Source organism: Balearica regulorum, chromosome 7 (genome assembly GCF_011004875.1).
Source record: "Balearica regulorum gibbericeps isolate bBalReg1 chromosome 7, bBalReg1.pri, whole genome shotgun sequence".
Lineage (NCBI taxonomy): Eukaryota > Metazoa > Chordata > Aves > Gruiformes > Gruidae > Balearica > Balearica regulorum.
The window spans coordinates 22821743-23110100 of NC_046190.1; the positions used below are offsets into that span (position 1 = coordinate 22821743).

The following is a 288358-nucleotide window of genomic DNA, read 5'->3' on the forward strand; positions in this document are numbered from 1 at the left end:
CTTTTTTCAGCAAGCTACAAGAGAGCGATCAGAGTCCTCCAGAGTAATGGATGTGAATTTCCTTAGCTAGCCTGTTCCCATAGTAATAAATTGGATCAACCCTGGTATCTGCATTAAAAATCTACACCTCCAGCACTCCCCGCAAACCTTTTGTAGTTCCCGATTAGTGCGTCAAGCCCCACACAATCAGTGTTTTCCCAGCAGTGCTGCCAGCATTCGCTGCAGGAGCTCGGCCAGGGTGATAAAGCACGTGGCCCTGGACAAAGCGGGGCTTGTCATCTATTTGCAGCGCAGGCTGGGTGGGGAGGGCAGGGGAAATGCCAGGCATGGTTCAGGATCTTCCATCCTGACCCCCTGATGCAAAAGCGAGCTCGTGAGGTTATCTGGACCGAGCCCCATTTAGCTGATGGACGTTTGTATAGTATGAAAACGTTTGGTGCCTTTGCACACGCTGGAGGGCTCAGCCCACGCGCTGGTGTTGGGGTGCAGCAGACCAGATGGCTGCGGCAGCCAGTGTTTTGTTCCTGCAAGGCAAGCACATAGCCAGGCGTGGCGGGCAGCCAGGGTCCCCAGCCTGCCATGAAAGTGGGCAGCAAGGAGAGCACAGTGCTGGGAGCAGCCACAGTCCCATGCCACTGCACGGCCTGAGCATGGATCTGAGATGCAGCCAGAGCAATTTGTTCCTACAGGTTTACTCCTTCAGCCCTGTGGTCTGTGCTCTCCATCGCTGCAGGTTTTTTTTGCCCAGCCCAGCCTGCCTGCAGCTGCATGGAGAGCCCTTGCCTGGGGAAATGCGCTGTGGAGGGGAGTGAATTAACCCCTATTAGCAGCAGTGAGGGAGATGATGTCACCCCAGCAGGCCAAAAAAACCCCCATTCTCACCTTGAAAAACAAAGCTGCTTGCTTAGTATCTGGAGTTTGTGCAAGTGTGTGTGCAGGCACATGTGTGCTGCCATGCCAGTGTGGAGAAGCCGGGCTTTTCCCAGGGAATGAGCGGGATGAGGAGTTTGCTGGTTGAGCTATGCCATCCTCACTTGCTTGCCACTGCCCATAGAAGGAGCCTGAGGGGACGAGCTAAATTTAGCTGGGTTGGTGACTTAGTCCCCCCCCAACCTGCCGAAAAGCTGTACAGTTGATCTGGGCAGGGGGAGGTTTATAATCTCGGTGACAGGTCAGCTTTACCGCAGATGAGTTGAGGATTGGGGTTTGGGTTGTTTTGGCTTTTTTTTTTTTTTTTTTTTTTTTTGTCCCCAGGCAGCTGTGCTGTGCTGTGATTCATCATAAAGAAGAGGAAACACAGCGCAGCAGCAAAGCATTGCTGAAGACAGCCAGGGCTTTCCAGGACAGGGACATGCCCCTGCCCACAGCTGTTGCGGATGCACCCACTAACCCTGGGGTGGAGGCAGCGCTGTGCCTGAATGCGGCTACAAACCCTCCTGTTTTCAGCCTCTGGCTTTAAAACTTGTTTTAAAGCAAAGATGACATTACATCTTAGAAACCATTTATTTTTACACCAGCACAGCATCTCATTCAGAGGTGCAACCAGAGAAGTAACTTCACCGCAGACCACCTCTTTGCTATACAAGGGTGGGGGCACTGCTGCTTGGGCACCATCAGCCCCTCACCCACTGCACATGGGGCATGTGCCCCCTCCCCACATCCAGCCCAAAGGCACCCTCCAGCAGCCATATGTGTCAGGAGGCATGGGGAGCAGGGTGATGCCTCTGGCAGCTACATGGGCTTTGCACAGGGGACTGTCCCAAATGTCTGCAGACAGAAACAGCCATGGCCATGGGGTCTGCCCTGGGTTGGGCAAGGGGGTTTGTGGTGGCGAGACCCACCCTCACCAGCCTGCACCCAGCCCCGAGCCTGGGGTGCGGGTGGGGGGAGCTGGCAGGGAATGGACAGGGCCAGACAGAGCAGGGACAGGGACTGTGGCCACTCACACCTTCCTCTCTTTGCTCCAGGACTCCCTGGGTTCCAGCAAGCATCAAGTGGACATTTTTTCATAGAGCTCAGGTTGTGACCATAGGGAACAGAGGGGTACCTGGGTGATGAGGTAACAGGAAGCATTGACGTGCCTGGTCCCATCATCATGAAGCAGTGCTGGCCACAGAGGAGGCAGCTCTCGGCCGCCTTGCACCGGGGACAGGCCACCAGTGCCAGCTATGGTCTATAGCTGGGCTGTGCCAACCTGGCCCTTGCCGGGTGCCAGCAGGCAGCTGCTCAGAGCAGCTGGGCAGCATGCGAGACCAGTTTCACTCAGTTTTGACATGCCCTCCTGCTGTTCTCCAGGATAAACACAGCCATGCACTGGGCTCCTCTCCTGCTGCCCCGGGAACCCCGGTCCAGTGCAGAAGGATACCAGGAGAAAGCAGACACATCTGCCGTGTGGATTCACCCCGTTTATTGAATGCAAACAGAAGGCAAATAACTGGGACAGAGAAGAGTTGTAATCTGACTTCTGATTTTCCTGTGCGATTGACAGGACAAAGGAGGAAAAAAAAAATAAAATCTGTGTATTAAAAAAAAAAAATCCAAACAGTGAAAGAGGAGACGAAAAGAATGTTGAACAATTAGTGACATCTCATGTGAATAGATGGAGGATTAATAACGGCAAGGAAATTCAAAGCCATGCCTAGCATTCCTTATTGCAAACAAGATTCAGCGGGGGGGGGGGCAGGGATGTTGCTTTTCAAGGAAAAGCAGCAGAGACGAAACCATCCACACTGGCTTTGTGAGCAGCGCCGTTTACTTTGGGAAGACGGTGACTACCTCGTAGCCCTCCGGGGGAATCACCCGCTCCCGAGCATGCTTCTCGCAGTAGATTTGGTCTTCCACAAAGAAGTGTCCTTTCTGCTTGAGGTTGGTGCCACAGTCACTGCACACGTAGCACTCAGGGTGACGCTGCTTGTCCCGGATCTTCACAAACACCCCTCTGGGGAAGGAACCAGCACCCCTCAGCAACAGGCACCCACCACTGCCTCCCTCCTACCCAGCCACCTCCCTCTCGGCCCAGACCTGCACCAGCGCTGAAGGTGGACAATTTTCTCCTGCTCCCAACAAGTCCCTACCTCTGATCAGGCAGATGTTAACAGCACTTTTAGAGCCCAACATGTACCAGAACGGGAGCCCTCCTCTGGAAAGTATTTCCTAGCACTGGCATGCCTAAGTTTCACAGAGAGTCCTATTACCTGTGGTGGCAAGAAATGCTGTGATGGCATCTTTAGCTGATGGTTGGAAAACAGCACAACAGCCTTTAAATGCCCAGGATCAAAGGACAGGCATCAGCGTGACCATCGGGGGGGGGGGGGGGCAAAATCCAGCTCCAAACCAACCGGATCGCAGAACAAATCCAGAAAGGACTGCTACCACCGGCTGAGGGGGATGAAGGCTGCACAGCCAGCCACTGCCTTTTTGCTAGTGATGGCCACACCAGGTATGTATGGAGAAGCAGAGAGACCAGATCCTGGCTCTGATCTCAGATGCTGCTGCTGGGCAGCTGCAGCGAACGGATCCAGCCAAATGTATGCCAACTCTTATTGGAAAACTTCACAGCTTAACCCAGCAGATGATGAGGAAAACTACATAGCAACTTGTCAACTATCACCAGCAGCAACACAACAATTTGCCAGGAGTATAATTTTGTTCGAGCAGCCATCTATATTTTCCATAATTCATTAGTTTTTAGTGCTGTTCATAGCCTTGTGCTTTCTCTCTAGATCTACCCAGCTGGTAGAATAATTGTAGGGTTTGTCTCTGATTCATATTTTACAGGCTATGGATTGCCTCTCTAACGACTCTGCCGGTCCTTGGTGCTCCAGGCATGCCAGGACCGTGCAATCACAGCATAGTGGGTCTCGTCAACAATCTGATAGCTTGTGGTGGGCAGCATGGGAGAAATCTGAATTCTTCCATGACGATGCAGGTGGGCTACCAGCCCTTGACTGCTGGAGTCAACTGTTAAGCTAAAGGGGTTGTAGGGAAGAATTTGCAGTTGAGAAACTTAATCAAAGACATGGTTGGGTCCCTCATGCTGTCACACCTACGGTACAGCAGCTCTGTATTGAACCCATGTCTCTGCTGTGCTGGGAGTTGGACAGACCCACATAAAGACACCAAAAATTATGTCTGCATATACACAGTGGAGGTGTGTGGTCTTACAGCAGAACGTGGAGCAGAGTGCAGCTCTCCCAGTCCACATTGCCTCTGATCACCAGGGCAAGTCACTACTCCATGGCTGGGAGTGCCAAGACATGAAAATCATTAAATACACAGGCCCTGAATGGAAAGTTCATTTGTTTTCTGGGTGTTGTTAAACAGATTTCAGGTAGGAAGGAAAACACTGCAGCAACAGCTGTCTCGAGGTTTGTCTCGTGGGGGGGACTTGCTTTGGTTTCTATTGATATGGATCTGTAGAGGGAAACCCAACTCCTGCCTCACTGCAGGGAACTGCAAAGTTAGCATTATCAAAGCTGGTGAAAATAAACGTGCCTTGAGCCAGTTCCTGGATGCACTGGATGTGGGTAGGTGAAGTGTTTCAGGTGCAGTGGCCTCAGCCCCTCACACAGGCATGGGATGCTCGGCCACGAGCAAACCCGGGGACAGGCTTACTTACACAATGCCAGATCCACACTTCTCGCACATGGGCAGCTTCTGGGCATTCCCAATCGATGAGGCCACCTTTGTGGTGGGGGCTTTGACACTCCTAAATCCAGATGGTTTGGTAGGGTCTCCTGGGGGTAGAAGGAGAGTGCTTCAGAGCATGTGAGATGCGTGGCTCTATGCTCTTCCTCCCAAGCAGATGCTCTGCCAGGGAGATGTTCTTTAACCTCAGCTTTGTGGCAGGGATTCATGCATGGAAAGGGGTCAGGGATTTAGGGGTGTGTGGGGAGGAGGGAGAAAAGGGACACAGCTGAACCTGGCCCTGGAAACCTGAGGGCCTGAGACTATGGGCAGTCAGACAAGATGATACTGTCTCTTCTCATCTGAAAAGCCTGTCAGACTTCAGCTGATGTGTCTCGCATGCACAGATGCACAAAGCAAAGCAAAGCCTCAGCCCCAGCCTTGGCAGCACCGGAGTCTGCCTGCCATGTCCTCATCACACAAACAGGGTCAAGCTGATTGCCAGATTTCGGCTCAGAAAGAGGAGGCGAGGTGTCCTGGCAGACTAGGGAGGACTGTCAAAGTCCTTTTCCATTCTGCTCTCCAGTGTACGGTGTGGCTGGCTTCCCCCAAGACTCCTGGAAGAATTGGTTAATAAACTCCTTGTTGTGGCAGGGCCCTGGGACACTGGGCATAACCTTGTGCTCTCCTGCTGCTGCGTAGCATGCTCCAGGGATGGTATCTCCCTAGGGCACCCTCTCTGGGACAGGGATGTCCTGGATGCCTACAACAGCAGTGGATCCTAGATGCAGAATACAAGGCAAGCCTTTAAATATTTGCACTGAAAAAAGGAGCCTCTTACAAAATGATACCATCGGTGTGATTAGTCTTATCTATATGACTTTTGCAAGAGGTTCAATACCAGGCAACAAAGGAAGGAGGGCTGCAGAGACTCCCACAGTGTTTCACCAGAAACAGAAGGGGTCGATGGGCAGACCCGTGCCACCTCAGACTGGGAGGGACACTGATAAAACCCTTCTGACTGGTGTCAAGCCAAGAGCACTCTGAACCGGTTGTTCCTGATGTAAGGGAAGGACAAACACTCCAAAGGCAGACCCTGATGACCGCAGACCCTGATGACCAGCAAGGTCAGGCACACGTCACAGGCCAGGGCAGCACCACTGACAGAAGAGCTGAGGGGAAAAGCTGGAGAACCGTCCACTGCACCTCCCTGTCATGCAGTGGAGTGCAGAGAGTGGCCCAAGTGCCACCGCTCACGCGTGGGGCGGGTGACACTGCTGCTGCTTTGCCTCCGGGGCAGCTTTCAGCTCAGAGGTTTGCACTCAGCTCCATGCTTCCTCACTAAAGGAATCAGCTTAATCAAACACCCATCAGAAACGTAACCTGTCCCGCCGGGCAGAACACCCTCCACCGAAGAGCGCAAGGTCAGGTCTACACAGAGACCAGCCGTGGTGCTTCCATACACCAGTGCCCCCACACAGCCCCCGTGTCCGGGGCCAGGCTCTCAGCTGGTGTAAGTCAGCACAGCCCATACAGTCAGCAGTGCCCCGAGGGACTTGTCCCAGCTGAGGAGATAGTTCTCTGCTGCCACTCACAAGCCATCGCCTGAAGACAGGCTGGGAGAAGCAGCCAGCCAGTGTGCTATTGATCGCACAGACATGATCTGAGTCAGCAGCAGTGGTGGTTGAGCCCGGCCAAGCGGCGCGGCAGGCAGGGGCACTGTCTCCTCAGGGACAGACATTCCTTTGGGGCTGCGTAACCTCCCGGCCCTGCTCCGCAGGGGTGATTATCAGCTCACGGTGGAGCAATGCCAAAGCCTATCCTGGCCTGTGATCGGGCAGGCAAACCTTGTGCCAGAGAATCCCAATAATGCTGCAAATCTTCAAAGAAAGATAAAATAGAGAGGCTTTTGCTTCTTATCTTCTTCAGCACTACTAAGCACAGGGGAGGACCTTGGATGCGTGAGAAGTCCCGGCTACTCCAGTCCCTTCCATGCAGGAGCTGAACCCTGAAGGGTAAGTTGCAAACACTCAATATTTAAAAGATGCTTTCAGGTAGGTATTTTAACAGCATATTAAAGACTCCAAGATCCTGGTTTCTTTCTTCCTATGGATTCCTTATTTTCTTCATTTTGCTGTTTCCTTACAGCTCCCTCAGACCAACCAGCACTTGGCTGATCTGTTTCCCTTTGTGGCAAATATCTCAGCATCAGGTTTTTATTGGATGAAATTGAACATACCACTGCCAAGCTAACAACACAAAAGACAAAGTCTCAACTGGCCTAAGGAAAAAAAAGAAAAGTCTTTCTTGGAATTCTTTTCCTATTTATTTGTTTATTTTATTTTACTCAAGAGGAGAAGAGAGTGTGATTTGGTCCTCGCCCAAGTTAATTGGCTTTTTTAATCTTAATGTCTACAGCCCTGAACTGCACAAGTCCAGATGTCAGACTGAGAATGCCAAGCAGAGCAAAGTTTCAGAAATTAAAAGCTATGAACTGCTCACTGTAACCCAGCTTCCATATTTTTACATTCAGCTGCAGAAGTGGATCCTTTTGTGTGTGTAGAGGGATGGAGATCAGAAGCTTTAGGACTCGCTGAAGACCCCTACCTTGTGGTACCATTCAAAGTCTCGAATCTTTAATCAGTGAGCATTATCTTAAAGGGGGAAAACTTTAGAGAGTAAAGAAGAGTTTTTGCAACTTTTTAGATTTCTTCTTGATAACTACATGTTGTAGGGGTTTATTTCTTGAGCAACAATATAGGCCCATAGACACTGGAACTAACCAAGGAGAGGAAATTTACGAGTAAAGTCAGTGAAAAGGTCTGTTTCTGTGGAAACCATCTACGATAATACCTTGAACAATCACCAGCTGAGGGAGGAAAATCTAGTTTGAGATGTTACTCTTAAACACTGTATACAGCCCAAGGAATGGGCTCAGATTAGGTGTGCAGTGAGTGCTTACCTTTCTCTTCTGACTCCAAAATCTCTTGCAACACGAGGAAGGAAGCAGATTGTCTGGGTGGCTCATTTGACTCTTGATTCTCCTGGAGCATCTTGTAAACCTCAGATTCTCTGTCTATGACGATGCCGCCTGGGGGCTGGATATGCTGATCTAAACTAAGGAAGCAACAGAGAACACACTTGTTAAAAATGGTTGAAAACTAAAACCAGTCCCTCTAGCAAAATTTTCACAATGCATCATATGACTGAAGAATGAACGTGCAAAACAAACGCACAACAGGACGACATAAAACACAGAGGTGCTGGATATGTTCACACAAGACAGCTGCAGCCTGGGTGGGATCAGCACACTGGGCTACCCACGACTGCCCCTGGCCAGTCCTCAAGTGTTCCCCCAGCTTTGCATGTACTATATACTCCAGAAACTAAAATTTTCTGCGCAGAAAATCACTGCTTAGCTAATAGGAAAATAAAGAACTTATGTGCTGGGATGGGAATCCCACATGGTAGCTGTGCCATCTACGCAAGTTCCTTGCATAGATGTTATGTTCCTTTTACATAAACTACCTTAGACTGCTACATTACACTGCTGTGAATCTCAAATTAAGTTTATTCCATTAAAAAGAAATCTTTGCAAGTAGACTATGCATTGGTCCCAAAGGCCACCCTCACAAAGTAACAGCTGTAGGATCTAACTAAAAGATCCTCTGATTGGCAATAATTTAATTTGGTTTTCAAGTGAGTGTTATCATTTCCATTTTATAGGTGGAGACTCTGAGCCACAGCCCATTTCTAGCATTTAACTAAGGTTAATGAGCAGGTCAAGGGCAGAGGAGAGTTCTGTCTGCTAAGACTAAGCACTCCTTTCAGCTGCCTCCTGAGGTGCTGCTGCCGCCACACCTGTCATGAGCAACTTGCATGCTCAGCCTAGAGCCCGAGGTGCTTCCAGGGCAGCTTTTCACAGTGCAGAGTGGCTGAAAGTGTGATCATTGTGCCACCAAAAGGGTTTTAGGGGGAAAAAAAAAAAAGAGGCTGGAGGCAGTACGTAGGATGTTCTCCACATCCAGTGGGTACAGGATAAACTACAGGCTTAAAACTGCAGGAGGGTATTCAGAATATCCCTTGGGAAAAGTTTTCCAATAGACAGACACCAAAATACCAGAGGAGATTGCCATGAACAGGTGAACAAACTCCATACTAAAGGATTTAAAGAGTCTGGACAAATATCCGCCGGGAATGATTTAAATCAATGGTTTAAAGTGACCAAATGCTGGGCTAGGGGATGGACTAAAGGACACAGGAGGTTCCTGCCTGCCTTGTATTCTGTGGCTGTAGTAAAACATCTCTGGAAAAATGAGACAACTGATACATCTCCTCTGACAGCTCAGTTACATAATGCAGCCTTACAAATGGTAAATGGTCTATTAGGTTTCACCGTCCCTGCACCCTGTGATTGCCTAAAAAGTACATAAACATCCTGAAGTTCAGACTAAACTGCAGAGGGAAATCTTTTTCTTGAGGAGGCAACTGAATATTTTCCATGCCAATGTGCAATTGAGTCATCTGGGAGTTACTCTGCATAATAAACTCTTCAAGCATCAGAGGTAAAATCATTGCACATGTTACAAAATGCTATTTCCATAAATGAATTTCATGAAATGTTTCCATCTTCAGTAATTTTCAGTGGAGCAGGAAGCACATTAGACTTGCAAGCAGTTGAACCCTTGAAGCCTGAATCTCATTTACTGAAGCTTCTCACCCAAAATAAAACAATGATGTGCCTTCTATTACACAGAAAATGTCCTAGGTTATCCCAAATGAATCCATGCTCCAATTTACATTCATCTTATGTAAAGCCATATACTCCTACTACTCTATCCACCCATAAAACATTAGGCAAGAAGCCTAGTTTGTATACTAAGAATGTTTCACTAACATGCATTCAAAAAGCACAGGCTAAATCATCTCAAAGAGCATTAGATTCAAACAAAGCCATCACATTTCAACCATGCATTGTGACAGTGTGTGAAACATACAGATCAACTCTCCCGGGTATGCACCCCATAGATATACTTGCATATACAAGACTTCCAAAAGACTACAAAAACCCCCCAAATCCTAGAATTTGTACCAGCAGAGTGAAATACCTCAACTTGTCAGGGCAGAAGGCTATGCTGCTTAAAGAAAGACACAAAACCCACCAAAAAGCAATGCATCTTTTGAATGGACAAGGCCACAGGAATTGTGCCTGCAGGATAATGAGTCTCCGTATGTCGGCCGATTTATGGCACCTCCTGCTACACAGGTACTTTATCTGCAGCAATCACCAGCAACCGGTGTCCTTTTCCATGCGCAGGAGTTCCTCCACACAGAAACTTTGTAGGGGACAACTCCAACAACCTTTACTGGATTTCAGAGTCACACAACCATTACTGGATTTCACTGCTTCTACTGTGGGCAGCTTGCAACACTGACTGAGTAACACTGGATCATTGAGCTTTGAAAACTGGCAAGAAGATGGTAATAAAACCCATAAAGACAGCCTTGCACAGTGTCTTCAGAAAAGCACAGCTTATTCTTTACTAATGTCATTTTACTATTTTAGGCTAGCACATTTTGTAAAGTTTACAAGGATCTCAAAGCCGGGCTACAGGAAGGCCCAGGACTTGGAGCGCTCACTTTTGTAACGAAACAATTGCTGATGCCTGGGGCTCCTTGGTGAGTGTTATCAGTTGTCCAGCCTGGCACAGCCAGCCAGCAGAGTGTGACCACTCCTGGCGTGCACGGTATCGACTATAAACTAGAGCAGTGACACAGAGCAAGTAACTGGACTGAGTAACAAGGCAGGAGTAAATCCACAGCCTCCCATTCTCTCTTGGCTGCTGGCACACAGCAAAGCTTGGCTGTGTGGGTCCACGGGTGAGGACGCCAACTTTTCTGCTTTGAAGCACGTGGTGCTCAGCCCGGGAGGGGACTGTAAGCAACCGAGGGAGCTATGAGGTCTGGCTGTGTCCTTTCGCTCTCTCCCACAGAGGCCATGGGACTGACCACCTCCCTGGACCATGTCACACAGCTGCAAACCGCTTGGTCACATAGCGGGTAACTCTGCTGAAGGGTCACATCTGAAACAATTCAGCCTTGATTGGAGCTGCCTTGTGAGATGGCTAAACATGCTTTCTGCTTCGCTCATTTCAATACTGAAGTCCTCCCTGTAAAACCCTGCGGGCTGTCACTTAGAGGCACAGGCCATTTGGTTCCCAACCACCACAAAGTAAATACCAAGGAGCACCCAGGCCTTGTGATACTGAGGTTTTCTGGAGGTCCTGAAGACCTCAGAGCATGTTGAGCATCCTCTGCTCCTATGGGCAGAGAGGCAGCCCCAAGAGCAACAACCTGTGCAAACAAGTGGGCAGAGGTGGGAACACAGACTGGGTCCTTCGTGTGCCTGGTGCCTGCCCAGGCTGCTCCAACCTCATGAGTGTTATCAGCCAAAGATGGAGATCCATGAGGACCTGCTTCAGCTTGAAATGAAACACACCCAGCGCACGCCCATGGCCCAGCCCGCAGCCAGCAAAACAAAAGCACAAGGACATGTGCAGCAGCACCTTTGAGTCACAAACGACAAGAGTCATTTCAGTGCAGAAGAAACACTAGCTTTCAGGATAAAGCACTCTCCTGCCCCCAGCAAATCCATCCGCTGCAGGTGGCTTCTCCAGGAAAGCCATCAGCTGTTGTCAAGGCCCTGCCGCATGGGTGTGCAGGGGGCAATGGACATGCTGACGGGCTGAAATCATGTTCTGGTGTTTCACACGGCGTTGGACAGAGACACGATGCAGGGAAAGCTCCTGTGAAGAGTCATGCGCTAATGTCACAAAAGGTGAAATGTAAATGCTGTTTCCTTGTGACCGGCCAATGCCGTGAGCCACAGACAGGGACGAAGGCACTCGTGGACACCGAGATGCAGATGAACGGATGCGCTGAGCCAGCCGCAGAGGCAGCGGGCAGGTTACCTGGGGAAATTGGGGCTAATGGAAGAGATCTGCCCCTGCAGGGAATCCATGATGTTGCTCTGCGAATAGAGCTGCAGGGGAGAATTGAACTGCACGTGCAGCACTTTGAGTCCCGGCACCTCCACTTCCACAGGGCTCTTGGGGCAGACCTGGGCCGTGCGCTTCAGCTGCTCAGGCCCCACTCGGACTTGGCTGGGGGCGGAGGGGGTGCTGTGCCTCCGCTGTGGCGGCTCGGAGGTCTGCGCCTGCAGAGGGTTATAGACGGAGGCGAAGGGAGCCTGCATTGCACCTGTTGGCGATGGGCGGCTACGGGCCCACGCGTTCACACGGGCAGTTTGAGTTGTGGTTGTTGGGGGGGTTCATTTGGGTTTTACATTGTGGAAATGAGGGAAAAACACAGAGGAGGAAGAAAGGAAAGAAGGAAGAAATTAATGAAGGGCTAAACCAAATACTCCAAGCGATACAAGCAGTTGCAGAGTACTGTCTGTTCCTTGTGTCAGAGGGACACACCACTGAATATATGACTTTATATTAAAGGCTTCTGGCTAATGCTGTGGCTCTGGTCTCGCACCCCAGATGCGTCCCCACAAAAAACTAAAATGTAGTTGCTCTACTGATGAGCAAATGCAGGGGCTGTAAAAGGAATGAAGACATGGCAGCAAGGGTTTCGCTATGAACTAGCTACCTGAGCACATAGTCATGGTCCCACTGTCCAGCCAAGGAATGCCACCTTCACTGCTGCCCTTCCCAAAGCTAGCCTGGGCACCCTACTGAGGGGCAATCTCGCCTCCAATCCCAAAACAGGTGTGCTCAGCAGTGGGGCTTCTCCCTGCCCTCCCTGCCTGCTTTGCCACACCAAATCTAGTGAATATGTTTGCTGATGTTTTTGTGTGTACCACAGCCCTGCATTTACATCACACACCCTCTAAGGACGGACCATGGAGCAGGTCCCCATCCCACATCTCCATGAGCAGTGGCAGGGTCAGGCTGCCAGGTTCAGATAGGCTGCGTGTCTGCTGGGTGGGGAATGCAGATAAATGCCAGGTAAACCCAGAGCAAGGTTGGCCATGTACAAATAACTCGGCAAAATAGACAGGCAGGAATTTAAAGGTAGCTGGAAGGCTGTGTGAAGGGAGAACCCACCACATCCTGTGCTTGTTCACTGGGGAGACCACAGTGGGTTTGTAATGGCAGGGTGAGGCCCCTGGCTGTCACTGAAAACTGGAAGCAATTAATTTGCTTTTGATGACTCTGTAAACGAAAGTGTATTAGCATCAAAGGTCTCAGCCACAGCCCTCCCAGCATTCCTTTGCAACTTGCTGTGTTTCAGCAAGGGAAAGATGAAAGAGATGCCATGTACCCCACATGGAGCAGGGCTGGAAATGGACCTTCCTGCTAGGAGGAGCACAGTGAGCCACAGCACTAGAAGAAACCCACCTCTTTGCTTATCCCCACAAGTAAAAGGAATCACCGACAAGTTTCCAGCCAAATATACCTGGCTTCCAAGGAGTGATTTCACCTGGAGGGGACTCTAGACTAGACCAGAGGTGGTATTTAACTGCCAAATGGTCTCATCAGGTTAATGCAAAGTCAGTTTTTCCCTTGTTCTTGCTCTGCCTTTGCTCAACCCCTGAACGAGGCTGCTGGGGTCTACCAGAAGCAAATGAGGAGCAAACATGTCACCTTGTCTTCCAGCTGCAGCACTGCAATTCAGCCTAGAAGGGCCCATTCTGCAGGCGGGGCTGCCAGTGGAAGAAGCTGGTTTCAGTCAGGAGCAAGTTTTCACACTTAATGTCAAACCACAATCTCAGGTCTTTGTGCCCCACAAAAGCAGGGTCTGAAGTTACTTTTGTCTCCCCATTCACAAGTCAGGAATTTAGTCGGGTATCACCTAAAGCATTGGTCTTGCAGCTTTTGTTGTAAAAGTGGCCAAAGTCTTCCCGGCAGTTCGGTACTGCTGTACAGACTTAGGGTAGTTAAGCAACTTGACCAACACAGCCAGAAAGATTTCAGAAAGCTCCTGATTTATTGCTTCCAATGAAAAAAGAGGAACTGTGGATTTCTGGGATAAAATAATGTCTTTGGTGAAGCTCAGATGCAACTGCAAAAATCAATAGGCCCATTTAAGGTTGGGACCCTTTCCAATCCCATATATAAGATCGCCAATAACAGGTATGAATGTTTCAGCTAATTTTTAAAACTCCTGTGAAAAACAAGGTTTAATAGTAAAAAAATAGAAAGATCCAAACTTAGGCAGAGCCTGCCTATGAATCCCAGGCCAGTCAGGAACAGAGATGTGTGTGCTTCCTGCACTAGCCGGTACCCTTCCTGCCCAGCATTGCCTGCAAAGCCAGCACAAAACGCTAACTTTACAAAGTGCTCGTAACAAGCTATCAGGCACCTGTTCAGACCAGCGGGCTGGTATGTCATGCTGAACGCACGCGGAAACTGCGTCGGTCTCTGCTAAACAAAGAAACACAACAGCATTAATTTCATTTCTGCATCTCATGAAACGTTTCCCGTTCCTCCGAGCCCTGCCCCTGGGAACTGCAGCCATGCTCGTGCCTCTCTGCTCCTTCCCTTGTCCTGAAAGAGAGCTTTACTGGGTTAACAAATTGGTACCCTCGCAGTGACCTCACATCTCCTGGAGCCTTCCCCTGGGGGCCCGGGCAGGGAGTGGAGGCGAGGAAGATACTTACGGCTTGGTAGGCTCCAGGGCCCCAGGTGATGTCTTTGATTCCACTGCACTGTTGAAAGTCTGGATGTTCTCTGAGGAGTAGAGGCCTGCTGGGCTGTTGTACTGAGCAGTGATCACTCTGGGGGCAGAAGCCGTGGCAGCAGTGAAGGGCACTGCGCTCCGGTTGTGTGCACTTCCTATGTGCCTTATTTCCTGCATGCAAAGGAGCAGAGGCAAAAAATCAGTGGTGCTTAGGCATGCAGGTGGGATGTGATGGGGCAACCCGGAGCAAGCAGCCGCTGCAATGTGGCCTTTGCATGTGGTGTCAGCTGAGGAGCATGCGACCATGACCACCAAAGCAGGTGAGCGTCCTCCACATGTCATGAGGACCCCTGTCCCCGTCCTGGATGGCTTCAGGCTGACCTTCAGGACATTTAAGAGTTGACATCCCAGGAACTTAAGAGCTCAGAAACACTGCCAGAGCTATTAGGTCAAGCTGCCACATGCCTGGGAGCTCCTACAAGCCTACAGTAAGCCACAGGACCTACCTGCAAGACTACAGATTTTAAAGATTCCTTGCAATTCCTGAAAGCAGGGCTGATTTCTATGGAGAAGTGAAGATGAGGGGCAGAAAGAGGAGCACTCTTCAACATCTGAACGTTTGGCTTCCTTAGATAAGGGCAACCCAAAAAAGAATGCCTTTGTCATTACTGGAGCATGTCTGCTCCTTCAGCTAAAACTGAGGTTCACAGCTGCCTTTGACAAACAACTTTGGACTTTCTGGACAAGAAATTCTCACAATAAAGGTGGGAAGATGACTTTTGTTAATACGAAAGACTGTCCACATACAGTGACAGCTAAATGCCAGAGATCTCTTCAGTGCCAGAAGGATGACAGATCACCCAGATTTTCTGGGTTTTGCTGCAAACTGGAGGCTTCTAGAGGTATTAGTGGATACCGGCTACAATTTACTAAGAAAGGGGCCAAACCCAAGTTAAGTAAGACATGAGGTAAGACTCTTCCAAATCACAGGCAGTGCTAACAAAAATGGGGAAATTGATAAGCCACATCACCAGTTCAGCAGGCTGGGAATTAGCAGCCTTAGGGCAGAGATAACAACATCTAGGACTTTTAGTTCTCTCCAGAGATGTTTGGCCAAAGCAAGGAGTAAGCACAGCAGGGCCTCACTAGAGCAGGCAGAAGAAAGGACTAACATTTACAGAAGTGGCTGAAATATCCAGGGCTAAAAGATGGCACCAAAATGTGCATTTTGAAATGTTTCAGCCCGCTGTAGAGATCGGGAACAGCTTTGTTAGAGGGCTAACGCCCAATGGCACAGGATGAAACGGGGCCCTTCTTAACATGCTGGGTCCGTGGTTCCCAGCCATAATTAATGCAACCGGTTCCCCTTCCCACTCCATACAGGCGCCGACTTCTACAGCAACGAAGCGAGCCTTCACCGCCCTTTGAACATCTCACGGCATTTGTTTGATAAAGCTATAGTTACAGGATAAACACTCACTAGCAACAAGGATGACTATACTCCCCCACAGTTTTTTCTTTGAATCACTTTTATGTCCCCAGATTTCCTTAAGCAGCTGGCTAGCATTTCCAGACTGACAGATGGGAGTCATCTCGCTTCATGGCACTCAAATACTATTTATGGCACCATGCACAGCACAGGATCCCTCAGAGAAGAGCGGCATCGATCCAAACGCACTCATGAGTTACAACCCATTTGAAATATCAGTGGGGTAGCTCAAGACGTTCAGGTGTGGGGTGGCGGGACTGCTCTCCCACGGCTTTCTGGCTGATGCATATGGACGTCAGCCATGAAGCTTTCCCACACACCAAAAGAAAGACCCTGGAGTAATTAGCTAATCTCCCTTTGTTGCAGTCTCATTCAAAGCACATAATAGTGCCCATAAAAATAGTCTTTCCCATGGCAGAAACTGTGGATTTTAGCAAAAAAAAATAAATTACTTCAGCCTGTATATCACACCGTGGGGAAAAGTATCAGTGATCTTATATCAGCATTAAATACGTGTTAGCCCACCATTTGGAGACCACAAGTAGGAGAGTGTTTCAGACATACACATAAATAGTCGGTTTGATGAAAGACAGAGGCAGAAGTTTTAGGCTAAAGGGGTTATAGTCTTAGGTCAAATAGGCTCAGAGCTGAAATCATGTCACAACCGGTATTGTGGAAACGTTTAAGTATTAATCACGAATTAGAGAAAGGGAAGTAATTCAGGGTATTTTTTTTTTAAATTCTGGTTTCCTAAGGAAGTAAGACATCTCAATTACATAATCCACATGCATGTGGGCAGGTTCCCATCCCCATCAACTACCTTCGAATCTGTCAGCCAAGCCCAAATCGGTTTGACAGTGATGGAGGCCTCAAGGATCTTTAAGCTTCTACAAGTGTTGAGAAAATAGACAGCCAGATGAAGGAGAGAGACTGAAATTACTTTAGTGCCTTGACTCCAAGAAGAACTGCAATGTGCACTCAGGCACAGAATCCACATAGGAGATTTTGGCCTACTTTTGGCCACCAGATGGGTTTTCTACTCTGTAGTAACATATAAGACCATAAATGAAGTTTTCAAAAGTGTCAGGACATCTGCAGTAGCTCTCGTGGATAAAGTCCACTGACTATAAGGGAGTTTATAACAGGTTAAATAGAGATATCAGTGCAGAAGGTGGTGTCTGAAGATTAGATTAGAAAAATCCCATCTGGAGAACCGCGTAGAAGGCGTGTAACCCGAGAGATTACAAGAACAGTAACATTATAAAGGGCATTTGGATAATTCAAACTCTCCAGCACTTCCTGTCACACCATGCTGCTCTTTCTGCTTGAGCTGGGGAAGGAACGTGCAAAGAACAAGTGCTTTCATGATCCCAAGATCAAAAGATAATGTGTTCTCACTGTCAAATGTATTTACCTAAGGATCTGCCAGAACTGCCAATCCAGACCCTGTGCTGTGCAGCAGTTTTGTTAAAGCCCCAGCTCCTGGAATCATGTGTTTATGTAAGCATCTCTGACTTAATGCTGGAAAAAAAATCAGAAATGTGACACTCTCAAAAACCTGTCCACCAGCAGGCAAGTGAAAAATGTTAGTACATAACCACTGCTAAACCATGTACATGTGTGTGGGCAGCACCTGGTTTATGCAGTTGAGATGCCTGGGGTTTGCAGCATCTCTAAGGCTGTGGCATTCCCAGGACCAATGCAAGGAAAAGGGGGCAAAGTAGCATCAAACAGCATCCCTGGCGGGGGCACGGACTGCAAGAGCAGTAAGCAATGGGCTATTTGCAAAGGAAGAACTGGCAGCCAGACACAAAGACATGCTCTTATCCAGTCAGAGCATGAACCCACTCTTTCTTTGTCAGTAGTACAGAAGAATGTGACTAATCTTAGATCTTTTCAGAGACATCTTCAGTTGGCATCTGCAGGCAGATCCAGAAGCACTTGCCTCACCCTTCCTGTAAGCCATGGCGCTGCCTCAGTCCCCCAACGCTGGCCCTGTCTGCAGCAGGCTGCAGTCAGCAGCAAGCAGAGGTACCAGCAGTGGTTATTTCGGTCTGAAGCCTGGGTATGGAAGCTCCCAATCCTCCAGGCTGGATATTCAAGAGCAATATTTTACCACTATAAACTGATACTGTGATAGTTAAATTGCTCTGTCAGCACAGATACCAGCCTCGCTCCACCCCTTCCTTTGCAGAGGCTTGTCTCCAGAGGGGCTGGCAGAGTGGCTAGCCCAAGCCAAAAGGGATTAACAATGGCACAAATTTCTCTGCCACAGTGCTGCTTCTGAACTCTTGCTCCACTTTCAAAGTGAAGCCATTCCTTCAACAGCCCCCTCCCTACCTGAAAGTACCTCCTCTATACAAACAAGCTCCAAGCGGCTTTGGAGCACAATCCCACATGCTCTCAAGTCCTTCAGGCACCAGTGCAAATCCCTCCATCCCAGAGAAAAAGCTATTTCCCAATCCCAAAACCAAACAAGGTTGGTAGGACCCCAGCTTCAGGTCAAATACACAGGTCTCCTGCCAGATGGGTTTTCTGGGTGCTGGCTGTTAGTGGCAGCAGCCCTCTCCAGGGGCAGACGGGGACACCGCTGTGCACTGTAGGTTGCACCACAGCCCTTCCAGCTGCCAAGGGGCTTGTCCTGCCACCCAGCCCCTCCTGGCAGGGAGCCACCAGCTGTGGTGCCAGGCTGTGGGGACGGGGAAACCATCCCTGTGCCGGGGCAGGAAGCGGATCCGCATTTCCTACCACACCGGCTGCAGGCTGCGTCATGGGGAATTATCTGGGAAAACAATGGCCCCTTCCTCCCTTACGTCCCGCTCACGCCAGGCCATGCTCGGCAACACTGGAGCCCAGCCGGTGAAATCCTCACAGCTGCATCAGCCGTCACCTCCATGCCCTGGACCGGCCAGCGGCTGGTGGCATGGGAGGCTGCTTCCTCCTTGCCATGCACCAGACATGGACGTGGCTGCTACTGTGGGACCTGCTTGTCCTGAGAATCGGGGCACAGGACACAGGGCAATTCCCAGCTGTCAGCAAGGCAGATGGATGGACAGACAGCCCAGGACGAGCCACCTGCATCAGCTGAGCTGGGGCACATCCCAGGCACCAGGGGAATAAAGCCACCCGGATGCCTCCATGGCCCCATGTGCCTTCGGGCAGGTTAGGGATAGCCTGCGGTGAGGGAGGGCTCTTGGGTCCCATCCGCCACACGGTGACGTGGCCAAGGCCATCCTGGCTGCACTGACCTCATCACCGCCAGAAACAGGAAAAACCTGGAGGCTTTATCTACTTGCTAAATAAACTAAACCAAGACATGAGGGGTTTTGGTCACTCCTCTCCCCAAAGCGAGGTTTTCCTCTGCCCTCAGCACAAACCAAAGGCAGCAGGCAGGGCTGGCATCTCAGAGGTGCTGGCTACTGCCCTGCCGCCACCGCACCCCTGCTGCCCCCTGCCCCTTCCCCGGCCACCTCCCCACAGTCCCCGGAGCAAAGGCAGGTCAAGTATGGAGCGGGGGGCTGCTTGAAGCTACATAAAACCTTGTTTCAGGTGCAGACTCATGATTTAGAGACAGGTCAGCACAGTTATTTCCTGAAGCTCCAGCTCTTGGAGTCAGGAGATTTGCTCCGACCTTATGTCACAATTTAATAGCACCCAGGCTCTGCAGTTGCAGGGAGAAGCAAAAGCCCCCATGGCCTCACAGGCCCCCGAAGCAGCCAAGCAAGCCGGCAAAACCCACTGCCACACCAGGCCCCAGAAATGTGGGATGTTTTTGTGTCCCAAGCCAGAGCCCAGAGGCTTGGGGCGGGCGATCCTGGATTGCACACCTCGAGAGCCACGCCAAGAGGAAACAAGATTAAACATTTCTCAGTATAAATGTTTACTCAACTCTAAGAAAATGGGCTCCCAACCAAACCTCAGAGAACGACAGGGCTGTGGTCCTGCAGGCGGGGAAGGAGAGCAGAGGCTGGCAGCCAAACCCCCTGGCCCTGTCCTCGCCCTCCCGAAGCTGCCCGGGGAGAGGCGGCCGTGCTCGTGCCCAGCCGGCACGCCGGCAGGGAGGCTGCTAGTGCCAAACATGCAGCAACAGCTCAGACGAGGGCATCTTCATGGCAAACCCTACCCCATGCTATGTTTCACCAGCTGCGATCACCAGTATTAAGAAGTGCCTTTACTTTCACCTCTCCCTCTGTTATTGTTTGGGGTTTTTCAGCTATGGAAAGATCTTTTGCAATGCTTTGAAATCCAATTAGAAATTAGGAAGGGTTTGGGGTTTTGTTATTGTAGGGGGTAAAACAACAAGGCTGGCTTCCCACATCCTCTCCCTCCATGTCCCCGACACATTCCACATCCATGCGGTAACGCCTTTTAACCAAAAACAGCAGGTCGCGATACGCCAGCACAGTTCTCTTGTCTGAAATGCGATGTTGTTACTTTATATACCTATTGCTTCATGCATTGCCCACACACGCATGGCCTTATCAAAGGCCAAGCCAGCCACACACCCAGTTTCTATAGCCCCTGCCTTCTCCGTATCCAAGGAGATAAAATACACAAGACAGAAACAATGACATCACTCTGTGAGGACAAGGAGGACAGGGCAGGCCCTCTCAAGAAGCCTCAGGAAGACAGAAGTGGCTGTCTGTCATCCCACAAATACCGTGATTCACCTCTACAGCTCCTCTGGCTGCATGTCTGGACCTTACTTATTTAAAAAGAAACCCAAAACATCCTCATATTTGAAAGCCCATATCTTCTGTGTTTAAGAGCAGCTGATCTATCCATCTCAAACCAAGAGTTTTCACTGACATTCTTGAGGGGTGACGTTAATACTCGTGCCTCACTGCAAATGGGGTATGTGGACATCAGGGAGCTGGACAAGCTTTTTTGGAGACAGTCCTGGTGTTGACTGCCCTCAAAGATGGTCTCTCTCAGCTCGTTCCCTCCGTGAGCTCACTCAGCTCAGAGTCTGAGGCCCCATTGACCTCAATGTCCTACCAATACAGGGGGAAGGAAAAAAAAAAACAAACCACCAAACAAAAACACCCAACAAACCTTCTTCCCCAGAGTCCAGGTCTGACAAGACAAGGCACAGTCTGAGGGATAAAGAGTGTTCTTGTTTATTTTACCAAGGGGCAGCACAGCCACACACACCAGTGCACAGGTCCGGAAGCTTAATGCCTGCCCCAGAGTCACCAGAGAGCATGGCTGAGTCTGGAAGTCATGCTGGTCTCTGGTCAGTGTCATAAGCACTAAAATCACCTTAGTCACCAAGTGACTTGTTCTCTCTCGCTGTGATCACTTTTCTCAAGAACAGTTAAGCAGAAGGGAGAGGCAGACGTGTTATTTTAATCTTTCCCACTGCGGTGAGGAAAAGCTCTTGCTGGGAAAACAACACCGAGTGATCACCCTTAGGATCTGGGTTAGAAGTGCAAGTGAAATAATTAAGTAAATATACTAAGACTACTCCGTCATTTCCTTCCCCTAATGTTGCCATGGTCACACCCAAAACAAAGCTGGCTCAGCTGCTGAGCCATCACCACTGACAAGCTGCCTCACCTTTTGATGAAATGTGATTTTGTCATCACTCTTGTCTCGGTTAAATTAATTTTGAAGGATGAAGATAAAGGTAATGAAAGAGTAATAAGGCTGTAGCTCTTTCATGGGCAAAGGTCAGCTTAGACAATGAAGTCAGTGTTGGGATTCAGGACTTCGGGGAATGCATGGGAGGTTGTAGAATGCCTTTTTATTTTCCAAAGGCACATAGAAGTATCTTGAACTTGCATTCCAAGTAAGGGAAAATACTTCCACAGGACAACGCCTCCAAAAGGATTACAGAAGTAAACAAATATTCTATTTCAAATGGGGTAAAAAAATGTGTAAGCAGTGATCTTAAAATGTGTAGCTAGTCATACAGTTCTTGATGCAAACTGAAAATTAATTTCTTTTGTAAGATCTTTTGCAAAGATCTAGCTATTTAACTGCACCAAGAAAACAGGATGAGGACAAGAAGGTGGACAAGTGGTGTGAGGAATTATTGAAGGTAGGAGAGGCAACATCAAACTATCTAATTTTAAGAAAAGTAGAAATGTATTTGAATAACTGCAGTCCAATTTCTACAGCAAAGGTTTTAAAAGCTTTTTTTTTTTTTTAGCGTGAAGTAAGTCTATTCACATGTATGGTTTTATTTCTGCATTCAAAGGGCTACGTGCAAAACCAGTGAGAAACATCTTCACAGTGCCCTGGATCCAGACTTAAATGAACCACTTGGACTCAGTATGTCCTATTTTCTTTGGTAAGTGAATTAATAAGTGTTCTGCACAAGACTGTTGCCAAGGAAAGCAAATATACTATTTTCACTGGCGAGCGAGTTAAAAAAAAATAATCTGAACAGCTCAGCACTGCCTTCGAAGATTCAGCTCTACTCACAACTTCTACCAATCCTGTTGGAAAAGTGAGATCAGCATCTTTGTAGTAAAATTCATAGCTGTTTGTCATGCTGGTACACATATATGCACAGCATCTTCTGCACTCTGCTGCTGCTGATTTGCAGCAGGCATGGCTGAAATCCCCGGTGATGCTGCAAAGACACAGCCCCAGAGTGACACAGCCCCGGCCGACACTTGCCACAGCTCTGGCAGGAGTCTGTATGCTCCGCTGACTTCATGCTCCAAGCAGACAGACCTCGCCACAAGCCTTACTTGCTGCAGTCAGCTACTGAAAAAGGAAATTGGTGTGTATTTAAAAAAAACCAAACACACACCAACAAACAAACAACCTTAAATCTTGATGGTGTTCATGACATGGCAGACTAGGATGTGCAGGCACTGTTAAGCAGTAAGAGTAAATGGAAGCTTGTGGTCTGGAGACACGATACATCTTCCCTCACACCGATGAATTCCTCTGTTTGAGTACACGGCAGGCAAAGCCCTTTAAAGGAAAGCCCCATGCTCTGAACAACAGCAAGTCCCACTCACATAGGCAACTGCAAATGACTTAATCGGCTTCATTTGAGGGAAGGGAAGAAGAAAGGCAAGACTCCTGTGAGAACTTGAATGTTCCTTTTATGCCAGGAAATAACTCTTCCAGTATCAGCCATCGCAAGGGGTCAAAGCCTAATTTTCAGGCAACAGTTGGTTCCTAGTGCGCAATTAAGACAAGGGTCACTGCTCAGATATAAGGTTTGTAACAGGAATCTCTCCACAGTCAGTTTCTCACCAAATTCTCCTGCTGAAGTCAGTTACAGGTTGGTATCAATGAATTCAGCTGTGCCATACTTACGAACTGGCAGCATACGGAGATCTATACAATGGCCAGAGCTAGAACCAAGATTAAGACTAAGGTTAGGGTTTAGGAAGGGATGTGCTCCACCACCAGGGTTATTGCTGAATCCTGCACAGTCTGACCTTCATGATGCCCTTTACTTGAATTTTAGAAAGCAGGGCATGACTTGTTAGTCAAAGACTAGAGTTAAGCTTAGTGCCTCTCACCCATGTGACCCAGGCTGGACTGGGAGTAGGGTAGCTCGTGACAGCGGGGCTGCAGCGCAGGTTTCTTGCTGCAGTTAACTAAGCTCAGTGAGTTACATTGAACTCCTGCCTGGCACGTGTAGTGCCCTGCATTTAGTTTGGGGGGATTTAGCTAAGTTCTGCTTAATGGCTGGGTTAGGGATCGGGTCTCCTGCTGAATTAAACAATAGCCCTCTGCGGCCTTGCAGCAAAGCATCAGTGCAGACCCTGCCCCACTCCTTTGGCAAGAGATAGACCCCAAGTCTCAAGGTTTGCAGCAGTATATCTCCAGAGCTTGGGCAGCAGAAGACACAGACCAGATCTCAGTTCAACAGTGTCACAGGCAGGTGTCATCGCATGGCCCCAGCCCAAACTAAGTCCAAATGTGTTGGTCTCTCACTGTGCCTTGGCCGAGTTATGAAATACCTGGAGAATGCTGCACCGCATTCTTGAGCCAAGGAACACACAGCAGCTCAACGTCAGAGGGAGCATGGTCAGATCTCAGGCCAAGGTCTGGGCAGGGTGTTGCTGCACATGTGCTACTTTAGGTTCAGGTCCTTTCCAATCCAAACAGACATATTAGCACTTAATTAACTGCAGAAGTCAAACTAGTTTTATCTCTACTTATTTTGCTAGAAAGACTCACATGGGACGTGTGCTAGGGCCAGAATCCATGTCACTGCCCCGGTGCAAATCCAGAGAAATGCCATTGATTTTTAGTGTAGTTATTTTAGATTTTTGCAGTGTAATCCTCTAAATCTAGCCTAGAGGAGATGCCCTTGCACAAGTCACTGTTATTACTACGTTTACTTGACAGAGACAGCAGACCAATGAAGCAAGGCGGTCAACAGGTTACAAAACCAACCTCCTAGACAGAGGCTGCAAGATCTGCCACACGGATAAAAATGTGAAAGGCTAGTATATTTCTCTTCTATTTTCTCCACAGCTAGACTACTAGTAACAGCTTGCTAAGAGGAAAAAAACCAAAATAACAAAAAAAACCCCACCCCAACAGAAAACTCTAAGACTGAATATTTTTCTTCCCCTCTCAAGGCTTTTCTTATCTATGAAAATCAACAGGCTTGGCAGCAGTAGCAATGATTTATTGAGCCACACCTCTACAGTGCCTCCTGTGCCCTACGGTAGGTGTGAGCATGCAGATGGCAGGAGACAACGCCTCTGATCCACGTGGCTTACCCTTGACAAGGTATCCAACCAGCTCTCCACAGCAGCAGGCTTCTCACCATGAGGGAGGGAGTCTGTCTCTCAAGGTTTCCGAGGGCCGCATGATTTCTAGGAGGTATGGGGCATGGTTCTATCCCCAATGTGACCAAGGGAGTGACGTATGCTCAGCTCCTTGGAGGATCAGGCCAGAAACTGCTCCGAAGTCAGACAGAAGTAAGCAGGAACAAGAGCATGCAGATACTCCATTACTTACCTGCGGCTGAGAGGCCAGATTCATCTTGTAAGGATGTGTCTTTCCCTCCTCATTTACAAGTGGTGACCAGACTTTTGACTCTGTTCTGCAACACACAAATTTTGAATAGTTAATCTGTTTTCATCAGTGAGCATCGTTATTGTTATTAAAAGACTTGAAGTTCATCAATTTCCCAAACATTTCCCTAGTCTTTTGTATACAGCGCTATGCACATCAGGAGGAATCTAAATAGCCTTATTTTAGGCACAAAACTTGGATGACTTAACTACGGTGTCACTGGTGACACATCAAGCATGGGCTCCAACCCAGGCAGTAGAGTTGGGGGTCACCCAACAGCAGAAGCTGGAGATATTCCTTTAGATGCAGATCCTTTAATTAAGCAGGGTAATTCAGATTGCGGTGTGTTTCAGCTTTTATGGGTAGCCAGAAGAACGATTCTTGTCTGTATTGACTATACAGAGAACATTTTGTTCTCGAAGTTGGGCTGCCTTGGATAAACTAGAAATATTTTTTGGTTTGGGTCTCTGGAATTTTCTTCTTATTTACACAGTGGTATCCATGCTGAACAAACAGAGGCTTTGGGGAATTATGAAGGAAAGAAAAAAAATGCGTGTCTAAGTCTTCAATGGGACTAAGAACTGCGATGACATAATGTGTCAGAGAAAGTCTACATAACCTTTACTGGTCTGTGGTTTGACCCAATTACTCACAGCAGCCTGAAACACAAGTCAAGATCTATGACCACAACCAACCGCTTTTACCATCATCCTTCTAGAGTTTTGCTATGTCCCAAAGAACAACAGACAAACAACTGGTGAGGAAGAAGTAGAGTGCTTAGATTTGCTTGAGATATGTTGTGGGAAACATATGCTACCTACATTTCTCAGAAGCAGACGGTAAGTAGTATCCCAGATGGACTAAACAGTGCCACTTTTCCCAAATTTTTTAATAGTAGGGAATGTGGCTGCAGTATTGCTGAATGAAAACCGCTGTTCAATGCTAAACATTGCATCATGCAGCAACCAGATGGCTGATAAACTCTTAGGATGAGTTTTGAAAACCATGTCCTGTTTTGACAGGAGCCCTTTGTGGAATCTGCAACTGCAGATAGATGTACTTCCCAGATATTTGCGGGTCCAGGGCCAGCTACAATTTAAGTACTTAGCAAAACAGGAACGCTTCCACTGAGAACTAACTGGACAACTGGAAAGAGACTTTAAACAGAAAAGGCTTATAAAACTGACAAGGATGGAGAAAGAGGGTGCAGAGCTACCCACAGTAAATTCAATCTGGTCTATGCCATTCCTCTAAAAGCCCTCCAATGCCAGGACATTTTTTAAACAGCCCAAACTTAACTGTGATGCACATGTATATCCCAGACATTTGCTGCATAAATAGTATTTTAATACGTACATCCAGAGGGCAGATCAGTGGGAGGAGGCAGCATTCTCACTCAGGGAAAGGGAAAATTTTATTGACCTGCTGTTGCCTCTATTGCACTCTGGACTTTATACGGAAGAAACCTGAATGAAGTCTGCTGTACTGTACCTCCTTTCACAGGAAAGTACAAAGACACAGGTCACACCAGATATCATCCTTTACAAGCAGCCAGGCACAGCAAACCTTTGACTCCAGGCTATTGCACCCTGCGGGCCCAGCTGCAGTGCTGATACCCAACAACCCACGTCACACAAATCCTGGCATCCAGTGAGCTGGGGCACATACAGACTAACAAATATGAATGTAACAGCTGCATGGGATCAGATCAATGCCAATCTGATCATTATCTCGTCTCAACAGCTACTGTTACTGGATGTACAACATACCCCAGGTGAGTATGAGACAACCATTCCCTCCTTGCTTCTGGCAACCCACGCTTTAAGGTACCTGAGGAACCAGCGATCTTACACAGATTATGGTTATCAAGCCTGACAAAGTATTTTGCACTTGAAGACTGTGTTTGCACAGAGGGGAGCAGCCCGTTGACCAATGCAAAGCCTTACTCCTTGAAAGCGTTTGGAGATCACGTGCGACCACATTTTACCTCCTCTGGAAAAACAGGGGACACAGCAAACAAAATGGAAATCAAATACCCTGCCAGCCAGGCTGTAAGCAAGTGGACGTTGGCTGGAGATGAAAAAGCAATTCAGAGAGCATGAAACACTTCAGATGATTTCTAGCACAAGGCATCCCTGTGCCAGTTCTCACTAGCAGTGACCTAAGTACTAAGCATTTTCTTTTAAAGCAGTTTAATATTATCAGAAGCAACAAAAGGCCTTATCCAGACTGAAAATTTAAGCTTAGAACAGGCAAATGTATGAATATGGAGCAGAAACTTCTCCCCAAGCACTTGCTTTCGTCTCATTACCCCTCACTCAAGGCATTTGAGGTGACGGAGCACGTTGATCTCCAGCGCAGTGGAGGCAGCTATGGCCAACTACTGCAGCCAATGGGGGGGTTGACCAGATTTTTCTCCCTTATTTATTAGCAAGGCAAAAAGCTCAAGTTTGTTTCCCAGTCTGCTGCCATTCTGATCTGTCACTGGATATAAATGGAAGCAGCAAGGTCACTCCAGGCTTTACTTTCAATCCAGTTTAAAAGTTATCCAAACAGAAAGGTTAAATAGCCCGCGCAGTTGTCCCTCTAAGGCTGGGAGGATAAAGCTTCCCTTTGTCTTCACGACAGCTGCAGCAGAGCCCTCCAGCCTCTCTCAACAGCCCATTTATGGCCCCAGTGAAGCCGCAGAGAGGAGACAGCTTTGCTCTCCCTGGCTTTGCCTAGCAGGACTTTCAAGGCACGTGCCCCATCTCACCACACCACCTGTGGAGCCCATGGTCTGCAGGTCATCAGTAGGACCTCTATGGTCCCAGCTCTCAGCAAGGGTAGTAGTGGCTTTCTGGAGGATTTTTTTCCAAATTTGGGGGAAAAGGACCCCCAGCCACAAAACCATCTCCATGCTCCCCTTGATGAGGCTGTACCCCTGCCACTGAGTGTGGCCATGCTAGTGGGGTTGCCAGACCTGCTTCTCCACTGGTGGTGGGGCTAGATGTCTAACAGCCTGCTCGGGAATCCCACTCTGTCTTCAGTGAAAGCCAGCAGGCTTCAGCATCCCCACAGGATCTCAGACTCCTGCTTAAACTGATGAATATTTATTTCTAATGCATATTCTTTCAAATGAGACTCCAGCAGAGCGCAACACTCAGTGCAGAAAGAGAAGACAAAAACATGACACAAACAAGCCTGGGAACAAGTGTCAAGCAAATTAATCGTAGGCACGTGGATATACAAACTTTGTCATGTTTGCAGTTTACATTTCCATGCTGTTTCCTTACTACAGGAGAGAGAGCAACCAAGACAGGGCCAGGGAATGAGCCATGCATTTGCTGTTTCATCCAGGCAGAAACCAAGACCCAAGATTAGAAAAATTCCTCTGATGCTAGTTTGGATGGGGAGGTACTAGTAGGAAGGAAACTGCATGCAAGTCAAGGCAGGAATCTGGAGAGGTATTTACAAAATACAACATTTTTCAAGAAGCTTGGCTTGAACATGGTGTAATATAAACATTGCAAGAGCCTAGATTTTGCTATCAATGCTTTGCGTGCAGAGCTGGGCCATAGCTTCAAGGGAAAATTCAGAGCTGGAAAATGATGGTCTAATTCTGTGTGCCAGGAACTGCGTAAGTTCTATAAAGAAGAAAGGCACATTTACATTCCAGATTCAAATACTGGGATGGACGTGAGTAAAACACCAAAGAAGCAAATAAACCCATAAAGATTGAAAAGTTCCTTGTGCAACACAAAGTTTGCTAGCTGAAAAATGAGGAAAGACCTAAAGAACTCCTCTTTCAACCCTCCCTAGAGTTTTAGGCAAGCATTTTAATAATGTTTAGAAACTAACTACAAGAGCTGTCAGGCTACCAGGAAGGTACCTTTTAATCAGCCTTTTAGCTACAACAGCTGCAAAGTACATGCCCTTGGATTTAAACACGAGCAGTCACTTTTAGCAACCACCCATTAATGGACATATTCATTTTGGCAAGCAAAACCGTACTCGGGCTGCATGCAGCCTATTGCCAATGCAAACAGTAATGCTAGTCAGAACTTCCTAGAGACAAGAGGCCCCAAATTAATTTCTTTGTGCATGGCCCTCTGCTCCTTGCATTTCAGGTGCCTCTTCACACAACTGCTAAAAACAAAAGGGCAACGCCGGCTACACAGAAGCAGCAACAGAAGTTTAGCACAAGCAGTTTCATTAGAGTTATGAAGGATAAAACACACCTGACTGCTCAGACTCACACTGCTCTTCCACTGGCCAGCCACAGAGTTAACTACTTTCGCCTTGCCAAAGAGGCTGTAAAAACACAACAAATGCCAAGTCTGACTTGCCAAAATGGCTTTGAACGTGCCAATCATTAGTAAAAGCTGCCGGCATGCACCCAGGAGGGCTGGGAGCACCACGCCAGCGATGGAGAGGTTGTGAGCTGCTGCGGAGGGCCAGGCAATCTGCATGCCCTTATATAGCTGCACGCGGAGCATCAGGCTTTTCCCAGGGCCAAAGGAATTATTAGTAAGATGACAGAGCTGGAAAACTCTTCCTGGCAGGGAAGCAAAAAGCAAACCTAAATGAGTCAACGGATTCCACTAACTTCCTAGAACACAAATTCGAGCCTATTGTGGCTTTGTGCAACTAGTCCCCATAGCCGAGACCTGCTAACACACAGAGCAAGCAACTGTGCAACTGAACCTACCGAATAAAATGCAGATGACATCGCACACATTCCTGTCTCCTTCATAAGGATCTACACGTGAGCCTTTCTGACAATGAACTTAACATGTGCTGGTAGCAGATCTGACTTCCCTGATCCTAGTGCTTGTCAAAGAACAAATACATAGCTTCATTCCTTGGCATCACTTTTAGCAAAGTAACAGACTGTTTTCCAAAAAAATGGTGGATTAATATATTATATGCTGGCTGCAGAAAAGCAGCTTGAAATTTGAAGAAAAGGACAGTAGGAACAGAACAAGAGATTACATGTTTGCAATCTCTTTTCACAAATATTCTTCTCTTATTACCACCCCCAACCTGCCTCCAGACAAAGAGGGAAAAACATACTCACTGTAGGACCATTTCTCTTTTGTTAAAAAACCCCATATAAATACACACTTTACCTTTGAGTTGCTCAGGGCTGCACAGTTCCACCATCTATTTGGTGACAAAAGCCACAGGCAAAAAGTCATTTGTTTTAGAAGTAATTTTCACCTGTGCTGCAATGAACATCTGTCTGCTTTTGTACATCTGCAGCTACAGCTATGCAGAGCTGTGTGCCAAATTCATCATGGGCATCACCACTGACATCGGCGATGCCTGGATCTTTTGGCTGTCAGGTGAATTTTGTGGTAGGAGAATTTGATCCTCCCAAGCCTTCCCTTTTTTGAGTGCTCTTTGTCAGAGCAAGCATCCTTCCCAAAAAACACTGTTTCCAAAGGAAGCTGATAGCTTTCTCCAGTCTGTTGGACATGTCTTGCTGCTTACCTCCATTACAGGAAAATCAGAGGTGTGCTTGGAAGGGGTGCAGGCTGGGGGGAGGCTTTGCTCGACCCTAAAATGCCAGTGCAACAATGTACACACCGATTCAAGATCCAAAACTTCATTTTCCTATGAATGGGAGAGGCTCAAAAATCTGCCTGTGACGTTTCTCAGTTTAGCAACCAGGTAGTTTTAAGCTGACTGCAGCACACTGTCTGCTGTAGGTCAGTCTTTCCGCGTGTACCATACAAACCCATAGTGCTGAGCTCGATTTTAGGCTGTTGAAGACAATAATGGAACCTTTAATTTGGTTTCTCAGGAACTACATTTCTAAAAGCACTGTCTGGCTTGAAACAAAAAGCAAAATGAATGAACAAACACAGGCTGAGAAAAGGGCAGGGAGCTGCTAGACACGCTAAATTCAGCAGGAATTCGGTGTATGCACCAATGTTGTTGAATACCCATTTTCAAGGCAGAAAACAGACCTTTCCAACTCCGTTCACATGTGAAACAGTAAAGCACCTGGCAGTGCTGCTTATAAAAGCATATTCAGAGAAAGCAATTTGTGGCTGGGTTTTAAATCCTAGGAAATTAACAGATTTGCACCTTTGGGTGAAAAAGCAGACCAGGCATATTTTCTTCAGCTAGTAATTCAATCCATTTTTAATGGTGACATGTGTTAGACTTGATTTCCTGCCTACTATCTGATCTGAAATATTTTTGGACCGTTACCATCGTTAAGGAAAATACCGAAACAGGAAACAGTGGAATGCTGTTGATACTCACAATCAAGTACACAGTGCAAACAGCACTTCCTTTACCAGAAGTGTTTAAGTCCTTTCAATTCTCTACATTTACAGTTCTCTTAAATAATCATTAGTACAGCCAAACATGAAGACATCTTAAGCGCTTGGCTACCATTACAAGAGAAGAGGGTTGCATATTTGGAGAACACACATATATAGAGTTTGTTTTGGTCCACAGAAGAGCACAAGAAGATGATAAGCATAGCGCAATACTTCTCTAAAACACTCTTCCAGCCACCAGCTACTTCCAGCTTAAGGGCTTTCTGCAGCAGAGATATTGCCATGGTATATCATATACTTTATAGATTTTCTTCCATTAATTCACCTAGTCTCCTCTTGAACCACTTTTAGCATTCACAGCACAGTTACAACTGAAGTCTCCATTATCATGACAGTGTTGACCCTTTGGTGAAACTGAAATACCTGATGTGAGCTCAGACCTATGTCTAAAATTCCTGCTGGCATGACTCTGCTGCCACTCCGAACACAGGTCAGAAAGCATTTTGCACAGGTAATCGTTTAAATGAGTAATCATTTAAAATTCATCAGATACAAAATTAAAAACCACTAAGGATTTATGCTTTCACAAGACATCTCTATGATTGTGAGTAGAAAAGAAGGACTGAAAGACTTCTCACTCCGTGAAACCTGGCACAGCTGGGCACATCCTCAGCATCTGCTCTGTGTGATGCTCCAACCCTCGGAGCTGCTGCCCTGTCAGATCAGCAATCCTTGCCAGCATGGCTACTTAGTACAACTGCTTCAGCTAACAAGCTACAACTGTACAGCATGGAGACCAGACCCAAGAGTTGGTGGTGTTGAAGTGCAAATGCTATACTTTCCTTTTCATACTCATAAGCCAACTACTTACAGAGCTATTTTGACAGAGAAAAAACTTACAGCTCTGACCTGATTCGATTCTCAACCTTCCTCTATGAACTAACTATATGGTCAAGCCTTACTGACAGAGTTTGGCCCACCAAGGTTCAGGAAGCCCAAGCCATGCCACTTGGCCAGGTGGCACTCATTGTCCCAAGTGCCTTCCACCCTATCCACCTCCATAGCGATGCTCTTCCTTTCTTCACAGAGGACTACTGACCACCGACCCATAGTCTGCTTTCCTCACCCATTTCCTGTGCCCTAAGTTGAACAGGAAGATGAAGCATGGGCTCCAACTGTTTTAAAATGCCTCCTCTGTCACTGCTCTAGGCCTCCTCTCGAGATCTTCCATTTAAAAGTCTTGGCCTTAGATTGCAAAGCCTCAGCAAAGACTAGATAGCACTAGGGATAAAATACTCTCAGAGTACAACCAGAAAAGACTACGTGATGCACACTACTGTCTTTTAGCATTAAAGAAGAGCTTTCTCCTCTGAGAAAGCCTCCTGAAGTATCATATTCCCCAATACAAACACATCTCTAGCAGCTATCAAGTCTCCAAACAAGAAAGCATTTCCTCCCTAAGCAGAACTTTACATAAAGCCATGGGTAGTAAGTAACATCAAACCCTAAAGTGGATAAGTAGTGAGATCACTGCTTTCACGTCCTCGCGGTCTTGACACTCTCCTTGGCCATTTTGTCAGCAGAACTCATTGATCAGTACAGCAGCAGAGGCGTCCAACATGCTCTCACACTACCTCATCAAAAGGGGGTCTTGAAAAACAGTTGGGCTGTGCTAACTCAAAGCCCCCACACGGTTTTACACAGCTGCACATCCAGCTAGAAATCTCTCCCTGGGCAGCTTCCACACCCAAGGCCAATGAAACATGCATGGGGTAGCTATAAAGTTAATGACTTTGTAATTAACATTAGCAAACACATTTTACAGACTCAATGATCTGTAAGAGTGAGCTTGCCCGAAGGCTGAAAGAGCCCTTGCCTCCCCTCCTCTCACTCAGCCAGAACCACATGGCACTGGTTTGCTAAGTCAAGCAGCCAGATATTTTGGGGAGGAAAAGGAGCACTCCTTTACAGGAAGATTAAAGGCTGCCAATTTGGAGGCCAGCATGAGAAATTCTGGGGCTAACAGGCTGCTGCAATGCTCACCACCCATTCACACTGCCTGCACTGTGCTCTGTTCTTCCATCAGTGAATTGTCAGGCTTTTTTTGGCCAAGACCCATCACTTCTTCCTGAACTGGGAAATGCCTGCTGAACTCCTGGTGTTGTCCAAGCTATAGTAAAAGACTTCTGTTTACCATAGGAAAGCCCTGAACAACTGAACTACTGTGTCATTTAAGGCACTCCTTCTGAAAGCGCTTCCCCTGCATCTGCCGTGAAGCTGATGGACAATCACTCTGGGGCAAGGCAGCCACAGCAAAAACTCACTCCCAGAGAAACTAGAAACACCACGCTGCTTCCACCATCTGACTTGAGAAGTGCTGATACCCACAGCTGCAATTCAAACCAAGAAGAAGGATAAATCCCCAGCACCCTTGAAAAAGCAAGCTCCCGTTCTTTTAAGAAGCAATGGGTCCATGCAAAGCAGACCCCTGCCTTCCCAGTCTCCACTTCTTCTCTGTATAAAGATGGCCCAAGAACAAAGCATGGCTGGGGAAAGGAACGAAGCTGTCCATTGCTCTGCAGCTCCAGACAGTGGGAGGGCTGAAGCAAGCCCGTACTCTACCCTGGTGACAGAGATTGTGGCTCAGCTATCACTTTCCTTTAGTTTTTCAGGACTCAGAGGGACCAATGCCTGACAGGCACCTTGATGCATCCTGGATCATCACTGTTTAGCACCGTCAGTGCTGTTTGATCAAGAGGCTCCAAAATGTACAACCTTTCTGAGTCTGTGCATGGCAGAATTAGGCAATTAATAGCTTGGCCAACACACAACCATATATTTTAACTGCTAAATTAGTGCAACAGAAGAAAGATCATCTCTGGTTGTACCTCCTTTGCTATGTGTGAAGTTTTCCTGAGACCTTGATTTCTTGCTGTCAAGAGCCACAGAATAGGCTGACAGACTCAGCCACAAATTATCAGCCAATTTCTCACTGAGAAAATTGTTTTCATAAGGTCAAAGTGCAGCAAATGCAAGCAGCATTAGGATTAAAGGCTGAAATGTAGTTCCCTCTTGCTATCCAGTGCCTGGCCAGACAAAGCACTAAGAGGTCAAATTAAACAAACCAGCCAGAGAGGTCTGCTGTCAAACCAGAACATAGCTACTGCCCACTCCGCATCCCTTCCTCTCCCATCCCCAGTCTCACTCAGTGACGTACCTGCTGACAGTCAGAGTTAGTTCATCTGCGCAACCCTTGATTTTGTTCTGTGCCTCAAGGTGTGTCATGTTATCTGTGTTCACTCCATCAATGGCTATGATCTGGTCTCCTATACACAAGTTGGCTATTGCAGCTTTGCTACCTGGAGTCACCTAAGAGAAAACAAAAAGAGTGAATGGACTTTCCAGGGAGGAGATTTCCATAGCAACATTTGAAAAACAGCTGGAGTGCTCAGGGCTTCTCTCACTGGTACCTGGAAGCAAAGAGGTAAAAAATACTGAAAGTAAATTCTCAGCAGAAATCTACCTGGGTCTGGGTCTCTTGGATACTCCTCAGTATTAGTTAGGGGCAGGATTCTGTTTTGGCACCCACAGACAGAAATTTGGGTAGGGGGCAACAGGAAAATAAGAATTGTATTTTCAATCAAGACAATTAGCTTTGTGCTAAAGAGCAAGATCATACAAAAAAAACCCCAAAACCAAACATCTCTGTTGTTTGCTGGGACAGAAGTGGTCTCCGAAGCAGAAGGTGCTGAGGACAGCTAGGAGGTCCAAGCCTCTAGGAACAGCGGTGACAGAAAAGAGTATCAGAGTCACTGCAATACACTCAACACCAATCACAAACACCTTTGTCTGCATCATGATCTCATTTGCTTCCTTCCTTGGAAGAAAGGTTTGGGCTCAAGATTTTGGATTGCTTCTTTAATTGTAATAAACTGGTTTTGCCCAGGAAAAGCTGCACCACTGACATCAGCGAGATCAATCCCAAAGTAGTGGTTGATCTAACAAGCAGACTGGAAGGAAGGAAGGCATCAGAAACTTCATCTTTAAACCACAATCTGACAATACTTTCTGAAAAAGTAGAAGTATCGCTCCCAACCTGCCAGCCTGACCACAGCGCACCTTGATACATTCTGCCATACTACATCGCCCTTTCCTCTCCATGCGTGGTTGCTCTGCTTCTCAGATCCACTATTACACTGCTAAAGAGGTGCTCTGCTCTGCCTAGGAAATGATGGATGGGAAGGAGCTTGGGGCAATCTCACTGAGATCCCAGACAGAAGACACTACACAGCAATGCTATTGGTATGATACTCCTCATGAAAAAGCAGATCCTAGCGAAAACTCGTAATTTTCAAGCAAATCAACTAAACAGCTCACTCATTTTTCATTACTTCCACTAAAGAGGTGTCCTCTTAACAACTGAGACCTCTTTGTGCCAAAATTATTGCCTTGGCAGAGGGTGAAGGATGTTACATTTGTGACTTTGCAAACACTACATAAGATTTTGTGCAGTTTTAATGACTTTGTGGAAGGAAAATAATGATTAGTGTGGGTTTTCATCAATTACTTAACCGGCAGAGGAAATGAGAAGGGTGGACTGCTCCCAGACATGACTACAGATTAAAACATGCCTTGCAGCTGAGCCATACCTCATTTATAAGTCTGTTGCAACTGGTATTCATTCTACACATACATGCTAGGTTTCAGCATGCTGGAAAGCAGCTGAGCAAACCCAGCAGAGCTGTCAGACATAAACAAGCATTGTTCACAAGATTTAGAGAGTCCTCCTAATGCGGGATTGGGTGACAAAACATTCCCCCTAGGGAAACATTCACCTCCTAGAGGTGTCACACATTAGCTGCAATCACTGCTCTCCCTGAGCCAAAACCAAGGCTGTTCAGCACATCTCCTCATGGCTCAAGTGGGCTATTTCCCCTAACTAGAAGAAAGATCACAAGATGCTTTTCTTTTTTCAGCTCTCTACTAGGGTAGTATTTCATAGAAAAGGGAAGGACACAGATGCGTACCACAGATGTCTAGGTTGGCCAAGGTGCTCAACATTAACCCAAAGACATTCAGACGGGTCAACCAAAGAATTCCTGTCTAACTGCTCACCACTTTTAATGCTGCAAGCGGACTACAAACTGACAGAGGAAGTGCTAAGGAAAACACGAGACAAGCCACCAGATGAATACAGAAAATCTGCTTTAAATGTGAAGATCATTGCCTCCCAAGCTGCACCCAGCGGCTGACTGGTGGCCTACTAAGACCACCGAGTGCAGCCTGCTGCTGCTTCACTGGATCCATTGCCCTGAGAGTACCTTCATGTAACCCTTGTGACAGGGACAGTTAGCAGCCACGAAGAAATCTTGAGCACTGGAAGTCACCCATAGTCCCACTGGATCTGGGAGCTGTCATTTTACAAACTAGGAGACAGATCCCTAAAGACATCGTCACACCAGAGGGAGCCCGCAGGAGATACATTGTGGGTCCTCCCCTGATTGCTGGACCTTGGTTTCTTGGTGCCTTTATTTCCTCTGCTACCAAAGGAGAGAGGGGGGCACATTACTCACCCCTGTGAGGAGCACCGAGCTCAGCGCACTGTTACTGTGATTCATTTTTGATCAGACAAGACTGCCAAGGGGTCAAGAATAACGGTGGATTAGCACTGCCGCTGGAACACTGCCGGAGGCTCGGCCATACAGTTTGCATTTCCAGACTGATAATCTACTCAACGTGTGGCAGGCTGCTAGAAATGATCCCGTACCACAAGGAGCAGCCAGGGACACTGGAATACTAAAGCCTCTTGAAGAAACCCCAAGAGCCACAGGGATGAGCAAGTGGCATTCACTGTAACATCTCAGCGCTTTGCCAGTGCTTGCAGTGTCACGTTCCCCTTCTGTGTCCACTTCAGAGGAATTTGAAATTTGAGTGCCCTTCTCCATCAGATAAGAGCCACTGGTAGCACAAGGACGATTACATCCACTCAGGCCTCTCGCCTAAGGGGAAGTTATAGGGATGCACAGTAATGAAAAAGGTAAGTAAATTTGCCAAAAGGAAACATGTTTTAAAATCCAGTTTCTTCAGTTCTGGCAATACCTTGCCCTGAAATGCAATCTTCCACACACTGCTCCCCTGCAACATCCAGCTCGTACTCCCTGCCAGGATTGCTCATAGCAAACATGTCTGCACAAGGGCACGGTACCGCAGGGAACCCGTCCCCCACCCTTTTAGGATGATTAATAGCTACTAATAATGTTCCCTTCCCCCCTCACTGTAAGGTCTGGGCTTATCTCAGTGCTGTCAACACTGCTTTTGAGATTTGCTCACCTACCAGTTAAGTCAGGAAAGGAAAAAGCATTTCTCTTATTAAGTGAGGAGCAGAGTGCTGCCAGTGGGAAGACCTTTTCCTGCTTTTATTTTTGTCATATCCCTCCCTGGTCCATGGGGAGCAGCAGGGGCAGGCGTGTGGCTGGGAGGGGGAAGAAGGCAGGCAGAGGTGCTCAGAGCACTGACAGCTATCAGACAGCTCACACAACCCAACCAAAAGGCCTCCAAAAATGAACAAAAGCCTTCAGGCTCATGGGCATCCACTAAATATTGCACTGCCCGAAACCGCTTTGCTCCTGCTCTCCTCTCAGATAACTTAAAGCTTTGCACCAGCCCCTCTCCTTTCCCTCCCCTCTTGACCAGGCGTGGAGCAGACACCTGCAGGAACCGAGGGGATGGCAGGCTGTGCCTTGCGCACCTTGCACAGGCAGCTGACCCAATAATGAGCAGATACAGCTGCACTTCTGCATGGGAAGGCGAGGAGGACTGAAAGACACTGGAACATAGGAACAAAACCTGCAAACACAAGTTACATTTCATGCAAAGGCACAGCCTCTTGTCTCCTTCAAAAGAGCTCCCTTCCTGGCTTGGGCTTTCCTCACTGGGGTCAAGCAGCCTCTGGCAGAGGAGACATGGGCAGTACCGCAGGGCCCCAGGAGCCCCCCAGCTCCAGGGACACTATTGTTGGGTGAATAAAGCTCTGCACACCTTTGTAACATCATGCCCAAGCAGCGTAACGCAGCTCCGTGTGAGTCAAGATAGATGGGTGGGTCTAAAATTAATTCAATTCTTTGAGGCCTTCTCCCCCCATCCATTCAGGCACACTACTTGCTCACTCCATCAGCCCTTCACAGTTTCTCACAGATCCTACAGCCTCCGGCACCACCCATCACTCCACACCTAGACACACATCCCAAGAGGTGATGAAGAGATAAGAAACGAGAAAATTAAGATCAGCCAAGAAAAAGATCTGGATAAATAGCACCTATCCAAGCTTGAGAAGAAAACCCAGCTGCGTCCTTGCTGGACAGAACAGACATGCAGCAACATACTTCTAAGGCCACCAGTGACTAGACATCTCTGACATTCAGTTTAATCCTACCCACCCACACACACTGCTCTTTTACCATGAGTAATGTCCTCAGTGCTGGACTATTATGCTAAGCAGCCACAGTTTCTCCCAGCAAAAGCATGCAACTGGGTCAGCAGAGATCAGAGGCTATGAGAAAATTCAGGCAAGCATGTTCCCCTCCCCTTCTCTTTAGGGGAGGGGGAATGACAGGCCGGTTCCTTACAACCGACTCCAGGAGATTATCCTCCCAAGCTGCTCCTGTTCTCTGCACCATTACAGTCCGACCCTGCTGCAACCCAAAGCTCACTGCCTGAGCATCAGCCCAACCCAGCAGGGTCTGGGCTTCTACTGTATAAGCCCCTCTGGCAGCCCAGCTCGCCCTCACCCTCCTGCCTATTTCTGACAGCCAGATGAGTGTTAGTAACACAGAAAAGGGAAGGCATTCGACACAGCACAGAGAGGGCTGACCTCAGGAAGGCGGTGTAAAAAGACATAGGTGAGAAGATTTGCTTAGACAGATGCTCAAGTGGTGGTCAAGGAGTTACTCAGCCCCACAGCTTGTTTTGCAACATGCCCCACATCAGGAAACAAAAAAAGTATAAAAATTTCTTACAAGACCTCAAAAACAATACACAGAGCTGCTCATCAGCTGAGCCTTTCCTGATGGTTTATTTCATCCTCTAAATAAAACAACACATCCAGTAATCAGCAACCATCTAAGATGGTGTGTCACTGTCCAGAACAGTATCAATTGTTTATGCGGTTAAGGCCTCCTTTAATTTCTCCATTTATACTGGGGAGAAAAAAATAAATAAAAAAATCCATTTGCTGCTGTAATGGTGGCTTAAAGCTCTCACATAAGATTAGGGCTGGTACATTCCCTCCCAGCACAGAGTTCTCTCTCTAGGTTCTTTGGAGAGCTCATCAAGAACAAGGTGTGTCAGATGTTACCAAAAGAAGTGATGCTGGACTCAAAGAAGAGGTACAGAGAAAAGGGTGCTCCAAAGTTTGGTGACAACAAGCTGCCGCATAACCCATGACAAATTGGTCTGAAAAGGTAAACTGCAGAAAGTATAGCTCTGGCTCCTAGGAGAGGCAAGGGTACTGCTCCTGCATGGAACTCTGGTAGAAGGCATTTGATTAGTATCCTAGATCTTTTAAATGTTTTTCTAAAAATAAGACTCAGGAAACAGGGCAGGAAAAGGTCATGCCTCTCCTACGCCCCAAAATGCTCCGTCTTTACTGCAAGGAAGTTCTGCTGCTTTCCACTTGCTACAATTAAGGACAATCTCTTCTCATCCAAACCCCGGCAGTCAGGGAGATCAGCAAAGTCCTTTCACCTCCTCAACAGCCATTTGTATCTTTGAAACACAGGCTTGTCCAGCCCCAGCAGCTGCCCGGGAAGCTGCCAGGGTTCACACTGACTTCAAAGTCTGTAAGGGCATTACTCAGGACGTGAACCTCTGCTCTCCACACCCCACACGCTCAGACAGACCAGACACGACTCCCTCCGGCAGCAAAGGCACAAGGCATCATCCTGTCCTCTAAACATCAACCCAGCTACTTCTGGAGGGCCAGAAGCTCTTGGCAGGTGACCCTAATGACCAGCGTCCCACAGCCGCTGATCGGCTGTCTAGCTATGGAGTAGCTCTGCCAGGCACCCCGGGCAGCGTGGCATGGCGTGGCACAGCTGCATCCCCCACCCAGCCCAGCAGCCAGGAGCAGCAGCGCAAGAGAAAACATCAGTGCAGGAAACGTAAAGCCACATCCACCATGCTATAAACCCCAGCGGCCTTCCCCAGCTGGCTCCCTCTGCCCAGCCAGCCTCAGAACAAGAGCCAAGCATAACACCGATATTTGCAGTTATGGGCACAAAAGCCGGGCTGGGCAGCAGAGGAATTGCAGCCATAGATGTGCACAGCAGGGACCAGCCAAGGATGGCTCCCGGGCTGAGGAGGAAAGCCAGCTCAACCTTAAAACCTATCACATCCACGATGCCCCATGTTTCCTTTGGCAGAGGGGGAGGCATTCCCCTCCAGGTGCAGAGGCCTCCCTGCCCAGCTGCGGCTCCCCCCACATCTCAGACCGTGGCTGCAGGTTATTTTTCTTTCTTTCCGCCCAGGGAAGAAGCTGCAGCCCAGCTCCTGAGGCAGACCTTTGTGTCACACAGCATGGTCCAGAGGGAGGACATTCTCCACCCATCCGCTGCCACGGTCGTCCCACTGAGCCCCTCAGCCCCCACAAGAGATGCCCGTTAGCAGGGTGTCCCCTGCACTGGGGCTTTCTCTCATCGGTGGCTCCAGGATGCCTTTGCTCAGCTGCTTCTTAACCGGGCAACCGGCTGAGAGTAGGGGTAAGGGCGTCAACCAGTATCAAAGTCAAACCCAGTGTCTTTTCACACCATGGGATTCAGTCCCGTGATTGATTTTGGACCCTCAAATCCAGTTTTATCACTAAATCAAGTTTTAAGTTCACAGAGCTGGTTCAGAGGGCCATGCTTAAAAAAAAAAACCAACCCAAACACCCAGGGATTACCCAATTATCTTCCAATTCTGTACTTGCTATAAATCCTGAGCTTTTAAAATACCACGAATAGATAAAACATCAGAATAAACAGGGCTGAATTCATGTTACTGTGGTTGAAATCAGTAACAAGCATAATGTTGAGATTTCACCTTTTTAATATATTTGCAGAATTGGGCTGTCTTGAAATTGCCTTGTCATTGGGAAAATGCTCAGTTTCATAACAATATGTCCAGTTTCACAGACTCTGAGACACACCCCTCCTTAATGGGGCTGGGAGGTTTTTGACATGACAAAACATAAAGCAAAACCTCCCTCTGCCCGTATTTTGGGTTGGATGTTCAAGATCAATGCATCACTACCGCAAGCCACAAAAATCATCTCAAGAACAAGGTTTATGGGACAGTTCCACATATATATATTCAACTGAGAACAGAAATCCCCAATGTTTAACAAAATCAAATGCAAAAAACCAGGAAACAGACCACTTACTTACCTGAGGGATGGAGGGGAATGGGGTCTATCAACTGCACTGCTTTTCAGCTTCATTGGCATCTCTCCTCACGCAACATGTTGCTTGCTTCCTCCATCAATCTCATTGGGATTTAACTGGGAACTACCCTGTGCATAGGACAGCTCTATGGACACTATTATCGTGCAGTGTGTCCATCCACAGCTCAAAGAGCTTTTCTCAAATTCTACCCCATTGACCCACTGTGTGGTATCATCCAAAGGGCGATAACTACAAGGGTCTTTCCTACTCCTGTAAGGCAATCCAGCAGGCTCTGGTCTAGGGTTCATTACACTGATTAACACAATTTGTTTTTCTGAACACAGACTATAATAAAGTGTCCACAATAACCCTACAGTTTTAAAAAGAAATGTAAACCAGAAACATCTGTGAGGCATCCCTCTGAAAGAGACTCCACAAGAAAGTCTCATGCGTACCACTTGTGAAATCCCCACGCTCAGCCCTCACCAGGAAGACTGGTCCAACACGACCAAGAAACCAGAAGTGTTTGCACAAGAAGATGCTTGTGACGAATTTGAGCCCAAAGCAGTTTTGAACACATAGCTCAAGTGGGAAGGGGGGTAGGGCAGTGACAAAAGACAAGATAAGAACAGCTGTGGAAACACCATAATCTTTCATCTGCTGCTCTCCTAAGGCACAATTGGCCATTGGTGCCATGCAGCTGCTGCCAGCCAGAACCTCTTGGCCAGGCTGCTCTGCTGGCTCCCATGCTCACAGCACCAGTGCTCCTCATCCTTCCTGGACCCGGGACTGCTGCGCAAAACTCCAGTGACTCCCCCTGGGGACTAACCTGCCTTGGCAACTTAAATGGTGCTGCCTCCCACCAACATGAGCAGGATAAACCCTCCCTACATCAGAGGGGAGCTTGAGAAGTGAAAAGCCACCGGTAAGGAGCTGAGATACAATGGTGATGAGGGCCATAAATACCAAGACTATCTCAAGAGCTTACCATGAGGACGACACTGCCAGAAGCCAAATCTGAGCTCCTGGCAGGCAATGCAGGCTGAATTTAAGCACCTTGGTTCAAAGAGAGCTGCAAGACACCCAGTTCAGGCCCATGACTGGATGGATGTCTCTCTCCTGGCACCCCATCATGTCAGCACACACCCGGAGCAGCAGGGTGGCCCCATCAGTCCATCAATGGGACGGGCAGTCCTGGACGAGGCAGAGCCAGGCTCCACTGGCCATACAGGAGGGGACTTGTCCCCCATGTAGCACAGCCGAACTGCTGCGCTCCCAGCTGTGGTGGCAGAACGATGCTGCTCCACGGTGCAATCAAGGATGCACGCCTGGCCTGGGGCGGACAGCCCAGCCCTGTGCACCACTGCTAACAGTGCTCCCCATGAGCGCATCTGTGCCACAGACCTACAACCAACGTGCTGCAGCACAAAGCAAACACATGACAGTGCTGAGGAGGGATGGCTGCATCCTCCCCTGCTCCCAGGGCAATGCTCTTATCACAGGCTACAGCCTCCCCACCCTCTCACTCCCCTCTGGTAGCCCCCCCCATCTCACACCTTGGTGGGACCAAGGCCCTCATAACCCTTGGCAGAATCCAGTCCTACAGTCAGAGCTCGCCGACAGAGCTCACCCCATCCTGTGAAAGGAGGAGAGCTCTGTGCCCAAAAAGGTCTCTGGTCAGAGCACGGGTACCAAATGCAATAAGCAAGAAGAAAAATGAAGTTATAGCCCATAAAGTCATCACACAAGGGGGATCAGACTCTTTAAAACAGACCAAAATTGGATCAGATCTTTTTTTACATGGTGAAGGGGGTACTTGCTGAGAGCTTTGTTCCTGAGCCAAGGGGACAGACCCAGGAGCCTTAGGAGCAAACCACAGGAAAGATTAATGGCTTGAAGTCTTGGAGAGGAAATTAAAAGTGTCAGAGGTGCCACAAGAGAAAGCCATGATAAGAGCTGCCAATTGTCAGCATTTACGTCACCACCACTAGAGAGGCTATTTTATTACATTTTAGTCCCCGGGGTCACAATTTCCCATGAGGTGGTTATTTTTACCACTTTGCTGATCTATGTCCCTTGGTATGCACCCCTAAGTATACCAAGAGGTAAGAGCAGTGAGGTAGGACTTCAGACATACTTCTTCTGCCCAAGCCTTTCACTGGAAGGAAATGGCAACAATTACCATAACAATGAAGTAAATATCACTTCCCCTATGCTAAAGCTGCTTTCATGTCCAAAAAATGCTTTAGAACAATAAGGCATTACTACTGTAATTGAAACAGATTACACAGAAAATAACTAATAACCTTCCCCCCCTCTGTGGGTTTGACAGCACTTGCCAGCTCTGTCGGTCCCAGAGCCAGCAGCCTCCCCTGTGGCACCTGGGGTCCTTTGGCAGTGGGACCCCATGGCAGGAGACAATGGGGCAGGAGGTATTTAGAGAAATTCACAAGTTTCACCATCCTGGTCTTCTCTCAGGCCAGTTCACAGAAGTTGAAGTTCTTGTACGTCCCACTTCCCACAGCCCTTCCTCACCTGGGGCCCACGGGGACTTCAAAGCCACGTGAAGGTGGTGGCAGAGGCCAGAGCCCAGGCTGCCAGCAGCTCATCGGGTGCCTCTGGTTTGCAGAGGGATTGCTGAAAATTGAAGCAATTCCTTCGTTCCTAGGGGAGGCCGAGCAGCACACCTCACACAAAGCCACGAAGGGACAGGCAGCGTGGGGTTTAATCGTGCCCACGCAGGACGAGACGTGCACGCATGTCCTTGCTTTTTGTGGGTCTGCAGCGAGCAGCTCGGGGCAGGGCCCAGCTCCCTGCGAGGAGCAGCCGGGCAGGCTGCAGCGGGGTGTGAGCACCTGCGCGCGGGGACGCTTGGGTGCGGGTGGGTACGTGGACAGAAAAGCGAGGGAGTCTGAACCCAAACCCTGACGTTTCACAGGCAAACGCTGGAGCAGAGGAAGGCAAATTAAGTTAGACCACTAAAACTGTTTGGATGTGAAACTTTGACTGTCATTTCCTAACTAGTTTTTCTTTAAGTGGGGGTAAGAAGGACTTAGAAACAGGCAGAGACACTTAACATAGGTTAATATAGTTTCTGTAAACAAAGGCTTTTCTTTTACCTATACATGGCAAGCAAAAGCAGGCGAGCATTCAGCACCACCTCAGTGCGACTGCTTCCCGTAGGATGGGCTGCAAAACTCAAATTACGGGCTGGCGTGAGCAGAGGGGATTCCCTCTGCCTGCGGCAAGGGGTTTGCCACGGACAAGCTGAGGAGGGCGAGCCGGTAAGGAGCAAAGACTTGGTCAAAGCCAGATTAAGGGGCTGCGTGGGAAATCACGTATTTATCCATAAACATTAAAAAAAAATAAAGAGGGAAAAGAAAAAGAGAAAACCCACCACCACGGCTGTGGCACCAGCCCTGCCTTTGTACCACCAGCCACCTGCCAGCCCCAGCCGCCCCCGGACCGGCCGCCGCGCCCACCCCGGCCCCCGGCGCCGCCCGCCCCCCCGCGCCGCCGTAGCCGCGCCCTACCCGGGAGATGGTGAGGGGCTGCTCGAAGTCCCGGCCGCCCACCAGGCGGAAGCCCCAGGGCCCGGGGCCCGAGAGCACGATGCGGTGTGTCCCCATGTGCGCGACTGCACCTCTTGGGACGCCCGGCAGCCTCGCCGCCTGCACCGGCCCGGCCTGGCCCGCCCTCGGCCCGCCCCGCCGCCGCCGCCGGCCCCTCCCCGGGGCTCCGCCGGGCTGGTTGGCCCGCCCCGGGGGGGGCAGAGCTCCCCGGACAGCGCCGGGCGGCTGACGCCTTCTCGAGTAGAAAGCCGGCCCGCCGCGCTTCCAGGTGAAACCCTCTCGAGGGAGGTTTGCGGGGCCGAGCTGCTGCCGGAGGAGGAGAATTTCGGTCTTGGGAAACTCAGAGCTCCCCCGCCCCGTCCCTGCCCCCTCCCGGCGGAGCCGGGAGCTGACCGCCGTCCGGAAGGCAGGACGGCTGCAGAGCAACTCACCGGCGGGCAGCCGCACGCGAGACTGCCGCGGCGCGGCATCTCCCAGGCAAAGGCGGCTCGGCCTGGCGCGGTGTTAACTCTGAAACCTAATGGCGGCGATGGAAATCAGCGGCACTGCGTGCAATGCCCCGACTGGGAGCTAATGAGAGGGGGCGGAGCCTGGGAAGGGTATTACCTTTCTGCTCGTTTAGCTCAGGTTCATCACTGCTTTAGGCAGAGTTTTGTTTATCTCTAGCCCCTTATGTGTGGTACCACTAACATAAGAAGGAATTCTATACAGGTTTTTCAGACAACCTCATAAGATGGGAAAAATAGTAGTTCCAGTTGCATGTTAAGCCCCCACCCATCTGACAATGAACAGGTTGGTTACAGCAATGGTGCTGGCATTTACAATTTCAGTGCAAGTGTTGCTGCTTATTTAGTAAATGAATACAGTTCATCAGTGAGCAGAACATCAGTGAGCTGCAGCACAAGGCTGCTGCTGAAGCTGGGATTCAGCCACAGCGGGGGAGCGTGGAGCAGTCAGCAACTGGGGATGAGGCCGGTCTCCCAGGTGCTGGCCCTACAGGACATGGCCACGAATGATCCCATTGCAAGGCACACCCTTGCCTCTGCAATCCTCTTTCTTGGCTTCCTCCTTTTTCCTGCATGAACTTGTCATTTCATGCGTTATTTCCTTCCAGGGTACATGCATCTGGAGTATGAATCTCATCTCTATCAGAGAGCAGTAGTTCTCCCACTGCGTCATTACACATCTCCTGGTGGTGAAGAAAGAGATACCAAGAGGTCCTTTCCCCCAGGCATGGGGGATTTCCGGAGGGCTAGGACACACTGCTGGGTCCTGTTCCCCTCTCTGCACACCCAGCTTCTGCAGTCACAAAAGCATCTCTGGCTTGTTCCTTACCAAGTATATTAGGGTAGAGAGTGACATCAGGAAATGTTGAAGTTCAGTAGCTATAGATGAGTCTCTCTTTCTCCTCTCCCTGGTCGGGCACTGTAAAGTAAGGGCTAGCAATGCTAGTGACTGCAGCAAAGCGGTGGTAAGGCTGCCCTTTTGCTTTTATATAAGGTAACATGTGAAACAGAAAAATGGACTTGTGTCTGTTTGCTTTCTAAGGATGTGTAAAATAGCTTGAGGCTTTTGCTGTCCTGTTAGTTTGGTTTTAGATTTGGCTTGTTTATAGTCTGACTTCCTAAAATCCTTGTGAATGCAGCCACAATGTGTATCTGTCTGCTTGGCCATCCGGTTGCATCGCCGCAGAGTTTGAATCTGTTGCCTAATTTTGGCTCAGTCTGAGGTGGAGGGTCTCAAGGAAGTTAAAATTCCTCACGACGGACCAGCCTTCAGCGTGGGCACAGCCCTGCGCAGGCAGCATGCAGGAGCCAGGCATGTGGAGGTGCAGCGTGCGCTTTTGTGGTACTCGTGCGTTACTGAGCCCACCCAGGCAGCTCGGCTCTGGCCTTCCCTCGCTCTGCTCCTATGGGGACTGTTCCTTTACACGAGGCATACCCAAAAAGCCCCCGCTAGCTCTCCTGCCACAGGGCTGGGAGACGTGATCTGTTCATCACAGACCTTGCACAAATCTCTTCAATTAGTCCTGCAGCCATACCTGCCTGGACAGAGTGCAGCTACTGCGCAAGTCTGTGTCTTGTAGCTTTTGACCCAAGTCAGGGTTAAAAACACACATGTAAACCCAAAGTCAACTGACATCTCTTTTCAAAGAGGTTGGCATTTGGGGCTTCTTGTTTTACTTAACCTGTGCGGTCTTCTCACAAGTCACAAAGACCCCTTGTAAACCAGTGGACTTGGGTGTGCTCCTGAACTGCGTACCACAGCGTCTGCACCCTGACCTCACGTTACAGTGAGATCTGGGTGTAAACCAGCTTTTTCTCTGCTTTTACACCTCTGTTTCTTGGAGAAAAAGTCATGGCCTGCTTATGGCTCAGGAGGGTGTCCTGGTTTTGGCTGGGATAGAGATAATTATCTTCCTAGTAGCAGGTATAGTGCTGCGTTTTGGATTTAGGGTGAGAATAATGCTGATAACACACTGATATTTTGGCTGTTGCTGGGCAATGTTCACACCAAGTCATGGACTTTTCAGCTTCTCATACTGCCCACCAGCAAGTAGGCTGGGGGTGCACAAGAAGCTGGGAGGGGACACAGCCAGGACAGCTGACCCCAACTGACCAAAGGGATATTCCATACCGTATGATGCTCCATATATAACTTGGGGAAGCTGGCCAGGGGTTTATAACATGGCTCAGGAAACAAGCTGGGCATCAGTGGTCTGTGGTGAGCAATTGTGCTGTGTATCACTTGTTTTGTATATTCTTTTATCATTATTATTATTATTCTCTTCCTTTTCTGTCATATTAAACTATCTCAACCCATGAGTTTTACCTTTTTTCTGATTCTCTCCCCAATCCCACTCACGGGGGATAGTGAGTGAATGGCTGCGTGGTTGTTTTAGCTGCCAGCCGAATTAAACCACGACAAGGGAGAACCGGTGAGCTCAGGCCAAGTCACAGCAGGATCCCCAGGTGCAGGATGCTCGGGAACCCAGTGGCAGAAGCCTGCTGCTCGGTACGGACACAGCCAAAGCCAGCCACAGAGGGGCACTTGTACAAAAGTGCATTGCTACAGGAACAGCGGGAATAGACTTTATTTAATGATTTGTACAAGGAACACAATAGTAATTCAATAGTTCCATTTATTAATTGTCAAATAGTAATCCACTGCAATAAGAAACAAAAAGTCAACACAAAAATAAGTTGCGGTTTGTGTGTGTGTGTGTGTATGTGTTTGTGTGTGTGTGTAACTTAAAATTGCAAGAGCAAGAAGAAAAAATAAACTTTTAAGTGATTATGTTATATACAGTCAGTATCATCATGTTACTTTGCTGGATAGATTAATTTGGTGTTATCCAATCATAGCAACAGGCCTAAATATTGCTGCAAATAACTGGTGGGCAAACCCAAAGCAGAAAAACAAACCCATAAATAAGATCCAGGATTAAAGGTATCTCCTGCAGAAAAGAAACAGTGGTGCTTTGTGTCATATCTGGAACCCTTTCATAATGGATATTTTGTGCTAAAACTCCTCTTTATGTGAACATACATGGAATTCCATCATTTAAATAAAGTGGAAGAAAATCCCAACCTTTCACAACTGCCTTTTTTTTCCCTCCCTTCACTCAATGTGTTTAAATTATTTTTCTATACAAGGTAAGTACATTGTCTGTACAAAGTTAAATATACATATTTACAGTCAAACTTCTGAGACACTGAGTCTTTTCTTCCGCTGACCTAAGCGGAAGACAAGCCTACTTGATTTCAAACCCAGGAGCATGGCTAGTTTATCAAAACATTGCAAGTCGTGCTAACAGTTAGTTGTATTCTTAATAAATCTGTATAAAAGCATCAGCATAAAAATAGGCATTTTATATTATTAAATACGGCTTATGACAAAATAGCAATCTAACCCTTTGCTATTTGTACGGTAACTGTAGGAAGCAGGGTCTGATAGAACCGGTTTTGTTTATGCTTTTTCTTAATAACAAAATGTCTATCAAAAGAGTATTCATAGTGGATTTACAGGCAAGCAGACAGGCAAAGCCATGGGGTTTTTTTCCCCTCAAGGAAATACAAATCTATGTAACTGATAATAACTGCTGGGAACAGCTTTCCAAATTGATTAGACTTTTTTGTATGACTAAGAGGCAGCCAAAATGCATGTATTTATTTGAGACCTACCATCAACACTGTAACCAAAAAAAAAAAGGCACCCTCAGTGATACATTGCTCAGATTTATCAGAGCCTCTAAGATTTAATGCCAGGAAGGAAGCAAAGCCTTCATCCCAAAGAGTATGCTTCAAAAGTATGTGATCCTTTAGGGCCAGCAACAGGGCAGAAGGAGCAGAGAAAGCGAAGGGCCATAGGACTCAAACAGGATTTGCTCTCACAGATGTTCTATTTATTGGTTCTATTCCTTGTGCAGATAAATGTCAAAGCCAGGCTGATTTCTCTTTAAAAAACAGGACTCAGTTCACTTTGATGCACACAATACACTCACACACACACACCCTGCACAAAAGAAAAAAAACCCTGCAGAGATAGGTAATACGTTATTAAAGGGTTTGGAATTTTTGCGCATTTGCATTATGTTTTGGCTGGCCTCTCTGGATTAAACTACCAGTCCCAAACTCCTTTTCCACAGAGAGCTTTTCAGTTTAACCATCTCAGCTGTCCTCTGCCTGTGCCGGGTTTACAGGTGCATGACATGAAGGAAGGGTTTTCTATGGAAGTGGAAAGCAGAGCAAAGTGAGTCTTCAGCGAAGCAGAAACCTGGCAGAAAGCCTGGCCTCCCTGACCCTTGCCACCGACAGGGAGCAGCTGCCAGGCTGCGTACTGCCCCAAAGCACTACCGTATCTCAACACACAAACAAAACCTATACCATGTGCTTCCCTGAAGCCTTCTCCGAGGTAAGTACTCCATACAAATTAAGATTATCACCAGAACTCTTGCTGGGAAGGGGAGAGGAATACACAAAGGCAGCAGTGTAAACTAGAAACTGTCTCTTCTTCAGCAAACAAATCACACCCTGAATCCACGGAAGCAGGGCTACACATTCAACTCAATACTATACCACATAACCACATCCTCCTACCACGTCTTGTCTCTTGTCTGTTACATTCATAAATTGCCTGTTTCTTCGCTGTTTAAAAACACCATCTGGAAAACAACCCCATCACTGTTGCGCTGGGATCACTGTTATTTTACAGGTACAGAAGCTTCACGTAGTTGCCTGGGAAGGTGCCAAATTGCCTTGTTCTCCTGGACGTACCTGTCACAAAATAAAACACAAGGAAGCCAGAGTAAGATGGAGCCAAGGGAGGAAGGCTTAGCGGTTTAAAAAGGTAGAGGTGGCAGCCTCTTCTGCCTGCAGGCATTGCTTTCTAAAACTTAACAGGAGTCCTCATCAAAGAGCCTTTTGCTACAGATGAGATGAGAACTGGTTCTGCTACTAATCATCCTTGGTCTTCCCTTTTAACAATTATTAAGGTGCTAGTGAAAGCTCCTGGACCTAGAGCTGAGGAGCCAAACTCCTATCAGTGTAAATGAGCCAATCTCCCTCCAGAAGAGGTAACGAGCCTAGATTTGCACTGTTGAGATGGAGAACACCATCCAGACTTGCATTCTTTGAAGGTAAAGGGCTAGATTTTGCTAACATACAGCACAGATGAGGCTGGATTTCAGGGACTGCAACTCTGATACATGTGTTCCCTTCGTCCCCTACTTGCCACTTTCTGTAACTTGCCATGGCTCCACCAGCTTTGGAAAAGCTACAGAAATCCAGCTTTCCTTGTTATTCTCTGTTGCTTTGCCATCTGCATGAGCAAGAAGGATCAGCAGGAAGAGGGGAACAGGGAAATTAAGACGACAAAAGGAAAAATGAGACATCTAGCAAGGAAAACAAAGCTCCACCACCCTGCACCCCAATTTTAATGTTCTTAGTGGGAAAAGCTGAGAAATTGTGAAAAAAGTTGAATTGGTTTTGACACCGCAAATGACAGCAACTGACGCGCACACTGCAAAATTGCTCATCTGCATCTCAAAAAGCCCTGCTGACAGGCAAGAGTCACACTCACCCACAAACCAGCCGTCATCACATTTCTCCATGACATCGACAATGTCACCGTCCCTCAGTTCCAGCTCATCATCATTCTGAGGAGTGTAGCTGTAGAGGGCTTGGTAGCTAACTCTGAAACCGAAAAGATACCACACGTTAGCCATTGGATTTCCCTGACATCCCTTCAGAAGGAGACGTCTCCATCCCCCTTTCTAATTCCTATTATATTTTGTCCAATGCAGTCTAGACCTGTGTCTTCCATTTGAGAGGTGGAAGCCAATTGCACTAAATTGGCTGTGGTCACAAGGCCATGGCAGTAAAATGTGTCACGCCTGCACTGTGTGGGATATGTGGAGAGCTTCTGTTTCCCTTTTGTAATTGTGTCCATAGACTGTTACAACTGGAGTCTTCCTAACCTGCAGTGCCTAGAGTGTATGAGTGTGGACACCCTGCTGGATGCAAGCCAAAACCTGGATACACTCAATTCCTGGGCTAAATGAGACATCTCTTCCCTTGCCTAGGCACATAGGCAGGGCCATGAACGACCAAATGGCAATGTGAAGGACTTTAGAAAAAGATACTGCCTACTCTACTGCGCTAAGAACGTTGCATAAATCACGGCTGAGGAGTTATGGCACAAACTAAATCTGAGGTTGAATCCTGCTCAGACATACTACTCGCACCAGAGGCACTCTGTATTTATCAGAAAGGAACTTTATGGAGTGGATATAATCTCTGGGCAAATTTGAGGAGGCTTGGATCCCCTGGCTGTGGGGCATGAAAATAGAGCTGATGTGAGACTTTCCATTCTGCTTAAAGTGGCAGGCAAAAGCAAAGACTCCTTTCTGGATCCAACTGCCAATGAACTTCAGTCCTCAGCACACAGTGCAGGCTACTAGTCTCAAAATCATCAGTGAAAGGCTCCACCAAGCTTAATGGCAGCTCCAGTTTAAAATCTACCAGATAGCTTTGAAAATCTCAGCCTTGGTCTCTCAGATCATTCAGCCACCAATTCATCTGTGGAACTGGCCAACAACGCACCAAGTTGCATCGGTGCTGGGACTGCTCACTGTACTGTGAGAAGCTAAGAGGGGTGAACACATTGACCCACACCATATGAGCCAGGTGTAGCCAGTAGATACTAATTTGTCTCCAGCTTCAAGATACAAAGATATTGAGATAGTCTCCAAAACCAGCATTAATCAAGTGCCCAAAGGAGATCCAGTCCTGGATCATGAGGTCATTGTTTCAGGTGCTATATAGACACAAAGGTCCCAGTTTTAAACTACTCATTATGATGATGTGGCTATTTTTGCTCTTTAAAGAAAAGTTGACACTTTCCCATAATTCTAATTTAACTCCTGAAACGCTGAAGCTTTCACACCTCCCCATCTTCACCACCAGTCAGAGACAAGGCCCCTGGAAGAGATGGGAGACAAAAGGACTTACATGTCTCGTGGTGTTTGACTTCTGTCAGGGCTGGCTCCTTGCTGCTGTGCTTGAGGTTGCTGAGAAATGATGAGAGATGGTTTATTGTCATTAGAGGTCACCTTGTGGCGAGAGTCAAGAGGCTGAGAAATAGTACTGCAGTAATGAACAGACTTTTCTGCAATGTTTATGATCTCATTGCAAACAGCTTCCTGCGTGGTAGGCAGCATTGACATCCAAGAACACCCAAAAAACAGTCAACAGGGGGGAGGGAGGGGAAAATATAGACAAGAAGAGATGGGACATTCCAGATGTAGCACATAAGTCCAGTGTGGAAAAAAAAAAAAAAAAAAAAGAGAAGAGTTGCAGATCCAGGTAAATATCCAGGTAGTGGTGTGCAGAAGGGATCCAGGTGTAAGCATGGAAAAATAGGCAAGATACAGAAGAATTTGGCATTTAGTTTGAAGATTTGTAACAAATACATATGCATATATTTTAAAAAGCAGCAGCATAAGAGGTTGCAATTAGTTATGCAGTGGCACCATTACAAATGCTATGAAGTCAGTTGAAGAATGCAAGGCGGGCCGCTCCATTCATGCATTTTGCTTCATTTAACTTATACCCAGGGACTGGCAGCACAATTGGCCCAATTTCTCATTGGCTATGAATGTTTTTTGAAGTGCTAAATTCCCTTTTTCCATTGCAAACAGAACAATATATGCAAATAGATAAATATGTACCTACTTTGCAGCTAAAAATGGTGCTGGCACTTTATCTCTACTGAAGTGTTACTGTCTGGATGAAGAGAGTCTAGGACTACACATCTGATTTAAACAGTGGCCTTACCACATAGCTCTTTTCAGACTCTGTGAGATCTGGTCCAGCTCTCAATGAATGGTGGGAAGGCTGTGTGATCACCAAGCAAATGATAAGGAAGACATTTTAGCAGATGTTATATCGGTCAGAATTAAAAAAAAAAAAAAATTAAATGGAGTGCAGACAACAAAAGAAAATGAACAACTGTTCCCCTCCCCACCCCAACACCACGCTTCTTGGACAACAAGGTCTTTCATTTACACAAAGAGACATTAAAGCTACAGTAATGCAACTGCTCTGCAGCACACAGAATACTGCAAAGAGAAAGGTGACAGCAAAACAGAAGCTCAGAGCAGGGAATCAGAGTGGAAAGTTATGGACACCACTACAACCAGAAATGGTACATAGTGTCATACTGCATTCCTGTAGAGAGAAAAAAAAAAAAAAAAAGGACAGAAGCACATACTGGAAAGCATCAAACTTGAAAGGCCAATAGCATGCTGAGAGGAATCTGCTGTTTATGGAAAAGTCCTCCATGACTTTGACACAGGAGAGAACTGTAACTCACTTGCTTCTTAAAAAAGACCAGCTCAGGTCCTCAGAAGGCACAGTGCCATGTAGCCCCATCAAAATCGCTCTAGCTTGCACCAAGCAAGGATCTGAGCTGCTCTGTGAATTCCCACAACAATGCAGAGCTGCAGGTCAGAGGAGGCCTTGACAGGAAAATGCAGCTCCAAACATCACCGGTGAAGCTTCTGGATTTTGCCCTGCCTCTCTCCCCAGTCACACCTCTTCACAGGGACTCATGTGTCCCAGCGCACAGCAAGGAAAATCGGGGTGTTTGGGGTTGGAGGTTTTATGGGGAAGGTCACTGAAAAGTCACACAGGTATCCAGAGCCTGGTTTTGCATGGGTTTTGTGCATATTCAAACACCTACTGAAAGCAAGGGGCACGCTGTGAGCAAACGGGATATCTGAACTAGAGCAGGGCTGTTTGTACTACCTGCAGGACTGTCTGGCAAAGTGGATGGGGTGAGACGCAGAGCATTGCCATCCTCTGTGATCACTCAACACAATTTTCAACCCAAGTTTCAAAGGCCTTGATTTTTATGCTTTCCCTCCTCTTTATTCACTTCAACAATGCCCTCAGTAAAAGGCTTGCTTTCTCATGGCATCCCAAGACAGAGCAGAAGCAGAGGATAAAGGGGTTTATGACACCTTCAGCCCAAGCATGATCAAAAAGGTTGGAGAAGTGCAGGGTGATGAGCTCATCCCTGTCTAATTCCCATTCTCAAACCACATCTTGGACCTCTGGAGCCGTGCCCATCATTGTATTAAAGCAAACCATCTCTTGTCTCAAGGACAGTGGCCCACTCTAGGCCAACCCAACCCCACAGCAACTCCTTTGTAGTAAGCTGTACTGTCTGGGGCTGGAATCTGGGACCACTGCCCTACGAAACAATGCTCTGTTACCATGTGTATTTCTATAGAGAGAAAATGAAATGCAAGTTGGATGGGCTAATTGCAGTGGAATTCACATTCAAAGTATTTAATGTGGAGCCTGAAATTGTCACAGGATTTTTGGAAGTAATTTCTGCCTCTCTATCATCAGTCCTGAAAGGCAAATGGAATAATTAGAAGTTTAAAATTAATATTGTGCAGACCAACTGGATATAGTGCATCAAATCTGATGAGATCAGAGCTAACTCAGGTGGTCAAATAGCTGGGAAAACCAAATTCCAGGCTGAGGCAAGAGGTGGCTGTAAGAATGATTTTTTTTAATTCAAGAAAATTAAAATGCTTCTCTGCTCCATACTAATAAATTGACTAGTGGAATTGCTCCATGAGCTCCTAACACTGCATCATCATTTCTCATTGATTACTTGTGACCTCTTGAACTAGCTTTTTCTCCAAAAAACATTAATAACTATGAATTAAATTAGTTATTTGAAAGCTAAAAAAATTGACACTACCTCTTAATGCTCCATGGTGTGGGCTTATACCTGTAATACCAGGAGGTGCAGCCTAGCAGCATCAGAAACTTGGCCACATTCCCTTTCCTGGCAGGATCCCCACAGGGACTTCCATGAGGCAGCTGGACAGGGACAGAGGCTGAGCATCCCCCTGCCCTCCTGGCAGCCCCCAATTCCTGACAAGACATATGACTAAGTGGATCCCCTCTGGCCTTTGCTCCAGAGATCAGGCAGCTCCTACCAAAGCAGCGGGTGTCTCTGCGCTAACTCCCAGGGCTACGGCAGAGCCCTACAGTGAGGTGATGAAACACCCTGAAGTCAGCAGCTATGCAGCATTAGCCCAAACAGGATGAAAAACTGACCAGATCCTGTAATTTTAGGCTGGAAATGTACCACCCCACTGCTTCAAACAAGTCACCCTGATAGGATGGCCTAGATGGCTTTTTTTTTTTTTTTTTAAACTACATTATTCTTGCAGGGAGAGAAGCTAAAAAATAGTTATAGGTCCAAACACTCTTCAAACACAGGTTCAGAAAGCCCATGTGCTACCAGCAGTGGTGGCTCCATGTACCACGGGCAGCCAAGGAATCAGTGAGTGTGAGCCACAACTGCAAAGTATAAAACATGGAGATTCCCCAAAACACTGAGCCAACCCTGTTGCTGCTGGAGATAAACTGAGCGCCCTAAAGTGACCAAGGATTCACAACCCACAAGGACAACTCAACTCCTACCCTCTCAGTCACACTGCATGCTTCGTTAAGACTAAGTGCATAAACTTCAGCAGGTGCTTAAGTGTGTCTGTCTCCATGTCTACAGACTATACAAATATGTGGCACAGTCAGTCGTAAAGCACAGCTGGCCACTGTTTCCACCTCATACGGAGTTTGAGGATGGATCTAAAGACCACCACAGGCTTGTAAGAATACTAGAAAAAGGTCCTATGTTAAGAGCCCTGAGGCAGATTTTTACTGTTAGGAAGAAAGATGCTGGGGCTACTCAATAGCGGTCTCCCTGCTCCTAGCCAAGTCAAGCATCATCAGTGTGTCTATCCACTGCAGCTCTGGTTTACTTGTCTTCTTCCATCCTTTTCTGGTGGAAGTTAGAGGACTACATAAGCAAAAAGAAAGCTAAGCAGAACAGACTAACAGACAGACAAGACAGACAAATTGGTATCCTCTCAGAGACGGGCACACAGCAGCAGCAATGCTCCCACACGTGAACAAAGAACCATGAGCAGGGAGGACTCCCCAGCCCAGCAGACAGAAAAAGGAAATCCTCTGCACACACCAAGCCCCAGCTCTGGCAGAAGGAAGGGGAAAGATGGCCCAAGAGCTCTCACAAAGGACACTGAAAAGGCTGCAGTGTGGTGCAGCCTGACCTAAAGGCTATCAAAGTCAATGGAAAGACTCCCCAGCCCCTGGATCAGAAGCTGAAGGCTGTGTCTACAGCAGAAAAATGCATCTCCCATGGGGAGCAGATACCAATGCTTGCTGCAGGCTGCACAGCTCTGGTTTTGACAGAAAAGCCATTGTGATGAATCTGTGGAGCAGCAGCAAACCACTAGGGAGGGATGAAAGCTTACCTTGGAGATGGTGCTAAGTAATGAACGTGTTAAGCAAGGGTAGCTGGTCTGTGCTGAGGAACATGGGAGTTGAGCATCTTCCTCATATGCTCTCCTCTCCACTAGCACAAAGTGGGTGATACTACTCACCACTCTGCACGAGTGGTTTTGTACTAGCGGAAAGGAGCAGACAGCCCCCCCACCCCCCGATATCCCTCACACTGCCAGGTGATGCCTGGGGGCTTGTTCTTTTTTTCTTTTTAGTTTGGACTGTGAAAATAAACAAAAGGGAATAACCTCAGAATAGCTAAAAGAGCCATTGCACTTTATATTACTTAATGGAACAGGCAAGAACACAGTCCTTATCCTAACCCTGTACCAAAGGGTTAAAACCTGCAAATCAACTCTGGGTCAGAATTTCATAACTGGGGAACTTCTCTATAATGAGAAAGAAAACTAGAATTCAAAATGGTAAAATACTTCAAACACCAGGGATAGACAGTAATGGCAATAAAAACCAAATGTAATGTCTCATTTCCTTGTCTACTAAGTGCTTTTCTCATTTGATTAAAATCAATGAAAAGATGACAGATTTTTGAAAAGGCCTCCAGGGTATTACCTGCAGCTCTGCTGAAGCCATCAGCCTCTGTATGGGTCATGCAAATAATGAGAAGTCATTTGCACATATAAATAGCGCTCCTGCTCCCTAAACAACTGTAGACCCAGGGCTGGAAAGGAGGTCAAGACTACTGATAACGCCACACGCAGTTTTAACTTGACACTAGTAATGCTCTGATTGTCAAGGCATATAAAATATACCTTTTGGCTTGACTTCAACTGCAAAGAAAGGCCACAGGGTCCTATTACAACCAGGTGCAATACCCAAAATATAACTGCGTGCTAGTCAGCACTCAGGAGAAACATCTTTCCCTAAATGTGGCTCTTTGCTCCTGCTCTTTTGAATTGCGTACATCCAGTGCAAGCACCCGCAGGACCAAGCAGATCAGAGATCAGGGGAAAGGCCAACACAGAAAATGTCTGCAGATTCTTAACACGAAGCAGAATATGTATCCTATTGGACTCAGGTATTGAAACTGAAAGGGAAGCAGGAAGTGGTTGTTCAGTAAAAAGTTGTGTGAGCTCTCAATCGTAAGGAAATGAAGTGAGTAAAGGTAAGAGGAAAATTTCAGGGTTAAAGCTGTATCTCGCTCTCATAAACTGATCAAGAAAATACGTAACATTGGCCACTACTTCCCACACATCCTGCACGAGCAGCCTGCCTGGTTCACTGATCAAGCCACAGATTGCTTCCCCAATACCCAGCACTGCAAACTCAGTCCAGTTTTTGCTAATTGTGAGCTTTCCGTTTCAAATATTGCCATCTTGTGGAAGCTGCCTGGAAGGACCAACGAGACACCAGCAGCTGCATCCCAGACCCTGGATGTCCCAGCCACACGGTGCTGAGGCTAAGTTGGTTATGCTGCACAGACCCTTCTGCATCCCTCTTTAAAGATGTTTGTAGCTCTCAGCAATAGAGCTGAGAACCTCTGAATCCTACCGGGGAAGGCTCCCTGACATTGTGGATGCCAAGTTGTGTATGCCTTACCCCTGTCTCGAGACACTCAAACCCTGAATCCTGATCTCAGGTGGTTAAACAAAACCTGAACCAAAGTATCTCACTCTACATCATTCCTCCTAACAAGGCCACTGCCTTATGATGTAGGATCTCAACATCAGAACTAAATAAGCCCTGGTTTAATCCTTTGGAGGAACAGAAAAATCAGATCCTCAGCTGGTACAAACTCGCAGAAACCCAGACTTGCACTATGTGGATTTGCACCAGCTGAAGATTTTGCCCATACTTGCCCTTCTGCACAGCCTGGAAGTGATTTCAAATGATTTAAAAAAAAAAATAAAAGTTCTGAATTAAATGACAGGAGAAATATCTTACCTGTGAAATCAATGAATGGCTAAACAATCATATGACAAAACAATGGCATGGCATGGAAACAACACTAAGTAATGGAAGAGTAATCAGCAAAGATGATTACCTGTGGCTTATTGACTCTGCGTGTGAGTCTGGGAGGTGGCTGTGTTGTGACAGTAGAGGAAGAGAGTGCATAGGAAGAGAGAGGAGCAGATGAAGAGAATGCTTTTGAGTCTGCAGTCTTTTGAAGAAAAGAAAAGTTGGTCAGCTTGGCACACACTCTCTTACCACAATCACTGCTAGTGATAAGAGCATCTACTATCCAGTAAATTTGATGCACACACAGCAAACATAACTCCATGCAAGAGCAAGTGCAGTTTCCAGTTGGTCTGTCTGAGCTGGCCACCTCATTCTGTTTTAAACATGCAGGTTATGCCTGTAAAAAATGCTACTAAAAATATATCCAGATGGTAAACAGCACAGTCTTTATACAGCTTTCAATACACTTCTGGTTACGATTCAAGCAGAGATCAAACAATTTGTCAGAAGATTTCCCAGTGTGAAATGTGTCATTTTAGAAACCCTAGTTCCTCATTATTTAATGTTGGCAGACGGGGTATGTCACGGAAGCTATCACAGTGCATCCAAGACAGTATTTATAATGCCATGACTTTGAGCTCTCCAAACTTACACTCTCATACAAGGTAGCATGGGGGTGCTGTAATGTATATTGGCTGGCTGTAGCCTGCAATGGACCCCAAGTCATGTGAGAGCTGCAAAGTAAGGCAGATCTCCTATACCAAGACCGGGGACAGAAGATATGTGGTAGATGCTACTGGAGGGTTCCCCTATGTTCCCTCTCATTGTAACATACAGCTACATATAACTAAAAACTCTTGGGGAAAAATGTCACTAGGTCCAATTCTCATATGTGGCTAGACCCTTTCACATCATTTTGAAAATGGAAAGGTAATAGATCCCACTCAATGCATAAATAACAGTCAAGCCTCCCTGATTTAGTCATGCACATCCCAGGCGAAGGTTCTCTAAACCACAGGCTCCAAGATCAACAGGGGACAGCTTTTGTGATTCTAGGAGCCAGGCTGACATTTACAAAGTTTTTCAGTCCTCGGCGTTAGGAGGAACAAATAAATCCTATCACCAAAGATGATCCATTGCACACTGGAAAATCTCTGAATACTGAGGAATTACCTGTATTCTACACAGTGAGGTATATGGGCATGAGGCCTGTGTGATACTTTTATCTGACACATCTGGTAATAGCCAGAGTCTGGGACAATCACCTCATCAGACGTGACCAATTGAGTCAGTTCTGTGTTATTATCTATTCTAAAATAATTTTTGCTACACTGCTCCTGAGCCCTCTTCTAAAACTTTTTGATCTGCTATCCAGTGAGTGCCACTGGTGACCCCTGGAAGAAGGTCAGTCAAATCAAAACAATGTGTGGCAGCCACTGGCTCTGCCTGGTCAGCAGAGCAACACAAACTTCAACACACCAGTTAATATCAGGGATTCAGAGCAGCACACACACATGCAGGAGAAGTACCTTCTTTTCCCCGCTTTGAAACCTTCCCAGATCACCTTTCCTCACGCCTCTTTTCTCTGTTTTACCTCCCTGCACAATAGCCATTAGCTCCTGACACAACTGGTTGTCCTCAGAGGAACCCACAGGTCTCTTTTCTGGGCTCACACGCATGTCTAGCTGGGACGGTTTCAGGCATCGCTCAACAGAGATCTTGGGAACAGCACGAGCACCCTGCTCGGGGTTACTGCTGCCCTCTCTAGTCTTTTGGAGCCAGGCTTGGCTGCCAGTGGTGTCACGCTGCTCTGCGAGGATGCTTTCAGGGCTCCCCACTGCCCGGCGAGGGGAGTTAGAGTAGCTGATGCTGGGAGAAGGGGAGCCAACAAACTTTTCTTCACTTTGTGGAGTGGCCTGATAGAAACTGCGAGCAGAGGACTGAGGTCTGGATGAGTAAGAGGGCAATGGGGATTTAATGGACCTGGGAGTCGAGGAGCCAGAGAGATGAGAATGGTGGAGGCTGACCGAGGGGGAAGGGCTGGCTGCAGCAGAAGGCGAGAGATAGTCAGTGTGAGAGAGGGAGGCTTCAGGCGGAGGAGGCAATGGAGGAGTTATGGCAGGAGTGGTGCTAGGAGACACTCCCACGGTCAGAGCAATCCACTCAGATGTGACCGCCTGCACCTCTGGAGATAAGGCGCGGCGCGCGAAAGGCAAAGGCGGAGGAGTTGGTGTATGGAGCAGCTCAGAGCTGGGAGACTTCAAGGAGACAAAAGCAGGAGAGAAAAAGAAAGAAATGAACAAAAAAATAATAAAGGAAAATACAAAATGACTGAGCAAAAGTAAAAGGAGAGAGAGTGAGTGTGGAGAGGAGCAGATCTGTGATCAAGCATGGTGCATAAGTTTTCCATGGACAGGTGCGCTGTGTTGGAGAACACGCTGTCCACAGCTACTCCGACCACAGAGTCTAGTCTGTATCTGTGCTGCTAATACCCTTTCTCCAGCCTTTGCCAGCACCCCAGACACAGAACACCTTGTGAAAGACCTTAGACTTCATACCATGCCCTAAGTCCCTCAGGGAGCAGCTGAAGCCACCATCCGTGATGGCAGCATGCAGCGTTTGACTGGCCTGGCAGTAATTCTGGGGCCCCAGCAACTCACACCATGAACCCAGTCAGAATTCACTGCTGCAATGAATTTTGACTTTATCCAACTCTAGGATGAGCAATGCCTGCTCCTCAAGAAACTTGCATTGCTGAAGCTGTGGAGGAGAAAGGGATCAAAAAAGCCAGCTTTGGCTATTTGGTCTTTAGGTGATTGAAGTAGGTCTTATGTTTATAAAGGCAGAACACATGACCAAGTTCTGCCTTTAGCTATTACCACCAGCGACATCAGTGAGATCAGCTACATTAGCACTGATCAGAGTGTTTCCCAGTCCTCTGCCAAGTTAGGCAAAAAAGTAAGGGAGAGAACTGTTTTATCAGGGGAGGCATCAAAAGAATAGCAAAGGAAACCGAAAAAGGGTGGATACAATCCCTTCCATCAAAGAAACAAGCTTGCAGAAAGCCAGTGGCAGACAGGCCACAGCTATGCAGAGACTGCCAAGCTCAAACAAAAAAGCTCAGCTGAGGTCCACTTTGTCAGGGAACCCCAAACAAGCAACAAATCTTTCTCTTTACACCATGGCTAAGAATAAAAACACTCCTTTTAGGGAAGACCCAGACAGACACCAGGCATGAGCCACGGCAGTCTTTCCCATCCATCCTGTACCATATATCCCTTCCTCCCGATCCCAATTCTCCACTTTTGTTCCTTGCAGTCTTGACCTCAGAATGACCTTGCTTCAGTCCCATGGGCAAGAGGGGGACGCACCAGGACCTCATGGCCGCGACCCAGACATGTATGCTGACTTTCAAGCATGAGTATTTGCAGGATGAGAGCAGAACAAAGGGATTTAGAGACTCATTGCCTCCCCGATACATTTCCCACGGCAAACATCCTGGGATCTCCGTACAATTACCTGCTGCCATTTTGATTTCTGTTTTGAACTGCAGTATGGTTTATAGTGAATCTAATATTTATGGAAGATCCCAGACCGGCCTGCTCTCAAAACCCGAGTTCATTTAGCGCCAATTTAAAATAATATGGGCCGCTCTCCTGACCCTGTCTCCCAAAACCTTGATCGTGAGCTAGAACGTTTAGGAGTTTGTATACAGTTTGATTCAAGCTGACTGGGATCAACATAATGACTCCTACAGACTGTAACAGTCTGTGATGCCCTTTTAATAGCCACAATAAAAAATTCACTCATCATAGTGGAGGGTCTGTAAAGTGTAAACATGCACTCAGGAGGAGCTGGATCACCAATTCATTCCATGTCTGGCAGTGAAATTTATTCAGATGGCTGTGAACTGTAGCCCTTTCAGCCTGGCCTGAATTCAAGCTACAGATCAGAGATGAAAAACTGAGTCTCCAAATCCCCAAATGACCCGTTCATTAACCTTTCTGGTAAATGAAACATCACCTCTTCCTGCAGTTGCAGCATACTGCAGGGAGCACATGGCTTTTACTGCACAGAACACTAGTCTTAGCTACAGCTTTTTTCAGCTATTGCTTCTTGCACAGCAATGGCAACATCCCTCTGTTCTGCAAGGTGCTGTAACTAGCTGCATGTAGTCCAAATACCTGTGGTGAAGCTGTCATGCTGCGGTTAGGGGACAGGGACATTGGTGGGTCAGGATAGTCGATGGCGTTCTTCACCACTGGCCGTTTGAGCACCTCCACGTAAGTGACAGGGAAGATGCCTTGGCGATTGGTGCCAGAGATTTTTCCTTCATACCAATTCTCATCCACTCGTCGAATCAACGTGATCCTTTCACCCTATGGGAAGGAATAGTAATGTAGTCCTGACTTTAACATATTCCATCATTCTCAAGCAGATTATGGTTTTAATCTTGCTGCAGCTGACTTAAAACAATTGGTGGCTCTCAGCTTCCCCTGTTTCCCAGTTATGCGGTCTTAACCCTAACCTCTGGGTGAGAATGATACTTGTCAGTTCAGAGAAGGAGGAAATGCAGATCTTCTGGTGTTGACTCAGGCTAACTACAGGCTCTGATATGCTCATTTCATGTTTTCAAGACCCTACTTGCTAAAGCCAGTTAAAAAAATCGGAAGCCAGCAGTTTCAGGCTGACCACAAGACTCCTAGGGATATGAGGTGTACAGGGAGTACGTACAGGTCTGCAGTTTAAACTAAGTCTCTCTATGCTCTCTCCTGTTTTGCTGACAAGTGACGTCCAGATCCTTAATATAAACTGCAAGCCCCACCTTCACGTGTAATTAAAAGACAGACAAGATCTAATCTGAGCATCGAAACAGAAAGCTGACAGAGATGGAGAAATGCTGCTACTTAATCTAAATATGGCTGACTTTGCTCTGAACAGCCATTACACAACCCACTCCTATCCCTTCACTCTGCAGTGAGGTCTAGCCAGTTACTTCAATGCCACAGAACCTTGCTTGCCTGTGCACAATGATTTGGCTTGTAGTACGAAGGAAGGTGAACCCTATTTGCTCCTTTTCCGTATCACCATTCTCATGTGACTGTGTGCATCTCCACTAGGGCCATCTCAGACTAGAGATGTCACCAAATATCTAATTTGCCTTGCAGAGCCAGACTTCCAGCACTTGTGCATCACTACATAATGACTATGGAGTAAAAACATGGGTGATGAGAAGGTATCCTTCCTGAATACAGAGTTCGTCTTATTGGAGCTTTCATTTGGAAATTGCAAGTTACTAGTGTTAAAAATCTTTAGCATTTGTCTGGATTCAATTCATCAGCACAACAAAAGTCCTACCTTTCTGAAGGACATTTCCACTTGGGTATCTCCATTGAAGTTGAATTTAGCAATAGCATCTCCATATTCCAATACTTGCAATGGTGATGGCTTTTTGGGCTGAGCTTTCTCTGCTGGTGGGAGGAGCTAGAATGAACAAACAGAATCAAATGAATCACATACAAAAAGCCCATAAACTGGTCACTGACAGAAAGGGAGTGGACAAAGAGAACACTCGCAAGGAAAGCCACTACCTCTATGTACGATCGTGGGAAGATGCCAACTCTGCCATGGTGTTCGCCTTCATACCAGTTCTGGTCAATCTGCTTGTAAATGTAAACAATATCTCCTTTTTGCAGAGGAAGTTCCCTGTAAACAACACAAGCACTCTATCAGAACTTCACTGGAGAACAGACATGTTCTTTTTCTGTCCAGCAATTCCTAGGTACCAAGGTCTGCATCAGCCTGTCGATACAAATCATGCTCCAACGAAGCGAAAGCTGCGTGTTGAGAATTACCCTGTTCAGACTCTCTTGCTCTTTGGGCATCCTGTCAAAAACACTGGCCTATGAGGGTCCTACTAACCACACACCCTCCAGCAGCAATGGGGTCAAGCTCAAGCAAAAGTTGCCATGTTGGATATTGTAAGCAGCATTCAATTCCTGTTTTGAAACAGGTCATGTTACAAGTGCCTTCCAGAGTGACACATGATTTTCATGGAAGCTAGCCTGCTAATTAGATGAACCCTCCTCACACACCAATGCTGATCCTGCAATGATTACATTTCTGGTCAGCCTGTGGTTGTGCAACCACTGACCTCACCTGGGCTAACAATTGGGATTTCAATCTACAGTCTTCAGTGTCAGAATTATTGAATGTCTGCAGCTTGAGGAACTCCCACTGTGGGCAGCTTGTACTAGGCTCATAAACCTACAACTTGGGTCCCCATAGAAAAACAACCAACCCAGCCTTCCCTAACACAATTTTCACAAGCTCTCCTTTACTTTTGTCTGGCACCCTGGTATGTTCTGCTCAAGGGACACAACAGTTATACCTTACATCTACCTCAGTCTTATTACAGGTGCTGGGGAAATGCTGTGTAAATCATTACAAATCATCACCTACAGAACATACAACAAAATATTACAAGGAATTAGCACTTGAGAAGAAAAACTGCAGGTACTTCACCAAATTCTGTTGCTGTTTCTTCCCTCCCTAGCAACGTTAAAATGAGAGCTTCTCCAGGCTCATGCAGAGGGAAAGGCCTCCAGGCCTTCTCTTCACAGCAGTGTTTCCCAAAAGGCACGAGTAGTGCCGTGTGATTCACCCATGGGACCACAACAGGGCTCGGAGGTACAACGATGCCACCAGAAACATCATCTGGTGTATCCACAGATGCCAGAGGAGCAGTGACCACTCTGTACCCTTATAGGTCCTGAATCACAAAAAACCTGAGCCAAGGGCCCACCTACATCCTTAAAGCTAGGCATCTAAGTCCCTCGCTGACTTTGGGCTATGCTTAGCACAGCGAAAAGGATGCTGCTGTTCTGCATATCTATGTTCTTGTGACCATCTGTACGGCAGATTTACAGAGTGAGCTACTGACTAGCACAGTTCTTCCAGCTCCTGAATCAGAGCACAACCAGGGATGCAGGGGAATCCCTTCTGTCTCCAGCAAGGGCAGTGACAGAGCTGCTGCTGACAGGTCTCACACCAGCCATCCTGCTTACAAGGTGCAAGGAGGAACAGCAGCAAGAGCACTCTCCCATGGCTCCACCTACCCTCAGAGCAGAATGCTTACTTGTTCCAGTAAAGAATGTTGGTTTGCCCCAAAAATCACCTGGGATATAGATACAGTTTTCCTAAAGGTCCTTTACAGGTTACAATCTGCAAGACTCATACTACTTTTCCCCACCTTACTATGGACACCTTGCTTTGAGTTGCTGGAAAGACACTCCCAAAACATGAATCCAATTGCATGACAATTCATAAGTGCTGCATCCTAGGGGAAAAGGCAGAGGAAGAACACTCAAGTAATAAGCTGTACTCACTTCAGCGTCTGTGCTTTAAAGTCAAACTTGGCTCTAGCAGGTCTCATCTAGAGATCAAAAAAATCAACACATTAAAAAAATAATTAGTTTTTCAACCTTTTTCTGAGGAAAAGCACCCAAACTCTTCTATAGCTAACATTAGTCTGGGGATGACAATGAATGCAGGTATTCTGCTACAAGCTTGTGTGCAACTGATACTACAGTCCAAATATGCTGGATGGGTCTTTCCCACCAGGGCAAAAAGTGCCAACTTCTGATATAACGGTAATTAAGAACTCTACAGGAAAGGGATTTAACAGCAGTAAACTTTTAAATGTGACAACAGTTGTTGAATGAAATCTGCTCCAGTAACTACAGTTACTGGGCCTCTGGGACTAAATGTCCTTTGACGTGTGAATAGGAGACCAAAAAATCCCAGTAGGATTATATTTGATGCGGTTCTTATTGATTATTACCTGGCTCTGCTGAATCCTGCAATGTGACCTAAGCACTCTGTATAAATTGGTAGGAAAGAGACAAAGGTGAGGAGGAAATATGAATAAATTAAGCACGTGTCTAAAAAACATCTTCAGTGGCTGCAAAGCCAAAGAGGACGTTGACAGCAGGCCTAGGCTTTAAAGCTGGATTTACTTGGCTGATTTTCTAATGGCCACAAAATATTTAGACAAATTTAAAGTAATTTTGGTAATAGAGCACAACATAAGAAGTAGTCGCATTCATGTGGCACCAGAGCATTTGAAACTACACAAGCAAAGGGCAGACAAGTGCACTCCATCCACATGGCGACTACCTCACCAATCACTGTGGTGCAGCACCTCTGGGGAAACAGAGCTGCTGTCCAGAGCCTCAGCAGCAATCCCTAAGGCAGGAAAAGGCATTTGGCCAGGACACCTGGACTAGCATCCAGCCCTTGGGAAAAGTGCCTTGGGCTCATGGGAAAACCATCTGCCTCCTCCTTTGTGTCTTTCAGAAAGACCGACCGGGTTGTATGCAATGAAACATGCCGAGACTTTTTCCAGTTGTTTCTAAAGGACATTAATCATCTTTCAAGAGGAGAAGAAACAATCTATTTCTAAAAAAAATATGAGACAGTCACATGGCCAGGATCAACAAGACATGAAGTTTCTAAGCGTAAGGCACAGACAAGAAGACAATGTAGCAATATGATACAAAAGATGTAGAATGCCTTTGATTCACTAAAAGTAGCTGATATTTAAAGGCATGCATCACAGGTGTGCACCAGCAATTCTCAGCAGGCATGCTTTAACATATGCAGCTTGGTATAGAGATATCAATTAATTTACCAGGCACAAGAGTCAAAGCAGATCTAAATGAAGCCAGAATGGGAAAGGGGAAGGTGGAAAAAAAACAACCCGACATTCTCTGAAGAGCTAATGTCGGCCTAAAGCACAACACTGTGAGAGGCAAATATTGCTTTGGGTCAAGCAGCAGACTGAGGTAACTAAAACAGACCTCTGACCCAGATTTCCTCTTTGCTGTATCGTCTACATTTAGAAGGTCCCCAAATCGCTCATTAGTGATAAACTGATGGTGCGTTGGAATAACCCCTGTGTGCCTTCTAGCTGCAATATCAGCTTCTTCTTGCTCACGTTTAAGTCGTCTCTGGTCCTCTAAAAGTTTCTGCCATAAAATTGCATAAAATGGGCAGTAAATCATCTAGTTAAGGGTATTCAAAAGCTGCCATAAATGTGACTTAAATAAAATTTCTGAAGTCCCAGCAAATAGCTGGGATTTTACAGTTCAACACAAAATACTAATTCTACTAACTACACAATACCTTTTCATTTTGCAAGCACAGAAAATACATCACCATTATAGCATAACTGAAATCCAGCTTATACAGACAATCTGATCCACAGCTGATGGAAGTCAAGGAGGACTTTTGGCCAGGTCCTGAGAGCTTCCAAGAAGATTGCTGATATGCAGAGGGCTGAACCAAACCCCCTTCAACCAACAAGGAGTTTCTCTCATTGACTTCCAAGAGACCTGAATCAGCCCCACAGGTAAGTTCTGAGGCATCAAACTCCCCTGAGCTTTGTAAGGAACTTGGGAGAGTACCTACCACCTGCAGGTATCAGGTTCTCCCATACTTCCTTTGGGCTCATGTAATACAATTCATAAAATTACATAAATAAATCCCAAAGAATTATTTTAGATTTCTGAAGTCTCTGGCACACTAATGGAAATGTGCATTCTTGAGTACCTGGGCAGAAAGATTCTTCCACTTTTTGGGGCTGGACTGTAGGCTGAAGAGTTCAGCTCTGTACTAACTCATTTGAAGCCAGCAGGTCTTAATGAATTCAGAGTTTTGCTCTTACAGGAGTTTTTGTGCTGGATTTTAGAGGTGGGGGGAATACTAACTGTTTCATGGAAGAAGACAGTAAAAATATATTTTTCACATAGGAATTAAGAGCAGGTTTTACCATATTTCAAAGCACACACAAACATTATTTGAACTCAGAAAGGTCGCAGTAAAAATATAACTTTTTTTTTTCCCCTCCAGACAGTCAAAATTAACAGCTTCCTGGAAAGCAATCGCTTTATGACTTCTTTAACTCAGCTTGAATACAGTCAGTGCTGAAAAGTCTACATGGCTTTCCTATTATTTTGGCTTGTCCCAGTGTTGTTGCCCAGCCATTTTGAAAAGGACTGCTATATTCTGTCATCAACAACATAAGACACCATAAGGAATTCCAGTTTGCATTGGGGGTAACTTCACACTTTCTCATAGCTTAAAATGTCTTAGATTTGCTGTTCAAAATCTGAGGACCCCCACAAGAAAAATATTGTTCTCACCAGTTTGATTAACACCTACTCAAGTCACTTGCTTGGAGAACAATAAAACCTTAACTCACTTGTAGAATAACCATTTCATCTTTATCTGTGAGTACTGGGGTGTCATACCACATCTGACATACACACCTCCAACCTTTTTTACATTCTTTAACGACCCCATATATCATTTTGTGCAATTGATAAGAACTATGAGGTTCATTTTAAACAAAAACTAAACTGGACTACACATTATACATTAAATCAGTGCCAGAGGTAGTATTAAAATTAAAACATACTAGTTACAGCTTGTTGCTCTAACTTCCAATATACATAGCCATGGACATACAAGCAGTCCTTATATAAGGCTGAATACTGTATTTGTTGTATCTGGAGCTTCTACAACTGTTATTAGGCCATAAAGGAGGGCATTACCTCTTTATCGTCATGCCGTCTGCGGATGATTTCTTCTGGAGTTTCCATGTAATCAACTGGTGCAAAATGCCTTGGCGATTCTGAATCTACTTCGAAACAACATAAGGAAGTTAAAACACAGATGGATTTATCTAGCATAACCAGAAAGGAAAAAAATAGATATTTTTAAACAATTTGTTTCCATTATGACAGTAAGGATTCTCAATTGCCATTGACCAAATTGTCAATCGGATGTCAATAATTTATCCATTTTCATTTTTTTCCCTTTTGGGCTGTAGTTGTGAACAAAGATCCAAAAACAGGGAGAAAATAATGGTACGGGAAAGAGTAAAGACATAGAAAGACTTTGTGAAGAAAAGGTTCGCTGCCATCAAAGTATGATTTGGCATTTTACTGTTGAGAAAAGTTTAATACACACACACACACCACACACACACACAACTAGACCTTGAGAAACTGCTCCTTAAAGCAAATCATCTGGGTTTGTTTTATATTCCCATGTGTGCAAATGATATAGGACTAGAAATATCTCATGTGGAGATTCTTGCATCCCCGGAGTTGCTTGAGTGACAAACTGAACCCGATGTGATTAGAAAGGCAGCGGAAATCGTTTCTCAGAAGTGCAGCTGTTAACAAGTCCTGAACAAAAATGCTCAGCAAGACACGCAAAGGACGTTAGACACACTAGAGGGAAAAAAAAAACAGAGTCAGGGGATGCAAAGGTGGGGAGCAAAAATGCAAGGGTTGAGGAAGAAAAGGGGAGGAGAAAGAAAAGCAAGAACACAGATGAAGGGACACTGGTAAAGAACACAAAAAGCCACCTCCTAGGTACGTCCCAAGTTCACTTTGCGGGTTGTTGTTTGTGTCCAGGCTGTGACAGAGGGCATATGGAACAGGGTTCCCATTGTTTAAGGAGTCAGGAGTGTCAGCCCGGCCCATGAAGCTATCTTGGCTAGATCCCATGGTGGGAAAGTAGCTAAGCCTCTCCACAATGTCAAAGGAAGACAGGCGCCTGGGGGCTAGAGGCCTGCTTCTGGAACACAGTTGGTGCTGGGAGTGGTGACTCTTGTCTCCTACGCTCCCTTGCAGCTGTATGGGGTCATCTGGATTCTCAGGGCTGGGCACTGCCGGGCTTCCCGGGCAGTCTGGGGGTGGAGTCCTGCAGGATTTGTGTTGGAAGGGCTTTTTCAATCGGAAGGGGAGCGGGCTCATTAGGTAGACGTTTCTGGGGAGCATGTGTCTGTCCCCATAGACATCCCCTTTGGAATCAAGGTTCCTGGAGGCCTGCTGCTGCTCATGTCTTCGGATGGTAGTGAACCTGGTGTAGGAAGCTGGGCATGCGCCTTTGCATCTGTTGATTTTATGCTTCTGAGGCCCACTGAGGTTACTGCTGCTGCTGCCGCTGTCGTTGGATGCATTTGAGAGGAGATCTATCTCATCCATGCAAGCTGAAAGTGTGTCCATAGGGATGACATCACTGACATCTGAAGCCGTGTCCTCCACATTGCTGCAGGAGCGGGAGGATTTATCTGCCAAGCTGGCAGCATCCTTCTCTTCTTGGTGTGCTTTTGGCAAATCCAGAAGAAACTCTGCAGAGTAGGCAGAACTGAGACAAGTTTTAGACTGGAGAGAAGTGGTGAATTTGTTTTGTCCAGTGGAAAAGTCAAGCGAGGGCATTGATCGGGATCTCTGGATCAGCTGCTCAAAGGCACTGATACGGGACGAAACTGTGTGTTTGGGGATCTGCTCTGAATCCTCTCGACTAAGGCTGTGCTCCATCCTGTCCTTTGCTTCATTCTCAAACTGAGATGCAATATCCCTCACGCTGCAGGAGGACACTGTGCCCAAATGGATCCTGGACCGGTTGATCTGGTGCATGTCTTTATACAGCATTGTAAACTCCATCCCACTCTTCCTGGAGACAGGGAACAGGTAGCCTTTCCTAGAGTTGGTGCCATACTCCTGCAGGCTCATGGTACTGCTGGATTTGATGGCATACTCCTCCTTTGACTTCATCAACATGTTTTCTACGCTTTCCCCTATGTCTACCATGAAAGCTTTTTTATTATTGAACAAGGCAATGGAGCTACGAAGGTTTTCGCAGCTTTGAGCTTTCTCATGAGACAGCAAGATACCCTTCTTGTCCTGCACAAGAGCAGCTGGAGCTGCCAGTTTGGGTTTGAATTTAGAAGGGAGGATTTCAGTAATGCAGGCTTTTGCAGCTGATAAAGGCTTCTTATGTTTACATGCGTGACCTAACATACCGGTATGACTAGCGTTAAAGGTTCGGCTATTAACTGAAGAGGGTGCAGTCATATGAGCATTCCCACCTTTACGATCCACTGGTAAGCATGCAGAATAAAATAAATACAACCTGTTAGCTTAAGTGCTAGAAAGCTATCAAGAAAGGAGAAAGAACATGCTTGGATTTCATAAAATGCATTTTAAAGAAACAAAGTTCCAAAACATAAAGAAAAGCAGGAAGAAACTGCACAACAAGCTGCGTTTACAGGAGTAGGTGAAGTGTTGCTAACGTTTCTAAAATGAGAGGCTTGGCTAGAAGCAGATCTTGAGCACTTTGAAGGTATTGTCCTAAAAAGTGCTGAGCATTATCAGTTTCCAGGGAAGCTGTGGCACCATGGAAAAGGGTGGCTGAACTCCGGGCAGGATTAGGGTGTCAGTAAGAATGCAGAGGCACTAACATTGCAAGTATGGCTTAATACCAAGCCTGTAATCACACCTACTATAGTCTCACCACACTGCTTGCCAAACAGTTTATTCCTGGGAGGGAGAAGACAATTGGTGGCTGACTGTGCTAGCACAAGCAAGCCACATCAGCTGGCCTTGCCCAAGAGCTGCCTGCTTAGAGATTCTCCATACTAGGAATAAGCCGAGTGTGCTTCAGTCAATGCGGTTGGCCATGTTTGCTTTAAAAATCAAGGAGTCAGATCGGGACTTTTTTTTTTTTTTACGTCAGATCCAGTCTGGGTTCAGCTTAGACTGCAGGTTTTTTGGTCTGTTTCCTATTTGAGTTCAAACTCAAATGTCAAAATAACCATTCAGGTTCAATTGCAATTTGGGGAACAATAACCGTTTGAACAGATTTTTTTGTTCAGATCCAGTTTGACTCCCTGCCCTACAGGCCTGACATAATGCTGAAAAACAGCTGGAAGACAGAGACAGACTGAGACCTTTTTGGTCTGATGTACTATTTTTAGGGAGAGCAGTTCAGAAACCGAACGCATTCCTTCCCCAATCCTCTCTCCATCTCAAGCCATTTTTAGATTGAAGTTGGCTCAGAGATACATTCCCCAATACAACTCCCTGATGGGAGTCAGGATCTTCCTTGTCCTAATCTTCTAGAGACTCCACGATGGAGGGAGGAAAGGGGAGGACATGCAGCGGTGTCTGCTGCCTCACTGTCTCAGAGCCTGCAGGGCATTGCTGGTTCACAGTGTCCCATGCATTCGTTCTCTGCACACCCCTGGCAGGCAGGAGCACAGGGCACCAGCTGCACCAGGGTAGCCAGGCCAGCAGACGTGGTGTGGCCTGCTGAGATACTGCAGCAGGGAGAGCAGAAAAGGCAGGGCAGGGCTCTAGCATGGCAAGGCAGTGGGAGCGGATGGATAGCAGGCCAGCCTGAGCAGCCTTGAGGAAGAATATGGGGGTGGGGGGGTGATTGAGGTGCTGGATGGAGGGAGCTGGTCCCTGTCAGGAAGAGAAACCTGGGTCAGATAATGGGGTCATGAAAAATATTGGCCAGCAGGGCCTGAGAGAAAAAAGGAGGGAAAAGAGGAAGGACCGAGGAAACCTGAATTAGCTTGAAAAGGACTCTAAACCCTGCAGCAGTTTGCCCCATACCACCTGGCTTTTGACACTCTGCAAAACGGAGAAGAGGTCAGTGCCCTGACCACCTACCTTTTGTGGAAGCAGAGCTAGAAGGTCGCTTGAGACCACTCAGCCCCTGGAATGGGATATCTCCACCTTCCAGCACACTCTTGTAAATCTGCCTTTCATTCTCCAAGCCAGCAGGGTCCCCCAGTGCTGGTTCTGACTGTCTCTTCACTGCATGGTAGTTGGGTGAATATGTGGAGCTGGAAAACACAAAAAAGGGGGAGAGACGCCAGTGGGTCATTTCTGTTTGCTGAAAGCTTCATACAAAGTAAGAGAAAACCATACCTGTGAACCCAGAATAGACTGCGTGCTGAACGAAGTGGTTGTGAATACATTGCGATAACGTTCTAGGTTTGGCACTACCATAGCATTGTCCATCTGAGGGAACTCTCCCAGCTCAGTCCCCCAGAAAACCGGCAGCAGGAAAGCACGCCTTTATTTTACAGATGAGACAGCAGAGTCACAGAGCAGATGCACTATTTCTTTGCAGACACATTGAAATTTGTTGGCTAGCTGGAAGTAGCACAAATATCTTCCAGCTCCCAGTCCTCTCTCCTTAAACACTAGCCATGCCTGTCCACTGCTTATAAAGCACAGCTGCTCAGGAGTTCATCTCAACAAGTTCAGCCTCCCATTTAACACTATAGTAGTTCGAGACTCCCAGAGCAATTTCTCAAGCCCATCCGCGAGGGACTATGCAGAGAAGCAACAGTACGGGGCTACAGACACTACTGTTTTAAATGGTAAAGTAATTCCCAGATGTGCACAGTTCTGCTCAGCTTTGCCTCAGGTTTCCACTACAGGGAATGAAAAAGCCTGGATTCTAGGTCTACTATGCATGCATATAAAAAAAATGCTGTTAAAATGGGTATAATTTTAATTTCTTAGGCCTTTAAAGACTGGACATTTATTACAAACCCCTTTTCTTCAGTTTTGAATCTAAGCACAAGTATGCCCCCACATCTGATTTCTAGATTTTACTGTTTTCTCTCTAAAAAAATAACTGACAATGCCATGGTATAAATGGCCTTTCCAGGTACAAAAGACTCACTGAGCAACCAGGCAGACAATGTTTTTCTAAAAGCTAAGCTCATCTGATACCAGTTCTTGTGCTCAACCAGGCTCTTCAGAATAAGATGCAGCCTCACACAAAACTGTTCTAGGGCCAAAGCATGACTGCTGGAAAGTTTGAAAAAAATAGGGCATTTGCCAATTCATGGAAACATTTTAAAAGCTGGTTTACATCCTGATATCCAGGAGTGATTCAAATTTACGTGACTGTGGAAATGCTTGTGGTTACGCCTGCTTGTTGTGGATAAATCTGTACATGCATCTGTTTATTTTGGATAGATGCTGTACTTATGGGGTAAAGAGAAAGCTTTCAAACACATCAGAAGACTGGCTGTGGAGGTGAAATTACACAATGTCTGGATCACAAAGAAGATTTTAGTTTCCAGAGAAGGAAAATCAGGTCATATGCCGTCCCATAAATTACTTTCCAGAGTAAAAGCTCATGAAAAGCACCACGAAAGAGAAAGGGAACACTGTCACATTTTCAACCTAGGCAATGCTCAAACAGACCCATAGCTACAGAGCAGTTGTGTCTTATGAGGGTAATTCCAATGCCTCTCTTTGTTAAGTTCCCAAGGAAGCCCTGCCAGTCGCTGCAGGGAATAATGACTGTCCTGAGGTTCCTCACCTGGGAGGTAAAAGCATTTTAGCCTAGTTGTTAAAAACCAAAGGGTTAAAATGATCATCCTTTGGGAATACACCTGGGGGAGAGAGGAAGCATTTGGCAGAGTCCCTTTACCAGTTGCTCCCTTATTAGGGCCAGCAAGCAGTACTTTATTAGGGCCAGCAAGCAGTCTGCAAGATCAGAATCAGGTGAACGGAGGGAAGAGCAACACTGCAACAAAGACAATAAACTCCAGGTATCTTTCCTTCCTGCTCAATAAAGGCAGAGGAGGGAAGAATCTGTGACTCCACTGAGCCTCGCTGTTGTGTCCCATTCCCAGCCTACCCAGGTTGCTTCCCCTCCGGTGGCTCAGACCCTGGCACTCCTGCATGCTTTGGGCAGCATCAGAAAGGGGCACAGACGGTGCTGCTGAGCGTGGAAACCTTATCACTCTTTGGCAAATACAAGCTATTTGTGCTAATCTCTGAGATTTCCATTTATTTTATTGCGCTCTCCCTACCAAAACAAACTAGTCATAAGAGCAACCAACAAAATGCAGCAGTGTGCGAGTTTCCCAGCAGAATGAACACAGACAGACAGGAACAGAGTTGAAAGAAGTACAGAAGAACTCTAAGGCAGCCCCAGAGGGGTGGTGAACACACATGATATTAATGATTGTCTGGAGAAGAACATGCCTTTCCTAACAAACCATACATGCAGAGGGGATCACTGTGCCTACAGACAATGTTAAGCACTCGGTCCAATTACAAGGAGCAGCAGGTTCGCAGGAGGAGCTGGCTTCACGGCTCAAGTACCTCAGCACAGCTCAGCATCTTGCTCTGGATTTTTTTGGTTTGTTCCTCTTTTAAAACAAACCATGTCCATGTACAACTCATTTAGACAGAGTGTACTGTTTATTACGTATTCCTCTGGAAAAGCAGTGCCACATTAGATCTTTGAGAAATATCATTACTGCTACCATTGTTCCCTTCCTGGAAGCTGGAAAATTATTGCCTTCCATCAACAGCATCCTTTTGATCTGGTGCACATAACTGAGAATATCTAACAGGAGCCAATCTATCATACGTGTGTTACAGAAACAAATGTTTTTTATTCCATGCAATAAAGTTACTTGCATGAAGTTACAGTCAATTTGTTTGTTTTGTCTGTTTGTTTTTTAAAGTCACTGACTAGCACAATCAGCAACTCTTATCTAGACAATGCAATCACTCATGTAATCACTTCAAAATTCATTCAAGATCAAAGAGCAGATATTGTACTTGGACTCATCTGAAGCATGTGTATAATTCTCATGGTACATGCATTTGTCTATATGCATCACCAAAACATAAAGCCAACCCACTTCCAACGCCCAAACCCCTGTCCTACATGCCCTCAGATTGTAAAAGAGACATCAAAAAGCAATTGGAAAACTTACTAGGAAGAATGGTCTGTGGAAGTTTCCAGAGGAGTAACACCTGCTGTATTCTGCAAAAGCCCAAACAAAGGAGTCATTGATACACACTTACACGTGAGGAGACAGAAAAAAGCTTGCTTAAGTAATTTTCCATCTATTGCTTGAATATTAGCCTTTAGGAGACATTGAGGTTTAAGTCTAAATGCAATTTAAGCTGTCAATGTCTTTGCAGAAAAGCGACAATTTTCCTGAGTTCCTTCAGGGCAGTGACAGGTTTTTAGCACAGCCGATGCCTTTTCGCAGCGCCTATTCTTTTGTCTGCAAATGAGTCATTGTGAATAAAGCCAAAAGCAAGAAGAGATAACCAGCTGGGCCATGACCAGGAGACACATGCTCATAATTATTTCCCCAAGCTTTTTCCCCAACCGGTCACTGCCCGCCTTTGCTTTAAAGGTATATTACATTTCTGCAGCACAATACATTCCTCAGCGTTCAAAAAAAAATAAATAAATCAAAGCACTAATAAGAAAAAGCAATGTTTCAGTTCAGTTTCCTTACTTAAGAGAAGCAATGCCAGCTGCACAGGTTCAATAGCAAAAGCCAGTTCTTATCCGCTTGCTTTAAATCCATCTAACACTTCCTAGGCACATTATTTAAAAAACTGAAGGCAATTTTAGAAGAAATGTTCTATTTGGTGTCCCCTCACCTATCTGAGGATTCCTAAGTAGGAAGAAAAAGGAAACCTTGGGTTTAAAAAAGCAGCTTTTAGAAGTCCTGATGAAATGCTGCAGCTTCAGAAAAAAAAAAATCAACAACAGAAAAAAAATTGAAAAAATGGCGTGTTACCAAATTAATCTATCATTTCATGGTTCGGGTCCTGCAGACCCTCAAAGCAGCAGCAGCTGACCTGCCCTAGAAGGCCATAGCAAGATGCAGCATAAGGAAAATCACATAAAATCTCTTGGGAATATCCAAATCTTGGGTAGGCATGAGCTCCTAGCAGAGAGCAGGGCTTGTATGAAGGGAGGGTAGATGGCAACACGCTTGAAAGGCACGAGATCATGACGTGACGCCAACCAAGAATTTTAAGCTGATTGCTGCTGCCTATTCATGTGAAAAATAGAGAGGGATTTTTTGCAGACACTGAACTCAAAACCCTAAAGGGGGACGAGGTGGGGGGGAGCTGAAAGGGAACGGGGGAGAAAGGAAATCACTGTATCTGAAATGGATTTCAAGCCGGATTCTCAGCATCACGTTCTATTATTTCTGACAGCGACACAGCAAGCCATGCAGTCAGAACGGTCAGAACCATTATTTATCCCAACCTCATTTAATAATCATCCAGCAGTGAACAGATTAGAGCAGAGAGTTTGGAAACAGGGATTGGCAGCATGAAAAGAATAGGAAATACCTTCTGTGGCTTTTTATGTGGCGCTTTATAAAGCTTCTCCATTTTTTCTAAATCTGCCTCTAACTCAGTCTGGTAGAGGTAGAGGTCTTTTTCTAGATCAGTCTGGTTAAAGAAGGAGAAGAAGAATGGGAAAATAATGCTTAGGGTTAAGGGAAACCAAAGGAATGTTAATTTTGAGAAAAAAATAAAAGCGAGCCTTTTTAATTGAAAAAAGACAAAGATGGTATGGACAATACACAGAAATTCACTAGTAATAATTAATCATGTTTCAATCATTACAGAGGAAATAGTTTTAGGCATTTAACATTCAAAATTAAGAGATGCACAGGCCTGCTAGAATCTAATTCTACAAACCATAAAGTTATAAAACCCACCTGTAAAAAAAAAAAAAAAAGATACTGTAACAATATGCAATATGCTGTTAGTATAATTATCATTGCAAGTCAAGATAGCAAAACCACGACTCCAAATTATGGCTGATTATGCTTTAAGAATTGTTTATTAAATCAATTTACTAGGTACTTAATTGTTAGGCTAATGAGCTCAAGCTCAATTAAAAAAAAATCACTCACAAGCACACAAAACCCAAGCAATGCTACAAAAAAAAAAAAAAAAAGAAAATCACATACACACATACATACGCGCTAGATGCCGTAGTACAACATATGTGAGACACAATTACCTTTCTATCCTCTCTAGTAAGGATAGAGCAATCTCCAGGAGTATAATCCCAAATCTTTTTTGGAGGCTGATGGAAAGCAGAGGAAGGAAATGAGGAAATGAAGATAAGGAAAGACATCACAGAGAATATGGAAACTGGATTAGAACAGAGGGGGAATACAATAGGGGATTTGCATCAACACTGAAAAGAAATTAAAAAAAAAAACACAACAGAGAAAGAGAGATAGAAAGAGGGATAAATCTGCTATAGCACAAATATCAAGAGATCATGGGAGGCAAAAGGGAGCACACATGCAGTCTGGGAGGGGCTGTTTTCAGTAGTGTTTGAGGAAATTTTTATTTTTGCAAGGTGCTTTAAGGGATTTTGGACTCTCTAGAGGGAGTCCACAGCTGGTGGTTAAAGCATTCTTAACACAAAAATGAAACAAAACAAAATGGGGAAAAAAAACCACACAGTCATAAAAAGCATTTGTTCTGCTCATTCTTCTTTTCAAAAGGAAAGGGTAAAACAAGGGCCTTTAATAAGGAAAAGGGAGAATCTTTCCCACCCCCACCAGACTATGAATACATACCATGTGAACAAATGGCTGAATTTCCAGTGGTGGCATTGTGGGGCAATGAGAACGCAGAGTTGTTATTTTTTATTTTACTGGTTTGGGGGTTGGTTTGTGGGAGATTTTGGTGGAAAGAGTGGCACATGGAAGTTTGGGAACTAGTTATTTAAAATTCATCCTATAGGTGAAGGCACCAATTTCAAAAACAGGATTTTTCTGTTTGGATCCACATGTAAATATCAGGGAGGATTATTCAAAGTGAAGGACCTTTGTCCTGACACTCCTATCCAAACAATGCCACATTAATATCCTCATTTCACCAGATACACACCTCTTACTGATAGGCTCAAAGAGACTTTGTTCTTACTTTGTGAAATCAGAATACATTTGCTCTGTTTCCAAACAAAAATAACCGCTGTTGGCTGGCAAGCTTAGCATCATCCTACATGTCCATACTGACTTCTGTGACTAGATTATTTAAGTGCCTCTGAGTCACTGATAGGGAATCTCCAAGTGTCAGTCTATCAAAGGTGAGTCTGAGCTACAACACTTGGGTCTTCGTCCAAATTCCTTTCAAGACTGCCTGGATCTGTAGTTTGCATCTGTCCCACTTTACATTTGGACAGCCACTGTGTGGATGCAAACACTAAATACATATTTCTTATCCATCAGATCAGCAGCTGCAGGGGGATAGATAGTATTGCAAAGATTTTAATGGTGTGCATAGGCATTTGACAACTGACATCAGGGAGAAAGGAGATCAACCACTGTAGCTGAATAGACACAAGAGGCTGATACTGACCCTCCAGTACAGTAAGAGTAGCTTATTAAACAGTATTTAATAATGAAGTTAATAGTGTTTAATGAGTAAAAACTAGGCCATAAACTGCTTTAAAGTCACATTTTTTCCAGTAGTCACGATGTGTCCCTCCATCAAAATGTCCTTTGTCCTATTGAATAATTAAGCTTTGCTTCATCTTTTTCCAGAGTGGGAAATCAAGGCACTTTTTTTTTTTCCTCACACACACACACTTAGCAACACAGCTCCATTTGAAAAGAAAGCACACTGTTCTCAGACTCCTTTGGTTTCAGGGAATGGCAAAGGCTATTCAATACAGACTGATGCACCCCATTTAGGCAATCGTCAACTACATGCATAAGGAAATGAGCAGGAAACAGGATCATGATCTGTTTATGGATAGCTGGAAATTACTGACCTATGGTTTACAAGCCAAGGGTAGGAATAAATGAATGATTCTCCTTGATTTAAAGCTACCTATCAGCCATCCTAGATCTTGTTAGGCAGAGAAGGAATAAGGACTTTCAATAGTGAGAATAGGGCATTACTTCTAATATTAACAACAAAAATGCAGTTTGAACTATGGTGTGTGAAAAAAAATTGCTTTGTTGATACATATAGCTGGAAAGTGGGGAGTGTTTGTAAATGGCTTCAAAAATACTTAAAGTGGTCACAGAACAGCTGTTTTACATCAGTACCAGGATGATGTTTTGAACAATCACATTATTTAAATAAGTTAGGCAGCTGTTCCAGGTTTAGGGCCTAGCAAAGAGATGTGACAATCATTTTAAAAAAAAAAAAAAAAAAAAAAGGCAGGTTGACTTCATTGGTCATCGCAACTATCAAACTTACCGGTTTCCCAAACTCCAATTCCGAAAAGAATTTATACCAAGGTTCATTCTTTAAATCTATCTCTTCTGGGCTTATATCCCGAGTCTAAAGGAGTTGGTGATAGGGGAATGGAAGAAAGAGAAGGATAACATTATGCAAAGAATACACGGAAAGGGACTGTTAGAGATGCAGATCCCATGATTTCCATTCTAAAATGTAGATATTTAGCCTTATAATTTGGAATTTCTATAGCACCTCTCTCACAAACGCCATGAACTGCTTTGCAAACATCAGTTAAGCCTAATGGCATCATTGTGAGCAACATGAATATGAATGAATTGCATTTTACAGATCAGGAGACCCACACAGAGAGACATTATGCAGCTTGCCCAGAGTCATAGGGAGACCCAATGGAAGAGCAGGGAGTCAACCAATCCCTCAGTCCTACTGTCAGGACTTTCCACCGAGTTCAAAGCTGCCTGTACTTTAAAATTTGTTATTAATCTTCATTTTGTTAAAAAGAGAGATTCAGTGAGACCTGAATCAAATACTGCATCTTTAACAGCACATGAATATGTGAGAAACCCTGTTCTATACACTGCAAACAGAGTGAAAGGTGGTCTTCTAAATCAAAGGAGACACAGGTCAGAGAGAGCACATTCCTGAAAGACCTTTGGAGGGATGGATAGAGAGACAGCATTACTTGTTTCTTCACAAATAAATGTTAAAGAATCAGACAAAACTACAACGAAAGAAAATCAGACAGGACAGAAAACAGTACAGTTGAAAAGAAAATTCCCTTTTGTTCATACAATCTGTTTTGATGAAACAAGTTGAAGCAGTTGTAGCTGTTTAACACTACAGGTGAGATAAGAGAATAAAGTTCATTGCTGAGGGTTATAAGGTGCCACTCCCCAAAAGACATCTAGCTAACTCTTGCATTTCAGTGTACCTAGCCTTAGACAGAATGCATCTCAGTGCATTAAAAATATAAATACATTATGTCTGATATGCCAGCGCGATCCCAAGTGCTCCATCCCAACAAGCGATGAGCCACACACATGCACAGAGGGCCAACACAAAAAGTGTCCTGAAGCAAATCATCCTCTTGATGGGGTTACTGAGGCAGGGGGGGAGTTCCCAACAGCACTAGATGTCCCAGACACTGCCACAGTCAAAAAAACTTCTAGGACAAGAGGTCAGGATTGATGCTGAAAAGCTTCAATCTGAAAGATAAATGGTTACACCACGTTTGATCTCCAATGGCCTGGAGGAACATTTGGCTATTTCTTAAAGGCAAAATACAAGCAATGTTTCCATTTTTTTCTTTATCGCACTCCTAGCAGTACTTATCTTGTTACACAAGTGCCTTTACATAAAACAAAAAAGCCCACTGACGTCAATGGGAGGCTCTTCATTGCTCCAAAATGGTTTCAGATTGGGTTTCTGATAGTCACAACTCTGGGTGTGATTACCAGGAGATATCCACAAATGTCCTGTAGCCTCCTTGGAAGATCTAGTTGCTAACCACTGTAATAACGTTGTATTTAATCAGACTGATGGAGACCATGAAACCACTATTTCAAAACCTTCTTTCTTCTGTGATCTGTGGCTGGAAATTAAGGCTCAAAAAATAACACTGGAAGTAACACAGCTATCACATTCTTCTTGTCTTTGATGAGATCTGTACAACTTTTCTCAATTTTGCTGATTAGGGTCCTGCTCGTGGCTTTTAGACTTTGATTCAACAGCTCAATTAAGTACCTGATGAAGTCTGAACAGGTAAACAGTGCCACTGGTGATGCCAGATCTTTTGCAAAGGCTTAAGTACACAGATGAGGCAGGCCTTTTCCCACAAGGTTCAATCTTAGCTGTTTACTGTGACACAAAATTGCCACTTAAGTCAGCAGAAGCCTTGCTCCAGGATGGACTGCAGGAATGGAGTTGTCATACCATCTTCAAATCACTCCTCACTGGCACTTCTCTAATGGGCTGAGCCAATGCCCAGTAGGATCAAGAGAAAGTCATCCACTGCCCATTTCAATAGGCACTAGGATCATGCTCCTATCAGAAGCAACTTTGATGAAGTCACTGAAGGGACACAAGTGTGAAAAGAAGTTGGTTGCTTGGATCTTCAAAACATGATGGACCTTGATTGCACTTGGAAGAAAAAAAATGCCACCAAAATACTAAGGAGAAACATCAGGTCCCAGATCAGACTTGATTCTTACATTTGTATTGATTTAAATTGCTGTTCACTCTTGTGTTTCAGTGTAAAATCCTCGGTAGGTTTTTCAGGACCATTCCTTTACCTACTCCTATGCATGGATCAATGCCTGAGCTGTTAAGTTTACATTTGGAACCTCACATGCAATTAGCACTTCCAACTGAATCCTTCAAATTAATGTCTACATAGAACAATTATATCTTTATGTACCACACTGGCTGTTCACTAATAACCTCATTCAGTATTTTCTAGCACTTAATATCACAACTTGTACCACTGAAGGACACCTTAAGTGAGCTGTGGTGACTTACGCAGGACAGGCTGACAAGGTTAGCACAACCCCTCTGCCCTGCCCCTTGCCAAGTGTTCTCAGCCAAGCCTGCAGAATGGGGCTTTTGTACGTGCCCTGGCTGTCACAATGCACAGCATTACTTACTAATTCAAGCTGAAATTGGTAACATCTCACTTAATACTCCAGGTGACACGCCGGTGTAGCTGGGGAGCCAGCTCACATTCAGTTCTGCTACCCTGCCACATGAGTGGGATCCAGCTGAGGAAGAAAGCAGCCCAGGGGAGATGGCCATGTCCTAATGCACCTCAGAGGCATCTCCTGAGGCACATTACAGGCACGCTAAAAATTAGTAGCTCGGTGTTTAAAGGATCAGAGGAACATAGAAACTGAACCTGCTCTGTTGCATAATGCCTTCAGCCCTCCTGCATCAACTAATGCTGTGCCCTAGAAAAAGTACAGCTGGCAAAACAGCTGCTGAACAGGTCACAGTGTCAAACGTGGATTAAAAACTAGGGTTAGTGATCCATACTTAACACAGAAAACAACATGTCCAAAAGGAAAGAAGCCTCTCAATCCCCCTTGATCTTGCTTTATAGAGACAAAAATGTTAGGAAGTTATGCAAAACAAAATACACAGGAAATACATCACACGAGCACTGCAATGTAAGCATAAGGAATCCTATTAGAATGGAACGGGACAAGCACTTGGGGAGTATTTTATAATCACAGGATAAAGCCACCAGCTAGGATAAAACAAACATTACCATCTTTTCATTGTTCAGAACCGAGGACTTTCCTGGCTGATAGTCATAAATGCTCCTGGGCTCTGCACGGTATTTTCTGGTGTCCACCTTCTTGTCTGGAGGCTCCCAGTCAGTCCTGAGGAAAGAAAGATCAATTAACCCAAAACACTGTGGTTTTCATGGAGACGAGCACTTCCTTTTGACAGGTGCCTTTCCCTGTTAATCCTGGTTTAATCAGGGTACTTTTTTTAATCTAGGAAAGGAACCTGCTGCAAGAAGAACAGTTTAGACAGGGCTCCAGGCATGTATTTGTTTATCTGTAACAGGCAGAGTCTGACATAGCTCAGCTGCTGAAACCATTGGAGCACAGGGGGTTTCTTTCGAGTAGTTTCAATAAACTTCCAGGCTTCCATATCTTTCCTGACTGGAAATAGCTTAGTGATAGGTTTCAACTAAGCTCACAAATATGAACATGTCCAAACTTTGAGCAGAACTCAGATTAAATCTCTTTTGCTAAATTTCTTCATTTTAGCCACATCACTGATTACCTGACTACCACTGCTCTGGATTCTGGAGGCATTCTGGGGTCCCAGAGGGGATCTTTTCCAGAGACATGAATGAATTATCTCAGACTGGTATATCTAAAGATAGCTAAGAACAGTCCATTGACTATAATTTTGTGCAGTGTCCACACTGGCACAGTTCAGACAATAGTAGTCACAAAGCATTCAGGGTCCATATCCTACAATATCCAGCTCCTCTGAAAAGTAGTATGTTCAAACACCTTATGCAGAATAACCAATGCCCCTGAAAAAGCTCAGAAATCAGGCCATTTAAGATGGTAAACTAATTGTGATCTTGCTCTTGATATGTTCCCTTTGATAGGCAATGTTGTATGTGGATTCATCTCACCTAGCATTCACCAAAAGTGAGGCATGTAACCAAAACTGCTGCTCTAGGTTTCCTCCCACTTACCCTACTGACCATGTTTAGGATGGAACAATGCACTGAGTTGCCCAAACTCTCTCTCTACTAGCTTAGGAGAGACAGAGACAACCAATTTAAATTTTTTTTAATTTTTTTTTTTTTTAAAGGTAAGGCAAGCTGACAGTCAAAATGACTGGCCTAAAACAGTGTACAAATTTCAACAAGGTTGAACTTTGCTGTCTAGAATACCCCAGAGAAACTTCTCCCTGGTGAAACATTGTTTTGTCACTAGATATCAGAAAGCACTAATTATTGCAATCCTTTCACTTGCAAGAGTTTTCTCAGAGGGCCAATGTACTATGCCTCCAATTCCTGTGTAAGGCACAGTCTATCAGGAAGCGTTGTTTCCTGATCCAGTGGCCTGAAATGCTCACTGAATTAGCAATCTGAAATTGTGGTATTGCTCATTTGAGGCAAAAAGTGAAAAACATTAAGAACATGTGGAAGTTGGTGAGGGAGGGAGGAGCAGTTCAAGAGCTGGGAGAATTCAGCAGGACATCAAATATTCATTGCTCATTCTGCTTTCCCTTCATTTGGTAAACACATTCATTACTGTTACAAAGAGGTTTAAAATACACGGTAATAAAGCGAAAAAACAGAAGGGAAATCATCTTGAAAGATCTGAAGTGACATCACTAACTAGAACCTACTTTCAATAAAGTTCATATGGGTGGGACTCCTCAGAGATGGAAAATGTAACAAAACTTTTACCAAGGCTCAACATAAATCCAAATTTTGCTTCTCCACAATTATTGCTACTTGCTTGTATTCTGAGGTGCCTTTACAGTGCCACTGAGGCAAGAGTTTCCACTGTGCCTCTGTGGTAGGCACTGTACAGGCATGACACCCAGGGAAACACTCCTCACCCAAGCAGGAAATTATGCAACAGACTCTGTGAAGCCTGGTAAAAAAAAAACAAAAAGACAGGCAAAATGGGGGACAGGGCTGTGACAATGAAGGAGTTCACTGCTGCCCAGTAGAAGAGACAGAGTCAAAACTACATCTCTACTTCCCCAAAAAAGTTAAACCGGAGTTGTGGACCTAAAGCTTCCACCTTTGTTCCCTTCCCATTCACAGCTTTCAGAGATTCTTCCATTACTGATCCAAATATATCTTAGCTCAGGTCACCTTTCTGGGCTTGATTTCAGTGATGAAGTACGGTTCGGCAGTGGCAAAGTGGCAGACCTCTTAACAACCTTCTCTGAATCAATATTGTCCATCTCACTCTTGGAGCGGGGAACTGAAAGCTGAGTTCTGCCTGTAGGATAAGTAAATATAGGAATATTGGTGAACTGGATAGGAGGCAAATAAATACATGCTTTACATGTTTTTCTCTTTGACAGATTACATAAGAAATGTGAATTACTTACTGTCCTCAGAATAGGAATAACGAGGAGAGTATGAATCAGAATCTTCATCTGAAAGACAAAAGCATTTTGCAAGTGAGGTGAAAAAGCCCCAAAGAAGCACCAGAGACTCTTTTCATTTCTTCTACTAATACATTGGCCATAATTTGAGTAATACGCCCAATACTTACCACAGGGAGAGGATCCTAAAAAAGAAAATCTCAATGAGGTTTAAATTGCATTTAAAAATAATTCCTAGATTAGATATAAATATTAATGTACTACTTACACTAATACCTTTCTCCAGGCTCTCAAAGCACTTCAGAAAACAATCCCTTTTTATCACAAAACTCCTCTATAATAAGGGTTATTAGATCCACTTTATCAACCGCTGAAAGATAAACTGAGGATCTAAAAGCTGTAGTATATGCCTAAAATAACTCATTAGGTGCTAGACACACTAATAGAGCTGAGGAGTCCTGCTCCCAAATCACGTAGGATAATCGCTGGGACATCTTCCTTGTATTAACTCGCACCCCAAGTTGAAGTATGTTCAGATTACGACTCAGATTATCTTTTAAGTGCAGATAACATTCCTGGCATGAGACGCACAGGTATACTCACACTAAGAATCTGTCCTCATTCTGAAGAGCTTACTTTTTAAATAGGAGAGATATCTGTAGAATGCGATAGAGATATTCAAGCAGCTCTAAAAGAGCTAGCAATAACATCAGTGTAACTGAATGGTGTGGTACGGCCCCCAACCTGAACAACTTTCCATCTTTGATCGTGAAAGCACTGCACTGTACCAACACAGTAATGGCATTCCCAGGACACAACTGCTGCCTTGGGCCATAAAACCACATACTGCCTTATTCAAAGAGAATGCTGTACTGTAGTGTGCAAGGCAGATGTGCCCAAAAAAGAAGGTGGAAGGATGGCAGCTTTACCACCCCCCACTCTACGGGTGATGGCCAGAGAGACTGACTTCATCAAAAACCTAGCAGTGTCTTTTCACCATCTTCAACAGGCTTTGGAATGTATCCTCAATGAACTGCAGGTAGTGGCAGGGGGAGTTGGGACCAGACCTTACAACTGGACCCACAGGCCTTTCTCTGCTGCTGAGGCTTCAAACTTGCAGGGATGTATATACGAGACACCTACAGGAATTCCAAGGCAAAACACAGGGAAGTACGATGCAATGACTGCAGAGAGAACTGTGAGAAAAGGCATTACTAATACCTCTGTGAAGAAACCACTAAAAGTAACAGAGATAAAAAGACAGAAAAACAAAACAGATGAAGCTAGAATAAGCTAGATATGAAAATGTCATGGTTGAGCCCCAGCTGGCAACTAAGCACCACCTGGCCGCTCGCTCACTCCTCCCCCTACCCGGTGGGATGGGGAAGAGGATCAGAAGAAAAAGGTAAAACTCATGGGTTTGGATAAGGACAGTTTCCTAGGACAGCAAAGGAGGAGGAAAATAACAACAACAATGCAAAGTGGCTGATAGACGATGAAATTTGCTCACTGCCCAGAACCTGATGCCCAGCTCGTCCACGAACAGTGATCCCCCCTCTCTGGCCAGCTCCCTCCTCTATATACTGAGCATGAAATCATATGGTACGGAATATCCCTTTGGCTAGTTTGGGTCAGCTGTCCTGGCCATGTCCCCTCCCAGCTTCTTGTGAAAATTAACTCCATCCCAGCTGAAAACTAGGACAGAAAAGAACATACTGAAAAAGCATTATGTGAATTTAGTGATGCCGATCAACAGACAGAAACAATTTTCAGTTCTTCTCTCAAGGAGAACATCAATCAGCTGCTACAGCCAATCTCATCTGCTGGAAAAACCAATCTGGCTAACACAGCTGACCTGAAATTGCACTCAAGGCTTAATCAAGCCTTTCAGGAAGGCACAAAGAAGTCTTAACTTTTAGCCCCTCTGCTGAGTTCTCTTGGTGAATGAATTAGAAGGTTTAAGTTTCAAGCAGATGGTTATTAACTCTGGTGTGCTTATCATAACCTTCATGTTAAAAAACAGTGAAGGTCAATTTCCAGACCAATTCCCATATTTTAAATCTAAATGACAGAAAACAAGTATTTATTTATTTAATGTTATTACACTGAATGGTTGACAAAATTGCCTTGTATTGCTATATAAAAGATGGGTTTATTCAGATATAGCAAAATACTTGGTAGATCACAAAACTCTGTCCCTACAAATACAGATGAGCAAATGTCTAAAACTATCTTCACAGCCATTCACCTCTCAGTATTATTTAGTGCTGGTGAACAATCAAAAAATTTATTTACTTACTTGAAGAGAAATATCAACATTCATTATAGCTGATCATTCAGACAGGAAAATCATACAGAAGATAAAAATCACTGCAGATAAGTGCTATCTTCCAATTGCTAATATTCTAATATCTAGAATAATAATGAGAACATGTAAGTTTTGTCTCTGAGTATCTTATGAAGAGGAGTGTCTCCATTTCTTCCCTTTTCACAGCAAGGAATATTGCAACACAGAAATCTGGAATGACTTCATAAAGATTAAAGAGTAAATCAGAGATGAGCATTAAAACAAGATCTCCTGGCCCTCAGAGCTGCATTTCATCTGTGGGACCCTCCTTAACTGAGCAGAGTATCACCATTTTGTAGTTTCAAAATCCGATTCCTTTAGTGAGAAGAGGCTGTTCCCCTGTAGTTCCTACAGAATCTGCAGATTTTTTTTTTTTTTAAAAGGATTGGCCAAAATCTCTATATTTCAGTACCTTCAGACTCTAAAGATAGAGAGGAGCCCAAATCTTGATGTTCCTAGGGGATCCTATGCATCAATCCAAAGCAAAAATCTCTGACACTGATTGTATGAAATTGAGGCTTCGATCCATCTCTGTGTAAACACTTTGCAGTTGAGTATACCACTTTGAAACGTTTTCTAAACGTGAAACATGCATTCCAACCCATCTACATCGTCAGATAGTCTGGATTCCTTAACAGCAAAAGAATCCAAGCAGATATTAGACAAACATTTCCCAACGTATTGAGAAAAAAGAGCAAGTTTTTGGACCAATAAAATTTCAACTACCTAAACCAGCAAACTATTTTCATGTGTACTTTTGTAATTGCACAGGGGACATTTATGGGAAACCAGACTCTTAGTATATTATCATCATTGGTTTTGCAAACTATATTAGTTCAGACAACAAGCAAAATGGATTTCCAAATTTCACTACAAATAAGAAAATTGAATCTCTGTGAAACTCCTTTATCAACTAGTTATTGAGGCTCTTTGTTTCTGTCTCCTCCATACCAACATACCATTCTGTCAATAGAAAATAATGTATGCTGCATTATGATTTGCAAGACAGGACTTTTCACCTACAGGTTTCACCAAGAAATGAGCAAGTATTTTAGATACCTGTATGACACTAGTCCACATTCATTTTGACAGTGAAATGCACCTTACATCTCCTAGTCTTCTTTGAGCATCTCAGCTAGAACCCATACTGTACGCTTTCCTACACAGTACCCACCAGATGTTTAACATAAACATTGAACGAAATAGTTAATTTATAATGTCACCAGGGTTGGCTTGAGGCACAGGCTAAGTAGGCAAGTTCCTAAACTCTAGGATCTAAAGTGATACCAAAGCACCAAGCCAACAAGGCTGTCACCAACAACAATTTCCCCATCGGGAAATGTCTGTGTGTCCAATGTGTGCAGCAGATTCCAGTGTTTCTCATATATAAGTGGTTTTATGCATATCACACAGTTACAGGATTATCACTGCAATAGCTACTATTTCACCATCCCTGAAACATGACTGCAAAGGACTGTGGTTTGTACATGAAGTTGAAAGGAATCTGCTGAGCACATGAAGAGGATAAGGTAAAGATAGTGCTATTTCAAGTTGCAAGATGTGCTAATGAGACTGTCAAACTCTATCCTTGCCTAGATATGCCAAGCGCACCTAAGGCCAGCCCTGAACCTATGTTACCAAGTTATATTTATTTTAAAAGACTACATTGAGGGACTGATCCAAAACCCACTGAAGCAAGCAGCCTTTTTTTACCAATAGTCTTCAGAGGCATTTTGGGTCTGGCCCTAATATTGTGTTAATATTCAAACCCAGAAGTAAATAATTAAAGAAATGTATTTATCCGAAAGGGGGGTGGGTGAAATTTCATTTATATCGCATCTTTACATGTAAGTAAGCATTCTAGGCATGTTAAATAATCACTGCACGCACATGGCTAAATACAACTGATAAGCGCATAAACCCAAGCAAACCCCAAGTCTGTAGCATTAGTCAAATACTAGTTACAAAGCCAGAGGAGCACTGCAAAGCCAAAAAGGCATCATACAGTCAAGGCAATGCTTAGAGTGCAGCAAATCATTATGAGGCAGCATAATGCTCAGCAACTACAAAAAACTCCAGGAAGAAAATAAATGGATAAGGCAGCATTTGTGCAGAAAAATATATATGGTCCTTTATTATTACCTTCAGAGATAGGACTAGGAGTAGACGCAGGAAACTGGTATGTAGGAGAATAAGGATTGTCTTCTGCAGCAGAGAAAAGCAGTGGATTTTGAGACTATCCACAGTGAAGTGGAGGTTCTGCTTCATCCCCCAATTTCCTATCACCATATGATTTTATTGCCTACTTCAATAATACTAGAGTAAATGGCATCATACTTTAAAAAAGATTAATGGATTAGCAAAGATTTAGTTATTTTATGCATCACACAAGAAGGTATACGGGCATAACTGAATTTTCAGCCAGTGTAACACATGTGTAATAGGAATCTAGACCTGAATCTAGTTACTATTAGGGTGCTATAGTACAGTTAACTGAAAGCACAAGACAACAGATACTCTGACTAAACTTCTGGTACCTTCGGGTTTTTGCTGGATTTCAGGAAGTTCAGGAAATATGTAGGTAGGGCAATAAGGGTTTTCTTCAGGAGTGTCTAAGGAGAGGAACATGATTTGCAAAAAGAGAAGAGAGAGGGCAGATATAAAGGGGAAGAAGGGCAAGACAAGAATCCATACAAGCTGCAGAACAGTCCCTCTCATGCTGATGTTCTAGCATGACACAACCTCGATGTCTCTTTGCTCATTGCTGCCTTGCATGTCTGGGCCCTGCGAGAGACCCTGGAAGCCAAGGGGACTGAACTCTTTCTTCTCCTCCTGAAGCATGGGCTCTGGCTGAGCTGAAGAACCTCTGTTAGGAGCACTGGGATTAGGAAACAGTTCAGTTCTTTCTCATTCCATCCAACACAGCATCTATATATGCAGAAAGCTTATCATGACAGCACCTGCAGCAGCAAATACAGCTCCAGTTTTGCATGCTCTTATGTTTTATTATATAAGCGCAGTTCTGAATGGCATTTGCCTGCACATCAGGCTGTTCAGAGGGTTCAGCTTGCAAATGCTACTGCAGTCATTTCTTACACAGAAGAACGAATGTGAGTGTACCAGCAGCCAGGCACAGAAGTGCCCCAAAGTAGGGGATTCCCTGAGAGTGCACCACTACAAAATTTGCAAGTGCTTGCCACATATTTAGACTTTGAAAGGAGAAAATTTGAGGTGTTGAAAAAGCAGAGTTCAGATTCTGAACTCACCAAAAATCAACGGAAACCTTGGTTTCAGTGAGCTTCAAATCAAGCTTTGTTATGCAGGTACTAAAGCTTTACAGTGTAAAGTTTTCTTTTGTGCACAGAGCCATTTCAGTGATAACCTACTATCCTTTAAAAGTGTGTGGGGTGAGGTTAGCTGCTATAACTGGAGTTCAGGGATCTGTTTTCTCTAAGTATAGAATTAGCAGGTTTCTGATCTCAAATAGTACTCTCGATTTCGTGAGGGCACTGCAGTTCACCTTTCAGAACAACTCAGACCTTTCTTTGGACTTCAGTGTTTTCTCACCTTTGACTTCAGAGATTTCAAATACAGTGGTTGAGTTCTGTGGTGCAGAGCAAACACTAGTTAACATAAAATGCTTTTATTTAACATCCAGTACAATTCTTCGCATGAATGAAACAAAACGTTATCAAGGTGGTCTTTTAAAGTAAATAAAAACCATCTGTGTTACAGTACCTCTATTTAGCTTGTGGATCTGTTTGAACATCGTCTTGTACCAGTCCTTCGATCTGTCTGTATTCTATTGAAAAAACAAATATACACATAATCACAACCATGAATTCTACCAGCCTTTCAAACTTCTTAAGAATCTTCCAGCAGTGAAAAAGGTTTACGCTCTGCTTCCTGTTTCATTTATTATCACTGACTACCTAAAAATCAAGGCTACATGAAATTCATGCCTTGAAATATGATTTCACTCAGATACATAATTTCATATGTAATGAAGCTACAGGCTTCACTCAAGTTACTAATAATAAAGCTTTACAGGGGTAGTTTGTAACCTGTGTAGAACTGTAGATTGTGTGGAAGGTCTTGCATATTAATCTGATTTCACATCTAAAAGTAAACACCTTGCCTATTTTAGTCACACATATCAATTTCTTAAGTTAGAAACATTTAGTGTTCAAGTCATTCCAGACACTAGTTGTAAGAATAGGTTAGTAATTCTTGTCATGATAATTTCCTCTCAGCACTGAACTTAAACATATTGTATAAGTGATATGTATAAAAGAGAATCTCCCTTAGCTGCTAAGTGTGAATGAAACAGAACAGAAAACAGTATTCTCAAATATGATGAAAAGAGATATTAATTCTTAAATTTTTCCTCCTGAGGCAGCTGAACCAGGTCATTGATAGCAAAGGGAAGCATTCATAATAAAATATGCTGGAACTAGAATTCTGTCTTCCCTTAAATCTCTGCAGTCTCTGGAGCTTTAGTAAATTCCACAAGTCCCAAGGTAGGCAGAATCTGGCCCAGGTTTTGTGTTTTCTTACCCTCAGTGGAATGCCAATATCATCGACAGAGGTATCAGCCATGTGCTTAGAGCTCTTGACAATGCTTCTCTTCTCCTCCATTGCCCTCTTCTCACTTGGCACTGTCTCCTGAACTGGCTTGTCCCATATACGTGCTGAATCAACTTTATCAGAAGCTAGTCTGTCTGGCACTGAATCTGGAAATGAAAATGGGGGGTTCTTATCCCAGCATTTCACCATATTCCACTCTTTGAAAGAAAAAATCCTAGCAAGTGGTTGATGAGACAGACTGTGTCACTGCTAGCTGTGGTTAGCATCTGGACTAAAGGAAATCTACCAAGAAAATGGTGCCAGCAAAAGCAGGCTACCATCTTTCAGGTCTCCATCTTCACACATCTCATGACAGTCTCAGCTGTCATGTATACAAGACAAGGGAAAATTTTGGTTTCAAGGGCTGTTTGGGGTTTGGGTTTTTGTGTCTTTTTGCTAATTGGCAATTCTGCAATCTTATTCTTCATCGAAAAGCATCATTGATACAATCTCCTAGACATCTTTTTCTGCTGGTGATTTCAATCTAAAGGAGCACCCTACAGGGCAGTGGGGCACTACTTTTAACAGCTTGCACTCACCTGCCTGACAATCCCCTTTGTCATAGTCAGTATACGACGCTTCCAATTCATCTCTGTGCTCTAACCAGAGTTTGTAAACAACAAATTACTCTCTTGCTTAGCATAAGTATTAATCCTCTTGTATATAAGTCTGCGTAAAGATGGGGGGAAACAACTAATTGCTCCAGACTGCCTTGCTTCCACCTGGAATTCCTTGATGCTGCCCAACTGACACTCAGACATAGCAGCAGGCACCACCACCACCCAAGGAACCGAGGGAGCTCAGGCTGTTCTGAAGATCTACTATGGTCTGGAGAGTTGCAGCACAGCAACACTTAGGCTCTGCTGAGGACTTTTTCTATGTGGATTTTCTGGAGAGGAAATATCTGTGATTTTGCAGTCTGCCTCATCAAGACTTTGCCATATCCTACCCTTTTCACATCACTGCATGCATTGGAAAGAGAGAGAGAGAGAGAGAGATATGTTTATTCACATGCACATCACCATACTGCCCAAAGCCATTAAACGTGCAGAAATTTGAAAGGGGCAGTTAGCAGAGGAAAGGCTCGTGCACAACAAAGCATTGGTCTGTTGGTACCTTCAGCAAACACAACTCTGCCCTGTGAAATTTAGTATGTGAAAGATTTGTGTTTGAGTGCTTGGTTTGAATTACCATCACACTTTAATTCTTCCTTCTCTTTAAGAAAAATGAAATAATGTTTATAAATGTTCAAAATGGGGCAAAGCATCTATTAAATCCTTGTTTAGCATTTTCATCCTATTTCCCCTCCCTGTGAAGGTGAGTGCACTGTCTTTTGGTCCTTTTGTGTCTCTGGTGTACAGGGCTCTCCCCATTTTGTAGGAAGTATTTGGTCCATTGACATTACTAAACTCCTTTCTAAGCCTCTAGAAACAAAGCATGGAAAGAGAAACTGAAACTAGACCATTCTTCCATGACATAAAAACCACAAAAAACAGGGGGAGAGGTGCCAGCCAGCAGCTTTGTGTGGTTGTTTCAGTCCATTGAGAGCAGGTGCAGACCCAGCTGTGCCACAACACACTTTACTCTTTCAGACCAAGGATCATTTGGGCTGTAACAAAGTGCTCTGTGGCTACCTCTAGTTCAGAAAACAAAGGAGTTCCTGATAATGAAGGGAAACACCTTGTGAAAGGAAAAACCAACAGGAAACCTCTCTCCAGACTTGCAGGCAAGCGTTAAACTCTGTGTTAAACAGTGGTGTCCAATGAGGCAATGCCTACACCAAGGGAAGAAGCTGAGAGAAACCTGTGTAAACTGTTATGCAGCCTGACACCTCAGCAGGGCGGCAGCAGAGAGGAGGGACGGGCTGGTGTCGCAGCCAAAGGAACCTGGTGGATGAAGTCGGACCAGGTCAGGTGCTGCCTCATGGAACAAGCTCTGCTAGTCCAGGGCCCATGCAGCAGAGCAAGATCACACAGTGTTGGCTTCTCTGTGTTTGTATTTGTGATACTTAAAGTGCTCAGGCACTCTTTGCAACTTTCTTCTCTCCCACCTCCCCGTTTACACCACCATAACCAAAGAATAGTAATATGGGTAAAGCAGTGCATAATGCGCTGCTCCTATAACACCCACTGCAGACTGAGCTACTTCTATTTGGGGTTTGGAGGGGGAAAGATGACCAGGAAAACAACTTGCTCTTCTTTCAAGGAGAGACTCTCACACTTGTTGCAAGAGCAGAGAGCTGCCCAGGGAGAGAAGGGTAGCACCACACGTGCATAGTTGCACACTACAATTTTATCATCTATTTCTTGACATCTGGCACAAATACTTCTGCTCTTGGAGTCATGCAAATACTGATTTTTATTTCTCTTTCTCACCTCTCACCACAAGCAAGACTAATTCTAATGGCTGTGTAGAGAAACTTGAGAATGTGCCCCAAGGACATGAACCTAAAGGCTCAAAAGACAGCCCCAAAAGTTAACTAGAACAATCAAACTGTATGTAAATTTCATGACTTAGGAGGAACAGACAAGTAATTTAGGGTTTTGGTATATTAACGTGTGGCCACACAGGTAGCATTTGGAGAAAAGACTGAAATCAAACATTCAGTGACCTGGACTAAGCCAGGACAAATATTTATACTCATTCCTTTGCAGTTCCTGGGAAGTGTGTTTGCTAAAGGTACTCCACAAGCTAACAAAGCAGCAGCTTTGCTCCAGCAAAGTCAGCAGTTGGGGGGTAGCAGACCTTTCACATCATACCTGCCAGGCTACTAAGCCTTTTTTGCTGTTCTGTGGTAAAGGGAGAAACAAAACAAAAAGAAACACAGAACAAATGGGTGAGACATAAACAGCAAGTGCTCTTGTGCTGCATTTCTGACAGGCAAGAAATACGCTGTAGACAGAATGGCAGCAGCTGCTGGAGAGAATCTGTTTTCAAATACCCTGTCAAAGTGACAGCCCACAGTCCCTTCTCCACACTGCAGCCTTGTGGAATACTATAAATCTCATGATGCAGTGACCGATACATTTGAAAAGAGCATTTTTTTTTAAATTTTTTTCTTAACATAAGAGAATGAAAAAAGTTGGACAGGAGACAATTTGAAAAACAGTAAAGACTCGCGGAGTCAACCAATTTGACAACTAATTCTGTTACCATTAGCATGAAATACATTTTGAAACAATAATGCTGTAGCATTTTGAAGGGATATAGGAAAGGATTGAGTCATTGGTTGGTCCTTGCTGAGTCTCATCACATACTGCCGAGCCACAGATTCAGTGATTTGCACACAGACGCAGCTTGATTAAGGCTTTGATTCTCAGAATGGTCCCCTTGGTTTAGGACCTTTCAGCACTGAGTTCCCAGACTAGGACATTTGTGGTATCTTCCAGTATCCTCGACCACCCTAAAGTTGATGCTTACAGCTGCTTTCTAAAGGGATGCCCAAATGACTTGCCAAAGTCATGGCTGGGAGTAAACCCAGGATTCTTCTCTCTCTGTTCTCTGCTCTTTCTACTCCCTAGCAATTAATCCTTTCATTTAAAGCATGAATGCCATTTGAAAAGAAGAAACTATTTTACTGACCTACAAAATACACTCTTGAAAGCTCATATTGTTAATACAAAGATTTAAAACTTTAATTATTAATCACACCTGTTATATATTCATAATAAATCATGCCATGCAATGCCGCCCAGGAAATAACTGTGCTTTGGGGTGGCGTGGGACACTTGCCAAGCAAATTTGCAGTAGGTAACAATCCTCCAGTTGTATGCTGTTTTCCAACAGAACCCTAACCCTTCACTAGGTATTTGTACTAAGTGGATCAACTTCAGCAGGGGAAACTGATATTTCTCCTCACTAAGTGCAGCTCCCTCACCCATATCTAGGAACTTTGGTCTTTAACCACAGCGCTTCTGCTCTGCTAACCACCAGTGGCAAGCTGTTTGTGTGCATTATGCTCACATGATAGCTGCCAACATATGAAACAAACCCCTACATGCAATGGGGAAAAGGAAGAGTTAACAATCTGAACCTGAAACGCAGATGGGAACCACCTGCCGTGGGGTTCAGTCTTCAAAAGAGGCCATCAGGAGTAGGCTGGTGTATGATGAGAAAGAACAGGAGATGCGAGTGAGGATGGTTTCAGCTTCAGCCGTCACTTTCACTAAGGAGAATTGTGTTCAGTCAATAAGGTCTCCTGACAAAAACATGTGGTTTAAAGAGTTGATGCTTGAGAGCTCTTTCCTATCTCTTCCTCCACAGAGGAGAGAATATCATGGATGAATAGACTTTTCGTGGAAAAAAAACCAAAAAATGTTTTTACATGAAGAAGAGGTTTCCTTTTCACTTGTGTGTCTGACTAGGAGAGAGAGCTGCTGACGGGTAGAAGCAGAAGAATCGGGAGGATCAGTGCTATTTCACTCTCCTGCCTGACCAGAGACAGCTTGTAGCCCCAGGCACACACCAGCTAACTCAGGCTTTCATCCTTGATCTTGTGTTCTGGGACTGCTTGCAAAGGCCAAAACCTCGTAGGCTTTTCGGAGAAAGGGTCGAGCAGAGGAATATAACTGCTGGCAACAGTGAAGGAATGATTATAGATGCCTTCAGAGTTCCCAGAGGAGGGAGCACTGGAGGAGAATAAGACTTGAAACCAGTAACAAAAGGGGAAGAGGAAACAAATATTTGAGTACGTTTAGTACAAAATAAAGGTGTCAAAAAGAGACATGAAGGGAAGAAATTCTTACTTTAGTGCTACGAATGAACAAGAAGATCTGAAATTACTTGTTCATAAGCATAAATTTTATCCAGTTGGTATTACTGAAATCCAGTCGAAAAAATTCTGAGATCTCCCATCACAACTTTCTGAGTAAGATCAAGCAGTCAAAAAAAGGATATAGTATAGTTTCTGTGCTTCAAATGCCATTACCTGCTTCTAAGTCTCTGATAGCTCCAAATCAAAGAGTCTTACATGCTTACAGATTAATGAACTAGCAGATAAAAAAATAGGAGAGTAGGTGATGTCTGCTACAACAGTCACTCTAGAGAATAAGAAAACCAGCTCCTTAAAGTAATCAATAATCCACTGATGAGAAAGCAAGCCAAATTATCCATCTGGAAGACTAACTAAACTACTAGAGATCTCAGACAGACAGCATTAAAATGACCTTGAAATTTCTAATTCAGAGGACATTTCATAGCACACAAGGAATTTATATTAAACCTCATCTTGTCACGAAGGAATTGATTTCAGCAAAAAAAAAAAAAAAAATCATTAACCATTCGGTGGAAGGTGGATCATAACCTAGTAACAATTTGTCACATGCCAGGAGACCAATCCAGTTTTTAATAGATAAAGTCCATAAAGATGAAACCAAATATGAATCATGTCAGCCAGGACAGAAATGTAACAGATAACTATGATCTGATAACCATTTAAAAACATTAAGTTAGCAAAAATAAATCTTAAAGCTATTAAGGGATAAAGCCTAGATAGGAATGGAAACATAAGGAACAGTAAGAAACCCTCAGTACATAAAAAGATGGAAAAGTAAGAAAATGCATACCTATGGGTATGTAACATATGCTAGGAAGTGAAAGAAAATTATAATGAAGTAAAAGAATTAACTGAATGTCTCAGAGACTCAAAAATAGGTTTTGAGGTATATGAATAATAAATAGAAACCTAGCAATCTTGTTCTTTTACCAAACAGGCACAATAGAACTGTTAATAAGAGAGCAGAAAAGATGACACATCTGATTACTATTTCCATTCTGCATTTGGGAAAAAAAAAAGAAAAAAAGAAAAGAAAAAAGTCTGACGTCCTACTCCCTGATGGAGAAATACTTTCCACTTCAACAGTAACTAAGGAGTATGCTGAATGACAACTGAGATCAGATGCTTGAAAATTAGCACATTCATACAAACTGTACTGAAGAGTTTTAGAGCAGTTTTCTGCTCTAAAGAGAGTAGTTATTGAAGAGAGCAGCTCACTGGACCATTAACATTCATCCTCGGTATGTCCTGGAAAACAAAGACGACTCCACAAGACAAGGAAGAAAGCAAATGTTGTGACAACCTTCAAAAAGCATTACTGTGAAGGCTGGGACAGCTGTCTGTCAAGTCAACAATAATGCCAGGAAAAAAAAATTGTAATGACTTATATGGGATTTTACTAATAAACATATAGTATGACACATGCAACATCAGTCAATACAGATTTATGACTAAGATGCCTTGTCAAATCAGTTTAATATGATTCTTGCAAATTGCAAGTTTGACTAATAAAGACTGAAAAATATATATTAGAATGGGATACATCACAGACTCAATCAAGTTGTTTATCAGGCCATGATCTATATCACAGTCAACAAAAATGTGATGAGAGAAGGCTCTTCAATCTATCAGGATACAGTATCACAAGTGCTAATGGTCAGAGGCAAGACATTCAGACAGGACAAATTGTTAACTGTGAAGATAATTAGTAAACAGAACAATTTCACATCAGTTGTCTCAGAGCCAGTGAGTGTGTATCATCATATACAGATTTGTTTCTCGTGCTCTTAAAAATCTACAGAGAGAAAATATCCTTGCGTAGTATACACTGAAATGCTCCAGATTCAATGCAAAAACCAACCAAAAGAGAATCCTGCCTTAAGAAAGTCAACAAAAAACTTTTGAGATAAAAAAGGCTGCCTCAAATAATATTTCCTCCTCTTGAAGCAGTTGAGGAATCCAGACACCCTCATTCAGAAGCACATAAGCAAAGCTGCTTCTGATGCTGGCAAAAAGGAAGAGATAACCAACTCATTACACCTATTATCAGCTGGGCTACAGTGAGGACACTATCTTCAGGATCAAAGACTGAAATCTGTTTTAAAAATGCACTGAAAAAGATACGTGGGAGGCTGCAACGAAGCACATTGATGCACACCTGTAATTAGAATGACTACAATATAAGGAGTGCAGGCATTGCCTCTATTTTCTGACTTTATTATTTTTTTTTCTTCGCTAAAGGTAAGTTGTAGCATTGTAGATTGAAACCTGCCTGTCCTGGAGTTTCCTAAGACCACTGGAAATCAAGGGAAATTGAACTGCATCTTTGTGGCCCTTTATAAGCTACGGTCTTTAGTCATGCGCAATGAACTGGGAGGCTGGGGTAATGCCAGTCATCAGGAGAACTAAAAAAGAGAAGCAAAGTTTTCTTCCAATGCCAGAGGTAAAGAGATGCAACTGTCCATTCAGAGGGAGCTGCTGTAAGGCAGAGAAAGGCTTAGATTAGTAAATGTGGGAGTGCTCAAACAAGGTTGTTTTGTAAACCTGGAACTCCAGGACTACTGCAGTATGAGTCTGAGTTGATCTAGTTATGGATAGAGGAATAAACTGTAAAGTTCAAACTTATGGGCAAATGGATTATTTACTTTAATTCTGCTGAGAATTCAAAGGTCAACTCACTCCACAGTAACTGAAAATGTGCCTGCTTTCACATGGCAGTAGCTGAGAAGTAACATATCCCCTTTTCCAGTGACTGAAAACCTACCTCAGCTACCTTGCTTCTACTGACAGATGAAAGTGAACATCCTTTTTCACCATGACAGGACTCCTGATGGGGGATAAGCTGTTACCTTGCAATAACTAATTCATATGTCCATAGCCCAGTTATAAGGCTGTTCCCCAACATCAGAGTGGCTTCTGATCCACAGGTTTCAATTAGAAGAAGTAGGCATTGTCCCACGCCTCTAACCTCTTACTCGCCTGCTGTATGCTCCAGTCACTACAACCTTCTAGAAGCAGCTTTGTTAGCTTACTAGCCTGGACTTAATTGTCCATGATGCACACATTCTCCAGTTCCTTGTAGCATAACAGGTTGCTCAGTTTGAGCCACAAATATCTATATGCAAGTCTCCTTACCTCGATTGTGCTGCAAGAGGACAATAGTGGGATTGACGATTGTAGTAGAGGGATAGGCAGAGGAAGACTTGTTGATTGAAGTGAAGGACGTTGGATAGTCAGTGCCAGTGCCAGGCTGGGACACTTCATTTAGCACAGGACCTGGGTCCTGAAAAGGAGAGCAACACATCATTAGCGGCATGCAGAAGGCTGCTACACTGGGAAAATCTGAAAAAAAAAAAAACCCAAACATTTTAAGCTGAATGAGAAGCATAATCACAGCAAATTTTAGTAAAAAAGGCACAAGCACAAGTGTTACCCTGCTCCTTGTATGTACCCTGCTCGTTGTTAATGCAATTAGTTTGCTAAGGCAGTACTATAATTATTTGGTGTTGGGTTGCACAACTCCAACCCCAAAAGAAGGCACTAAATTCATCTGGCAGACTCTCTGGAGCAAACACAGGGTGCCAGAAATGAGCAAGTCTGGTTGCGGGGGGAAGACACAGACATCTTCCCCCTGATACATACACACACAAACATTTGGTTTAAAAGTATTCATTTCATAGCAAGACATCAGACATGCAAAATTCATGCAATTCTGGAGTGAAACATTACTGCAGCTGGTTTGGTAAGGAAGGTCCAAGGAATAAGGTTAGCACCATGACTCAGAAGACAGTGTGACACCTACCTGTTTAAAATAATGAAATAAAAACCAAACAGAAACCCCCAAACAGATAGAGGGTAAAAAGTAGAACTCTAGCAAGAAAGATACTCAACGTGGCTTTGCCACTGGAGCACGGATAGCAAGATGCTCTTGCACTCCTAAAGCACCCAGTTCCATTATATGCTTATTTCAAATCCATCTCTGGTATCACCACAGCTCTGGCTGTTCTGTAGAAATAGAGGCTGTGTCAGCAGGGAGACTTTATAAACTAGTTCATCTTTGAAACATCTCAGTCCAGGGATACTGGGCTTTTCTTGGCAGTAAGGGGAAAAGATAAAGAAGGGACAATGACTAAGATTGTGTGTGCCAGTTCAGGCTGAGATTTTTAAAAGCTTCTTAAGGAAATTGGACACACAATTACCGTTAATGGGGAATGAGCATCCAAACAAAGAGAGTATGGAACAGCATACCAGATTTCTGCACTCCTGCTACTCCAGTGTCAGGCTGAAATGCTGCATGCCACTGATCTGTAAAATCATTCAGCATTCAGGGGGATTTTCATCGCTATTTAAAAACCCCACACCTGAATATGCACAGAATACTGCTCCAGAAGAATCCCTACTCCTGGCTTTTCTGGCCAAGTGCAACTCAGTGCCCTTCATACCCACCAGCGTCAGGGGAAAGGACTTACAGGATCAGGCAGGAGGCTGAACAGGGGCCAGAGTGAGGCCTGGCACCAGAGCTCAGAGATAAATCAGAGTGAGAATTGGCCATACTCAGAGCAAGCATCTACAGTCTCTCCAACCTAGAGGAGAAATAGGGAAAAGCAATCCTGTTCGGTTGGATGGAGGTGATCTTGCTCCAAGCAGCATCTGATCAGGCCACAGACATTTCATGAGGACAGAAAAGAATCAAGAGTTACTTTTCCTCCTTTTTACTGAGCACTTTTTAAAACAGGTGATGAGCTTAAAGAGAAGCAAAACCTAATCCAAGAACACCACAGTGAATTCAAGTTAAAACTGTTGTGGATTGAATTCTTCAAAAGTTTCAAAGACAAGCAATTCCAAACTGAAGAGACACTCTCTGCCTAATCTATCCCATAGTACCTACATGCTTGGAAGACTCTTAGCTCAGCAACTGATATTATTGCTTGTAGGTCATTGGATACTGGCAGCAATCTTACACGGATTTCAGTAGGGATTTGTGTAGAGACCGTACGGTCTTGTGGCTCCAAGTGGAACAGAAAGCCAGCCCTAACCTTTAACTGGTCTGCTGTTGCTGCTTTAAATGGTATTCAAACACAATTAAGGATGCTATTAAAAGAGCCTGAAGAGATCAGTTAGTTGCAGCTATTCTATTTATACAGAATTCATTATTCTGAGCAAATCCTGTGAAGACTCTTAAGGCGTGCATCACTTAGGAGAACAGGCACAAAGGGAGTCAGTCAAATGTTGCGAGAAGTCAAAAGAAAGTTCAAAGCTGCACAAGGCAGGCAGCACGCATGCACTAGCACAGGATGTAAACAAGGTTTCAGTTGTCATGCTGCTGGCAGGGAGTGAGTCATCACTCCTCTCTCAAGTTTAGTATTGCAAGGAGAAAGTAATTTTAATCTGGGAATACAAATTTAGGAAAAGGGCGAGGAGGGTACTTGGCAAGCTTACTGTATGTGAGATGACTCCAGTGATTTCAGGCTTCAAGCCCCTGTGCAAAGCCCCCGTGACTGGAGGGACAAGTGAAGGTGGTGATGAGAAGAATGGCAGTTTCGGGTAAACAGAGGGTAATGTGCCAGATGCGGAGGGTGCTTGGTTATGGTGGGAACCCCTCTGGAGATGTGGGGGAATGAAATCATCTAGAGTCGGAAAAGTCAAGGGTGAGCCAGGAGAAACAGTCTCGGGGAATACGGAGCCTTGCCCGAAAGGAACCAGAGGCGGTGGTGGAGTGCTGGAGCTGCTTTCTTGCTGTCTGTCTGGATTAACCTGGAGGAGGGGGACTACTATAACCCCAGGCTGAGCTGTGGTGGTGGCAGTGGCATCCTGTAGGAAACAAGGTGTTGTTATGCAATGGGGGAGACTGGTACTTTAGTCTAATGCAGCCATATAGTGTCATGCAAGGATGCACCCAAAACGATATGAAACCCCAACAGATTTCTTTCCTTAGGGAGACATACTTCTTCAGTCTTGCAGCCCTGGCCTCTATGAACACACATAGTTTTTCACAAAAATCTTCCTTCCCCTCACCACCCCTCTTCTCCAGTTCTGTGCAGTGAGGCTAAATCAAACCACAGAACAGCTCTGCATTCACTATCACTTGAGAAGCACTAACCATCGCATTACAGAGTTTGCTCCTTTTACACCTCCCTAAAATAGAAAGATCCTCATCAGCTCAACCCAACCCCCTACAAACACCACACGCGCACAAACACACAGATCAACATGGGGGGGGGGGGGGGGGGGGGGGGGGGGGGGGGCGCATGGGGTGTTAAATATTACCGAGTAGAAGACTGCAAGACTCAGGTGGCACAACAAGTGCTCAGAAATTAGGTGGGGGGGAAGAGAATAAAGCATTAAGGGAACATTGTAATGAATTAAAGAACTGTTCACACGGCTGAAAGAAAACAAGGTTATGGAGAAAACATGTACCATGCTGCGTCCCATTGCCTTGTACGGTGGCTGTCGCTGCTGAGTAAGGTAAGGCTCTTTTCTCATCCTGTCCTCTGTGGCAGCTGTGCTCTGGGGCTCTAGCACTCTGTCCCTCACAGCTTGCGGAGGTGACGACTGAGTCCAGGAAGGTTGGCCCGCACCATAACTAACTGCGTCTTTACTGAGGACAATGTAAAAGTACGGCCTGGGAGGAATAGGAGGAGGAGGAGCAGCAGGAAGAGACTTTCCAGTATCTGTTACAGAGGAAACAATGTCGGTGGCTGGTGCCTGAGTGAGCTCAGCACCCAAACTGGTGCTGGCTGCTGGGTCATGTGTGGTGCCAGTGGAATTTTCAGATGCGGCCGAGCAAGTGCTGTTAGATAAACAAGCTACATATAGTTTGGTGACCTTTTTATCCACCTTCGTCTCATGACTGGAATTCATTCCAGCCTTACTACCGGGATCTGCCCTGTCAGGGTTGTGTTGTACAGATGACGCATCCAATGAGGAGCGACTTTCCAAGAGTGGCTGCCCAGCATGCACCTCATCTTTGGGACCTGAGGAAGGAGAAATCCCTGCTGGCAAGCCTTGCTTCCCACTGGGGACAGCCCCATAGGGGGTAGGTGATGAGAAATAACACCGTGCACTGGCATTTGGTGATGCACGCTGCGTATAAGGCTTGGGTGCATTCAGGTACACACAGTCCATGATGGGCACTGGCAAGAGGTTGGTCACTTTAGTGTCAGTGCGAGGACGCCATGCAAAGCTTTCCTCTTTGGGAAGAGGAGGACGGGGAGGAGCAAGGGCCTGCCCAGGCAGAGTCAAAAAGGAAGAGAGGAAGCAGCACCAAAATGAAAGGAAAAAGGAAGGAAAAAATAAATAAATTCAAAGAATGAATTTGGTCATTAGACTTGGGTTAAGCAGGTTTTAATACAGCAAGAACAAAAAGCAAATACAGTATCTGGAAGGCCAGCGCAGAACTCACTCACATCATCTCACTCATTCTCTCTTTCTCAGCGCTGCTCACTGGAGCACGCAAACTTTACCCAGCTCTCAAGTCCCTGCCTACATGTTTCTCTCTCTGGGCTAAATAAATCTCAGTGCTGTATTGTTTTGAGAGGCCTGCACAGCAACACCCACCAACGCCCCTGGGAAAGCCCAAATCAAGATTTAACATCCCGGCTAACTAAACCCAGGCTCATGCCTGTGTAATGAAATACTTCCCAGTATTGGGGACATTTGAATCACAAAGCCAGATTCAGAGCTCTAGGCCATCTCTGCTGCATGTTAAGTGCAATGCCAAAAAATGAACATTGCGAAGTTTCACGAGTACTAATGAAAGCAGACATCATTTGAATACTATAGCCTGCCACAGCTGGCTAAGTAAAAAGTCAGCATTTCCTTCTTCTAAAAGCTAGCTCTTGAATTCTCTTCAGGATTTTTCAGTCCTGAAAAAGCTTTCAGGAAGGCCAGAACAATTAAAGTTTCTTGAGGAACTGAATTCATAAGAATTTGCCTCCAGAACCAAGATCACCGATGGAGAAATCCTGCTTCTAGTAAATAATAAAAAAACCCCTTTACTGGTTTTGGGGTACTCTGCAACGTATAGGTTGTTAACTCCACAACTGCCTGCCAACTGCAACTCCAATTATGGTGATTTTTTTTCTGAAAGTCAAACTGTTTAAAAGTAAAATAACTTAGCAATAGAAAGGTTTTTGGTTTATTTATTGCTTTGTTGCAACTTTGGCGGCTGAAAACTATAAACTACTGGAAGGAGGAGAACTAAAACACCCACCTTGTGAACAGTAGCTCCCTGCATTCTTTCAAATTAACCCTCTGGAGACTATGAAAATAGAACACACCCTGTTCTCACATCGTTTTTGGGCAAAGGCTGGCTAAACCACTGCTAAAATGTCCAAAACCAGAGAACAAAGACACCTTAACAGCTTGCAACATTCAAATCTGAAAAAATACCTCCTTTAAAATTCATCCACATATGACAGGTTGTGGCCAGCACCTATATTAATGTAACAAGAACAGACCTAGAATAGCTTCATAAAATTACAGCTGTTGTCCTGAAACCTACTGTCCTCATGCTACCCCTCTTCCTTCTACCCCTTCTCTGATGTCTAAGGGAGTGTAGAAGCAGGTTAGTAAGTGCTCCTTCTGAAAGGCTTCTGCCTCTGGAACAAGCTCATTCCTTTTAATACCTTAAGGACAGTAGTTTCAGTCTGGAGACTTCAGAGTGCCACAACATTTCCCTAGGTAAGGTGAAGCCTCACTTTACCACTACATAGCATTATCAGGAAACACTAATTCACCATCTGCAATTACTATTTCCCATTTTCTTCCATTTCAGCTTAGTTTAGACAGCAGTCCTTGAGACTTCTATAAGAAATACTATGTGCGTCAGTGCTCTCTCTGTTCATCCACAGGATCAATAAGGGATTACAGAACAGCTTCAGTATCAGGAAGTAAACGGGTCTCTCCTTTAGGGTGCCGCTCCTTCCCACGCCTTCATCCAATTGTGCCGCCTTCTACTTTCACTTACAATTTCAGGAATGATGTCTGTTCTGTGGCACTGCTATAGGTCCCTGATGATAAGAGCAGTTACCCTGATAGGGGACAAGTCTTTAAAGGGACTCTGTTTCACACAGGAAAGCTGTTTCTAATGGAGGGTTTCCTTATCAGCTTTCAGACTGCTTCTGTGCAGACTGACCACCCAAAAGAAAAAGGATGAAGTTACACTTCTCTTAACAGATTGACTTCAACAATTTACCTTCAGGTACAAATAACCTTCCCCTGTTGGCTTGTATCAGTTACAGTGTTAAAACTGAAAGGCATTTCCCCAGTATCTTGTTTTTAATGCAGGGTTTAACTCTGCTTTCAGCCCTCAGCAACCTCTAGGAAATAGACCAATAGACCAACACAAAAGACAAAACAGTAATAGATGACTACTTCACCTTTTTTCTTGCAAACAAATAGCGTTGTCCTCCTCCTTCATCCACCAAGGAAACACTGTGGCGTGCCTGAACACACGAGCTCCACAGTACTCTGCTGACATCAGTGTTGCCTCCATTTCAAAGATAGGAAAAGCTGAGGCACAGCAACTTACCCAAGTTTGCAGCAAAGTTTGGAGTTCAACCCAGGGCTCCTGACCATGAATCCATTTCTTGAACCCAGAAGATCACCCTCGGGGTCACAGAAGAAAGGCTTACCTGTGGCTTGCTGTCTGAGGAAAGGTTCGGACGCACACTCCTATAACCCTTGGCAGCCAGAGAAGATGGTTGGGCATCCCCATTGGCATCAGTGTTAGACGACGACCTCCAATCATCTACGAGGGCAAGGAAAACTCAGATCACAGAGGATTCCCTCCAGCTACAGCACGAGCGAAAGGAGAGGACTCTTTTCTTCCTTTTTTTTCTTTTCTTTTTTTTCCAGGCAGCAAGAAATACTTCCAAGAAAGCAACAGAAGCAACAACATAAGCAGCCAATGTTTGTACCTGTTTCTGGGTTTTCTGGTTCCAGACCTAAGCGTTTCACAGAAAGGAGGGATGGAAGAGGTGGGGGTGGAGGATAGGCACAGAGGAAAAGAAAGGGAAAAAATAAACCGTTAAATTTACAGAAAACATGCACGAATTGAAGTTAAGAGTTGAGCTACTTCATTTCACACATAAAATGCTTTCTGACAGGGCTGCCTAATTACCATAGAGACCAGCCCTAAACACGATGCCCTCCTTGTTTCTGACCTTTGTAAACACAAAGCAATTCATTCAGAGCAATGAAGAAACAATTGTTCATTGACATTCTTATTTTAGAGGCAAAAAGGCAGCTCAGCTAGCTACTTTCTAAAGTTGCAGCTTGATGTCCAGACACCACCAATTACTGGAAATGTAGGGACCCCACATCCAGCCATGATACAGGCTATGAAGACATATCTATCTTTATCAACATCACCATGTATGATTAACTGAGATAAATGACTGTCAACAAATAGATCAGGTTTTGCAGACTAAGTGTGTGTGCATGAAAGAAGTTATAAAATGTGATGTCACTTTACAACCCAGTCCCTGCAGCTAGATGCATTGGTCTCATGACCTATTTACCCACCTCCCACTGGGCTCCTCCCCACCCCTTTACCCATTTTGCTGTTTAGGTTATATGCAAAAAGCTCTTCCAGCTCCAAAGTACATTTCATAAAGCAATTGAGACAGTAAGCAAAGGAAGTATTAACGAGCTGATTTCCATAGTAATGGGCTCATTGCCATTCAGGCTGCTGGAAATTTATGAAGCCATCAACAGAAAGGAGAGAGGCAATGGTGGGGGGTAGGAGTGAAGAAATAGAGAATGGCAAGCATGAAAAGAGGGTAGGTCACGGGTACAGCAGAATGGGAGGAGAAGACAGAGCAGAAAGCAGCACATTGGGGCTGGAATTAATGGAATTGCCCTTCCTCCAACAATACAGTCAGAAACAATGTATGATTTGCTTTCAAGAGCAAGTTTGACCCCCTCCCCCCTTAACTGCATCTTGCCTTTGGGAGTTCATCCTCTCTGCCAGACCCACGACACTGGCCAGGTTTGTTATGCTTTGCCTGTCTCCTACAATTAAGTAATTACACGTCTGCTATTGAAAGATGGCAGACCTCTGTGGCGACACTGTCTGTCTGGGACGCTATCCCTGCTCCCTTGACAACCCAAGTGAACGCTATGGTGGCAGTAGCGCCACTTGGCCTCTTTCTGTTCCACCTCACGCCTGGGATAAAAGGAGGTGACATGGGCCTGCCAGGAAAAAAAAAAAAAAAAAAAAAAAAGATTTGAGAGTTTTTGGTGCTCCTGACAGCAAAAGGGAGCTGTAAACAAACTTAAGCTGATGAGTGAGTGGTCATGAAACCTGCACTAGGAGAGAACAGGAGCCAGTCTTCCTCCACTGGTCTGGTTCTCGCAAGAGGTTTCTTACTATGCTACAGGATTTGGGGTTTTAAATCACAGCTAAAAAAAGTCACCCCAAGACCCTGGACTGACCTCACTTGAGGTCATTGCGAGTAGCATATTTCAGTTAATCTTCCACTCACTCACTTTCAGGTTGTTCAACATCCTGAGGACATGGCGAAGTGATATTCTGGTTCTCTTCATAGGCTGGAGATGCCCGGAGGGTCACAGCTCCTTTTCCACTGCAGACTTTAGTGGGATCCATTTCTACAGGAAATGCACATGCACAGAGGAGAGACGTTGAAACAGATGATACAAAGCTATTAGGAGCCATCAGAGCTCTACGGAGTAATTTTAGCATGGCTGCCTCCGGGTGAATCAATCTAGCAATGTTTATGCAGATGAAGATTAGCTCTGGATTTAAAGCATTGAGAAATCAAAGCAGTTTCATATTCATGTAACTGATGAATGTAGAAGTAAGTTCTGAGTCAGTGTAACAGAGCTAAGAAAGGTGGAAAACAGGATGAGTGTTTGAACCAAATTTCACAGGTCCATTTGCTTTATTTGGTCTGCTTTGTGTGGAGATACTGTACCAGCAAGGACATTCTACCATTATACCTGTGACTCTTCTATAGAAATGTTCTAGTGGTATAAAGCAATACCACTTGTATGCTGAAGCCTTAAAAATGCCTTCTGTGCAGGACTGAAAAAGGAAGAAGAAAAGTCTTACGACCACTGGAGGATAAAATCATGTAACTATGCTGAATATGATCTGAAGGCAGGGCACTGCAAGCCACCTCCTTGCCATCTCCCCCTGTTCCATGGCAGTGTTTCACCTTCTGACATATGAACCCAAATCCCAAAAACTAGGAGATTTAACATATACCCATTCAGATCACCCTGTGAGCCAGACACCAGATCACGCCAGCATCCTTGCTGAGGCCCAATTCAGCACAGCTTCTGCGTAGGCTTACCTTTGTGCATTTCAGTCCATGGATTTGGGTTTTTTCCTCCTATCATCCTATTAAGTAATAACAAACCAGAACTTGAAGCCCATCTTCCTCCCCTTACTTAAAATCCTTCCAGAGAGTTGTTTCCTCTAAGATACCTATAGAAACAATAAGCCTAAAGAGTCTCTCACTTATCCAAGCTACTTCCACAGGAAAACACATCGCCTCCCTTTCTCATGCACTATTACTGACCCTGCAGCTGCCATCAGACTTCACTTTGACCTACCTAAATGGAGATACTAGTCCTATCATGGCACCGCACAAGGAGCCTCAAGAAGTCCTGAGCATGTGCTGTGTTAAACAAAGGACAACATGATGATTTTTATTTTTATGGGGTGAGGATCATACTATCTCTGCACAGGGAGGGATGCAGCTCCTCTCTAGGAACTGTTATTATAATGAAAGTTATGCCTTCAGACTGAAAGAGGGGGCAAAGGCTGCTGCTTATTGCCCAGACAACAGTCCATGTTTGCGCAGATCAATATTCCCTGGCTGATTTCAGTAAGATAATGCCCCATTGTATCCACACCAGTACAGTGCCTATAGACCATGACAACGCCGCAGCTAAGGTTGCAAAACACGCAAACTACAGTCGAGGTGGCCACAGTATAGGGAAACATCAACAGTGCCAGATGGATAACAGCAGTAAGGGGAAAGACTCGATGAATGTCAAACACATGGCTCACATTGAAAGCCCCCTACACTGGAATCACCACAGTTCAAGCTTTTACATGGGCTTCCAATGCTTTAGGGATTTCACAAAAAGCATACCTTCAGATGCACACTTAGGACTGGAGAAAGGATGGACTAAGAAAGGAATCAGAGGATATTTTCCTACAGTTCAACCTTTAGTTAATTTAGGCAGCGTTGTGGCAGTCTCTGTGAGGGGAAAGACTATCCAAAACAGACATATCAAATGCTGCTTAATCCTTAAATGTATCATGTTTGCACTCACACCATACAACTGATCGTGCCTTAAGGTTACCCACATGCCTGGTGAAATAGAAGTTGACTTCTCTGACTTATTTCTGCATTATCCAGATAGGACCAGGATTCCTTTTGCCCAGCAGTCCAATTCTGGCTATTGTTCCCATCCACTCAGCACATCACGCAGCCCGAGGACTCTGCAGACCCACTTTCAAACCAGAGGACAAAGATTTAAGCTCTGGGACTCCAGTTTCAAGAGTGCTGTAACTCTGAGGCATGAACACGCTGTTAGGGGTCACCAAGCCTGATTTAGACATCCACAGAGAATGCAGGGTAGCTGTTCTCCTATGCTCCTACACCTAGATTTCCTTCACAGGCACCGCAGAGAAATGGAAACACTTAGGAATTTACCATGCCATAAATGTCTCCATCATATTGGAGAAGAATCAAATTTGGGAATCAAACCACTTTTTTTAATTTTCATACAACATATTAAACCTATACACCGAATCAAAAAAATAAGAAGCAGAAGAAAAATGTTCTGAACGTTAAAAAAAATAAAATTAAAATGTTTTGAAAAAGTTTGAAAGTAAAGTATTGTCAGACTACTTCAATTTGGGAGAAGATAACAAATACCTAAGATGTTGAATTACTTCACAGTTTAGGTGAAATGATGGAAAACTTCATGTGTGCAGACTAGGAAAGACAGGCAGTATCAGCTAGACTAGTCCGACTGTCCAAATCCAGCAAAGTACAAAAATAATCTCGTACTTTTAGTGGGAAAATATGTGCTGGGGAGGGGGTGAGACAGCCTAATGTCCCTATTTATCTGTATAAAGTTTCCATAAAGTCAGTGTACGTACAGAAAAACAAAGCCATCCCACCAATGTTGAACTGTGCTTGAACCTGTCAAATACCATCTCTGACATTCATTTACTTTTGTAAAGACTAAAGATATGCAGGAAACATTCTTTGGTTCATCAGGAGTTTGTTTGAAAATGAGGCTGTAATAACAATATTATTCATAACTAAGCATTAGTAGGAGAGCTTACAATGATCCCAGATTCAAGCAGACGCCATTATGACTGCAGAGGAGCAGCATAATTGAGAACAGTGTATTGTGCCATCAAGAGCTAACTTTATTACCTACTGATAAAATCTACAGCTCTGGAAACAGTGAGAAGAGGATGAAGCTGAAAACTAGCCAAAGCGCGTGGGTGAAGCAGAGATAGAGAGAGAGAAGGGAAAGAATAATGGCCAACTAATGCATGGCAGGGGGAGGAAGGAAGAAGATACCTGTAGGCAGCACTAGGTGAGGAGAACTTTTCACTTTCTTCACAGGGATTATTTTAACGGCAGAAATAGAGCGTGTACATAAAGGGACATCAACAGCTGCAAACACAAAAGTGTAAATGGCACATCCAAAAGGGAAGAACAGAGTTTGGGAAGCATGCCACAAAATTTTCTAATGTACTTGGAGACACAATAGCAGGAAATTTCAAATACAAAAGCAGTTCAGAGAGCAATGATGCAACCGTTAAAAATATCCCTTCGTTTGCACTAATTCAGGACATGTCTATTTTATGCAGCATACAGATCTGCTTACTGAATTGACTAACTGCTGACTGCCACTGTGCTGCAGGCAAGAAGAATCTGGTAGCATTAGTTTTTAGAAGCCATAAAAAAAAATTAGTGTAATCATTTAGCTGAGATACACTACATGCAAAAATAAAATTGGTAAGTCAACATTAATATGGCTTAGTTAAAATAAAGTGAAAAAACAAGGACTGAAAGGTTGACATAGGAACATTAAACTAGCCACATTACATGAATTCTGGATTTTATGGCGCATATTTTACAAGTTCAGCAACAGAAGGAAGTGAAACGTGAAACAATCTTGAAAATAGTCCCATGCCAAAGGGTAGCATCAAAATATCCATTTCAGAAAAAAACCCCATCCATTTAAACAGTAAATTGAAGAGATTTCTACTGGACTCCACCAGCTAGCACACCAATTATACTAGATGTAGTAACGTAAGGGAAAATCATACATAGCATTGTGCAAAACTCTAGCAATTGTTACAAAACTCTCCAAAACGGCTAGTACTTCCTCTCTCTGACTCTGTATTGCAGCTAATGTGACGACCCCCTCTTTTTTGTAAAAAAAAAAAAAAAAAAAAAAAAAGAGAGAGAGAGAGAGAAAAAAGAAAGGGGGTGAGGCAGTAAAAAAAGGCAAAGGTAAAACTACTCAGAGGTGAAGCTCAACAGGATCTACCAAGATAAACATCTTGTAAATCATGGCTCCACCAGAATAACTTGAATTGTGCTCTTGATTTTTGCAGAGCCAGGATTTTCTCCATTAAAACCTATTAGCTTTCTGCACGTATTAACTGGAAAATGCTTTATGCCTCCTCACTTTCCGTGCCATCTCTCTCAGGCCTGCAAAATCAGGAGTAAGAGGAACCACATTTCCAACACTTCACAGACCAACATCGAGCACTGGGCCAGCCTGAGGGAGGCATTGGCATCAAGGTGGTGTGTACACCCCCTCTTGTGGCAGATCTTTCTGGTCCCTGGCAAAACTGGAAAGCACAGACTTCACCAACCTAGAAAAGCAAAAGGATGGGGGAAGAGTTTAATAGAATTTTTTCAAATCTCATAAAATCATTAGGTTTTAATTTGATGGGATTGTTTTAAATTTATATATATATATATACACAAAAAGAGGAACCCAAATCAAACCCTGTTCTCCATGCTTCTTCCTGAGCACTGGAGACCCTGTGAATACAATAGATCCCAAATCCAAACAGCCTGTGGTTTAGGAAACAACCCTATTTCTGTTCTGCTCTGTAACTGACTGAATTCATCCATCCACAATACAGTCAAAATACTAACCACTATAAAAAAGGCATCAAAGGGAAAGAACGGAAACGAAACCAGCAGAAAACCAACCCATATGACCACATACTTTCACCCTGCCAAAACAAACACCATCACCACACAATATTGAATGCTATAAAGCACACTGCAAACCTGCTGATATTAACATGAAGACTGGTTTGTTTGGATAAGTTTGGGTTTTAAATAATTGTTGCTAATGATAGATTTTTTATTTTTTAAATTATTACTTAAACAGTTAGTTCCTGTCCTTTAATTCTGGGCTCAAACCTTCACCTCCCACTGAAGTTAACAGGACTCACACATAGGCACCCACAAACTCATGCTGTCTAAACCCACAAGACAGTGATTCACAGGTGCTCACAAGTACCATGTAGCGCACAGCTTTCCTGAAAACAGCACTAAAAACATACAAAGAGGCAAATCCAGCCTGCCACCTTTAAGAGACAAAGAACACTTGTTCAGCTAAGAAATGCTGCTGCTGCTGGCACGGTGCAGCACAAAGCTTTTCTTGTATCAGTCACCAAGCAAACTAAATTTGGAAACCCCTACTGTAGTGAATGTCCGGGGAAATCAACCACATCATGCAGCTAACATGCAGGGGGAGCTGCAGAGACGTCTCTGAAACTCTTAAACCCACCTTTTTCTTGCCCATTGCTGCTCAGCCCATTGACAACGGTTTTTGCAACATCGATTTCTTCGTGTTCTGTAAGACAAATGAAGAAGCAGATTACTTCTGGGTTAAAACCTCTGCAACCTCTGACTATGAGGGAACTAATTTAACCTCTGACTATGAGGGAATGCCATGGGTCAGCACCATTTCATTTATGAACTAGGAAGTATTCCTGCTATCTCAGGAGATGCTGCTTAGAGACACAAATCTCCCTTGGATGACACGCCTGTTTCTCCTTTCCCTCTGCCTACCTGGATCACAGCCTCTTTTAAACAGGGTCTGTCTCTATATGTGCATATGGTATCCAGCTCAGTGATGAGCTTTTAAAAAGAGATTTTTCAAGTCTGCAATGTCTTCAGCTGACATGAATAAAACTGGCTCTTGTGAATTCAGAGAACTGGCTCTTGTGAAATCAGAGAAACACAGAAGATAGTGCTAGAAAGGACCTCCAAGGGTCATCTAAAGCCATATTCCTGACTTACAGCAGAAACAGATCTACCTCTTTCACTGCTGACAAATGTTTGCCTAACGAATTCTTACAAACTTCCATCATCACTCTAAAGCAACCTGATCCAGTGCTTCACAACCTGGAAGCTTATCAATGCTTAAACCAAATTCCTAGCTCATGTTTTTCAGACCCCGATTAGTCTCCTAGCTTTCCTCTGGGTTCTCTCCAAATGGTTTACATTTTTCTCAAAATGTGGTGCTAAAAACTGGACACGATACTCCAGTCAAGACTTGATAAGGTGCTAAAATCAAGTAGGAATATTATTCCACAGGTCCTACATACGGCATTTCAGTATGGCATCTGCTTTGTTTTTCACTCTGATTTAGCCTGTTACCCAGACAAGATCAGAAGTTTTTCTCTTCCAACCAGCTCTCATTTCCTGGTCCCTCATTTTTCTTTGAGCAGCTGATTTTTCCTATCCAGATGTCAAACTTTGCATTCACCCCTACTAAACTATATCAAATTCTTTCAGATTTTTTTTTCCAGGTAATCAATAAATTGGAATTCTGGTATTCCAAAGTGAAAGAAGCTAAAGTGACCTACCCAAGATGGCTCAAGAGGTTTCTAGTCATTTTTTTGAGCATTATGGGTCAAATTGAAACAACAAATGCAAAGCCAGGACACATTTTACTATGAAGCCATTCTGCTGTTGCTTAATAGTCAGATTTCCTGAGCTTTCAAGGGCTTTGACTCTGTTCTTGGAGGCAGAAGAAGAGTCAAAAAAAAAAAAAAAAAAAAAAAAAAAGAGTAATTGCATCAGAAACAGAAAGGAATAGTTCTAGTAATAAAAAAGAATGCCAATGAGGGCAAGTGGAAAACAACACAGACTTACCAGAGCTCATTGTGGCGGAGGGACTTGCCTTTTTCACTTCTGGATTTTGTTTATCTCTGTTTGAAGTGAAAGGCAGAATAGTTATGTTGTGTTTCATGCCTGCCCAGACAGCACTGGAAATTATGCTGGACATTCATCACAGAAGTCATGGTAATAGTCACAGTTTCTTCAAAAAAATTAGTTTCAAAACTCAAATGGATTTATGTCAACCACCAGTTACTTTTTTTGCTGCTAATTATCAGAAATTAAAGAGTATTTCCACCCAATATAGTTACTACTTTCAGACTAATCCTCAATATTACATCTTAAGATATTGATTAAACCCTAAGATATATATTTGCTATATATAGCAAAGTGCAAAACTGGCTATTTTCTAATACATTAAAATGTGCATCATCTTTAAGAAAAAGTAAAAAAATCCCAGCGAGAGTAAAAGCGTTAAGCTAAAACTCTCAACTTAGACCACTGCCAGATTTCAAGGCAATCTGTTGCTCAGATCAAAGTCAGTCTCTCCTTTGAAAGATGTTACAATACAGAAGAAATATACTTGTTGAAATGCATATTAACTTCTGCACCAATCATTTTGAGTCCTGCAGTGCCACCAATATTTTCAGAATCAGACTCCAGTAAGGGAAACTTTAAAATTAGAAGCTTTAATCCTCCTGGAACCAAAGGCAGTGAAATTACCAACCCAAGAGAAAGACTACCAGATGGGGACCAGAGGAGAAAAATGTCAATTTTCATGGTCATGATAGTCTATGGAGAACAACTGTGGGGCCTATTCGTACCCAGTGTCCACTCCTGTGGGGACTTGATAGCTGCAGCAAATGAACAAGTTTCAATGTCATACCACAGATCTTGGTTTGAATAGTCAGAGTCCATGTTTGCCAAGATCTCTTAACTCTCTAGAGGTCCTAGAGACCTCTTACAAGCCCTTTAAGTTTGTGTTCCCATCTTTTTCCTCCCCCACAAAAATTAATGCTAAAGAGAGTGAGATCAAGTGTAACTCTAAGCCAATCAAAGGCTTCCATGACACAAACAGAAACAGGTATCTGAAGCTGCAAAATCATGCATAAACAAAGACCCTAGTCTGTGAATTGTAGGGAAAAGTGTCTCAGACAAACAAGAAACTAAACAAGAGAGTTGGGGATACTTGTTTTCCTGCTACATGAACTGGAGGCAGCAGTGGGACATTGTAAGAGGTGGAAATTGCCTTCAGGGAATTCAATTTGTTCTCTTGCCTCAAGCATCCCCATTCTTAACTAGCATTTGTTTCACACCAGCCAGAATATAATGAGCATGTTCAACAGATACTCAAAAGCAAAGAAGATTCAACGAGCAAACATAGTAACAGATCAGTCTGTAAAATCAGCCAATATCTGGGCTCTCCAGCATGCCATCCCAGCAACAGCTGCCAACGATTATTTAAATATTTTCTTCATTAAAATATCCACATAAGATCTACATTGTGGGTTGGTGAAGGCTCAGCAGGATGCAGCCTAACTCCAAGTTGATCCCAGGAAGACAGTGTGAAGGGCGCAGTCTAAAACCAGTCAACAAAAGCTGAGCTCAACTTAAAGGCCTTCAGCCTGATTTTGCATGCCTGTACAGTATCTGCTTTTTGTTTCTACCATTTTATATTAGCAGCAAGTACCCTGAAATTGTAACAGTTGACATAGCCTGAAAATTTAGACAAATATACTTAATAATAATGGTCCTTCTGATCTCCATATGTTTCAGTTACAGAAAGATGCCTTATTTCAAGCAAAGCAGAAAGAAACAGCCTAAAATGATTTGCTATCCAGGCTAAAGAGGTTTATAGCAATACTATGCTCTTCTACATATGGAAAACTGTTACGAATTAAACTCACTAGATAAACACAAGTCCCTCCATAGGGCAGGAAGAAAACTACAAGAAGGGCAGTACTGCAGTAAATCTTAACTCAGCTTTAAGATAAAAGCCATTCTGAAGCTGAGGAGGTTGCTGGTACCCAGAAGTTTTGACTCTGCACTGGCCCTCTCCATGGGCTTAATAGAATCACAGGATGGTTTGGGTTGGAAGGGACCTTAAAGATCATCTAGTTCCAACTCCCTTGCCATGGGCAGGGACACCCTCCACTAGACCAGGTTGCCCAAAGCCCCATCCAACCTGGCCTTGAACACTTCCAGGGATGGGGCATCCACAACTGCTCTGGGCAACCTGTTCCAGTGCCTCACCACCCTCATAATGAAGAATTTCTTCCTAATATCTCATCTAAATCTACCCTCCTTCAGCTTAAAGCCATTCATTACCCCTTGTCCTATCACTCCACGCCCTTGTAAACAGTCCCTTCTCCAGCTTTCCTGTAGGCCCCCTTCAGGTACTGGAAGGTGCTATAAGGTCTCCCCAGAGCCTTCTTTTCTCCAGGCTAAACAACCCCAACTCTCTCAGCCTGTCTTCACAGGAGAGGTGCTCCAGCCCCCTGATTATATTTGTGGCCTCCTCTGGACTCGCTCCAACAGCTCTGTGTCCTTCTTACGTTGGGGACCCCAGAGCTGGACGCAGCAATCCAGGTGGGGTCTCATGAGACACAGGGTCAAATGCTTTGCACAAGTCCAGGTAGATGACGTCAGTTGCTCTTCCTTTATCCACCAGCACTGTAACCCCATCGTAGAAGGCTACCAAATCTGGCAGGCACGATTTGCCCTTAGTGAAGCCATGTTGGCTGTCACCAATCACTAGTTCACATGCATGGGCAAAGGCAGGGTCCACTGCTGCTGCAATCCCAGAGCAACACAGGTTCCCTTCCACAATGGCAGTATCCGAGCAGTTAAACTTGTGATTTCATGCTTTATACTTTTTAAACTATCTCATCTCTGTTTAGAAACAGTGACATCAGAACTGCCATAAAACTATGATTTCAGTGATGTCTTTTTGATTCAAGAGTCTTGACACTGCTTACAGTGCAAAGCATTGACCTCCATTGCATTAAGAAAAGCATGAAGGAAAGAATTCACACCAAAAAAATTATTTGGCCTTAAAAGAACAAATTACTTTTCATAAGAAGTGATTTGAGGTTAAAAATAAAGTGATAATTAAAGAAGTTTGCTGAAATTAAATGGAGGTGTACAAACCCATTAGAACTAGATCTAGAAAAATGACTGTTCCACATATCCCCACACTTACTAGCAATTATGGAATTCATTTAAAATAACAAGCATTCAGTGTTCACCTACTGTGAAACTAATCAGCATTATTCGAGCACTCAAACGAACACAGACTTCATGCAGGTTCCCATACACAGAAGGGATTCAGCACGCTTAGGGTGAGCGTAACCAATCCTGAGTGCCTGGGTTGCTGTAACTCCACAAACTCCATTTAAAAGTTGATTTTGATCCATTGAGGATCTGCATACAGATTTGCTGCATGCAGGTAGAAATAACTGCTGTTTAGACTGAGGAAATTATGGCGTGTGTTTGGAGTTGAGAACATACTTCAGAGCCTCTTTGCATCAGGGCTACAGAGTTATTCTACCTACCTCCCATATGCTTAACCCAAACCACATACTGAAGTCCTATTAGGCCTATCTTAGCCCTAAGGCTGCTCTTGGGACCAGACACACGGTCCAGCCAGACAGCACACCTGGCTCCACGGCCCCAGAACAGCAAAGCGTTGCCCTCTGTAACACTTCGGAAGGTACACGCCAGAAGTCAGCGTGCCATGAGTGTTTGGACGGTACATCCTCAGACGCAGCAGTCCCTACCAGGTTGGCCAGACAGGCTGGGCTGTGGGAGCAGGTGGATGCGGAAACATTTGCTGCTCCCAGCTCCCCTCGAAAACTTCCTGTAGACACGGTCAAGCCGTTCCTGTAGACACACGTGCAAGTATGCACAGCAGCACTTCAGAAGGGACTCTTTCAAAGGGAACCAAAAACGAGATCCTTCACGTCAATATTAAAAACAGAGAAACCAGTACTGCCAGATCAGGCAAAACAAAACAATTTTTTTAATATAATATATAATAATACTCCCAAATCCCCAAGCATCTCCTTCCAGCTTCCTGCTCTAACCAGCTAACCAGTGTCAGACTGGAATTTGTGCCCTTCCTGAAATGTGACAGACATAGCAACAAAGGCTTCAAAGCTGCAGACATTCAAAACACAATGAAAGGTAACAAATTCCTCAGGGCATAAGCCAGCAGCTGTAACCCTGAACATGCCAATGTCCATACATAAGATCTACCAACTCCTTGCCAGTGCAGTCATACCTCTAGACTGACGTTTAAGGCTTCCTTTCAGCCCCAATACATTTCTTCCAAGGCTGCAGCTCCTTCCCTACTTGGTGTGGAAAAGAGAGCCGTGTATTCAGAAGCCTATTTAGGAGGAATGCAGATAAGTGGCAACTACTTCTGCACAGCACGTCTCTGGATTATCTCACATGCTCTAAACATTCGAGTACTCTCCCTACAATGGCAGGGGGTAACAAACAGCTCATTAATAGTTCCGAGCAAGGACACACGCTCTTAAGTCACTGGTATCTCAGCTAAGAGTCACAGGCGGTGGTTATTTTCAGTGGTCTAACGTGCGTGTGGGGAAAAGTAATTTCCTTTTCTTTCTTCTCTTGTATTATTGACAGCTCTGATGACTCGCACAGGATTTTAAAACAATTGCCAAACATGAGATGAGCATCCAAAACTTACTGGGCAGGTCCCTTATATTCTGGAGATTTGGACTCCTGCTTTATCTTCTCAGTTCTGAGTTTTTTACTTTTTCAAAGTTTTCTTTCCATATACGAGAGCTTTAAATGTTTTGTGGCTGCACTTAAATGAAAAAATCAAATTCTTGTTTATATTAGCATAACCTAGAAGTTGAGGCTTTTAGAAAAAGGTAAGCTTTCAGACTTAAGGGATGATCAGCATCACAAAACTTAGTTTTTACCTGGTCAGCTCTCACACATCACAGACAACACTCATTTGTTTAATCCCTGGCTCAGACCCTTTCTCACATTGCCACCAGTGTCCCTGACCCAGATGCTCTGCTGAACTGGCCATGCCAGCAACGTGGAGCCCCAAATCTGGGAAGCGAGCAAAGGGCTGCACTGCAGCTAGTGCCTCCTACCAGGAGGTTCCTCTGCTTAAAGGAACTTGCTGGAAAGCACATCTCCTCTGTACTTCTCATTTTGTATCACATAAAACGTGGCAAGAAAAAATAACTATAATACAGGAGGCAGCTCCAGGTTAACCTGGGCAATCATCTCTCTCTCCAAGTATCATTATTCTCTTCTCCTGAAATACGGAGAGAAATACGTTGCCTGTCATTTTTATTTTAAGGGTTAAAGAACATCCTGTCATTCCTTCAGAAGACATTATGCTCCTAAGAATAAACGTCAAGAAAAGACTATGAATAAGCAAGCAGTGCACATAGAAGAATCATACCAATTCTGTACAAGACAACAGCCTCCCCATGCTCTTCAGCAAGTGTTAAGACAGCAGGGAGGCAGCAGTGAAAGCTCAGTAAATGAAACAAACGGCGGCATAGAACACCAGCTTGGATAAGGTGTCCTTATAAATAACTGAACTTACAGCTGTTTGAATAAACAAACAGCACATTTCATATGCAATATCGCTGCTTCATATTTTTTTTTAAATATAGCGCATTTGTTTCCTTCCTAATGGGTAAAATTAAGTTATCTGGGGCATATGTGCAATTTAAGAGGAATGTGCCATTCTTAATAATAAAAGTCAAACAGGAAATGTAAACTGGGAGATATGGCTTTAAGAACTCAAGAGATGCTTTTGAACTAAGTCATCTTATAGTCATCAACATCAGAGTAAACAAAGTTTAGCTGCAACCTGAGTTAACTGAGTTCAAGGTCACCACTTTTGGAACAGGGGGCAGAAAAAGATCTCCTGGGTCATCAGGCCTACTCCCATGCTATTGCAGGCAACTGTGTCATACAATCCTGTGCAAGAAGGTTTCATGTTCCAGCTTAAAACTGGTAAGGTTTCCTGCCTCCACTGCTCTTCCTGGAAGCCTGCTCCAGAACTCATTCCTCTTATGGCTTGCATGCTGTTTCTGATTTGCAACCTAAATTTAATTCATGAACAGCTACAGCTAAATTGTTTTGGACCAACACAATTTTTCTGTTTAAGCAGCTCCTCCTCCTTGCACTCACCCCCATCCACACATTTTTAGAAAGCGATTGCACCTCTGGGTCTTCATTTTGCAAGCCTGTAAACAAGCATTTCCAAAGCAATTGGTCTACATGTTGTCACCCATCTCATTAAAATCTGGCAAATAGCAGAAGATTTTAAAAGGTTGGCAGTCCAAAGTCTAAACTCTGCTTAATGTCGCAGAACCAGAGAGCAAAACCTACAGCTGACAAGCCCAGCAGCTGAAAAGCAAGGTTTAAAAAGTAAATCAGCCTTTTTTGTGCATTCTAATTCTGGCCTGTCTTCTAAAACCAATTCTATGGTCAGGGTTAGTTCAGATAGTGATTTGATGTCTACAGGGACCTCCCTGCAAAGAAATAGACTGGAATAGTTTCACATCAGCTGCTGAACCTTCATTAAGTGACAATGACTTATACCTGCAGGGTTGTGGGGACGCAAGGTGGGTCCCACTTGAGCCATCAACCTCCTGCTCTGCTACAGACACAGGGCTTGGAAAACAGCCGTCCAGAGGGTTGTTTGGCACAGAGCATACAGAAGAGTAACTTGACATGCTGTGCATCACCGGTTCCCTCTGGATAAGTTAACTGCTCTTATCAGTAGCCTTACAGCCAAAACCACTTCTCCTCATCACAATAGATTTTAAATACACTGTAACTGGGCTTTGACTTCCTCCCAAGTCTGTCATGACCGCCCTCTGTTTTTTGTATTTGATCGCTGAGATCATGGTGCTGTAGCTGTGGCCCACGTATCATTCGTGTCTGCTGAAGAAACAAATGCCTTTCTGCCACACCCATATGGCCAAGCAGCTCACACGAACATTTCTAAACTTAAGAAAAATAAAAAATTCTAGGATATTTTAAAAATCTTACGTTCATCTTAGCAGGAAACATAAGGCACAGTATTTGAGAGCAGCAGAAGCTGAGATTTCTGCTCAGATTTATCTGTGATACATATGCTAACACCTCATAGACAGAAGCACTTCACAAACAAGCTGATGTACATCCTATACAAGGGAGCTCACTGGGCACAGCTCTCAGGCCGCTGACTCCAGAAGGAAAGCTGTAAATGATTTAACAGCATACCGCAACCTGGGACTGTTCAGGACACTTAACTCAACTGAGACTCACAAGAATTTGGGCAGGGAGCATGTAACTACTGAAATTGGGATTTATTTACAGTTAAGGGATAATTAATTCAATTACACCAGATTTACCTTTTTGCAAAAGGGAAATCTTTCAGACAATCTGCAATGACCACACCCAGCAAGAGGATGCTGGTTTCATACTTTGGCTGGAAGAAATAGAAGATTCAGTGAGTTCAAGCTGTTGTGAGACTACTTGTAAGAGCTGTGCAGCTGGGGTACTCTTCGTACTGCACTTAACTCTCTGTACACCTCGATACGGGGCCACTTGTGCCTCTGCAGAACAACTGCTCTAAATAAACAGACCCAAATTCCAGAAGCCCTAATTACGTAGAACAATGGATCTATTCAGCTGACTGCAGAATTGAGGGACACAAACACTACATTGCATTTACTATAGTGAATGGCATTCTATAAATACAATCAATTAGATCATCTAAACAACATCCAGCAGCTCCTCTTGCATGATTTTGTGTAACAAAGACTACAAAGGCTGTCTTCACCTCTGTCACACACTCTCAAACAGTGAAGCAGCAAATAAGAAGTTGCATTAAGTAGAAATACTAATTAGAGATTGACTAGTGTCACAAAGTTCAAATCCATATTACAAACATTTCACAAAAATGAGGGCATAGAGAAGATTCTCATACACCTCTGACATATAAACCAGACACTTTAATGCTACAGACCATCCCAGACACATCCCAAGATTCCTAGTCGTGTAAGGCAGAGAAATTGCACAGGCATTAACAAGTGTTCACTGCGGCAATCACACCAAACATTAATTTTTAGTTATGACCTCTGCTAGCGCTCGCTGTTTTGAAGCTCTGCACAAACACTCACTAAGCAGCAGCTAACACTTTTAAGGTATATAGGTGATATTCCTATTTTATGCAGAGATGGAAGATTTGGGCCTCTATCCTATGCAACATCTGAAATCAGCTGAGTGGGCACAGTGTAACAAGGTGCACGTATCGGTCTTACAGGTTGATTTTTGTATTTTCAGAATAAGCAAAACCAGTTTGAGAGTTGGTCTCATATAACAAGCAACCACCAGGGAACCACACAAAGCTAAGCCTAGCCAACACATATGGGGAGCCAGGCATACAATAGTTCCTACACACCTTTGACACACCTAGGGATGCAAGTTGAAATTAGACATGGTCATTGTCCTTAGCCTTTGCCAATCCATAGGCATTGCTACACTACAAAAAACTGCCAGGGAACTGATTCATTTACCTGAATATCAGGTATGAAAAGGTCCCAGCAAAACTCAGAAGGCTGGGCACTGTCATGCATGCAAGGCCAGACAGCAAACCTGTGCCTGCCAGGGAATTCAGGCTGGAGTGCTGGCTTGCTAGCTTCGTTGGACTGCACCGCCTCTAAATTCACCTACTCACTGAAGTGAGGAACACAGTGACTGTTCCTCTACTCAGTACTGAAAACACTCTGAGAAAACCAGACTTGGGTTAAGTAACAGTCTGACATTCAAAGTGTTTCCAGAAACAGCAGAAAGTTACGTTCCAGAAGCCAGTCCTCATCTTCACTTCCCTGTGACTCCTCCAGCCTCAGGTGACCAAATTCACATATTGCTGAGAACTCCACATCCATTTTCATCACCTTCATTTTAGCAACTGCGTCAGCATCAGCATTCAGGAATTACTTTCAATTCCTTCTTCTCATAAAAATAGTCAGGAGAAAGACCAGCCACTAGAAAGACCTGCCTATTTCCGTTAATGAGAACACAAACCCATGTAATGACTACCGTGATCTCTCCTCTCTTTTCAAGCAGCAACTGGAAATACCTATCCAAATTAAAGCAGCAATCTGAAAATCAGTGTGTACTGCCCCAACAGACCTACCCACTCAGTACATATTAGCATATGCCAGTGCCCTGTAAAGTCCTGGGAGTTCAGCTCACAGTAGCTCTAGGAGGGCCAGCTTTGGCTAACTGTGACTAAAATACATATGGATGTCCTTACCTTGATTCAGACTTTTCAGTTAATGGTGCCATTTTCTCAGTCCCTTGATTTCACTCCATCAGAGGCACGAAAGAGTTAAGGAAACCTTTCACTGTGTTGCCCAGTCACTTGGCTGCTGAGGTGTAACAAGAAATTTGTGGAGGCATCTCTCTCTCTCTCTGGCACCCTTAAATACTTTGCTCCTCCTACTACTGTGCTTTAATTAGCCAGTTGGTTCTTAGTCACCTCATCCTGTCACTAGGCTTGCTCACCATCGGCCACCCCCACCCAGTCTGCCTGTCACTCCCTGCCACTGTCACCACAAAAGACACTGACTCTTCCTGCAGCTCTGGAGCTGGGGAAAGGACAGGGAGAAAGTTTGGGGGTGATACTCCATGATAGCACAGGTATGGGATGCACTTCAGAAGGGAACTGACAGGCAGACTTTGAAGAAACATTAAAGTACAGAGAAAGTACTTGAAAAAGCACTTTTTTTTTTTTTTAAAAATTTTAAACCAGGCAGCATCTGCTTGTCAAGGAAGGAATATTTTCATTAGCATTGGACATGGCAGATTTTATTTCAATGGTAGGAGCCGAAGGGGTAGCTAAAGTTTCTGCACTTGGCAGCTGAGATTTGTAGCATAAATACCTGACATGACACAAAGGGAAACTAACTGCTTGCACAGCTATTACATATTATATGCCCACTCCATTGGCATCATAACAGGCATCAAAGGAGCTTTTAAGCCACAAGCTGTACTAGGGTATCCCTAGAGTGGAGTGTCCCCACCACAATGCAGCTTGGCTCCCCTTCTGGCAGCCTAAGACTCACACTGGAGCAGAGGTGCTGCCAGCTTTTAGGAGGGTGAGGGTATACTCACATATCCCCAGGGCTGGGCAGCCTGATGGTAAGGAAGATAAGTAGCAGCACATGATCAGCCTCCCCTCCTTCCACAGTGAATATCTACACAACTAATGACTGGGACCAAGACTTCCTGAAATCAGACCTTAGAAGTTGGTTCATGCAAGACCAAGTGGTCACTTAATAGTGGAAATAATTTGAAGGAGACCCTCAAGTCTCAGTACATAGAGGATGACATATACAGGACAATCAGGTAATCAGGCCCAGTCAGCATAGGTTCATGAAAGGCAGGTCCTGCTTGACCAACCTGATTTCCTTCTATGACAAGGTGACTTGCTTAGTGGATAAGGGAAAGGCTGTGGATGCTGTCTACTTGGACTTTAGTAAAGCCTTTCACACCATTTTCCACAGTATTCTCCTGGAGAAACTGGCTGCTCATGGCTTGGACAGACACACTGTTTGCTGCATAAAAAAATTGGCTGGATGGTCAGGCCCAAAGAGTTGCAGTGAATGGAGTAAAATCCAGTTGGTGGTTGGTCACAAGTGGTGTTCCCCAGGGCTCAGTATTGGGGCCACTTCTATTTAATGTCTTTCTTGATGATCTGGACAAGGGGATTGAGAACACCCTCAGTAAGATCGCAGATGACACCAAGCTGGGCAGGAGTGTTGATCTGCTTGAGGTTAGGAAGGCTCTACAGAGGTATCTAGACAGGCTGGATCGATGGGCCGAGGCCAACTGTATGAGGTTCAACAAGGCTCAGTGCTGGGTCCTGCACCTGGGTCACAACAAGCCCACGCAACACTGCAGGCTTGGGGAAGAGTGGCTGGAAAGCTGCCTGGAAGAAAAGGACCTGGGGGTGTTGGTCAACAGCCTACGTGGCCAAGAAGGCCAACAGCATCCTGGCTTGTATCAGAAATAGTGTGGCCAGCAGGACTGGGGAAGTGATCGTCCCCCTGTACTCAGCACTGGTGAGGCCACATCTCAAATACTGTATTCAGTTTTGGGCCCCTCACTACAAGAAAGACATTGAGGTGCTGGAGCATGTCCAAAGAAGGGCAACAAAACTGGTGAAGGGTCTGAAGCACAAGTCTTACGAGGAGTGGCTGAGGGAACTAGAGTTGTTTAGCCTAGAGAAAAGAAGGCTGAGGGGAGACCTAATCACTCTCTACAACCACCTGGAAGGAGGTTGTAGCCTGGTGGGCATTGGTCTCCCAAGTAAGAAACGGTAGAATGAGAGGAAATGGCCTCAAGTTGTGCTAGGGCAAGTTTATATTGGATATGAGGAAAAATTTCTTCACCAAGAAGGTGTCAAGCACTGGGACAGGCTGCCCAGGGAAGTGGTTGAGTCGCCACTTCTGGAGGTATTTAAAAGATGTGTAGATGTGGTGCTTAGGGATGAGGTTTAGTGGTGGACTTGGTGATCGTAAAGGTCTTTTCCAACCTAAACGATTCTATGATTCTAAGTCTCTTGGTACTGTCCTTTGTCACCAGACCACAGCCACCAGTGCACCAAGCACTACTGGCTTTTCTGACTGACACTCCAGAGTGTCTCTCTGTCTACAGCCTGTCTCTGGATTTTGATTCCTCAAACATGCATGTACAGGCATTGATCTGCTGCCAAACTCACAGACTAAAAAAACTGTACTGACAATTATTGCAAGGCAAGCATCTCAGCATCCAAACAAGACCTAGAAAGCAACACAGATGGCAAGAGTTGCTGATTGCAGAAGGGCATAGAGCAAAGGTTACTGTGTGGGTCAACACTTACTCTAACTTCAGATGGTTTCAGTAAAACGTTAGTGAAGGACACAAAACAAAGGTCTCCAAATACCTACACACATAAACCACCCATACTGATGCACTGTGAAATGATGACTGGGGTTCTGTCAGCAACAGCAGCTCTCCTTTTTCTTCCCCAATACACCTTTTAGCATCCCAATACTTACCTCCCACCAAATAAAGCATTTATTTGTTAGCACAATTCTGACTTGGTATATCGGTTAAGGGACCAGAAGAGGTTGGAAAAGGCTGCTCTATCTTACTCCATTTAAGACCAATCCCACACCTCAGTGTGAACTTGCCACTGGTAGCTCTAATTAGAGTAAACAAAGGGCCCCCAAGCCCCCATTTACTACCACATCCCATAAGACTAATGCTGCAGAGCTTGTATCTGGGGTTTTGGTTTCATTTATCCCAGCAGATATAAGAGGCTTATCTGCAAAATCTAGGTGTAGACTCCAGCTCCTTTAAAAGTCAGGTATATTTGGTTTGGGTGGAAGAGGAAGAAAATTATTTCAGACATATCAACAGTCAGAATAAAGGATTATGGAAAATAGTACGTTTTGAATGGTCAGACCCTACTGTTCTCTCTGCAAAAAACCCCAAAACAACAAACCCCCCCCAAACCCCATCTTGTTCTCCAAAACAAACCAGGAAAGCCAACAAAAAAGCCCACAACATTGTCCAAAGCAAGCTGTGCAGTCATCACAAGCTCCAATTACTTGAAACATACATGTTTATACAACAGTACACAACAGGAGACCTCCCTCACCACCCAAAGATAACCTCCTCGATCTCCTTCAAGTCTGTTGTGGAGCTTGGATCACATGAAAGTGTCAGCTGGAAGCCCTGCTTGCTGTGGAGCAGGGGTTTATAAACAAGCCTCTGATAGTTTGTCTCCAGGTAATAAAAAAATTATCATGATTAAAATGTTGAGAGAGTAGAAATCATACTGTAAATATAACAGCTTGTGAACAAAAGAATGGCACCTAGGAAGTAGGGAAGGATCCAGGGGCTGACTCAGGTCCAAACTTAGGAAAGTACAGGTCAAGGATTGAGTCTGAAACACTTCTGTCTTTGCAGGAACCAGCTTAGACAACCTTCAAACAGCTTGGCAAGGAGGGAGGAGTTTCTGCTACAGACAACCACCTGGATGGAAAACTGAATTTTCACAGAATTTGCTATTCCACTTGAGTGAAGGGAGAACTAGGCAGCAAGCTTTGCACGGCTAAACAGCTTGTTTCCAAAGTCAACCTTGAGTGCAGGATAAAAAGCTTTATGAAGTGTTGCTGTTTTACAATCAACTCACAGTAATTGTGTACTATGCACTGCAATTTTCCTGGCACCTACTGCTGCACAACCATTGCTGTATTTTTTCCACATAATATCCATGTCTTTGCGAAAGACAACATCACCTAACAGCTGAAGGAAATAGCAAAAGGAACAACACAATTTGCATAACAAAGGAAGTCTTTGGCATAACCGGGGCAGATGCCGGTTCTAGGATGTTCTGGACCACTGCTCTGCAGCCACTTGACAAGCCCACCCTCATCACATCTGTTTTGCTACCAATGTCACAAACAAATCCTTTCACTGGAGGGAGTAGGTTGTTCCAATTATAAGCTACCCTGGAAAGCTTGCTGTACGATCCGTGCAGTTTTCATGTTTTGATAAATGTCACGCGGCCATACTAGTTCTTTTATGCCACCCCAACATGCCATGGGGCTAGGCTTTCCAGCCACCAGAAGAGGTCAAAGAGGTGCTGTGACATGCAGTTTAGAAAAGGACATATTTTGATAGATCCAGGAGATGCTAAGCAAAAGTGATGGAGCTTACTTGGTTCTGCAGATGGAGGAGGAAGGCAAGCAAACTTACATCATGCTCGTGCTTTTAGTTCGGTTCCCTCCGAGTTCTGGGGTTTCAATTGCAAAACAAAACTCAGCTAAAATAACATGCTGCTGCTAGAGTTCCACCCAGCTCTGTGAATGAGCACAAACTCATTCACCCAGCATCCTCACCCTGCTGGGCTGCAGCTTCTGCTTTGTTACAAAACAGCCACCCAGGCTCTGGTTAGGGTAGTTTTACAGCACCCTCCCTGCTATCAGAGATGAGCCCTAGCTTGCTCCAAAGCTCCCAACACCCAGATCCCCTTGGATGCCTCAGCCCTGAGCCTGAACTCTGCAGCTCAGTCCTCCCTAGCTGAAAGCTACAGGAACCAGTGTCATCACAGAATGAAATACTGCTGCCAGGCAGCTTGGTGCAACTACACAAGGACTCAGGAATCACTTACAGCTGAATCTGCATGGCATGAAGGCATTCCAACTGTCACCAGAGACTGAGCAAAACTCCTTGTAAAGATGTATACAGGCCTTTTAAGAGCTCTAGATAGGAAATTAATCTGCCAGTAGGAGCAAGTCTGCAGGGCAGAAGACACTAAGGGCTAGCCCTTGTAACAATAATATGTGTATTAATCCAGTGACAGCACATAACCTAAGTGTACAGAGAGAACAGCACAGGCTACAAGACAAACTGCTAGAAAATTTTCTCAAACAGCTGAGAACAGCAAATGCATAATTTGGCTTCCTTGCTGAAGACTGAAGAATGATCCTAGTGTCTCTTCTGGCTGTTGCAGGTAAGGGGTATGCTGTAGGCTGGTGATCTGGAAATGGAAAAATTACTACCTGGTAGAATTCAGAGTTTGCCACGATTTGGGATCTACAGCATCTTAAGGAAGATGTCTGTGAGAGGCATGGCTCCTGCTGCTATCTTCTACTGACTGCAGAGCTCAGCAGGAGCTGGAAAGCACTGCCTCACACCGACACAAACTGGGAGTGATCAGCTGTATAGCAGTCACCTGAGCAGCAGTTTCTCCCAGCTCCCACTGATCTGCTAACCTATATAAACTCTCATGCATAAAAGAAAATATAACCTTGCCCATCTGCCTTGAACAGTTGCTGACCCTGGTCCAAGCAATTTTGTGGAATTGAGGACCTGCTAAATACAACGCTACAGGGAAAAAACCTAGGGCTCAGCTATGCTTACCCAAGTCTTAAGGAAATTAATGGCAGTTACAGCACACAATCAATTAAACATGCATCCTCACTTGCACGTGAGCATCTCCAGCCCTTTGTACCCTGTACTGCCACTTACACTCAGGCAAAATGGAAGAAAAACTTCCATGCTGTCATTTGTGGCTTATGTGCCAAACTGGGGCGTGGGACACAAGGATTACGCTCAGTGATCACTGAATTGCTTGTGGCAGAAGAGCCCGGACACCGCTCCTCTACTACAGCAGACCATCAGTGGCACTTTGTATAACTAGCTGAGGCCAGAGCCATCCTTACTGATCCAACCAGCACCTCATTCAACAAAAGGTACTGCTGGTTGCGAAGGTAACAGAATACTGTCCAATCAATATTAAAAGCTTTTGTAATGGTGCTAGCTGTTTACCAGTGCTCTTAACGTTTGTGCTGTAAAGCTTAAATTAACCTTAAGGTACGGTCAGGACAAAATCGTCTCCTGTGATGCACAAAGAAGCTGATTTTTGTAAAATTTTCTCATTTTTCTTCAGACTCAAAATACTCAGATATTTAGCATAATCTCTAGGCCTCTTCCAATGAGAGTGATTTGGTAGCTTGTCAAAGGTAAAAAAGGAGAGGTAGGAGTGCAGTAAAGAAGGGAACTAGCAGAAGCAGCAAAGAAAATTCCCTGTGCTCTCTCTCCATCTCAGTATTTTCCTGCAATGCTTTTCCCTGCACCCTAATTGCTAAAGACAAGTGAATATCAAATCAGGCTGCCCACAGCTGATCCTCTGTTCTCCAGGAACAGAGCTACAGATCCAAAAGAAGCAACATGTCTTCCAGTAGACAAGCCTGGGCATTCATACAAATTAAGTACCAAGAGTGCTGTCCAATGTACTTGCTGTGTTTGTAATTAAATTAATTAAATTAATCATAATTAAACACCCAGCTGAAGAGAAATGTGGATTTGCCTCTAACTTGGCCAGCTGGATGAAATTATTAACCAGTTGCATTTGTAACTACAAAAGCTAACGAGACAGTAATGGTATCTCACAGTTCACAGCTGAAAGTCATTGCCTTTGGGAGTTAATGAGGGTTTAAGTTCCCCCTTCTCATTGATTTCTCTCCCTCAAACTGTGGCTGCTACAGAGTTTTGAAGGCCTCTTTAAATCTGTCCTCTAAGGGAAACACTTGGGTATAGGTGTATTGAGAGGAAATGTGCTTGAACCTCTTCAAGGAGACTAAGACAAAAGCTGATCTTCCCTCATCCCCTCCCACCACACCAACATTTCTTGTCAGAGCAAAGAAACAACAACTGGATGACTAAGAAATGATAATGACTGCTCCTCAGTGCACTGCTGGGCTCTGATTAGATTCTTCTTGGCTTCTAACCAGATTAAAAACAAAACAAAACACAAAACATTGGCCATTTAGAGAGGCAGGACTGGCCTATAGTGTCAGTACGGGGCTCAGTCAAGATGCTCCTGGGTCATTGTTTCTATCCACAAAGTCCAGACCCTTCATTGTGGTGACTCGGAACGAAGTAAACAAAGACACTGCCCATCAGACCATGAGCTGCTCCCATGACCCTTTGTGTCAAAAGTTCCTTAGCCCAAAAAACACATCTCAACAGGCCTTGGGGAACATCCACCTCTGGAGGCCCACGAGTGTTGAAGTTTTCACATCCCATACTAACTGCCCTGCAGAACAGGCAGGAGCTATGAATCTATGAGCAGATTGGGAAGACATTAAGGAAAACATTTGAAACACACTGTCCCTTCCAGCATCTCTGCCTCATCGACTCTCCATCTGTTCACAAAAGTTCAATGGAAAAAATGAAAACTCCTCCTTCCTGCTTTCTATAAACTCACTGTCACTATTACTGCTCTGGTTTCTGGCACAGTCCTGCACCATTTAAGCCTCTTTTATAGCCCAAGATAGGCAGAGCTGATGTGGAGCTGGTGTGACCAGCTGGCTGGAGCCAAAATGACATTCTGGGTAATGCCTCCCTCTAGAAGACATCCTGCTTTGTCCCCAGGGGAAGTACTGAAAGGAGGACTTCTTGTACCTTACAGCAGCCTGAGTAACCTTCAGCATTCACTTGAAGCAATGAATTTGGGAACTGAGTAAGGCAGCAGCTATTGACCATCAGGCCCTGGGAAAACAGCAACTCTTTGGCAACCTCTTCAATAGTCTCTGCATGCGCTAACAGTAGTGTTTCTCCTTTACGGGAGAAACAATTAGAAGCCTTGCACCTGCTTCGTAGTGTTTTCTGCACTTTGCCTCTCCCACTGATGACAGCAAAAGATATAGTCAAGATTTCCCTGTTATGTTTTCATAAACTTACTTTGTTTCCTGGTGCTCTGACTAGGTATTTTTTGTCCCCTCTCTGCCTTTGGTCCAGCTTGAGAGTCCTGGAACTGTTTTGTCTCTGCTAAGTGCCAGATGCCTGGACTAAAGGCCTGAAGTGAATAGCTGATCTGCAGCATGCATTGCAGGTCACATTAAAAACCAGCACAATGCCTTAATTAGATCTTGAAAAAATAAAAAGTGCAAAATAGCATGGTACACCAGCACTTCCCTGCATTCCCATGAGCCTCCAACTAAAGCAAAAGAGTCATCAGACCACAGAAAAGCAAATATTTTCTCTCATATAAAAAGGTAATATAAAAAGAGCCATTTAGAGCTCCACCTAACCTGGAATGGAAGCTAAAGAGTAAGCCATTCTCCTCCAACCTCCTATATGGACTGTCCAGGCCCTGGTACTCAATACTATGCACTCCTTGAAGTACCAGATGTGCCATGCCTTGATATCACTTGACAGCCAGTAGGATTGAGCAGGCATTGGGGATAAGGGAAGAAGGAAAGGAGATGTCATCACTTGGTTGATGACGTAGGTCAGCCACAGCACAAGCATGAAGCACTGCGACTCCCAGGCATGTCTCTCAGAATCAAGGCTTCTTGGAGATGCTCTTTATCCAGATCAATACCTGTGTCATTCTGGCTAGAGGAGAACCAAGTACTGCACTCTCTTCCTTCCAAAGCAGCCAAACTGAGCAGAGGGAGCTTCCCTCCCTTTTACAGCCAAAGCACAGGATCATGTTCAGGCCTGGTGTAACACAGCCCATCTCCAGAAGAGACCAAGTAATTGTGCTAGTTCGACAGTAGGGTCCATGTGATTTTGCTTATAAAGCAGCAGGAGGACAATGACATAAAACTTGGCTTGATACATCCCAAAAGCTTCTCCAGCTTCCTCTCCAACAGCCTGGACTTTCATTCCTCAGAGAGGACTACTTCACAAAAGACACAGGGCAGTCAGGCTGACAAGAGCTTCCACATGTTCAGCATGCAAGAGACTGATGCAGCCTTACTGGAAGGGTTCTCTGTTACTGAAGGAGAGAGATATGAGCAATCCTCAAGAATCATAATGTCAGTATGGATGTGACTGGTGTGGACACAAACATCAGGTACAGTGTTACATGGGAAAGGAGTTGAGATGATCATACAAAGCTGAAATTTGAGACCACTAGAGCACTGATGCAGAGGAAAGGGAAGGAGAGAGACAGGAGAGACTGCTCCTCCGATGGTTTCAGCCTTTTTAGAAACAAAGAAAGAAGTAGCCCAAGAGAGTTGTATTTGCCATTTCTGGGATGCCAGAGATTCAGTCTTCTGTAACTGTTGCTTTGACCTTTGCCTTCCTGATCATAAACAGGCTCCATATCAGAGTCATCCTGAGGGGGAAAAATGGTCTTAAGAGCTTGACGTGTGAGCCTCAGCCTCAATCACATCTAAGATTTCTGCTTCAATGCAGAGTTCTCAAAGGTTGAGGTGTTTTTGCCTTAGGCAAGTAAGAATATCAAACCTTCTCTCAGAACTGTCATCTTCAACCCAGGACTCAATCTTAGACCAAACAGTACCAAAACCCCCACATCATCTCCTCTAAAGAAAACAAATCAGCTTCACCAGTATTTGTAGCTGTCCTGTCTGCAGCTACCCTAAATCCAGTACAGTAGCCTTATCTTATGTCATCAACTTCATAATTCCCCCAAATCTTGATCCCAGTCCAACAGTTCCTGTCTGCTCTAAACCTACACCAGGTCAAGTCACACATCCCAACACCCACTCAAATTTAACTCAAATACGGATGAGGCAATGAATCCAGTTCACTCTTGCCATGCAGGCAAGCACCAGTGCTAAACCTGGATTTGTAGCCTATTCAAGGCCAACTGCTATACTTTGATCCTTATCCTAAAACCTAACCCTCACTCCAATTCCAAAATCCCAGTACCTCCAATGTTTCTGACCTAGACTGAGGCACTAAATATTTTCTGGCACCAGCAACAAAATAAACAGAAAAGGATGTCACAAATGCAGATAATAAACCAGGAACATTACTGATGGTGGCAAAGGTTAATTTAGTCTTTACTGGGGCTACTATGTTTTACCTAATGCATCTATGATTCAACACAAAAATAGCGCTTGGGGCTTGATCCTCTTTCAAGAAGTGGAGCTTTTGACTGGCTCACCTACCAAAAAAATCCCATATAATACACAGGTGCTCTCACCAACATGTAGCATTCTGCTGCACAACCCAAGTAGGCTGCTACTAGGAAGAAAAACTCCTTCACTGCAAGTGATATAGATGCATTTTGGTGCCCCAAGTCAGGATGAGGTCTCCCAGTGATGTGCTCCTTCCCATCCCCTTCAGAGTACTCACACTAGTCAGCTGGCTGAACTCTTCAGGCCCAGCTGAGAAGGACAGGATCCTCTGACAGCGACTTCCACTCTGTCTTCTCGTCACATGCAACTACTACATAACAGCACATGCCTGGAGAAGTCAAAGAGGAAAAAAAATGCTATTAGTGCCACCAGTCCTGCTGACCAACACAACTACCAAGAGGGCTGTACCAAAGCAATCAGCCATTCACAGAAATAATGCTACTTTTAGATGAAACAATTCCCTCTGCTCCCCAAGCAGGAAGCATAGTTAGTATAAGCAGCAGTCTGACCAGATCTGCATCCTAGCATCGCCTATGGGAGAAATTATATTTATAGTTGTCTCCAGGGAAGGCTGAAACCACAACCATTTTCCTGCCTTTCTGCTAGAGATGCCCCCCAAGCAGCAAGGACAGCTGAATAGCACAAATACTCACACCTCCCTACAACCTACCGTCTGTTTACTAATGTAAATCACTGCTGATTGCAGCTTAATTTAGTATACTGGTTTGCAAAATGCAGAGAGAGAGAAGTGAATACTGATCATATGCAGCTATCCCTGATGCGTAAATAGGCTCGTCCAATACAGAGCCTGGGCTGAGAGCTAGGGGTAATAGTCCCAGAATGTAACTCCCTGCTGCCAGGAATAAAAACCCTCAGAAGGCAGGGCAGGTAGTAGACACATACTAAGAACATACGTCAGGATGTCTTCAGACAAATTCCTTGGTTAGGGTACACAGCTAGACAAACAGCCACAGAGGCAGAATTCACAGAGGACAATTTGTTTTTTTTGCATGCATTGACAGTTACTAAATGTGACTATTTAACTGCAGTCCAATATTAAGTCTAAATAGTTAGATTTGACATTGATTTGATCGATGGCTGCGCAGCTTTATTGTTTCACTCAATAACATTAACAGCAGCCTGGCTTTAGTGAGATGTCTTTGCAGTTTGATTTATTAGGTAAGTATTGACACCACTCAACTTTAATCATGTCATTTATCAGGCTGAACTAGTCAGCCAGTCACCCTAAAGATTCTTCCATACGGAATGGAGAGGAGTTCTTCCAAAGGGCAGCCCAGCCTCTCTCTACACTGCCTTCTTGATACTTCTCTGTATTCAATAACTTTAAAAAGAACTTGAAGAGACCAACTAGCAAAGTTACATGCCTACGCTGGATGACTGAACAAATTCTCATGTGTGTTTTATTCAAGCTCTGAAGGGAGTGTGGAGTCAACATTTCTTTCAACAAGCAATGCAAGACCAGAACCTCCAAGGGCCTGGTACGACCAGCCTGTCAGCCAGTAAGCCTCACCAGTTAGACGTCCTCATCACAGTGCAGGTGGGGCATAAACATGACACAGAGAAAACAGAGGGTGATGCTCAGAGGTAAAAACTCTCATAGAGTATCAGACACCTTGCCTGGGAGCCATCTCAGAACATGCTCACAGAGCTCCAATAGTACAATGTTTTTACAAGCCTCAAGACCTCTTTCAAGACTTGCTAATATCCCAAACAACAAGCCTAGAACCACCAGGCTAGTTTTTCAATAAAACTAGAATAGTCCTAGGAAAACACGAGTTGAAACAAATTAGAGTTTTCTGTCCAGAACAGTCTAGTAGTTTCTCCATCTCCAACAAGTAGAAAGGGATCAGTGAAAGGACACGTTTGAAAGGCTTATGGCTAGTACTGGGAAAAAAAATTCCTATAAAGTTGTCCAGAATGTGCACCAAGAAAGAGTTAATATGCCAGTGGCAAGGTCAAGCCCTGGTTTTGCTGCAACACAAGAAGCTGCCCTGCTGGCATTAACTACAGTTTGTTTGCTTTCCCAACCTGCCCTGTCTTTGCGAGTTGGCAAAAGGCTGAAGCTGGGCAGAGACCCAGCTACCAAAAGCTGCCCAAAGCAGAGAACTCATTACTCATCACAAGGACTAAGAGCTAGGTTGAGAGGGGGAGGACAGAAGTAAATGGCATGAAAAGCAACCGATAGAAACTCCTCTGGTGCTGAGAGTTGTTCCAGCAAAGGCTCTAACCTGGCACGTAGCCAGGGAGTGCAGCAAGGCACAGGAATATGGGTGCAGGTTATGCCAGGTCTGTGCCCCAATCTAGAAGAGACGGCTAAACATTTGAATTTTCCCCTTGGAAACATGCCCTGTATTAGCTTCTGGAGGACCATAAGAAGCTATTTTGGTGAAAAAATCAATGCAGGATTCACAGAAGGATTCTGTTTGGACAAAGCTTACGCCCACTGCTGTTAGTGGCAAAACTTCCCTTCCTGTCAGTGGCAGCAGAATTAGGGCAGCTGACAGTGTCAGAGATGAAGGACATTGCCAAAAAGTTTTCAACATTTTTCAATTTTAATTTTGTTAGTCTTCAGCTGTGTTCTGGCTTTATCTGCTCTTAGAGTTTGATTTCCACTGTAACAGAAACTCTCCTGAAAGAGTTTCCACTGAATAATGGAAAAGGTACTTGGACTCTTCCTGCACAAGCAGCCAGTGCAATGGGACCCCGACGGTGACTGAACTGCTCAGCCAGCTACAAAAAGCAGCACACACCCAGACCAGCACTTCCACCTGGAAACTTTGAACGAACACAGCAATGTAACAGGCGAGTGCTGAAATCAGGCAAACTGAGGTGACAACAAAAAAACCACCACTAACCAAAAAACCTCACCACACTGCTGGTAAAGAGGTTTCCTGAAGGGTTGTTTGCTTTCGGGTTTTTGGGGGTGTTTTGGTAGGGAAACCCCTACTTAAAAACACTCCTTAAGTTTAGAGTGTTCAGAGCCTCAGCCAAATAAATCGCTGTGGCTTAGAGCAAGCTGCAGTTTGTGTAGTTCTGATGCATCGAGCTACAGCCTCAGTCTGTTCTGGTACCCAAACCTGCTGTAAGGGGCTTTTCAGAGTGACATGGGAAGGGAATAGCAAGAACAAGATAGGGATGAGCCTAAAGTTCAAAAAGTACCAAGGTCCATACTTTTATGGCTGTTTCTGGAGGCTGCTCTATTCATGCTGAGGGCTGATACAGTGCCTGACAATACAATTGTAATGCAGAATCGGGCTATCCAGCTCCTTCTCCTTTTCTCAGATCAACAGCCAGTAACCTGGCACTTCTTAAAAGGGCTGGACACAGGCCACACTCAAACTGCATCCCCATGGAGAAAGGACCGTTGCCAAAAGCAAAAAGGAGAGGTGAGAAATAGGAGAAAACTCCTTGTTGCCAGACAAGTGGCCAGACATTATCCAGTAAGACAAGTCTATGTGTACACTTGTGAGCCCTGGTAATGGCACCTAGTCACAACTAACCCATTGTAGACGTGGACGTCAGCTCAGCACACTGCTATTCTTGCATTAATTTTTCACACTTCACAGCTTGATCGCACACACAACCAAGCAGACAGCACAGCTTCCAGTACCCCCATAGGCAGCAATGGAAAACACTGTTCAAGTGATCTCACACCTGAACACAACAGGAGGGCAGCAGCCACACACACAGCCCCGAGCTCAAGAACTGGGGGTGCCAAGCAAAACATAGGAGTTTCACATCGTTTTCAAAGTAAAAAGAGAAAGGGGCTGACCCTGCTGGACTTCATCATGTTGTTTGTACTGCGCCCTGTGCTTTGGGCACTGAGCTGCAAAATCAAAGCAAGTACAATGGCAATGAAAACAAACGTACATATCGGTGTGGGGCCAGCTTTGCAATGGAAAAGAGTTGAAAAGACAAAAAAACCCAATAAACAATACTCAGATCTAAAGACCATTTGGAAAACAATTTTAAGCAGCTCTCTAAGACTAGCAGGATAACAATATTATTATTTTGCCATTGTCCACATAAGAACAGGCAGCCCTTTTTCCAAGGAGTTTAAATGGACAAGACAGATGAAGAAGAAGCAGATGCATGGATGAAAAGTGATTTGACCTGATCATGTAGCACCAAGATCACTGCCAGGAAAAAACTGTGGCTCCTGCTTTCCTAGCACAATGCTCTTCTCGCTGGCCTACACTGCCTCTAAGGCTGGAAATCGACACCCATCTTTTGAAGGTGTTTCCATTGAAAACTGCTTGTAACTGTCCCACCTGCTGGAGGTTACCACTGCCTGTAGTGCTGGTAGCAGAAGTGTCCATTTGAGCACTCCATAATCTGCAGAACGCAGAATCCACCAAGTTAAACTGAACAATCAGTGAAGATAAATTAAGCTCATCTATTTTCTTGATGCTGATCACGCAGTGCTCACATGCACTCTCTTCAGCTGGCAAAGCTATGAGTGAAGTTACAACCATCAGTATTGGTATAGCAACAAGCAGCAGTGTGGAAGGCAGGACAAGGGTCCCTGTCTTCAACCTGAGCAACTATTTGCTACATCGATGTTTGTCCTTGGTCTCAGATATGGTTATGTTCTTCCACTCTGGAAGTCATAAGACTTGTGGTTCAGATAAGAAGAGCTATCAATGGATCTTTTTAAAATTTCTTATCTGAGCCACTCCATCTTGTGAGTTCTAGCTTAGTAAGTATCAAGTACAACAAAAATGCCATCCTCAGCTAGTGTAGCAAAGATCAGATTCTGGTAACATTTTTGCTAATTATAATCGATGATAATAGTGAGAATCAGCCTGTCAATGATAAGCCATGTCTAATGTTATTGGCTTTTGGATAGTTCATTAGATTTTACCAAACAAACTGTTTGCATGCAATCTATATGGACTACTTAGGGACAGATGGCCAGAGTTCAGCCTGCGTCTATGGACTGGAATGACTCACAGAATATTGCTTTGGGCCAACAGGAAGAGTGAAGACAACAGTGATGCTGTTACTAATATACGTGCCAGACCAAATCCTGCAAAAGCATGTGATTCCCAGTGAAGTCAACGAAAGAGGCACAAGTACATTCCACTGTAGATCTTTATCTCTAAAAACTGTTTTAGATTTTCTCCAACATAAAATGTAAAAATGAACCGTTCTAACTGACAGACCTTTCATCTTAGCTTACGTAAACCAGTGGCTTTCCTCACCCACTGCTCAACAAACATGACCCGTATAGTATGTGATCTCCAAATGAAAATTCCTTACACGGATTACTTGGGTTCAACTCTGTTGAGAAAACACTGTCAGCACATAACATATTAGCTCAAGCTGCCTTCTCAGAAGAAGCAACTCTTGGCTACTACTGAAATTCCTCTTTCAGGTTTGTTCTGCCCATGCCCGAAAGTCTGCTTTTACCTGCCCAAATGAGTCAGCAAAGTCCATGTCACCTCTTCCCCAAAGCAGTGCAGGCAACGTACAGCTTCGCAGCACAGGCAGCACGCCCCGTCCAGCAGCAGCACCAGCCCAGGGCAAAGCACCCCTCTGTGCTCGGGTGTGGCTGTCTTTCTGGTTGGGCATACCAGGCAGCATACCACCAGCAGTGCTTTGCAAAGAAAAACTGCTCAGAAGCAGCTAATATATACCAGTAAAGCACACAATAATGCAGCCTTCCCCAAAAAAACCCACAGAAGCATGCAGGAAGCTGGAGAGAATGAACGGCAGCAGCTAACACAGAGTTTGAGAACGCATCTGCACACAAAGGGAGAGGAGAAGGAGGGATTTACAGAGGAGGTACCCCAATTTCTCAATTCTTCTGCATCCCTAGCTCAAAGTCGAGGATAGGAATAAACAGAAAACACACATACACTACAAAATAAAGGAACAAAGTCATGGTACATCTTCATGACAATCACAGAGAATGAAGCTTGTAGATCAACACTAATCCACTCTCAGATTTGGTCCTTAAGATGTAATTTCAGCAATGTTAGGTTGCTTACCCCACCCCTACAATCCATTGGTTACCTCTTGAAAAGAAAAAAAAAATAAAAATAAAAGGTGTCACCAATATGCAGAGGGTGACCAGAAAGAACAACACTGCAGCAACGCCAGAGCTTAGGGCACATTCTCACTTTGTCACCATTTTCCATTAGCTAATACTGTCAGCTCCACAGAGGTGAGAGATGACTTACCCCAGAGTAATACCATCCAGATACAGAGGTTACTCTCGACTGACCCCAACCTAAGTGAGATTAGAGTCAACCCCTCCCCTCCCCACCTCTTTCATCACCTCTATATTTAACCGCAGATTAACTCATTTCCTCTTTCCACATGTGAGATTAAAGTGCACCGAGTGCTGTCAGCTCAAGCAGAGCCTCACTGCATCTCATGTAAATCACCACCCAGTACATGTATTAAAGCATGTCAAGGAGGAGAATGAGTCACACACTTCATACTCACAAAACTAAACACTTGCTTCAAGAAGTAAAACTGGCAGGCAGCCCAGGCCCCAAAATAGTAAGAGATACCTCCAATTCTAATCTTGCCCCATCTGTTACATAAATCTTAAAGAAGTGCCACTATTTACCAACGTGTTTGAATGAAATGTGGGTCAGTGACCAAGGCAAAGGGTCAAACACATAGTGACTTGGCCTCTGGACACTGTGTTGATTACACTGCTCTAGGAGGAAACAATAGCCCCTCATTCCAGGGAGAGGGGGAAAATAATGCAACAAAAATCTCACCGAGGTCACACTCACCATGTTTGGTTCATAAAGGCTGAGAACTATACAACTGCCTAGAAAAAAGAAACCACAGCAGGGAAGGGGGAGAGAAAGAGAAGGCAGTGAATGATTTCCCTACCCTGTGCAATATCACTCACAAAGGGCTTTGTACCAAGGATGAAAATGCTGCAGTCAGAGAGGGGTACACCAAGCAGGGAGGGGGACAGCAGCCGCAGCTCCAAGGGGTGCAGGGATCCCACCCTTCCTGGGTCTCAGCACTGCTGTGCTCTGACCCTGGCCACAGCCAGCACCCAGTACTCCTGTGGAAGGCAAGTGCCTTTTCCCCTCGCATCCTCCCTTTGCGTCTCAATAACACTGTGCAAGAAAGGCAGTATTTTATTTCTACCTGACCTCTCTGGAAATCACTTTGAGCCCTAAGGTGTAAGATCTTTATCACAGCTTGAGGCAAACATTAAGTGGCTGTAAATAAAGCTGGGACTTTAAATCTGGCCACATAGTTAAATCCACAGTGAATATAATTTTTCACAGCTAACAACCATGGTAATGAATTTCACCTCAATGAACACGGAAAGGGTGAAGCATGCAAAATTCAAAACAGGAGTAAGTTTCTTGCCTTAGATTTTACATCAATAATCCTTTAAAGCACAAGCACTTATTTTCCTTATGTCCCTAAAGCTAAAATCTCTCTTGTACTAACACTTCAAGGGACGAGGCCCCCTTAATTTTCAGTGGCTGCAATAACAGGCCTCAGTATATCTGCCAAGAATAAGAGAAAATCAATGCGGACAGCGACTGAGGAAACACGCAGAAGAGCCACTGGCATTTGCTTCAGCAGAACAGCTGGAATAAGTTGTCAATTCCCCTTACTGTATCCTCCAACTGCATTGCCTGGCAAAGGGGGCTATTAAAAGAAAGAAAATGCTTACGACAAGCTTATGACACATCTCAGAAGCAATCACTGTGTCTCCATTATTCAAGAAACTCCAGAATGACAAACAGATGGAAATGAGAAAAGGAACAGTGGAATGACATAAAGAGGGTTTGGTTGTAGATTGCAGGAGCACTGGGGCATGTCAGGCAGATGTACTGTTGCCAGAGCAGAATCTGTCTGATCTAATGCAGAGATTGCATTGCCTGCAAATGAAATCACAATGTGCTGGACAAAGACAGACACAACTGTTGTGATGTGGTGCTGCCATGTATGTACCAAAAGAGAGACGATCATACACCAAAATATAGAGAACAAAGGGTAAAGTGGCTGAATTCTCCCATGAAAAGAAAGACCTAGTCTGCAGAGATCAATAACCACTAAGGTGGTGGTGATTCTCTTTCAGCTCAGGCATTCCCAGAGGGCTATAAATAGGTTGCAATGATTTGCAAACATCTTTCATTTATTTAAGGGTAGATGTTGGGCTGAAGGTGTTCTGAAATCTTTTTTTTCTGGCAGTATGAGGTCACTGTATAAAATTTATGGCAAACTTAGGACACATCTAAAAATCAATAGCAGACTTCCAGTGATTTAAGAAACTGTGAAATGCTGAACAGATGGAAATGAGAAAAGGAACAGTGCACTGCATGGGGTCACTATCAGCTTGCAGAAAAGCTGACACAGGCGTACTGTCCCTGAGCTGCGTAACTGATGTGAAATGCCCCTCTGCTTTCTCTGTACATTAGCTCCATATTGTGATGAAACCACAAGTGTCTCATGGAAGCAAGTCACATTGCTTGCTTCCATCCCAGTCTGTGCATGTGCTTACACCCCCCACCCCCAGGTTTGCATATGTACCTATTTTATTTTTCCACTGCGACTTTATAAATGGAGTTCTTTTTCTCTTTATTGCTCTTCTAATTCAGAAATTAGACTCAGACCCTGAAAAACATGATCTTTTCTTGGCAAACAAAGGGCAAATGCTAAGGCTCTCGAACAGGACTACAGGAAAAGAAAAATGCTTCCTGTTCTAAAGAACAAATTCACGTTTCATATTTCTTTAAAACTCATGTTGTTTTGATGTCTTTATACATAACAGAAGAAAAGAAAATTGATTGTAATCACCATGAGAAAAACTCTCATGAGATTCCCTGCCAGCTCTGTATCTTGTGCTCGAACACTGCAAGTGACAAAGTAGCTGGCAAGAGTTACATAGGTACCAATGCATCCTTAAAATGGGTGAAAACATCTCATGAAGAAACATCTGTTCAGACAGCCTTTCTAGGAGTCTACACTGATTAAACAGCAGCTCTCAGGGGATCAGTGTTTGGGCCAGAGCACGCTGGGTTGAGCTACTACACACATGGTGCAGGATGCTGAAGGGGGGAACACAGGAGGCAGTTTCAAGGTGCTATGGCTGCTGCTGGACTATGCAGAACCCTGCTTATGGTGGTAGGGCCCCACAAATACGATTTAATATAATTCCTGCTTGTCTCAAGCACAGGAAGGGAGTAGCGGAAGGAGCAGCCTTGGACCAGGTACATGGAAGCTGTTAAAAGTCCCAGGGACCACATCGTTACCTGGGCTGGAATTCATAATGCTCCAGGCAACAGCCACAGAAGAATCAGGCAAACTCCTGAATCAGAAAATCTGACTCCCAAACCAATGTGTAATTAAATAATACTGAGGAACCTTGAAAGATTAGAAAACTGAATCAAATCAATGCTTAAGAGACTAAAAATTACAAACATACATTGAGGTTACATGGAAAGATTAGAGGAATATTTAGCTGGAAAAAGAAAGAAGGAAAGAAGAAAAGCTGATTGATTTCAGGCTGCAAGTGAAGTAATGAAGGAATAATTGTGAAGCAAGATTGGGATGTGCTGATTTATCTTGTTCCATGCTATAAAAAGGCAGTAAATATAATAGATATTCTTTTATAAAAATAATTTTTAAAAGGTGGCATAAAATCAGCCTGAGGAATTTATTACCACAGGGCAAGGAGGGAATACTGTAGGGAAATAGCTTTACTGGCTTTCAAAAAGGATTAGACAATTATATTAACATAAATAATACCTACAGCTGGGAGAGCTACATGAAGAGTTACAAGGATAATCAGCCCAAAGGCATCAATCCCTTCCACTCGCAGCCCCGTACTTGTGCCTTCAGGCAGGGTCTGCCCTTTCTGAGTCATTCTTGGAATTAAAAAGGCTGTAAAATTCCTATTTGGTCCTTACATGGTCTTGTGTGTGATGGGCACCCAAACTGTGGGGGAGCACTTGTTCAAGTTCTCCTCAGAAGTTTTGGGTTGTGCCAATGCCAGTAAGCAAGCTTACCATTTTGTCTGGTATGATGACTGGTATTTCTATTCCTCTAGCAAGCTGGAAAGCTAATGAGCACAGCAGCAAGTTGCTTACTTTAGCTCAAGAGTCCCTTTCCCCCTAAAGTCTGCCCCAGCTGTGACTCAGTCTGCTCCTATGAATGAAGATAAGCACCAAAACACTCCATCTTTGGTCTTCATACTCAGAGCACCACAAAATGCACAAACTTTGACAGAGATTCGTTTCTTGTCAAGTGGCTTTAAAAGCCACCCTGTCTTCAACAAAGCCCTGGTGCTAAAATACCAGCCCAGACTTTTAACATCCACTGTTCCAGTAAATGAAATAGTTCCAAAATGTTGCTGCAAAAATACTGAAGTCTTCTCACATAGCTCTAGTCAAGTAATAACATTCAGTCTTTAACCAAAAATCTCCTGGGGGATTCTTGAAGCTTGAACCCATCCAGAATTGCCCACAATCACTTATGGAGCTGCTCTAAACCATATAAAATCTCCCAGTCAGTTAAGAATGGGCACAGCACAAAGTGCCACCTCCCTGTTTGAAACACCCTTGGGCACTGCAGCTCTTACAATGTGGGATGTTTTCATAAAGCCTCACCTGATGGAAACAAGATTGCATGAGAATCTCAGCTTTCATCTAAAATAAATAAAAGACCAACCCCCCAAATAAAATCAGAGAGTTACTGGCACTCACAAAGAAAAACGTGAAGAACCAGAAAGGATCAGAACCAGAAGGCAAATAAAAGTCATTCCAACATATATTCTTACATGACAAACAAAATCCCCTCGTGATTCTTTAAGTGATGCCATTTAATTTGGGGTAGTGGGGAGCCACATGCTGATTCAAGAACAATACCATGAACATACAACACATGACTTCACACCATCCTCTAGGCAATCTCTCTTGGGAAACACAGATCTTGTTTTAACACAAAGGCCTACAATAAGAAAGGACAAGGGAGGGGAGAGTCATAAAATAAGAAGCTGAAACGCTGCCAAGCAGAATGATTTTCTAAATACTTGGTGACATTTCTCAGGAGCCACCGCCTCCCTTTGATCATTGCACGAGTGCTCTGGGTGCTGGGGGCAGGATGATGCTGCACTGGGTTGAGGATCCCCAGCAGAGCTCAGTCGCTTCCACCTGAGCACAGAAACCTAGAGCAGCAAACACCTCAGACTGCTGCTACATCCTGCCAAGCATCAGGCATAGCTAGAAAGAGCCAAATCTGATAAAATCAGAGGTTTTCTTCAGTCTCTCAGCATTGAAGCCTAATGTATCCAGTAATCCCAAAAGCTCAAGAGAGGGGAGAGCTGAATCTGAAAGAGGACACTGCTTTCCCATCTGTCATGTACCAACGTGTGACAGGAAGTTCTGTTCTCCTCCTCCTCTAGTGCAGGAGGACAGCCTCAGTCAGCCAGGACTTGAGAAACATGAGAACAGGGTGTCGAGCTCAGTGAAAAGAAGGTCTAAGTCAAAACTGTGGCTCTCCTTGGGTCCAGCTCCTTTCATGGTTTACCCTACAGCAGGCATGAAAGAGAATTTGATGCTGCCTCCCAGGAGGGCTTCCCTCCCTGTGAAGTCAGGGGACACTAACCAGTTGCAAGTGTGGACTGAATACAGAAGGCCCAGCAATACCAATGCTTGTGCTTTGACTGCAATTCCCACGATAGCCAGGGGTTTTTGTGAAGTCTGAGCTGCTGTAGCTCATACAGTAACCAGGAATCTTAGGTTTCAACTAAAAAAAAAAAAAAAAAAAATGTTCTGGGAATATGTACTTCACACAACACAGGGCTATACAGAGATACACGAGCAAGCCCTGAGCTAACCACTACCTAGCTGCGTCAGCGCTGTACTCCCAGGCACAAGGCAGACTGCTCTGCATCCCCAGGTGTGTAAATATACACGAGGCCTGGGCAGTGTTTACTTCTCACATTCCTAAAGGCTAACTTCCCTTTAGGGGCCCTATTTATTGCTTCTGAAGGCCCAGGCTGTCAGCATCATCCTCCAGAGCCAATAACTACCTGCACTCTCTGCAAAAGTGAGCACTGTACGTTCACTGCAGAAGAGCTGTAATGGCTCCATCACCTTGCTGCGTAGCTATAGCCATCCTTAAAGGGCTATTTCCTTTTTCGTTTGCCTCTTTTGTTATCTTTTGTTTATTTTTTAGAAATTAAAGAATCATATGAATATATAAGAACCTCAGCCTTCTTTGTGGCTACAGAAAATAAGGTTGAAGAACATTATCAAAGGCCCAAAAGAAAATAAAAATCAAAATGGCACAGAAAGATCCTGGTACTATTTAAAAATCCAAGTATCTCGTAACAGATTAACCACAACCACCTTGTTATTGCTTTGAAAGTCCTATTCACTGGGATTCTATCAAAATGCAGAGGCAGATACACTTCATAGCTAAATATGTCAAGGGATGTGAAATATAATGGTAATCCAGTTAAGAATGGAGCACATTGCTCAGGTTGTGCAGAACATCTCAGAATTTCTCTGTCTACAGGAAGAGCACTAACACCACCACCAATGCTTCCTCATCCTGCACTGGTATGGCGGCCCTCACATTTTAGAGGTGTCACTCAGGCTGATGAAAGGGTAGTACAACAGCACAACCTATGTATTTTTGTACCTACTCCAAGAGGTCACTCGCTGGAATAGATGCTATCCATGAACATGAATAACCAGCCTTTTCTTGTATTTCCTGTCAGATATTATTAAAGTATATATATCTGTGAATCAGCCAAGCTTTGATTACTCTCTTCTTGTTTACAGCTTACTCTCTTCTTGTTTACAGCTTCACATGAAATGCAAGCCATCAAGTCAAGTCATTTTTCAAATTCTGTAAGCATACTAAACTTTCAGAACTAATCCTATAAACTAGATTCCCTGGGCTTTCAGAGCTTCCCTAATATGGCCATTAAATATCTGAGAGATGAGGACACCTCACAAATACTCAAATGAACGCTAAACTCTTCAGACATCATTAAAAAAAAAAGTCAGAGAGAAAAGATATGGCAGATTACAAATTGGTGCCAAGAGACAACTAAGCCATGTGCTTGACAAAAGCAGCAAAGATGTCCAGGATAGCACAGACAGAACAGTCAAATATGGTTGCAGAATTTCCAAAGGGAGGAAGGATACTGTAAGGCTTCCTAAGTAAGGCGAAGACAAAATTATACAGTACTCGAGATTTGTAAAATGTTTGAGGTGACATTGCTTCATTTTTAAAAACAAGAAAAATTATTAAAATCTGAGAGAAGCACGAGTAACTGATCTGACGTTAGACATCCAGATCAAACTCAGCTTATTTCTTATTCAGTGCTGCATAATATTCTAGCTACTCTTACTGATGTCTTTGCAAATGTTTATACATTTAATCCAAGTCAAAACTTTCAACCTGAGACAGTGCTGCCATTTATGAGACCACATCTTGGCTAGATGAATTCTGTATTAACACTGCACCAGATCTTGTGCAGAGCCTCTTTACCTTCAGACCTAAGGACTGAAATTCATATCTAAAGACTCCTTTAACTTCACGGAACTTCATAGGCTAGACCAAATCGGTGCTGTGGAGAAACAAGCATATTAATAGAAAGAGGATAAACTCACTTCTCATTCCTTTCACCCATCTATCATCTATCACACCTGCATTTTTTAACAAAGGTGGGGAATTTAGCAGACACTCGCCACGTAAGCAGCTCGCTTGTCCTAGCCAAGAAGACCAGTAACTGAGCCGATTTGTATTTGGCTATAATATAATCAGAAATATTTTTCCCATCCATCCAGATAATAAAGGGCTTGGCTTTATTATAACACAGCTGGGCTAGCTATAACGATGCTGGGCCAAAACATTTTCAACAAGCTCTTCAAACATTATTAGCTTTGACCTAAAAAGAGCAAGGTCCTCACTTGTCTTGGGGTTTACTAACTAGACAGATGTTCAAACACTAACATAGACATGCAATGTCCATTAGCTAACCTGCCAGGATCCTGGGAACTTCCATTGCATTGTACTCCTGTTCTCAGCAAGCATAAGCCAGCATTGTTCCACCACATTTCCCTGTAATCGGAGCAAACAGAGCTGCTCCCGGCACGATGGGACTGGAATGAGTTAGCAAGATATTCCCATTCCAAAGATCAATATCAAGAGGCACACAGCATTACAGACTCAGTTCTTTGTTTCTTGACTGGTAAAATCCGCGAGGCTTGTACACAGTGAAGGTGACTGTGCTTAACTCTTACACAGTCATTTGTAATGCGTGCTCATGGCCAACATATTTTACCCCTGAAACATGTTCAAACCTTAGAAGGAGAACTATTTCATCCTAAACTCTCCATAACTCGCACATGGTATAGAAGCTCCCAGCTGTGTTATGTGCCAAGAGAAGCTGAATAAACTTTCACAATAATTATTGAAAATTTTCTCATTTCCCATATTTTATTGTGCCAGACACTCTTGTGGTTTTTTTTTTTTTTGGAAGTAGAGCTCAACAGAATAGCTTAAGGAGGCTTTCTAACAGTTAGAAGCATACACTACTTAGACCATCAAGGCACATCTGAGCCATGGAGGTAACTACATGAACAGTCTCTGTCTGTTGAGCCTTAGCTTCACCCCAAAGTCACCTCCACACTGGAAGAATTTCTTAGCCAGGCCTACAGTTTTCCACAGCCCCCTGAGCCAGCAATTATCACACCTCTTTGTCTGGCTTATGATGTAGTGATGACAAACCTTTTACATTCAGACATACTCTATGGCAAAACACCCACTGATTTCTAGGCATTTTTAGGTAAGTGAATTCTTGAGCCTCATGTCAAAAGCAATAAAGCAGCAGCTCTTTGTTTAACAGGAATAAGACCAGGACCCTTGAAAAAAAAGAGAGCTGATGAAGGGAAAACAGATCTGTTGAGGTACTCATATGAAGTATGATCCATGACTAACTTTACCAATGTTATGGCAGTGCAGTTATATCCATGCACTGGGATCCTGCTGTTTCTTTTTAGAGAATGAGGGAGGTGGAGTGATCTCTGTCCAGAAGGTGCAGTTTTTCCATAACTTACATTAACATAACACAGTACGTACACATTTTTGTCACAGTGTACCAGTGATATGTTCTTCACCAGTGAGATGGACCTCACCTGACTTCTTGTACAAATTAATCCTCTCTTGCTTCACTCTCAGAAAATTGTCATGTAGTAACAAGGAAAGAGGAATGCTGCGTGTGCTCTGTGAACAGGTGGATATTGAAACATATTTTAATGTAGTTTAGATTAAATATCTGAGAGTGAGTTCTCTCAGTTGTACAGAATGAGATCTTCCGTAGAAGACTGACTGATTTGCTGAGGTCACTGGTACATGTGTTTCCTGGAAGGAGAGAATTCTGCAATGCAAAGAAATCCTACTCTAATAATTTCTGTGAACCAAATTTGGATGTATACTGGCCTGGTTTATTTTCCTCATCATTTGCATAATTCATGGGAAAATATTCAGGAAGCCTAACCCCAGATAAGTAAAAGGACAAATTCTAACCTACAGCTTTCAGAAGTCAAAAGTCCATATATAGAAGATGATACAACAGATTTGATTACTGGTAACTAAATAGTATCTGCAGTTAATTAGCTTGCAGTGTTTGAGATGTTTCCTATGATAGCTTTAAGGAAACAAACAAGACCGGAACAGTTGACATAACTAAATTGTATCACAAACCAAAGACCTCCCTACAAGCAGAAAAGCAGCACTGGCCCTAACCGCATCAGGAAGTTCCAATAGCACTCCATGTTCCACAAAACACTGCAGGAGCTCTTCTGAAACAGGAGCCTCAACTCACTTTCATCTTCTGTCAAGTCTGATCATTCCACTGTGTCACAGAGAGAACTGTCTTAGGGGTTCAATCCAGAGGTAGGTCTATCACCACCACAGGCTGGCCTCAAGCAGGTGGGAGAAAAGGCAACTCCTTGGAGGTTCATAGCTTTTTCCACCCTCCATTTGCCATTCAAAGCTCTGCACTTTCCTAGCCCCAGGGTTCTTCCATAGCCCAGACTAAGTAGGATGTATTTCACATCTTTGCTGAAGTAAATCACACAAACGCTTTGCATATTTGGCAAGCAATATCCTTCCCCAACCTCTTCTATAACTAGACGCCAAGTCATGCTGTTTTACTGACTCAACTGCTAAAAATCAGAACAGCACTTTGCATAAAGCCCAGATTGCTCTAAGACCTTAGTTTCAGGGGTTGGAGATCGTGTCTTTTACCCTCAGAGGATGACTTAGGGTCAAACTGCCTCACCATGAGGCCCTTTGGGGGTATCAGTGCCCTTAAAGCAGTATTTTGCCACACAACCTGCTCCGAGTGTAAGCCATCCCTCATTCCTGGCTCCTGTGCACAGAAAACAAAGGATGTCTTCTGTGGGCCAGAGGTAGCCATGTCTTGCAGCGTGTTGGCCTCCACCAGCACTCTTCAGGAAGCAGAAGGCAAAAGTCAGTACAACACTGCTGTTTATTGACTGCGGTATGTTATAACACATCTTGTAACACACATGGTAGTTGCCCAGAGTTGCAGAGAGGCAGTATTTGATTATAAATTAATTGTGGCAGGTGACAATGCTGTTGGTAATTAGTCCAAATTGCCATGCAAATTGCTAGCGGCAGCCTATTACCAGATATAGACCTGTGAAGAGACTGACTGTGAAAACAGACTGAGTGCACTGTTACCTTCAGGGCTGGCTGCCAGTTCCAAATGTCAGGGCTGTGCTACTGCAGGTCTCAGAATCCTGTCCACCATATGAGCCACTTGACATCTTAATAGGCTTGCCAAAACAAGGACGGTTAGCTATTCAAACCCCTGTCTCTCTCTTGCATCAACAAGTCACTTGTATTTTAAACACTGCTAACAGCACTTACTGACTATGGCAGAAGGGTGATCAACACTCAGGAAAGCAGCCTTGCTTCTGTCAATGCCAGCGCGATAAGTAAGGTGAAGAGGAAACAGAATGAAAATATTTAAGCCTTATTTAGTCTTAACAAAACCTTGGGTAGTTCAACCTGATCTACTGCCAGCCTGCTACATCTGGACTTGGTTTCTGATGAAAGCATTTAGAGAAACAAATAAAGTGATATAATCCAGTCCTAAATAATGAGCAGAGCTTAGAAATAGTCTGTCACGACAAATGGAAACTATGCTGTTACAAATAGCAAGATCTTGCCCGGTGATGCAGTAAGAGAACTGCTATCAGTGCTGAAGTCCTGGCACCCTCTTCTTAAAGAGAATTGTGAGGGGAACAGTAACGCTGCTTTTCAGTCAGAAATGTATCATTTTGTTCTACAATGTAGGTCATCTCAACAACTTCATAGCAACTCTAAGCTGAGAAGTCCCTATTGCTATGACTATGTAAGAGTTCTCCCTGCTCTGTCGATAGAGAAATTGAAGCACAGGCAAGATGTTTTGTCTGAAGTTCCAAAGGAAACCAAAAGCCGCCTGATGAACTGAGTCTACAGAGCAGTCAATCGCCAGTAGACTCGTGAAACAAAGAGCATCCTTAATAGTACAACAAGCCCTCTCCAGGCTCTGCTTCTCTAAATAACCGAAGTGACTTGGGGCTTCACGTCTATAATCAAGATATTAAGAGTTAATTAATACACTTGTACAGTGAAGTGTTGACACCCTTCAACAGACACACTCCACAGATGTGTCTAGAGAAGCACGTAAACAACATAATGAAGAAATTGGATGACTCAGAAGAGAATCACTCTCTACATAATAACTGCTCCACAACAACAGGATCTTGAAAGCAGCCCAGGAGGGAACAGAAGTCACCTCCATATCATAACTTTGTCAGACTGCGTGAAACAAGTTAGCTGCCCAGCGCCTTGCAAAGAGGAACTCACCACACACACGTGGAAGCGGCTTCCATCCAAGCTGGCCCTAGCAGGAAACAGCTCGGGTCGCATCAGTGAAGTGGGTCAGCAGACAGCAGAGTGGAATCTGACATTCTATTACCTGTGGTACACCAGGCCCCTGATTAAGAGAATTCAGTATGCCTGGCAATCAAACCAGGTTTTCTTTCCTCACCAATGCAAAAAGAGAAGACAAGGACACAGTATCTTACTACAACTCTTTCCTCCCACCCCCCAAAAAATAAATACAAACAGAATGCCAGCCCTCCTGCTGGAATGATAAACTGGGTGTCCCTACGTGCTGTTAACTAAGGAACTCCCAGTACAGCTTGGATGCCAGCAGGTCCAGGTTTAACAAAAAATAAAATACAAAACTAGGATTTATCCCTGCAACTATTTAAGTCTGTGTACATGATCACTTTCACTAAACAGAATTAGGTATTACCATAACTTTAAGGGTGTAAACAGCTGCAATTCCAGATGGCTTCTGAGGCAGCACACCACTTTGGCAAGTGCCATTGTTCTTTACTAAACAGATTTAACTTTGCCCCTAACTTCCTCCAGATACTTACATTCTTTGCAAATTTATAACAATAAGTTTTCACAATTACATGATGTGTTCAGAGCAGAACTGTCCATTCCTAATTAACAACTTTACACATGCAAAAAGGTGAAAATCCATTCAGCTCCAATTAACCACCTGAAGCATTTGTACCACAAAACTCTAATCTTTTTAATTTTTCAGAAATTTTAGATCTTGCAGAGAGCTGCAGTCTTGATTATCTCTTTATGACCCTCTACTTTTATTTCCCAACAAGATCAGCTACCCAGTGCTTTCCAGCAGCGAGAATCTTCCAAATAAACGTTGCCAAAGTGTGGCTTGCAAACCAGCATACACATATGTATGTAAAACATAATCCTCACTCAAGATAACAATTAGTGATGCCATTGATTCTAAACACAGACATTTCCCCATGTACGAACACAGGGGATAAATAGTAACGACAGGATCCACTTCACCTAACTAGTTAACTAAATGTCAGGCATCTAGACAGTTACCTCTGCAGTCAATGGTGAGTGACAAGGGCCTTGAGAGGACAAGTCACCCTGTCCTAAGACAGGCACATAAGCTGGAATGAATCACCACACGGCACTGCTTTTCTTTCTCTATTCACTACGGAAAGAGACCGGAAACCTAGTTTTTACACAGAGGAGTGAGATTTACCTCCCCCTAACAAACACAGCTCCAGGTGGTAATAGCTGAGATCATGGCAACTAACCAGACATAGGTCATAGCACACAGTCAGTAGCCCCCATTCTGCTCTCATTCCCTGCTACAGAGAGATGCTTAATCCCTTACAAAAGGAAAAGGAACAACGGGCACTGAACAGCCATGCAGATTTCTTCCCCCACCAGAACAGCATACGTGTAGTTAGGTAGTGTCAGCTTGTAATACTTAAAAGTTGTGGTTTGTGTTTTGGCAGAGAGGTTGTTTGGACCTAACTACATTTGGTGCAAATACCACAGCTGAAGGTGTCAATTCCAGACTGGAAATGTGGTTGTACTTAAAATACAGACCAGGCTTATGCTGGAGTATTTGGGATCCTGTGGCATTAAGATAACTAAGCAAATGCCAGATGGCACAGTTCCTTGGTAAAAGTTGTAGATCTGGAACATGAAACCAGCAATTTCATAACACAGTCACCCTTTCACCTTCCCAAAGGTCCCACGGAGGCTGTGTGGGATGTTTAAATGCGACTGAAATCCTGGCAACCCCTCTGCTCTGACACAGATGAGGCCAGGGCCCTTTTCCTAAAAGCTGAGTTCAGGTCTGGATTCCTCAGAGGAAATCTGCACCCTGGCTGCAGCCATAGTCCTAAGGATAGTTATTCATTACTGGTGGTCTCTGGATACCACCTCTTTGGAGTACTGGGGGCTCTGGACAACTGTATCAATTAGAAAATATTGTAGCTGATAAAGTGTAGTGCATTTAAACATAAGATGCTCCACATATGCTGCACTAGGCATCAGAGATGGTAAGAAGTCCTCTCAGCTAGCTACACGGTTATCAGAAAAGTGCTGATTTACTCATTTCCAACCTGCTTTACTGCTCCTGTGTTAACACCAGTTAGCTTTTCTAATTGTAAATGAGGTTGCATTACAAAACCAGTCAATATTATTAGCTGTATTTCATAATCTGTTCTGGCAGATCCTGTTTATTCCAATGTTGACAGACACAAAAATACAACTCCAAGAGAAGGAAATCTAGATCAAGTCCATGAAAGATTTATGTACATTATTGATCATGTAAATCCAGAGACAGCACTAAGGAATGGAAATGGAATGAGATGTTTCCTGAATATGATCATTTTTGCACTGTACTCATTTAAATAAGAGAGACGACAAAAGCCCTATGCCTCAAGATAACACCCCACTTTCACAGAATAACCATGCTGCACTATTTAAGATCTGATTTTGCAATTTCATACACAAACAGCCTTCTCATGAGCAAGTCCACTGACAGCAAGGCAGTTGCTCAAGTGGGCAGGGATTTCTCTTGCAAGCAAGGGTTTGCAGGCGTCTGCCAGTATGTGTTTTTATGTTCCTATTAAATTGATACTTACTATTGTGGTCTCTAACAACCATTTCAGCTCATGTAACAAGAACACCCTTAAAATACATTTTTATTTTTACTTCTATTAGCACTTTAATACAAATTCAGCTGTGCTATCCTGAGCTACAGGGTGTGGCATTAATTTGAGCTTTAGAATGTCAACAGTAGAAAAAAAGGCAGTTCATCGTGGTAACAAAACGCTCCATTATCTGTCTGCAAAATACACGTGGCATTTAGAAGACAGTGATCCTCACATCCTTGCGAACTTTTGCAAGGATCTGTTACAAAATGCCATGAGCAACTGATAGATTGTTGTAGTGTTGGGACAGAAAGAAATTGGCTCCCATCAACAGTCTTGTGACCTACAGCATGGTTAACACAGGACCAAACACCCTCCCACAATGATGCCCAGCACATCAGAAGTCCACACCACACACTTGGGGCTCTTAAATTCACGACCAATATATTGTTTGTCTTAATAAATTACTTGGATTTGGGGATGTTTCTCAGAGAGATGTAAGATACCATAACAAATTTTCACTGATCAGCAGACAAATTAGTTCAAGTTAATGATGTGAGTTGACAGTTATGTAGCACTGGACACCTTCAAACTGCTGAGCAAACATTAAATTAGCTTTCCTATATTTGTATGAAGTAGGTATGTGTTATTAGGTTTATTTCTACACTGGGAAATAAGACGGACAAATTGAAAATTTTAAAAAGCTGCTGGGTTTAATTTTGCTTCCACCTAAAACAATGGAAAAATTGCCAATGCCAGATTTGCATTTGCATGGGGTCCCTTTATACCCCTCTGGCAGGGCAAAAAGCCTTATTTTAAGGATCTTGACCTTGCCAGGCAGTGTAACGAAGCCTTAGTGGAAATAAGAATTAGGCCTCCATCAGCTTGGATAGGAAAGGATTTACATAAGCACTGTGTGCTTTTGAAAAATCCTACCCACAATAGCTAGATGATTTGACCAACATGATACAAGGGGCTTGTGACAGAGACAGTATGACAACTCAGTTTGTCCAACACTAGTGAGCACTAGACCAAATCAGCCCCTCCGAATATGTTTCTAGCTTGGAAGAGGGCTCAGTCACACAGAAAACCTTAAATTATTTCAGAGGATATTTTAAAAAATAGAAATGGGTGCAAAACATTTGATCTGATAGTTCTGCTGACCATCCATTTCCAACCTGCTCAAAAGTAAGTGCTGTCTGTGCTAAGCTACTTTAAGGGGAGAACAAGATAGATCTGCAATGGGCGTCCACTGTTAAAAGAAGGTGATATTAACCAAGTTCTTTCATTAACATGTGTGTAAAAGAAAAGCTGAAGGAATCTTGTAGAAGTAAGACCCCAGAAAAGGATCCTGGCTAAGAAGATGGGCCTGGATGGAGGATTGAGTCTAGCTACCCGTGCTGGATGCAAACACACTGCATTTCACTGTATATGGATACTTATTTCCAGTAATTTCCAGCACGATTAAGGCTGAGAGATGCCCTGTGCATGAATATATATGTATGACTTAGGACTGAAATGCTGTTTCAAGAAAACCACCCAAGTTTGTTTAAAACTCCACCAGTTCAGTAAGTTGTTCCCTCCATCCTCCCCCTCCACCCCCAACCAGTGGTTACACTTTAACCATGTATGGAAGAGATTTCAGAGGTCTGAGTCATTAAAACCTACAGAGAATAAAAGAACTTGGCAAGTATGAAAGAAAAGCATTTCAAATGGCTCTAAGACAGCCTGCTCTCCCTTGCTACTGAAGATGTGATAGATGAGTTACCATTTATGTGTAGAAGCTGATGATTTGAGGTTTTGGACAAGTCTATAAACTTAATTACACACAATGACCCCCCAAAACAGTTCAAATACAAAGTTACCATGTCGAAAGGTCTGGGAAACCTTTTGATCTTATTTAAAAAACCCCAAAAACAAAACAAAAACCAAAACCAACCAACATTTAAAGTAGTAGTCTTGTATGTTATCTGCAGACAAACTTCCTGCCAAATATTCTTTCCCTGCCAAAAGCTATGGTATTTTTGGATAGTTTCTCATTTACAACTCTTCAGTGTGCATGAAACAGTGATGTTTTGCCATTTTTAGGACTGGCTGATCACATGAAAAGCTTTAACACAATTTAAAGTTACAATCTCCTCTCACAGCACATGACTTATTTGGGAGAACATTACAGCAGTCTTCCTCTTCCTTATAAGAAACAGACATTTCAGGAAGAAAAAAAAAAAAACAAACCACAACACAAAGCAAAGATCCAGGATACAGGAAATGTTGTGTGGAAGCTTACACAATGATAAGACATTACCCGTAAGCATGTGGAATTTACCAGGGACAACATCCTGCTCCTGGTAATACTGTAAAATGCAAATAGAATTAATCAATATGTGTCGTGTCCCCCCCCCCCCCCCCCCCCCCCGATATTTTTAGAAGATGTTTATCCACACATCTACCAGATTTGCCTTTATGAAAAACAGATTTTCTGGTGACACTCAACTTTCAAACCTTTGAGGATGTTCCCATTCAGAGTGTTGCTAAGTAATCACAATTCAGTGTGATGTTTCCTCCCCAAAGATAATTCAGCAGCACTCAGATTCTCAAAGAACTTATTGAGCAACTGGGCTTCAGGAAATCTGAGCTTTATTCCCAGCCTTCTGCAATCACTGCACTACAGAGCAGTGTCTCATTTTCTCAATTAAAAAACAGAACTAAACCCATCAGTCTCCTTTTCAAGCACTTTAAAAAAGTGATCAATACTCTATAAAAGCTTTGCATATTTACACCATGTTAAGTACTCAGTCCCTCCACCCCAAAACAACCAGATTTAGGACATTGATTTGCTGTATTCTCCTGGAATATTCCAGCTAACATTTACGCCAATTCAACCACAGCAGCACTTCTCAAGAGCACAGACTTCACTTACTCCTGTGTCAATTCAGAATAACTGATTTCAAATGCAGTTACTCCAGTAACTCAGTTCAATAGCTGTAAATCCAAGTTATGGTCCTCATCATGGAATCTGATCCATGCCAGTACTTGCAGCCATACAGATCCCAACCAGAAAGAGCGCCTTCGTCTGCCCAATCACAAAAAAATTTGGGATGAGTAATACAGAGAAAGACAGGTCCAAAGTGACCTTAGTGCCATTTGATTTCTGATGGCATCATCAATGATTCCTTTACTTCTATGAATCCCACCTTCCCTCCCACCCCAGCCATTCCCTGATTCAGAACATGAACAAATTGGGAAGAATGAGAATATTGAGTACATTGAAAGAAAAATCCACCTGTATCTTTCACTTACTTCATGGATGACTGTCTGTCTATGCATACTGTCCCCAAGAAAGTATATCATTACAGCTAATTAGTACTCTATTTTTCATAAAATACATTTCATATAACCTTTAAAGAATCACTCACACATCATGCAGAAAATCATATATTTAAACAATACTCCCTACAATTCTTTTCACATTTTACCTACTCTCCCTTACTCATTAATGAGGACCCAAATTTCCTGTTTACCCATTTTTCTCCAATTCTTTTTTTTTTTTTACTTCAACATCAGAATCAGCAGAGTTGGAAACTATTTTGTCATACAGAAGATATGAGGACATTGAGTGAGGATGAAGACTCTGAAGAGGTATCCGAGAGTAAGCTGCAAAACAGGTTAGCAAAGATTTGAGTACCAAGAGCTTCTCATAGCCTGGCAAAATGATGAGAGGTAGACAAAAACGAAATAAGCTCCAGAGTTTATTCTCTGCGAAAATTAAGCACGTCTTACAAGTCTTGGGAGCTCAGAACACATATAAATGGGAATTCAGAAACTAATCAAGTCAGGGTGGGATGAGGTTTCTTGTACGACGGGACACCCCTGAGTTATTTGCTCTTGGCCCTGGAGAATCTATCACATACAGAGCCAGCAGATTTCAATGGAATCTAAAAATAAGTTAGAAAGTTACATTAAAACATATTCATGTGTTAAATGTTACTGCAGCTTGCCTATTAGGAACATCAACACATAAATCTCTGCTTGCATCCATTCAGATATTACCAGAACTTACAACCAAAAATAAGAGACAATTAATCCACAGAAGTGAGGTATTTGGAGTAAGGGAAAGTGAAACAGACATGCTGCATGCGATAGATGTGAGTCTTTCCTAATGAAGCTTTCAGCAGATCTTAATTCAGCATATGCCTTCCATATGGATAAATACAGATGATGCAGTTATAATAATCTGAAATAATCTGGTTTTGTATTTCAATATTTTTATTACAGCATTATCTAAAGATCCAGTCAAATCCTAACCCTAATGTGCTAGGTGTGTATAAGACTATAGTCCTTATCAGAGTGGTTCACAGCCAATACAGACAAACGAAGCATTATTAAATTCACAGGTGGGGAAACTTTATGCAGACAGATGAAATAACATGCTAGAGATCACACAGAGTGCGTGCCACAGAGTTAGGTATTAAACTTATTCCTCCTAGTGAGCCGCAGTTCACTGCCAAAGGTCGTTTTCATCTGCAACGGGGCAGGCAGGACAAGGCTGCTGTGCCCACTTATGCCTGTATCTAATTATTTCTCTGTCTCTTGTTGGCCATGGACTATAGGCGTGCAAGACAATAAACCGTCATACTATGGCCACATAGAGAGGATATTTTGCATAAGGGGAGACCATTCAGTCACCTCGGAGGAGTCTCTCCTGCAGAACAGGCAGGAAGCTCTCTATGAGGTGCTTTAAAAGCTATTAACCGTGCTCCAGGTTCTGACTCTTCCTCTAAATCACTGCCTCTATTGAACTGTTTGCCTCAGGAAGTTGTGGAATAACAAACTTTGTCACTTAAACTTCAAGGAAATCATCTGGAAAAGCTTAACAGGAAACTGAGGCATGATGTTCAGTACTGTTCAGCCACCTGAGCTCAGACCATTAACAGCCACCTCCAGTCACTGATGGGACAACTAGGAAGACACTCATGGGTGCTGGAGAAGGCCCTACAGAGCAGGACTCCACTTGGGAGCAGCAGCAGCTAGCTCTTTATTTGCAACACTATATAATATAGCTCCAGCCTTTCAGAACAACCATAAGATACTAAGCAAGATGATGAATGCGTAAAGGAAATATTAAAGTCAAAGTCCATCATGAGAAAGAGACAGGGATACTATCTTCAGCCATCACTCAAATTTATCTAAATCAAAGTGTTTTTCAAATGATCCTGGAGTTACTGTAACCTTCATCTGTCTAATTCAAGCCTAGTTTTCCCAACCAGAACAGACAGGCTCATAGCCTGGAGCTATGTCAGAATAAAACCCAGATTAGCTGCAGTTTTAATTTCTCAAACCAAAGGCTATAGAAGAACTCTGGTACCCAAGAGCAGTTGCTGGGCTGCTCTACAAAACACAGGCTACCTGTGGCCACAGGAATGCTGATAGTAGCCATATCCCATTTGGGGGGAGCACAGGCTATTTGCTGCCATACAAATCTCAAGTGAGACGAATATTGCAAGGATAGATGCAGGTGATTACTGGAGTAGAATAAAATTGGAGAACCAAGAGTGAAGATCCTGCCCAGGTATCAACCACAACTTTTGTCTTAAAGTCCAAGTGTCTACATGCTCACAGAGACTGGAACTTTTAATATTAAAGGAATTCTCCCATATTTATGCCAGTATAGCCAAGAAAGAACTAACTCTAGGTCTCATTTAAAATGTTTTAACTGTGCTACTAATCACTGAGTCAAATCATCAAGTTTGTGTCTGGCCCTAAATGGTTCCAACTGCAGCAGAGAAATCTGGAACCAAACCCAAACATTAAGTTTCTAAGGCTTAATGTCAGCCTTGATTTTCTGTTAAATTAAGACAATAATTTCAGCCCCAAATTAAGTGATAAAGAAGGCTTGCAGTTGACACCATCTTACTCCTAGTTTTAGTAAAAAAATTTTCAACTTGAATTTGCAGTTAGACACATGGCATCTCTTTTGTTTCAGGATGTTCATTTGGGGAAATTTAACAAGCAAGAGATGCCTATCTGAGAATGGAATCAATCAGGAATGCAGTTACAACAGAAAGAATTTCAGCAGACCATAAAAGAGAAAGAGAGGAAAAAAAAGAAAACCCTGCTACAAGAGTAGTCCAGCAAAATACAACTGTAGTGAGTCTGGGCTGCTTCCCAGTACTCCAGAGGGAATTCTGCTATTTGCTGAGTTTAGTGAATGTAATCTAGTGCCGAAGGAAAACCAGAGGAAAAAAAAAGTGCCGCTGCTTTCACCATTTTCTCAGTTCTGCTTCATATGAGAAAGCATACAAAAGACAGAGAAATTATTGTATTACTGTGAAAGCGGACAGAAACTTGCAAAGCAGATGTTCTCAGCACACATAAGAGGGACTGATTAGACATTGAATAAAACTATACAACCAAGATCAGAAAAAGAAGTCACTCAGCAGGCAGAGAAAACCAAGAAATAGGGGACTCAAAAAGTAGTTTGGAAACAACATCTGCAGTGATAAATAAGTCTCATTTTGTTATACAGTAAAAGGGAATCAATACTTTCCACTACACATCATACACAACACCATTTGAGTTATTTTCCTCAAAAAATCTTAGTGTACAACTTTAGGGAATTTATAAATCATTCAGAAAAGATATAAACAGTTAACAGGAAATGTAAAATGAAGTAATTAAAACAGAATCTACCTCCAAAACTAACAGATACTCCAGAAGTTATTTATAGCAGAAAATTTAGAAGAGATTGGAAAGGTCTTAAATCTTCCAAGGTTTAAATACTTACTTCTTGCAGCCAAAATCACATCAGTTGAATATCCAGGAAAATTTTAAAAACCTTGCATTAAGGAGCTTAACTATCTGAGAACATGATGTAGCCTTTCCTTTGGACCGTCCAGCCAGAGGCATTTACTCATTCAACAGAAGCACAGAGCATGATAGTCTAAGTGCAGCTTTTTACATAGGGATGCCAAGAAGGGGGGGAGGGAGGGGAAAGCCCTTCCCCAAAGGTTTTAGTTCAGCCCACTCATTAAAATACAGAGTGGAAACAGCTGCTATAGAAAGGAAGAGGATGTCCAGGCAGTTTTTGTGAAGTTTCTTAGGTGTAAAATGTTTTTTTCTGGAATCTCAGTAAGAAAAGCAATTTTTCTTCTGCATTTCATTCTTCTGCATTGCTCTTAAAGAGCTCTCAGCTCAAAAATAAGTATAACATATGGGATAGTAATTTCTTCATTTTCAAAATCATTACCTCTCACTAGGGGAAAACAGATCCCTAAAAGTTCCTCCCTCTCCTCCCTGCAAGGACTAGTACAAGTACATGTGTGCTTTATAATGCTTAAATCTTCATGTAATGTAATAATTCAAATCGAATGACTGCCCACCAAGAAGTCCCAAGCAAACAACAAAACCTAGCTCACAAATAGCAACATTTAGAATTGATAGCATGCCTCTTACAGATTATCACCTCAAAGTTAAAACTAGATAAGGAACAGAGGAAGGTGGTAAGAACAATGAAGGCTCCTCAACTGTTTCTTGACATAGAGACACTGAATAAATGAGGATTCTTCAGTCCGAGAAAGTGTTGGCAGAGAGGAGATGAAGAGAGCTGATGAGAGAGCTCTATTAAATCTTGAAAGGCACCAAAAATGCTAATCTGGGAATAGCAGCTCATTCCTTCTGGTAACACAAGAACTAAGGGGCACTGAAAGAAATCTTCAGGCAGAAGTTTTAAAACAAACAAAAGGAAGTACTTTTTCACATCATACATAACTGGATTGCAGAGCTCATTGCCCCAGGATCTTGTGGAGGTCCATGGTGTGAGCAAGCTCAAAAAATGAAATTCAAAAAAATGAAAGAACCATCCTAAGCTAAAACTCTTGGCTTGAGAAGTTATTAACCACAAATTACTAGAAGCTGCAGATATCTCAGGTGAAGTAGCAATTGGCATTTGCCCTCTGCATTAACCCTTCCCCTAGACCTGTGACACTGACCACTATCAAAGCAGCAGACTGCATTAGAAGGATCTTTGAGCCACAACTGTGTCTGTTCTTCTACTCCCATTTATGTAATTTTCACAACAGTCCTTAATGAGAAATTGTATGTATTATTAGGCCCATTTCACAGAGGGGGAATTAACTATGTACATTAAGGTCCAAAGCAGCACAGCTCTTTGAGAACTTTGACCAGTAACCACAATTCAGCAGGGAGGTACTACCCTTAAAAGTCATTCTGAAGTCCAGTGCAGCACCTGAGGTGGCCTGGTTTTCAAACCCCTGCACGTGTGACTCCTCCCTGTTCACTCCAGTATAACTACTCCTGCAGAACTACTTTCATGAGCAAAGTTGTTCATCAACAGGAGTTTCTCTATAATTATTCCAGCAGCTATTACTCCTATTTTCTGCTCTCTCTCCCTTTGCCTACAGTTCCAAAAACTAATCCATCCTGATAGTGAAATCCTATTGTAGCAAAGCTGTTTTAAATACATACGTGCTTTTTATATATTGTCAAATAGCATTTTTCAATATAAGACAAGCAGACAATCACTGGGTAATGGCTGTTCTTATACCAACAACTAGCAAATAGTTTGTGCAATCAAGGTTGTGGGTTTGTTTTGAGTTTGTTTGGTTTTTTTCATGAGACATACTTTAAAAATACCCTTGCAGCGGCCAAGCATTCATTGTGTGGTAAAAGGTGTAATTGCCCACTGGCCTTGCTGGTTCATCAGCTGGTCCTAATTAATATTGAGAAACAAGATACTTTTATGCAAAATAAGCAAATTGACTTGAGATCTTTTTTTAGATCAGGTCTGAGAAAAGCAGCCATAAACTCTGTTTCCTTTCTCCAATCGTAATTTTAAACAGGGCCTTCATAGCTGTTTGTCTGTCTTTGTGTGTTTAATGTTTCCTGGAGGCCTGCAAAGGCATGCAAAATATTTTAGTTCAGGGCCTCTATATGGTTGTAATAGGAAATAGATGTCTCCCTTAAAGAGATGGGTTAGTATAGAAACAGAGATTATCTGAATGACAGCAGAGTCCCAAGTGTTTATTCCAAAGGGAAGGAAAGGACAGATAAATATTTACTGCTTTCCGTTCACATCATAGAATACAGATGCTGCCTATTTTTGGTTACTTCTTGTCTAACTAATCCATGTTAAGGTCTGGTACTGTTCTCTTTGTCAGAATTTTCTTCATATTAAAAAGAAAATTCTGATGCCATCTTTGCCAGATAGTTCCTTTAAGCTGCAGAAGAGCCTCACAAAGAGAAAGGTGGTTTCTAGATCAAGACTTCATGCTTTTACAAATGTGGTCATTGGAAATTAGCAAATTGCAGACTTTTTGGTCTATCTGAGAAAATGCATGCAGGGGATGATAAAACAAGAACAGATGTTCTCTTTCCTCCTGCACAGGACCTAATCAATAATCTTCAGGTCCTGATCTTTGACCCATTCATGGCAGCAAACTGTGATTATGAGTCTCCTTCACCACTGTCTCCTGACAGGTCCATCCTCTCTTTCACTTTACCATGTACCTACTGCTGGAGAACCAGCAGAATTAAAAATAACTTTGGTACAATTTGCCTTTCCTAGACACAGTCTTACCTTCCTTTCTTCAAGGCTTGACTAAAACTGATGAGATCTCTCCTCCCCGCCCCTTCTTTCCCTCTTTTAATTAAAAGTTGCATGGTAAATCAAGAGGAATCAAGAGATGCTTAGAGAAAATCTCATTATCTTCACTTACTGCAACTACACCTCTTATGTCAGAAGACATTAAGGAAATTACTGGTGGAGTAACTCATGTAGGTGCAACACAGTAGAATGCTGGCTACTGAAACAACAGCCAAGGTACAATCAGATTCTCTGTTCAGTAGATGAATGAGAGATTGATACACTGATGGAACATGTTTGGGGATGCTTCTGTGTCCACAGGCATTCCTCTTTGTACATCAACTCCATCAAAATCTCCTAAAATAAGCAAACTTGTGACAATTCAATAGCTGGATAGGAAGTCCCTTAGGTGTTACAGAGGGAGATGGTGGTTGAATAAATTATGTTTTCCTCTGAACAAGTGCCTTAGCACAAAGCCTTCAAACACAAGTGTTTTTACAGATCAGGAAAGCCACTATAGTGTTTGAAGGTACAACCAGATAGCCTTCAGCATGCCCACCTGCATTATGAACTTAAACAGCAAAACAATATTGCACCAACTGCAATCCAACAAGATTTTCTGTGCAGTTCCTCAGAGTTTTCATCTTGTCTCATTTAAAATTAAAAAAAATATAATTAAAGTAATAAATCAGGTTTGGAATATCAATGAGTTTCTCCCAATTCTGTTTCCTCCTTACCCTCTTTTCCATTGGACAGAGCAAAGAGATGAAAAGGAAAGGAGAGCAAAGGTATTTAGGTTAGGGAAGGAGAAACAGAAAGGATGGGAGAACAAATTTTCCAAGGAAAAGAAGGGATTTCAAAGCTGAAAAGTGAAAAATTTTTTGTCCCATTCTGAAAACATAGTGCAGCTAATGCTGCCATTAAAATTTAACATCTTCTTTTGCCACATTTTGTTTTACAGTTTTCATCAGAGATTGTTTCTTTCTGGAAACATTCATAATTATTTCAAATTAAATATTGAGAGGGAGATGGGAGGGGAGTTGCAATATAAATGGACTGGATGGGTAAATGTATCAAAACAATGACCTTTCAGCTTTTGGTTCTGGAATGGATTAGCTTTGGAAAATACCCAATGATTTTATTAATACCCAGATTATTAACTTTGCCTTTAGACCATTGTTTCTATGACATAATCAGAGGATTCATGGGATCTTTCCCAAATTCTGTCACATTTAACTTTTTCAGGCCATTTCTAGTCTACCTTGAAAAACAGCTTCATGCTTTCACAAAGATCACTGAAAAGCTGCTAGTGCACAACATCTATCCTGATTGGTCTCTCATCACAAAACCCTAAAAGATAATAAAGGGCAACTGCTCCTTAACTAGCATCTGCAAGCAAATCAGTGAGTGTCAGAATTTCTGAGTGTCAGAAATCAGACACAACCCTAGATTTTAAGCAGAGTACTTTTGGATAAGCTCTCAAATTCCCACTTTCAGCCTAACATGTACTAATAAATTCCTCAGCAGTGCTATCTTTTAAAAAAGTAAGCACTTTCTCAACAGAGATCAGCGAGTTGCCTATGACCAGCATTTTTTATCACCATGGAAGATAAGGGTCATTTTGACTGAAACCAACACAACTGCATGGAAGTTCCATAGGATATTTTAATATCCATCCTGAGCACAGAAGACTCCAATTTCTCAGGACCCATTCAAAACATACACGCATTATAGAACCAAACAAACTGACCTGACTCAGAAATCTGGAGGGCTGAGGCAACATGATCAAGCATCAGAGATGCTGAGAAGAAAACCTCAACAGTCTCAATCTGTTCTTTGGATCATGAAGCCGATCCCTCCCAGCTAACTTCCCCACCCACCCTAAAAGCACTCTGCTTTGGGAGTGGTTTTTCTCACCAGGGAAGCAAAACTTTCTTTTAATGTGGTTCATGGAAAGTTTTGTTGGTTTTCTTTCTCCAGCCCACCTAGGGTGGAAAAAAATATTAGTCCCAACCAAAACCCTGTATAATAACTCTGCCCATCTGTGGACGGTTCTTTTCAACTTGCAAGGAAGCAATCCCACAATTGCAATTTCTTGTGGCTTAATATGGGAATGGTGATGTAGCACAACCACAGTAAGAGTTATACTGTAATGGTTTGAGCATAGCTATTGTAGAGCACTTTGAGATGTTTTCATCCAAAAAAAGGTTTTATGAAATCAAGGATTAGATCAATTCTAGAGCAACTGTGGTCTCTAAGTATAGGAAGGACTTCCCATAAATTCAAAGGGTAATAGAGATAACTGGATACACAGGATGAATTTTATTCCAATTTGTCTTTAGTGGTACGTCATGGGATATAGAAACTGAGCTGTGGAGTATAAACAGTACAACCCCCAGACATAATAACTGAATTTCTTTCTGGTCCAAAGTCTGCTATCAGTAACATGAATCCTATTATTGCTTTCAACGGGCTTTGGATAAGTCTCCCATAAGCAATGTGAAAAAGATATGAACTCAGACAACTAGAGAAACAAGGACAGTGTAATTTCAGCAATCTTGGGGAAAAAATTTACTTTCCAGAAAAAAGGACCTGGGAGATGCCACGATTGATCAGACCACTGATTTACTTAATCCAAAAGCCTTTATCGGTACCAGAAGCCTCAGGGTCACATACAAGAAACCAACCAGCAATTCTGGGAAAACTGCAGCTGGGCATCTCTCCTATTTGAGAAGACACAAAGCAGCTTCCCCAGGTCAGAGGCATCATTTTGTCTTTGCTGGGCAAGCTTTTAGCTGGATCAGTTCCCAATTTACCTGACCAAGTCCCACCAACAGTACAGCTAATACACGGTAAGGGTGAAGTTGAATTGGGGTAAAGTGGGGCATATTCTTTCAGTGGCAGCCAGGACTTGGATCAGTTTACACCAGTCACGAAACCACAGCTCCATAGAAGAACTTGAAGTGAAATCTTTTACAGTTCAGTGCAACAAAGTAAAAGCCAAAAGAACATGTCAGGTTCAGGTAAACCAGATATTTGAGAACAAATACTATTGTACTTCCAGAGCAATGCTCCTGGCACCTCTGAAGACCTAGAATCAAACATCTGAATGTACTCTTAAGTGCTCTGCTCAAGGTCACCTAAAGAACGTGTGGCACAGTAAGAAGTAGAGCCTGGAAGCCCTAACCTAGCACTTCCCCTATTTGGCAGGCTTAATGTTCACCAGACAGCTTATTTCCTTCCTGATTAGTGTGATATGTCCCCTCTGTGAAGGACACACCATTTGTATACCACCCACCCTGCTCTCAGCACAAGTCCAAAGCACCCTGTTCCTTTCCCTGAACTGGGTCTAGACTAAAGACAGCATGTTATTCACAGACACTCCAAATTTTCACTTTTAGTCTAGACTAGAGAGGTGTCTCAGCCACAAAGTTGCAGTCTGGGTCCTCACTCTGCCTCTTTCTTGGATTCGGCTGAAGCCCTATCCTAGCTCTGCCTCCTCTTCTCTCCTGTTCTCACTGCAGCCCTGGTGGTCCCCTGCATACAGCACAGCTGCTTCTCCTTCCCTCTTGCTGAAGATTATTTCTAAAATGTCTCCTTGGAGCAGATGTTTCCCATGTGTTTCACCCTTTATTTTCTTCCCTGCCCTGACTTGTTCCAATGCAAGTAACAATTTATCTCCTTGATCTTTCAGATCCAATCCTAAAATAGCACAAGCATCCCTTAATCAACCTGTCCAGCTTGGTTCTGGGGCAGGCAAAAACCAGAAGTCTCTGCCTTTTCCCCTATGATAATACATGGGGAGGAGAAAAAAGGTTTAACCTCAGCACAGCATTTGGTTCCCATTTCACCTTCAGACTATCAGCCTTGGATTTGGCATTTTTCGTTTTTCTTCCAGGGATGAAATACCTTTTCCTGGAAATATTCTGCTAAGCAGGATTAATATCTGCATGATTTGCCACTTTGCCTTCTATCTCATCCCCTTGTTTTCCAGCTGCCACTAAAGTCTCATTTACAGATCTGAATCTTAAGTTTATGGATACTTCACAGGTCCTATCCCCCTTCTCAGTGACATTTCCCTCTCTCCATCTGTCCTTCCGTGGCACCAGTGCCTGCAGTGGCACTAGACTTTTGTACAGATTACCTTTGCTCTGCTTCATGTTTCCAAAAGTCGTTTCAATATCAGGCCCATTCAACCCGGTTCCACAAGCTTATGTTAACTGTAGATCAAGCCTAAAAGGAACACACTCCAGCTGGGTTGGTATTGTAATCCCAATTTCAGGGCACTACGACTTCTGCTTACTCATATGTAGAGACAGGTTTTGTGGGGAGAGGGATGGGTGCAGCATTTCCATCCCCTCCCGTGCAGCATTACATTTCTCTGAGCAGGACTACTCACTTTAGGCCAAGTCCTGAACGGTGTGCATAGAATGGTCGGCATCAGACTATGAAATACAGGCAGCTGCCAACAGCTCTGATCAGCAGTAGAACCAAAACACCCAGAAACCTGAAACTAGAAACTAAAGTCACACAGATTTTGCCCAAACCAGGGTCAAAGCCCTCTGGATAGCGGCTTACACAAAGACAGCTCACAAAATACTTGTCACAGGGACTTCACTCTTTAAAGTCCTTGCTCCGTCCTCAGTCCCGAGCAGGGAGTACCCCATAGCTGTGCTGTTTCTGTGTCCCACAGCCATGATGCTTGTCACGCTGCAGAACAGCTCACAAACGGAGTGGAGCTGGCAGAGTAGGCAGGCAGGACGGGCAGCATGACCGGCCCCCTCACTTCACCGGCGACTGTGTTGGAGAGCAAAAGCTGGTGACAGGATGTCCCTTTCCTGACAGCATTGCTTCTGAATTTGCTGTCTGTATGCAAGTAGCACTACAGCGTGTGATTTCTCACATTCCGCGAGTGCTCCGATAAAAATTGCTGGATTCAGCCAAATGTTTAGTAACTCCTCTGATATCTGTATAATAAAAATGAGCGTGGGGGTGAGGGAAAGCAAAGAGAAGTGTAATGGTCTGAGAACGTTAAGTGCAGTGCTGGGCAAAGAAAAATTTTCCTTTCCAAATGCCACATGCAGATTTCTTGCAGGCACAAAATGGGCGCGTAGGCACGGAAAAGTCCTAGGCAGAGACCTTAGTTTCATTCTCAGCCTTAACCAGAGTCCCTCTCCAGGGCTTCAGCTGAGTCACTTCATCTTCTGGTGTTTCAAAAACATGTATCAAGATTATATACTCAGAGTAGGAACTGTCTTTCGCTATACTTGCACTATGCCCAGATCTCAAAAGAAATTTCAAGGCACCACAAACAAAATTGGTAGAAACAGACATAATTTTGTAGCACTACCATGAAATTATTTTTTTGAACTACTAAGAACTTGCATTCACTAGTTTCAATAGGCTGAAAGGTTCCCAGCAATATGGACAAGATTGAATGCGTCTGAATGATGGATCCGGCTGTGTCAAAATTGCTGCAGAGCCCTGCCGTTCCCAGGACTGCCAGAAGACAGCAAGGAGGAAAAGTAGCAACTGATGCTGCTGGAAGGTGCTGCTCCTTTCTCAACACCAACTAGTTCTCTCTTTCATGTATTCTTTCTCTCAGACAGTTTTGGTTTTCCAGACCAGAGAGGACCTGTTTTTTTGTTTGCTTGTTTGTTTGTTTTTTAAAAAGACCAATCTAGTGCCCTAGACAGCTTTGCTTAGAGACAGCCCCAGATAATAATATAATTATTTCTCTCTTTCCATACTGTCCACTAGACTTATAGATTTACTGAGATGCCATTTGGCTGGAAGCTCATTATGGAGTGTTTCCTGCAGCTCCCATATAGGACAGATTCCAAGCAACAGATAAAAACATCTGTACCACACTTTTTCAATTCCTTGATACTGCTGTAAAAAAAGAAAAGGGAAAACTGTGAGAAGCCTCAAGAATTCATTATTAACCTAGAGAAAATAAATCCAGTTCTGGAAGCACCAAATCAATAAAAGAAGCTTCACAGGTGAAGAACAGAGGGGGGAAAAAAGGTGCAGAGCTCTGAAGACCAATAGGTAATGAAGGAACACTTGCATTTTGATCAGGGCAGACCAAAGAAACTATACTTACTGCTTTTCAAGATAGAGACTTTCGCAGACTTTATTCCATTCTGCTGGTATGCAGAGAATGTTGGTAGAAAGCCACCCAAAGTGTCCCATCCTCAAAATCTGCAAGATGCTTTCAATCAGATCTGGATACTGAAGCCATCTCTGCTTGAATATTAAAAAGGGGCAAGAGAGAGTTCTCCTATGCATTCCTGGTTGTCTTTTCCATTCTTTACTACCTCCTAAACTTGTTGTATTGCTTCAATTCCTATTTTCACTCTTTAACACCTTCTGATTTGTTAGTTCCTTAGACCTGCAAATCCTCTTCTCCAGTCACTGTCTTCTCAGAAATCACTTTTCCTTCAAACATTTCTCACTCTTCCTCCTACAAGCAGCTGTGCTGTATGTCATCATCTAGGCATGATTTTGACTGGAGGCTCTACAGTGCAAAGAACAGGTCTTATTTATGTTGTGAATCTTTGTCTAACTTTATGCTGCTGCATAAATGTTTAATAGGTAATAATGCATTTGCTGGAACAAGCTGTGTGCTCATATCCAGTGAGACTGTTTGGATACAATCCTTGCTGACTGTCAGAAGCTTCTGGAATTAAAAAAAAATGCAGCTGTTTGGTGATACTGCAGTTTCAAAGCTAAAGGGTGCAACAGTTGAAGTGGTCTAACCAAACATCGTAGCACTGGCAATGGCCCTGTCTACTCTTGCCTTGTTTGAATCAGGATAGAGTTTGGGAGCTCAGCACTATGGACATGGGGCTATGTTCAGCTACAATCACTGTGCCTTATCTCCTTTATGTTATCTCGCTCTAGACCTCCATGTTAACATAATTTTAAGCAAATATTTCCAATCTCCCCTTTCTCTTTAATGTTGGCTGAAGAGACAGGAATGGTCCTGTCCATTTTCCACACTCTTCTTGCCATGATTTTTCTCTGGGTTTGAGTGTATCATGTCTTGTGGTAGAATTGTGAAAAGAGAAACCCCAGTAGCAAATTGGATGCATAGTTTTTATTTCAGTGACCAAATAGTAGCTGGGTGATTCATCACTGACACCATACAAGCAGGGAATGCTCAAACAAACAGGGAATGTATGATGTCTTGGCCTCAGGGGCAACGAATAAAATATGGTGATGCTAATGGAGAAAACCCAATGGGGCAGCAGGAGTGTCAGGCCTTCATGCCATCTAGCCTCAGGTTACCACTCAGGGAGACAAATAAACCATATCAGAAATTTCCACAACCTGCACAAACAGAAATCTTTGGGGTTTGTTCTCTCTTTATGAGGTTGCTCCTAATGGTGAAGCTGGTGATGACAAGTCTTATCCCATAATCTCAACAATTTGCACACTGTTGACATGAAATCCAGGGATATACAGAATCACTGCTGTGGCATGTTCGTAGGGGCTCTGAAACAAGGAGTGCTGGAGGGCACCCATCCAGCCACCTACCTCCAACACTGCATCCAAGGATCAGGATCTCTTTCCCATTGATTTTATGACAGTTTCATGAACAGCACTCTTGATATTTTACCCTTGAAAGAGATTTGACTAAGTGATGAATTGAGAAGGTTTTCACAATTGTAAATGTGCATTAGGAAAGAAAAGGAGCTATATCCAATGGAAGCAAGTCTGAAATTAAGCAAAAGACAATTCTATTAGGAAAAATTCCTGTAACAGTGAAATCTATTGGCCTTTTTACAATTTCTTCAGTGGTATAAAAAGTACTCCACCAGTCATTTAAAAGTAGATTGGACCAAGCAGTACAAAAATATATTGCAGGGAACACAGCTATATCAGCATGGCAGTAAAACACATGAGCTAATAACTCTCTTTTCTCTCATTTTAAGGATCATGCATGACAAGATTTCAGTACTAGTCAAAATTTATTTACCTGTGACCAACACAATTTTCAGAGTTCAGATTTGGTGTAAATTACTATCTCTCTGGGAGGAAAGGTGTGCACCATTTATCAAGTGAGAGGTATTACAGTTCCAAAAGGGCAATTTGGGGCAAGGCTACTAAATGCCAATGAGTTAGGGACAAAGACTTTCAGAAAGATCAGAACAGAAACACTTTAGAAAATCTGCCCCCATATGACTGGAAGCTGAACCCTTTACAGAAATTCCCCCTCAGTTGCAAGTGTTCAGCTCTTGAGAAAACACCAAAACCTGGCTGCAGTTCTCTGCCTATTGCAACTGGTGTCAGGAACACTTCCCCTGAAGATATAATCATTTTCATGAACTTTTCAGCTCATCAAATATCAGAGCTCACAAGAAAACTGTGTTCTACAAGGCCAAACTACATAGTAGAATCAAACTAAAATGGGGAGAGGATGTTTAAACAGACTAAGTTAAAACCATACTCTTGTTCTACCTGATCAGAGATCAGAAAAAAAAAAACAAAAAACCAACAAAAAAACCAAAACCAAAAAAACCAAACCACCACACTTTTAAGCAGAAGAATGTAAACCTCTTGGTGAAGTCCTCATTATCTGCACAACATTATTTTCAAATTAAAACCACCGTTGTATCACCAGCTGGACAAGTAGTAGAATGCCTTTGCACTTAACGCAAACTAATTCAAAGCAAAGAGGATAAGATGGAGATCTCTGTTGTTTTATTTTGCCTCTAAAGAACACTGTTTCAGTACCCGAACAAATAACTAAAAGAATAGTTAACTGAGCAACTAACCTTACATGACCAATTCAGAGCTCACAGCTTGTAGGAACCGCAAACCTATTGCTGAGAGCATGCCTCCGCTCCCCCAGCAATGGTTTTGTCAAGGAATCCAGATCTAATTCACAAAAATTTATTTCTGTAGAAACCATATAACTTCTTTCATAGCCATTTTGCTTTGTCTCTAGTTCCTTTAAAATGTAACAAGCTCTGACTCAGATATAATTAGAATAATTTGCATTCATTCTAATACTGAACAGATTTATGATACCTTGTATATTCACAGGAGAGTCACATCTTCAAAAGGTTTCAAGGATGAACTGCTAAGCCTCAGGGACTAAAAAGCCCTTTAAGATTGGGGTCAAGCTAGGCATTTAGATTCAAAAATAATGCATAAATCCACTTGGAGACAAAGGCCTATTGTACACCACTCTTCCAGGAAAACCCAAGGGTGGCCAAGAATTACTTGGGAAAACTTTGTGTAAATTAATTCTGAATCATTCTCAGTTCTTTCTTCCACACTGAAAAGAGGGTCTATGGAGGGAGAAGAGCATTGGTGAGTTCACACAGGGTCAGGGAATATCTGGCTTTCCAAATGCAGAACTAGAAAATGTTCATGGTTCTTGGGCCACTGAAAGAGAGAACCAGCATCTTCCCTGCCAGTAGCTCATTGAGAACCTGGCACACCATCAGCTCCAGCTACAAGGGGGTGGTGGTATGTTTAGAAGGTACGGTGGGGAGTACAAACTGCAGTAGTCAAAGCTTATGTGGTGTGATAGCTCAAAGGAATCACTTTCCACCCTCTACTCAAAAGGAAAAAAAAACCCAAAAAAAAAAAAAAAAACAAACCCCGAGTCCCACTGTTCCTCATCATACATTGCTTTGTCTGCTACCAGGCAGACACTGTCAAGCTGACATGCAGAGTTCATTAGAAAATAGAATTCTACTCAGCAATTTTGCAGCATCCTATAGAATTATATAGAAATTAATCACTAGGCTACATAGTTCTTTGCATTAGCTCAGAAAAAACATAGAAATATCATGCGATACTATAGGCTTTTACAGTAACATTTATAGAAAAACACTATTCTTTATTCTTAACTCTGCAATCATATGTTAACAATTATCACCACAAAAACTATTTCAGTTTTTCCAAGTTACACAACAAACTAGACAGCAAGGACAGCTTTGAACCTTTGAACATCAGGTTCTTATTTACTATGTTACCCTATTTTTAGGTCAAAATTTTACACATCTGCTGAATGCACTTTCTTCATATCAGGCAATTCTCCTTGTAAAACTGCTTCAGGTACCAAGGTGCTGAGGAGGAGCAGTACAACCTCGATTCAGTGCTTAATCAGAAAACAAGACCTTCTTGCAGAGAGCTAGGAAGACTCACAGACTTGGCAAGGGAAGGACACAGTGCTTCCATTATGCCACGTTATTTGCCCAGGAGTGATAAGTGAGTAAGAGTTCCTCGGGGAATCATATTAATTAACAAACACTGACCATGATTTTGAGGTCAGTGTAGACCTGCTATTAAATAGCTCTGCTCTTTTTCTGCAGCCTCTGAAACCAAGTGTTTATCCATTACCAGGCAGCCCAATCTTGAACATCACTTGCAACTGTCAGTACAAGCAGGACGACCACTGTTGTACGCATTAACCTGAATTCTCAAGCTTAGTTCTGATTGAGTGCAACTTTCTGGGGAAGACCTTTATCTTGTATTTAAAATATTGCATTCAAAAATAAAGGAAGTAGTCATCTTCTGCCAATAGCTTTCAAACTCACTTTTCTGAAAGTTTCCATACTGCATTTGAGATGAATACTGGGGAGAGTTAACAGTGGGTATATTACATACCTTTAGCAGAGCTTGGAGAAAGAGAAGCCACAGCTCTACAGGTATGTTCTGGACTCCTCCTGCAAAAGAAAAAAAGCAGTAGGTGTTACAGAATACAATAATCTAATGCAGCTGTTAGAAAAATGAACTATAAAATGTTCTCTCAGTCTAAAATAAAAAAACCCGCCATCTTGGGGTCTGCTAGAAAATTTGACAATTACATCTAGCCCACCTACTTCAACTAGCATTGTTATCTTTTAAAGCTAAGAGTCACCATTTGTCTATGAATCAGCTTTTATGAGGCAAGAACCTCCATGTCTATATGAAACCCAAGGCAACATCATCTGTGTTTATTATTCCGTAAAGAGAAACAGTGCCAAACTTCCTGCAACACCCACTTTAGCTGCTGAAATCCAGAGAACTGAATGTGCTCCTGTTAGCATTTGGAGACATGAATAGGTTTTGATCTAATACATCAGAGACAGGCTCACTTGGTGACAAGAAAGTACTAGATTCCATAACAGGTTCAAATAGAGCCAAATATGAAAACACTGTACACAACCCATACAGAGTAACTTCTACTCATCATATTTGAAATTTTTCAAGAATGTTCTAAATTCTAAAAATACCATGGAAGTTGGTAAATAGTTAAATTCTAGTTTGTCACATAAATGTCATCTTGATTGATGTATCCAAATGCTCTAACACTACTCTTACTATGTTGTGTTTAATACAAAGTTACATGTGAGTCAGGACTACGACAAAAGTTCTCATGTACAGAGAAGTCTGCTTCCCAACTTTGGCCATCATTATTTAGTCAGGTGTCTTCCTGCTGGCCGAGGACACAGCCTGTGGATAGCTATACGTAGGGATACAGCAGGTGTGTCACAGGGCCAGTTCCCTCCTGTGCACATTATGCTGCTGCTTCTCCATCCCACAGTCTCTCCAGGAAGTGCCTCCTCCTATCTGAAGGAGTCCTGCAGGTCTCCCTCAGAATCAATTGAGAGCAGAGCTGCCCAGAAAGACAGATCTGCAAAAGCTACTTAGAGTATTTCAATGAGATCTAAGCCCTGCAGAAGATCTGGTTTCAGAATCTCTGTTCAGGGTTAAATCTAGTTTTTCTCACCTCATTAAGGCCATATAGTGGGACTTGACCTGCCAATCTCTCCACCTGCAACAGGCACTTCTCTACATGTTTTCAAGACCAGGTGATAGCAGCTAGGAAATTCATTCCCTGCTGCTGCCACCAAGGACAAATGATTAGAAATACCAGCAAGTGGCAGAATTCAACTCATACTCTGAATCCAGCGTGAAGGATACAAGCAGGACCCATGCTCAAAGCTGTCTTTCACCACATGCTACAGAGCCTCAGGACAGGTAAAGCTCACAGTTTTGCATCATCATTGTATTTGGATCCTGATAAGAAAACATTTATGCCTTCTATAAACTCTCTGTGAAAAGCTGCCAGTTCTCAATATAGAAGAAGGTGCTTTTCGAAGTTGAAAAGTTCCTCCCTCTTTGTTTGCTTCTCAAACGGTAGATCAGTAGCTATCTCTGGATGGGGAAAAGACAGGTTACTATTTTTTTGCCCTGTATTAATTTATGAGAGGCAAATGCTGACTACAGGTTGCCTGAAATGTGTCAAAACTTGGATTATTTACCTGTACAAAACCTTTTGACTGAAATTGTGCCCTACCCTCAGCCACACTTCACAAAGAAATGCCTCTGAAAAAAGAAACAAAACAAAAGTCAGAACTCTTAAAAAAAAAAAAGTCCTGGATGCTTTTGGCTAGAATGTAGAGTCAAAGGCTGAGAACAGTGAGATACATATACCCTGAATCCAGCAACATTACTCAAGGAAAGTCATGGACTTTTCATACACTGTAAGGCAAAATACCTAAGTATACCGGAACAAATGTTATTATGAATAGCAGTAATAGTAAGTGTTGCCACTAGATAAGTAACTCTGACATGAACCACTCCTATGTAATTCTAACTCAGAACACCAAAGGATTGTTGTTTCCATTGGTTTGCAATGGAGAAGAAATTCTTTGAGAGTCCAATGAAGTTCAATCACTAACACATGCTTCCTACGGATATCCCTGGGGATCAGACACACATTGCAACTACATTCCTAACAGCCAGAAAGGCAGTAACAGCAAAATGAAATTCTGCTTTTAAACTACTGATTTACAGCTCCCTGTAAAATGGTTTGGTGAGGGCAAAATATGCACAGATTTCCTTTCTGGCAAGCACAATGGTCTAACTTTTGCTTAGGTGGCAGCCATGCAGCTTCCAAACACCTTGAGCAAGATGAGATTACAGTATCTGAATTATTAACTTTTAAATTAAGTAGTATGCAAAATGTACAGAACATATGTTCTGACTGAGGCACTATTTTAGGACTCAAGTAAATTTTCTAAATGACTCACAAGTGTGAAATGTTTGGATATCCAGGTAGGAGCAGCAAAAGTACATATCCAAGATACGACCAATAAAGATGCTGTGATACTGGAAGCTGCTGGAGGTAGACGATATTCTGGGCAACCTTCCCTGCATCTCATGCAGAAGTCTCATTCATAACTATTCCTCTTCTTTGCCTCCTCCCAACCACCCTTTGCAGTGCTTCTTAATTACTGTTCCCCCTGAGCTTTTCACTTTTCACTCATCCTCTGTTCAACCTCCCAGCCGATACTTCTGCCACACCTGCTAAGCATTTAAGCAGAAACAAGTTAGAAGGTTTAACTGAAGAAGGTTTCAGGTTTCTTCTAACTGTTAGAAGGTTTAACTGAAGGTTAAACTGAAGGTTTAACTCACAGAATATAATGAAATTAAATCATTTTCCCCAACTTAGTCACTGACTTTCCATGCCTTTTTAAACAAAAAGCAGGAAGAGCATCAAGGAGAACAGCAGCAGCATTGCTGTTGAAAGGTCTTACAACAAACATGCCTTTTGAAAAAATTACTTAAGAAATGCAAAGAAAAACAGAACACAAAAGGAGGCTGATGATGAAGGGACATTTCCCCTCCCCCCCGCCCCGTAGCCTTACAAGAACTGTAATCCTAGCAACCAGAGTTGCTCAAAAGCATGTGTAGGAGGGTAGGGGGAAGAAAGGGTAGCATTGTTTATAGTACATAGACATAGACACTGCAGCAGGAGCCAAATGAGGAGAATAACTTCTGTGCGTGAACGGAAAAGTGAAAGGAAATGGGTAGGTAAGGACAATTGTAGAATTTGTACAGTACAGAAGAGAATCCCTTCCATGTAAAATGCAATTTCTTCCATGGAAAAGATGTTTCATCCATGGAGCTGGATGACATAACTCCTCTGGAATAGCAACCTTTCAATGTTTGTTATCTGTGGTTCTGTTACTACACGGGTTGCGGTTCTTCTAATTAGCACTTTATCAGCTAAAAAGTCAAAACATTCCTTGCATCAATCTATTTAGTCTTATGTCACCTTTATGAGATGGATATCAACCAAGACTGAAAGGAATGTCTGGTGTGACTCATAAACACTTTAAAGGATTCTTGAAGTATGAATATTCAACACTTTCAAAATAAACTTCCTGGAATAAGCTCCTGGGTCACTTCATATCAGTAAGCCTTTCTGATAACCTGGCTGTTTCCCCTCTTTTATAGCTAACAAAATGGAGGTGCACAGAGGCACCATACAGCTTCTTTAAAGAAATCTTATTTACAAACCTAAAAGAAGGCAGTTGTTTTTTCACCAGTTGCCAAGCACTTCAGATCTCACTAGGAAAATTACATCCCACTTGCAAAATCCTATAGAATAGTTTGAAAACCTATTGAAAGGCATCTAATAAATGCCACAGGATTTCAAACAAATGTCTACAAAAACCTCACTGCATTCAACTAGAGCCCGCACATGCTTCTCTACGGACACATTAAGGAAAGTGGTCTGCTTGTTGACCTGCTTAAGTATGACATTAATTACTCAGTCCACAAGTGTGAAAATACTTTCCTAACAGAATTGCGTCAGGACCAGAAATACATGCAGAGCCCGTATTTTTTGGCTAATGGCATTCTTTTACCACAATTGCTTCTATGTGGACTCCTTCTCTATGGCACCAGGTGAGTTAAACCAGGCTGCCACTTACCCATGGTTTTATGTGGATTGCTTCAAGGATGCTCATGAAGAAAAACAAGTCTGCTTTCAATAGGCTTAAGTCAGGTAGGCAAGGATCTGCAGCTAAAAAAAAGTTCTAAAGGGTCCACACACAGAAAAGTGTTGAAAAACAATTATTTATACCAACAGTATATTAATTATTTCCCTGAAAGTAATTCCATTAAGCCTCTTTACACAATCTAAATATTCACACCCCTATTTGGTGCTATCGGAACATGCCTAAATCATCCAGAAATGCAAGTTGCAGCAAGGCAAAAATACACCAAAATAAAGTGAAAAAGGATCCCCAGGACTTGATGGAGCTGTGACAAGCATCCAAAAGAAACACATTTCACCACTAAACTTTTTCATGTTATTTCCAACTGATTTTTGACACTGGAATTGGCTTTTAATAGATGCAAAGGAGATAAATGTCTCATGACCAAAAATAAATCCGTCTGTTAAGGCTGACAGAGAGAGGCAGAAGCACTGCACTGCCTATTATGGTACCGAGCAACAGATTTCACTCCCTCTGCTATATGCCCATTAATTAAAAATCTGACAAGCTCTTCCAAAGAATTTCTGAGCTTCTTTGGTCCTCTCTTTAATTCCTCCATAATTCTTTGTATATATAAACATGTCAGGCCTGGAAAGAAGTGGGACACGCACATAATTTACCACAGAGCTCTTTTACTATTCAAATACAAATACTGGTAAGGAAACAAAAGGGGAATAATGCAAGAAATGAATGCAATGAAACAAATGTGCCTGCAATTCCCTGTCCAGTCACCAGATGAAGCTGCTTAAAACACCAGCACCAAGATGTTTGTCTGCCTTTTTGACCACAGAGATCTCGTATGTCTGTGCCAGAACTAGATGCATCAGCTCCCAGAAAGCTAAATCACTTTGCATTACACAGCCACTGTTTCATGAACATGCAAGACACTACTTTAATAGGAAATGGTAGCTTGCTTTAGTATTAACCGTGTGTCACACACAGCCATAGCGCAGTGAGGCCTTTGTTCTCCTTGCAATGTATTGCCTTTGTAAAATTCCCTCCCTACAGTCAGGCAGAGTAGCCATTTTACTCTCACAATTGATATAACATGGACAGACCTCTCACGCTGTCACACACACACACGCGCACTTGCGCTGTCATAGACAGACATACTCACAGATTTTTGCCGTTTCCTCTTGTTCTCCTTTGATGAGATGATAATCATCCCACAGAGCAAAACTGCACATCTGTGCAATCGGAACAGTTTCTGTTCAGACCGTTGCTACACTTTAAATCAAACAGCCTGGAAATTTCTCTGGGATATTGCTGCTTATGAGGTCCAAAGCTAGACGCACATGTAAAATCTGCAGCATAGAAGGTCTTCCACCATATCATACAGAAAATGTGATCCTGTGTTTTACTCAGCTATTCATCTGTCCTCTAAAGCAAATCCCATTGAAGCAATTCTTCCCTGGCATGCAGGAGGGCTAGATAGCCTAATAGGTCTCTTCCACCTCTAAGCAATTCATGCCTTGCATGGCTTGTTTTTATTGACTTATCTTACTGGCTGTTTGCGGGCAGAAGCACATGCCTCATGCAAATGCCAAGACCTCTCTTGCTTTGGGATGCTATTGCACAAATGCAAGTAATGGGAATTAAAACAAAACCCATCATTTTCTTTCTGAAGGACTAATTCCATATCATCATGCATAGTCTTTACATATACAGAGAGAAGCTTCAGTAATACCACCCCACAAATATTATATTAACTGATCTAGCTCTTCCAGTTCAGGGTCATAGGCTTTACTGCTCCTGCTTCACCACAGCTGATATCTGAGCTGCTCTGCAAAGATTAGAGCTTTAACACCTTGAGCAGGGATTCCCAGTGCACTAAGGCAGAAGTCTCAACCCCTGAGGCAATCGGCAAGACAGAATAAATACGTGTTCTGAATACATCAAACTGTTAAAAGTAAAAGACTCCTTTTCATCAAAGCCATTTCTTTTGTGCACCTTTTTATCTCAGCAGAGACTGGTGGTGACATTTCAAGTCAGCAGAAGAAAATGATGCATTTACAGCCTTAGCTAATTAGGTCCTCAGCTAATACAAATGGGGGCAGCTATCTGCCTTCATAACCCAAGAGGAACCTCAATTCTGAGTATGCCTTAAGGAGTTTCTGTAGCATCAATATGAAATCACAACATTTATTAACATTGCCTTTCTGACTAAAAGGGCGAGCAATGAAACTTCCATTTCCAAGCCAAAGAAAGTAGAGAAGGGAGGAAAAAAAATAAAATCAACCTCTTTCTTACCTTGAAAAAACTTATTATATACTCCAGCACTAATTCACCACATGAGATTCTTCTCCTAAGCCTATCACCTGGTAAGGAGAAGCAGCCTGGGTGAGAGCACTTGAGAAATAGAGAACTCCTGATTATTAGAACTATTAACCATGTTAAAATGACCAAGCAAGCAGTAGTTTTAAAAGTTAAGCAGCAAAACTTAACTAAGGAAAGTAAAATGTGCTTTCACTACTTGGAAAAGTTCCTGATCTTTTCAGTGAGAACATTCAGTAGTACATGTTAATATTTAACTCTGTGTTTTTCCAGTATTACATCAGTCTTCCTCCAGGGATGCAGAGGAAGGCAGTGGCATAGCTGAACTGTTACTCTCCTTTAAAAGCAAGAGAAGTGATCACCACAGAAAAGATAAAACGGCAACAGAAAATACAAGAAAAAGGAGAAAAGTTTCTGAAAAGAAACTTCTTGTATCATACATCATAAGAACATCTTAATGAATCAGCAATTCACATAGACAACAAGTGATGAAAAAGACATTAATAAAAATCATCAGCTGACCTCCTTACAGCTGTTTGGAGAGCAACAGTACTACCTTCCTTGGTCACTCAGTATTTCTAAAAGTGCAAGAGGTCAATCTCAAGAAAACCTTCAAACATTGGCCAGGGAAGACCTGCTCCTATCTATAGCACTGCTGCTCCAGCTGCCCAGCAAACACAACAACCTCAGTCAGGGATTTCCCAGCCACCCTACTACAAGGCATTCTTATTGCCTAGTTTTCTCTAGTCTTGCTATGAGATACCCCTTCCTTCTGCCTGCCCATTTTTTGCTGCTTTTTCCCCCAAATGTTTCCCCCAAATGCTTTTTCCCCAAATGAGATGGCAGTACCTGTTGTCCTCTGGTGAACACCTGCCCCACATCCTCCCTTGTGCCACAGTACAGGGGTGTAGGATAGTCACAGCCCTGTTCTGCAAACACACTGGGCAAGAGGATGCGGTCCTGACATTTCTAATGGAAATCAGCTGTACCTAGGAGTGACCATTGCCTTTGAAAGAAGAGACATGCTGGTTTGGTGCTTTGAAGACTCTGGACTGAAAAAGCCTTTAATGATAGAAAATACAATGAGCGAATAAAGTTAGCATGTATTTCCAGAGGCCAGCCTCATTGTAATGAGATGCAGAAGGAAAGTCGATACTCCTACAGACAGTAAAAACCTCATCATATCAGTGCCTTCTATCCCCCACCATTCTATTCAGCATCTTTAAGTGGGAGGTATTCAGCAGCCTTTCACACTTGACCTCTTAATTAAAGCATGATAAAATTAACATCTCAGACATGATAGATCCTTTACCCACCTACATCAGTAATTAAAACTAATTCTCAAGGGAGCAAGAACATTTATCATGTGTAATGTAACTTTAGCTGGGATATTCCAAAGAAGGAAAAAGAGCTGATGTAATAAATGCAGTCATTTATATTTTAAGGGAGCTATTGTAAATGAAAGAAAAACACCTGTGACAGCTTGAGGCAGCACCAGCCAAATGAAATCTTTTGTATCACCCAGGGACAGTACATTGCATATGGCCTCCCCATCTCCAGCTGCAATATTGAATAACTAAGTGGTGAAGCAGACACACTTTATGCCTTCTCTGACTCTCAGATGCTAGCACTATAATCCACCTTCAAAACCGATGGAACTGTACCTTACAGTAATTTCATATGAGTTCTACAAGAAAAGCAGGATAGGTCAAAGTAGATCTAAGGTTTTTCTTATGGGCAATACAGTCCCTTTGTTTTCCATTTGTGAAAATCCTAGAAGTAAGGAGACCTTGACTCATGACTGAGACAAGTCTAGACTCTATTACAATACAAATGATTGAATAAACATATAGAAAGAATTTATGTAATTAAAGATGAAAATGACTCCCCATCAGAGTGGCAGAACTTAATATTCTCTTCATGCTGGTATAGAAAGGATCAAGCAATAAGCAAAAGGTCCAAGAAAGTAACTACAAATGTATATGGAACCAAGGAGGTATAGAGGATACTTGAAGAGCTACAACAGCACAGAACGCAAACCCCATTCATTTAGGAAACAAGACTGATTGTTGATACCTTCTCAGATGCAAATTTGAGGGCTTGAGTTTGTGCTTGAGCCTGAAAGCATGAAAAACACTATTTCAGTTGTCAAATCTGGCACTTGCTCAAAGGGCCTATTTACTCAGCCGAGGCGTAACTGTTGAGAAACATGGCCCGGCAAAGGTCTGTTCCCCTACGTGGTAACTAGGTAACCTTTTCTAAGGATTTGTCTTAAGTTGCATGTGGGCAATACAGGCCTCACTGAGCTTCAGACAGAGAGCCCTCCCAGATGTCTCCTCCACTCAGGGTTTACATGCATAGAGTTCGGATTATAAGCAGCCAGCATGCACGTGAGATACTGTCTTTCCCCAAAATACAGTCAACTCTACACCAGGTAAGGTCAAAATTTCCCCAGTCCTTCCTTGCTGTATTACTAAGCAATTAAACAAACTGTATAAACTACAGTCTAAACCCTTGTCCTCAAATTTAGTTGATCCCATGATTCATCTACTCAGAGCTACTCAGTTAAGACTGATTGATTACCTGTCAGAAAAAACCAAAACAAACCAAAACAAAAACACACCAACTTATTATTCCAGAGAGAAAGAAAGCAGAAACCATTCCCAACTCTCACACCTGTGGTGGAATTAGTAAGTCACCTGCAAGAATGAACCATGACTCATTAAGAGGCATCCTGCAGCAGTGTCTATACCTGTTTCTCTGAAGGAAGGGAAGAGAGACTATATAATGTCCTTTTGATATAAGCAATAAGGTTGGTGAGGGTAGTTGCTTTGAGTGGGGGCATTTATTTTTTGGTGAGGTGGGGGTTTTTCTGTTTTCTTTTTTACACAGGCAATAATGTGTTGATATTGAGGCCACTCCCTGATTTTTAATATAAAAATCAAGCTACAAAATGGTTCTCATAAAATCAGTAATATGACAATCAAAACAGTTAAAAACCAAACTCCAATGGCAAAGCTTTTTAAGAATACATTTGTACTTAAGAGTACCTGAAAACAAAACACTTCCCCTAGATGTTTTAAAGACCTCCCTCTCCCCGCATGTTGGTAAACTGAAAAAGAAACAGGAGCTCTTTCTCACATGCAGACCACAACAGCATCTCCCCGACATGAAGGAGGCCATTGCTTTAGCTGCTTGGAACTCTATACTACAGTGACTTGTTGGCCTCTGAGGTTTATCAAATGAGTGGCCACCCCTCCAACCCCCAAGGGAAACACATCCACTTCTGCCACTGGTATTAAGCATTTGACTGCTTACTGCAGTCTCATCAAAGACGGAGCCAGCAAATTTAGCCTTGAATATTTGAGAATTGCTCTATCACTGCTCATCCAAATTTCAAGCACACAAACAAGTTATTGTGGTTGTTGTGAATTCCGCACCAAGCTATTAAAATGTTGAGTCCAAGCAATATACCACAAAGAAAAATACTTAATTTCTGATCTATTTCAACTATCTCTTCCTTGGCTTACGCCACTGTCTATGATTAATCTTTAAAATGTTGCTAAAGAAATGAGATAGCTAAATGGTCATTGTCTTAATGATACACTGAACATCTTATAGCACAGCCAGTTTATTCCAGTTCTACTATGCAAGGCATCAAACACTAAGCACATGACAGCTAAAGTAATCAGAGGCATTCGGCTGTGAATAAACAAGGCCAAAGCAGAACACGAATATAGGAAGAGAGGATTTTAAACCTTTTATAAACAGATTGTTATCAGCCCGTGGAAGGCAAAATTGACTGGGCAAGTTCCCATCATATCCAGGGTACCATCTGGAAAATGAATAGAACATTTTTAGAAGTAATTAAGATAACTTATTATGATATTAACAGCATTAATTGGTGTATATATAGGCTCAAAAGACCAGATCCTCAACAAGTACAGTGAGAGTACCTTGTGAATTCAATGGTGTTACACCAGTTTATAATGTAATACCATAATACCAGTACTAACACATGATTTTACTTCTTCTCTTTCTGCTTTTATTTGCCAACATCAGAATTTCAAACCCTCAAATACCTGAGTTTCTCCTACCTATAGATCCTACACAAGCTTCTGATCTTCATTATACTGGATCCAACATCTTCCCTCTAAATAGTATTACTGTAGACTTACATAGTGTAATTAAGAATGAGATGCACTATCATTAATACCTGAGACATTGACTAATTCCTTAAATCATTTCAGGTAAAACAATCTTCAGTACAAACATACCACAGGAGTAGTATACAACCCACATGACCCAGACCTTAAATTTGCAGATTTGACTCTTCACCCCACACAATGGAAATGCACCGATGGGAAGAACTGACACCTTTCTTTGTCCATCTCAGTGCAGAGTCAATTATTTGTCACTTCAACAAATCTTACGAATTGTATGCCAGGATAATGTGGAGTCCTTATATTCACAACACTGGGATATTCAGCTCAGAAAGCTTATATTTGTATGAACAAAAGATTTAGGAAGACAAGACTACAATAATGTAAGGAAACAAGCCCATTTTTTTTCACTATAGAAGAAGTTTGAGATGTGCGATAACCCAGTGAAACTTGTTTCTAAACCTTCTGACATATAACAGTAGCCACAGACTATGGGATAGTTTAATAAATAAAAGAACTTCAGTGGTCTGGTTAAGACAATACAGATAAAGGTTCATAATTAGCCAGAAGATTACACACTTTCCATTTATGTATGTACAGAAAACTGCTTCACAGGGAGTACCATGGCATGAAGAGCAAAATTCATCTCTCCAGTGTGTCTGGAGGGACTAGTTTCCAGCAGATGCTTCTAAGGTCATGATTTCTGCTAGAAGCACCCCCAAAAATGTTGGGAATGAAAGGGAGAATAATGGTCCAAAATTACATTGCCAAAAATGTTGCTGTCTCCATCCAGAGACACTGGAGTGCATTAGCTTTGAGGTCACTAGAATATTTCTGCTCTGTTGGAGAAGGAATAGGGCAAGAGACAGTAAATCATTCACTTGAGAAACTCTCCCAGAAATTCTCTTGGGACCAGAAGGACCTAGGCTGTCCATTGTCACTATATGACATGTGGCCCACCCCCCCCACCCCGAAAATTTGGTCTGAAGGAAAAACATCCTGGAATGAACTGCACAGAGCATTTGAAAAATGTATGAGATAAGGTAATCACTGTGTACAAGGCATAACATAAGACCTGTAAAGATGCCCTGGACAAGACTGTTTAGGACTTTATACCATCCTCTATTGAAACAAACCTCCACAATTTATGTTCTACCTGACAGCAACTCTCCTAAGCTGGCTGCTCTGGCTCTATCAGCCTGTGGTTCACACAGCCCATTTCCAGAGAGCCCTGACTATCCTCCTGGTTCACCAACAACTAGCTCTTCTCCTCATCTTCCCTTACTCACTTCTGTAATGAAGCCAAATATCAGGGCTCTCCTAAGAGACAACTGCAAATTGTCTGTTATCTACTATCACGTAGACCATTACAGTTTGTGTTAGTTTCCCAAACAGAAACCCTGCTGTCATGAGAACAGTGCAGTAGGAAGACACACCGTGTTCATTTTCCTGGAGAGGGCTGGGGGTCCCACACCAGAGACAAACTACAGAATGAAGATGATTTTGCTAGTCTTTGGGCATCACAGAAACTTATGCTTTTAGTGGGGTTAGGTTTGGAGGACAGATGGACATTTGTTTGGTTGTTTTACAATAGTGCTAAACTAAGTCAGGTCAAGGGCACTACATTTAGCTCAATCCTATTATGGAGAGGACAAATCATGTCCCACACAAAGGGACAGGGCATTCAGGAGGGGCCACAACTCCATCAGTACAGAGATACAACATTCCTGCAGATTACATTTCTGAAGATCAAAGAAGAGGGAGTTGTGGGTACATATACACTTCAGTCATTACTGCACCCATCACGCGTAGGACACCATTTGCTTTGCTAGCTCAGGTATGGATAGCTGTGCAGCCACAACCATAGACAGCTCAGAGGAAGCTGGCAGTCCAGGCTGAAAAGTAGAGTGGAAAGCTTGAGAAGTTAGTCCATTCGGAGTGCCTCGTACCCAACCTGGTATGTGACCTAACTCCAAATGGGAGGGGGGGTAGTGGGAAGTCAGAGGCAACACACATACTTTGTTTCACCTCTTCCTGCTTGTTTTCCGAATCTCCTTCATATCTTCTCAAATAAAAACTTCAGGAAAAAGAAAAAAGTAAGTTTCTTACTACACCTCATCCTTGGAATGGCACTGTGATGACATTACACTGAATAGTTGTGATTATATGCTAATATAACAATTAGATTGCAGCTAATCATCACTTCAAGACAGCAAAATTGTCCACCTTTCCTATCAGAAACAATAGCTTAGGGACACTGTGCAATTTACAGTTTCCTTGTTACTCTGAGGCTGCCAGAAAATGAAAATTATGGTTGCAAAACAGCAGTATTTTTCATTAAAATCCCAAGGAGTTAATTACATAAATACTGTTATACACTGCATTTCACAGGCTCTCCCCAGGAAACTTGTTAGACCCTTTTAATAATGCACAAGCATCATCTTATTCCCATGAAATAGAGGAAATCATGTTCAGAACAGCCACAGATGTCACTGTGAGATGTTCCTGCACAAAGATAACAGAGATCAACTTCTACACATATCCAGTGGCAGAAACTGGCCTTTATTACAGTTACATGTGCAGTGATACCAGAAAGGATAAAATATTTCATGAGGACAAGGGCAACAGTGCTCCGTTCAAGGGTTATCATCACTTCTGATTAGAAGCTCATGAACGCAAAGCCTGTTTTCACTCTAGAGATGCAGGCAAAATAGCACCAGCCTCAGCGATGCAAGTGAAAAACAAAACAAAAATGAAGGGGAAAAGGAGGAAAACAAACCCCAAAATTTTAAAAAGCAAGGCTGCCACGCAATCACACTTCCACAGTGAGAAAGAAAACACTTCTAACCTCCTTTAGGGGCTAAGTGTACAGGCGCCGAAGAATGGATAATGTTTTCTTATTTTTTCCCCAGCTTTGTTTTTCATCCAGGTTACATTTCATTAAGATATAAGGAGGAGCTAGTGCATTTTCTCCTCCGCAGCCTAACAACTCCTGCCTGGTTTCAATCTTCTGTAACTAGTGGCTATTACTACTTATTCCCTCAGGAAGTTAGGACAGCCCTAATTAGTCTATGATAATGAAAGATACCTTTTAACTGCTATATCCTTTCTACCACGTACTGGAGGCCATCGGAAATTTTCACAAACTACAGCATGCCGGGATTTGACCCAGACCAGCTGTGCCTGCATTCCTATTAACCCTAGCAGCCCATGGCCACCAGCTGGGACTACCAAGTCATCCAGGCGTGCTGACAGTGAGAGGGCACTAGGCACCAATTACAATACCGTAGCTACCATTGCTGTGAGCACTAGCGCAGCTGAAGGAAGGGAAACACTATTGTAGATAAGGCCAGCAACTTCTATGGATGTTTCCCGGTTTTGCCACGCTGTGTTAAAGCTAAATAAGAAATACAATACTAAAGAAAAAGATGATTTAAGCTTACCAGTTTTTAGTTTAAAAGCTAAGAAAATAAAAGTCTTCCCCAACTGCACCCACATGCTCTTCTCAAGCATTTTGTGCCTGAACCAAGGCATATAACAAGATCCCTATTTTTATAGCTGAAGAACACAGGAACAGAGCTTCTAATTTAGTTACAGTTCATACCATCACCCAAAACCATATCATCACACCCACACAGGCACCTGGAGCCAGCCTTCAAGTGTAAAGAAGGTGGTTCCATTTTGCAACATGATCGATTTCATTACATCTGAAGAGAGCATCAAATACACAGAGATTACTGGCAGCAAGACAGTGGAAGATTGCAGTGCCAAAGACCATGCTGGTTTTGTTTCACAAAGGAAAGCACAGTGACCCTGTGGTGAAGGCTGAAGACCTGAATTCAGCTTCCTTGGAAGGAAGCTTTCTGAATAATTTGGACAAGTCATTTAATCTCCTAGTGCCACACCCCCCCCCCCCCCCATCTAAAATTTAAGGCTAGCATTAATCTTCTACGTTGCAGCAATATAATATCTGATTCTACAAAGGGACAACGACTTAAATCTAAATCAACAGAACAACTTCAGTTGTCCATCTACTTGCCAACATGATGCATGCTCTAGAACACTGCACAAAAAGGCAATTCTTAAGTGTAGGGAATTTTTCCATCTTGAATTATTTTCCCCTCTTCCTTAGAATGAAGGAGTCTCAAATCTTTGTCCATTCTTTGCAAAAGGGTGCAGAGCACTTGCCTAGGGCAAGCTGTGGATCCTGGGAGCCTGGAACCTGCAGCCCAGAGGCAAGTCACTCAGCATCTCCCTAAGGTAGTGACTCTGGGACAGGTATCCCAGCAAATGGACAACCAAGGAACCAGACAGGCACCCAGACAGGAAATGTGTTTGGCAGTTAGGATTCTGTCAGCATTTTGTTAAACTTGAGCTATCTCTGAAGCACATTTCGATTTTAGAGAATTTGTGACTTGCTAAAAATATTGCATTGGAATTCTTCCAACATCTTGTAGTCATTGGAACCAAACTGTAAAGTGCTTTAAAGTACATCAACATTATCTAAGTTTCAGACAGTATTTATAGGTTTAACATGAAGAGCTCTGATGATCAGAATATTTCTTGGTTTCATGCACTGGCTGAGAACGTTCACTCTGATGAACAGATTTGGGGTTTACCCAAACGGGTAAAATTTGGGTAATTTGGGGTCTGGGGGTTTTTAAGTTGCTATTTTATGTCTTGCTTGGCAGGAATCCATCAGAGCTAGAATCTTCCTATGTTTTGCTTTGGGACAATCTGAATAAAAGAGGCATTTACTGTTCAATATTTCGAACAAAAAGGCTTCAGCCCTTTCACAGGATGTAAACCACAACTGACACAGTTATGCCATTAAAAAAAAAACTACATTAAAAAAAAAAAACCCAAACAAGCTTCTTCAATGTTAGAAGGACAACATATTCCCTACGGAAACATGTTTAACATTTTGCCAGATAGATATAACCAAATTTTAATGACAATTAAGAAGCTACTGTAACAGAACAACAAAACACAACATTAAACAGCATTGATACGCTTTTCCTGACCCCTTAAGACATTACAATTCTGAAAAAAAAAATTTTCTTCTTTATTAAAATCATCGCAGAGGTTTGGCGATTTGCCAAGAAACCCACTGAAGTCAATGCAGTTTGCTGCGTGAATTTAATATATAAATAATAACTCCCCTGTGTATCTCCTGACCATGTTTGTTTCAGTGTATACTGTTGCACAAAGTATCTAGAATGTTACACTTGCTCAGAAAGTTCTCAGAGCCCTGAGGCCTGAAGTCATTTTGTTCTACTTATGTATATTTTGTGCAATGTGTAAGTCAAACAGATTTGATGCATGACTGGAATTAAATGTTCTTCCCATAATGAGACACTGAAAAATGCCGTGCAAAACTGATTCTAATAGCATAACCATATTTCAACCCATAATTTTATCTGTCTTGTAGCCCTGCGCATGCTGTAACATGTATGCTCAAAATACACTGCAGATTGAACCAAGATAACAAGATGAGGAAAAACCTCAATATTAAGTTGCTGTTTGAGAGGGTTTGGGCTTGTTTTGGTTTTTTTCTTTTTCTTTTCAAACCCACAATATATCCAGCTTCCATTGCAGAGTTAGTACTGCTTAACTGATAGAACATTTTACTTTAGGAACAACTTGATAGTCGTTGATGGTTGACAGGTAGATAAACTTGGATTCAGGATACAGATGTCCAACAAAGTGAGAATAAATGAATTGGAAGAGGTCTGAGTCAAAACCAGATAAACTGAGGTTCAGTAACAGCCATTACTACAGTTTAAGAGTGCAAGAAACTGCTCAATAATGTCATAAGGAAGAATTACACAGTATTGGTTTAGGCTAAGTGAAAATTGCTTTCTACTTCTTCTCAAGTTTACACTTCATTATACAATTCTTCAGCTAGGCAGATAAAAAAAAGATACTTTCATTTGACCACAGATAAAATGGGTTTGCACTACAACATCTGGTTGAACTGTAAGCTTTTTGGGGCAAGAACTAAATTTACTTTTCTTTAGAGCCTGAGAAATGGAGGCTGTGGTCCTAACTGTGTCCTAACAGCACTACTGTCATACAAATATTAAAATATTGTCTCCTGTTCAATGGCAATTGAGTCACAGCTGCCTACATACTAAAACCTCTTAGGCTACATACTAAAAGTTGTCCACTCCCTGAAAGTCATAACATAACACACTACTCACTGATGGATACTGATCAAAACTTGAATGAGTGGTTCCAAAGAAACTGGAAGAATGGTGCATAAAAGACAACCAACTAAAGTATGACCCAGCTTGATGAATCTATACCCACATCGAAGAAGGAAATACCCGTATTTTCATAGGAACTTCCTCACACACAGCACTATGTAGATTTACTCTAGCTGAGATGACAGCCCAGTATCTTTATTAGCACTCGTTTAGCTTATTTACACTTAATTTGTAGAAAGAATCCCTTATAAACATATTCAGTCCAGTGTACAATGGAAGCAACCTTGCTACAGACTGCTGAGATGCCATACAATGGAGTGCTGAGGGCAGAAATGTATCAATATACTGATGCTCCAACTAGTTCATTAGATACAGTACCTGACATCCCAGAGAGAAGAAATTCTGGCTATGTTAACTTTGGCTGAGACTTGAATTAATGATGGGAACCTGAAATGCATCTAGGCAGTGCTTTTTACAAGGGGACAGGATCACAGAACACTTTGCCCAATTAAACTTGCCTGCCTCTTCAGATCCATGGAATCAGATTCAAGAACTTGGAGGTCACTTGCAGGAACAGCTCTACCAGATCTGAATTTGACCTTATAAAATGTAGAAATGTAAAATCCATAAAAATTATGCAGACCTAGCAAAAAGGCTGACAGACAGACCAGTGATGCAAACAGATCTTCATCTTTGGCGCAGTAATGAAAACATAGCTTCAGTTTTTCTTCCGAACTACAAGGTGCTACATCCATCAAATGTAGGTACATGGAAATAGGAGATACAACCTCCCTTCATCCTTACCACCCTTTGCAGACATCCAGGCTGCAGTATAACACAGTTTATCATTTTGCTTTCGGTAGTCAAAGAGCAGTTATATTAAATGACCTGGGGAAAACAGGTCTTGGAGAAGTCTGTAAGCTACTGAGAAAATTAGCTGCTTTTCCTTTGACTCTGTCTCTACAGAGAAGAGATCATGGACTTTAAACTCCAAGATAACACAGTTAAATACCACTTCCTGAGTCTGGATCTTGTTCTTGGCACTACACAAAGAATAATATCCACAGATCTTCACAACAATAGGGCTTTTTTTGGTGGTGGGGGGGTTTTTTTAAAGCTGTTTTTTTCCATGATACACAGATTTCCCACAGCTCACACTGAGGTATCTGATCAGGCTTTAGACTCTTATCTTACAGTCCCTGTCTCTTGTTAGTGAGTTCATCTCACTGGGAATAGTGCTACTAAAAGCACTGAAAAGAGAAAGACATTGCAAAGGAACTTCTGTGAAAAGCAATTTTGCTTTAAGTGTTTTAAAACTAAATGGCTTTTCATGCTGATTCCCCCACAAATCATTTTAGTTCATGTTTAATGAACAAAAAAACAGTTCAAGGTGGATTACTACAGATGAATTGTTATTGTCAATGAACCATTTGAGCTCTCAATAGGAAAGCATAATGCCTGCCAAACAAATAAGCATAATATTTAGGACACTTGAAGCATGCTATCAAATGGACAGATTGTTACACTGTACAGATCACCTCACTCAGCAAACACACAGAGGAGTTACTCTGTTCTCAAGCTGCAATGTCATTTACCAAAATACTTTGTTTGTCTGAGCATTGAATATCTTATTTGTGAGGACTTTGGACTAATTCGAGATCCCTACTCACAGGCAATGTGACGCCTGTTAAGTAGTGAATCAGACTAGTTAGACCACAGCGCAACCTTTTGTTGCATACAGAAGAGAAAGACCATGTTGAAGGACAAATGTATATGAGAATTTAGGCATTAAAATGTACATTCATATTTCTAATGTTTTGAGTTTGTTTACCCTTCATCCACTTGTACTTGTTCCAGATTCTGCACAATCTTAATTTCTGTTCATGTTTATTTCTAAGCCTTTAGCACTCGGTTCCTCTCCTGCTCCCACATGTCTCTAGACAGTAATGAAAGCTGGAATGAGTTATGCATTGTTTGTATTATCATAGCACCTAAAAACACTGTGCAAACACATAACATGTACTGCTTCAAAGACTTACAGCCTAGGAATCAGACATCACAACCCTTTTCATTGTATTTGATCCTTCCCCATTTACCATGCTCAATAATCTAGCTCCACCTTGCCCCATAACAGTCCCAATAAAAACCCAGTAAACATGGAGCTTCCACACCAAGCCATTTCAAAGATAACTTAAACTAGAATAAACCAGCAAACTTTCCAAAAGTGGACTTATAATAAATATTCAGGCTTCCGTTTCTACTGTGAGGATGGGTTTAAGGCTTTTCTTGTCCAATATATTTTCCTATGTAACATGAGTCTCTGCATTAACGACAATTAAATATTCATTAACTAACTGTACTTGGTATGCAAGCCAGCGCAAACCAAAACTGCCTATTGTAGCAAAAAAGGAGGCAGATACATTCAAGAACCCGCAGTGGAAAACTTTAAAGGGTATATTAATGGACTTCCATTTAACAGCTTACTACAGAGTTTCAGCATTCTCAAATGACAGCAGTATGCCATTATAACTATGAATACAGTAATATTTTCCCAGCTGATTTACAGCCTTTTGCAAATCACTGCTCAAAACCAGGTGTCCTCTCCATATGGTACGTTCTCAGAAGAGACTTTTTTACTCAGGATAGTCCGAGAGGCCCAAGATATTTGGGAACCCAACTGTTATTAAGAATGTCATGCCTTTCAGCACCTGTGAAATTCCCAGCCAAAGAAACAAGGGAATTTGTCTTGACTTTTCAAAAGTTAGGTTTTGAAACAAAATAGCTCTTTGGAATTTGGGGCTTAAATTTTATGTCATGGTATGCTTCTTTCAACATCACTATGCCTAACCAACAACTTTTTGTTGGTATTTTGCTACCAGTTATCCTCCTTTGTCCCAATACAAGAATGTGCTGGGACCATCATCCACACAGAAGCCAAAGCTGGAACGCTTTAACTTAGAAGTAGGAACCTTTGCTGCTTCAGATTAAAAGACTTTGTCCATAAGCTCAGAGTAGCAAATACACAAATCTCTACAATGTGGTCCAGATCTGGGGTACATAGAGCCACCCTTTATTACTGAGAGCTACTCTAGTGTGACATTGTTGTATGTTAGTGAAGGTTTCACTCGCTTCTCTACCTTTACCCTTTTTAATGATAACAGTGTTCTTCAGTATCCATAAATTCCAGGTGTATTTGACAAAGAAATAATTTGCAAGGGTTACAGAGGAAAACCAAATATTTGACATTTAAAAGTAGATAAATACCTCTGAACAGTGTTTCTGAGGAATAGTTTTGCATTCATCTTCAAAGCAGCCTTAACAGAGAATAAAAAAACATGGCCACAGTGTGATGCTAGAAGATGTAAGACCTAGATAGACCACTCAAAATTTTCCCCTTGGAATTCACTGCTCACCTTAAACAGCCTTGTTGAATGGTCACACACAAATCTGAGACAGATCAGCCTCTCCCAAACTTGTTCGGCAGCCTTGAGACAAATGGCATTATTCAGCCTGCCCATTGCATGAGCCCCAACTTTGGTGTTATGACTACAACGCCACTTTAGTTCAAGACAGCAATAAGCACTTTAGACTACCTAAAATTCAGGAAAAGCCTGACTCCTTACACCATCAATAAATGAGATTAAACATAATGTCTACGTTGCATACCTATCACTGGCATTTGAATATAGCCCAAAGTAATATCCCAGATAAGACATAAGATTCTCAGCCCACGTAATCTGTATGAGTTTTAATTCTGATATAAGTGGGTGTAACACCAAAGCCAAGGACAGATGAGCTGGATCAACTTACAGTTTAGCTGAATTTAGCCACATGCTTGAAAAGAAACTTCTCTCTTGTGCAAGAACCTTCTCAATTGACTGTTAAGAACTTAGTAATAATTCTCTAAGACATATGGAATAAATAATGATCATATTAACTCCAAATATCTAAAAATCAGACTGCTGCACAATTGAATTTTTGAAGACCTGTTCAGGATTTACAGTCCTGCATCTTCTGAAGTTTTTGAATGTTTTCTCATTTCTCCATGAGGAGAAAGATCAAGGTAAGTATAAAGGTCAAAGGATAAGTTTAAAACATTTTTATGAAATTTCTTTGGAAACAAACAGAAGTTCCTAAAGGACTGCCTACTGAACATGTGCCTGAAAGACAAACTTACTTTTGCAAGAACTCAAAGCTGAATGAAAGCAATCCAAGGAATGGCAATATCCTGAGGAGACATTGAGGTTCAAGCCAATGAGATATCTACCATGGATTTCTCTGACTTGCTAACATCTCTTGTAAGTATTTAGTCATATCAATAGAAGCAGCACGAAATGGCTCCAGACTGTAGCCCAGCTGGTGTTGGAAGTGGCACAGGTTATGCACGTGTCCGATCAGCCCCATGTCCACTCCAGTGCAGCCCTACAATATGGGCCCACTCAAGCTGGTGACTCATAGTGCTTTGGAAGACAAAGATCAGTAACATCATTTCAGTAAGATCATTTCACCTCTTCTGCAGTAATTTAAATACTACTCATTTCAAAAATCTATCAAAAACTATTGTGTTCTAACTATTGTTTCATGACTTTCAGGGATGCTTTCAGGCTAGTTCCTGGTATCCAGCAGGCAGCTATACAAAGGTATTTAGTCACCTAGAGATACATGAAGCCTCCTAATCAGATCTACAGTGTGAATTAGGAGTCTAATTTACTTAGGCAATTCTGAAATCCCGTTTAGAGTCTAATGGCTCTTAAGCAAATAAATACCTTTGAAAATCTGGCTCCAGGTCACTTAAAGTATAAAGATTATAACAATGGATGACAGCAGTTGGTACAAACAACGCAAAGGCTGCATGCCTTTTCAGAGGTGCAATTTGCCCTTTAATTCCAGAGATAAACCCCCTGGAAGAGAAGTAAAGGATATTCTAGAATATATATGGAGGAAACTGGGCAGCCATATTAGAATGACTGCTACTTACAGCAGGAGAAGATACTGGTCCTGCACTTTCAAAGGACTATTCAATGGCATAAGACTACTATTTCTAATTATATCATGTATTTTGTGTGTATATATATATATATACACACACACACACACACTTTTATAACATTTCCTCCAAGTTAAAAGATCACATCATATCAATTATTACCAGGGAGTATCCTGAACAAGCACCAAATGGTGTCTCAAACTAAAAAGACTCAAAATTATTTCTTTAGCATGGCATAATGCCAAATTAAAAATACAGTCAAACAAATATACTTTCCTTACCACTCTGGGGATCCACCCTAAGGGAAGCTGTCCTGCAAGCAAATACCCAGCTGCCATTCCCAAACCAGCATGACTCTATACCATATCCTTACATCAGGCTTCCGCAGAACTGCCACGACATAGTCCCAAGGAGGACAAAAGCTTAAACAAAGACTTTTGATTCCACTGCTGAACCAGCGGATCTTCTTCACCCACCTATCACTGTGTTCCAACAAGAGAAATGAATGAGTGCCTGAAGGCTGAGATGTGAAAGCTGGAAGCAGCACCTGCAATGGTTTAAAAATGGCTTGGTTCTGTTAAAGGCAATGTTGATTAACACCAACAGGGGATGTCATTTTTTTTTTAACAGAGCCTCTTCTAGGCACAGAAGAGTTTCATTCCTCAGTAGCTAAACTGAGAACAGAATGATTTTTAAATAAGGCGTGTTAAAAAAAACCCACTACCTCAGCCTGCACCTGAAAATTCCTGTCTGTTGCCTGAGACAGCAGAGCAGAATTGCAGAAAACAGCATAGCTCCCTCATTAAACTGCCCATTGCACATAAACACAAATGAAATTATGGCTCACTAAAAAATATTTTCTAGCTACTCACTAAAATAGCTTTGGGAGACCAGGTCCATACATGGAATAAAATGGCTTTCACTGCAGTCCTAAGCCAAACTCTTCTCTGGAATGACATTTTAGGTAATATAAACAGTTTAAAGGCAAATGTAGAGCAGAGCAGCATAGTTTTATACAATCAGTGCAACAAAACTGAGATTTATTCTGTGCTGAATTAAACTCTCTATATTGTTTCTACTTAAAAAGGAAAAGTATCGAATGCAACAGTTCCTACAAATTTATCTTTCACTACAAACATTTTTATAATCTATTTTCGATTTCACCAAACAATAGCAAGCCCAAGCAAAGTGGGCAGAATTTTGGTCCTACTCATTTGAAAACAGTGCAAGCTTTGCCCTTTCTACTGTTCAAGCAACTTAAACGGCAGCAGAAATCCTCCCATTGCTTTTCCAATAAGCTTTGTAACAACAGTTACATAAAGCTCTTGGAGTGCAGGACTTAGATGCAAACAGATGTTTTTCGAAATACCTGCCTACATCCTTATGCTTAGATCAGAAATGCAGAATCTGTATTTAGAGATAAAAACCCTTTCAAGAACTCTGTAATGTTCAGAGCACCATGGGATGAGTCATTAACCCTCACGACTTCCTGGTGCACTATATACAGCAATTCTCATTTTATCTGGGAGCAGAGGGGAGAAACAAAAGAAGTTTGATCAGCAACACACAGAATAATGGCAGACTGTAAATAACGCTTTTGTATTTTAGTTCTACTTGACAAGCTTTTCTGAATGTCTGAAAACAAAATCTAACAAAATTGCTAGAAGAACTGAGTGGATTTATGTAGAAACTGAAGGACCAAAATTAACAAATGGAAAGTGTTGTAAAGCCACCTGAAACACAGCTCTCCATAAAGCTTGTTCCCTACACCTGACTCCCTTCTCCAGGACTCAGATGCATCTCTCTCCTCATGGTGTCCTGGCGCAGCACCTTGTAGCTGAAAACTCTGCAGCGCACCACAAACATTTATCAAAACACGTTTCAACTCATAGTACACGTGCATGGGTGGATTTGGTGGGATAAACAGCGTTCCTCCCCACTTCACATGTGAATTAATGAAGATGTAATGTGGGGGTGGACATCAGTAGGAATACAGTTTAGCAAGGGGGGCCAGGAAGCATTGGCAAGCTGGGGAGCTGCTATTCAGGCAGAACAACGGCATGCAAATGCGATGCCTCGCTGCAATAATTGCCTGCATCACCTGCCAGTCACAGCACTTCTTGTTCATGAACCATGAGGCACAGGAATTTGCCCAGCATGGCAGTCAGACTCTGACAGAGCTGGTATCAGAACCAGACACTAATTCAGAGTTCCTTCTTCCAAACATTAGACCACCTGCTTTCTCTATTACCACCTATGAAATACACATGACAGTACGCTGTACAACGCATGTCATAGTGCACCAGAACATGTCTGATAGGAAATGTGGGGACATTTTATGCCAAAGCCCAGTACTGCATGCACAGAAATGGTTAGCAGGATCTGTTCATCCACAACCTGCATCTCAGATGCGTCGGAATAATGGTTAAGAGACTGAAAAGCCTGTCTGAAAAAGAAATCAGAACAAGGGTGACAAAGGAGAAAAATAAGCAGATGGTTATATGCTAAACCAGGATAGACAAGCATTTAGGAAAAACGGAGTAACTAAGTTTAGCCAGGACAATAGCAAGACCCAGCAAGAAATCATTGCTAAATATTACTTTAGCTAAAATTTCAAAATAGCAGCAAACACACACAAGAACATTCCCATTAGCAAGGAATTACACAAGCACGGAATTTTGACTTTAAGTCTGTGAATGAGAAAACACAATTGTAATAGTTTAAAGGACAAATTTCATGCAGAACATTTGGAGACAGAAATTGCAATCATGGGTCCTGGCCAGCCTGGGTCTGACATACATTTTATCATTATTGGAGAACTTTAATGGATGATGTTCGCACCTCTCACCAGCCATTCAGAGCACTACCTGCTGTTAGGACTTGCACTATAGCTCATTAGACTTACAAGAGTTACAACAATGAGCTCCAAATTAAGATTTTTGTGGCATGAGCGATTCTGAGCTTCAAATTGCAGAATTTGGTTATCTTAGAAGATGACCACCTTGAAAACAGGGCTATGGCTAAACATTCAGAAAACAGGAGAGCTGGCCCTCTCAACTCATAAGAATTTCATTTTAATCATAAGTTTCTGCTTTGTTTTTCAGGTAAAGATTTAAAATATATCATTTATGAGGTTATTATACTTCATTTTTTCTTCTTTAGTTCAGAACTTTTAGAAATCATACATTGATGCTTTCCTCTGAAAATGTCTTCTGTTGCTTTCCAGAGAAATAATAATCCTGCATTAGGACATCTCAGTACTGTCATGAAAATAATTCTTCATTTTTACTTTTCCAGGCAAGTTAAGAGGGAGGTTAGAAAGGAGAAAAAGACCACATTTAATCATCTGAAGTACCTAATAAATAATTTTAAATGCCTGAGAAACATCAATAACTAATAAACTAATTTAAATTTGACCATCTGAATCTGAGCCAGCCAATTTTTATCTCAGTTTTAAAATACCACAAATATACAACCTTGAAGGATGCTCAGATAAGGGACTCTGGGTCAGACCTTACTAGTGAAAGAAGAGGGGAGACAAAAAAAAGAATTCTGAGAACACCCACACTGTTCAAATACTGTTGGGGGGGGGGGCCATCAGTTCTGGAGATACCCACATATGAAAGTCACAGAATTTTTGCAGATGCCTTCCTCAATCATTCAAGAATCTCTTACCGCTACTGAGCTCTTCACTGCTTACCATCATACTGCTCAAGAGGGGAAATAAGACGACCAGTGTCTAATGTTCCAGACAGAAAACATGACAATATATAAACAAAATGCTGAATTTAAATTCTAGTACAGACAGATTAGATTGAAAGACAAGTTAGAGCGAAATGATGTCAGGTTCAGTGAACCAAGTGTAAAGATCTTTATGATTACATTGGCATTTTTGCATCAGTGGCTATATTGGATTATGTCACCTGAGAATTTAAATACAATTATACATTTCAAATGAAAAAATGGCACATGTGAGTAATACAGCTCCATATTACCTTAATTACATATTGCAATTACAATTACAGCAGCGCTGCTACTGGGATGAAATTATGGTGACTGAGCCTCTCCACACCCCATGCAGGCCTTTCACGGGAGCTTCACGCAGCCTTACCTGAACTTGCACTAGAAAATCAATGACAAAGAGCAGCATGGGAACTCTATCCAGGTATAAGAACAGGGATTTTGTTGCCCTGAGATGGCTCAGAAAAAGAAAGAACAAATTTTAATTTCTATGTAGAATACCTAGGTTCCTTGAAGCAGGAGCTAAAAATAAGTGGAGGCATTTGCCCTCAGAGGAAATGGACAGGCACTGTACTGTATGGAAAATACACATTAGCGATCATTCCAAACTCACAATGATGATGTCCTTAAGGACCAACTGCACTAAACCCACAGTACTCTTCTCCTGTTCCTATGCTTCTTGACAAGAGGGAGCTGGAATTCCTGCCTATCTTGGACTACCAAGAAAGACCATGGCATAAGCAAGGACAGACTTTCTAGTTACCAGCCTTGTCAGCATCCCAGCAACATGGTGCATGCTGCAGGGCTTGCTTCAGGACACTGCTTTCCTTTTCAAATATTTTCTTTTCCTTTTAGTAATAGAGATTTTACAGATCGGCATGCTGGCATGACAAATTTCGCACAGAGAAGGCATCACTGTCCTTTTACATTAGCTTTGCAAGGTTGTCTTACCCAATTCAGCGTCAGTGCCCATCAGAACCACAGACCTGAAAGGTTCCACTGGAGTCATCAAACACAGCTCTCGTGACAGCAGTTTGCTCAAATCCAGATCAAAACTCTATTTCTAATCTTGCCTGGAACTTAAGCCTGAATTTAAAGTGAACTAGTACAGAAAAAAGTATCACGACCTCATCCATTTCCTAAAAGAAAGCAGCAACAATGTGGGGAAGAGCTCAGGCTGTAAGCACTCAGGATTCTCCTCCTGCATTTTGCATTCCCCTCAATGTCTTCTCATGGTTGCTCTCTTTCCCATAGAGAAGCACTGAGAGACTAGTTCTCCATGGTATTTATAAACCAACAGCTTGTGCAAAGAAGGAGCATCTTACTGCACTAAAGCTGTGCAACCTTCTCAACTATGGAAACAATATGTGAGTTACCTGTGGCTTCATTGACGACACAGTACTCGTGTCATCTGCAGTTCCTCAGCAACGACAGCAGGTACATGGTCTTGCTCCAAAAGCACAAATCCCTATGCAGGGAGGATAATGGTCTCCAGTATTCTCCAACAGCCACTCCAAAGGCAGCAGAGGAGCAGAGGACGTACAACGTACAGTTAAAAGAGCTACCATTTATCCTGCAGAGCACTGAGTATGTAGACATACAAATCAAGCACAAAATCAGCCCATCACAAAGCACTAGTAGAATACTTCATAATCCCAAACATCATCTAATCGGAAACACTTTCAGATATATAAATTAGTTCAAGAAAAATAAGACCTAGTTTTTTATACCTCTCAAGCTTCTAAGGGAATCAAATAAATTAAATTGGCTAGCTATGTTCAGGCAATTGAAAAACATTTCCCAGAAGACATACATACATAGTATTAACAAGAACAAGTTAAGTAAGAGAGAAGCAGGAGTCTAGAGCTTGTTTTCTGTCTGGAACTGAAGGACAGGGTGTGACTTTGTGACTTATCTTGTTTCCTAGGAAGGGAGAACAACCCTGGTCTGTATTCCCAGACAGATTCTGCCTAGCAGCCTTCCCGGCCCTTCCTTCCACCCCGTGCATTGCCCTCACCCCCAGTCACACACTCACATAAACACTGAACCTTTATCAAAGTCAGTTTTTATAAAGCAAGCCACAGTGGCGTGATAAGGACCTGATCAAATGAAAAACAAAACACTCCTGCACAAAGAAATGGAATGATTCCCTGAAGCCAGAGTAATTACTAATCATCAACAGCAGCAAAAAAGGGTGTTTTCTGAACTCCTCCATATTCAGTGGCACAGAAATTGCAAAGCTATCTGTATTACTGGTGAGGAAAAAAAAAGGTGCAAGTCAGAGATTTTTCACTTCCAGCAAACAGTGACAGCCTGGCTAATTTCATACAAAAAGACTTGTTCAACATATGTAGTCAATATTTACTACCATAAATAATATCTTGCTTAACAGTCTAATTTATACAACATTGACTTCCATGGTAAAATACATAAAAGATGACCTTTCCAGTTCTGTGCCCTCTTTTTTTTTTTTTAACTCCTAAAGGCCTGAAAAGTGTTTAAAATAAGGGAGAGAGGTGTTTGGGACTTTACTGCCACTTGTTCTTTTCATTTAAAATATCACTTGTCTTACTCTGTGGTTTCCTTGGTTTCCTTAGATATCTTAGATGTAGACTTGAAGCTCCTTCAGCCATCTATCTGAGCAAGCTCTTACACTCTGGAAAACAGCAACTTTTCTCCCAAATATTTATTCAGGTGTTCAAAAGCTTGGGGGTTTTGTTTGTTTGTTCAAAACTTTTCAGCCATGTAAATAAAAATACCTCTTTCCCAGACAGTTAGTCAGCTTTCATTTGCATAATATACTTGAGATAAGATACTTGAGATGATTTTACCAGATCATCAATTATGCATACACTCTGGAAGAAATTAAAAAAAAGAAAAAAAGAAAAAAAAGAAAAAAAGAAACAAGACATATAGAAGATGACCAGAGGCAGAGAACAAGAGGGACCCTTTGGGCCTTTTTTTTATAGAACAGGGAAAAAAAAAAACCCAACAACCCACAATAGACCACAAGTGTACTTTTTATCTTTTAGAGAGTACTTAATGATAGCTTGCAAAATTCCCCAGAAGGACATTAAATATTTCATTCATTTAGTTCATCCACTACGTATGGGGGGTTACAGAAATTAAAACCCCTCTGCTTGAGGACAACCATCTAGTAGGCAGTTAACTGCTAACAATCATATCATAAAAATAATTTTTAGATTCAAAATTACATTTTCTTATGAAATATTAAAGTGGCAGGAAGGAAAATTATCATAAGGCTTGCATAAAACCCCCTATATTTCTTTGGATTAAAAAACATTTTAAAATCTAGAAAGGTTTTTTTAAATTAAGGAAGGAAAACAGTTGCTGCATAAGAGCCCAGCTGACAGGAGTATGTGTGCGGAATCTCTTGTTCCTTCAGCTAACTGTATTTTTTTTCTGTTTCTTCGTGCTCCTTTGCTTTTGTGGTTCCAGCTTTCCTAATTTGGGCATCCAAAAGTTAACCGAGGACTAGTTGTGTAGATTCCTTCTATAGCAAATGGAGTTGGGATAACTCATCATTTGGAGTAACCAGAGAAGGCTACAGTGAAATAAGAAGAAACCCACACATTTTATCATTCTGCTGTTCCTTGTCCATGGCCTGTTCTTAAGATTGCCCTCTTATTCTGGTTGGGACAGCATAGAGCGCAAGAGTCTCCTGGTCTGCACCTGGGGCTCCCCAGAACGAGAGCCCAACTCCCAGCAGGGAGACTGCCCACCTTATTTTAATAGTCGCGGTGAACTTTGTGTACAGCCCTTCTCTCAAAAGCCCACGTGCTATGCCAACAGCTGCCACAACGACAATAAAAAAGTAGTTAATTCTGCCATATCCACACCCCTGCTTGATTCTGAGTTGACCCTTAAAAAAAACAACAAAAAGGCCAGATGAAAACTGATAGACCCAAATACCCTTTAAGGGGTCTTCCTTAATAATGCTAATAAAAATGGAGTAAACTTCCATGGGTACTTTAGAAGGGCTTCTAAAGCCCTAGAAGGGTAATTCACAGCCAAGGAAGTGAATGCTGTGGCATACTGAATGAACCCAGCATCACCCAGTCTGAAATTCAGGAAACAGTGGCTCTTCTATAGGAACCATTAAGGACCTTGGGAACATCTATGGGACTTGTTAACTGTATGTGATATGCAAGGTGAGTGTCTGGGGCATAAAATGTCTCGTGGAAGGTGACAGTCTTATTTTAGTTCTTTTAATGTCCAGGGTATCCAGTAAATTAAATTATGTGTGAATACTAAATTATTAGTGATCGAGTAGCTGCTCCTTTATCACACTGTGTATCTGCCCCAGAGTCCCCATGTGCTATCACTGTTCTGGGAACATAAACAACAGTCTTCTACCCTTGACCATGCCAGGACTTTTTTTGCACATGTTCTCTGTTGCATACAACTAAAGAAGAAATTTTCTCACTCCGACTCAGATCCGCCCCAGGTTAGGCTCCAAATACTTCAGCTATGCTTTTGGGTTCAGGTCTGAGCATCAGGCATCAGCACTGTACCCGGCTGGGGTTACTACGCAGTCTTCCAAGTCAGTGGGTATTATAGCGTGTAGAACATATCCAGAATGGCTTAATGGAAACAGAAGCCCTCGGTGGGAAATTATAGCTTTTACAGGAACATATGGTCCACAACCACTCAGTGGCTATAAAAGTGTTTATCTCAATGTTTCATGGAGGGCAAAACAAAATAGAATTGAAAGATAACATACACTGCTTCTGAAAATCTTGTGACTACCAGACTTGCACAAAACACTGACCAAACAAAAGAAAATGTAGAAAGCTCCAATATTTAGAGTGGAAGCTTATGGTAGTGAAGATGATTAAGTCAACTCCAACAATGATTTTTTTTTTCCCACAAAGATAGCATCTCATATATCTGTTGTACTTTCTACTCATAATGACTCAAAGTCACTCCCATAAACCAACACACAGTGAAAGTTCCTGTACGCGCTGCAGGGAACACAGACACTTCTGGGGTAGGTTACAATAGATGCTTGGAACTGTGCCTCTATGGCACATCCAAAATGAGGGGATATCACCAGAGTTATTGTCTCTGTATACTTGCAAAGTGCTAGGCAGAGACAGTCAGACCTGCTGCTCACATTTTCTCTTTTAAGTCCACTACTTGCCGTGGATGATATCGCAGTCAGCACGCTCCTAGCAGGACTGCCTTGCACTGAGCCATCAACATTACTTCCTGCATCATTTATGTTTTCATGTAAAATAAAACATTAAATGTGGACAGAACACCCCTCTCCTGCCCCAAAATCACCTTGAGCACTAGCACAAATAAACCAAGGTTCTTACTGTACAGTAGAAGGCAAGCCTGACTGGCCAGCAAAAGTACTCCAGCCACATCATAGATGGGAGGGTGGAAGCATAAAAGAACGTTGTGTAATTTACCCGTCACCCTGCTCTATATCAGTAACAGAGCTGGAAATAGAAGCCTCCCCTATTAGACGCCACATCAAGAGGTATGACAGGTGCTTCACAGAGCCCTGTTCCAAAGCATGTTCAAACTAGAACATGGGCGTAATGTCACAGGGAGGCAAGGACAGGTGCTGAGACAGGCTCAGTTAAGCTGGCTGATGAATGCTTTCCCCTGCATCTACCCTGTATGCAGTCAGCAGCTTGCAGGAGATGATTTTTTATCGTTCTGACTCCAACTACGTGATGACAAGACGAGGTAACATAACAGTGACTCGCTTCTAATAGAGCCTTAATAATGAAAGGCAGTGATCCCAAGGCTCCTTATTCAGGTAAAATGGTCTTCATTTCAGTGGAAGCCTTCACAAATACAAAATTAATTGCATTCTCAGACTTGGCCTTAGTTTATTAAGCCATGAGAAACAGAATTAATTAATTAATTCTGAATTAATACAAGGACAGACCACAGTTTGGCAAGATGCCAAGTAAAGCAGACTTTTCACAGGATTAAGCTTTGTCTGAGAAGCAAACTGTCAACCAGAGGCTACTGCAGCATCAAGGAGTCACCTAAGATAAGGAGGTCTGTGACATCCAGCAGCTCAAGCAGCAAGGATTCCTTGTCACTCATTGCTACGAGGCAAACAGAGGCTCTGGGGTGTCCTTGTACTCGGGACTCATGAAGGACTTCTGTTGCCAGGTGACTGAATTCTTGTCTTAGCTAATGTGCCAGAGAAGCAGCGTGATATTTTTGAAGGTCATGAGTCTATATAAAATTATTATGGTTGATTTTTATTCTTTTTTTAATTCAACAGCTAGATTTCACTTGAAAAAATTTCACTGAATTGACTTATACGAGTTTATAACCTGGATGGAACCCATTTACTAAGCAGTGAGCCACTATCCACTAACTGTAATTTTGTTTTAGCTCACATAGCAGGGAATGTACTAGAGCACATGGGTCTTAATTAAAGCCTGTAATCAGCCTGAAATTCCTCCAGACTTCTCCTATCTTCATCACAAAGGTGGGAGACCTGGTGGCCTGGTACTGCTACGCTACTGTGAAATACTAGTAGAGAGGGATAAAACCCACGATAGACAGGCATGAAATAATTTATCATAAAATTTTAGTCTTCCTGTAAAAGAAAAGAAACTATTTATGTAGAAACATCCATCATATCTCTTGGCCTATAAGCTTTTATCAGAGAACAAAGGCATATCATGAATTAGTCACAGGATTTCACAGGCTTGAACTACAAGCCTTTATGAATACTAGGGTCCATAAATTAGATTATATTTTTTTAAAAAAACAACACCTACATCACAGTACTTCACCTAAGAAGGCAGCAGGACAATGTTTGACAAAAGAGGAGAAATGTCACATTTAATAAAAAAAGAAAACCCACTTAGTTCCAATGACAATCAAAAAGTAAATTAAAATGTTCATGTAAACACGTTAAGATTGGGGAGATTTCCAACAGTTCTGTTTTGGGAGGGAGAGGTGGAGATGCCCACATTGTCTCCTCTTACCAGACTGTGAGCTGGTAATATCCTAGGCCCTCTCCAGAGCTCCTGTATCAACTCTGTCTGAGGAATCTTTACAAGCCCTAGACCACCTGGAAACACTGAACTGCTTGTGACTGGACTTTCCCTGTGGGCTCAGCTCTGGAAGTTGCAAATGTCATCTCTTCACAGCAGGGAATCTCTGCGGCAGTGGGGAGAATCACAGGGCCAATAGCGTGGTCTTCAACAGGAGGTTTTGGCATCTGCTGTGAGTCATGCCAACTGCAGTATGACAGTAATGGCTATTCCATCCATTGAGCCTAAAGCATTGCTCAAAAGTAACAATGAACTACAATGCCATTGCAGTATTTCCACGTTCTTTCTCACTCTCCATTAATTTCAGGCCAATTTATTTGAATTTAAAAACCAAAAGGGAGAAATTATTTAACATCCTGTCCTGACAGCTCAGCCCAAAATCTTTCTGGATGAATCTAGTTCACGGAAGCCAATGAGATTGTTTCCATCAACTCCAATAAGTTTGGATCAGATGTTGGGTCCCTTGCACTAGCAAGGGCTGGAACACAGCTAACAATTATAGTCTGATGAAGCATGAGTCACAAAATACCATGGCTCACACTGTGTCTGAGTTCTAGTTAGAGTGCAGTATCAGCAGCAGAACATTTGTTTGGGTCAACACAATGAGCGCATGCCTGACACTATGGTTTTCAGTGAGCACAAATACGCACAACTGAGTGCGCTCATAGCCTGTTTGTTCTAGTAAAAAACAAAGCAAAACAGCAAGAAAGAACAAAAGTGAAGGCTGTGAGACTGCAAAGGGTTGTTGTCCTCTCATGACACAGCAGGTGCTTCTCCAGAAGCCATCTCCTAACCTTACAAATGCACACATTGGGACATTAGTACTACAATCCCCTGTCCAAGGGAGGAGATGGAGGAGATGAGGGGAGATGTTGAGGTCCTTCTAGTCCTGCCAGAAATCTGATTGCAAACCAAGAGACTTGGGTTCTGTATAATCAAAATTCCACCCAAAGAGAAAGAGCCATACAAAATATGTAGATTGAGGAAAAAGACTTACTGGCAGGAGTGCCACAAGTTAAAGCCAGCTGCAGGGAGAAGGAACACCTCTGCCTCATTCATTTCCTGCGCTGAACAGAATGATTTTTTGTGGAATGTCTGACTGCTAAGTCTATCCCACTTTCCATCCTCCAGAGCTAAGTAACAGGATTCCCTTCTGTCTCTCCATGGCTTCTAACCCAAGAATCTCCAGCTCATTTACTTGCTTGATAAACCCTTTCTCTTAGAGTTCTTACTGTTTGGTTTTAGCACCAAGAGACAGACTAGCATTTTACAGAAGTTCACAACCATCATGTAAAGATATGTGCATCATGTTTCTCAGCTAACTAAAAATAAATCATGTTGCTCATGTTTTAAGTCTAATAATCACTCATTCAGCACCATAAGCACAAAGACCGATGGCCAGCCCCATTCATAGCCATTTGTTATACAATGGGACACAGTGACCCAGGAAAAAGTCTTTGGGGACTTTGTTTTATCTTTCTAAGTATAAATAATTTTTAAGAAAACAAGCACAGCCTTGTGATTAAAATATTGATACTGTTTTTAGAACAGCGTTCCAGAGACCACCTAGCAAACTGAAGTGATAAATAGTATCTATTTTAAGAATGCTTTTAGTAAGAGCTTACTGCTAGTAAGTATACCCAGGCTTGAGGATCTGTTCTATCATGAGTGTCAGTCTTACAGTCTGTAAGATAGCCATCTCTCTGTGAAGATGTTGTTAATTTCTTTTCTTAAGTACTTTCAGGCATTTTTTCTACAATCTATCTCAAGATTGAATGAGCAGTGTATTATTTTTGAAAGTCTTCACAGAGGAAATCTCACAAAACTATGCGGACTGCTATGGAAGAGGTCAGAAAGTCTGTGGGTTTTCTACGGCTAGCTTTGTCTCATACCTATCTGAGGCAGGGAAGGATTCATTACCAAATATACAAACTGTCTAATGATGCCAGGGCCCTGACCAAAGCAGAGCTACAAAGCCAAGGAGGAAAAGGCAGCAGCCCACCAGGGCTCATCTCATACCTCACACAACAGTCCATGCCAATAGCACTACACCCCATTGCTTCTCCGTCCTCCTCCTAGCCTTCCCACTCCCAGTCTTCTCATTCACTTAGCCCAACAGTGTGCTGGATCAATGCTGTTTCTGGTGTATTTGCACAAGGTCTCCTGTTATGAGGACTTTGATCTTAGTTGGTGCCCATGCTGTTTGAATCCAAACAATAAAAAAAGAACGTGCTGCAAAAAAGGTCAAGAACACCTAACAATTATGATAATGTTTGTATTACAGCACTGCCGTATGTGTAACTAAGCACCACTTTAAGGAGAACCACAACACAATTCTTACAGGTCTTCGAAACATCTAGATGTCAAAACAGCAAGCAAAGACAGTACAAGTATTCTGTTGATGTGCTCAAGGTACTAAATTCATATCCAAGTACCTTCTGCGTCTGAGCCAACCAAATTATTAGGTTACTTACCCAACAAAATAGATTCAGGGAGCTACTGTAGAGAAAGTGAGAAGAAATTGAAGCAAAGATACAGTGAGGAAACAAATACCTACACAATCTTTGTTCTTTTTTAATATTTTATAGGAAGCCATGTAAGTTCTTAGCATATATTGTGATTGGTTTTTCCTCTGCTGTTGTAAACTCTTAGAAGAAAAGTATCAATAGATAAGATAAAAAGATAAGAAATAAAAAGGTGTAAAATATTTAGTGGGTTCTTTTAATAATTAATCACCCTAAGAGCTTACTGACAACACAGCCAGACCTTTCAAGAGAAGAAACAAAACTAAGTATTGAGTCACCTATTAAAATGTGTTATCAGAATGCTATTTCTAGCCCATTGAATGTCATACTGCATCAGGAGAAACTGTGATACCTAATCATCTTTTCCTGAAGCTGTAACTCTGAGGCATGTACAGCTTTTAACTGTCACACAATATGTTTGTGTATGTGATATACTCTTTACCAATGTTGCAGACTTGTGCCCAACAGGTTTCTGAGAAGATTTCTTCTTGAGACACATGTTATACTGGTGCAGGGTGCTAAGCAGTAATTCATCACAATTTTCTTTGCAACACAAGATTTGACTGGTGACTCAAAGGTGGTATACAGAATACTATATGCAGCATCTCTCACTCTACACAATGGAGTAGACTCCATTGTAATTAACATAAAGATCTTCTCTAAGGCTTCTGGAGACAGAGGTTGTATCCTTATAGTTGTCTAGAGCAGTGAAACCACTTACTTCCTGGAAGGAACCTCAGGATGAGCATTCAGTGACCCTGCTGGTATTCCCAAAGAAAAGCTTAGACAGAGCCACCACTATCCGGAGACCCTACATGGTACCACCTCTGGTCGTGCCATCTACCCTTGCAGTGATGATGTCAGGTGGGCAAGATGAGGTGGGAATCATTCGAAAACACCCCATAGTCTCACATTACCTGATGCAAGGACTTGTAGCATTTTTAGGCAGCCTGAACTCATACTCAATTCAGACTTTGCAAGGGACAGCATGATGTCAGACCCCAGGTGCCAGTGCATTACCCAGAACCTGGGTCAGCCTCCAAAGGCACAATATAGACACTGACAGATCACATTAGTCTTCCTGAATTTTTTCTCCCCTACCAAGCACTGGCTTGGCTGCCTCCGATCATGACCATACAATTCTCAACTCTGAGTTAAGTAAAAGACTACTAACCACCCTTCAATATCCACCAAATGTTTGTGGAGCTCATTGCTGCATGACTGGCTTCTCTCTTAATACTTATCCCCAAACCACAAGAATGGCTTTCCATGAGGATGAAAGGTACTTCAAGTGCAAATAAATTCCACCCAAGTTTTCAAAAAAAATAACCATTTGTAAGAGCAATGCTTTATTCCATAAAATTCCACAAAATTATCCAATAAAAGGGAGTTAGAAGTACCACAACCACAAAGACATTTCTTATTTGAATAACCACTTGCAAATAGTTTTTCACAGTATTTAGAGAGTTCAGACAGAACATACCACAAAAAAGAAGAACATGGAGAGTAGGAAACAGACCTAGTACTATCCCTTGCTTAAATAACACCAATGATAAATGGGCAAATATCTATAAATTCACTGAGACAGTTTTGTAAATATATCATTACCATAAATTCTGTATAAACTCTCAGATTAATTGATCTCAATATTTTTGGGATAATGACAGCTATAATTCCACCTTATATAGAATAAGATTCTGACCCAATGCAGGACTCATTGCTTTTTTTTAGCTCTTCTAAACAGTGTGCTTGAGCTAGGTGAGGGCGAACACTATGTTACATGTTATTACTGCTATTGACGTAGCTGGGCAAAATTCCAGGCACATAGTCCCTAAATCTGGCCTTTCTCTCTTAGGGTCTCACGTGGCTAACTGGCCCTGCTTGACTCAGAAGAACCATGCCTATGATTTTAAAAAGCATTTGACTGTGAGGACCATTAAGCTTGGCCTTCCTGCAAGGGCACCACTGGTGTCTCTTGTAACGGCAATGCTGCAGGCGCTGGAAAGTGGGCTGAAACTCACAAAACTCATAATAATAACTGAACAACTGCTACTTTTGACCTTTACATGCTAGGATCAATACATACATAGAAATAAAGAAAAATGGGCTCGTATTCTGTTATCAGTCTCCCTTTCCGCGCAGTCATCTTCAGCCTAATTGTGTTCACTTTGCTCTAGGAAAAATATAACTTCTGCTCCTTACATGAATGAGTGTTGCAGTGTTTATTCAAAACCAGAATATACTTCTGGTCTTGGGGCATATTTCATTCATATTATGTAAATAATTGATTCTTTGAAAAAACAGAATAGCTATAAATCAAACCTGTAGGCAAACTACATTTTCATGCATGCTGCTGTTTCCTGTTTTCCCATTTTGATGGAGGCAGTGAAACCCCCCAGCCGTTACAGTACTGAATAATCTTCTTTTGGTTCTCAGGATAAGAGGAAGTGGAATTATTTCAGTAGTCTTCCTAACAAAGAATAATTTTAGCAACAGTTTGCTTTCTAAGATAAGGCCACTTACTTCAAAGTTTTTATTGTTTATGAAGAGGGCAAACATCAATAAACTGTTATGAGATTGGCTATGGATATAAAAGATAATTTCTTGTAGAAATTGCTTCACCTCCTTATTTCTCATTTCCTTCAGCTATAAAGTGATGCGGAGTTGCCTGCCTATGCTGGCATCTGTAGATAAGAAACAGATTTAGTGCTACACTATAGTTCTGCTGCTAGAGAGACTTCACGCAGGATATGGAACAAGCTTGCCTAAAAATCATTCCAGATCATCTCCTCTTACTGTGAATGGGTAGGAAACCCAGATTTACATTGTACATATCAGACAGGTGTAAAAGTAAAGGAAGAGAGAGAGAATAAAACACTGACTGACATACAGGCATTCACACAACCAAATTTAGATATGAAGTGTCTGATCTGAGCATCACACCACAAACCAGTTTTTCTACCTAATTATTCTCATCTAATACTATTTGTTTTTCTAAATACATTCCAATGAACAGCATCTATGATGCAGGGATCCAAAATTACTTAATCATGCTTCATGACATCTTAGTGAGACCATGAGAAGACGTATGTAAAGGTATTATTCCTTCTAGTATTTAAATAGCATTTCTCTCTGGCATGACATGTAGTGTTTGTTTTAGAAACACTCAGCAACCACACACAACAAGAGGAATGAAGCATAACTATATCTAGTTAGCAGAGTTATTACAGAGTGGCCGACCATCACTATCCAAGCTGCAGTTTGGCATGGATAAATCTTCACACAAAAAGAACTGCAGAGTGCTGAAGAACCCAAGCACACATGGCATCAGTATGACACCTTCTTTGAAAGACACCTCCAGTAGCACATTTGCCTTTACTGCCATGCGTGGATAAGCACTGTCTTAGCTGAGTGTGAAGATATGACATCACCACTTCCCAAACCCTCTCCTCTAACTGATCCAAATACCAAGTCAGTCCAAAACCTGCTTATATTGTGGCATGTAGAAGGGTCACAGTATAGTCTGCACAGGAACAGAGTCTGAAATCATACTGAAGTTGAAGGTCAGGTTCATAAATCCTGATTTAGATATACAGACTAAGTGCCAATCACCCAAGGAAAAAGAAAAAGTGAAGGGAAGCATCTGGGTACCCAACATTGTTGAAAACCCAGGCTTTTGTTAGGCTTCTACTTCAGAAATCTTGAGCAGCAAGTAAAAGCCATGGCATAGTCTTTTACACTATCAGAGCAAAGAATAAAACAACCTACCCATGACTGAGAACTTCAAAAGCCTGAATTAAAAACAATTTTCTAAGAACACTGAACATTATCCTTGCTGCCATTTCCCAATGCTGAATAAATCCAAAGCAAAAATCTCACCAAACAAAAGCACTTCTCTGCTGAAAACCTATTGTCCACTTTTAAAGGCACAAGCATTTTCCATAATCCTAAAGGTACCTCTACTCTGATACAAATTACGCTAAGCGATGAAAGTGCTGACCCCGTCTTAACACTTGCACCACAAACAACACGCATTGTACAAACTAATTCTGTAATGCTCACTCACATATATATATAGCTCCACAGATGTTAATGGGATTATGGAAGGGATTGAAGACTTCAGGATCAGACCAACAGAACCTCTCTGGCTCATTGCAAAGGACTCAGCAAAAAGAGAAAACACAATTATTGTTCATCCATCTTAGGAGATATATACTATAGTCTTCACTCAAACCAAACAGAACCATCAACATCACTGCTTTGGTATCCCCATCTGCCCTGTTCCATAACAGACCAAAGAGGCATTTAGTGAAGATAAGGACCAGAAAATTGGAAAAACACTGAAGAAACATAGAGGAACAGATAAGTAACCAGTGTAGCTCACTGCTGCAGGATACCATTGAGCCAAAGCATTCTGTAGTAGTTTCATCAATTAATTAGCATATTATATACAGTAGCAGATCAGAATAAATTCAGTAATGAACATCTGCTGTCACCTCTTAATAGTGACCCGAGTGTTTGTGCACGCACGCATGCACCCAAGTACACATACACAGAGCACATTCTTAAAAATAGGACGCGTAATTTGCACGAAGGTTTAACATTCCTGTTTCTTCCCCAGATTCAACCTTTGCAAAAACAGTAAACTTGTAATTCAACATTTGCAGAGTGCTTCTAAGTTTCTCTGAGCTCTCCTTTCCCCCCCACTCCAAATATTTTCCCTCCCCTACAAACAGAAAACACAAGAAGAGACCTGTTTATCACATGACCTTCCTTTGGAGGAATCCTTACATTTGTACTCTCCAAATCACTTATGTATTGAAGAAAAGGGAAGCTGCAAATAATATTCATATGGAGCACACAATTCTTACCTTCCTGGCTTTCAGGTTAGCCTTCTGAGCATGTGAAATTTATTAGGCACTGTTTCTTTCTTCTTCTAGACAGCTTAGGCATGAGCTTGTGTGTATGCGTGTGTTTCTGTTTCTGTTTACAAAAAATCTGATATATTCCAAAGAAGGCATACTCGCTATGTTTTGATTGCCTAAATATCACTACTTTTATCTTTTTGTGGTATTATCAATCAATATTGGCTTTACAGAACAGGATTATCTTTAAAAAAATACTCCTGTTTAAAGATAGTAAGTATACTTACTGAACAAGTCTGAAATGGGAGTCATCAGGGACTCTAACATGACACACATATATTTTATGTATGCATATATGTGCAGCAGAACCAACATGGTCCAGTCTTTAGAAGTCAAGAGATACTAATTCTGCCAGGAATCCTGAGCAAGCTAAACTTCCCTTTGCCTTCCCATACGTTCTAGGTAGAGAAGCTGTCTGGGACAGATATTGTTTCTTTTTATGATACAGTAGCAACAAATACAATAGAGAACAATCTTTCATTAGCATAATCCATACAAATGAAATACTAATGTACCAAATGTTGCCCCTGAACAGCAGCAGTAACAGCTGTACAGGCAGAAGAAAGCAGCAACTACAAGTAAGCAAACACTGATCTTTGGGTAGGAGAGTGAAAAGCACACTCCACTTAGGACAAACCCCACTAACAGCCATCTGGGCTCCACTCTGATCCTCTTGATTTGGAGTCTACGATGAATACCCATCTGTGGAGGTGTAGCAACCATAGCACTGACATGAGCACAGGGCACTTACTGGTTAAAAATCAAACATGGGTAACAGCAGGAGTACAGGCAGTTTTGCTGAAATGAGATCTGCACAGCAGGGCAGGCATGGCTTTTCTTCATTACCCTAATAGCCTAATAAATAAATAAGGGATAGTTGTGTCCATGGTAATTACGCTGGTGATTATTTTTTTTCCTTCCTTTCCAAGACACCTTAGGAGAGAGGTAGCCATACCAGGGCTGCAGAATCTGATATGTAAATAAAAAACTGAGACCTAAATGAAGCCCTTTCTGTGATAGGATTTCATGAAAACTACTGCAAATTCTTAGCCATCTAAACAATCTATCACTCATCAGGCACTGGTGATACCAATTATTTTTCACTCCTGAATTTCTTATGAACAGATTACAAAAGCTATTTACACCTCTGTATAGAAGCATAGAAAATACAAGTCCTCAAAAATAATAGAGTGATCAAGACTAACCAGTAGCCTCTTCTCCACTTAAAGACACAACGGTTTCATACGCTGCCATTCCTAGCTTCTGCTTTATCCAAACTACAGCAAGTATTGGCTTCCTAAAGTACAGTATTCTCAGCATGTCACACGCAGGGCAGCATCCATGCGCTGCTGACTTGGTAATTGCATTATCTGCAGCCGCTGATGAATGAACAACTGTAATGCATACATCCTGGGTTTAGCTCTCTTGGGACAAGGAGATAGAGACTCCCCATGCCAGATTCACTCAGTTTGCTGAGTCTGAAGGCACACAGAAAATGCCCATGTGCATTCTCTCTCATTTTAAAAGCAATGTTGTATTCTGCTCCCCCTTACCACTAACAGAAAAATAACATTTCTATTTACAAGCACAAGAAACTCTTTCCCAAATCTACTTCTCTACATCTGCAATCTATTTTACCCACAAATAACAAGGCTTGAACGAAGGCTTGTAAAAATTGTGGTGTAACACCAACCACGTCTCCAGATATTAGAAAAAAGAGAGGGAGAGAGACGCGCTAATATCCCACAGCATAATGGCCCTTTAAAAAACACCTAGTCCTTATGGGTATAAATAATCCCAGGAATAAAATGGAGCCAAGGCGATTTTCAATGCAGAGCGGCGGGGAGGGGTGGACGGGGACTGACCAGCTGCTACAGCTGCGAAAGCCCCGGCTGCTCCGAAAAGTTAAACGCGCAGACGAGCTTACCTTGGAGCGGCAGCCTCCGTGCCCGCCAAGCCGGGACGCCGCAGCCCCGCTCTCCCGAGCCGTGCAGCCGCGGCTCCCGGCAGGCGGCGGCCGCCGATGGGCACCGCCCCCCGGCAGCGGCGCGGGAACCACCCGCTCGGCGCCGGCACGGAGAGAGCCCCTTGCTCCAGCGCAGCAGAAAAGGGGGGGGGGGGGGGGGGGAGAGAAAGAAAGAAAGAAAGAAAAAAAGAAAGAAAGAAAGAAAAAAAGGGCTTGTGCTTCTCTATCGAGGGGTGGGGGGAACTCAACCAAACCCAAGCCTGAGGACGGCGTGAGCGGAGCGGCGGCCGTCCGACGGGCGGCCCGGGAGCGGGGGGATGCGGCAGCCCCTCGCCCGACCTGTTGCATGTGTCGGTCGCTGTTGGTTCCCAGGGTAGTGAAATTTGCTGAGGATTGAGGGATGGGAAAGCCGTTCATCGGTGCGGATAGGTACATGACTTAGCAAGTGGTAAATGAAGGGATTTTCAATGCAGCCATCGTTGCATTGATCGTATGTAATACAAATTGCAGAAAAATAAGAAGGAAGAGATGAAGGACGGGGAAAAGACGGCTCTAACTGGTTAATCACTGAATGCTTCATCTGGAAAAAAAGATCAAATAGAGGAGAGGGGAAATCCCTAACAAATCCCTGTCTCATTCCCCCTGCATTTCATGGGATTAATATTACCATTTTGGTTTCGTTAATGCTTAGGGCACTGCTCCTGGATCAACTTAGGTGCTCTGCAAAAGTGAGGGAAAGCCAGTCCGTACTCAAGAGCATATGCACAAAACATATAAAGGTACCAACCCACATAAGGCCTGACTGTGCCGCCTTTGTGTAAGGAAGAAACGCAGTGGACACAGAGGGAATTTCATCCTTCTCAGGCTGTCATGATATCTTGTGTTCTTTTTTCTTCTTCAGCAGTTACAGTTCTATTTTCTTTCTTTTTCACCTTCAAAGTTCTTTTTGTCTTTAACATACTGACAGCCATAGGAATCTAGTTTATTTGTCTTTACTTGAATACTAGCCACGAATCAAAAATATCCCCAAATAATTCAAACCAGTTGCCAATATAATTAATTAGATAATGTGTCAATTAGTTTTAGCAAAAAATCAAACATATTTTAGCTCCAATTGCCAGAAGACACAAAGGAAGTTTAGCACCAAACTTTGCTCCATCTAAAAGCACACTAACCTCTCAAGGGCAGCTGGAAAAACCTCATTCATTTCAGAGAGATGAATACATACAAAAGGCAGGCTAGCTGCCTTCCAGATGGGGACCGGAAGTTTGTGGTGATGATCCCGAGCAGCCCTCTGCTTCTTGCAATCCCCAGGAGAGATGAACGTGACTGTCATCTCAGAGCAGAATGAGCAGCCGGGAAATCTCAAATCTAAAATCCAGCTTGGGCAGAAAATGAATGTCCGTTTCTCTCTCATCCGACAAAGAGAAGGGTCATAAAATTTGTAGCATCCTGCAAAAAGCACTGAACACACTTAGGCACAAAACCTCATATTACCCAGGCTGAATATCATCAAGGAGAAAAAAAAGGTTGAGATTTTATTCACTGATATTCCCACCCCTCCAATAAAAAAAAGACTCCCTGCATCATAAGAATAGCAGTCTGTAAGAATAACTCAAAGGAAGGCCTGGGGTTGGCCTAATAGCTGAAACGCTCATTTTCAATTTAGAGACTTACTGAAGTATAAAATGCATGCAAGTGCGTATATAAATCTCATGGAAAAGAGGCACAGCCCAGGGTGCGATGTAGGTAGACAGCCAGTTAATCATTGTAGTCTTGATCTCTCATGACCTGTTCAGGGTTGTTTGTCTGTCTCTGCTCTTGAAACAGTGCTTCTAAGGACCAGCTCAAATACCTTTAATTTAAGTAGACTGAGGATTTGCTGGTTTGTATCTGGACCCAGGAATGTCAATCCACCAACCTGGAATAGCTGTTCTGTTCCAGGCTATTGCGTGGGGAAGGCAGCCAGGTGCTTAGCAGGGCAGGTTCACCTACTGGGCAGATCCACAGAGCAGCACAAAGCAAAGCTGGCTGTGCCCTTCTACCACATTAGCACCTCTCAGTGCAAGAAGTCCTGGACCATAGTTTTATCTGCACTGTTAAAGTACCACTCCTGCTATCCTTAGAAAGATTATACAGTTTCTTATGGACCCTGTGCAGCACTACAAATGAGTTGACGGGATCACAGGGAATACATGAATGAAGGTCTTTTCTGCTTGCAACAGTCAGGACTATCATGATATAAGCTTAGCATTGACCAAACTAGTCCTACCTGCAGCAGCAGGCAACTGCAACTCAAGCCATGGAGAAACTATGATTTTAAGTGAAAGCATACTTACATACATGACCCAATTTTCAAAACCTGTTGAACTTTTCTGAACATCCACCTGATTAAGAGCAGACATCTTTCAAAAATGCTCAAAAAACAAGGCTGCACCATTTAGCTCATACAGATAAAAACCCCATGAAACCATATTTAGGCTATCTGCGAGAAGCCAGCATTTCCTCTGTAACAGGAGAGGGCTTTGTACCTTACTGGTGTCAGCAGGTGACTTTACAGATGCCCATCTGTAAGCATTTTGTAAATAGCAAACATTTGTCTCCTGAAATGCCCCATCTTCCTGCTCCACTCAAAAGCAGGAAGCCTGCCTTCCTGCTTGTGCCCCTGCTGTATTAAAAAAAGGCATGTAATTGACTGTTCTGTTACTAACAGCCAAGCTAGTAGTAGTAATATAAAGACGCCACATGAACATGAGAGCATGAACACAAGTATGTAGCAGGGCCAATCGTTTCATTAGGAAGTGAACTCAGCTCTTCCTGCGAGGAGCTATGTTACCAGAAGGAGCAAATCTTTCATCACAAACTTACTGGTTTGAATCCAATGCAAAGGCAGCTCAGGCTGAATGAACGAATATTCCCCACTGTGATTGCACCCTTGGCAAACTGCCCCTGAGAGCAAGGACTGAATTCTATTTTTCTCTTGAATGGTGTCTCTCGAGGACACATACAAGGAGGAAGCTAACGCTGCCGATACTTCAGGTAGAGGCCTGTAAGAACTGTGTAATAGCCTTCACAGTAATATCCATTGACAGGCATCCCTCTCTTTAAAGGGTTTGTCCTGTCTGCAAATACAAAGACTGCACCGCACTTACAACCCTGAGACATTACCCAGGTGCTCTGGAATTTTAATGCTAATCTAAATACCCTCACTGAACCAAGATAAATGTAATGGCTAAATAACTGGTATGAGAAAACAGAGATAAACAGATTACGAGGCAACACAGACAAAAAGCACTCAACCCCCTGCGTTTTCCACTGAAATTTTGAACTGTGAGTTTAAAAAAATAAGTGATCCTTCACTGCACAGCTAGCATTTGAGTCCACATGCTGGTTCCAGGAACTGCAATACTTCCCTTGAAATTTTTCTGTGCTACCATGTAACTTGGTAGATTCTTAATGACAAATGTTCATATGTAATAAATACATAGGCATAAATACACCTAACCTACTGAAGTTTGTGAGCCTTCTGTGATCATCTTTCATGGTGACGAGAGTTTATCATGCTGACCAAGAAATTCCCAAACTGTGCCTCTAGATTATGTCAGAGGCAGCACACATTGGGTCTTTGTACGAACTGGCCCACTGCTGCCATTTAGTGCTGGAATGGGGATCCCCCTGCGTGAGGTGGCACTGGAACTGGATGGGACAGAACTTGCCTGCAGCATGCTGGCAGCGATGTGAGAGGAAGAAAAATCTCTGCTTGACTCAAACCCAGATAAACTTTCCACAGCACGAAAGCAACATAATTTTTTTAATTGTAAAATAAAGACATTTTAAAAATAAAATCTGGGACACCACTGATCCCAAACCCTCCCATAGTCTGAGCAAAAGTGCACTTTGAGGGTGAACTACCCCACTTTGTAAGACGGCAGCTCAGACAAGCAAATCATGTGGTGTAACTCAGGTCCGTCTCAGTGTCACAGCCTCAATGCGGGTATGCTGATTCCAGGCCCCTCTTCTGGGCTCCCACCATTCACCATCACACTATTCAAACCAGACACAAAGTCATGCTGGTTCCATGAAGGCATCCAGACAGAGCAACTGCAACATTTTCCAAAGGCAAAATCATACAGCGTCGTGAAAGGGAAATTGTATTGACTTTTTGCATTGCTAACAATGGATTTGCAAGCACACAGGCTATGTTTGTTCAACCAGAGTTGAAAAGAAAACCAGAATCATATGAAACATCCCACTAATCCATGAACCCAGTGAACAGGATGACCTTGGCTATTGTGCAGTACATACAGCTTGGGGTCCTTAATCCTTCAAATTATTGGCATGGTGCACTTGTTCTGTGACAGCTCTTTCAGATCTTTTCCCATCTCTATTGTTTTGTTTTCTGCATGAGTAAATAGTAGGGCAAAAGTGAGACACATTTGTTTCCGCTGTCAGGATGAACAGCCTGGATCCTCACCACCCTGCTTTTTTCTGTTGACATTGTAACTTGGCTAATGCACATGGGCTACCATTAAGGAAGAAGTCCTCTGCCATTTAGTCGTGTGTGAAAAGTCCAGAGTTGAAATGATGGCACAAAGTACAAAGCTGTCAAGGATGAGGGCCAAAAATACAGGAAAAAAAACGGTGAGCAAATGCTAAGTGAACAATTTGCCTCTGTTTTACAAATGGAGAAACTGAAGCAGAGAGTGGCAACATCACTGTGGTCACTCCACAGAGCAGTGGCAGAGCAGAGAAGAGATCCCAGGCTTTCTTAGTCCCAATTTCATCCTGCATCCACTAGAAAGCACTGCCTTGGTTTTGCATAAGAATCATTACAAATTATTGAACCAGGATTATGGTTATTTATACCATCTTTGTACAGACAAACAAGGGAAGCAGAGAAACTACACGGTGGAAAGGTTCAGCTATGAGGTGATCTTGAACAGCTCAAGGATTTTGTGTCACAGTTTTCAACCATGGCTGTGGTAAATCTCCCAGCTGATATAGGAGGGGTCAAGACAGCACTGTCTTTTGGAAATCCTTTAGAAAAAAAGATTTGCACTCATTCAATGAGCAGCCTTTATTTGTCCTCAAAAGAGTCTGAGTTACTTTTAAACAATTTTAGAGTGTCTAGAGAGTCCCACTACCTTTATTCTTCATAATATAAATGGAATCACTGTAAAGAACTATCATTGTTGTTGGTGATGATAGTAAAAAGGGAAGAAAGCAGCATTCTGTTTGTGCTTGCTCTAGAGCCTCATTGGAGAGATAGGACAAAGATAACCTTAGCATCTGTTGTTACACTCTGAATTCCAGGAGGAACGAGGGCTCTGAATGCTGGCTTAACACTTCTCTTGCTGAGAACTATGTAAAGGGAACAAGCGGGCTCTGCAAAACAAGACAGTTTTCTTCTGCGCAGAGATAAAGTTTGAGGTTTTCTTCCCTGTCTTCCACCATCGCAGCCTATTCCTTCCCTCTATCTGGTAGACAGAGTGGTATGGAGGATGATGTATAGACATAATCATTCAGAGACCTGGCTCTGTTTCCAGCTTTGCCACTACGGCATGCAGCCCTGTTCAAAACACTTGTCCACCCTATCACATTGCCCGTATTTCCAGCCCCTTCGATTCAAGAAGGGACTGCCACACATACCAGTGTCCACAGACATGTTCCCTGTCCCTAATGCAGAAAGCCAAGAAAGTTTTTATTTGTCTGAGTCTACTGCAGACCTTAGGTGGAAGAAATCCATGCTTCCTCAAAGGGAGTGTCTTGTTGTGCAGTTGTGACAGGGCGTGTGAGCATATGTTTCTGTCCAGCCTAATTAATCATTAAACCATTTCAACAACCAATTCTTCTTTGGCATGCTATGCAGGGTCATTCATATCTATTAATATATACACACACAAATACACGTGTACACACACAAAGCCATCTTTGTTAGTTAAACACAGCTCATCATTTTAACGGGTAATGTTGTATTCCCTGATAAGATATAGATAATGCATAGAATAAGGTTTTCCATATAAATAGTAATAATCTATGAACCTGAAATGCTTTCCATAAATGCATTATAATTGCTACTTCAACTTTTTGTTGTGAAGAATAGTTCCGACAACAAACTAGAATGTTTATGAGCAAATAATAAAACAACAAGAACAATGACATTAAAGGGGTATGTATGAACAGAGTCCAAGTGCATTTCAGGTTCTGGTTTGAGCAATTCTAAATATATTTTTTCTCTCACTGATATGTTCTCATCTGTAATTGGAATCATAGAATCATAGAATCACAGAATGGTTTGGGTTGGAAGGGACCTCAAAGATCATCTAGTTCCAACCCCCCCTGCCATGGGCAGGGACACCCTCCACTAGACCACATTGCCCAAAGCCCCATCCAGCCTGGCCTTGAACACTTCCAGGGATGGGGCATCCACAACCTCTCTGGGCAACCTGTTCCAGTGCCTCACCACCCTAACAGTAAAGAATTTCTTTCTAACATCTAATCTAAATCAACCCTCCTTCAGCTTAAACCCCTTACCCCTTGTCCTGTCACTACACTCCCTGATAAACAGTCCCTCCCCATCTTTCCTGTAGGCCCCCTTCAGATACTGGTAGGCCGCAATTAGATCTCCCTGGAGCCGCCTTTTCTCCAGGCTGAACAACCCCAACTCTCTCAGCCTGTGCTCATAGGAGAGGTGCTCCATCCCTCCGATCAGCTTCGTGGTCCTCCTCTGGACTTGCTCCAACAGCTCCATGTCTCTCCTGTACTGGGGCCCCCAGAGCTGGACGCAGTACTCCAGGTGGGGTCTCACAAGAGCGGAGCAGAGGGGCAGGATCACCTCCCTCGACCTGCTGGTCACACCTCTTTTGATGCAGCCCAGGACATGGTTGGCTTTCTGGGCTGCAAGTACACACTGCCGGCTCATGTTGAGCTTCTCATCAATCAACGCCCCCAAGTCCTTCTCCTCGGGGCTGCTTTCAATCCATTCCTCGCCCAGCCTATAGTTGTGCTTGGGATCGTGCCAACCCACGCGCAGGACCTTGCACTTGGCCTTGTTGAACTTCATGCGGTTCGCACGGCCCCACCTCTCCAGCCTGTCAAGGTCCCTCTGGATGGCATCCCTTCCCTCCAGCGTGTCGACCACACCACACAGCTTGGTGTCGTCGGCAAACTTGCTGAGGGTGCACTCGATCCCACTGTCCATGTTGGTGACAAAGACGTTGAACAGTGCTGGTCCCAGTACCGACCCCTGAGGGACGCCACTCGTCACCGCTCTCCACTTGGACATTGAGCCGTTGACCACAACTCTTTGAGTGCAGCCATCCAGCCAATTCCTTATCCACCGAGTGGTCCATCCATTGAATCCATGTCTCTCCAATTTAGAGACAAGGATATCGTGTGGGACAGTGTCAAATGCCTTGCACAAGTCCAGGTAGATGATGTCAGTTGCCTTTCCCTTATCCACCAACACTGTAACCCCATCATAGAAGGCCACCAAATTTGTCAGGCACGATTTGCCCTTAGTGAAGCCGTGTTGGCTGTCACCAATCACCTCCTTATTTTCCATGTGCCTGAGCATAGTCTCCAGGAGGGTCTGCTCCATAATCTTGCCAGGCACGGAGGTGAGACTGACCGGCCTGTAGTTCCCTGGGTCTTCCTTTGTTCCCTTCTTAAAAATGGGGGTTATGTGGGAACTTCGCCAGACTGCCAGGAGTTCTCAAATATGATGGAGAGTGGCCTGGCCACTTCATCTGCCAGTTCCCTCAACACCCGCAGATGCATCTCATCCGGTCCCATGGACTTGTGCACCTTCAGGTTCCTTAGACATTCTTGAACCTGATCTTCTCCTACAGTGGGCGGTTCTGCATTCTCCCAGTCCCTCTCTTCTGTGACTCGAGCAGTGTGGCTCAAGCATTTGCCAGTGAAGACTGAGGCAAAGAAGTCATTGAGTACCTCAGCCTTCTCCATATCTTGGGTAACCAGCTCGCCCATTTCATTCCGGAGGGGACCCACATTTTCCCTCATCCTCCTTTTATCACTAACATACCTATAGAAGCTTTTCTCGTTGTCCTTAACATCCCTGACCAGATTAATTTCTATCAGGGCTTTGGCTTTCCCAACCTGATCCCTGGCTGCTCGGACAGTTTCTCTGTATAGAATTCATAGGGACATCCCATTCTAAAGAGGGATCATATCTGACCTAGGAAACAACAAGCTTCAGAAGTAGGGACACTTTTACCATCTGTCTCTATAAGTAGCAAAATACCTTTATCTAGCTGGAAACTTAAGCCGACGCAAGGCGTAAAGTGTGCCAGATCTCAAAAGCAAATAGTGACAAAAATTATAAGCAATCAATAAAACTATGCGACATCCATGACTAGTTGTAAAAATATCTTCCTCAGATTGGCTGCCTTTCCTGTGATTCGCCTTTCCAAGATTTGATATTATTCCTACCTTAAAAGAGGAGAAATAGTCTGTGGCTCAGGACAATTTCTTCCCTTCCACTCCTGGAAGTATTGAGAGGGCTCTTCTGCCCATTCTTGCCTCATCCACCCTGGGAAAGGAGAGTGAAGAAATAAAAAAAATTTTTAAAACCTGTAGGAGAAGGTGAGCTGTGTTGTTGGGGGCAGATTTTAAAAGTGAAATTGCTGAAGGAATGTAGGTTTAGAGACAGATTTAATTGTTTACATGGAAAAAAAGAAGAGCAAAAGTACAGGTGATGATAGATTTTTTTCCTTCCATTCAGAACTATTTAAGGCTGAGTGCTTCGGATGAAATACCAAACCAGCTTCTGTTGCCTAATTTTTAATTTTAAATGCAAATTGAACCGTACAAATCTGGAACAGTTCTGATATTTCTTCTAGTATTTCTGCCTTCTTTGCATTTCTTTATACCTGTTTTTAACCAGAAGATAAGTAAAGAAACAACCCAAGAGATGTGCTCAATCTAAACATCTTTGGAAATTAAGAAAGCAAGAGAACATAAGCTTGTAATACTTTAGACCAAGGTCCATCACCAAACCTGCGGATTCTTACTCAGCACCACTGGCAGCCAGGTTTCTTTCTCAGTATTTTCACTTGTAAAACTGAAGTCTTGAAAGCAATTTGAGAGACCAACAAAGCACTTATTCTCTGCTGGGATTCAATTTGCTTTCTGTTTGTATTTCTGTCAACCATGAAGGAATCTTTATCTATCGCCAGAAAGCCTAAAACATTTGCAGTGCGAAGGAACTGAGCACAGCAACATTAAACAGAAACAAAGAGGCAGAAACAAAACCAGAAACAAAGCTAAGGTTGAGAAAAAAATAGCATTAGAAGAATCAGATCCATTCATGTCTCCTTCACCATGGAGATTTAGGCTTATATAGAACATTATATTTAATAGAAAGCAAGATTATGATGATGATGACTATTATTATTTCAAAATTCAAATAATTCCCTGATTCTATGATTCTGTCTAAGTTCAGATTTATCTTGCATAAAGAATCATAATAAATAGTGGTAAACTTAACACTCAGTTTTCGAAATAATAATATTTGTCATCATCATCATAATCTTGCTTTCCATTAAAGGCTCTAAAGACATTTTGGGAGCATCACTGAACTAATTTTCACAGTCCAGCTATTGCACAGACAGATTTTTTTTCAAATTTCTTTTTCATCAAAGAATAAAGCAGTATCGTGTGATTACTCCCCCTCTCTTCCTTAAAATTTAAGCTAAACTAACCTGGAAAGCTTGACTCAAAAGCCCAACTCAAAACATCCTCTCAGGGACTTGTTTAGAGCAGTAGAGTCCTTCTCCATTCCCACGCTCCCAAAATACTCCATATTGCACCAGGGCAGCCTCTTATCCTAATGGATGGACATTTAACATGAAACCTGTACAATGCCAGGGAGTGAGTAAAGTAGTAACTCCAGGTATTTGTCCTTCGACCAATCTACATGAAGCCGGGAATGTTAACTCCTGCTGAGTCTCAGCCTGTCATTGGTAGCCTGCTTTCAGTACCCAGGTTAGTTCTAGGCCTTTGTATTCTTCATGTCAAATTTAAGTATAACGCCTTGTTGACTCAACCCCTTTCTCTTTCAATTCCCCAAACTATCAATGCAATCCATACTGAAAATCAGGATTTTCTTGTCTTCTAAGTAGCCACCATCCCACTGAGGTAAACTAAGTGCTGTTCACAAACCTTAGATATGGACTTCCTTCCCAACAGCTAATCTACCAAGTGGCTTAAGCAAAGATACCAGTATTAAAGTCCCAGGACAGAGCACACACCCTGCTCTGCTGCCCCTTTGAAAGGATGTTTCATTCCAATTAAGGGGCAAAAGGAAAAACTGGGGGCAGTACTGTTTTAAAAGTTATCACAATTAGTCAACCAAAACTCTTGAGCCCTCACATTTGTGTTCTGCTACACAGTCTGTCTCAGTCTGAGGCTTAAAACTGATGAGTGAGAACTAAGCTGTGTATATGGAAGCCCTAATATTCTGAACTGTTTAGATAATATCAAGTCATTGTGCTAGCATTTGTTTGAAATAAACATATACAAATTACAGAGAATTACTGAAAGACATACTCTAAGTCACTGGGCTTCCACTGTTATTTGTTTACTGAATAAACTGCTCCACTCTGGGAGTGTCAGTGCTTTATATTGTAAACACAAAGGATCAAAGAGCCACATCTTCATGACATATACCTTATAAGCATATAGAAATACTTCTGCTATTTAATTTATGACCAAGCTGGGAGTCAACTTTCCTCTGTAGCTTTCAAAGCAGTTTCAGCTGGAAAGCAAAGCTCATTATTTCTGAGACTCAGAAATTAAATGACTGGCACACATAACACCAAGCCATGGACCTGGGACAGAAATCCTGTTTTTCTGACTCCCAGTCTGAGGTCCTGTGCACCAAACGCTCCATCACGGGACACCGACTGCAAGGTGTAATCATTTCTCTTAATACAAATGAAGACATTTTTTATATTCCAGAATAGAAATCTGTCCTTTCATACCTATGACTTACCCTGAAAACTCCTTTCATTATCTCCAAGCCATTAAACTAACCAGAGTTTTATTTTGCAATCCTAGCACTTCTATTAGCTGCTAAACTATTAGCTGCTTCCCTTTGGGACTGCACATTATTTTAGGAAACCTATCTGTACAAAAGCCTTTGTCTGAGAATGCTTATCAATAGAAACCATATCTATGACAAATAAATCAATAAACATTTAAAACAGGTAATATGATGCAGCTGAAGGGAGATACAGAGCTTCCACCTAAGGATTATGAATGTGAAACCTCATTGGGTTAAATAGTGACAGTGATTGCTACTACGGGGGTATTTCAGTGGTGTAATGTTGTCTTTGTGCTCAGACTGTTTCAAGACCATTCCTAACAAATCAGCAGCTCCCTTACTTAGCTGGCACCTTGCTTGACTGACCCTGATGGGATGGACAAAGGAAAAGAGACTGAGCATCATTTACCACACACTCTCCAGAAGTGACAAGAGGATAACAACATTGGGGACTACTGGGCAAAGCCTAGGGGTATTGATTTAGATGCTGGATTACAATGATGAATCTCCTGTGCCAAGTCAGTCTCATTGCCATTATTACCCAGAAGCTTGGGGACAGATTTTTGTCCTCTGTATAGTAACTAAGGGAATATATGCAAATATAACAAGCATTAAAACCATCAGTCATAGAGCTTGACTTAATAAATATATTTGGATATGGCATCAGGACCACTCCTGCTTTACTGGCTGTGACAACCATTTTAAGAACATTGCCATGTGCCATTTTATCGCACTGCGTCCAAGGAGCATACTCTGCTTTTTTCTTCTACAAGAACTTTACTATGATTGATATAAGGACACATTCACTAACAATTTTGATAGTCAGACACAGACATAGCCCAAGGAATGGACAAATATAAGCCTGCCAGTACATTCCTGTTTGAAAACCCACGTATGTATGTATGTATATATGTATATTCTTGTTCCCATGCCACACAACACATTATGGGAAAATTGTTATACTTTGTCAACATCGTCTTCTGGTGACACTTGAAGCTACACAGATTAAAGAAATTGTCCTGCCTTCCACTAAGCATTTAATTTGCCTGAATGTTAGCTGCTATGATGAACAGATTGTAATAAACGTGGTCTTGGAAAATTTAATCCATTTCTCTGTTATTTCATTGCAGCTTAAATTTGTAAAAGGTGCTTGGTGTGTATGGAAAATTAACTGCATATAGTAAAGAAAGACTATCACTAGTTTCCTAGTGCTTCAAAAAAATAAAAAGACACACATCCCTTCATGAGTTGGGTACATCAACAGTCATCCCATGCCTTCACTGACTAGGCAAATATACTCTTTGGCAGGAGGACAACAGTGCAATAGAGACTACTGCAGTAGAATCAGAAAGAGGTCATATTGTATATGGTTTGCAGAAAATGTCAGATGTTAACTTAATTCGAATGCACTTTTCATGTTAATAGAAATTACTAGACCAGATGGTAATGGTCCAGAGAAAGACATTTTAAAGGAATAATTGTCAGTGACACAAACCCTGCTACACTGGGTTTCATGAGATTAACATTCAAAGGTTCATAGAAGAAAATGCAATGCAAAAGGATCACCTTGGCAAAAGGAATGGTGATTTGATGGCTGCTCTGGAGAGTAACTTTCAACCTCAAAGTACAACTCCTGCCATTGATGCCAGCATTTTTGATGGAGCAATATTTGTGAACATGTTGAAACCTGATGCTAGCAACAAACTTAATGATTATGCTCTGAAGTGTTTTGTCATACCTTTGAGTCACAGCAGGAGGATTGTAGGCTGAACTGTTTGTGTTGCCAAAAGTCTCAAGGCTCAGACTAGAAGCAGGAAAGGAGAGGGAGTCAAAAGGTTTTCCAAACCTCTAGCACCAAGCTAGCAACAGCTCTGGCCCAATGCATTATGTGAGCTACGTGCTGAACAGGGCCCTGATGGGTTTAGGCACATGATATTGGCACCAGAGTTTCCTTCACCCTCAGAACATGGACGGATTGAGAGCACACTGAGAAAGGCCTCTCCAAAAGCAAGCATTTGGCAACACTGAATGGCAGTCCCAATGGGGCACGCAAAGCATGCACTGAAGATTAGCATGCATGCATGCATGCATGCAAAGCATGCACTGAAAATATTTCCTTTATTACTACATCTCATTTCTTTGTGTTTTATTGCTGTTCCATCTTTGCTGCAGCAGCCAGACACATTGCAAACCTGGAACAATCATAGAATTCAGCAACTTGGGTGTTGGAACCAACTGAACAACTCAAAGCAGCTACACATTATTTATACACATCTTGGAATGTGCAAATAGATTTACATCACCTATGTGAAGCATATTTTATTTAAAGAACAATAGACCAAATCTGTGTCTTGTGAAAGTCCAATTAAACTGATGAGGTTAACCTCAAGCTGGATACGTATTAAAAGAGATTCCTAGGGATGTATTATCAACAGAGATCTGACCTGATCTCTTTTTAAAATAAATCACCATGTAATCAGTTTCTGCACAAAAACAAAAGTCAGAGTTTCTTCCCTCTCTCTGACTGTAAAAACCCGGTCCGTATTAAATTAACGGGCCCCTTTGACTTCTCTGCCTTCGGAGGTTGTGTCTGTGTGTGGTCTGTTCACTCTGTGAAGTACGACCCGCAATTCATGTGTGTCTGCCACATTTGCTCAACAGCCATGAGTGGCCCAGAGTATGGCTGCAAAATGAGGCACACATGGCAATGATTAATGGGGGCTGAGAAGGAAATTAACTGCCCAAGTCATGGGGGAAGCTTTGAAAGGGGCACAGAATGGAGGAGAACAAAGCATCCCTCGAGTTTGATATTGCATTCACAAGTAACTGTAAGAGTAAATGAAGAGATAGAGCCTACCCCTAGAAGCAAGAGAAAACAAATTAGACAAACACATTATGACCAGGATTTATAACGCAATAAAAATGAAGAATATCATATCTGGAAAGATCATAATAAAAGCATCAGCTTCCTGGCAGTTCTCAAACTGGCAGCAGGGCTACTAGACTATTAAAGAGCGCTTCAAGCAGCAGTTCATAAAGAAATAAGGGGAGAGTAAGAAAAATAGTGTCCCTTACGTTAACCCACAGAGTTCTGTGATGCTACTTTGCAGATTGCATCTTTCACCTACAAATATCAACAAATTGTGAGATGTATGTACAAGAACACAGAGCTGTGCACAGAAATATGTGCTGTGATATGAATGTCATAGCTGACAAGATAAACAGGATTCAGGCTTACTTTTGTGTTAATACTTGAGAACTGGCCCTTTCACCAGGGTTAGACTACAGGGCTCTAAAGTCGCCTAAGATGCCAGCAGCCTTATGAGGAAAATATAGGACAAAAGAATATATCAGCCTAAGCCAAAAGGGTGGGGATCAGCAGTCTTCAAGTTGTCTTGACCATGTCTTTTTCCTCCTGCCATGCTCCTTTTCCATTTATTGGCAAGTGTTATGCTTATCTGTGTGTATGGATGGGGGAAAAGATGAGTTTTCACATCCGCTGAGTTTGCTTGCCATGCGGCTCGCAGCGCAGCCCAGCCCAGCCCAGCCTTGCAGCACTGCCATCTCACCCAGCTGCCTGTCTGCAGAAAAAACAGGAGAACTGGAAAGCAGCAATCAGTCCTATGGCCTTTACTCCAGGAAACATTAAGTGCTGCTGGACCAGTCTCTGGGCTCCCTCAAAAGAGAAGGAAATGTTGTTGAAATATCTCTCCTTTCTCATGTCTGATCAGACCAAGTACAAAACACTGGGTAATTTCCTGTTGATTCCTTGATTTTCTCTGGCATGGGGGCACAAGGCACCATTTGGTCACTCATCTTGTCCAACGCACAGATGGTCTCAGGAGAGATGGAATCATAAACCTTTCTGAGGCAGGCTGCCTTCTTCAGGAGCAAAACTACAACTAACCTGAAACAAGCAAGCAAGCCACATTTCACACAACTGAGGTTTCCACTTCTTTTCTGCCTGAAAATTATGGAACACAGCAACATGTATGAGTAATATATATTACACATAAGCTTCTCAATACATCACAGCCAACATCACTTCACTGTCTCTGCTAGCGGCTGTGATAAGAAGGATGAGGCTATCCAGTCCCAGAACTGAAGGCATTCCATTCCAGAGTTTGAGCATATTTCATCCACCTTGTGCAGCTTTCCTAATGCTTAGAAAGAGACTTTGAGACATCTGGCCATGTGCATCAGTCAGTTCAGATAGGGACAATGATAGGATATTCTAAGAACACAGTCAAAGGAAATGGCAGAAGTAATACCTGCTTTCTAATTTTTTTTCTACTTACACTTGTAATTAGCTATATGTTTTTAGCTCTTCGGCTCCTTCAACGTATTCAAATAGTTGTGGCAGTCAATGGTATTTCATTTACTAGTTTTTGAGGTAAGAAGCAAAAGCTGTTTCTTTTCCAATTAGACATTATTCATTGCCTCTCAGCTGGTATAGAGTGCAATCACTCTACTGAAATACACTGTAGTGAAAGGCCACTCTGAAATTGTAACTAATGGAGAACAGTGCTGCATGGGGGTCATATTTTCATTAGTTTGAGTACTACCTCCTTCTCTGTGTGACAACCTTGTTTTCATGCTGACTGAAATGGCTCAAGAAGGCAGTGCCCTGATGTAAACGTTGGACAGGGTATTCTTAGAAAAGAGACTCCCCAGGCTGAGACCCATCAGTCTCCCCAGTTATCGGCAGAATAGATGCACGTTAGTTCTGGGGCACAGTGCAGGTTTGGTCTAATTTGACAAGGGAGTAGTATGAATCACAGAGCAAAAAATTGGGAAGCTCTGGGTGACAGGGCAAAGAGCACTGTCAGAAGCTAAAGCCCAGTGGAAACAGTTGTATTTATTTACTGACTTGTACATTGTGCAGAGCGCTGGAGAGATAATTTTTAAAACTCATATACTATTTTTGAATGAACTATCCTGTTAAAGCATGAATTAGTACTACCAGATACCTCTCATTCAAGTACCACCTGGATCAGATTTATTAGTTAAATTTGAGTATGATGCCACAGAAATAAAGCATAGGACAATGGATAGAACAGCAGTATATACTACATACTTGTTTATACTCTCAGGTCACTACTAGGATGATAAAACACTCATACGCTGCTCTCTGGTTCTGTGACATGAACAGAGCTCCTTTAGTGAGTTATGATATTGTATTAATTCATTCCAGGTCCAGCTGTTAGCCAGCACAGCTACAGTTCCATTTTGATGTTCTGAGGTTTGCACATGTAATAAATCACTGTAGCAGCACAGGGATTTATGTGAGCAATTCCTCATATGCTTATACAAATTCATACACCTATCAAAGGTTGTCTTGTATTGCAGCTCACTTCAGACACCACCTGCAAAAGCTTATTAAGTTTCAGGATCTGACATGTTCATTGGGTCAATTTTATGCAACAAGAGAGATTCAGTAGGACCAAAGATTCACAGGACCTTTTGGAGAAATGCTTGCTATGGAGATTCCTGTTGTTACCTCCTTGTTCACCCTTTACAGCCCCAAACTGTCCCCACATTTTAAGGCATTTATCATGTCCTAATTACATTGGCATGGCAGTTTCAAGCACGCAGAAGTACCAAGCACATATTCAGCAAAGCTGATAGGCAAAGAAAGAATTTCCTCCTGGCCCAGAGCTATGTTGAACAAAAGGGACAGGACAGGATTTTCAGAGAAGCTCAGGGCACCGGATATGCAAATCCCATTAAAAGTTGGTTAAGTGACTTCTTCTTCTTTAAAAATACAAGCTGTAATTATTCAAAGAACACACCAGTTAATACATTTGGATGTCATGACTGTTTTATAAAAACAGGAGCCTAAATCAGGCTCCTGAACCCATGCTGAGGCATTGAAGACAGCATCCTGGTTTGCAAAAGTGCTGAATACCAGCCACTCCCACTGACTCACCAAATGTGCTCAGCACCTTGCTAGCAAATCAGGCTCAAATTAAAGCATTGACATGAAGCTATTAATCACCCAAGTCTCAAACCAAAACCAGTTCATAAGCAGAAGCAAGGAATGGAGAAAAATTAAGACTACAGAGAAGGGTGAAGAGATTGCTCTGCAAAAGCAGCTTTAGATTGTTCCAGGAGATTTTCCTTTAGAAGTTTGACATTATTAATGCATGTAACATAAAACAGTTCCACAAACAGAAGCTCGGACAACAATAACACCAGTTTCATATAATGCACAAGGCATCCCCACAGATTTGCACTAAATCATGTTGACAAGAAAATCAAGACAGAAACCATGCAGAAAGGCTTTGAAAAATAAATCAAAAAGGCTAGGCAGATTCTGCAGCACAGCTCTGTGCATAGATAAGCCAGCTTTCTCCAAAGTCAGCTCGGATTGCTGCTATGGCATGTGGAAAGGTAGAAAGGCAGAACAATGGCAATGTGGAGAATATGTGTCATCTAAGGCTATATAAAAGAAATAATCTTCCTTTAACAGTTTAGGAATTCTGCCCTAACTACATCAGCACTCTACTACTGCTTCAGTGATGGCAGGATTTGGCTCCTGTTGTTGAATATAGCATGTTCCTCTAAAATGTTTGAATTACCACTACATTAATTTTATGCTTACTAGACACAGGTTCTCCCACACAATGTATTTTCTGTTTTCTCTACACAGATTTATGCATTTCCTCCTTATATATTTTCTTATCATGCCCTAATATAGTTTTATAAAAGGGTAAATGTTTGGCCCCTTTCCAGAGACACATGGCAGCCATAAAGCTTTCCTAATGTGCCCCTTGAGAAGTCTCTGGGACAAAGGAGTCCCACACGGGACAGATCTACCAGAAAAATCTCTGTCACACCATGCCCCATTCTTTCTCAGCCACCAGTGCTGGAGGTTTAGCCATATGAAACAGGCTATGTCCCAAAAATGTCAAACCTCTGGTGCAGCCTGAGAGCTGTGAAAGACGAGAAAATTGAGAAAAGCTTCAAGGTTACCCTGAGCTGGATGGAGGCTTGTCTAGTTTTGAAGTTTATGAGTGATTTAAGTCACTGAAGTCATTCCAGTCTTTAGCTGGATCAGTGATTCTGGCCTTCATATTTTGGTAGATACGTTCTCCTCTGGAATTATATTTGATACAATCTTGTTTTGACAAATATGCACTCCAAACACATTATTATTTCTCAACATATTTGCCACAAAGCTCTACATCTATTTTGCACTTTATATTCATTATTTTAGGCAGTTCCCACCCCAGACTCTTTGCACTCTACATTCCCAAGACAAGAAATCTAGTGACTAAGGGAAAAATGTGTGAAAAAAGCTGGCATGAATAACAATGAAGATTGGTGTGCTCGCATAAATCACCATCCTCACAGATGGCCTCCAGCTTCAAGACTGCCAGGTGACTGTGATTTGTAGGCAGTGCAGCAAAGACAGGCCTTGAAGAGGCTTTTGGAGGACAGTTAGGGGGTAGTTGAAGTTTGGCAGAGGAGTTCCTCCCATTTACAAGAGAAGGTGCCCGAGTGGAAAAATGCAGACAAATAAAGAGATAAATATTGGTGGAACACAGCAGAAGCACAGGAATTCAGGTATTGCATTAAATAGTAAATGAAGTCTTCACTATGAAAAAAGAAACTGCTCCTTTGGCTTTGCTAGAAGTACCAAAGCTGGTATTTTTTTTAATGAGACATGATTTTTGGTTTGATTTTAGGCGTTCAGCTTATATTACTTTAACAAGCGTGGGGTTTTTTCCAGTTGGAGAAATAATGAACACCCATGTTCTGAAAACAGTAAGAACTTCCACTGGAAGAGTGGCAAAAGGCTGAGAATACTAGTATATTGTTAAGAAACCAGGTGCACAGGAAATCAATCAGATACAACAGAATTTAATACTTCATATCCCTGCTTAAACAGATAGTATCTTTCACTAATACTATGTTTGGGTAGTTCTTACTGAATCCTAGCTAGCGGTTATGTTACTAATAAAATCCTTTCAGGCAATTTTTGTAGGCAAAGGTAATATCTCTTCCTAAATGAACTGATACAGCTGAGAAAAAACAGACAAGCTTCTGGTGACGTCTGCTTCCTAAGTCTTTGACAGAAACACTCCATCATTCCCAGTGGATTTACCTTCTCTGATCCTCTGACACAAACCTTTGAATATGCCATTTAACTTACTAGTAATACAACTACAGAGAATAATACAGTCTTTGGTGAGACATGGACATGTTCAGACTACTTTACTTCTGTATCAAATTTGTTCTTGCCAGGAGCTGTTCACTGAAAAAGTTTGTTCCCAAGGACCTACTGTCTGAGGAGCCTAAATCTGATGTCCCCAATAAGCATCATTCTAAGACAAATGTGCAAGACTGGATCCCAGCCTGTTTAGATCCTGACAGAGACCATGCAATTCATTTGCATCTGGAAGTGAGCAAGAGGAGGGAGCACTTGCAAAGACAATTCAAGTAATATTGAAGATCTAGCAAGCCATTACCCAATTTCTCTGAATATCAGCAGAGAAAGAGCAAGAGAAGAAAAAAAGTTATTCATTGATTTCCTTAGACTTCTAGGAAGGCAAAGAGAAATTTCACACCTTCCTTAGTGCCACGTATTGAGGGCAAGCATCCAAGCAAAAAACATTACAGTTTTAGGAGCCACTCACTGACTTGTTTCAGTATTATGCTAATCTACAGAACCAGCTCTGCCTTTGCAAGGCAAAGATTCTGCTTCTGGGCATGTAGCTGATTTCACAACATGACTGTTTAGAGACTGAGTGTTACAGTTCAAAGAGAAACTTCAAACAAGCTCTCTGTGCTTGAAATATATATACTGTTACCTAAAAAATGTTACCTAAAAATAATCCAACACAAACAACAAAATCAAAGAAGAGGACGAGTGCCTAACCATTAGTGACTTGGTAAGAAGGACTCTTCCACTAGCAGTATCTGGTGGTGTTACTTAATGACCAACCCTAACTTCAGCACTTTTAATGCGTGAGATGAGTTATAGATTGTTGTATTGGTCTGTTGCGAGTGGGAGAATGCAGGAGCTCCCCAGGAGGGTGCTGAACCACAGGCTGCTCTCACGTATTCAGGGCACAGAGCAGGAAGGCTGGCAAACGCAGGAGGTCCCCGTTCCACTTGGTGTGTCCAAACTGATGCTGAGCACTTCAGAAATGTTGTGCAAGGTTCATACACAAGCTGGAACAAGGCCAAAACTTCTAATGCAATCCATGCATCCATGGAGTAAATCTAAATGTTAGCTACTATTTCCCTCAGCTATTTTGAGTTTGTGTCAGACAGGAGTTTGGATGTGGCTAATACCTTTTCCATTTGTAGACTACAAAAAGCAGGAATCATTTGAGGGCAAGTTTCTCTTACCTGGACCAAAAAGCAGCTAAAGTCACAACTCATAAGGTCTGATCCTGATCCAAATCTTGACAAAAGCTTACAAAATTCAAATGCAGCTTTCTTGGTCTATCCCTGACAGAGGAGAGGAAACTAAAGCCATCTAAACCAACATGAAGAGTCTTGGCAAACCAGTTCTGTTACTTCACGAAAAGGTCAGGACATAGCTGTGGAACGCGTGTTTATCCAAAGCTGTTAGGCCACGAAAAGTTGGGACTGTCACTAGCAGAACTGCATTTAGTGGGAAGTGTTATGCAGCATGGTGACAGTATCATTTATGGCCTATTTAATGTTTCTAACGACAGATGAGACTACACTAGTAATTCATATTTCTGCTCTCTCCTATTCTGTTAACAATCATCAGTAAATCAGAAAATTGTGATTCATTTCAAAAATATTGCTGATTTCCTAAAATGCATATTTTAAACAAAATTTTCTGTACATCACATTTATACACTACAGTTGTTATCCAATGGAAATTTAAATAAAATTGCAATAATTGATCTATGCAATACAGTTGCATTCACTTTCCTGACAAACATTTCCACATACTCTTGCAATTGCATCAAGGCATCTGTGAAGCACTCAGCACAGAGGGATAGCTTTGCCACTTGCCAAGACGTTTTTCTTTTTTACATCAATAGAGAGGTCTTTTTGCTTTACAGGGAGAGGGTAATAAGTTTCACACAGTGCAGGGTCAAGCGCACAAGAAGCGAGTGATCTATCACATGTAGGCTTCTTTTTATGTTCTGTTATCAGATCTATCTCTTTCAGAAGTTGCCAATGCCGTAGATCCCTGTTACCAAAATATAAATGTAGGGCTACTTAGTTCTGCACCTCAAAACTTAGAGCCTCTACAGCATTTCAACTTTCAAATGTTTTCTTATCACAGATAAGGTTACATTCTGTTAATTGTTCTTGTTGACAAATGAGGAAACCCTTAAAGAAACAGGTGAAACTTGTTCAAAGCCAGTCAGTAAGTAGCAGAGCTGTAACACGTATCTCCTGACCTCTGATCATGATCCTCAAAACACACTGGCTCTGGTTAGTCTGAGCTGCAGGTCAGCATATGCAGGCAGAGTGTGAACTGGAACCAAATGTGATTATAGTTTTATTTTGCAAAAAACATCACGCATAGTGGGCTCTCTTTTTCAACAACTGCGTATCACAATAATTCAACTGCTGTAGTTTCCAAGAATCAGTGTTGGTGAGTGAGGTCTTTTATAAAACACACAGCTTTCTACAAAGTATTAAAATGAGAAATGTTTATTTAAAGCTGACACTCTGAACGCACAAATCAACTATCTCAGTGACATAAATGTCAAATAAATTAAATGTGGTGAGGTAGAAACATGTCCTGTAGCATTTTTTACATGACATTACGAATGCAGCAGCGTGGAAGTTAAGAACAGAGCTGTACTATGTAAGGAAAAGCAATAAGACTAGAGAGGATGGCAGCAAATAAGAGAAAAAAAATATTTTAAGTCATTGCTGATTGCAGGTGACCATTTTGAATTTTCTTGGGCCTGTACTTTTTTCCTTACAACCGCTGAGTGTTTGCAGTATGAAGCATTTTTGAAAACAGTATTTAAGTCATACAGATTTTAATTGAAATATACCAGAGGTGAGGATTCATTCAAATGTTGGCTTTCTTTTTTCCAACTCTAACACCAGTGGGGCCATCTTCAGCAATTTCTCTCGTTTATTTTGTTTCTCTGACAAAGAGGAATTACTTAGTTGGAGCCCAACAATATTTTGGTCTCCCTGATATGTAACTAAATAGCTGTAAAACAAACCAAGGGTGGGTTCAGCACAGCTAATATGGAATGGGGAAATGAAGCTGATCTGCCACTGCCTTTTCGGTGACAATAGAAAAGGCCCTTCCCTGACTCAACTTCTGCCTCTGCATAGCACTGGTTGAGATTTATTCCTCCTTTGTAATACTTGGGCAGACACTTTTTTTTCTTTCCCTCACCACTCTATAGATAGAGCTCGATCTCACACAGTATTCTGTTCACAGATTCTTCTGTTTCAAGGCAGCTGCTAAAACATACTTCAGGAAAAAATGTCTGTTAGCATTTTTCCTGAAGGCAGCATCAAGAGCCCTGGCTGGTGATGCCAGAGTGCAGGGTCTCCTTGTCAAAGCCTTCAGGCCACACTGCACAAAGCTGTAGCATAAGGAGAATATTGAAGTTTCCCCAGAAATGCCATTTGATCACAAAGCAGAATGTACGTCTCACAAAAGGATCTCTTGATTTATTGCAACTGCTGAGAAAAAGCTAGAAAGCTCCAGCGCTAACCTGTTTTCATCTGCTCATGTTTAACATTAAAGTTATATATCAAAGGCAAAGTCATCCAGTAACCTATTACCACACACCCCTATCTCCCAGATGCACACCTTGTCTTCACTCAGACAATTGTTACATGAAGACTGTAAGTCTCTCAAATACGAGTGAGAAAAATAAATAAGTAAAATAAAGTCTTGTTTCAGAGGAAGGGGGTTGTTATGCACACACTTGTATATTCCAAACACCATGTAAAGACTGGACTGTACAGATGAAAGAGTAATTGTTTTTAACTGTCGTATCTCACACATGGCTTCTCACAATAAGCACAAACTTTCTTTAAATGTAATTGCAACAAAGAGCAGATCAAGGACCAATCTGTTTGCTTTGTGCTGATCCACACTTACTACAGCACCTAACAAAAAAAAATTGTTCTCCAACAGCTGGTTATGGAGGGAAAAAAAATGCACTTTGCAAACTTGCATTTGTTACAAGTTTCTGTGAATTTCACAACCTGAATGAGAGCAGTCGTACTTGAATGAACTCTAGCAATCTGTTTCAGAACCAGTAGAGGAAAGAAACTTGTCTCTCAAATCAGCGCATCACTGCTGTGATGCTGATGCCGCAGCATCAGTTCTGGAGGGGAGGCTGCACAGTGAAGGTCAGAATGTAGCTAAGCAAAAGGTACTGGTCTGGCAAATTCAGGGTTTTCCTCTTAGTGAATGCTGCTTGCAGCTACTGGGGCCTACTGGGTGACTGCTTAGATTCTAGTGCTCCAGCCAACACAGCTGCCACAAAGAGCTCCTCTCTGACAGAAACATCACAGCCCAGTGTCTTCCAGAAAAAAAGAACCAAATCCTTAGGGAACGTAAATCAGCTCTATCCCATTGGAAGCTGTGCTATTTATAGATCCTCTAGGAATCTGTCCACACATAAGCAACTTCAGCAGTAATGAAAGTCATAGTGTAAATGGCATGAATTTTGCCCCTACAGTTTATGTAATTTTGCTAACGAGCATATCCAATCTCAGCTTAAAATCATCTGAGACTTTCAAAGTAGTAAATCACTGCAGCATGAGACTGCTAGCAGTGATGAAGACCTGTCAGTCAAGTCTCTTTTATCGGAATTCCAGAGACCAAATCTCTTCCTCTTGCAGCATGTCCCAGGAGGCTGCAGAGAATGGCTTTCCCCAGCAAAGATGATCCTGGGTCTGTTCAACAATGAAAAAAGTTCAGACTATGGGCAATCTTTCCTGTGTTACCTTTAGCAACACTTATATCAAAATAATGTTAGATACCATGATGATAAGAACACCTGGAGTCCTGTCTGGGCTATTTTAAAAGAGCAACATGGCTTTCTATCTTGCTAGCACAGATACAGGCCAAAATAAAGCCTTCAGCAACAATACCTGCCTTTCTTTCAAATGGGTGTGCTTGCCTATAGTGTTCCTATATGCTTCTGCAGCAGTATTAGCCTAATGTTGCTTCATTTTGTTTCAGCTACCTGGCTTGGGTAATGGAGCAGTCAGTGGTGTTGGAGCAATCCTATCTGCTCCCTCCCAGTCATGAAGAATCTTGCAGATAAGCTAGCAGGAGAGGCAATTCACTGCAGTCTCCCCACCATCACGTATTTTATTTCCCCGTTGTCACTGGCTTGCAGTCTGGTTTTAGGCAAGTCCTTTTGCCCCATGCTCATTTCTCTTCCCTAGTTCACAGGACAAAAGATGGGATGAAAATTACTGTTCTAAAGACCTTCAAGTTGCCATGCCAGGCCTGGCACAGCATCTCTCAAATGAAGCCACAGAAACACTGTGCACAGCCAGCATACTTTCAAGTTAACTACCAGTGCTGTCATCAGGAGTCCACCCACCGCGCACTTTCTGAAGCCACACGCGCTGCCACAGCAAAAGTCTGTTTGGAAGCCTCTGATCTAGCATGTGCTGATCTGCATTACAAAGTGTTTCATAACAAAAGCTTACAGGAAGTAAATACCAGAAAGCGTGTGGGCATCATATTGCAGTTTACTACCGCAATAATTATGTGGCTTGCACTGAGGTTTTACTACTGCTTTCCAAGCAAACTATCAGGATACATTAAGGAATTCTCTATGCTTAAGTAAATACTGTCCAAGGAACAAGACAACCTCCAGGAGGAAAAGGAACTACTACAGTATTGGCTGGGACAGATGACACAGGAAAGGAAATTTGGTGATCATTTTTATCCACATGATGTGTATTCAAACACTCATTAAAATGTTAGTTATTTAAAACACACAATAAAATTGCAAGACTTAGCACAACTCATTGCTCTGACTAGTCATCTAGAATCTGCAGACTTACCATAGAATCCTAGAATCATAGAATGGCTACGGTTGGAAGGGACCTCAAAGATCATCTAGTTCCAACCCCCTGCTGCTGGCAGGGACACCCTCCACTAGACCACATTGCCCAAAGCCTCATCCAACCTGGCCTTGAACACTTCCAGGGATGGGGCATCCACAACCTCTCTGGGCAACCTGTTCCAGTGCCTCACCACTCTAACAGTAAAGAATTTCTTTCTAACATCTAATCTAAATCAACCCTCCTTCAGCTTGAACCCATTACCCCTTGTCCTGTCACTACACTCCCTGATAAACAGTCCCTCCCCATCTTTCCTGTAGACTCCCTTCAGAAACTGGTAAGCCACAAAACTTGTTAAAACATTTCCTGATATGCATAAATATTCTACTTTCATTACAGTTGTTTTTAACCTAATATCAAGCCTCTGCTAAACATTTCTAAGCCCAAAGATCTGTACCCAAAGAGCAAGGATGTAGGGGTACTGCTAGAGGCTTCTCACTTCTAACAAGCCAAATTGACCTTTTGAAGAAATAGCATTAGTTTCTGCCACTAATCTTTCTAATTCTTTGTGAAACAGACCCAGTCAATATTATTTATTTTTAATAAAGAAGAAATCACTGGCATTGATGGAAGGAAAGACTAAGGTGAAATACCTATGTAGTGCATATGGATAGCTACTTATGTCACTGTTAGGAATAAGACAGTCACACAGGATCTAGAGAAGACAAAAGCAATACATTAAGTTATTGAAAGAGACTGTTTACAGATAGATGAACAGTTTCAGGAAGAAGTTATAGTTTCATACAGTACTCAGGAGGATAAATCCTTTCCAGGGGACAGTAGAGCATTACTGTTGGAGATGGTACTACTTATAGGGACCCAGAAGCCTCATAGTTACTGATTAACTGTACTAACTAGAGAGAACTGCAAACCACATACATAGTGCCTAACAGGACACACAAGAACTATGCACTGAAATCCAGGAGAGGGGAACATCAGAAAAGGTATCCTAACAATACTTCTCAGAAATCAGCTGTTCTATATCTAGTGTTATCTTTGAAAGACCCAATTCTATACTTGTTACAGCTGCCCTATGTCTGACACTCTGCACTAAGCAGGCTTAAAATCTAGTGAATCCACTCAGCAGGAGATTTCTCCTGTGAGAGGGAATCCTTTTGTAGCATAAGACAATTGCAGCTGTTCCTTCCTCAGGTCCTGCTATAGGAAATGCAGCTGGGAAAGTTAGCAAGGCCTGGACAGCAACAATTCCTCCGTTCCCAGCTTCTGGAATAATGGGTAAGCAACCATTGGTATAACTTTTAGAGCAAGGTACAAACTGACAAATTTTGCTGGTTTAGCACAGTTTGCTACAAAACTGGGAAACTACTGTGTTCTCTGCACCCCAACCTTGTCCCCAACCCTACTTCCATCTGCATTCAGCACTTAATTACTTTTGAGAAAACAGTCCTGTAAGATGCAAGTCTTTCAGGGAGCTGGTGTTTCCAATTAATTCAGAACTTCACTAGATAACATCTGTTCACTGTTATAGTGTGGCACAGAGGTCTATGCTCGACTACCATTTCAAATGCATATGACAAGATCATCTGCAGAAGGGAAGCAGAACATGATTAAAACTCTCATGATTTTTTTCTAAAATTGGAAGACTCATTTCAGACCCTGTAGATAAGCATTTGTAGATATGCCTGTACAAAGAGGAACCCTGTTACCTTAGACTGGATGACACTCAAAACAAAAAGGCTGCCCTATTTCTATTAATTAGTCAAAGTGATAGGCAGGGGATTTTGGTAATGTTTTTAGAGATGCATTTACAGCAATAGGGAACACACTACAGTCTTCTGTACTCCTTATCTCCTGCCCATCACTCCAATAAGAGTATTCAATCAACACCTACCCTTAACAGAAGCAAGTCGTTGGGCTTTGCTCAGTTTGAGTTTTCTTAGTTCTCTTTACTTGGATCCAACTACTTAGAAAGTACTAGAGTAGTCAGACACAAATTCAAGAAGGACACCTGAGAAGAAGGACCTTAAGTCTCATTAAAGTCAACAGATCTAAGCACCTGGGCTGTTGCAGCTTTGCTTCTCAGTATTCATTCAAGAAACTATACAAGCGATGCATTTAGGCGCACCAGAGTTCCTAGTGCAGCATTCTAGTCATGCTACTGGAGCACACAATTGGAAGTCTAGCAAAATTAGACTTCTCAGATAGCTAAATTAGATGATTTGGAACTCCAAGACTCTGCAAATTAGCATTGTTGGTATCCATACCTCTAGAGTAGAAAGCTCTCTTAAGTAGTAATTTTCCCTCTTTCTTCTCTTACATTGCCTGCAATGCAGAAAAGCCCCTGTGCAGGTTTCTGCCACGGGCACAAGTAAAACACTAGACAGGACAAGATACATAAAATAAGAAAATTCAAAAATTTGGCTTTTTTTTAAAAAGTGGTTTTAGCTAAGGTGTAGATTAGACCTTCTTTGACTTAATCAGCCTTTCCATGGTGGCTATAGCAGTCACACTCCAGCAGACTGAAGACAACACATGGGGAGAAGAGAACAAATTCACTTGTAAATGAACTCCGCTAGTGTCTGATATTATTCTAGGTGTGAATTAGCCTAAGTAGTTTATCCCCAAGCAATTTCCATTTTCAAACTCCTGTGCCAACTAATACTTTGCCAAAACCAGAAAAATGACTGCCAAATCTTATCTTGTAGTTAAGCAGAGTGCTGCATCTTGAAAACCCATTTTGGGAGAAGGGCTGGGCTTGGAGGTGATAAACAGGATAGCAGAGTTCAATGCTATGTGGCCGCTCCTCAGTTCCTTCCAAAAATAAACTACTACACCCTTTAAAACAAAACCTTGACCATACAAGATATTAAAGCCCTTAGCTCAAGCACTCTTTGTACACAGCAGGAGGAGATGTTATCAGGAGCAGGCCAGCCAAGAGAAACAACTGCTAAAGCAAAATCCTTTTGTGATTGCTCCATTGTTTCTGAACACCCGGCAAGAAGCAAAGGGTCTCCCTCACTGGAATGGTACAACCCTGTGTAACAGCAAGAAGCTTTGCAAATATCATTAGCTACTATTCAAAACAGCAAGACAGTGAAAAAACACAATGCAAGGGCTTACATATGCTTTATCACTTCTCTGTCATTCCCGCTCCCCACGTACAACCACTGCTCAAACAATAAAAAGGAAGGAGGTTGCTGTCTAGTGAATGGAACAGGATATTATAAAGCAGGACCTCCTGGAGCCTGGCTCAGAGTTAAGTGCAAGCTGCTGTAAAATGCGCAGCAGGAACCTGCAGTCAGGCTGAAGTTCTGGCTACACTACTGTAGGAGCAAGGACACACAATGACATTTATCACGCCCTGCACAGATGATCTATGTTTGGAATAACACTGCCTCTTTATGAATCTGGGCACAGACAGACTCTGGCCCACGCAGGTGCACTAATACAGTGTTAAACACCATCCATGCCATTTGGAGACGACCATTTCCTCATTGGGGTTCCAGAGACTCACAAGTGTCAGATTTGGTGACCAGTCTTTGGCACATCATCCACAGAAAAACCCTCATTCAAACCTATGAAAAAAGTCACACAGAGGACAAACAAGAATTATGTTGTTATAGCTGATACAGCCAGAGCAAGAAGATGTATAATACAGGAAAAGTAGCTAGTAGGAGAATGTTAAGAAGTTACAAGATAGAGCAGTCCCGCCCGATGTTGTGCTGCCAGTATTTTAAAAAAAACAGTTCCCAGGAGCATCTCCCTGTCATGTGATGGATCCCACACAGTAGGAGTGGCTGTGCTGCAGAGAGAAGCACTGGGTGGGTCAAGGAATCTGTTTGCTCTTCTCTTATTTTCCCCATTTAAACAACAGTTTCATAAACAGGACCAAAGAGGGAGGTGGCTCCACTTGGCAGACAGGCTCCTCTTGAGTAAATTCACTGAGAATACTCGATAGCTGTGCACAGAGCTCAGCAGGTACAACCCGAAGCAGCGCTGAAGACTTAGTGCAGGGAATGAGATTGATCCTCCTGTCAATATTCCTCCTTCCCCCTTCCAAAATACCTGCTCATCTAGTATAAGAGGATGCATTTTAAAAGCAATGTAGCTTTACTCCCCAAAATTGCTTGCAGAAACCTCAAACAGGGATGAATGAGTAATAACCAGAAAATGCAACTTGGCGTAAGAAATCACTTTTCTCTTCGACAAGGGCTGGTTCCTGAAATTCCAGTGACCATCCTCCCAACACGCAGTTGTCCCAAACCGTATAGACTGACACAGATTTACCAAGAGGGATAAGAACACCTTAGATTCTTTCCCTATAATCCCCCTCCTTTTAGGCACTCATTTCCTGACCACATTTTGGGTCCTCAGAAACAGAAGAGATGTAAAAACCACTGCACTGCAGCACGGCTCACCCCCATTCTCACTAGGTGATGCAGTGTGGGAGGAACTTGCTCTTAAATCACCCATTTCAGTCCTCTTCCCACACACACATATAGATGACACTTAATTATAACTGACACATATTTCTGCTGCAGGGATTGCTTTATGTATTTCAGTCACCTAATGCTAAAAAAGCCCAAACATATTTTTGTCCCAAGACCAGGTTCCCAAAAATCAGAGCTAGCCAGCTCATTTTATGCTTGGTAAGAGGGAGACAAATGTACCTACCTCACATACTTCTGTCTTTTCATACATAATAACCAGGTGTTGAATTTTCCTCTAGGGAAAAGTCCTATCAGGGCTGGGAGGCTGAAGCATTACAAAGCTGCTTACACTGGGGCCACTCATGATTTATGTGCTATATGATTAGCCAGAATCAGTCTCTAGGGTTAAGCTTGCAGAAACTAGTTTGCCATAGACAGAAATAGTAAGTGATCTAATCAAGTATTTTGCTATTTAATATGCAGCCTAATTAAGATATTATAGTATATTCAGGAAGTAACATTAGGTTCATGCCCTATAAGAGATTTCTTGTAATATGAGAAAATCACTTTTGTATAGGTTTAGAGTGATTAATTAGAGGAAACTAGCATTAGAAAAATAAATAAATAAGGACCAGAAACATGAAGGAATTTTGGCAAAGGCATAAAGATGCCCATAAGCCAATAAAAGCAGCGCTGTGATCAGGCTGAAAATAGTTCCCCAAGTAAATTTATTATCTTTGGTACATTAATAAATCCATATGCATGACATTTGGAAAATGGCATACAGTGGTAAAAATGCTGAAAGTCCTGGTAAGGTAAACAGTCCATGTAACCACCAGGTATTTAAAATGGCCAGGTTCTTCACTCTAGGGTGAAACAGAGGTAATCTTGTTTCAGAGAAGGCAAGACAAAAATGGATTTGTGCTCTGTGCAGGACTTCATTGTGGGCAAAACATAGTAACAGCAGGCAAAGTCCTTACTTCCAGTAGCTTAAACGTAATCTCCCATTCTAACAGGCTGAACTTGTCCAGAGGGTCTGAGTGAGGATGAGAGTCAGAATCCATTTCCTCCTGAGAGGGTTAAAAGTCAGCTCAGCATCCTTATCAGCAGGTTCAGCCTGATCCCACTGGAGCCAGAAAAAGGAAACCTATCACTATAGCACATTGCATCCCCTCCATAATGCATATCTAAACCCAAGTACAGCACAGCCCAAGGTAGGCACTGAGTTTGCCTTGCCTAGAAAGCTTCCCTCCTGTGCAAGGACTCATGTCAGGCCATGACATTCCTCATTTTAGGACTCTGACCCCTCTGGTCTGTGTTTTGGTTAGAAAGCACTATTGACAGCTGGCAGCCAAGACACCCAGTATACAAGTCACACAAAACCCCTAAGCAGTCTCCAAAAGTTGTGCTGAGTTCCTATACTTCAAACCGCATAACATCTGTATCTGCAGGAGGCCACAGGCTAGGCAGCTAGGGACAAACCACAAAGCTGAATGAGAAGACTAATGCAGTTTCTCATGGCTAGCATCAACTTAGGCAAACAAAAATTACCAGAGCCAAGCCGCAACACTGCTTTGGTATACCATGATCCAATATCCAATCTTTCAGGGATTCACCTTCCCGCACTCCCTTAACGCTGATAGTGACACTGCTTCCCACAGGGTCGGTGTTCCATGACTGCAACACAAGAATACCATGCACTCGCTGTTAAGGGGGAGGAAGGCAATAACTTCACTATTAAAAAACTTTAGATTGAGAGCCAGTATTGATATAAGGATGTCAAACTACATGAAGTCCACTGTGTTCTAGGCACATTTTGCAATTGTTCGTTTATCCACAGTATTAACAGTTTACCTGTCATTTCTAGCTTAAATTTGCTGACTTCCACCTACCACAACTACCTATCTGTGCTTTAGTCTGAGCTACCTAGATTGCTTTTCCATTGTGAGATATTTCACTCTGCCAACTTCAGCTAAAACCATGAACGCCAAGCGTATTTCATTATTCAAACTGCATCAGATTTGTACCTAATGTATAAAATTTCAGAGCCTTACTGAAAAAGCTATATTCAGTTCATTATATTTTTAAAAGCAGTTACTAGGAACCCCAACAGATGACTGAAGTGCAACTGGTTGGTTTGTTTTTTTTTTTTTATAAGGGAGTAAATTCAGCTGCATGAGCAAGATAAAAACTAAGTTCTGGCTTATTTTGGAGACTCCATCTCCATAATTCCCCATGTATGATACAGAATGGCTACAAACAGGACAAATTCAGTGCCTGATAACAGCATTAGATAAGAAAACATTACTGACTGCATATCCTCATGCACAGAGTAGTGTTGTAGTTGTGCTTTATTTTTGTAAATACAGTGACCTTGTCTAGTCATCACTTGCCTTTCAAACGTTCTCCTTCAGCTTTTGAATCCTCAGTTGTGTCTTCATCAGACCAGTAAGAGGCTTTCAGTTGGTTTTCACTTTTTTTTTTTTTTTTAAATTAAACTAGTCTCCACAGTCAGCTTAGAAGGTTTACCTAATGTATAGTTTAACACAATTACACGTGACTTGCCAGGTCTTACTCAGCAAAGACAAAATTTTTAAGCCAATTTTCTTCTTGAAAGATAATCCTGGGGTACATGGTGATTATCATGGCTTACCAGACAAAAGGAACCTCATGATCTAAGGTGGTTTGTATTTAAGATTTTACTCTTGAATCATTTTTCAATGTTTCAAATGCTCAGAAACACATGTAACAGGCAAAGGAATTGCCGCTTGAAACATTACAAAAGACAAGGAAAAAGTTTTCATCTATTGCATTGTATGAATTCTACAAGACAGCACTGGAACATTTATGTCAATAGCACTGACTGAACATCTTTTGCAAATAAAAGGTAAGATTAAAAATGGCCATCATTCTACCCTTATCACAGATAATGATATAGTGACTATTAGTGCTGAGTCAGTCAGAGTGGCATATTGTAAATAATGAGAGCAATCTCAATGTTATCAGCATCTCAGCATTACCTCACATTAGAAGTAATGAGTAAGCATAGTAATGTAGTCATGTATTTTTAAAATAAGCATTTTAAGTGTTCCCTGAGTCTAGTAAGCCTTAAGCAAGTAATCCCTGTAGAGAATATTATGATAGTTATTTCATGCATCAATGTTACTAGGCAACATTCATATCATCTTACGCAGTTGGACATACTTGTGCAAGATCACGCAAAGAAGGACAACATTGCAAAACCATAGGCAGAGTTGGATCCAGACACTTTGAAAACACTGGAGCAATGTAGCAACATGACTGTAAAAGTGTTATGTGACTGCCAGTTTGTGTGCATTAGGTAGTACTATAGGAAGCCTATGGACTTTTTAGTCTTCCACGTCCTTTCTTCTGGTAAATTTACAACTACTTGTACAGAAAAGACTGATTTTTTTACAGGGTCTCTTGTAAAATCATTTTTGTCTCTGCAGTTGAGTACATCATGACCCTCTTTTTAGGCTTCCTATTCACAGCTGCAAAAAGGTGCTAGCAAATGGGATTCAGGGAATCTCAATGTAGCAGGTAAGAAAGATTTTTCCCAGAACTTTTGCATCATTCTTGGGCACACATATTTTATGAACAGGTAAAGACAAACATCTGTGCTCCTTAAGATTCAGCTTTAGAGAATGCAAGGTCAATTCTTAAAGTTGGGAAGCAACATCCTATGACAAAGTATCAGGAAGTCTGTAATGTTACTGTTACAAGGTGCTTTATGTGAAAAGCACCACAAGACTAAAAGAGTTTATTATAAATTGTAGTAAGTATAGAGGATGCAATGATCACAGCAGATCCACATCCCCTTACATGTGTAACACTTGTCTCAACCTGATGTTGCACACCTGTGTTTAGCTATAGTATTTGAAACATTTTCTTACCAAAGTCTCAGTATTAGACTATAGTTTCTTCATTGCATAAATGATCCTGTTGAATTCAGTGGAACCATTCCTGAAAAGTGGTCAACTGCATTGGGAAAAATAATAGAACATAAATCTATTTGCAAAAGTTGTTCGAATTCAGATTTTTAAGTGTAGTCTTCTACGAAGTCATGGTTCTAATAAATTTTGCAAAACATGCATGAAAACTGATGTAAATAATTGCTCACAACAACAGAAATCTTCAATGAACATTTACGGGTTGGTTTTTTTTGGTAGAAAAACATTTGACCAGACTTTGAATTTAGAAGTGTGCTGCTTGTTCATTGTTTGAATTCCTATTAGCATGAGTAAAATGACAGCTTTATGCTAGCCAACTCAAGGCTGCTTTATGTGAATCACCCACAATTCATGTTCATTCCCCTATCCTATATGGTATGGATTTGTGGCTGACTGTATGACTCAAATCACAATGACTACACAAAAATCGTGCACAAGTACTCACACAAGCACTTTTTGCAAAGTTTTTAGGCTTCTCTTTCTAGGAATGTTTTTGTAAGCAGAAGTTTGCATGGATAAATACTAATAGAAAACCAGTAAAGTAAGATTCAAGGGTTGTCAGGGTAGTGGTGTTTGTTGGGGGGGAGGGGGGATTTGCAGGTGTTTGCCAGCCTTTACTCTTGCAGAAAGAAAGTTGCGGCATTTTCCTATTTCTGCCATGCATGTGTTTATATCCTACACCAATACAAGTATTATCAGATGCACAAGTGCAAGCTGGAAGTGAGTTGGGCTGTGCCAGAGCCTAGGCTGGTAATCATTGCAGCTCTTTTGACTCAGCTGATGGATAACTAACACCAACTGAGAATCAGGCCCTTTACATGCTGTCAAAAGGGGAAGGCTATGGAAAGTGATTCCCACAGAATCAGGTTTTGTGTACATTTCCTGCCATTCTTTATCTGTAGTCTTACTGGTCTAGTTCATAATTTTATGAAATGTCACTCCAATTGTATTTGTTTTTACAGTTATATAATTCTCCACACCCTCGCCCACCTCAACTTCACTTCTGCTAAAGATTCAAGTATAAATAAACTCTAGAAACAATTCTCTAGCTTTTAGGCACTAAGGAATTATATTCTCTTCTATTGCATGGTGACAGCTGGGCTGTCAATTGAACAGTTAAAAAAAAAAAGAAACGCAACTGCAGACAAATAAAGGTTTTTTAATCTTCTCCTGTTGATACAGCACCAGTATGTCACAACAGAAACTAGTCCAGACTTGCTAACTCCAGTAGCAGCAGTGCTCGCTGTTATTGCTATGCAGATCCATGAAAATAGTAAGAGGTGATATGCTAAAAGGATATTTACCAGAAAAATTTCATACTTGAAGAAGTCAATGTCCCACTCCTGCAAACTGCACATCTTTTGCAAGCCTCCATAAGGAATCAAAGACTCAACTGCATCAATTGTTCATATAGCAGAGCCTCTTTTTTTTCTGGATTCATGTCCTAAGTGGAACTATGGCCTCAAAAGAGACTGATACCTCTGTCCACCATATCCATTAACTACAGCTTTAATGATTTTTTTTTAAATTATTATTATTTTGCAAAGTCTTTATTAAAGGCTCTTGCTATAACCACATTCACTTTAGGAGTCTTCAGTATTTCAGCCCCTTTAAATGCGCAAATAATTCTCCAAATCTTCTGACCTAGCCAGCCAACCTCTTTAATCCATCAGCTTTAGAGAAATAAAGGAAACAAGACTCACGGGGTCAAGATTAGAATTCCACATGATATTTAGAAGGGCTACAGAACTAAATTCTAGATCGAAGAGAACTGGCAACTGCTTTATGCCAAATTCATCACTAGCATAAAGAGATGCAATTTCCAAACCTACACCAAGTTGCAGCCACTTATTCTGAGAACATGACTTTTTTCATTCCAGTTATTCCTACCTTCCCCTGCCCCCAGTCCCTTCTTTATTTTGGCATGCAGCCCAAGACTGTATGCACCAGTTATGTTTTTATAATACTCCAGTCTCAGTTTCCAGTAAGAGGTAAGAACAGCCAAAATGCACATCACAGGACCCTTATAAATAGTTAAAATCTAAACAACAGTCCTAAAAGAAGAACAGATTGAAAATTGCAGCAAGAAGCTAGATCTTACAACTCATAAAAATGCTGAAAGTGAAGGAATAAAACTTAGTTTGACTGAGGAACCAGGGTGCACAAGATAGTACAGTTTCAAATATGATTCTGCACTGATTAATAGCAATGGGTTCAGCTACGTATTCCATTTTGGTCAAGCACAAAGCACTGAACACTTGTAAATACATGTTAAACAGCAGGCTAAAGGTCAAAGAGAGATTCAGTTAGCTATTACTACACAGAGACTTCATTAATCCATGGATACCTCATCCAGATGTCTAGGTATCCAAAGTCTTAAAGTGTAAACAAACCAACAGGTCAACAATGTAGGCTTTTCTATTAATCTATAGGAGCTTTAAAAGCTATCTGGATTAGCCAGGTCTGGCTGTCTAGTCATCATTTAAAGATTTTGCTTTCTCTTTTCATGCCAAGTCTCAGATTTCTCCAGGACAAAACTGCTGAAAATAGCAACTTTGAACAAAGTTACGGCTAGGGATGTTTGCTGCTTGACTTTAATCCCACTTAAAGGCCGGATCAAAACTATTGTCTTATATCCCCTCGCTTTGAATTGAACAAGGGTTTGACATTCTCTCCTGCAGTAAGTCACTTCAAAGTTATTTTAGTTTTATATCCTAGCAGCTCAATAAGATCCCTATTTCAAGTGACTTTCACACAAGAAGTATTGGACTAACGGCTCTGAAGACAAAAGACCTGGCTACAGACAGCACACGCCAGCGGAGAGTAGCAGGGCAGCCTTTCATCCCCCTAACCATGATCCAGCTGGTGGATATAAATGTGGATTTGATATAAATGTGGACTTCAATTTCAGCAACATGTCCCTCTGCGTACTATCATGGTAGCGTCTCTCAAAAGCTATAGATGTCTAATTCACAGCTGCACTGAGCTGAACAAACCGAGGGGTTAGACCTATGAGAAGACGCCAAGATTTAAAATACTGTCCCAGAAATGGAAGGTCCACATGCTGTCATCCATCATTTGAATCAGCTAAGTGTTATTGCATAGAGGGTCACTCTAGATCCAGTTCAGGAGCTGAGTAGTGAAAGCTGGTGAATTCAGCTATATATAGCTTTTAAAGAGTGAACTGTATATATATGAGTGTAACTGCTAGGTAAATGCATGTTCTTGAAGTTGGCCTGTGACTGCCAAAGCCATTTGGATGCAAATATTAAATACATAATTGCAGCCTATTATTCCCTACATAATACCTGCAACATCAGGACTTGGACTTACCACTTTTATGGAGTGATCCCTGGCAGCTAGAACGACTAGAGCAACTGCAGAGTTAACCATAAGCAATCCATTTCCAGTGTTAAGGGAAGTTAGGAGGACAATAATAATAATAATACAAAAATCACATAGCTATTGTTACAGCTAATATCACATATAAAGGCTTAGAGCTAACAAAATGTCACAGGCTGCATTCTTCAGCAAGTTTCAGTTCCAATTTCAGAAGTTTCTATGGCAACTGAATTGTTAATCCATGTGGTTTATATTCCAATTCATACTACAGATCACATTTAACAAACCTCATAAGCTATCAATTTACAGCTAATTGATTCCTTGTTTGGGGATATAAAGTGCCATTTGCTGGGTTGCAGGGATTACATGGGTTTTGTACTCTCACACACTGCTGCTTTTAATTACAAAGATGAAACCCCAAATATTTTAAACAGAACTTTAGTAATGCATTAAAGTACAATTTAAAAGAAGCAAACAGGTTCAGTATTTGTGATATCAAGTGCCTAGAGTGTCCCTGTTGCTACTTTCCCCACTCGTTTCTTCTTGCATAGGCATAAGCGAGCAGGACTTATCTGCATCTCACAACCACCTGCTGAAGCTCCAGATAACTCCTAGCAATGCCACAGGTTTTAGTAGCATGGGGCAGAGAACGGAACAGCAAAGGATGCACAGAGCTCACGCACGCCTGGCTCCATACCAAGGTCGGTCACTAGCAGTTGTTCTTGTACAAGTATGTTTCTTTAAAAATAAAAGGTGCTACATCTCTTCAGGGATATTTTATAGCAAGTGTATTCCCTTTAAGGAATTATGGTTTTTTCTCCCCATTCAAATGTCTTTACCAGCTTCCAACTATGAATTAGTTTAAAATATTAAAGCTCACTAGTTATAACAGTGCAAAATATTGTAATCAATTTCATAAGACTGCTTGAATTAAAAGTGAAGTTAATTTGAAGCTCAGTCTTGAAATAACAATATTTAGCAGTTTTGAATATTTAGCAGTCTTAAAATTAGAACTTGACACATTTTTTCCAATAATTAGTATTTGTAGCATAATTATAGTTTGCCTATCATTTCAGCAATCCTTAAAGAGCTTAGCTGCAAATAGAGAGTCCTTATCCAATGTACAAGAATGTTTCTAACCAGTGGAAAACACTCAAAATCCCTTCAGATACAGACTTTAAGAGATCCCGGGGGGGGGGGGAGGGGATTGGGGGAATGAAGACAACACACATACATCATTTCCAGATGTTCAAAGCCTGCAAAATGAAGTATAATTTGAGATCACAGTCAAGTACCTTCAGAGAAGTTCCATCATTCAGAACTGATTTGGGATATTAAGCATTCAGTACTTCCGTCTTTCCAAAACTTCTATATAGCCTGCTTCTCTGAATGTCCTCAAGGTCTGACTCTCAGCTCAGCTTTGGAGGAAGCAACTTCATTTTCCAGTTCTATCGCTTAACCCTGAACCTTTTCCTCAGGCCACTTGTTACCAGCATCGTACCACTAAGCCCCCGTTTTCCTCTGTGATAGCCTCTGGACCCAGACAAGGATTTCCAGAAGGCCTCTACCTAGAACTCTGGCCCAGACAGATGAGTTATTCTAAAACCGTGCCTCCAACAAGCCCTATCCTGCACATACTATTAGCTGAAAAATTTAAGACATATCACTGTCTACCTGCTGTTTACATACTCACTAAAGAGTCTTTTCAGAAGTTTGTACATGGTATGACACTTCTGTGTCTGGGGTCACAAGTAGAAAACATGATATTACCCTGACCTGTAATTTCAATGGCAAAGACTCAAATACATCCATGATTTATTACCCCCACACACAATTTCTACTATTTTAAGTGTAGTCTTCAGACAGCATAAGAGGAATAATTGAATCTAGTATAGTTAGTTTTGTTAAGATCAAACATAAGGCTTTTTCAGGCGGAAATCCACACTAAAAAGAGAGTGTGTTCAGTAACTATATTTCTTGGTGTTTTTCTGCAGAGTTCAAACTACTGAACAGCTAAGTCATTCATTTAGCATATGAATATGAGATATCCCTTAAAATACAAGGCTTTTCACGCAGGCCAGCTTAAAGCTGTGGGGATCCATCGTGAAGTCTGTTCTGAACAGTAGTTAAGTTTCTGGAACAGCTCTATTTTCATGGAGTGGAAACTACATTAACAAATCCAAGGTTCAGTACTTTTGTTCCTTCCTAGTCTGCCATAGCTCTTTTAGTTCAGCACCTCTCCAATTTAAACTACAATATATTCCAAAAGCAACATTTCTGTGCTCAGATTTTTGCATGCAGCATCAATCCTTTAAATACCAAAACCTAAGAAATTAAGTCACACTGCAGAAATGGAAAAAATATTCTGCAGAACTTGGGGGGGGGGAAGGATTCCTCATATAGCCTTTCAACAGAGCTATAAAATTTGCAAATCAATTTTGTTGTGCCAACCACTAATTTGTGCTTTTATACTGTGATATTATTCTGCAGTTGCCAGCAAACTTAGCAAGACAATGCTTCACCACCTGATCAACTGCATTAGAAAAAATAATGGCATTTATAATTTAAAATGGGCCGTAGATTATTTAGTCTTGGTATAATTTTGGATGTTTAATTCACAGCAAATATTTTCAGCTGATATTTCCCCTCCTCTCCCCTTCCCCACATAAAACTACTCATTGAGGACAAGTGTTTGATCCTTGAATGAAAAAGAAAACTGAAGTTTGGGGCTCTGTAGAGGGTCCCTCCTCAACCTATGAAAAATACTTGAGAACCTAGTAACAGTAGAAATCATTAACCAGAATGTCTTTTCTCTGTTACAGGGGAACCAGGCAACTTTATGCTCGCCAGCAAGTATAGAATTCATGTCACAGGTCAAGTTTGGAAGTATCATTTCTGAGAATGAGAGGGGATTTTGGATATCAGTTACTAGCTGTAGTAAGTGTTCTGAATAGTCCCAGCTACTTTTTCCCTCTGAAAAGGGAAGGGGTGGATAAAAAAAATTGACAAGTGGTATAAGTTTTTCTAACAGAATTCAACAGATTTCTGGAAAGTGTTAAATAGGAAAACCCCAAACTTGTAGCATCGCTGTAGCTCATAATTAGAATCATCACTCTACTGGAGTTTCCTTAAACTGCAGTACATGAATAATGTCATGTATTATATACAATGTTATATAAGGTGTGACAAAAAAACCCCAACCCTACCAAGAACACAGCACCCTCCCAAATTTCAGACTATGCTAAGCAAGCATAGGTATCAGCAAGGCAATGCTGTTTAGTATTCAATGCTTAGCCTTTATTTGTACATTTCCTTTCTCATTCCTTTCCAGCTACCCTCTTGGGATAAGGTTGATAAGAGGAAGCTTAAAGGTAAAAGAAATCAGAAGAAAAAGCAAGAACAAATTACCAGTTAAGCTACTGCTGTAGTAGTCTTTCACTTACATTGTGAATTTGGGCAACTCAAGATCTTTAACTCATGCCACTACCAAGTACCCTAGATGATCACTTCCTTCACATTGGGTCTGCAGAAGGGCATCGCAGATATGTACTGTTGCCAGACTGTTTTCCAGCTCATTTTGGGCTGTACATGCAGATCACTGAAACAGTCTTACAGGAAGACCTTAAAAAAAATCTGGTGATGACCTACTCGATGTGCTGCTCTGGGTTTGCTGTGATGCATAAAAAAGCCGCCTGTAAAAGCCCTTCTCCATCCATTTCCATAAAGAAAGCTCCCTCCAACATACATACACACTGCTTCCTCCAAAACAAAAATCAGCTCCCAAGAAACTGGAATTTTGTTCTCTACATTGGCACTACCTTTTAAATCCATGGAGGGGAGACATTTCTAGATCTCTAGCTACTGCTCTTTGCCTTTTGTTATAACAACTGCTTTTAAAGTGTGCTTGGGACTGCTCTGCTGTCCCAGGAATGCCCATCTGAGCAGCCTGGCCTGAACCAGCATTCCTGGTACACTAGCCAAAACCACAATACTTAGAGATTATTCTCTCAACTGCCTGCAGGAACATATCTTCTTCTGGCAGAATGCGAGTGAACTAACGGTTTAGAAAAGTCAGTGTAGAAAAGAAGGAATCAAACACTAGAAAGTTAATAATATAGGCTATCAGGTTTCCAGGAACCAACAGAGAACCTTCTCATTTTGTGCCCTGTAAGGTACCATGCTACCAGAACAAACCAGTTAGCAACAAAGAGAAGGAAATAGCAGAGATGGGGTCACATAAGGAAGCCAAGTCTTCAGGTTCTGCTCACCCTGGGCAGTTTTCTACACTGTCCATTGAAGAATGCCAATTATAGAGTGATACAGACACAAACATAAGCTCACAGAGCACGTTGCCTATCGAGGTTTGGCTTCTAATGGCCAGTTTACTCACATTGCTCCTGACACCTGCAACAAGATTTGATACCACTGTAGAAGCTTCCTTCTGCTACTAAGAAATATTTTCTGTAAACAGTAAAGCGATCCTGTAACTTCAAACTTGCTCATTTTTATTTGCTTGTTAAGTGCCTTTTGGGGAGAAAACTGTAGTTTAATTAACAGTCTGTTTGAAGGTAATTGCTACACCTATCACTTCTCTAACAATAAGGAGTCTTCAGAGTTTGTATGGGAAACATGGATCATATGAACCAAACTAGACATTCTCCATTTACATCTGGTCAGAGCCCACAGCACAGATTAATTTTTTTTTACAAGCAGGTGAGTACCCTTGTCATCATTTAATACTAACTACAAGCCATCAACAGAAAGGAATTTTATCAGCCATAGTCTCTAGCCCTGGATCAAAACTCCCATTATGCAGTGGTTAATGGACACCAGATTTACAAGAACATTAGGCTATGAAATATGTATTCAGACTGGCATTTATATCATGCTGTCCCCAGCAACTGTGGGGCAAAACAGACAGGGACAAGGACTAAACAGATGCAGGGAATTCTCAGAAATAGACTGAACTTGGCTAAAAGGGGAGAGTTCTCTTATTTGTTGTCCTTTGATTTCTTCTACTAACAACAAAGATTTCCTTGTTTTCTAAAAGTCATCATGTATAACTCCCTTGAGCTAAAAGGTAGTGGATGCTTTTAAAAGGTGGATAAAAAGTGAAAACTATCTTCTTTCTGCTTGTATGTTATCTCATGGAAGTAGTCTGTGCACAGGTCTTCCACACAGTGGGAAGCATCAAACTACTGCCCATCTGGGCACATTGTTACCTTTTCTGCAAATACAGCATGCAAAACATTATAACCTTAATCAGAAACAGGGAGATTGCCATCAAGTGGATCTATGGCCCCACTGGCTGTCAGTTATTCCAACAAAGTTAACTCCTGGTCCTACTGTAAGCCAGTGTACCAAAATGCCATTCTGTAATTCTCAAACATGCAAGATGTTCCCCGTTGCCACTGCATTGCATGTTTTAATCTTAAGTGGGAAGAGAGGAAGAATTATTACAGAGTTTGGCAGTGTAAAGTAATCACTTATATTTAGTATTTCCAGAGTTGTAGCTAGATAGGTTTTAGGCAAATACTGATTAAAATAAAACCTGAATATCTGGGGGGGATAGGGCAGGAGAAATGAAATGGTGATTGGTGAGGAATGAAAAAGACAATTTATCAACTTAGCAATAAACTTCAGTACTCTAAAAATTAAAACTATTTTTAAAAGCATTCTTTCCAGGTCATTTTAATTCACTACAAGAGAATAACACCACTCCTTATCTGGAAAGAATAAGGAGTTGCATCTCAAGACAACTTAAAGCTGGATGCTTCAAATCTGAACCCTTGCTAGGAATGGATTCACAGCTCAGAAAGCTCTTGAGTTGGAACTTACTGGCTTGTGCCTATTTTGGAAAACATTCTGCACTGCCAAAAGAGAAAGGTCAACCTCAAATACCACAAACTGCATTACAATATTACACAATATGATCTCTCACTTGCCCACCACAAACAATCTTCTCTATCTTCCAGGTGATCTATATTTACTGATCAAATATTCAAGTAGTTTTGACACATTTAGGACTCATGACTTAAACTAAAATTTACTGGTACTCACCCTAAGGGAAGATTAAATGAGGAATGAAAGGAAGGACTAGATACTAAGTATATATCCTTGTGTCTTCTACAATGCACTTATTTAGTAGTTTTCCATTCTATGGCTGTGGCTTTGATTTTCTGAAGAATTCTGTGCTCAGCAGTACACACCGAACTGTGCAGTTCCTGTCAGCATGCCCAACCAGCTTTGCAGTGACTACTGGTATTTATACTGAAGATATTCTGCATCCCACCAAAACTGACTCAGATCCCCTACAGACAGGTATCATGACAGAAGACAATTTCCTCTGCAGGCAGTTCCTTTAACACACAGACAACTGCCTAGAGATTCATCTCTAGGGACACTTAGGGGTCTAGTACAAAAATCGCCCATTTATATTCTCATTGTATAATATTCTTTTAACATCAGATTATTTTCAAAAAGTTATACTGAACTGATTCTTAAAAGAACTCCTACCAATAAATTCTGAACCAGTAGACACAGGGAACCTACATGCCAAATTTGCCCTTTTGATATGTTAAACTTAAAAAGGATGCAAAATTCCAAAGTAGTCTCCAACTTTGAAAAGTAATTTGATCCAAAAGACACAAATCCAAGCTTCCCAAGGGCTATGCTGCATAAAAGATTTGTTTTTTCAGCTGGAGATGGTATTGAGCTACTTTAATTTCATCAGTTATCTTTTAGATAAATATATAATGCTAGATATATGCAATGTCAAAACAGAACTGTATATTCCATGTAATAGTTATTTTTTGGAAGCCTGTGAATTCATGCCAGTAGAAATTGCATTTCCAGAACACTTGAGCTAGATCAGACAGGATCTTTTTTTTCTTTCTTCTTTTTTTTTTTTTTTTACTTGCTAATGCAAGAGTACTTGATGAAGAAGTGCACAATAGAGAAAACATCCTCCTTACCACCTTTCAAAATAAGATTGGCTAAAACCAAAACAAACAAATAACCCCAAACAAACAAAAAACACCCACCACAAAACACCATAATAGTATTTAGCTGATGTCAAGAATAGCATGAAATAGTGTTTTCCTTTACACCAAGAGCTCATTTACGAAATGGACCCTGCAGGCGTTGACTCTGACCATGCTGCTTGGCTAGTGAGCCAGTGGTCAAAGAGTTAAGATCATTTTATTGGTGACAGCACTGGTGTGCTTAAAGGTAACAAGAGGTCCTTTGAGCCTTATGAACTGAAAAGTCACTATCCTAACAAACTTATAATTTTATATATGATGGGAAGAAGAAACTATTTGTCACATTTTACAGACAGGAAATAAAAACACATTGTTACACCACGGTCACGAGAAGTTGGTTGTTAGATCTAAATATTTAAACCAGCACAATTGTTCACATTATTTTGCCAGACCCTTCCCTTCTCCAGTCCAACAGTGCCTGGTAACAGAGCAACCTGACTATAAAGATAACAAGACAAACTCAGCAGTTCAGATACCATGGTTAACTAGTAATAAGCATCAGAACCAGCTTCTGCGACCATGATTTGCAGTAATAGGAAGACAATTCAGCCTAACTTCAAGCTTCCAAACACTTTTTTCTTAACAAGCATAAGATTAAGACTGAAGGAAATAAACAGCTGGTTTACAAGTCTGCAGGAAACCCAAGATAATTCTTCACAGAGCTATAAACACAATGTTTTCCTGCATACAGAAATGGTTTGTCAGAGGCAGAATTTTCTGAGGAACAGCAAGAATTCTAATAGAGGATTTAGCAAATAGATACACTAAGATGAACTTCACATTTCTTAGCTACATCAAGAATTCTTGCATACCTCCATCTTGTAGCTTTGTATGTTTCCTTCTTCACAGATTCATCTTCTTGCTGTTAAAAGATTCCCAACAGCAATGGAAACTGGATGTTGCTGTTCATCCAGAATCCAACACAAGCAATCTTGGTTACAAGTTCTTCAATTTCTTTTCTTACTCTTTTGCTTTTTCCTCAGCACCTGGGTCTCCACTGAAACCGAGAAGAAATCTTTCTCACCAGATATATTCAGACCGTTTACAGACAAACGCCTAGAATGTTTCATTTTGATGTCTTACCACTAGCACCACTACTTCTACCTTAGTTATCCATTAGACTGGACACACTTCCTCCAATTCCCAGCTTGCTCCTAACCCCCCAGCTCTCCGGAAAAATCTTTTTATCCCTTTTCCATCTTAAGAAGAGAAATGGCCTACTAGGAAGCATGCATCTTCAAATCAACGGCATTGTACAAAGTTCACAGACTGAAACATCCCACCTTTCTACCGTCATAGCCGTGTTCTCTGCTGTAAATGCCATCATGTATTGATTTTTATTAGTATCAAATACCACCTCAACACAACTGAGGCCAATTGAGCTGACTGTTAGTCTCAAAGATCTGGTGATGCTTTGAAGATCTGTCCAAATATTTCCAGCAGTACCTGCCATAGCTAAAAACAAGCCCCACAAAACACGGCTAAACAGCTTAGCCTTACACACATAAAGCACAACTTATACACTTCTTCATATGCTGCAGATTAAACCTCTCAGTGCCTCTGGCTCATTATTATATCTGCCAGCTCTGCCTTGCCACTGTTAGCTGTAAGTATCCCTTCTTGTGGGACCTCAACAGTGCCACACACTATGGTATTCCACAGTGCCTTGCCGAGATTAGAAGCCACTCCCATTGCCCTCCCTGACATATAGAGAAGGCAGCCAGAGTTCATCCAAGTGGAGGCAAAACGTTTGGTCTCTTCAGGGAGTTGAAAACATCAAGGTCACCTATGAGAAATGTTTTGAATGCCTGCATGCTCGGCTTGCATAACAGATTGGGGAGTGTGCTCCTGGAATTGGTTCCCTCCCTCTGAGCACAGGGGAGCCACCCAGAGATGTTTGGATTAAGGGTGGATCTGTCAATTCTTCAGATGTTAATGGAGCCAGTCCTCAAGCTTCATCCTTCCGTTTGGAAAGGCAACAGATGACATAGAAGAACTTGTTATTTCCTATTAGTTTTGGTGCTTTAGATAACTTTTTTTTATTCCTTTGGGAAGACACCGTCATGGTGCAGAGTATCTTCCCATTCCTTGCAATGGCCAAGAAGGAGTTGCAAGTGTGTATTACTGGAGACAAGGGTACTGGCCTGTAAATCCAAACCAACCAAATATGGTAATTCCTATTCACTTGCTTGCTCTGCATACAGTTGTCAGATGCAAGGAATCCCAACAAAGAAGGTCACTTGCCCAAATAAAGTTCTCAAAATTACTATAACACAAAGTCATCAACTTTCATCTATTTCAGTCATGTGGACAGACAGCTAGAGAGCTGATATATAACCCTCATTATTTCCTTGGTACAACTAATAGTGACTTAAACTCCCACCACATGAGAATATTTACTTACAACATAAAGGAAGGTGAACTCCTTAACTGATCTTTGTAGGACAGAAATACCACTGAATCCACCAGCAAAACTGAAACCAGAAAATGTCAGCTAAAACAGAGGACACAACACAAACACTGCCATTTTAAAAAAAAAAAGTGACAAAAACCTCAAGACAGGTTCCTCTTAAGTCAGAAACAGAGTTTTAATTCAATGCAATGCCACCAGCTGGCTTACCCTGATGTTATATTCACATAGCCAGGTGGAGGTATGACAGCTTTTCATGGAAACATACTTGCAATTTTACGTAGAGAACACTTGTACACTTTTGACTAAGCTAGCACTCAAGGAACACATTGAAGAGCCTGACCAATGCTTTAGAAGATTCAGATGAGTAAGCCCAGGCCTTCAAAAATCCTTATATTGGAACAGGATACTTCAGAAGTAATGTTTTAGAGACTGCTAAGCACAAGTAGTTTTCATACAAGGGGCAAGTCTTAGATCAACAAAAAGCAGTTGAAACTCTGTTATTGGTTGGACCAAGATCAGCTGGTAGCACACTAAGGACTTCACTACCCTAAAACACATTGTCCTGTTCACAACACAATAGCTGACCTTACGTAGGTATCTCCCACTTACAGCCATAAATTGCATGAAGATAATCAGAAAAAATGCTTATGGGCACATTTGTCATTAGCTTCTCTTAAACTGAGAAAGAAATTGGTTTGAGTCATACTAGACTTCGTAAGCACACCCTGCCTTGCTATGAGCTGCAATAGCAAAGCAACCCTTATATTTGTCTGTGCATTAGTGTCATCACCCTCCTCATTCCCGCCCCATACACCAAAACCAGAGAGTAGAACAGGATCACAGATCCCAATACAAGCATGCATCCCAAGTCAGGGGCATTGCTGCATTTAATTCTTCTCTATTTGCCAGTGCACTTATCTGTGATAAATTTCAACCCAATTGCAGAACTGAGAAACCCAAGCACCTCTTCAAGTAAAAACATACAGGATACAGAAAGCATCAGTAGAGCTGGAGTACAGATCTGATTTAACAAAGGAGCATCAAATAGCTGAAATCTCTGAATTCAGAGGGAAAAAAAAAAAAAACCTAAAATAAAACAAACACAAAAAACCAGCAGATTTTTGATACCTTTTTGGACAGCACAGCACATCCTGTTATACTTCTATGTACACACAATACCTCTGTTTCGCCAGTTGCTAGAGGACCATGCAGCAAGTAGAACCTCACTGGCAGATCTAGTAAAAAATTAAAAAGAAATCATATTTGTTCAAGCCCTATCTACTCTGATTTCTAGTCTAGTAATCTAGTGCACCAACTAAGACTACAGACAGTAAGGGCTTTTATGCTTCTCTTCCAAGGTAACCTAGAACCTAAAGAACTGAAGGCAAAGCACAGACTTTCTGGGCTTCCAGTACTTCTCTCAAAGCAGAAGCTCTGGGTTGGAAACCTCCAATCTTCCAGATTCTAATCAGCTATTCTGCCTTGCTCAACACTTCATTGGGTACTAAGCAAACAGGTGATTTCAATCAGCAACTGCAATTTCCAAGGGGGTATGTAAAAATTTCTGATTTGCAAATTATTGCAAGCTTTGGTTGTATTCTGAGTCGGGATAAACTTGAGCTAAGATTTCCTATGAGCCAGAAATACCGCAAGTCAATAACGGTAACGAGTAAACACTGCATGTAATTTGGTTTTGTAGAGCATCAGTAAGTGTTTGGGGCATTGCAGATGGCTTCCTAAGGGCAGCGCTCAAAAAACCCACAAACACACCAAAGAAGTTAACCTCAGCAATTTAGGTTTTGTTGAATTGAAGTGTTTCACAATGTCAGAGATGAACTGGAGAGAAAAATTGTGGTAAATGATACAGACACCCTTTAAAAGATGGTGCTCTGGGCTTACAGATCACCACTCTGATAACAGAAGTCAAACCAGATTGGGAAAAAAAAATCCTCCCCAGAGAATAACATGCCTGCTCCTTGAGACACCAACTTTTTTCATGGCATTTTCTATCCAATGATCAGCATGTCTTTCTTGTTGTGACTTTGTCTATGCTTATAGACAACTGGTTTCAGATTATGCTTAGTCCCTCCGTGAAGATACAGTTCCTTACAGTTACATTAAAGCAAGCACACCTAGCTCCTGCTAGATGGAATCTGAATAGTTTATTTATGTCCTGGACCCTTCACTATTAAGTGCAGAGTCTTAGCCAAACTTGTAGGAGTTCTTTAAAATCAGGTATTGGAGGTTTATTCCCACTTTCACAGAGACTGAACAATTCTTGATACATAGCCTGTCAACTGCTGCATCCCACAGCATGTTGCTATGGTTTCATTAACTTGAAGCTGAAGCCAATACTCCAGTTCTTTAGAGCAACCCACTAAGGTTTCTTTAAATATAGGATGGAGAAAGCCTCTTCTTCTACCAGACCTCTAAAGATCTGGACCAGTGAGCAAAATCAAAGCTCAAATGTCCCCCAAAAGCAGCTCTAGTCAAGCCATACAAACCAAGCAGTTTGCAGTGCTTGTTCAGGACGTGACCAAACTGATTCCTAGGAAATACTGGCAAAGAGATTTTCTGGCAGTGCTCTTTCCCAAGATGCACACTTGGTAACACAGTGCTGCCACATATTTAGTACAAAGTAAGACTTCTAGGGAGACTCAGATGCTTTTAGTTAAGTTGAGATTTTCAATGGCTCCCCTTGGGTCCTAACTTGCCAAGAGCTTTGCCAGCTATCACCATGCTCGTACCACCTCATTACAGTACTATCAGGACAATAATTTACCAGGATTGTGACAAGCCCAAGCCAGTGCTTTTGGAACTCCCTTTGTCTGATAAAAGATATTGAAATCAATGTGAACACCACCTTCCAAAGGATATCTCCTGCTCATTATGAGTACTTTTTGGCCACTAATGTTATCTTAGTTTGTTATATATCATATCACAGCACAGCATGCTTCTGAGAAAGCATACGCTGGCTATTTTTAAGTGCAAATGACTTTTTTTTTTTTTAAGCAATCTATCTTTCTCCCATTACTATTCTCCACTGTGATCCTGGATTTCAAATATTAGGAGTTACAGTTATGGAATGAGATTACCTGTTCCTTGGATTCAGCCATGCTGTAGGTTATGCAAAGGAGCATCAGTCATACTGTGTTATTTCCATGGGTGCAGGCTTCACAGGAGCAGTCATGGCAAAGCTCCTTCTGAATTTGGCCTAGGGAAGAAACCCAGTGTCAAAGGCAGTCTACATAAATAAATAAAGCCACATACACAAACACCTTCTTCTTTGAATTTAGAGATTTATGAACAGGGCTGCTATCCTTGCCATTTGCTCTCCTCTCTGCCTCAAGCTCTATAAAATTGTAATTTCACAAGACACCCTGGTATCAATTATACCAGATAGAAAGCTTACTCCAGGCATGCATCAAAGTCAATGAGATGAGAATCTGTCCCAACCTCTACTGCAGCACAACCAGCATTTATTTAGTTTGTCCCTTGAGCACTGAGCTTGGTATTTCTTAACTTGAACAAAGCCATCTGACTGACTGTTTCCAGAAGAGCAGCAATTAGCTGTTTATATCCTGGTGATATCTGTGACTACAGTCTGACTTAAGAACACAGGACTTCAAGTTCTGGTTATGGATCAGGCACCTCTGTACCCCAGGAAAGCTGTTTAGCTTGTTTGTCCTCACCTCCTCTCACTGCCAGGAACTGGAAAATGACTAACTTAAGCTGTAGTTTCACAGAAATTGCCACAGAACAGCATCATCAGGCACTACTTTTACAACAACCTGAACCAATCCAACTGCTGACCTCCACTGTCCTGCTCTGTCCTTGCCTCAGAGTCCCACACTCCTTTCCATTAACAGAAAAGACACCAAGAAAGTTACTAACTTTCTCACTGACCTGAGAGCAAAGACAGCATTATATGAGGACAGATAAAGGCCAGAACCAGCCTGGAAGGAAAGGAGGACTGTGTGGCCAATTAGGTCAACCTCAGTCATCACAGACACACAGCTTTTGCAATTCTCAAACCTCACTAGCATCTGAAAATCTTTTCTTTTTTTTTTTTTTTTTTTTTTTTTTTGCAAGCTCAAGTATTAGATGTATTATGGAAAGCGTGAATGGAAGGCCACAGCAGAACCTCTTGTTTCAAAAAGTTTTTGCTATTCAAGCTAAACAGAGTCCATTAGGAAACGCCAAGATTAGACTCCTCAGCTATTATGAACAGAAGGAGGTCTATTGTTGACTACAGCAATACTCACAGCAAGGAATGGATTAAGCCCCAGAAGCTGAAGTGAGGTGGCAGACAGACAAGGTAGGTCCTCTAGTTAGCAGAGTGCTAGGACAGAAAGGATGCAGCTTGCCCACACAGCAAGTCAGAAGCAGAACCAGCTAGCTGCCCTTCCCTTTTCCTGTATACTCTTTCAACAATTTTAGCCATTCAGTCTAGTGCTTTCTAGGCTAAGCATCTGTTAGAGCTTATTTTGGCTCTGCTTCAAGTCTCACTCTTGTTCTTGGGAAGGTATTTTGCCAAATGAAATAGGAACCTTTTGGCTCCAGTACTGGTGGTGAGCAGATATTTAAAATATTGTTTTTGTCAAGGACAACTTCTTTTGATGGGCTGCAAAAGAGCCAAATTCAACTTGAGACATTATTATAATCCCCTACAATCCCTGGAAGCTCTGGTTTGCATTTGATTAAAGAGCAATGGAAATCAAAGATTTCATTTTAATGAAGCAGTTCTAAGCCTTTGCAAAAGTTATACCCCAAACCCCAAAGAACTACTCCTGGACATAGCACTTAAAAAGCTGATAAAACAAATGCGTTTTTAAGTAAAATCAGTACTGTTATGAATCCATGATCAGAATTGTGACTTAGGAAAGGCTTGCTATTACATAGGAAATACAATTCTAGTTCCCATGCTGAACAAAAATGATAAAGACTGAACACTACCTTACATAAGCCCTGTTAAATACTGGACTATGCTACAAGTCACTATCTACGCAGGTGGTTGTATTTGCTTTGAGTACCTCAGTGGCAACAGAATATTCAACAACATTTTTCTGTTGAAGTGATAATCTTCCAATGCTATTGATATGAAACATAACAGCACAGAGAGCTTCCATGAGAAAGCAGACTGAAAAAAAGCACACAAAAATAAAAGTTTTCAAGGAAAAGTAATAAAAAGAGAAGCAAGAAGTGTTGCAGCCTAAAAAAGGTTTCTGTGAAGCTCTGGCTAGCGTGTAGTCTCATCACCTTTGGAGAGTTCTGTTATAGGATTCACAGACACCCAAGGGTAACAAGCACATCAAGGTGAAGCTTTGCTAACTTGCTGTAGCCAACCATCAGCAGCTCTACAATTCTTAACCAAAAACTTACATATTTCTGTGAGCCTTTGTATACCTGTAAAAAAGTACAAGGCTCCCACAGAAATGAAGTATGTTCAACACACTACCTTTTTCCCCACAGCCCTTGGACTTGCTGTAGATGGTGGCATGACTGATTGTTTGACTACCATCTGTCCAACATCTGCTTTTTAGGGAAACCACCCTGCAAATATAATTAGCTGGCTCTAGGCTACCATTATTCATAAGGAACACCCTATTGTATATTGAAGCTATCACAAATGCTATTCCCTTAAAAAGATTTAGCATACTGACTTGGAGCCTGGGATCTCTACTGGGGATGCTGTTTGTTCTCACATATTTGTCTGTGAAGTTATATGCCTGCATCACAAACATTGCTGTACAGTGATGGCTGTGGTACCTGAGCAAGTTAGCTTGGTTATGGGAAAGAATATAGCAGACTGAGCACAGAAATTAAGTGGCCCCACTGTGAAGGGTATATTAGTCCAGGGAAGCTGCTGTACTAAGTTGGCCTTAGGGCTTCTCATGCCTGAACTATTTTGAGTATATCTGCATTGCAATGTATTTGCCAATATATTTCTTCTAACATATATAACACAAACATATGTATGTTTGTGTTTTAATTATTATTTTCTTCTTGATAGTGATGCTGTATCGCCATCGGCTTTCAACACTCAAGCATCTTATCTAATGATCTCCAAAATTGTGAAAGTGGGTGAAAGTTTTTGCATATTGACAAAACAATATTTGCTTGACACACCATTCCTATAGTCATAACTTTCTTTTGTAACATTGAGAATTAAAAGCATAATACAAAACTCTAAAAGCTGATATTATCACTTTAGGACTACAGTAGCTTGTCTAAAAAAAAAAAAAAAAAGGCAAAGAAAGAAACAACACCCAAAGCCAAAACCAGCAATTATTGCAAGACTTCCAACAAAACGATGTGTTTGGCATCACGCTTCTGGTGGCAATACAGTAGCATGGCACCTTACACAAGAGAAAGAGTTCAGGGCTCAGAACAGCCATGGACAGAACTGCAGGTGCTTCAGTCATTTTAATGCCCAGAGGTTGCTACAAACTACATTAGGATTCCCCTCCTGTCCCCTAAAGGCATAAGTAAGCTCAGCCAAACCACTGACTATTCCTGATTTCTATCTGAACAGCAAACTCTTTGGAGCTATATATCCTTTTGTGCCTGTATAGCTCCATCTGAACAGAAATAATAATTTAAGTTGCCACAAATCCATATCCCAGACTCAAGAAAGCTACTGAAGCTTTAAGGTGCCATGACCCAAATTCTGCTTGCAAAGTGAGTTGCAAACTCCCCCTAGACTCATAAATATAGTTCTGTTTCAAATAACGTGTTTCTATTTAACATGTTTTCTGCATTTAAAACCATAATCCTTTGATAACTTTGGGAATATTTGGAAGATATTAAAAAAATAATAATTAAAAAACACCAGAAAGCAGCTGGGCATCCCTGAAGTTGAATGTTTATATGAATAATCCACAGAACAAATAATAGGTCAGACTGATCATAACTGGTAATAACTCCCAATGCTGATTTGAAGAAATTAAAAGCAGGGCAGGAAGCTTAAATCTAAATGTGTTTTCAATTGATCTTTGTTCCTGACTGTGTTTAATGGTCAGCTGTTTGAGAAACCCTCTGGGGTTCTACTAGTTGATTTCAAACTGGGAAACAGCAAATGGTACCACAGAGAGCTAGATGCTTTTCTTTTCAAGAGAGTGAATTTAAACACTGCTGAAAGGTTGCAGACCGCCAGCCTCAAAAATGTTTTACAGAAGAAATACAGAGAAGCTTTTTTCACTCCCTCTATTTATCTACAGTACTCATACATCTCCCAGGACAGAATATCCGAGCTTCTAACAAACTAAAATAATTGTCTCCATAATTCTCCTGCAAAGCAAGGTGGTGTTATTATCCATATCTTACTCTGATGCAGAAAGACTCTAGGCTATGTTCAGTTCAGATGACCAATATTTCATCTATGCCCCTAAGTTTAATGTTTCCTACAGACTAGGTATCTCTTAAGGCAACATCAGCCAATACAGGACTCAGTGCAGGGACTGAGGTAAAATTTGACTCGGTTCCACTGGACGCAATGTGTGTCTAACCTCTCCCACTCTGACAGTTTCTAAGTCCAATGCTCTAGACTTTCATTTTGCTGGAGTGATGCTGTGCTACCCCCAAAACAAGTCTTTAGCTTCTGTTCTTCTGTTTGTAATTACTTCTTCAATTCTTAAAACTAAAAATATTTTTTAAAAGTAAAAAAATACAGAAACAAACAAAGCCCTTCCCCCAAAAAATAGTCCCTTGACAGAGATAAAACCTTTTTTTTTTTTTTTGAGCTATACAGACAAGAAATATTCAAAGCCATAGGGGCAAGCATGCTCAGAATGAGATAGAATGCATTCATGAACTAGAGTATGGTGATTAGAGTGCAGAAGCAAGAACGGAAAAGCACGCTGCTAGCCCAGCCTCCCTTTCATTCCCAAATACGCAGAATTCAGCTGCCCCACTGCTGGCCAGTATTATCACAAGCCAATGACACCTCAGTTCTTTGTTTTGTGCTGTCATCCTGTTTTTACAGGTTAGGGCTGTGTTCAGATGGTTTGCATTAAGCAGGTAAATTAGATGCTTACATTAGACATCTAAGCTCTGTAGACTCTCCATACAATCAATACAATTGCCTTAAGAGGCAACTATTAGCATCTATGTTATACGTTTGCAAGGTGATTGAATTGCCTTCTGGAGGTACTTCTCTTACCATTGACCACAGAGAGAATATACACAGTCCAGGCTCCAAACACAGGCAGTCACCCAGGCCAGAAGATAGACTATGGAAATATTACTCATGCGTCTGTCCCTTGGCCAGAAGTTATTAGAAAAGTATCACCTAGTAACTTTTTGGCTACCTAATTTTTAAAACATCAAATAAGGTATAAGAGGAATGAAAACTGAACAGTAAGGCTGCAACACCTATATATTCTTATATTTTAAAGCCATTGGGAGACTTCTTAGTAGGAAGTCAAAGCAATGTCTTTTTCTGGGTAGGTTTTTCCTACCATTCAAAAATCTTTTCTTTCAGAAATGAGGAAGGGATTTGCTAAACTGGGACAAGACATAAAAATGCAAGAAGTTGTGACTTCCACTGTATTTAAGATAAGATGTACTTACTGAACCTGACCATTCTGTTAATGAACTCTACAGAATATCCCAAGGTGTGTAATAATGAAGTGTAAGATACCGGCACATTTAAAAATGAGACAATTTATTCATATTTGGTAAGGAAAATGCCTAACAACAAAAGCACCTGGGAGAGAAGTTTTACAGTATTTTCAGAGAGAGACAGAATCCACTGTAGACTTCAGAAGGCAGAGAATGAAAAAGAAAGATTTCTAGACAGATCTAGCTAAGGGAAGATGACTGGGCATGGTGAGGGATATTTCCCTTAAATTTTGCCATTGGCAGAAGGCAGCCTCACTAGCAGCTATGGAAATAAGTGACTGATAGATCAGCTCTTGTTGTTTATTCCAATGCAAAAAAGAGATGCAAAGGGATGTCATTCAGAAAAGTAAGTGGCAAATCCCAAATGTTCGAGAAAATTAGAACAGAAAATCTCCAGAACATCTAAAAACAACTCTGGAAATTCGGAACTTTTCAGGTCCAATTACACTGGATTAAAGAAATTAGCTGTGAAGTTGTAGCTACAAACAGAAATTTGACTTTTCAGAAGGGGCTGGAAATCTCACCTGAACAGCCTAATTAATTGTTTTGTACTCCCCTATCTGCCACAATAACTCAAGCTGAGCAGAGCTGTAAAGGCTTGTGATTCAGCTGGATACTGGGCAGCTTGGAATCAATTCTCTATTTGTGCAGACCAGTCCAACCAGCCCTATGCAGTTCATTCAGCCAATGCTGTATCATGCTTTCTGATGCAGAAAGACAAAGTGGCAAACTGAATATAGAAGGTGAATTTATATGCCAGTGCTACAGATAGATAGATTAGAACAGCATTTAGCAAAAGCAGTCCTTGCAAATACTATAGTATAGTCCAAGCTTTCACGATGAACAGTTTTGATACAAAATGTAATCAAATTTTGCTGCTACACCTGAGGTCTCAGCAGCATGAACTCACCTCAGCTAAAGAATTATTTCCATTTATTACTGGAAAACAGTACAGAGACAGTTACTGTACTCCTCCTGCTTAGGCTAGTTGAACACTTCCTCCCTCTCCGAAGTGCACAGTTTCTGGGTCAGGAAATGCACTCTTCAGCTTCCTCTCAAAGCTGTTTCCTCAAACAGTAAGGTCTTTCCTGCCTTTCCTCAGCAGACTGTGCATGTCCTATATACAAACCTAGCCGCTACAATATCATTAGTCATATTTTGCAGAAGTGGAAAGCTGAGATCTAAATGTTAAATGACTTCCCCAAAGTCAGTGGCACAGACAGGAGGAGAATACTACTATTTAGTTGTTATCAAATACCTCACATTGAAAGAGCTAAGACACTACCCAAAGCAGACCTCTGTCATTACTTCAGTTATATGGATGACTTGCCTTAACATTGCCCAAGATCCCAGTAGCAGAATTGCAATGGGCCCTCAGGTCTCCCAGGCTCCTACACAGAAACTGTCCCCTAGATTTTATTACCACTGTTTCTTTTCAGCTCCCATTTCTGTATGTAAATGATTATCTTCTTACCTTCTCCCTCATCGCCCCCTTATTCATCCAACACATTGTGATGTAGGTGCCTCATACAGGAAAAAAAAAGCGCAGAGCTGTCAAAGGACAGACAACACTGTCAGACTCTGGTAATGTAAAAATCATATAATCCTTGGAGTTCACAAAATAACAACATTTTTGCCATTCTATCTCTCAGCAGGCTTCCCTACATTTTCAAATGAAATATGTATTTTCCAGTCTAGTTACTTCACTTCTGCATGAGGTTCCATCTCAAGACACCAAAGCAAATGTTTGTGCTGAGTGACATAGATAACAGTGCCAGTGCCAAAGGTCTAGCATCTAGCTCAGTGCTTCTGGGGACATATGCAATTTTGGTCTGGGCTCAAATGTATGGAAACTGGTGACTTCAACCCATGCTGTTAATGATACCAAGGAAAGCACGTGCTTACTCATAAGAGAAGTAAAGCCGTAAAGTGATTTTATAAGAACAAGAGACTGGGAGAAGAGATTATTTTCCCAACAAGTAGCACATGGGTACATTAGCTGTTACAAGTGTTAGAAAATTTTAGTATTTGAAATCTGCCTGCACAAGAACTTTCACACTTATCTGCTACCAGTGACATTACATTTCATGTTATTTGGATGCCAGTAGGTATTCAAGGACACAACACTGCTCTGTTACTAATGCTTTTAAACCAAGCACGGTAGCAGCAAGTTACCAAAGGGACACTGTGTTAAAGGCTGCTGGCCAGAGACTACTTATTCAAGTTGATTACACAGAAAGGATAGTAGTGCTACCACACTTCTGCCCCGTACTCCCTGAGGGAAAAAAACAAAGCCAGGAGTAATAGGTAGGTTTTCTTCAGTTCTCACTGCATGGGGTAGGCAGGAAGAATGTGATATAATATAATGACACAACCTGAGAGGTTGAAGAGTTTGTGCTCTCATCAAAGATCCAAAATAACTTTAATTACCATATATTTCAGTAAAATTTGGGGTTGCAGAGCACATTTTAGGATTGCACCACCATAACATGCATAAGTAAAGTTCTCTGTGACATTCTCATGTGAAATGGCACAGAAGAATTAAGGTAGAATTCAGGTAAAATTAATGAATTTCACCTCATTGATTCTACATTAATTTTATCAACAGAAAAAAGAAACTGGCAAGTCAAATATGTCTAACAAATACTGGCGGAAAGAGTACTATGCACAAATTCCCACTTATGCTACTTACTTCAAACCAGGCAGAGTTAAGTCACTCATTAATTAGCATTAAGTGATAAAGAGGATGTGGTTTGTATTCATGCCTATCTAATTACTTTAGTATCAGAAGAAAATAAAATTGCATCTCTTAGCAATAATCAGTAAATCCAATTAAGCATGAAGCTCATGTAAAGGCAATGATTTCAGAGCACGGCAAAGGGGCTGGAGCCAATGCTCCGGTACGAGGCAGCGCGGGTGCGTGTGCGCCTGCCGCCATCTTGCGGGAGCCGCCCGCTGCAGCCCCGCGGGACCTGGTCCGACCCGGCCGCGCTACCCAACCGGCCCGCTCGGGTGCACACCGGTAGCTCAAGCCCTGGCGTCCCTAGGGCCGTGACCTCCTGTCACGGAGGGAAAGCACAGCCGGCTCTCGGTCTGCAAAAGGCAACTGGAAATACAGAGCCAGGAAGAGACTCCCGCATCTATCCCTGGAAGGCCAGCACAACAAGGTTTTCCACAAAACACCTGGATGAATTACTGTTCTCCTGGCTGGCAGGAGAGGCAGTACCTTTTATTAGATCAATTGATCTTGCTGGAAAGAAAAGCAGAGCGCCTTTCAGGCACGTAAGCACTTATTCTGGGTCTGCCTTCTGCAAGCCGCCGCACCATCTCCTATCATTCAGTGGCCATTAATCTCACATGTCAAGAAGTTTCATGTTTCCCAAATATTTTTCCCCGTGTCCCACATAGATTATTCTTATTTTAATCCTTTTATTTCCTTTCTTTCATTTTTCTTACATTCTCAAAACCTAGGCAATTACACACTTCAGGTAAGACTATTTTTTTACGTCTTTCTATTTGCGTATCTGAAACATTCATGATGATCTGCACAGTGTGATTTGTCATTAAACGCATAAAATGACAAAAAATGCCTCATACACAATTGGCCCAAAAACCAGGAGACTGGTCTAGTAATGTCTAGCAACATCTCTCCTTACACAAATGTTTGCAATATACGCACGTAAGCTGGGGTATCGCTGTCAAATATTTCTGATTTTCCTCAACAAATTGTGGTATGGCAGTTGTATTATGCGGCAATGTCTGCATAGGGATTATGCCTTGTAAGCTTTTCCATTATTATTTGACCAGCCTTAGTCCCTGACATGGGTGTTTGAATATCCTGCAGCCAGTACAAAGAACTAGGTAATAGCGGATGCAAAGCTCTTTTTTGACAAATCTCTCGCTGGTCGTCAGAAGCAATGGAACTAGTACATACAAGAATCACAAACAGCTAAATAAATTGTTTTGGGACATATTTAAACATTTAAATTTATAATGTTCAACACTTGTCTGAGCCAATTAGTTTGTACCATTTGGGGTTTGCTAGGGTTTGGAGTTACTTTTTTTATTTCGCAGCCATCCTTTGTGCAGTACACGTCTCTATGTTCCCTTCATTAATGAGTGCAAAACTTTGATCATGAAAGGATCCGTTGCCCTAAGTATGCCAGCCTGTGTACATTTCTCTGTTACTTTTCACTGCAAGTTATTCTGTCAAGTTATTTTACTTTAGATTGGATTTCTGTATTTCCACAGTGACTAAAAAGCACATGGCAGTCCCCAATGTGCTATTTTTGAACACCTGATGGTAACTTCTATTGCCACTCTAAATTTAGAGCAGATACATTCTTATGTAAGTATGGTATGCAACTAACACTACACCTCATGATTTTTTGGTAGTATATGGACTTTCACTCTAGCATTACCTCAGTAGTCCCATGTGTCAGTGTTATTTCTCCGATAATTAAGGTAGTCCCAGAAAACATTATGCAAAAACATTGAAGGGCTCGAATCCTTCCTGCTAATATGAAGCTGAAACAGCTGATGCATTACTCTGGGAATTGGCTGCTGCCAACAGCTGTCTTTCATCTACTGGCAATCCCAAATACATGGGAAGCAGATGAGTATCTAAGACATACCATTAAGACTAAATATGGGAACTTTTTTTTTTTTTTAATAGAAAAACAACAACAAAAAAACCCCACCAAAACCCCCAAACAAACAAAAAAATGAAAGCACTGCCCATGACTACATCATATAAAAGTCCTGGAAAGAAGGTAGAACATACAGATCCTGAAAAACACAGATAACCAATAGACAACAAAAGTGCTGGTAGCTTGACTATGTGAGAAGGTGAAGTGGGAGCTATGTAAGCATAATGAAGGCTGGAGACACAGATTGGAAGTTCCAGGCAGGGAACTGTCCTATGATCCCAAAATTATTTGGAAAATGAGATCTGATATTATTTTCTTCCCTAAATAAACATGATTATATAAAATAAATGTTCAGTGACTGATTTTTCTCTTGGCAGAAACAACTGAAAGACCCTACTAACTTCTTAGACAGAATGCACAATAGAAAATTATTCCTATGATAATAGAATAAAAATGTTGGATTCAATCCCATGAAACTAACCAGATGAAACTACATCCTGAGATGAAGAATGAAATAAATCATAAATATTTTACCTGTAATGCAATGCAAGAAATATTTTTCCTTAGAGCAAGAAGTGATGTAGCTTCCAGTAATACAAGCATGTTGCGAAGATAGCTACTGATAAAGAAATTATACATCATCTGTGAAAATGCAGCTGACATGACAGTAAATGCAATAATAATGACTCAGTCATGTAAGGACTATAAAGAGAAATCATACAAGAGCAGAGCTAGGAGGTTAATTATATTCACCACCAAAGTCAGATGCAGGGAAACCAAGCAAAGAAAGATGTAAAATCAGAAGGCCCTGAGCTACCATGCTGATCCATGTTCACATGCAAATGTGTCTTCTGTTTCTCCACTAGGCAGACAGATTTTACTGTAATGGGGTAGTATCTAAACATCGTAATCATCTCACTAGATGGATGCTAAGTTTTCAACGATAGGCACCATTAATGTGTGTCCTCTAAAAGTAAACTGATAATTTGTGAAACACTAGTAATTATGAAGGTCTCTATTTTTCACTAGTCATTCAGCAAAGAAAAACAGTTTTGTAGCTTGACACATCTGCTCCAAGCACTGTCACGATTGATTTTCTTATCGTTAGACAAAAAGATTTATACAATCTTTGTATTAAGTGGCCTTTGTATAAGCCAACCACTGATCTTTGACTTTTGAGATACAGGCTATCCATCTTTACTCACTACATACACTATCTGGCACTCTGTCCAGCAGTATTAAAAAAAGGTTATTGCAGTTGCCATTTCTGAAGCACAACTGCGGGTCCATATTAAGCTGCCCAATTCTAAAGATGCCAATTTAAAGGTGTGATGGGGAGATCCTAAAGAGCCTTGCTTGCTTCACCTGAATCTGCAGCTGACTATGTCAAACTAAGCACCAACAGTAGTTTGATGCAAACAAAAAATGAGATCAAACAACTGCTCTCTAACAAGAATGCCTCAGACATTAGACTTGTTAATGACACATCAAAGCTCCAGGAACAGGAACGTTTTCAAGCTTTATGCAATTTGACCCAGGCACACCTACAAGAAGTGAAGGCTGTGCAGGGAAAGCCTAATAGAAGATCCAGTTTTTACTGGTCCACAGAATAGGAAGTGCTTTCATGAAGAGATAAAAATCTGCTTGCATTCCCATGCATTAGCTTTCCTTTGTAGCTTTGACAGGTATTCCCCACTTACATAAAAGCAGCAAATTGCTAGCACATGGGTAGAATAAATTATCTTTTTTACTGAGCTGCTCCTTTTATACTCAGGACCCCGTCTTCAATGACTGAGTTGAAACTGTTTGTCAACTGATGATGTTCACCCATCAGTTAATGAAGCAGAGAAAACTCCAAAAGCTACCAGTCATGATAAATTTGGGTTTTATGTTAAAATGCCTTTAACTGTTAACCCAAATACAGGAAAGTGTGTATCAGGAACCCAAACTGGATCTATGGAAGAGTGAAGGTGATTGCACCTGAGATTGTAACCATCACTGCACTTTTCTCTCTGCTACACCTGGGCAACAACTACCAGGAAACATTCCCAGTTACTCCAACAGCCATCTGACAGGCTGTGATGCCAAAGATCGAGTGATGTCAAAGATCAAGTGATGCCAGAGAACCAATGCAGTTTTTGACTGGTGCAGTTTCACTGGACTAACCATTTTACAAGGAGGTGATGCTTCTGGATCTTTCAGTTTATATATGTGTATACAAACAGTTTACTTGTGCAAAAAGAACAGCTCAAGACCAAAAATATCCAAACATTTCAAAGGTAACTGAACTTCTCCCTTAAATTTTGTCAAACTAATATGAAAAACTGAGATAAAAGGTTCTGAAGGAAGACACTTAGAGGCAAATCTGTAACTATGTTGCTACAACTGTTAAGATAACAGCTGCGAGCACACGGCCACAGAGGGGAAAAGGAAGCTCCAAAGGAATCCGGTCACCTTACCACTACCAAAAGCATACGTGCTTCATTTACCATACCTGCCACACCCACGCAGGTTCGTTGGCCGAGAGTGAATGCTCAAGGCAGTACAAGTAATAGGCAAATTATATCCAAGCACTTGCTCTCTACGTCATACTTGGCATCACCCGAGCCCGCCCCCCGCCAGAGAGAGTGCTCGGCGCTGCCCACACAAGCATAAACCCCGCCTTCTCCTAGCAACTAGCGGAGCGACTAGCAGCGCCACAGCCGATAAATAGGCCTTTCCGCCCTGACAGACATGAGGCAAGAGCGATGCCAGCAAATGAGAGAGCAGATAGGCACGGAGGCTGGGGATGCAAGAACCCAATCGAAAAACTTTACGGCCCCGAGAGGGTGGGAACAAGACTTAAGCGTCAGTCACAGACGGTGTGCTCTTCCTCCAATCAGACCGTCTTCCCTCATCGCTCTCCCCAGATTGGTTAATAGATAGCAGGAGGGCCTTAGCACACCCTTCCCCCAATGGGAAGGTAGCGCTGCGTGACAGACGCTCAGACCAGCCAATTATTGCCGGCGCGGACACCCCCCCAACCTCTCTCTCTTGCAAAATGGCGGCGACAGCGCCTGCTTCGGCGTCGACTCCGACTCCGGCTCCTCCCGCGGCGGCCCCGGCGCAGAGCTCGACGGCGGCGCCCGCCACGCCGGCGGGAAACGCTCCACCCCCTACCGCTGCACCGCCTCCGCCCGCCACCCCGGTACCGCCACCAGCCGCGCCGCTCTCGGCCGCGCTCTCGGGCCCCTTCCCTGGCGGCCGCGTGGTGCGGCTGCACCCGGTCGTGCTCGCCTCAATCGTGGACAGCTTCGAGCGGCGCAACGAGGGCGCGGCGCGGGTCATCGGGACGCTGCTAGGTAAGAGCCGCCGCCCCGCCCGCCGCCAGCCTGGGGGCGAGCAGCTCGCCGCCCCCACGGCGCCCCCCTAACCGCGCTGCCCTCCCGCAGGGACCGTGGACAAGCACTCGGTGGAGGTCACCAACTGCTTCTCCGTCCCTCACAACGAGTCCGAGGATGAGGTACGGAGCGCGGGACCGCACGCCGCCCCGCGGAGGCGGCCCCGGTGGCGGGCGGACGGGCGGAGCAGGCCAAGGCCGCCCGGACTGTGCCGCAGAGCAGGCGACGGGTCTTCGGGCGGGGTGGCCGCCGCCGACGGGGGCGGCCCCTGCGCTCCCCCCGAGGGCGGTGTTAGGGCTTGGGCCCGCGTTGGCCGCAGCTCAGAGTTAAGCATCCCTGTAGCCGGCTGACCTGGGCCTGTTCTGTTTCTCAGGTGGCAGTCGATATGGAATTTGCAAAAAACATGTATGAGTTGCACAAGAAGGTGTCTCCTAGCGAGATCATCTTGGGCTGGTAAGTTCTCCTTCCGCAAGAACATGCAAGCAGTTGTGTTGGTCCCTTAAACTACCTGAAATACGTAATTCTCCTTGTCACAGGTTGAGAAGCAGAAGCACTAATGCTTGTGACGCTAAGATCAGGCAGCTCTTGTTATAGAGTGAGTTATAAAAGTGCTGCAAATCATAATAGGAAGAGACAGTATTAGAGACTTACAGGGTTTGGTTTTGTTTCTATCTAGAAAAGGTATCACAGAGGAGTGATGAGTTAGAGAATACTTGCACAGATTTGTTAGAAGAACTTAGCCACCTGTAATACAACCTGCACCACAGAAGATATCTGGTTAGAAAAGAGGGAGAACGCAAAAGAGTAGTTTCAAGTACCGAAGGCCTCAGGAGGAATCTGTGATATCTTGAGCACGCAGAAGTTCTCTACTGAGGAAAGGTGCAAGTACTTGTGTGGGGGACACTAAGCAAGATCAGCAAGGTGTTATGGGAACAGTCTGTGAGGGTGTGGATAGATAGCTTCATTAATATTTTCGTGCTTCAGTCCTACATAACAGCTTAGTTCTGTTCCTGTGGACCAAACTTCCTCAACAACCTTTTAATGGCACAGCAAAGTACAGTTCTAATGACAGGAGCTTTCCTGGGCATGTGAGAAGCTAATTGCAGAGCAGCTAAAGGAGCTAGATTAACAAGTTTTACCTCCTGCAGGGAGATGTTTGATTTGGGGAAGATCTACTTGATTGGTCCAAATTTGTTTGGCATGCTTTGGCTTACACAGAAATAAAGAGTTGGTCCAGACCATAGTGACAGATCGTTGAATCTTGGGTGTCTGAAGTCAACTGTACTGATTCTTTATGGCTGGTACTACAACACTGGCCCTGTGCATGTTTCAGTCATGTGTGTGCTCAGTTTGTGATTCCTACAATTCTTGGACAGCTGACAACAAAACTACAAATTTCCTAGTTAAAATACATAGGTTTAGCATGCTTCTGCAGCTCAGTGTTTGGAAATCAGCGTTTTAGGATACAAACCTGTTAAATACCAACACCACCAAACACTGGGCATTTGAATGTTGGAAGAATGGCTCCTCAACGTGTGCTCTTTTGAAGGTATGCAACGGGTCATGACATCACAGAACACTCTGTCCTGATCCATGAATATTACAGCCGGGAAGCGCACAATCCAATCCACCTCACTGTGGACACGAGTCTCCAGAATTCACGCATGAGCATTAAAGCCTACGTCAGGTACTCTGGATGCTGCATTTCTGGGAGGGGAGCTGTCTGAATTACTGAGACGCCACATGAGGGTAATGAGAAATGCAGTGGGCTGCAGGGTCTCCTTTTGGACAATACTGCACAGCAGCTAAAACACAGCAGTGAGCTAGGGATTATGGCTTGCTTCCCATTGGAATATCTTGACCTGAATTGAAAAACCTAACTTTTCATAAGCTGGTACCTCATTGGAGTGGGGAATTGTGACTTAATTAACTGTAACATTGTTCTGAACATCTTTGTGACATAGTACAGGATTCATATAGCTAGCATTAGTGTCACTGACTTCCATCACACTGAATGCTCGCCTGCAGTCACTGGGCTTTATTGCTCAGCAGTTTATTTATACAAGTTGGAGGATTAGTGTAGTTAAAACATAATTGAAACACCATCTTCTTGACCAGTCTTTCTTCCCCTTAACCTGTTCCATTTTTATCAATTAATAATGGAGATTAAATATTGAGAAATGAAACTATTCTACCTCAGTGTTCTTCCCAGTACTGGTTGAAGAGCTTTCCTCCTTAAGGATAAAACTTCAGCTTTTCTTTGTAGTGGAAGTCTACTGCTTCTTGACTGTGCATCTTCAAAAAGAAGCTGTTCCATGACATCTCACTTACTTAAAGCATAAATGAACTTCAAATACTTTGAATAATAGGGAGAATAAAGGTGTTGAGAGTGCTTTGTACTTGAATTTTTGCCATATTTATGTTCCTTAAGTGATTTCTCAGCATGGAGTATTTCAGGATAGAAGAATACCTGCTCTATAAGCAAGAAGGAACTGTGGCTAAGAAGGTAGTACTTAGCTCTTCACACGTTCATGCTAACAAACATCAGACCAGCTAGGAATATTCTTGGATGAAAATGAGCAATTAATAGAATGCTAGGACTGATTTCCTGTCCTCAGTTATCCTTGGTCTTAATATTGCTGATTTTAGTGAGAATGAGTAACTTACTCGTGTTCATGCTTCAGTGCTAACAGAGATCATTGAGACGGAAATAGGTTACTTCCTCCCTTAAATATGCCCACGCTGAAAATGTTTTGTCTTTTTTTTATTTTTTTTTCCTAGTGCCCCAATGGGAGTCCCTGGTAAAACTATGGGCGTGATGTTCACACCTCTAACAGTGAAATATGTTTATTATGATACGGAGCGGATAGGAGGTGAATGTTTTTTTCCTATTTTGGTTATAACCATTGTTGTGACACTGCTTAAATGCATTTTTTTACCCTGGTAAAATTGCCATTCTACTGGGAATTAGACTGTCTCGCTGAAGATGTCATAAAAGATCTTCAAAAGGTGAAAATTCTAAGCTGTCTTCTGTGGCAGTCAGTTTTTTTCACTGATTCTCTTTTTGCTTTCAGTGGATCTTATCATGAAGACTTGTTTTAGCCCTAATCGAGTGATTGGCTTGTCCAGTGACTTACAGCAGGTGGGGTCAGCGTCAGCCAGGATTCAGGATACCCTGACCATGGTGCTCCAGTATGCAGAGGATGTATTGGTAAGGCCAGCTTTTTATTAGCCAGCAGATGAGTTTCATGTAAGCTTGTGCATCTTGGTTTTCTTTTTATATATTCTCTTTCTGGGCCACAGACTTACTGAGTTTTACTCACATTGAAGTGTCTATTTCTTATGCTTAGTCTGGCAAAGTGGCTGCTGACAACACTGTGGGGCGATTCCTGATGGATCTTATTAACCAGGTGCCAAAGATTTCACCAGAGGACTTTGAGACGATGTTGAACAGCAATATCAATGTAAGTTCATCATCTAATTTTTTCAGCATGTTGCCAGCAATTTTGAAAATTAGTTAAATTTAAATTTTGAAAAAAAGTACAGACACAAATTTGTGATCAAAATAATCTATCTGTTCATACAAACACGTTAATAGAAGATACTGGTTTTTCTTGTCAATAATTTGATGTTTTAAGAGCTGAAGGTGGATAAAGGAGCTGACAATCTTGCAAGCAACTGCAAATGAGAGAATACGTTTTAAAGTACTTAGGAATTATGCAAGTAATCTGGAAGCCAGCACAAATTCTTTTAGAGTAATTGGACTATATGAATTACCAAGCTTAAAGCAGCATGGATTTCAAGGATAACCGATGACTTGCCAGCTTCCTTTGCCTGAGCTGAAATTCTGTCTCCTTACGTAACACTTAAGACATGAACAAGGTTTTCGTGTGCTACCTTATTTCTGTAACAGAATTTTAGAAAGCGAAAGCTAAGTTTCTGAGTGTGGTGTTCACCTACAGTCTGCAAGAGCAGAACTAATTTTTAATTGTGCTTATACCCTTTGACTTGCCTGGTTAACATGGATGAACTCAGAGTTAAAATTTCACAAGCAGTGTTTCATATTCTAGGAATGCCAAAACCACCTTCCTGCAAGGGAAGCATTCCTCAGGGTAGAACTTTCAGGACTAACAATATTTCTCGTAGCTGACTGTAAACTGTTTTACAGGTGTTAAAAATGCAACTCCCTAATAGGCTTCCAGCTTTGTTAATATTTCTGATCACTGTTTTTTCTTCCCCTCTCAGGACCTACTGATGGTAACCTACTTGGCAAACCTCACACAGTCACAGATTGCTCTCAACGAAAAACTTCTGAGTTTATAAAGAAACTTCTGCCACCCTACACTTCAGCGAGCCTGAAGAATGAGCAGATATGCTTTTCTATGGTGGTGCTGCAAATGTCCTTGGACCCTAATTTAATTACCTAGATGACTTGGGTTACATCTTTATTTCCATTGCCCCTGAAAAATCCCCAAGATGGTTTAAGAAATAAATGGGAACAGCTGCAGCTTAGTTGAGCCCAATATTTTAAAATGGAATACATGAATCTCTTGTTTCTTGGATTTATCTACTTGTATAACAAAATACAGCATTTATTGTAAGAATGTATTTGAAATAAAAGTTCCATTGCAATGGCAAGAATGGCTTCTGTCCAGAAAAAGCTGTCGTCATTTATTGTATAATGAATTCCCTTTTGAAAGAAAGCAGGGATAACATCATATCAGGAAAAAAAATGAGTGGATGTAAGTCAACTCTAATTCTGCAGCTGACTCTGGGTTTTTTTGCCAACTGTTAAAGCACGGCTTCCTGTGTTGCACATAATTTGCTCTTCCATGGAGGATTACAGAATGGTCACTGGCTTACTAGTGGTGCTGTGCATATGTCCTTCTTCAGCAGGGTACTGACAGTATGACACAACGAATTCAGTTTACATTGTGGTATTTCTATGCATATCTAATCCTTTGGGAAAGGAAATCAAGGTCAATAGCATTAACCCCTCATTCAAGGGAGGGTTCAGAGAATTAAACCAGCAACTGAGTTCATGGTTAAAAGGGCTTGAGAAGCAAGTGTGGCTGCTGGAGTTGCCATCTTTGCAAAAGGAGGAAAGTGTAGTAAAACTACATGAAGTTTTGAGGTTAAAAGTTGGGTGTCAACAAATAGGAATTTTCTGGTTTGTGATTCTACTGCTGCTAAAATCTGAACAGAAACTTTCCATTTTCTCCCCAAAACCTGTTTCACATTAAATAAGTTCTAGCTGAGAGCAAGCCAAGAACAATCTGAGCTGTAATTTTTTACAGTCTCAGTTAATACCATTACCTTTAGAAGTCCATTCAGCTATACTGAGGAGGTTTTGCCTAATAGTAAAAGCATCCCTCTTCTACAACACGTAACTAACTGCTCCCACCTAATTACTAATGACTATTTCTGATGCCTTACATCTGGTTTGGTAAATTAATTGGAAATGTTAGAGAAGCCTGCAAAGTCAGTGCCCCAAAATAATTTTGGTGCTAATTTGCCAGATAAATCCAAGAACGGAACTCAGGTTACAAATCTGTAGATCCTGTACTAGTTGTTCCAATCTGGAGAATTCCCCCAGTGACTGCTAAGTTCTAACTGAAAGGACAAGGTACATGAAAACTGAAGGTATAGCAAAGACTCTAATCTCTTTGAAAATGCTATTCGTAAGCATTAAATAAGTGTTAGAACTCAGCTCTTGTTTTTTATTAGTCTGAATAAAAATGTTTTCCCTTCTTTCTTTTAGACTTAATATTCATAACTATGGCCATTTAACTATTTCACAAATTCTTAGGTCAAGGTGTTTTTTAAATTAAGCCTTGAAACAGGTGGAGGAAAAGAGCAAGCAACAAAGCTGGATAAGCCTCTCAATTACTGCAAAAAAGTTGCAGCGGGGGGGGAAGCATAATACTGTTTCCCTGATCTCTCCTCTGCAGTAAACTCTTACCATTCCTTGTTAGGAAAACTGATAAAATGTAAGAAGAAAGATTTCAAATGCTCTACAAGAAGAGCTATGCTGTTTAATAAGCAGCCACGCACAAAATGCAAAGTTCTGAGAAGAAAGATCAATTTGTGATCATTGATACAGAAAAGGTATTGTGGGATTTGCCAGTCCTTACAAGTCCCTGAAGACTAATGATGATAGTCATAAGGAACTGACATTATGTCTTCCTAGGTAGAAAGATACATTGCAAAGCAGAGGTGTCAGAAGAGCCCACAATCCATAGGTTCTGTTTGCCAGACAGCACAGTGACAAATGCTTGGAACTGGAGTAGGAAAAAGTTGCCCTTTTAAAAACTTTGTATCTGATCCCATCCATTCTGTCCTTTTCTACTGGGTGAGCGGCACATTGTGAACCGTACTTTGACTCTGGAATTTTGAATGCCTGATTTCAAATTTCAATGGCCACTCTTACAAAGGACAATATTGCAAACACAAATGTAATGCATCCTTTTGCTTAATTGTAAAGCCTGGACTGTATTATTACATAGGAGTCTGAGGCACTCCTCCTCTGGAGTTTGAAAATCTATACAGGAACTCCTAAAGGTATTTTATTCAAATTGTTCTACTTTATGGAAACCTAAAACCATGAAGTTCAAAAGAAAATCTGGTGGGAAAAGCCTGGGAGTCACGAAACGTCACCAAGGATTTCAAGCTTTAACTTGCTATTGATTTGTAAAACAGACTTCTTGGATTTATTAGGGGACTTCTTTTTCCTTTTTTTTTTCCTCTGTTTTGTTTAAGATGTATTGTTCCAAATAACTGACAAAGTCTAGCTTTAAATAGTCAAGATGATAGATAGATAGTTTTCTGGGTATGCTTCTATAGACACCTTATATTGTATTTAGTCATATCAGTGTCCTCACTAAT

The 288358-nt window shown here is 42.6% G+C and overlaps 3 protein-coding genes across 53 annotated transcripts; 1 reads left to right on the top strand and 2 right to left on the bottom strand.

Moving 5' to 3' along the window:
- Window positions 1-2385: 2385 nt before the first annotated feature.
- On the bottom strand, window positions 2386-45211 carry PDLIM1 (PDZ and LIM domain 1). The gene is made up of 7 exons (XM_075758496.1): window positions 45035-45211; window positions 34301-34452; window positions 24752-24836; window positions 14297-14487; window positions 7589-7743; window positions 4619-4736; window positions 2386-2938 (listed from the first exon to the last, which is right to left on the bottom strand). Exons 1-7 carry the CDS (start codon window positions 45128-45130, stop codon window positions 2752-2754), a joined length of 984 nt encoding a protein of 327 aa, XP_075614611.1. The 5' UTR covers window positions 45131-45211; the 3' UTR covers window positions 2386-2751.
- Window positions 45212-48197: 2986 nt separating this feature from the next.
- SORBS1 (sorbin and SH3 domain containing 1) lies at window positions 48198-218593 on the bottom strand. 50 transcript variants are annotated; one of them, XM_075758501.1, is made up of 36 exons: window positions 218489-218593; window positions 176514-176572; window positions 135946-136056; window positions 116314-116369; window positions 114941-115006; window positions 112699-112794; window positions 109613-109732; window positions 107755-107870; window positions 104537-105343; window positions 103559-103930; window positions 101255-101402; window positions 96105-96134; window positions 93277-93452; window positions 92458-92521; window positions 91257-91331; window positions 90862-90924; window positions 86376-86423; window positions 86134-86263; window positions 84040-84154; window positions 80778-80861; window positions 78574-78639; window positions 77892-77993; window positions 76502-76551; window positions 73413-73588; window positions 69495-69580; window positions 67740-67907; window positions 66267-66313; window positions 64470-64584; window positions 64237-64362; window positions 63063-63257; window positions 60408-61136; window positions 58964-59080; window positions 53410-53469; window positions 52585-52775; window positions 51155-51267; window positions 48198-50349 (listed from the first exon to the last, which is right to left on the bottom strand). In XM_075758501.1, the coding sequence occupies exons 4-36, from the start codon at window positions 116321-116323 to the stop codon at window positions 50282-50284; spliced, it is 4929 nt and encodes a 1642-aa protein (XP_075614616.1). In that variant the 5' UTR covers window positions 116324-116369; window positions 135946-136056; window positions 176514-176572; window positions 218489-218593; the 3' UTR covers window positions 48198-50281. The 50 variants fall into 50 exon arrangements, with proteins under 50 accessions (XP_075614616.1, XP_075614617.1, XP_075614621.1 ...); XM_075758502.1 differs by lacking the exon at window positions 218489-218593 and adding an exon at window positions 181797-182136; XM_075758506.1 differs by lacking the exon at window positions 104537-105343 and having other exon boundaries at window positions 218489-218590.
- Window positions 218594-281114: 62521 nt separating this feature from the next.
- Window positions 281115-286133, top strand: EIF3F (eukaryotic translation initiation factor 3 subunit F). Of its 2 annotated transcripts, XM_075758497.1 has the most exons (8): window positions 281116-281434; window positions 281525-281595; window positions 281847-281926; window positions 283023-283160; window positions 284255-284346; window positions 284548-284684; window positions 284824-284937; window positions 285719-286133. In XM_075758497.1, exons 1-8 carry the CDS (start codon window positions 281134-281136, stop codon window positions 285794-285796), a joined length of 1011 nt encoding a protein of 336 aa, XP_075614612.1. In that variant the 5' UTR covers window positions 281116-281133; the 3' UTR covers window positions 285797-286133. The 2 variants fall into 2 exon arrangements, with proteins under 2 accessions (XP_075614613.1, XP_075614612.1); XM_075758498.1 differs by lacking the exon at window positions 283023-283160 and having other exon boundaries at window positions 281115-281434.
- Window positions 286134-288358: the final 2225 nt, after the last annotated feature.

Excerpts from the sequence above, each read along its gene's own strand:
- PDLIM1 (XM_075758496.1), bottom strand. The coding sequence starts at position 45,130 with ATGGGGACACACCGCATCGTGCTCTCGGGCCCCGGGCCCTGGGGCTTC. Across the intron at positions 7,744-14,296 it reads GCCCTGGAGCCTACCAAGCC|TTTAGATCAGCATATCCAGC; the intron begins GTAAGTATCTTC and ends TTGCTTCCTTAG. Across the intron at positions 2,939-4,618 it reads AAGTGTGGATCTGGCATTGT|AGGGGTGTTTGTGAAGATCC; the intron begins GTAAGTAAGCCT and ends TTCCTTCCCCAG.
- SORBS1 (XM_075758501.1), bottom strand. Across the intron at positions 64,585-66,266 it reads TTTAAAGCACAGACGCTGAA|GGAACTTCCTCTGCAAAAAG; the intron begins GTGAGTACAGCT and ends TGTTGTTTACAG. Across the intron at positions 63,258-64,236 it reads TGGAAATGTCCTTCAGAAAG|GGTGAAAGGATCACGTTGAT; the intron begins GTAGGACTTTTG and ends TCCTTCCCATAG.
- EIF3F (XM_075758497.1), top strand. The coding sequence starts at position 281,134 with ATGGCGGCGACAGCGCCTGCTTCGGCGTCGACTCCGACTCCGGCTCCT. Across the intron at positions 281,596-281,846 it reads ACAACGAGTCCGAGGATGAG|GTGGCAGTCGATATGGAATT; the intron begins GTACGGAGCGCG and ends TCTGTTTCTCAG. Across the intron at positions 284,685-284,823 it reads AGTATGCAGAGGATGTATTG|TCTGGCAAAGTGGCTGCTGA; the intron begins GTAAGGCCAGCT and ends TCTTATGCTTAG.